Raw genomic sequence first — 272,017 nt, forward strand, 5'->3', positions numbered from 1 at the left:
TCACTTTAGAAATAGAACAAAATTTAAATACATCTAAAAATACATCTTGGGAGAATGAAGAATCTGCTCTTAATATTGTTGTATCTCCTGAAGAATTGCTAAGTATTGATGGTAATTCTATTTTGGAGCATGAAAATAATTATGAGGTTGATGGTAGTGATAGTGATTTTGGTGGTATCATAGTCCCCCCTGGTGATCTCTCCGGAGATGAATTTACTGACTCTGCAAGTGTAGGAAGTAGTCGAAGTCAGCATATGGACCAGGTTTTAGAAGATGCCGAATTTCTTGCTTGTCAACAAGATGCTGACAATAATAATATTGTGTTTGATAATGTTACTAATATTGTGAACCAGTTCAATAGGATGGATATCCTTGGATTTGCTCCTACAGGTTCTATTCCTAGTAGAGAAAAATCATTAGAATGTCGAATACAGCATGGTAATGCAATTCCATCTTTATATCCTATTGAAATAAATTCTGAATCAGTTGTATGTTCTTCAGTTTCAGAAATTCATTTATCTAAAGTTCATAGCAGTTCAGATGAAAATGTAGATATTGAACCCTTGATAATTGGACACTTTAATCACCTTGAAGTTGGACAAAATATTAATGAATCAGTTGCTTCACAAAGTAATAAAAAATCTAAGCACAGAAAGAGGAAAAGGAAGAAGCAAGAAAAGAAAGAATCTGTAAATAACAATGCTAGTGTGAAAATTCCTAATTTTGATATTGGTAATTTAACCATTGAAGACATAATGAGGCATCCTGAATGGCCTAAATTTATTCAAAAAACAGGAAAAATTGTGCATGTATTGGAAAGAAAGCATTCTCGTATTGCAGCTGGGCACTTGAAACTTTGCCCAGATAAAAATAAAAATTGGGCCCTATTTTCTCCAAATGACAGTCGTGTTCCTAGAATTATGGTACCTATGTCTGATTGCCCTCCTAATTTTTATAATCGCTCAGGTGATTATAATAATGTTTTGTTCCTAGCTGAAATTGCTGAATGGAATGAGACGTCCACTTTTGCAAGAGGAAAACTGATAAAATGTCTTGGCAACACAGGAGATGTTGAAGTGGAAACAGAAGGAATATTGGTAGAGAATGCTGTTGACTTTTCAGATTTTCCCAATGAAGTATTGAACTGTCTTCCACAAGAGTCAAATTGGCAAGTACCTGAGCATGAAATAAGAAATCGCAGAGACTTTAGGAAAGAATGTGTTTTTACCATTGATCCAGCTACAGCACGTGATATGGATGATGCTGTTTCGTGTACCCTTTTAGAAAATGATAACTATGAGGTGGGTGTACATATTGCTGATGTTACGTATTTTGTTGAAGAAGGATCTAAACTAGATCTGTTTGCAAAAGAACGCTCTACAAGTGTTTACCTTGTGCAAAAAGTAATTCCTATGCTTCCTCGATTGCTCTGTGATAATTTATGCAGTTTAAATCCAGGCCAAGATCGATTGACATTTTCAGTTGTTTGGGAAATGACACCTGAAGGAGAAATATGTAGACAATGGATTGGTCGTTCAGTCATAAATTCTTGTTCAAAGTTAAGCTATGAACATGCACAGAGTATGCTTGAAAATCCAGAAAGGAAAGAGTGGAATCCTTCTGAATTTCCTGATATTTATGGTGATTTCACCTTAAATGACATTGCTACACGCGTTTACCAGCTTCATCTTTTAGCCCTTCAACTTCGTGAGAAACGATTTTACAATGGAGCTCTTCGCTTAGATCAAGTTAAACTGCAGTTTACTTTAGATACTGAAACAGGGTTGCCATCAGGCTTTAATGTTTTTGTACATAAAGACAGCAATAAACTAATTGAAGAATTTATGTTATTAGCAAATATGTCAGTTGCAAAGCATATTTATGAAACTTTTCCTTCTCTTTCACTGCTTCGGCGTCATCCTGCACCCCAGCCAAAAATGATGGCAGATATAGTTTCTACGTGTGAAACTATGGGGATTATTCTTGATCCTAGTAGTAGTGGCACACTTCAAAGTTCTATCGCACAATATAAGGGTGATGATTATTTATCTAAAGCTAGGACTGAATTACTTATGCATCTCTGCTCTAAGCCAATGAATTGTGCTCTTTATTTCTGTACTGGTGTCCTAGAAGAGCCATCCATGTTCCATCATTATGCTCTGAATGTCCCTCTGTACACTCACTTTACATCCCCTATAAGACGTTATCCTGATATTCTTGTTCATCGGCTACTGGGGGCATCGCTAAAGTACAATTCTGCTCCAAACATGGCCCCAGAAGAGATGGAAAAATGTGCTGTCCATTGTAATGATAAAAAATACAATGCCAAAAGAGTTAGTGACCAAAGTGCCGAGATATTCCTGTCAGCATTTATTCGAAAAATGGGTTGTGTTCATGCTAAAGCCATGGTGCTTGGAGTGATGGACCATTCATTTGACTGTCTTATTCTTGATATGGGTATTATAAAAAGGGTTTACTGTGATAAATTGCCTTTGTTAAAGAAAGAGTTCAAAAGAACTCATGGAGTTAATCAGTTGAATTTATTTTGGAAAGACCCATCCTTAAAAGGAGGTCTGGAACAAGTAATTGTTATGTTTGCTTTGGTAGATGTCACGTTAATTACAGACAAGGCTTATTTGCAAATTAAAGTTACTCTCAGGAAACCTGGAACGTAATTTAAAAAATTTAATAGCTTTTTTTTCAACTCCTAGGTTGTTTTCTTTATCATTGTTTGACAACTGTTATTTACATGCTTTATTTTAAAGTTATATTATTTAAATATCAATAAACCATTATATAGGTTTTCAATTAAAAGATAGATGAAAAATAATCAAGTTATAGTAATATTTATATTTTTCAGGTACTTAAAATTTTCCGCCCTTTAATCATATTCTGTACCTATCATTTTGTTTAAGGCTACAACTTTTAGTCTATTCAGTAAAAATTTCTTTGAAAATTTTATTCAAGTTAGTTTTTCATCTTGAATTAAATTGAAAATTTAGAATTGTATAGAAAAGTTAACTATACATGATATTGATTTGTGAAGTGTGATATTGGATTATTTTCTTATATTGGTTATATAACAATTGATAATTAACATTTTTCAATCTGCTTCCAGAACTAGTCTTTATACAGTTTTTTTTAGGATGTTGACTTTTCTCTCCTATTAAATCATAGGCAATAATTGAAAATATAGTTATACTTACATCCAGTTGTTTAAATTTAACTGAAGCAGAACGATCTTCATATATGAGCTTAAACCAGTAAAGTTGTAGTAATTTAAAAAGTTTACTGTTTTTGTAGTAATTTTTTTTTATTCTATTTGTTTTTACAAGATATCTGTATACCTTAATTGTTGCAATTTTCTGTAAATATTTGTCCTTTTTATTTTATTGTATTCCATTAAAAAAGTTTTAAAGAGATTTAGGGAAAAGTTTTCTTTTTAATTACAAAATATATATTTATCAGAATTTTTTTACATAATTATGATTAAATTCTATTTCCAAAATAAATTTTTCATTTTTTTTTAAGTATTGTAATGGACATTATAGAATACTTTGTTCTGAAGTCTATATTTTATAACTTATAAAAATAATTTTTAATTAGATCATATTTTAAAATGACGTGTTGATTGAAAAATCTTAAGCTAATAGTCTCTAGAATTTTATTCTTAATTACAAATTAAAAGGAAATAGGAAAGGTATGGGTTTAATAAGTTTTTTTCAGTTGTTGCTAATACTAACTATCATCATAAATTTTAAAGGTATATGGATATCTTGGGTTGGATTTTCTTATAATGATGTTAAACAAACATTAAGTACTTTTTTTTCCTAGTAGTACTTATTTTCATCCATTGTTATCTCTAATCTTGATAGGGTATCAAGTTTTCTTACCATGAATTTTACCATGATTTGCTATTACTATTTGAATTTATTATAGTCTTAATGCACAATCGAACATTTGTATTGTACATTTTAACAGTAGGAAATGTATTTGTAGGTCAGCTATTTCAGAATTTTCTCAAGATCTCATAAAAATAAAAGAATAGAAAGTATGTAGGTAATATTTCAAATTATACATGTTGCTCAGTTTATTTTGTATAAAATATAGAGTTTTTTTAAATTGTTTATTTAAAATGCTAATAATTATTTAAAATGTTTTCTTTCTCATGTTGTGTGTGAAACAGAGCTTTTCTGTGGTCTATTCCAAATAAATATGCAATCATTTTTCTATATGAAAAACAAGTACAATAAAACATAGTTGAGCCTACTAATGCACATTTTGCTGTTAATTTATCACTGTCTTTTTAGTGTAAACCTCTATTTTCTGATATCTTCTTTGACTAAACTTTTGAGTGAATGTAAAGGGTTGAAAATATATTTTCAGTGATCTAGTTACCTCTATGTGCTTGAATGTTAAATAAACACAACTTAGTGGTGCATGTAATTTTCTAATGTGATATGAACAGTATTCATTTTAGTGCAACATATGGTTATTTTTTCTCCTTGGTATTTTAAACTGTTGGAATGGAATTTTATATTTATATTAATTCTGGTATGTATTACTACCAGAAGCATATTAGTTTAAATAATTGGTTGTAGTTGATGAAACCCTACTATAGGAATACAAATGTTTATTTTCCCGTTTTTTTTATTGTATTGTAACATTTTATTCTTTTTTTCCCCCTTAAGGAGCTGAGATTTTAAAGATTATTTTTGGAAATAATTTTTATTACATTGGATAGATTACTAATATTCTATTTAGAGTTTTTTTTTTAAAAAATGCATTTAAAGATGTATGAAAAATACATTTTGCTTTGTACTTTTCTTTCAGTTATATTGTTAAGTATCCCCTTTTTACTTATTTTATTTTGTCTTTTTCATTTCATTATGGTTTGATTTGAAAATGCAGTATGCCCTTTTACCAAATTGTTGTGTTTCTTTCTGTTGCTTGCTGCTCTGATGGCTACTGTTATTGATTTGATGGATTTTTGCTTGGGAAATTTAGGTTTGCTGAATATTTAGTGATGCTATGGTGTTTTGAAGCATATGTTTCTTGAGAGGATTTTTTCCCTCCATTATGTAGTTTAAAATCTTACTCAACCAGCGTCTTTCCAAAAATGTATAAAACTTATGTTGCTCTCTTAATTTCCTTTTATTTTCTTGATACTGCAAAAGGGTATTAAATAATTATAAATTCCTGATAAATCTAGGGAAAAGTTAAAAATCTTAATAATTATTAAATTTGGTAATAAAACAAATTTTAGGGTTAATAATATTACTATCCATTTTAATTCTTAGTCACCTACATTATGCAATGCACCTTTTTATAATTTATTCATATTTTTGTTTTCTAGTTGAACATTTTATATCTGTTTCTGAAATATTTTTTTATGGAAATATGTAATTAAAATTATGAGAGGAAACATAGGGAAGTATGCCAAAAGAGCAGCTTTTATACAATATTCTTATTCATGATATGTTTTCTTTATTAAAAAAATGAATGAGTTTTTTTTATATAAATTCAGACTTTTGCTGAGCAAAAAAATTTTTTCAAAGCTTTAAATGGGTATTTTGTAACAACTATTTAATCGTTGAATCTCAAAATCTGGTTCTTTATATCAAATAAGTTCATAACCTGTTTATAGTAAATTGGTACAGCTGTAAAAAGAAAAAAAAAACTGTTTTATCTATTAACTTATTAATGGATAATATGTACCATATGTAAAAAGAACCTACAAAATGTGTGTGATGTTCATCGAATGTTGCTTAAAGTACAAACAAACTCTATGAATGACCCAATGGACATTCCTGAAATGGGCTTTGTTACCATTCAGATTTGTTTTGTTTACTTGTTGTATTTTTGTTTAAAGTTTATCTTTTTTTTGGGGGGGGGGGGGGTAAAAATTATTTATATTTTAAATTTGTCTAATTCAGTAATAATCTGTCATTTATAACATTTTAGATTTGTTTTATATCATTTATCATAATTGGATTAGAAATTATCATTCTATAATATGAATAAATAATTTTGGTCATATTTTGACATTTAGAATTTCAAAATATCAAGAGAAAAGAATCAGACATTATACAAATTATCTTATTGTTTTATTATGTATTTTCTATGTTGAAAATATTTTTAAAAAATCTTATTTTTAACGTATAGGATTTTTTTTTTTTTTTCGTAATTATTAAAAAAAATTCATTTGCTGTGCTAAGGGGAAAAAAATTGCATTCTGCAGAACCAAAATTGGGATGGATAGTTTTTGGATTATTATGTACTATTCAATATTGTTTAGTCTGTAATTTACCTGTGTCAATATTGCTGTTCATGTCATTATTTTCAAGTTTGCTGAAGAATATGTTGTTTTTTTTCTCCAATTTTTGATGTAAGTGAAACATTTTCCGATTATGTTTTCTTTTATACTACTCTAAGAGGAAAATTTTGCACTTGTTATCAAAAGTACTTTATCTAATACAATGTTAACAGAAGTTAAATAATGTAAATTTGTAAAGGCTCAAAACATTTCTGTATATATTTCATTAAAAATATTTATAATTTGTGAAAATGTAGAAATTTTGAGGAATTAGATTCATTGTTGTAAGCATATATTCTTCCTGCTATTATAACATGTATAATGTAGTATTATTCTTGACATATTACTATTTTCAACTGTGAAGGTTTCATCACTTTTCTAAAGTACTTTATCATGGTGAAACAAAGTAATTGTATGTTTACTGAAGATAATTTTTTTCATCATTTAAGAAGCTTGAATGAAAGCTATATTTTAGTTTTGTTGATTGTACACAAAATTTGTTATGTATTCATTTGAATTATTTAAATTGTTAGGGATATAACATCATATTGCGTTTAAATTGAATCTATGGAACTTATTTAAAAATTGTAACATTTTAAGACTTGGGTATTAATTGTGGATGTATTGATTTCTACTTTTTAAAAAAATTTGGTTATTACTTGTGTTTAAATTTTAATATGTTACTTCCATATTTTGTTTTATATATGAAACACATCGATTGAAAATATAAAGTTTATTTATAATCAATTCAGAACTATATTCTATAATATATCTGTTCGGTTCCACTGTTGTTATAGATTTTTCGTTTCAAATTTATATTCGTTTCAAACATTTTAAAGAAGTTTTAGATATAACATTAGTTTCATTTGGAAGCGAAAGTTTTAAATTTGTTTAGTAAAATAAATCCTGCAAACATTTTAAAAGAGACGTAGTAGTTCGCTTTACATCTTCTTAATTTTTTTTTAATACAAGGATCATTTCATTTCCTGTTTTTGTTTACACAAAAATTTGTTAAAAATTCTCAAATGCAAATTTTGGAGCAAAATTCCATAATTATAATAGTTGTTAGCCGTTTTGATAAGCAGCAAATTCTTAATGTTACAAAATTTTTATTTATTCTTTCTCACTATTATTTTCTCCAATGCTGGTGCTGTATTTTTAATGCACAGCTTTTTGATCCTGAGAAAAAAGGGTCTTCCTAAATTAACTACGTTAACAAAAAAAAAAAATTGACATAGCTTATCTTAAACTAAACTATCGTATTAAAAACTTTTGTGAATCTTTAAAAAATGATTCTCGAAAATCAACTTAAAATATTTCGATAGTTATGAAATGAAGCAGCAGTATTTTGTTCCAAAAAGAATAATTCAACTTCAATTATTCTAAAAAAGCTGTTGTTTTTTTATATTATTATTATAATCTTTTTAGAATGAAATTTATTTATGTGTAAATGTTGTATTCTTATTGACAAAGAATACTCGATACAACGAAAGAATTTTTTTTCTTAATAAACGATATTGAAGGTTAGCAGAATAACCTATCACTTTTGTGACTATGCAAAATATTGAAAATGAAAATATCTGTACATTTTTACGCACAGAATTCTTTTTAGTAAGCACAATAACTAAAATTAAATTCTGTGCGATTTGTCAGCAAATCGATTGTGAGACTTTCTTTTTATGAAACCTTGACTATTATGCAAATGCTGGTTGGCTTCAATACTAAGTATAATAAAAATGATCAGTGCAAATTATTCTTTGTATTTCTTTCGCATATTATTCATATCATTACTTTGACATGTCGTGCATTCACAAAATTGCGGTTTGTTTAATTTCTAGCAGATGCGCGTATGTGAGAGAGACATTAGAAAAGACTTTCGTTTTATGTCTTTTTTTTTTTACTACTGGGAGCGGCAAAAGCATGACTTTATCTATTCTTGCAGTTCCTTTCGACGAACTGTTTCTCAACGCTTGGAATTCGAGGCATCAATAGAACTCTGCTATTTGTATTTCAGAAACGCGTGTGACCGTTGATGAAAGTTTTTTTTTTTTTTTTCCCTTCGCGTGTGTGTGCAGGCCCGACTTAGTCTATTTGGAGCCTGGGGAAAAACTTCTTTAGGGTCACTACTTCGGTTATGAAGAACCGAACTTTATGGAGGTATTTAAATTTTTTACCTCATTATAGATATATAACAAAAGAATCGACTAGAACCTTAAATAGCTATATAGCCCTCCCCCTCCTCCAATGGCCAGACGAAATATCGTTAATAAATAAATAACGCAAAATAAACTTTCTATTCGATTTGGGGGTCTCCTCTGATGTGGGGGCCCAGGACAACTGCCCTGTGAGTGTGTTTTATTATCATGCAAGAACATGATGCTGTTTTGGAGTTTCGACCAAATAAGCACTAAAAAGAAAACGGGAATCAACGCTAAACAGCAAGGTTAGGTATCGAAAAGTGTGTCTGTGTGATTTTAATTTTCAATTGTTTTAGCTGGCAAAAAAAAGTTCGGAAGCTCGAACGATTTTGAGATGATAAAAAAAACCATCGCTTTTCTAAAAGTTAACGATTGCGCAATTCAATTGCCACGTGATCATTTTAAACCAGTTTAAACTGGATTTTTTGGGGTGGGACAAATTCTGGCTTTCAGAAAAAGTTTTGGAGTTCAAATGGTTTTGAAATAGGAGGGAGGGGAAACACACCTTTATTTTTAAATAATAGCGCATACGTAATCTGCTAGCCACCTGATTGTTTTAAACTCGTTTTTCACGAAAAAAAAATTATAGATGACTATCTTCTGTAAAAATGTAGAATAGGGATGTTTGAAAGACGTAAATTGAGTCATAGTAGTAGTACGTATTTGAAATTATGTCGTAAATTGAGCTCCCGCTATATCCGTAACGCCTTTTATTCTGTCGTATTGATACCACGTGACTTTTTAAAACATAATTTTCTCACGTGATAACTTGAAATTTGCGATAGCAGATTTCAGTTTCTCGCTCTCTCTGTAGGTGCGATCAACAACTAGTTTCGACAAACAATAAAAAAATGTTACATACAATATGTATGGAAGCTGGCAAACATTTTTATGTTTAGTTATATTAACGTCTCGTTTTAAAGCAACACTAGGGCTATTTTGGGACGGATCTCAGAATTTTGAACCGCTGTCAGATGACGTGACAACACCTTAACTGACACCCCATCTCCAAACTTCCACACTACAACAGCGTGAGGGCGTTTGGCCGCGATGGATTTAACGTGCACCAGACCCGCTTACACGAGGGTTCTTCGGTGGAATCGGGTCTCGAACCTGAAACCCTTCCGTTCCGAAGCCCAGGCCAAAATCATTATTGGGAAATTGGTAATTTCAAAATTTTTTTATCGATGTCATTCTAAAAAAAGTATCCAGAGTACTGAAAAGAATCCGTTTAGCATCTTTAATTCTATAGAAAAGAAATGTTAATACTTTAGTTAGTATTATAGTAATACTAAGGTATAATATTACAAATTTGTATAAAGACCGTATGCCATCATCGTATATCATTTGCTTGGTTCAAAGTATTTTTAAGTTATTTTAGTCATTGACAGACAGACATTTTTCAAAAATGTGTTGTTGTTGTTTTTTTAATAGAGGAAGTCTAAAACATGGAAATTTGTCAAAATTTTTAGTTTGAGTTTTTTAGTGATTTCAATACTTTCTCTGTACTACCTATGCAAGAAAGTACAAAAAAAAAAAAAAAAAAAAAAGTGGGGGATCCATAATTATTTATGCAAGAATCTGTTATAAGATATATGGTCAGAAATTTAAAATACATTAAAATAATTGAGAGCAGGATACACAAAAGATTTATATCGAAAGCAACTAGTAGCCAAAGGCGACTAACACTAATAATAAAGACGAATGTGTGTGTTGACGCTATACAGGTCTACAGTTACGAAATTTGGCACATGTGTCCTTGGAGGGTGTAAATGTGCACCTGGAAGCGATCAAAAAAATTTAATTAGAAGTTTAGTTTGTTAAAACTTAAGCTGAATTTTGGTTTTTTTACTCGATAACTTCCAAAAATATTATTAAATAAAATGTATTTTATACCTTTTAAAATATAATTTTTTAATGATAATTACTGAATATTTATGAGGATTTTGCTAAATTTTGGCGATTTTTAATTTTTTTTAATGTCTAATAATTGATTACATTCTTGCTCTGAAATTCAAACCGTTTTCATTGTTTCATTTAATATTTAATGGCTTGTTTTTCAATGTTTAAAGTTAAAGACGAAGGATTCTGTTTGATATCTGTGTCTCTGTAGTTTTCTAAAGGGATAAAATATTAAAGTTACAATATCGTAAAATTTAGAAGAAATATGATGCTAATATTTATCCTTTTTAAGAGCGCCATGATATTATGGGATTGTCCCTATTAGAAAGGTTCTGGAACACAATGAAGAGAACTAAAATAATACAGCTTTACTATTAAACAATTTGTCAGAATCATGGATATGAAGCTATATACAAACAATTTATCTAAAACCAAATATGATCAATATTCCTGACGAACCAGCAGATACAGCAGCTGAGTCAGCGAGTGTAATTTTGTCCCAACGTATTTCTTATAAAGATATGCGTACAGCTATTATTCATTGGTGCTATGGCCAGTGGTAAAATCAATGGGACATGGAAACTAACAACAAGCTTCACTTTATTAAACCACAATTGGCCAACTGGTCTTCAAAACTAAGCAGGAAATATGATGTAATTTTATCCCGACTACGCATTGGTCACACTCGCTTGACACACAGATTTTTACTTTTTGCCGAGCCACCGCCAGTATGTTTTAATTGTGGAGATGTTTTAACAATCCGACACATTTTGATAGAATGCCCAAGTTTTACCGATCTTCGTTGGAAGCATTTTAAGTCCAACAATTTTACCTTAGATTTTTTATTGGGTGAGTCGCATCATCCAAACGTTTTTTCGTACTTTAAAGATGCTGGTATCATCCATGAAATTTAACTTGCAGTTTTAATGCCTTCTTTCCTTAACTTTTGACTAGTCTGAACACTGTCAGTTGCACTTCTCGTAACGATAAACTACTTTTTATCTTGCTGTGAAAATTTTAAGTTACTTCGGCGCAGCATATTCTGCAACAGGATCTTGCGCCAGAAATCTAAATCCTGACGAACCAGCTAAGGCGATTGCCGAGAATAAATGCAATTATGAGCGAAGATATATTGCTAAATTTTTCACTAGTGTATTTTATATCAATAAACTACACATAGGAAAATCATCCCTTGAAATATGGATTTCTGTAAACTAATTTAAGAACGAGCAAGATATATGAAATTTGACATGAGATCTGAATCAAGTTTTGTGGGCAATGGGAAGTGATCCAAAATATATTCTCTGCAATATTTAACAAGGATAAACAGAAAATTCCTAACATAATATACTTGCCGCCTTTTGTGATCGATTGGTACGATGGAAATATTGGTTGTTTAGTTAATTTCTGATGAATGAATTGTTATTCATTTAAACAATGTGATTTTAAACATCAAATTTTGACAAACATTTGTGCCTTGTTAATTTTTAGTATTAGCCTGCTCTATTTATTGTACACATAAATCTCCTTAATGGTTTTATTTTGTTTATATCGTACTATTTGTCTTTGGCTGTCAATTGATTCGCCAGGGATATTGATTATTTAATTTCATGTGCAATTTCACGTCATGGCACCGTCGAATTATCAGACATAAAAATCGCGTTTTATTAATTGTCTTACAAATACTCTATTTATTGTGTGCATGAGCTTTCCTAATGGAGACCGATCCTATGATATCATAAAGCTATTTAAAGCGCAATTGTCCGTTTCATTTCTCTTCTAACCTGAGAGGAACTATAATGCAGTACTTTTATTCGTATCTGGATATCTTCCTTTTTAGCTTTAAACAATGAAAGAAAATCCCGAGTTTTAATAATTTATGAAAATTGCTTGAATTTAAGGCAACAATCTAATCTGTTGTTGAAATATGAATAAAAAATATTTTTTTTAATGTCAAAAATCGGGAAAATTATGCATGATTATTTAAATGATATCATTAAAAATATAATTTTTTCAAATAGTGTAAAAACAATTTTGGGGCAATAATATTTTTGTAAATTAACGTTTGAAAAACTTCAAAATTCAGATTATATTTTAATTAAACATTTTTAAAAATCACTCAGAAATGCATATTTTTATCTTCCAAAAGTATATATATATATATATATATATATATATATATATATATATATATATATATATATATATATATATGCCAAGATTGTTAGCTGTAGGTCAAAAGGTATGGTCTGTAGAGCATTAACACACAGAGATACTCACATTCGTCTTTGTTATTAATAGAGATTAGCACATTTAATGTTATGTTGTGTGTATTGAAGCATGGGGATAAGAAAAATTAATAATAGCCAGTATTATTTTTCAGCAAGTCCTCTAAAATATTATAATATTTTAGAGGACTTTCCCAAATAGATTTCGCAATAAAATTTGATGATGTAAAATGAGGAAGTAAAAATTTATTTCGACATTGTCCAATGATGAGAAAAAAATAATCAGAACTTTCATTCTTTAACTTCTAACAGCGGAAATAAACATGAAATTAGATATTTGTCGGAATAGTGTAAAATTTAATTGCAAGAATGAAGATTATTGTTGCAAATATTGCATTTTTTTTTAATTCTCAAGATACATGAAATAATTTCACAATAAAATGGGAATCATTAAAAAGATAAATTTGTTGAATTTTAAAGTAGTGTGGTGAAAGATAATAAGGCAGCTAACAGCCGCGAGACAGGAGTGATCACTTTTGTCTAGTGGTCATGTTACTCGGCTATGAACCCTAACGTTGCGAATTCGAACCTCCTGATTATATCTCCGAAAGTTATCGACGGAAAACTTTAACTAATTAAAACTTCGAAAAAGATTGTTCCGTGCTGCATATCTCCATTCTCTAAAGTATATTTATGCACACTTTGTTAATTCTTGAATGAACGATTTACTCTGTAATGCAACATCGGATAGATACTTTTTTTAAATTTTTGTTCAAACGTCAGATGCAAGAATCGGATGCCCATTCTATACAAAAATTTTGCATAAATTTAATGGAAAATTCGTTTAGCTTTCTGAACATCTGATGTAAGAATCAAATATCCATTCTATACGAAAATGTTGTATAAATTTAATAGAAAATTCGTTTAGCTTTCTGAACATCCGATGCAAGAATCAGATGCCCATTCTATACGAAAATGTTGCATAAATGTAATACAAAATTCTTTTAGCTTTCTGAGCATCCGATGCAAGAATCAAATATCCATTCTATACGAAAATGTTGCATAAATTTAATAGAAAATTCGTTTAGCTTTCTGAACATCCGATGCAAGAATCAGATGCCCATTCTATACGAAAATGTTGTATAAATTTAATAGAAAATTGGTTTAGCTTTCTGAATAATTTAAAGTGATTTAGTGTTTCTTTTACTGCACTGCAGTATTTAACTATCCTCGACCATTTATCTGGCATAAAGCTGTTCGTGTTCCCAATTGAAAACTCATAAACATATGGGACTTAAAGCGACAAGAAAACGATAAAATTTGCAAAACTGTGATCAAAATACGATGCATATGAAACGGGAATATTTTGCAATGATTCAAATGTTTTATGTTATTTTTTTATGAGGAAGCAAAAATAAAGATAAGAAAGGAGATTAAAAATCAGTAAATTATGCTATAAACACCACTGCGATCCGTATGATTCATCTGATTAAATTTTATCCATGTTCCACTTTGATGTGACTCCAAATGGTTGCAAATACGTGAGGCAATAAAATCTTATGAAAGAAATTAAATCAAAGTTAGTACCTTCCTATCAAGTGGAATTTCATTGGAAGTGCTTGCTTTATTTTTATCTCTCTATCTATTTCGCAGGAAAGAAAAGATGGTTCTTCGTTTAGCTGAGAACAAATCCTTTATTGAAGATTGTAACCTTAATAAAAGAGACTCACCTCTGCCCCACTTTTAAATTAAAGTTTGTACTTTTTTTTTTACTTCCCTATTTTCGAAGAATATAGAGACAAAACGAAAAATTCCACCTCCATTATTAATTAATCTCAAAAACTTCAGGAAATAAATGAAATGGGTGATCAGTTTTGACACCAAAATCATAGATTAAATCCTAGATCGAATTTTGGACGAAATCCATCTGGAAGTCTCTGTCGTCTAAATGTATTAAACATAACTCAAAAATGTAATGACCTAAGTAGCATTTGTATTGTGTAAAATTGTAAAATTTGGAGAAATTACAGGTAGTTATCAAAATAATAGAAACACCTTAGATTTATAAAGAATCCTTTATTAATATCTTAAAGGAACGCCTATTGTACTATATTGCTCTATTCTTCCTGGAGATATTCTGAAAATTCTGGGAGAGATGCCGGTGGAGGATATCGATTCTGCATTGAAAGCTCTAAAATATACCATAACGGTTCAATTATATTGAGGTTCGGTGACTGTGTGGGCAAAGGCAGATTTTTCACTTCATCCTCGTGTTCATCAAACCATGATTAGACAAGTCTCGCTGCATGGATAGATGCAACATCACCCTGGAAAATTCCATCTCTTGCAGGAGACAAAGTTTGCATCATATAATGGATCTGGTCATCTAAAATGTCTCTATACTTCTCCTCAGTGATCCTTCCTTTCAGGGTTGCGATTGGTTTTGCAAAAAACCACAACATGGCTGCCCATATCATGGCAGATCCACCTCCATGCTTGATAGTTGGAAGGAGACAATCACGATCACGCGCTTGTGCAGGTGTCCTGCAAACGTGCACCCCTTCTGTTGTAGGGAAAAGTGTGAAACATGATTCGTCAGACCATATTACTTTCTTCCATTTATCAATCGACCAGGTTTTGTGAGTGTGACACCACTGTAGACGACATTTCCCATTAACATCTGTGACAAGGGGCTTGAGAATTGCTGCTCTGCCATTAATGTACTGTTTATGAAGGTGCCTTCTAACTGTAATCATTGACACTGGAGAATCCAGATGGGTATTGAGCTTTGCGGTCACTTTTGCTGCAGTTGTTCGCTTTTTAGACATTACAATGCGCTTCGATACCCATCGATCTCTTTCATTGAGCTTCTCTTTCCGTCCACTTTATTACTTTGCGGAGCTTGTCTTGCCGCGCTGTGTGTATCTTGTTATGACTTTAGACACCGTACCTCCTAAAATGCCTAAAAGTTGGGATGTTTCGGTCACACTTGCTCCAGCTAGACGGGCTCCTATAATTTTGACCTCTTGGAAAATCTGAGAGGTCCGACATTTTACGCTTTTGAAAAAAATCCAAGAATTACAGAACTTTAATAAAGCTAACACATACTACCAGAATATATGCATTGCTATTTATAAAAAATCTGGTAGGTATTATTATATTTCAATGCTTACGATGCACATTTAAAAATGTCACTTTTATTCACAGGTGTTTCCATTATTTTGTTAACCACCTGTATATCGCACAATATTAAAAATGTGTAAAGTAAATAAAGGGCGATTTAGGATGTTTTATAAAAAGTAGATTTTTTTAAAAATCTTTATATTAAACTAGCGAGAATGGTCTCCCCCAAATTTTCTCGCATACTTTCTAATAAAGGCGTTATCCCAGAAAGGCATCTATTGCAAGGCATCTGATTGCAATAGTTACGAAATATGAACCTTTGCCGTGAATTCAGCATTTTTACTGAATCTATGTGTGATCTTTGGCGAGTTTTTCGGCGATTCATACCTAGTTTGTGATTAAAAGTATCCGAAAGTCAAATTTGGTTTTTAAATACGTTTTCTCCAATCGATTGAAACAAAAATTTGAACACAGAACAACATTTGTAGTCACAAATTTCCATGCCGAATGTAATATATTGAAAACATTTCATTTCTGAGTTATCGGGTTTACCTGTTTCTAAAAGTGTAGGCTGATAAATAATCAACACCTTTTTGGATTTCGGTTCGAAATTTGATAAGTGTGTGTCTATACTACAGATGTTAAATCTGTGTATCGTATTTTATCCATCTAGATTTCGTTTTTTTTTAGTTATAGTGATAATTTATATTCAAACAGCTGGACGTATAGACTTTCTGTGAGCAGATTTTGTTTAAGATTTCATAGAAATTAACAATTTGGTGTAAAGATGGTATAATGAATTTCACCCGTCTAGCTCAAAGCGTTTTTGAGTTGTCTTTGTCATAGACAGACTGGCAGACGGATATTTTCCTTCCAAAAACTTTATCGAGCTCAGAGAACGTGAAACGTGGAAATACGGCAGAATCTCGAGTTATTATTATTATTATTATTATTATTATTTGACGATTGTAATATTTTTTCTATACTTCGAATACGAGAAAGTGAAAAAGAGAAAAAGTGCCTTAATTTTTTTGAACAACAAATATGTGATATTTCAAAACAAATTGTCTTGTTAAATTCAGTGAAAAGCATCTAGAATTGCTCTTCTCTCAACTTTCTCATAGACTTAAACAATATAACTTATATTATCTATTGCAAAGATTCTCATGGCACGACTTTCAAAAAATCTTATGTACAATACGATTATTAAAATAATTTTAATCAGATTGAAAACGGCGATGGTTATATTATAGGGAATTTTAAAAAGTCAGCTGAGTTTGTAACTGACCTGACAACTATCTAATTGTTAATGATAGAGATATTTCAAATTAAGCGAATTATTGTCTCATTATAATGACAGTTTTTAAAAGTACTTCGAGTTAAATTGCTTAGAAGTTATGAACTTAAAAGGAATTTTCAATCTCTAACTTCGTATGACATGACATGTCATATGATTGTCAAAAACCTCTCATCAATTCTATTCTCTTCTACCTTTTTTTATATTATAACTTTAAATCTTACGGTATTACAGACAGAAATAGCGGCTTGTTTATTGTTTAGTTATATTAACGTCCCGTTCTAAAGCAACACTAGGACTATTTCGGGACGGAACTCGTCATTTTGAACCGCTGTCAGACGACGGGGACGGCACCTGAGCTGGCTCCCTTCCCCTCTGCAAACTTCCACACCACATCAGTCAGAGGACGTTTGGCATCGACAGATTTAACGTGCATCAGATCCGCTTACACGACAGGTTTTCGGTGAAATCGGGGCTCGAGCCTGAAGCCCTGCCATTCCGAAGCCGAGCCTTACCAACAAGTACCGCGACCCTCGTGGAAATATCGGGGGAGGAGTGATGAATTCATTCCTCCATATTTCCCGACATCTACTAGCACCATTTAGCTTTCCACGATTTTTTTTTTTTTTTAATCTGGATTTTGTGTGATAAAAAAATGAAACAGAAAAAATTCAAACGTAACACTTTATTTATCAATCCAATTTTTGTGTTACAACTTATAAGATTGCAAGATTACTAATCAATCTTTCATTTAAATAAAACAAGAGCTGCACATGCATCATCAGCAACTAAATTAGGAACCTTCAACTGCAGTGAAAAACAATTATTATAAAACGGGGAAAGATTTTCACTGCTTTTTTACAAAGATTGATTATTTTCTAGAAGTAAGAACCAGTTCTTTATTTCGGCAAAAACATTTAGTAGTCACTAAATTAGAATGCTTCATTCCATGTTTAGATAAAAGTATACTTGAGGATTTTTTTTTTTAATTTAAAGGAAACTATTAGAAAAAAATGCAAAAATATTTTTTTTTTTTATATCTGAGAATTAATACAAAAAATATGAATATATAAGTTGAAATTTCAATCGCATTCGTATTACGCTCTAAATTTTAATGACTACAAAAGCAATCCTTTTAGGGAGTTCCTTTGTTATGATTCAGATTCCTTATTGAATCTATCGGTGTTTTGCATTTTACGATTTTTGTTTTAACTTTCAGATTTTTTTTTAGGGGGGGGACATTATTTTTTTTTTTTTTTTTTTTTTTACTTTTTAAAGATTTTTAATTAGATATAATTTCTACTTTTTGATTTATTTTGTATTTATTGATACAATTATCGCGGAAACTTCGAATATGTTTCACTTCTTCTCAAATTCATTAACATGTAACAACGCTTATATGGACTCAAATTTTATTTCACATAAATTAATTATAACATTGTATTATCCTCAGAAACACTCAATTTAAGAAAACGTTTCAGAACTCTAACACATATGGAACATTCTTCCTTATGTATTAGAATTCTAACACATAAGGAAGTGAAGGTAAAGTAATCTTATTTTGAGGTCCGATTTTAATTGCAAGTTGTAATTATTACGCATATTAAACGATAAAAATTAAGCATAGTTCTTTGTGTGACATCAAACTCATAAATATCAGCAATTTTTAGTTTATTTTTATTTATTTACGTGTATTGTATGCACTTTTCAATAAAAATGTTTCTACTTCGGACTATAATATTTGAAACCTACAATGTACCAATATTTAAATTTAATGCAGTTCTAAATTTTCAAAAGGTTAAACTATCATCATTTGATAGTTCCATTTCTTTAACTTGCAGTGAAGAAAATTTCATGCGGATCATCCATCCTCTCTTTAGCATAAATTTGAATCGTTTGAGTTTCATCGAATGCTAAATTCGAAAAACAAATTCCCTCAGATTTTTTTAGAAAAAGAAAACTTTCTAAGTCCATCATATCTAAGATTAACAGTATTTGAATCTAGTCTCTGTGAAATTCTTGCATAATATAAAGAATTCTGTAAGATTAATTGACCTGGCAACTATCCCAGTCGGAATAATAGTTTTATAATTCTGAACATTTTTAGCGTTTTTTCTTCATTAACTTTAAATATGCATCTAGAATATTTTAATGATATCAAATGAAATTTTAACTTTTCTCTAAAAATGTTTAACCTGGAAAGAATATCTTTCATAGAATATCTACTTTAGACAGTTTTTTTTTTTTTTTCAAATAGTTATAACAATAACACATTTTAAGGATATTATCTTTTAAAATAATTTTAAGGGAAAAAAAGAGTAGAACTCATCTTAAATTTCAGAAAAGGACAAATTTTTGCTGGAACCATTTTTAGTAATTATGTTCCCTCTGTTTTATTAAAGATCGATTTTAGTAGCATAATTGAGTATAATTGAATTGCCTTAAATTTAATTTGCGAAAAAAAGTTTGTTCAATCTTACTTCCTTTTCGAATAAAAATTATTGGCAATTGTTCTTAAAACTTTAAGTTTTTAAAAAAGTTCGAAAAATGATGGGAAATTAATGCTTATACAGAGTTTTAATTTCGAATAATTTTTATAAAAAAAAGCATTTTAATGTCTCAATAAAGGCTGGTGATAATATTTTATCAAGAAATGCTTTTGTGACTTAAAACCAAAATCTCAGATAATCATTAAAATATTGTTCGAATGTTCCCTATATATAATGCAAACACTATATAATGATAAACTCAATATTCAAAAATGATTTCAATTTTTAAAAAAGCAAAAAAGTTTTAAATTAACATTGAAAAAAAAATAATATATGTACATATATTTGCATTTAAGGGGATAAATTTGTTTGATTAATAACTTTAAGTTTATGATGATAAGCAATGCTTTCACTGGAATGCTTGGTTACTGCAATAGAAGATAAAATTGCACCAAATGATATGTAAAATCGATTAGGAATGAATTTTGTAAAATTAACCAAATTCAATTTTAAAAATTAACTGTAAATCACAGTTTCTTTTAAGTTTCTGACTTGAAATATTTGCCCTTTTCCGAAATTAATCTCCAAATTTTCATCAGAAATTTTTGATTGAAATTTGTGTATCAGGCGGGATAAAGATTTCAGATTTTGGTTTCGAGTGATATGTTAAATTTTAACAAAAGTGCTTTCTTAACTAATATCATGATATAAAATCAGGAAGTTTCTTTTCTTTTCTTTTTTTCTTTTTAATTTACGAATAATTTTGATTTTTTAAGTCAATAGTGTTGACATATTTCTGACCTGAAAAAAAAAAGAGCTTTCACATCAAATATTTTGATTACGCGTCTCTCATTTAGAAATTACGATACAATTTACAATCCTGAGCAAAATTATAAGTTCATAAAGAGTTGTCTTTCTATATGCATATATATATATTTTTTTCATTTCAAGAGCATGAGCATGAGCATCGGCATGCAGATGTCACACTTGAAGAGGCATTTGGGTTTTGAGCAGCATCTCCGTGTTGAAGCTGGACGTTGGAGTGTCCAAAGTGTAGTGATTGGTGCAGAATTCTTTGATGCGATCGCAAGCTTCGATCATCAGCTCTTCAGGAACAGTCAGAACGATTCGGAAGTAATTCGGATAATCAAAGCACTGAAAAGCAAACGGGGAATTGATTTGGACACTGAAATAAACATCAAAAGTATAGAAATCCGAAAGAAATGCATTTGGAGTGAATGCATTAAACATTACATTACTGGATTGCTGGAATAGGCATTAATTAAATGAGTAATAATCAATCAGTAATGCATTTAATGTGAATACATTCGCCACTATAATAGGCTAGCCCAGACCCTCTTTAACATGTTCGTTGCCATGATTCCTGCCTGCAATTCGGAACAATATCTAATAAGATGCTTACATCTTTGGTATCTCTTAATTTAGTAGAAAAGAGAATATCCAGTTAGATTCTTGGTGTGAATCACATGCGATTCACACGGTAAGTAACGTGTTAAAACGAAGAAATGTACATTAAATATAGGTGTGTCCTACTCGCATCAAATGCTAAAATGATAATAACAATAAATGATAATTTTTTCTGTCACCCGAATACAGACGAAACGCCATTCAACTTGTTATGGCTTTTCTCACTAGCGGATTGACAAAGCAATACCTTATCAATGATGAATAATGACTGGATAAAAGTATGTTTTGATTGGCTGCCATGTTTGAGTTTGAAAATATTAAATATATACAGTGACACTTCCCAAACTTCAAATAGCAAGCTCGTGACATTGATATACCCAATGGTAAAATCAAACATTTTGAAGTCCTTGAAAGTGCATATTATGAAAGATTTTTTTAATAAATTGGTCCATTTAGTTTCAAATTTCAGCATATTTTTAATATCATTGTAATCTCATGTCCGAAGCATTGATATAGCCAATGGCGGAATCGGACATTTTTGCGACAGTGCACTTATGAAGACCTTTTTTTATAAATGGTTCGTTTAGTTTCTAATTTCAGCATATTTTTAATATCATTGTAATCTCATGTCCGAAGCATTGATATAGCCAATGGCGGAATCGGACATTTTTGCGACAGTGCACTTATGAAGACCTTTTTTTATAAATGGTTCGTTTAGTTTCTAATTTCAGCATATTTTTAATATCATAGTAATCTCATGTCCGAGGCATTGATGTAGCCAATGGCGGAATCGAGCATTTTTGCGGCCCCTTGGCAGTGCATATTATGAAACAGTGCAATGATGAATAATGCCTTTACTTTTACTAGTACTTTTTTTAATAAATTGATCCATATAGTTTCTAATTTCAGCATATTTTTAATATCATAGTAATCTCATGTCCGAGGCATTGATATAGCCAATGGCGGAATCGATCAGTTTTGCGGTCCCTTGATAGTGCATATTATGAAGCAGTCCAATGATGAATAATGACTTTACTTTTACTAGTACTTTTATTAATAAATTTATTCGTATAGTTTCTAATTACGGCATATTTTCAACTTAACATTTTATTAATCTCATGCTCGAGTCAATTATATACCCAAGACGAAAGCATGCATTTTGGACCTTTATTCAGATTTTATTTTTATTTTTGCTGCTTTGTTAAGATGGGCATATTTTTATTTATTTTGACTCATGATTGTGATGCATTCGCTTTGTGGTCAATTTTATTTACACGGCCGCTCCATGTTCATGAATACTATGTAATAGGTAAAACGTGACGAAACAGGTAAAAATCTGATCAATTATATTTGACAAAGTGTTTAGTATTATCCTTACATTTTATAATTCATAGAATTTGTGTTTTTTATAAATTTATTTATTTGGCTATTAAGTTAATAAATTTTTTTTATACAAGGTGCTCAAAATTAAAACACTCCTATTCTGAGCTCTCTATACAGTAAGCTACTCAGTGTAAAAGTTCCAAAATTGTTGAACATATTATTCAAGACATGGGTCAACGGATTATGGGGAAAAAAACTAGTTCCAAAAAAAACGATAGATGGTGCTGTTCAGCAGAAAATATGCTAAAAAGATACAAATAATCACAAAAATTAAACCAAGCGGTATGGAATTTTATCTTTTTTTTCTTTTTTTTTCTTCTAATATGAAAAAAAAGAAAATAAAAAAGTGAAGAAATGAAACTGCCGTTGTAACTGCAATTTCGCCCTGTAAGCACAAAATTTGCATAAACCCTTGGTTTGCTACTGCTATTCTGAGTACAAAAGAGATAAAGCTGGGAAAATGTAATTCTTATCAGCGATGGATTCGCGCTTTACTTGTGAAGTTGTTTTATAATAACAAAGAAAATGTTTAAGCTGCACTTCGTCGACTTGAGAATTTACTCAGAGGACCAGGAGTTACCTAAATGCTTGGAAATTCTGTTGTACCCCAACTGTAACAGCGTCGAAGTCTTGATTCGATTTCTTTTATGCAAGATGAAGCGTATCCAGACATTGGACTCTGTGTACTGCAGTTTCTTAAGCAACATTTTACTAATGATAGAGTAATAAGTTGTGCTTTTCCGGCAACCTAACCATCTTATTCTACACATCTTAATCCCTGCAACTTTTGGCTTAAAAAGTCTTATTTATCGAGGACGTCTGGTAACCTCCGCAGATTTGAAAGACAGTACCACTCTGCATTGAGAAACATCTCAATCGACCCATTACGATTCACATTTGAACAAGCTGTCCGCAGAAAGCAGATTTTACATCTGGAAGAAGGGAACCGCATTGAGCAGTTTCCCTTGCATCGATAAGATCCTTGGGATTGAATGTTTGATACGTTCGAATAAAATGTGTTATAAATGTCTATTTTGATTCTTTTCAGCCTATTTTTTTCTACAGCGCCATTTATTGGCGTTTCTGGAACTTTTTTCACGTAATCCGCTTTTCCATGTCTTGAATAGCATGTTCAACAATTTTGGAAACTTTACACTAAGTAGTTCGCTGAGTAGAAAGCTCGCAGTAGGGGGGGGGGGGGTTTAATTTTGACCACCTTGTATATGAAATTGACTAGCCTGCTCTCCAAGGAATGCCAGAATTCCACTTCTTAATTAATCTGATAAGCTCTAACTAATAAGTTCGTGCTACTAGAATAAATTACCTCTTAATATTCTTATAAAATCAATAAAAATCCGGCATCCATTTAGAAATTTTACAAAAAGTTATGTATTGTCAACTTCATCATTACTAATCAAATATCATGTTATTTGATAAAAATTTTAATATTCTATTCTCGTAAATGTATTCATTGTGAAAGTAAAAGTCATTCATATTCACGTCTTGTTCATTTTTATGTTCTTATTTTTATCAGTATATAGCAGATACATTGTAACTCTTATATTAGAAAAATAATTACAATCTGATTCTAACACGTTCGTGGACATCTAAATTACCAAAGAGTATCATAAAATCACACTTATAAAATTCTGAAAATTTGTTTGTTTGCATTTTATGCATCTTGACGTGAACGTGGATGTGATATCAAGTTTTATTCCAGCAAGTAGCGAGCCATATGCCACTTTGTCCACAAATGTGTTAAATAACTACGTTGATTATCAGGCATTTGATGAAATATTTACTACAGGTGTCTAAATATTTAGTAGAAAACGTGTGTAACAATGACTTACCACTCCAGGAAGGCAGAACACAGACTGTTCTGACATTAAGCATTCCACAAAATCCATATCGTGCTTGAACTTCGGAAAACAGGATTTCTGAATACCAACCTTGGAATAAATAAAAACATTATAGGCTTTATAAACGTTATAAATGCAATTTAATAATATAATTCATTTCTATTAACCTATTCTACTTTCAACTTTCACGTTCAAAGAGAAAGTGTTATAATCACCAAAATTTTCAGCTTCGAGATTTGATTGAATCTTTATGTTTTAGATTTCCCCGAGCCCGAAGAAAAAACATTTTTTTTTTCGGAGTTATCTCTGCCCGTCTGTGAGCTTAAGTACTCAAAAAAGCAGCATGTTAAAAGAAAGAATAATGTACGTGATTTTCACACAAAACTTGTCGATTGCTATAAAAAAATTTTAATTCATATTTTATATGGATATGTATATATAATTCATATTTTATATGGATATATATAATTCATATTTTATATGGATATGTATATATAATTCATATTTTATATGGATATGTATATATAATTCATATTTTATATATATATATATATATATATATATATATATATATATATATATATATATATATATATATATATATATATAATTCATATTTTATATGGATATATATAATTCATATTTTATATGGATATGTATAATTTATATTTTATATGGATATATATAATTCATATTTTATATGGATATATATAATTCATATTTTATATGGATATGTATATATAATTCATATTTTATATGGATATGTATATATAATTCATATTTTATATGGATATGTATATATAATTCATATTTTATATGGATATATATATATATATATATAATTCATATTTTATATGGATATGTATATATAATTCATATTTTATATGGATATATATATATATAATTTATATTTTATATGGATATATATATATATATATAATTCATATTTTATATGGATATGTATATATAATTCATATTTTATATGGATATATATAATTCATATTTTATATGGATATGTATAATTTATATTTTATATGGATATATATAATTCATATTTTATATGGATATATATAATTCATATTTTATATGGATATGTATATATAATTCATATTTTATATGGATATGTATATATAATTCATATTTTATATGGATATATATATATATATAATTCATATTTTATATGGATATGTATATATAATTCATATTTTATATGGATATATATAATTCTTATTTTATATGGATATATATAATTCATATTTTATATGGATATGTATATATAATTCATATTTTATATGGATATATATATATATATATATATATATAATTCATATTTTATATGGATATATATATATATATAATTCATATTTTATATGGATATGTATATATAATTCATATTTTATATGGATATATATATATATAATTCATATTTTATATGGATATATATATATATATATAATTCATATTTTATATGGATATGTATATATAATTCATATTTTATATGGATATATATAATTCTTATTTTATATGGATATATATAATTCATATTTTATATGGATATGTATATATAATTCATATTTTATATGGATATATATATATATATATATATATATATATATATATATATATATATATATATATATAATTCATATTTTATATGGATATATTTATCTTCCTCCATCGAATACTTTTTTTTTCAGATTTTAAAATTAGAAGGAAGGAGTGACTACTTACCATCATGTACATGGCGCCTTTTGGCATGACTGGGCACAAACCAGGGACATCGTTCAAAATAGAATACGCCAAAGTGGCGTTTCTCTGAAAAGAGAAGTACTCGTGAAATCACTTTTAACTTACTTTATTCATGCAAAAATTATATTCGTATGAGAATAGAAATCTCAGCAATTTTATTAGACAGTAGTGTTTTTTTATAAAAATAATTTCCGTAGTTTGAAAAATCTGTTTTAATTTAAATTTGTATCTTGTTTCTATAATTCACATAAATTATACAGGATGATTCAAAAGTTCTCTGACACATTTAAAGAATATGTCAATCATATAGAAACAAGTCCTTTTCATAATGAAATATGGAATCACAAATTCAAAGAGGCTTTGTAACGACAAAGGGCCTTTTATTATTGAATTAAGCGAAAGAATATGATACAGCATAAAAAGTACACAAATCAAGTTTATTCGAATACAGATTAGTTATAGAACAAAAGAATGATAAGAATTTGTGAAGTATCGCTTCATACAACAAGTCTTTTGAGTATTGTATTGATTAGTATTGTAAGTACTCCAAAGATAGTTGTTGATACTGCATCTTTATTTGTACTACTTGTGATATGCAGTTTTGCCCTTCACACAAATGTTTTATAATAATTCTAATAATCTGTATTCCATTAAATCTTTGTTGCACATTTTATCTGTTGTTTCTCATTTTTAAATGACTCATTATATTTTGCTTATTTGATAGGCAAAGGGCCGCCCGAAGTGGCAGCTCTTTGCGATTTCTGTGTAATTAATTAATTAAAATCATTCGTTTCTGTGTGCCCAAAATTCTCTCAAAGTTCATCTGAAGACATTTGAACCATCCTGTGTATTATCTCTACTAATAAAGATGACTGAGAGTATGTTGGCGCTGGTAAGAAGGCTGTCAATATGAAAAGTTTATTTTTAGTCACATACAGCAATAACAGAAAATGAATTCTGTGACCACGTCACTGCAAACAATAACATAAGTATCGTGAAACATGCATCACAGGTTCCATTACAACCGTCACAAGATGGAACTACCACAAGCCATCAACAATTGGGCCGTAGCCAGTTAACATACTTATTCTTTTACCGGTGGGGTAATCGTGAAACTATTTACTTATACAGTAACTTTCCATTTTATTGCTCGAGGTGACGCTCTCTCTCTTACAAATGACTATCGACTAAAGTAGTGACTTTATTCGTCTCGGTTTATAAAGCTTGTAAATTGTAAGTCTCCAAAGCTGGAATACTTTTTTGCAATGACCTTGTATATTTCATGCAAAGATTTGATGAATACTCAATAAAGCAATGAGTCTCAATAAGGGAATTATTGTTAATCACATTAAACAATATCAAAAGATGGATTTTCAGACCCCCACTGCAGATGCTAATAGTGGCGTTATGAAACCCGCATGATGGACTACATTTTGATTATTACAAGCGTGAAACCTCCAGAACTTAATTTATGAGTAAACCACTTAACATCATCATTATTTCACCGGCGGAGTAATTGTGAATATGTTTATCGATATGATAATTTCTCATCTTCCTGCTCGATGTCACTTCTCATCCTCCGAGGTAGTAATTAAAGCCGTAACTTCACTCCTTAATTAATATGTTGGATTCATACTTTGTATTCAGTTTGTAAATCATGCCTTTCAAAATTGGGATATTCTTTTGCAATAACCATGTGCATCCCATTCAAAGATTTGATAATTACACAATGAACCAATGAGTATAAAATTAATTACCTGGACAGTCTCAATGTTGTCTTCGAAAAATGTCTCCGGGGTGTCTTTCAGAATGGAGGGCAGAGCCCCTTGGATGAGGGTGTTGCTTCCGATTATTCTTTGGCTGAGGGCCTGAAGTCCAGATCGAACCTAGAATAGAATACATTTTTCAACGTTTTTAGTAAATATGAAGATATCTCAGATACACATCAATTGGGTTTTAAAATTGGTTGGGATTCTTGTACTTAGAATATTTTTATACTTATATTGGTGAATCCCTCGTAAAATAAAACTTATATATTTTCCAAATAAATTTTCAAAGTGAAATCTTTTAGTGAAGTATTCTGAATCATGATTACGAATCGAATAGCATGACAATAAGTAATGAGAATGCGTAACCACGATTCGTTATAAAATTTCAAAGAATATTATTTGCAGAAAGAAAAAGAAAAGAAAAAAAAAATCTCACGAGTGCCTTAATACATTCAAAATTATATTTTAATATTGTATTTCGAAGTTAGTTTTTAAAAATTAATAACAAAATTTTAAAAATATTAAAATATTGATTTATTATCAGGAACAGAAAATAATTCAGAATTTATGAAATTTCGCACATGAGAGAACAAATGAAAGATTGATAACAATATTCCATTCTTAAAACAGGAAAGAGATAAGTTAAATTAAATAAAAGATATAAAGTGTTGAAAAAGTGAGTGATAAAAAAACTCGTGAAAAAAAATCAAAAGGTGTATATTCTGATGCTTTGTACAGGTAATGTCAAAATCGAAACTAATGATTAGACAATGCAAATCAATTTAAGTACTGATAAAGATTAAGTATTTATGTATTGTACCAGGTGCATTACTCTATCTTCTCTTTTGGGATAATAGATGACGATGCCTGATTAGGTATACATATCCCATAGTGCATTGCGATTGTTATTATAATGAGATGAGATGCTGTTCTAAGAGATGCGCGCGTTAATGTCTCGTCTTGTCTTTAGTATTTGTGTTTGTTTTGTGTGAAATGTGATCATTAAAGAAATGTTCTCGAAAGTATACGTCCTCTTGCTTCCACCACAAAGATCATGATGATCTTGATAATGAATTTCTGATGCAAATGATGAAACGAAAGAGAAGTTGACCCTAATATTGCAAGAAAAATTTCCCGCCAGCAGAAAATTATTATAATTTGGATCACACATAGCAAACTACCTATCCATAATGATTATCTTATCTATCCAAAGCAAACTTTTATAATAAAAATTAATAATAAATAAAATGGATGATACTTATTAAATTTTAATAAAAATTATTTTTACTAGAATATTTAAAAATTATTAATTTTTTTAAATTTTACAAAGAAGTTATAAAATTTAATTTAATAAATTTTAAACTGTATACCATTATTAAGCTTAATATTTCTTTTTTTTGTATTTATATTTTTATAATAACAATTACTAAAAATTTAAATTTATAAAGATTAGTAATTTTACCAAGAATTTTATTTTTACTAAAACTTTCATTAAATTTTAAAATTTTATCAAAAAGTTATAAAATTTTATTTTTATTAAAACTTATAACTATACATTGTTATCAATTGTTTGATATTTATTTTCGCTTCCATCTGCTTAGAATAAAATTAAACATAAAAATTACTAATAATTAACATTTATTATGATAATTAAGTTTTAATAAGATTTTTAGTTTTAATAAATCTTTTATTAAATTATCATCTTTTAAATTTTATTAAAAAAGTTATAAAATTTTATTTCTACTTACAAAAAGTACACAAATAAACAAAGACAGTATTGTAACCGTCGAAAAATTTAAGTTTGTGTTTACCTGAATATCTGAAGTGCATGAATTTAAAAAAAGTATTTTTACTTTCTTCTATACAAACATAGAGAAAATATTGTGATTGTCAAAAAATTCAATAGTGGATCGTCTGTTAGTATGAAATGCTTAATGATGCCTACAATGTCATACCAATGTTTTATTGTATTCAAAACATCGAATAACCTTTCGAAAATATCTCGTGCTTAAAGGAGTTCCTTTAGTAAGAATAATTTGTATGATATTGTTACGGAATTTCCGGGGTTCGTTTGGATAGTGGGGGTTATATGGTGTGAAGAACGCTCAATCACCAGGCGGCAGTAGAAAATAAAACAACGACGTTTATTTACACGAAGACACACAGGACAGCACAAAGACGATAACTATATACAGCACAGAAGACGATTATCTTCAGCCGAGACGTGCAGTATACACAGCAGCATACAACAGACTCTATCGCAGACAGTAGAACACAGCTTAGTTCAGGACTAGCTTCACCCCGTCGCTGCTCCGCTTATCTCTGGAAGGCCAGTTCTTTACCGTCATTTCCGACTACTCTGCCCTAGCAGCTGCGGCCGCTTCCTTTTATAGGTCTCAGGAGGCGGGGCTAGACGCCTCTCAGCCAATCAGGAACGTGCGAGGCGTATCTCCGTTCCTACTGGAAGGCTCGGGAAAATTCTCGATGTTTCGGGTATAATCTATTTTGGCGCCAAAATCACCAAATTCGTCACCAAATGGTCGCCAAGCTCCGGGACCCTCCGACGCGACACCGGACTCCGTCCAATACCGATGACTGTAAAACATTCTTTCCGATGGTGGAACCAACTATGCTGGGAAGCAGCATTACAGATTCGTAACAATATTAAAACTGTTAACTTTGGTCTACAGTTTTGTGTAGGTGAAGTCCCTTTGGATTTTTTGTGGACTTAAAACGATTTTATTACGCATATTTTGCAATTTTTAGGGGAAAAAACGTTAATCACAAAATAGTATACTGCTGTTGTATATAGAAACTCAAAGAACTGTTTTCGAAAAAAATAGATTTTATGTCTTAATTTCATTCGGTAATGTCGAAATATGTAAAACTGTATCGACACAGAGGAAACCAAGAAGTGTTTCGGGACCCAAGCACAGAGGCACCCTTGTACGAAAAAATTAAAATCGTTAATATTAAGGAAAGTAATATTAGGGTGATCCATTATCATTTGTTATTCCGGACTCTGAAGTCTTTAGTTACAGCTCCGAACTAACTTCAACACTTTCAAAGACAATATCTTATTTTAATAATATAAAGATTCTTCACAGAAAAATTACTCTGAATAAAAATTTTGATTAATATATCATGATTATCTGAAAAAATATTTGGTATTGTTTATTTTAGGCAAAAAAGAACTCATTTATATTGTTAAGAATCTGTAATGTTGCTTCCCGGCACGGTTAGTTCCAATGCAGAAAAGACCGTTTTGCGATCAGCTTTATTGGATGTTGATTGGACGCCGGATCAGTGAATTCTGGCGACAATTTAGCGACTTTGGCGACAAAATGGATAATACTGGAATCTTGAAGAATTTTGGTGATAGAGCCAATTGGGACAGAGATATGTTTGATTGTTCGAGAACCTTCTCTGCCATGTCTCGGGAACTATAAAAGGAAGTGAGACCGAACACGAGACAATCTTTGAGTTCATCTCTGGTTAATAGTTGAACGAGTTCCCTCCTTAAGGAACCTTTCTGCTTTTGCTTTAATGTCTGTAATCGTCTAAAGCTGGTGTGCCACCTGGCGGAGATATCGGGTAATGGTACAAAGAAAGATTATAATCAAAATTGATTTTGAGAAAAATAAACGAGGTAGTTAAATAATTATCATAGATGGCTTATTATTAATTTTTGTATTTTTAAAAGATACCTCTTTAGTATTATATAGGTCCTAAAGATATTAAGCCGTACAATTGGATCAGTCCTAAACATAATAACAAAGCCTTATAGTTCGAAACTAATGTAATTTCTAGAAAATTCATTAATAGAATGAAATTGTACAATTACATCAATGCAATTGTAAAACATTTTAATAGAGTAGTCCACTTTTATTTTTATTTTTTTCGTACCTCTTTTCCAAAAATCTTTTGACGGTCATGAATGAGTATCCAGCCCATTCTCCAACCAGGAACTAAAAATCTGAAAAGAAAAGAAATGAATGTCGTTCAAATAATCCATTTTAAAGAAGAATTTTAACTTTACTGTAATATATAATTGTATGGTTGTTTCTACTTGAATAATTCAATGCTTGTATTCGTCTGTTATTCAATTTTTTTCCTGCAACTTCGAATTTATAGTTATTTTTTTCTTTTCAATTTTCTTAGTATTTAGGAATATTTTTATTTTATTATTAACTCAATACTCAATATAATTTGGGAATCGAATTTCTTTTAGTAAATTCAAAGTTAAAAACAATTTTTTTTTATCATTTCTGATTTCATTCAGTTCGTAATATATATTCATATCTAAGTTATTCTTAATGAATAATTAAGCTCTCAAGAAGATATCTTAACTCTTCAATGCATTAATTTTTTTCAAAAAAAATTTCAATTTTTTTTTAATTGAGCGTGCTGCAGGTTTTTTATACGCACTACAAGGTTCCACAGATATTGCAGTTCCTAATTATTTAGAACATATTAGGAAATGCATATACTTATCCTGTAGCTACATATATTTACTTAAGCTGTTAATTTTAATTTTTTTAAAGAAAATCCTATACGATCAAGCTTCTGAAAAAAAGAGAGAGAAAATTCTTTCCCCAGGTAAGGAGCAAACTCACAGCCTCGGCATACCTCGCAGATACTGCCTTATAAGTACCGAGCGCTAACCAATTGCGCCACTGGGGACACATGAGGCACTTTCGCCGAACAAATGGAGTAAAGATATTTTACACAGCATTTCATGAAAAAAAGTAACATGCATTCTTATTCTACCTCACGCAATTCTTTTCGAAAGACATGTTTGTTAAGAATTTTGTGAAGAAATCAATACTAATCTGAAGCTTGCGAAATAAAATTACTTTTCCCCAGGTGAGGATCGAACTCACAGCCTCGGCATACCTCGCAGATACTGCCTTATAAGTACCGCGCGCTAACCAATTGCGCCACTGGGGACACATGAGGCACTTTCGCAGAACAAATGGAGTAAAGATATTTTATACAGCATTTTATGAAAAAAAAGTAAAATGCATTTTTATTCCACCTCACCCAATATTTTTTGAAAGACATCTTTGTTAAGATTTTTGTGAAGAAATCAATACTAATCTGAAGTTTGGAATTAAAATTACTTTTCCGCAGGTGAGTATCGAACTCACAGCCTCGGCATACCTCGCAGATACAGCCTTACAAATACCGCGTGCTAACCAATTGCGCCACTGCGAACACATGAGGCTCATTCGCAGAACAAATGGAGTAAAGATATTTTACACAGCATTTCATGAAAAAAAGTAACATGCATTCTTATTCTACCTCACGCAATTCTTTTCGAAAGACATGTTTGTTAAGAATTTTGTGAAGAAATCAATACTAATCTGAAGCTTGCGAAATAAAATTACTTTTCCCCAGGTGAGGATCGAACTCACAGCCTCGGCATACCTCGCAGATACTGCCTTATAAGTACCGCGCGCTAACCAATTGCGCCACAGGGGACACATGAGGCACTTTCGCAGAACAAATGGAGTAAAGATATTTTACACAGCATTTTATGAAAAAAAAGTAACATGCATTTTTATTCCACCTCACCCAATAATTTTTGAAAGACATCTTTGTTAAGAAATCAATACTAATCTGAAGTTTGGGAATAAAAATTACTTTTCCCCAGGTGAGGATCGAACTCACAGCCTCGGCATACCTCGCAGATACTGCCTTATAAATACCGCGCGCTAACCAATTGCGCCACTGAGGACACATGAGGCACTTTCGCCGAACAAATGGAGTAAAGATATTTTACTCAGCATTTCATGAAAAAAAGTAACATGCATTCTTATTCTACCTCACGCAATTCTTTTTCAAAGACATGTTTGTTAAGAATTTTGTAAGGAAATCAATTCTAAGCTCTAGCTTGCGAATAAAAATTACTTTTCCCCAGGTGAGGATCGAACTCACAGCATCGGCATACCTCGCAGATACTGCCTTATAAGTACCGCGCGCTAACCAATTGCGCCACTGTGGACACATGATTCACATTCGCCGAACAAATGGAGTAAAGATATTTTACTCAGCATTTCATGAAAAAAAGTAACATGCATTCTTATTCTACCTCACGCAATTCTTTTTGAAAGACATGTTTGTTTAGAATTTTGTGAGGAAATCAATTCTAAGCTCTAGCTTGCGAATTAAAATTACTTTTCCCCAGGTGAGGATCGAACTCACAGCCTCGGCATACCTCGCAGATACTGCCTTATAAGTACCGCGCGCTAACCAATTGCGCCACTGGGGACACATGAGGCACATTCGCAGAACAAATGCAGTAAAGATTTTACACAGGATTTTATGAAAAAAAGTAACATGCATTTTTATTCTATCTCACCTAATTCTTTTTCAAAGACATGTTTGTTTAGAATTTTTGATGGAAATCAATTCTAAGCTCTAGCTTGCGAATAAAAATTACTTTTCCCCGGGTAAGGATCGAACTCACAGCCTCGGCATACCTCGCAGATACTGCCTTATAAGTACCGCGAGCTAACCAATTGCGCCACTGGGGACACATGAGGCACTTTCGCCGAACAAATGGAGTAAAGATATTTTACACAGCATTTTATGAAAAAAAGTAACATGCATTCTTATTCTACCTCACGCAATTCTTTTTGAAAGACATGTTTGTTAAGAATTTTTGATGGAAATCAATACTAAGCTCTAGCTTGCGAATAAAATTTACTTTTCCCCAGGTGAGGATCGAACTCACAGCTTCGGCATACCTCGCAGATACTGCCTTATAAGTACCGCGCGCTAACAATTGCGCCACCGGGGACACATGAGGCACATTCGCAGAACAAATGCAGTAAAGATTTTACACAGGATTTTATGAAAAAAAGTCACATGCATTTTTATTCCACCTCACCTAATTCTTTTTGAAAGACATGTTTGTTAAGAATTTTTGATGGAAATAAATTCTAAGCTCTAGCTTGCGTATAAAAATTACTTTTCCCCAGGTGAGGATCGAACTCACAGCCTCGGCATACCTCGCAGATACTGCTTATAAGTACCGCGCGCTAACCAATTGCGCCACTGTGGACACATGAGGCACATTCGCAGAACAAATGCAGTAAAGATTTTACCCAGCATTTTATGAAAAAAAGTAACATGCATTCTTATTCTACCTCACGCAATTCTTTTTGAAAGACATGTTTGTTTAGAATTTTGTGAGGAAATCAATTCTAAGCTCTAGCTTGCGAATAAAAATTACTTTTCCCCTGGTGAGGATCGAACTCACAGCCTAGGCATACCTCGCAGATACAGCTTTATAAACACCACGTGCTAACCAATTGCGCCACTGCGGACACATGAGGCTCATTCGCAGAACAAATGCAGTAAAGATTTTACCCAGCATTTTATGAATAAAAGTAACATGCATTCTTATTCTACCTCACGCAATTCTTTTTGAAAGACATGTTTGTTTAGAATTTTGTGAGGAAATCAATTCTAAGCTCTAGCTTGCGAATAAAAATTACTTTTCCCCTGGTGAGGATCGAACTCACAGCCTCGCCATACCTCGCAGATACAGCCTTATAAGTACCGCGCGCTAACCAATTGCGCCACTAGGGACACATGAAGCACATTCGCTGAACAAATGCAGTAAAGATTTTACACAGGATTATGAAAAAAAGTAACATGCATTTTTATTCTACCTCACCTAATTCTTTTTGAAAGACATGTTTGTTAAGAATTTTTGATGGAAATCAATTCTAAGCTCTAGCTTGCGAATAAAAATTACTTTTCCCCAGGTGAGGATCGAACTCACAGCCTCGGCAAACCTCGCAGATACTGCCTTATAAGTACCACGCGCTAACCAATTGCGCCACTGGGGACACATGAGGCACTTTCGCCGAACAAATGGAGTAAAGATATTTTACTCAGCATTTTATGAAAAAAAGTAACATGCATTTTTATTCCACCTCACCCAATAATTTTTGAAAGACATCTTTGTTAAGAAATCAATACTAATCTGAAGTTTGGGAATAAAAATCACTTTTCCCCAAGTGAGGATCGAACTCACAGCCTCGGCATACCTCGCAGATACTGCCTTATAAGTACCGCGCGCTAACCAATTGCGCCACTGGGGACACATCAGGCACTTTCGCCGAACAAATGGAGTAAAGATATTTTACTCAGCATTTCATGAAAAAAAGTAACATGCATTCTTATTCTACCTCACGCAATTCTTTTTCAAAGACATGTTTGTTAAGAATTTTGTAAGGAAATCAATTCTAAGCTCTAGCTTGCGAATAAAAATTACTTTTCCCCAGGTGAGGATCGAACTCACAGCCTCGGCATACCTCGCAGATACTGCTTATAAGTACCGCGCGCTAACCAATTGCGCCACTGTGGACACATGAGGCACATTCGCAGAACAAATGCAGTAAAGATTTTACCCAGCATTTTATGAAAAAAAGTAACATGCATTCTTATTCTACCTCACGCAATTCTTTTTGAAAGACATGTTTGTTTAGAATTTTGTGAGGAAATCAATTCTAAGCTCTAGCTTGCGAATAAAAATTACTTTTCCCCTGGTGAGGATCGAACTCACAGCCTCGCCATACCTCGCAGATACAGCCTTACAAGTACCGCGCGCTAACCAATTGCGCCACTAGGGACACATGAAGCACATTCGCTGAACAAATGCAGTAAAGATTTTACACAGGATTATGAAAAAAAGTAACATGCATTATTATTCTACCTTACCTAATTCTTTTTGAAAGACATGTTTGTTAAGAATTTTTGATGGAAATCAATTCTAAGCTCTAGCTTGCGAATAAAAATTACTTTTCCCCAGGTGAGGATCGAACTCACAGCCTCGGCATACTTCGCAGATACTGCCTTATAAGTACCGCGCACTAACCAATTGCGCCAATGGGGACACATGTGGCACATTCGCAGAACAAATGGAGTAAAGATATTTTACAGAGCATTTTATGAAAAAAAGTAACATGCATTCTTATTCTACCTCACGCAATTCTTTTTGAAAGACATGTTTGTTAAGAATTTTTGATGGAAATCAATTCTAAGCTCTAGCTTGCGAATAAAAATTACTTTTCCCCAGGTGAGGATCGAACTCACAGCCTCGGCATACCTCGCAGATACTGCCTTATAAGTACCGCGCGCTAACAATTGCGCCACTGGGGGCACATGAGGCACATTCGCAGAACAAATGCAGTAAAGATTTTACAGAGCATTTTATGAAAAAAAGTAACATGCATTCTTATTCTACCTCACGCAATTCTTTTTGAAAGACATGTTTGTTAAGAATTTTTGATGGAAATCAATTCTAAGCTCTAGCTTGCGAATAAAAATTACTTTTCCCCAGGTGAGGATCGAACTCACAGCCTCGGCATACCTCGCAGATACTGCCTTATAAGTACCGCGCGCTAACAATTGCGCCACTGGGGGCACATGAGGCACATTCGCAGAACAAATGCAGTAAAGATTTTACACAGGATTTTATGAAAAAAAGTAACATGCATTTTTATTCCACCTCACCTAATTCTTTTTGAAAGACATGTTTGTTAAGAATTTTTGATGGAAATCAATTCTAAGCTCTAGCTTGCGAATAAAAATTACTTTTCCCCAGGTGAGGATCGAACTCACAGCCTCGGCATACCTCGCAGATACTGCCTTATAAGTACCACGCGCTAACCAATTGCGCAACTGGGGACACATGAGGCACTTTCGCCGAACAAATGGAGTAAAGATATTTTACTCAGCATTTTATGAAAAAAAGTAACATGCATTTTTATTCCACCTCACCCAATAATTTTTGAAAGACATCTTTGTTAAGAAATCAATACTAATCTGAAGTTTGGGAATAAAAATCACTTTTCCCCAGGTGAGGATCGAACTCACAGCCTCGGCATACCTCGCAGATACTGCCTTATAAGTACCGCGCGCTAACCAATTGCGCCACTGTGGACACATGATGCACATTCGCAGAACAAATGCAGTAAAGATTTTACCCAGCATTTTATGAAAAAAAGTAACATGCATTCTTATTCTACCTCACGCAATTCTTTTTGAAAGACATGTTTGTTTATAATTTTGTGAGGAAATCAATTCTAAGCTCTAGCTTGCGAATAAAAATTACTTTTCCCCAAGTGAGGATCGAACTCACAGCCTCGGCATACCTCGCATATACTGCCTTATAAGTACCGCGCGCTAACCAATTGCGCCACTGGGGACACATCAGGCACTTTCGCCGAACAAATGGAGTAAAGATATTTTACTCAGCATTTCATGAAAAAAAGTAACATGCATTCTTATTCTACCTCACGCAATTCTTTTTCAAAGACATGTTTGTTAAGAATTTTGTAAGGAAATCAATTCTAAGCTCTAGCTTGCGAATAAAAATTACTTTTCCCCAGGTGAGGATCGAACTCACAGCCTCGGCATACCTCGCAGATACTGCTTATAAGCACCGCGCGCTAACCAATTGCGCCACTGTGGACACATGAGGCACATTCGCAGAACAAATGCAGTAAAGATTTTACCCAGCATTTTATGAAAAAAAGTAACATGCATTCTTATTCTACCTCACGCAATTCTTTTTGAAAGACATGTTTGTTTAGAATTTTGTGAGGAAATCAATTCTAAGCTCTAGCTTGCGAATAAAAATTACTTTTCCCCTGGTGACGATCGAACTCACAGCCTCGGCATACCTCGCAGATACAGCCTTATAAACACCACGTGCTAACCAATTGCGCCACCGCGGACACATGAGGCTCATTCGCAGAACAAATGCAGTAAAGATTTTACCCAGCATTTTATGAATAAAAGTAACATGCATTCTTATTCTACCTCACGCAATTTTTTTTGAAAGACATGTTTGTTAAGAATTTTTGATGGAAATCAATTCTAAGCTCTAGCTTGCGAATAAAAATTACTTTTCCCCAGGTGAGGATCGAACTCACAGCCTCGGCATACCTCGCAGATACTGCCTTATAAGTACCGCGCGCTAACAATTGCGCCACTGGGGGCACATGAGGCACATTCGCAGAACAAATGCAGTAAAGATTTTACACAGCATTTTATGAAAAAAAGTAACATGCATTCTTATTCTACCTCAGGCAATTCTTTTTGAAAGACATGTTTGTTTAGAATTTTGTGAGGAAATCAATTCTAAGCTCTAGCTTGCGAATAAAAATTACTTTTCCCCAGGTGAGGATCGAACTCACAGCCTCGGCATACCTCGCAGATACTGCCTTATAAGTACCGCGCGCTAACCAATTGCGCCACTGGGGACACATCAGGCACTTTCGCCGAACAAATGGAGTAAAGATATTTTACTCAGCATTTCATGAAAAAAAGTAACATGCATTCTTATTCTACCTCACGCAATTCTTTTTGAAAGACATGTTTGTTTAGAATTTTGTGAGGAAATCAATTCTAAGCTCTAGCTTGCGAATAAAAATTACTTTTCCCCTGGTGAGGATCGAACTCACAGCCTCGGCATACCTCGCAGATACAGCCTTATAAATACCACGTGCTAACCAATTGCGCCACTGCGGACACATGAGACTCGTTCGCAGAACAAATGCAGTAAACATTTTACCCAGCATTTTATGAATAAAAGTAACATGCATTCCTATTCTACCTCACGCAATTCTTTTTGAAAGACATGTTTGTTTAGAATTTTGTGAGGAAATCAATTCTAAGCTCTAGCTTGCGAATAAAAATTACTTTTCACCTGGTGAGGATCGAACTCACAGCCTCGCCATACCTCGCAGATACAGCCTTATAAGTACCGCGCGCTAACCAATTGCGCCACTGGGGACACATGAAGCACGTTCGCAGAACAAATGCAGTAAAGATTTTACACAGGATTTTATGAAAAAAAGTAACATGCATTTTTATTCTACCTCACCTAATTCTTTTTGAAAGAAATGTTTGTTAAGAATTTTTGATGGAAATCAATTCTAAGCTCTAGCTTGCGAATAAAAATTACTTTTCCCCAAGTGAGGAACGAACTCACAGCCTCGGCATACCTCGCAGATACTGCCTTATAAGTACCGCGAGCTAACCAATTGCGCCACTGGGGACACATGAGACTCTTTCGCCGAACAAATGGAGTAAAGATATTTTACACAGCATTTTATGAAAAAAAGTAACATGCATTCTTATTCTACCTCACGCAATTCTTTTTGAAAGACATGTTTGTTAAGAATTTTTGATGGAAATCAATTCTAAGCTCTAGCTTGCGAATAAAATTTACTTTTCCCCAGGTGAGGATCGAACTCACAGCCTCGGCATACCTCGCAGATACTGCCTATAAGTACCGCGCGCTAACCAATTGCGCCACTGGGGACACATGAGGCACATTCGCAGAACAAATGCAGTAAAGATTTTACACAGGATTTTATGAAAAAAAGTAACATGCATTTTTATTCTACCTCACCTAATTCTTTTTGAAAGACATGTTTGTTAAGAATTTTTGATGGAAATCAATTCTAAGCTCTAGCTTGCGAATAAAAATTACTTTTCCCCAGGTGAGGATCGAACTCACAGCCTCGGCCTACCTCGCAGATACTGCCTTATAAGTACCGCGCGCTAACCAATTGCGCGACTGGGGACACATGAGGCACATTCGCAGAACAAATGGAGTAAAGATATTTTACACAGCATTTTATGAAAAAAAGTAACATGCATTCTTATTCTACCTCACGCAATTCTTTTTGAAAGACATGTTTGTTAAGAATTTTTGATGGAAATCAATTCTAAGCTCTAGCTTGCGAATAAAAATTACTTTTCCCCAGGTGAGGATCGAACTCACAGCCTCGACATACCTCGCAGATACTGCCTTATAAGTACCGCGCGCTAACCAATTGCGCCACTGTGGACACATGAGGCACTTTCGCCGAACAAATGGAGTAAAGATATTTTACACAGCATTTTATGAAAAAGAGTAACATGCATTCTTATTCTACCTCACGCAATTCTTTTTGAAAGACATGTTTGTTAAGAATTTTTGATGGAAATCAATTCTAAGCTCTAGCTTGCGAATAAAAATTAATTTCCCCAGGTGAGGATCGAACTCACAGTCTCGGCATACCTCGCAGATACAGCCTTATAAATACCACGTGCTAACCAATTGCGCCACTGCGGACACATGAGGCTCATTCGCAGAACAAATGCAGTAAAGATTTTACCCAGCATTTTATGAATAAAAGTAACATGCATTCTTATTCTACCTCACGCAATTCTTTCTGAAAGACATGTTTGTTAAGAATTTTGTGAAGAAATCAATACTAATCTGAAGCTTGCGAATAAAAATTCCTTTTCCCCAGGTGAGGATCGAACTCACAGCCTCGGCATACCTCGCAGATACTGCCTTATAAGTACCGCGTGCTAACCAATTGCGCCACTGGGGACACATGAGGCACATTCGCAGAACAAATGCAGTAAAGATTTTACACAGGATTTTATGAAAAAAAGTAACATGCATTTTTATTCTACCTCACCTAATTCTTTTTGAAAGATATGTTTGTTAAGAATTTTTGATGGAAATCAATTCTAAGCTCTAGCTTGCGAATAAAAATTACTTTTCCCCAGGTGAGGATCGAACTCACATCCTCGGCATACCTCGCAGATACTGCCTTATAAGTACCGCGCGCTAACCAATTGCGCCACTCGGGACACATGAGGCACTTTCGCCGAACAAATGGAGTAAAGATATTTTACACAGCATTTTATGAAAAAAAGTGACATGCATTCTTATTCTACCTCACGCAATTCTTTTTGAAAGACATGTTTGTTAAGAACTTTTGATGGAAATCAATTCTAAGCTCTAGCTTACGAATAAAAATTACTTTTCCCCTGGTTAGGATCGAACTCACAGCCTCGGCATACCTCGCAGCTACTGCCTTATAAGTACCGCGCGCTAACCAATTGCGCCACTGGGGACACATGAGGCACATTCACAGAACAAATGCAGTAAAGATTTTACCCATCATTTTATGAAAAAGAGTAAGATGCATTCTCATTCTACCTCACGCAATTCTTTTTGAAAGACATGTTTGTTAAGAATTTTTTAAAGAAATCAATTCTAAGCTCTAGCTTGCGAATAAAAATTACTTTTCCCCAGGTGAGGATCGAACTCACAGCCTCGGCATACCTCGCAGATACTGCCTTATAAGGACCGCGCGCTAACCAATTGCGCCACTGCGGACACATGAGGCTCATTCGCAGAACAAATGCAGTAAAGATTTTACCCAGCATTTTATGAATAAAAGTAACATGCATTCTTATTCTACCTCACGCAATTCTTTTTGAAAGACATGTTTGTTAAGAACTTTTGATGGAAATCAATTCTAAGCTCTAGCTTACGAATAAAAATTACTTTTCCCCAGGTTAGGATCGAACTCACAGCCTCGGCATACCTCGCAGATACTGCCTTATAAGTACCGAGCGCTAACCAATTGCGCCACTGGGGACACATGAGGCACATTCGCAGAACAAATGCAGTAAAGATTTTACCCATCATTTTATGAAAAAGAGTAAGATGCATTCTCATTCTACCTCACGCAATTCTTTTTGAAAGACATGTTTGTTAAGAATTTTGTAAAGAAATCAATTCTAAGCTCTAGCTTGCGAATAAAAATTACTTTTCCCCAGGTGAGGATCGAACTCACAGCCTCGGCATACCTCGCAGATACTGCCTTATAAGTACCACGCGCTAACCAATTGCGCCACTGGGGACACATGAGGCACTTTCGCGGAACAAATGGAGTAAAGATATTTTACACAGCATTTCATGAAAAAAAGTAACATGCATTCTTATTCTACCTCACGCAATTCTTTTTGAAAGACATGTTTGTTAAGAATTTTTGATGGAAATCAATTCTAAGCTCTAGCTTGCGAATAAAAATTACTTTTCCCCAGGTGAGGATCGAACTCACAGCCTCGGCATACCTCGCAGATACTGCCTTATAAGTACCGCGCGCTAACCAATTGCGCCACTGGGGACACATGAGGCACATTCGCAGAACAAATGCAGTAAAGATTTTAAACAGGATTTTATGAAAAAAAGTAACATGCATTTTTATTCTACCTCACCTAGTTCTTTTTGAAAGACATGTTCGTTAAGAATTTTTGATGGAAATCAATTCTAAGCTCTAGCTTGCGAATAAAAATTACTTTTCCCCAGTTGAGGATCGAACTCACAGCCTCGGCATACCTCGCAGATACTGCCTTATAAATACCGCGCTCTAACCAATTGCGCCACTGGGGACACATGAGGCACATTCGCAGAACAAATGCAGTAAAGATTTTACCCATCATTTTATGAAAAAGAGTAAGATGCATTCTCATTCTACCTCACGCAATTCTTTTTGAAAGACATGTTTGTTAAGAATTTTGTGAAGAAATCAATACTAATCTGAAGCTTGCGAATTAAAATTACTTTTCTCCAGGTGAGGATCGAACTCACAGCCTCGGCATACCTCGCAGATACTGCCTTATAAGTACCGCGCGCTAACCAATTGCGCCACTGGGGACACATGAGACACATTCGCAGAACAAATGCAGTAAAGATTTTACACAGGATTTTATGAAAAAAAGTAACATGTATTTTTATTCCACCTCACCTAATTCTTTTTGAAAGACATGTTTGTTAAGAATTTTTGATGGAAATCAATTCTAAGCTCTAGCTTGCGAATAAAAATTACTTTTCCCCAGGTGAGGATCGAACTCACAGCCTCGGCATACCTCGCAGATACTGCCTTATAAGTACCGCGCGCTAACCAATTGCGCCACTCGGGACACATGAGGCACTTTCGCCGAACAAATGGAGTAAAGATATTTTACACAGCATTTTATGAAAAAAAGTAACATGCATTCTTATTCTACCTCACGCAATTCTTTTTGAAAGACATGTTTGTTAAGAACTTTTGATGGAAATCAATTCTAAGCTCTAGCTTACGAATAAAAATTACTTTTCCCCAGGTTAGGATCGAACTCCCAGCCTCGGCATACCTCGCAGATACTGCCTTATAAGTACCGCGCGCTAACCAATTGCGCCACTGGGGACACATGAGGCACATTCGCAGAACAAATGCAGTAAAGATTTTACCCATCATTTTATGAAAAAGAGTAAGATGCATTCTCATTCTACCTCACGCAATTCTTTTTGAAAGACATGTTTGTTAAGAATTTTGTAAAGAAATCAATTCTAAGCTCTAGCTTGCGAATAAAAATTACTTTTCCCCAGGTGAGGATCGAACTCACAGCCTCGGCATACCTCGCAGATACTGCCTTATAAGTACCACGCGCTAACCAATTGCGCCACTGGGGACACATGAGGCACATTCGCAGAACAAATGGAGTAAAGATATTTTACACAGCATTTCATGAAAAAAAGTAACATGCATTCTTATTCTACCTCACGCAATTCTTTTTGAAAGACATGTTTGTTAAGAATTTTTGATGGAAATCAATTCTAAGCTCTAGCTTGCGAATAAAAATTATTTTTCCCTAGGTGAGGATCGAACTCACAGCCTCGGCATACCTCGCAGATACTGCCTTATAAGTACCGCGCGCTAACCAATTGCGCCACTGGGGACACATGAGGAACTTTCGCAAAACAAATGGAGTAAAGATATTTTACACAGCATTTTATGAAAAAAAGTAACATGCATTCTTATTCTACCTCACGCAATTCTTTTTGAAAGACATGTTTGTTAAGAATTTTGTGAAGAAATCAATACTAATCTGAAGCTTGCGAATTAAAATTTCTTTTCCCCAGGTGAGGATCGAACTCACAGCCTCGGCATACCTCGCAGATACTGCCTTATAAGTACCGCGCGCTAACCAATTGCGCCACTGGGGACACATGAGGCACATTCGCAGAACAAATGCAGTAAAGATTTTACACAGGATTTTATGAAAAAAAGTAACATGCATTTTTATTCTACCTCGCCTAGTTCTTTTTGAAAGACATGTTCGTTAAGAATTTTTGATGGAAATCAATTCTAAGCTCTAGCTTGCGAATAAAAATTACTTTTCCCCAGTTGAGGATCGAACTCACAGCCTCGGCATACCTCGCAGATACTGCCTTATAAGTACCGCGCGCTAACCAATTGTGCCACTGGGGACACATGAGGCACATTCGCAGAACAAATGCAGTAAAGATTTTACCCATCATTTTATGAAAAAGAGTAAGATGCATTCTCATTCTACCTCACGCAATTCGTTTTGAAAGACATGTTTGTTAAGAATTTTGTAAAGAAATCAATTCTAAGCTCTAGCTTGCGAATAAAAATTACTTTTCCCCAGGTGAGGATCGAACTCACAGCCTCGGCATACCTCGCAGATACTGCCTTATAAGTACCGCGCGCTAACCAATTGCGCCACTGGGGACACATGAGGCACTTTCGCCGAACAAATGGAGTAAAGATATTTTACACAGCATTTTATGAAAAAAAGTAACATGCATTCTTATTCTACCTCACGCAATTCTTTTTGAAAGACAGGTTTGTTAAGAATTTTGTAAGGAAATCAATTCTAAGCTAGTTTGCGAATAAAAATCACTTTTCCCCAGGTGAGGATCGAACTCACAGCCTCGGCATACCACGCAGATACTGCCTTATAAGTACCGCGCGCTAACCAATTGCGCCACTGGGAAACATGAGGCACATTCACAGAACAAATGGAGTAAAGATTTTACCCAGGATTTTTATTCCACCTCACCTAATTGTTTTTGAAAGACATGTTTGTTAAGAATTTTGTAAGGAAATCAATTCTAAGCTCTAGCTTGCGAATAAAAATTACTTTTCCCCAGGTGAGGATCGAACTTACAGCCTCGGCATACCTCGCAGATACTGCCTTATAAGTACCGCGCGCTAACCAATTGCGCCACTGGGGACACATGATTCACATTCGCAGAAAAAATGCAGTAAAGATTTTACACAGGATTTTTATTCCACCTCACCTGATTCTTTTTGAAAGACATGTTTGTTAAGAATTTTTTATGGAAATCAATTCTAAGCTCTAGCTTGCGAATAAAAATTACTTTTCCCCAGGTGAGAATTTTTGATGGAAATCAATTCTAAGCTCTAGCTTGCGAATAAAAATTACTTTTCCCCAGGTGAGGATCGAAGTCACAGCCTCGGCATACCTCGCAGATACTGCCTTATAAGTACCGCGCGCTACCCAATTGCGCCACTGGGGACACATGAGGCACATTCGCAGAACAAATGCAGTAAAGATTTTACCCAGCATTTTATGAAAAGAAAAAACATGCATTTTTATTCCACCTCACCTAATTCTTTTTGAAAGACATGTTTGTTAAGAATTTTGTAAGGAAATCAATTCTAAGCTAGTTTGCGAATAAAAATCACTTTTCTCCAGGTGAGGATCGAACTCACAGCCTCGGCATACCTCGCAGATACTGCCTTATAAGTACCGCGCGCTAACCAATTGCGCCACTGGGACACATGAGGCACATTCGCAGAACAAATGGAGTAAAGATTTTACCCAGGATTTTTATTCCACCTCACCTAATTGTTTTTGAAAGACATGTTTGTTAAGAATTTTGTAAGGAAATCAATTCTAAGCTCTAGCTTGCGAATAAAAATTACTTTTCCCCAGGTGAGGATCGAACTCACAGCCTCGGCATACCTCGCAGATACTGCCTTATAAGTACCGCGCGCTAACCAATTGCGCCACTGGGGACACACGAGGCACATTCGCAGAACAAATGGAGTAAAGATATTTTACACAGCATTTTATGAAAAAAAGTAACATGCATTCTTATTCTACCTCACGCAATTCTTTTTGAAAGACATGTTTGTTAAGAATTTTGTAAGGAAATCAATTCTAAGCTCTAGCTTACGAATAAAAATTACGTTTCCCCTAATCAGGATCGAACTCACAGCCTCGGCATACCTCGCAGATACTGCCTTATAAGTACCGCGCGATAACCAATTGCGCCACTGGGGACACATGAGGCACTTTCGCCGAACAAATGGAGTAAAGATATTTTACACAGCATTTTATGAAAAAAAGTAACATGCATTCTTATTCTACCTCACGCAATTCTTTTTGAAAGACATGTTTGTTTAGAATTTTGTGAGGAAATCAATTCTAAGCTCTAGCTTGCGAATAAAAATTACTTTTCCCCTGGTGAGGATCGAACTCACAGCCTCGGCATACCTCGCAGATACTGCCTTATAAACACCGCGCGCTAACCAATTGCGCCACTGGGGACACATGAGGCACATTCGCAGAACAAATGCAGTAAAGATTTTATCCAGCATTTTATGAAAAAAAGTAACATGCATTCTTATTCTACCTCACGCAATTCTTTTTGAAAGACATGTTTGTTAAGAATTTTGTAAAGAAATCAATTCTAAGCTAGTTTGCGAATAAAAACCACTTTTCCCCAGGTGAGGATCGAACTCACAGCCTCGGCATACCACGCAGATACTGCCTTATAAGTACCGCGCGCTAACCAATTGCGCCACTGGGAAACATGAGGCACATTCGCAGAAAAAATGGAGTAAAGATTTTACCCAGGATTTTTATTCCACCTCACCTAATTGTTTTTGAAAGACATGTTTGTTAAGAATTTTGTAAGGAAATCAATTCTAAGCTCTAGCTTGCGAATAAAAATTACTTTTCCCCAGGTGAGGATCGAACTTACAGCCTCGGCATACCTCGCAGATACTGCCTTATAAGTACCGCGCGCTAACCAATTGCGCCACTGGGGACACATGATTCACATTCGCAGAAAAAATGCAGTAAAGACTTTACACAGGATTTTTATTCCACCTCACCTGATTCTTTTTGAAAGACATGCTTGTTAAGAGTTTTTTATGGAAATCAATTCTAAGCTCTAGCTTGCGAATAAAAATTACTTTTCCCCAGGTGAGGATCGAACTCACAGCCTCGGCATACCTCGCAGATACTGCCTTATAAGTACTGCGCGCTAACCAATTGCGCCACTGGGGACACATGATTCACATTCGCAGAAAAAATGCAGTAAAGACTTTACACAGGATTTTTATTCCACCTCACCTGATTCTTTTTGAAAGACATGCTTGTTAAGAGTTTTTTATGGAAATCAATTCTAAGCTCTAGCTTGCGAATAAAAATTACTTTTCCCCAGGTGAGAATTTTTGATGGAAATCAATTCTAAGCTCTAGCTTGCGAATAAAAATTACTTTTCCCCAGGTGAGGATCGAACTCACTGCCTCGGCATACCTCGCAGATACTGCCTTATAAGCACCGCGCGCTAACCAATTGCGCCACTGGGGACACATGAGGCACTTTCGCCGAACAAATGGAGTAAAGATATTTTACACAGGATTTTATGAAAAAAAGTAACATGCATTTTTATTCTACCTCACCTCATTCTTTTTGAAAGACATGTTTGTTAAGAATTTTTGATGGAAATCAATTCTAAGCTCTAGCTTGCGAATAAAAATTACTTTTCCCCAGGTGAGAATCGAACTCACAGCCTCGGCATACCTCGCAGATACTGCCTTATAAGTACCGCGCGCTAACCAATTGCGCCACTGGGGACACATGAGGCACATTCGCAGAACAAATGGAGTAAAGATATTTTACACAGCATTTTATGAAAAAAAGTAACATGCATTCTTATTCTACCTCACGCAATTCTTTTTGAAAGACATGTTTGTTAAGAATTTTTGATGGAAATCAATTCTGAGCTCTAGCTTACGAATAAAAATTACTTTTCCCCTGGTGAGGATCGAACTCACAAACTCGGCGTACCTCGCAGATATAGCCTTATAAACACCGCGTGCTAACCAATTGCGCCACTGCGGACACATGAGGCACATTCGCAGAACAAATGCAGTAAAGATTTTACACAGGATTTTATGAAAAAAAGTAACATGCATTTTTATTCTACCTCACCTAATTCTTTTTGAAAGACATGTTTGTTAAGAATTTTTGATGGAAATCAATTCTAAGCTCTAGCTTGCGAATAAAAATTACTTTTCCCCAGGTGAGGATCGAACTCACAGCCTCGGCATACCTCGCAAATACTGCCTTATAAGTACCGCGCGCTAACCAATTGCGCCACTGGGGACAAATGAGGCACTTTCGCCGAACAAATGGAGTTAAGATATTTTACACAGCATTTTATGAAAAAAAGTAACATGCATTTTTATTCTACCTCACGCAATTCTTTTTGAAAGACATGTTTGTTAAGAATTTTTGATGGAAATCAATTCTAAGCTCTAGCTTGCGAATAAAAATTACTTTTCCCCAGGTGAGGATCGAACTCACAGCCTCGGCATACCTCGCAGATACTGCCTTATAAGTACCGCGCGCTAACCAATTGCGCTACTGGGGACACATGAGGCACATTGCAGAACAAATGCAGTAAAGATTTTACACAGGATTTTATGAAAAAAAGTAACATGCATTTTTATTCTACCTCACGCAATTCTTTTTGAAAGACATGTTTGTTAAGAATTTTTGATGGAAATCAATTCTGAGCTCTAGCTTACGAATAAAAATTACTTTTCCCCAGGTGAGGATCGAACTCACAGCCTCGGCATACCTCGCAGATACTGCCTTATAAGTACCGCGCGCTAACCAATTGCGCCACTGGGGACACATGAGGCACATTCGCAGAACAAATGGAGTAAAGATATTTTACACAGCATTTTATGAAAAAAAGTAACATGCATTTTTATTCTACCTCACCTAATTCTTTTTGAAAATCATGTTTGTTAAGAATTTTTGATGGAAATCAATTCTAAGCTCTAGCTTGCGAATAAAAATTACTTTTCCCCAGGTGAGGATCGAACTTACAGCCTCGGCATACCTCGCAGATACTGCCTTATAAGTACCGCGCGCTAACCAATTGCGCCACTGGGGACACATGATTCACATTCACAGAAAAAATGCAGTAAAGATTTTACACAGGATTTTTATTCCACCTCACCTGATTCTTTTTGAAAGACATGTTTGTTAAGAATTTTTTATGGAAATCAATTCTAAGCTCTAGCTTGCGAATAAAAATTACTTTTCCCCAGGTGAGGATCGAACTCACAGCCTCGGCATACCTCGCAGATACTGCCTTATAAGTACCGCGCGCTAACCAATTGCGCCATTGGGGACACATGATTCACATTCGCAGAACAAATGCAGTAAAGATTTTACCCAGCATTTTATGAAAAGAAAAAACATGCATTTTTATTCCACCTCACCTAATTCTTTTTGAAAGACATGTTTGTTAAGAATTTTGTAAGGAAATCAATTCTAAGCTCTAGCTTGCGAATAAAAATTACTTTTCCCCAGGTGAGGATCGAACTCACAGCCTCGGCATACCTCGCAGATACTGCCTTATAAGTACCGCGCGCTAACCAATTGCGCCACTGGGGACACATGATTCACATTCGCAGAAAAAATGCAGTAAAGATTTTACACAGGATTTTTATTCCACCTCACCTGATTCTTTTTGAAAGACATGTTTGTTAAGAGTTTTTTATGGAAATCAATTCTAAGCTCTAGCTTGCGAATAAAAATTACTTTTCCCCAGGTGAGAATTTTTGATGGAAATCAATTCTAAGCTCTAGCTTGCGAATAAAAATTACTTTTCCCCAGGTGAGGATCGAACTCACAGCCTCGGCATACCTCGCATATACTGCCTTATAAGTACCGCGCGCTAACCAATTGCGCCACTGGGGACACATGAGGCACATTCGCAGAACAAATGCAGTAAAGATTTTACACAGGATTTTATGAAAAAAAGTAACATGCATTTTTATTCTACCTCACCTAATTCTTTTTGAAAGACATGTTTGTTAAGAATTTTTGATGGAAATCAATTCTAAGCTCTAGCTTGCGAATAAAAATTACTTTTCCCCAGGTAAGGATCGAACTCACAGCCTCGGCATACCTCAAAAATACTGCCTTATAAGTACCGCGCGCTAACCAATTGCGCCACTGGGGACAAATAAGGCACTTTCGCCGAACAAATGGAGTAAAGATATTTCACACAGCATTTTATGAAAAAAAGTAATATGCATTTTTATTCTACCTCACGCAATTCTTTTTGAAAGACATGTTTGTTAAGAATTTTTGATGGAAATCAATTCTAATCTCTAGCTTGCGAATAAAAATTACTTTTCCCCAGGTGAGGATCGAACTCACAGCCTCGGCATACCTCGCAGATACTGCCTTATAAGTACCGCGCGCTAACCAATTGCGCTACTGGGGACACATGAGGCACATCGCAGAACAAATGCAGTAAAGATTTTACACAGGATTTTATGAAAAAAAGTAACATGCGTTTTTATTCTACCTCACGCAATTCTTTTTGAAAGACGTGTTTGTTAAGAATTTTTGATGGAAATCAATTCTGAGCTCTAGCTTACGAATAAAAATTACTTTTCCCCAGGTGAGGATCGAACTCACAGCCTCGGCTTACCTCGCAGATACTGCCTTATAAGTACCGCGCGCTAACCAATTGCGCCACTGGGGACAAATGAGGCACTTTCGCCGAACAAATGGAGTAAAGATATTTCACACAGCATTTTATGAAAAAAAGTAATATGCATTTTTATTCTACCTCACGCAATTCTTTTTGAAAGACATGTTTGTTAAGAATTTTTGATGGAAATCAATTCTAATCTCTAGCTTGCGAATAAAAATTACTTTTCCCCAGGTGAGGATCGAACTCACAGCCTCGGCATACCTCGCAGATACTGCCTTATAAGTACCGCGCGCTAACCAATTGCGCTACTGGGGACACATGAGGCACATCGCAGAACAAATGCAGTAAAGATTTTACACAGGATTTTATGAAAAAAAGTAACATGCATTTTTATTCTACCTCACGCAATTCTTTTTGAAAGACGTGTTTGTTAAGAATTTTTGATGGAAATCAATTCTGAGCTCTAGCTTACGAATAAAAATTACTTTTCCCCAGGTGAGGATCGAACTCACAGCCTCGGCTTACCTCGCAGATACTGCCTTATAAGTACCGCGCGCTAACCAATTGCGCCACTGGAGACACATGAGGCTCATTCGCAGAACAAATGGAGTAAAGATATTTTACACAGCATTTTATGAAAAAAAGTAACATGCATTTTTATTCTACCTCACCTAATTCTTTTTGAAAGACATGTTTGTTAAGAATTTTTGATGGAAATCAATTCTAAGCTCTAACTTGCGAATAAAAATTACTTTTCCCCAGGTGAGGATCGAACTCACAGCCTCGGCATACCTCGCAGATACTGCCTTATAAGTACCGCGCGCTAACCAATTGCGCCACTGGGGACACATGATTCACATTCGCAGAAAAAATGCAGTAAAGATTTTACACAGGATTTTTATTCCACCTCACCTGATTCTTTTTGAAAGACATGTTTGTTAAGAGTTTTTTATGGAAATCAATTCTACGCTCTAGCTTGCGAATAAAAATTACTTTTCCCCAGGTGAGAATTTTTTATGGAAATCAATTCTAAGCTCTAGCTTGCGAATAAAAATTACTTTTCCCCAGGTGAGGATCGAACTCACAGCCTCGGCATACCTCGCAGATACTGCCTTATAAGTACCGCGCGCTAACCAATTGCGCCACTGGGGACACATGAGGCACATTCGCAGAACAAATGGAGTAAAGATATTTTACACAGCATTTTATGAAAAAAAGTAACATGCATTCTTATTCTACCTCACGCAATTCTTTTTGAAAGACATGTTTGTTAAGAATTTTTGATGGAAATCAATTCTGAGCTCTAGCTTACGAATAAAAATTACTTTTCCCCTGGTGAGGATCGAACTCACAAACTCGGCGTACCTACCAGATATAGCCTTATAAACACCGCGTGCTAACCAATTGCGCCACTGCGGACACATGAGGCACATTCGCAGAACAAATGCAGTAAAGATTTTACACAGGATTTTATGAAAAAAAGTAACATGCATTTTTATTCTACCTCACCTAATTCTTTTTGAAAGACATGTTTGTTAAGAATTTTTGATGGAAATCAATTCTAAGCTCTAGCTTGCGAATAAAAATTACTTTTCCCCAGGTGAGGATCGAACTCACAGCCTCGGCATACCTCGCAAATACTGCCTTATAAGTACCGCGCGCTAACCAATTGCGCCACTGGGGACAAATGAGGCACTTTCGCCGAACAAATGGAGTTAAGATATTTTACACAGCATTTTATGAAAAAAAGTAACATGCATTTTTATTCTACCTCACGCAATTCTTTTTGAAAGACATGTTTGTTAAGAATTTTTGATGGAAATCAATTCTAAGCTCTAGCTTGCGAATAAAAATTACTTTTCCCCAGGTGAGGATCGAACTCACAGCCTCGGCATACCTCGCAGATACTGCCTTATAAGTACCGCGCGCTAACCAATTGCGCTACTGGGGACACATGAGGCACATTGCAGAACAAATGCAGTAAAGATTTTACACAGGATTTTATGAAAAAAAGTAACATGCATTTTTATTCTACCTCACGCAATTCTTTTTGAAAGACATGTTTGTTAAGAATTTTTGATGGAAATCAATTCTGAGCTCTAGCTTACGAATAAAAATTACTTTTCCCCAGGTGAGGATCGAACTCACAGCCTCGGCATACCTCGCAGATACTGCCTTATAAGTACCGCGCGCTAACCAATTGCGCCACTGGGGACACATGAGGCACATTCGCAGAACAAATGGAGTAAAGATATTTTACACAGCATTTTATGAAAAAAAGTAACATGCATTTTTATTCTACCTCACCTAATTCTTTTTGAAAATCATGTTTGTTAAGAATTTTTGATGGAAATCAATTCTAAGCTCTAGCTTGCGAATAAAAATTACTTTTCCCCAGGTGAGGATCGAACTTACAGCCTCGGCATACCTCGCAGATACTGCCTTATAAGTACCGCGCGCTAACCAATTGCGCCACTGGGGACACATGATTCACATTCACAGAAAAAATGCAGTAAAGATTTTACACAGGATTTTTATTCCACCTCACCTGATTCTTTTTGAAAGACATGTTTGTTAAGAATTTTTTATGGAAATCAATTCTAAGCTCTAGCTTGCGAATAAAAATTACTTTTCCCCAGGTGAGGATCGAACTCACAGCCTCGGCATACCTCGCAGATACTGCCTTATAAGTACCGCGCGCTAACCAATTGCGCCATTGGGGACACATGATTCTCATTCGCAGAACAAATGCAGTAAAGATTTTACCCAGCATTTTATGAAAAGAAAAAACATGCATTTTTATTCCACCTCACCTAATTCTTTTTGAAAGACATGTTTGTTAAGAATTTTGTAAGGAAATCAATTCTAAGCTCTAGCTTGCGAATAAAAATTACTTTTCCCCAGGTGAGGATCGAACTCACAGCCTCGGCATACCTCGCAGATACTGCCTTATAAGTACCGCGCGCTAACCAATTGCGCCACTGGGGACACATGATTCACATTCGCAGAAAAAATGCAGTAAAGATTTTACACAGGATTTTTATTCCACCTCACCTGATTCTTTTTGAAAGACATGTTTGTTAAGAGTTTTTTATGGAAATCAATTCTAAGCTCTAGCTTGCGAATAAAAATTACTTTTCCCCAGGTGAGAATTTTTGATGGAAATCAATTCTAAGCTCTAGCTTGCGAATAAAAATTACTTTTCCCCAGGTGAGGATCGAACACACTGCCTCGGCATACCTCGCAGATACTGCCTTATAAGCACCGCGCGCTAACCAATTGCGCCACTGGGGACACATGATTCACATTCGCAGAAAAAATGCAGTAAAGATATTTTACACAGGATTTTATGAAAAAAAGTAACATGCATTTTTATTCTACCTCACCTCATTCTTTTTGAAAGACATGTTTGTTAAGAATTTTTGATGGAAATCAATTCTAAGCTCTAGCTTGCGAATAAAAATTACTTTTCCCCAGGTGAGGATCGAACTCACAGCCTCGGCATACCTCGCATATACTGCCTTATAAGTACCGCGCGCTAACCAATTGCGCCACTGGGGACACATGAGGCACATTCGCAGAACAAATGCAGTAAAGATTTTACACAGGATTTTATGAAAAAAAGTAACATGCATTTTTATTCTACCTCACCTAATTCTTTTTGAAAGACATGTTTGTTAAGAATTTTTGATGGAAATCAATTCTAAGCTCTAGCTTGCGAATAAAAATTACTTTTCCCCAGGTAAGGATCGAACTCACAGCCTCGGCATACCTCAAAAATACTGCCTTATAAGTACCGCGCGCTAACCAATTGCGCCACTGGGGACAAATGAGGCACTTTCGCCGAACAAATGGAGTAAAGATATTTCACACAGCATTTTATGAAAAAAAGTAATATGCATTTTTATTCTACCTCACGCAATTCTTTTTGAAAGACATGTTTGTTAAGAATTTTTGATGGAAATCAATTCTAATCTCTAGCTTGCGAATAAAAATTACTTTTCCCCAGGTGAGGATCGAACTCACAGCCTCGGCATACCTCGCAGATACTGCCTTATAAGTACCGCGCGCTAACCAATTGCGCTACTGGGGACACATGAGGCACATCGCAGAACAAATGCAGTAAAGATTTTACACAGGATTTTATGAAAAAAAGTAACATGCATTTTTATTCTACCTCACGCAATTCTTTTTGAAAGACATGTTTGTTAAGAATTTTTGATGGAAATCAATTCTGAGCTCTAGCTTACGAATAAAAATTACTTTTCCCCAGGTGAGGATCGAACTCACAGCCTCGGCTTACCTCGCAGATACTGCCTTATAAGTACCGCGCGCTAACCAATTGCGCCACTGGAGACACATGAGGCTCATTCGCAGAACAAATGGAGTAAAGATATTTTACACAGCATTTTATGAAAAAAAGTAACATGCATTTTTATTCTACCTCACCTAATTCTTTTTGAAAGACATGTTTGTTAAGAATTTTTGATGGAAATCAATTCTAAGCTCTAACTTGCGAATAAAAATTACTTTTCCCCAGGTGAGGATCGAACTCACAGCCTCGGCATACCTCGCAGATACTGCCTTATAAGTACCGCGCGCTAACCAATTGCGCCACTGGGGACACATGATTCACATTCGCAGAAAAAATGCAGTAAAGATTTTACACAGGATTTTTATTCCACCTCACCTGATTCTTTTTGAAAGACATGTTTGTTAAGAGTTTTTTATGGAAATCAATTCTAAGCTCTAGCTTGCGAATAAAAATTACTTTTCCCCAGGTGAGAATTTTTGATGGAAATCAATTCTAAGCTCTAGCTTGCGAATAAAAATTACTTTTCCCCAGGTGAGGATCGAACTCACAGCCTCGGCATACCTCGCAGATACTGCCTTATAAGTACCGCGCGCTAACCAATTGCGCCACTGGGGACACATGATTCACATTCGCAGAAAAAATGCAGTAAAGATTTTACACAGGATTTTTATTCCACCTCACCTGATTCTTTTTGAAAGACATGTTTGTTAAGAGTTTTTTATGGAAATCAATTCTAAGCTCTAGCTTGCGAATAAAAATTACTTTTCCCCAGGTGAGAATTTTTTATGGAAATCAATTCTAAGCTCTAGCTTGCGAATAAAAATTACTTTTCCCCAGGTGAGAATTTTTGATGGAAATCAATTCTAAGCTCTAGCTTGCGAATAAAAATTACTTTTCCCCAGGTGAGGATCGAAGTCACAGCCTCGGCATACCTCGCAGATACTGCCTTATAAGTACCGCGCGCTACCCAATTGCGCCACTGGGGACACATGAGGCACATTCGCAGAACAAATGCAGTAAAGATTTTACCCAGCATTTTATGAAAAGAAAAAACATGCATTTTTATTCCACCTCACCTAATTCTTTTTGAAAGACATGTTTGTTAAGAATTTTGTAAGGAAATCAATTCTAAGCTAGTTTGCGAATAAAAATCACTTTTCTCCAGGTGAGGATCGAACTCACAGCCTCGGCATACCTCGCAGATACTGCCTTATAAGTACCGCGCGCTAACCAATTGCGCCACTGGGACACATGAGGCACATTTGCAGAACAAATGGAGTAAAGATTTTACCCAGGATTTTTATTCCACCTCACCGAATTGTTTTTGAAAGACATGTTTGTTAAGAATTTTGTAAGGAAATCAATTCTAAGCTCTAGCTTGCGAATAAAAATTACTTTTCCCCAGGTGAGGATCGAACTCACAGCCTCGGCATACCTCGCAGATACTGCCTTATAAGTACCGCGCGCTAACCAATTGCGCCACTGGGGACACATGAGGCACAATCGCAGAACAAATGGAGTAAAGATATTTTACACAGCATTTTATGAAAAAAAGTAACATGCATTCTTATTCTACCTCACGCAATTCTTTTTGAAAGACATGTTTGTTAAGAATTTTGTAAGGAAATCAATTCTAAGCTCTAGCTTGCGAATAAAAATTACGTTTCCCCTATTCAGGATCGAACTCACAGCCTCGGCATACCTCGCAGATACTGCCTTATAAGTACCGCGCGCTAACCAATTGCGCCACTGGGGACACATGATTCACATTCGCAGAACAAATGCAGTAAAGATTTTACCCAGCATTTTATGTAAAGAAAAAACATGCATTTTTATTCCACCTCACCTAATTCTTTTTGAAAGACATGTTTGTTAAGAATTTTGTAAGGAAATCAATTCTAAGCTCTAGCTTGCGAATAAAAATTACTTTTCACCAGGTGAGGATCGAACTCACAGCCTCGGCATGCCTCGCAGATACTGCCTTATAAGTACCGCGCGCTAACCAATTGCGCCACTGGGGACACATGAGGCACATTCGCAGAACAAATGCAGTAAAGATTTTACACAGGATTTTATGAAAAAAAGTAACATGCATTTTTATTCTACCTCACCTAATTCTTTTTGAAAGACATGTTTGTTAAGAATTTTTGATGGAAATCAATTCTAAGCTCTAGCTTGCGAATAAAAATTACTTTTCCCCAGGTGAGGATCGAACTCACAGCCTCCACATACCTCGCAAATACTGCCTTATAAGTACCGCGCGCTAACCAATTGCGCCACTGGGGACAAATGAGGCACTTTCGCCGAACAAATGGAGTAAAGATATTTTACACAGCATTTTATGAAAAAAAGTAACATGCATTTTTATTCTACCTCACGCAATTCTTTTTGAAAGACTTGTTTGTTAAGAATTTTTGATGGAAATCAATTCTAAGCTCTAGCTTGCGAATAAAAATTACTTTTCCCCAGGTGAGGATCGAACTCACAGCCTCGGCATACCTCGCAGATACTGCCTTATAAGTACCGCGCGCTAACCAATTGCGCTACTGGGGACACATGAGGCACATTGCAGAACAAATGCAGTAAAGATTTTACACAGGATTTTATGAAAAAAAGTAACATGCATTTTTATTCTACCTCACGCAATTCTTTTTGAAAGACATGTTTGTTAAGAATTTTTGATGGAAATCAATTCTGAGCTCTAGCTTACGAATAAAAATTACTTTTCCCCAGGTGAGGATCGAACTCACAGCCTCGGCATACCTCGCAGATACTGCCTTATAAGTACCGCGCGCTAACCAATTGCGCCACTGGGGACACATGAGGCACATTCGCAGAACAAATGGAGTAAAGATATTTTACACAGCATTTTATGAAAAAAAGTAACATGCATTTTTATTCTACCTCACCTAATTCTTTTTGAAAGACATGTTAGTTAAGAATTTTTGATGGAAATCAATTCTAAGCTCTAGCTTGCGAATAAAAATTACTTTTCCCCAGGTGAGGATCGAACTCACAGCCTCGGCATACCTCGCAGATACTGCCTTATAAGTACCGCGCGCTAACCAATTGCGCCACTGGGGACACATGATTCACATTCGCAGAAAAAATGCAGTAAAGATTTTACACAGGATTTTTCTTCCACCTCACCTGATTCTTTTTGAAAGACATGTTTGTTAAGAGTTTTTTATGGAAATCAATTCTAAGCTCTAGCTTGCGAATAAAAATTACTTTTCCCCAGGTGAGAATTTTTGATGGAAATCAATTCTAAGCTCTAGCTTGCGAATAAAAATTACTTTTCCCCAGGTGAGGATCGAACTCACAGCCTCGGCATACCTCGCAGATACTGCCTTATAAGTACCGCGCGCTAACTAATTGCGCCACTGGGGACACATGAGGCACATTCGCAGAACAAATGGAGTAAAGATATTTTACACAGCATTTTATGAAAAAAAGTAACATGCATTCTTATTCTACCTCACGCAATTCTTTTTGAAAGACATGTTTGTTAAGAATTTTTGATGGAAATCAATTCTGAGCTCTAGCTTACGAATAAAAATTACTTTTCCCCTGGTGAGGATCATACTCACAAACTGGGCGTACCTCGCAGATATAGCCTTATAAATACCGCGTGCTAACCAATTGCGCCACTGCGGACACATGAGGCACATTCGCAGAACAAATGCAGTAAAGATTTTACACAGGATTTTATGAAAAAAAGTAACATGCATTTTTATTCTACCTCACCTAATTCTTTTTGAAAGACATGTTTGTTAAGAATTTATGATGGAAATCAATTCTAAGCTCTAGCTTGCGAATAAAAATTACTTTTCCCCACGTGAGGATCGAACTCACAGCCTCGGCATACCTCGCAAATACTGCCTTATAAGTACCGCGCGCTAACCAATTGCGCCACTGGGGACAAATGAGGCACTTTCGCCGAACAAATGGAGTAAAGATATTTTACACAGGATTTTATGAAAAAAAGTAACATGCATTTTTATACCACCTCACCTAATTCTTTTTGAAAGACATGTTTGTTAAGAATTTTGTAAGGAAATCAATTCTAAGCTCTAGCTTGCGAATAAAAATTACGTTTCCCCTATTGAGGATCGAACTCACAGCCTCGGCATACCTCGCAGATACTGCCTTATAAGTACCGCGCGCTAACCAATTGCGCCACTGGTGACACATGATTCACATTCGCAGATTAAATGCAGTAAAGATTTTACCCAGCATTTTATGAAAAGAAAAAGCATGCATTTTTATTCCACCTCACCTAATTCTTTTTGAAAGACATGTTTGTTAAGAATTTTGTAAGGAAATCAATTCTAAGCTAGTTTGCGAATAAAAATCACTTTTCCCCAGGTGAGGATCGAACTCACAGCCTCGGCATACCTCGCAGATACTGCCTTATAAGTACCGCGCGCTAACCAATTGCGCCACTGGGGACACATGATTCACATTCGCAGAAAAAATGCAGTAAAGATTTTACACAGGATTTTTATTCCACCTCACCTGATTCTTTTTGAAAGACATGTTTGTTAAGAATTTTTTATGGAAATCAATTCTAAGCTCTAGCTTGCGAATAAAAATTACTTTTCCCCAGGTGAGGATCGAACTCACAGCCTCGGCATAACTCGCAGATACTCCCTTATAAGTACCGCGCGCTAACCAATTGCGCCACTGGGGACACATGAGGCACATTCGCAGAACAAATGGAGTAAAGATATTTTACACAGCATTTTATGAAAAAAAGTAACATGCATTTTTATTCTACCTCACGCAATTCTTTTTGAAAGACATGTTTGTTAAGAATTTTTGATGGAAATCAATTCTGAGATCTAGCTTACGAATAAAAATTACTTTTCCCCAGGTGAGGATCGAACTCACAGCCTCGGCATACCTCGCAGATACTGCCTTATAAGTACCGCGCGCTAACCAATTGCGCCACTGGGGACACATGAGGCACATTCGCAGAACAAATGGAGTAAAGATATTTTACACAGCATTTTATGAAAAAAAGTAACATGCATTTTTATTCTACCAGTAGTATATATATGCGTGTTCTGGCACACCTTAAGAGCCATCAATAATTTTAAAATAACATCAAAATTTAGAGCAAAAATAGTGTAAAAAGGGCATAATTAGCACACCTTAAAATCCATCAATAATTTTAAAATAACCTCAAAATTTAGAGCAAAAATAGTGTAAAAAGGTCATAATTAGCACACCAAAATAACATCAATAATTTAAAGTATCAAGTCAAAATTTAGAGCAAAAATAGTGTAAAAAGGGCATAATTAGCACACCTTAAAAATCCATCAAATAACCTCAAAATTTAGAGCAAAAATAACATTAACAAATAACATCAATAATTTAAAGTATCAAGTCAAAATTTAGAGCAAAAATAGTGTAAAAAGGTCATAATAAAATAACATCAATAATTTAAAATATCAAGCCAAAACTTGGAAAAAGTTAACAAATTAACCGAAAGGCTATCGTCTTAAAATCAATATAAATTCATGCGTTGTTCACATTATTATACACATTAAAAGAAATAAAAATATAAGAATAAAAATATAAAAAAAGAAAAAATTATTCATAAATACTGCACGCACCCCATTGAAAAAAATCTTTATGTTCTGTTAAAGGTTCGCCGTTTAATTTTATACATTGAAATCTAAAACCATATCGATCTACTTCTGTTATTTTAACAATAAAAGGTTCACCATATTTACAAATAGGTGTTACAGTTATTACAGGATGAATTCTAAAAGTTTCTGTAAAACTAACGTTTATTCGATCACTAGTACAACTACCTGTTAATATCTTTGTTTGCTTACCACCCATTTATAAAGATTAAAAAAGAATTATTATTTATTCAAACACGTTCTTGCTATATACCATAATTTCATCCTTCTATAAAGTTTATTAAATTCTTCATCTGAAAGTTTCAGATTTCTCATAACTCTACAATCTGTTATTTTTTCAACATGTTTCATTATAAATTCAGAGGTTAAATTTTTCTGATATGAATAAATTTTATTCCAATTAACAGTTGTTTCTAGTTTTTCGATTATATTCATACTCATTTCATCTTGATACTGAGAAACTAAATCCATATCTAGTTTTCCAACATTTTCAAAAATAAATTTATCACTTAAAGTTTGATATTGTGAAATTGCAGGCCAGTGTACTTTATGATCATGCATTAAAATAAATTTTTCTGTTAATTTTTGAAATTTCGATATGATATCCCATTCAACTAAATGCTCATTTTCACTTATAAATTTTTCTGATAATTTTTGATAAGCTGATATATTTTTCCAATCAACTTTATCTTTGAACTCTAAAATGAAATTTTCTGATAATGTTTGATATCTAGAAATTAAATCCCATTTCACTTCATCTTTTAATTTTCTAATCAAACTTTCAGGCATACCACGTTCTTTTGAAACTTCATCCCAATTGACTTTTTCACTCATTTATTATAGGATGAAATTCTCTAATTAAATCTTCACTTAATTTTTACTTTATCTTGAAATTCTCTTATAAAGCTTCACTTAATTTTTGATGTTCTGATATAAGTTTCCAATCTACTTTATCTTGAAATATTCTTATGAAATCTTCACTTAATTCTTGTTTCCATGATATACCTTCCCAATCTACTTTATCTTGAAATATTATTATAAAATCTTCACTTAATTCTTGTTTCCATGATATACCTTCCCAATCTACTTTATCTCGAAATTCTCTTATAAAATCTTCACTTAATTTTTGGTGATATGATATATTACCCCAATCTACTTTATTTCGAAATTCTCTAATGAAATCTTCACTTAATTTTTGGTGATATGATATATTACCCCAATCTACTTTATTTCGAAATTCTCTTATAAAATCTTCACTTAATTTTTGATATTCTGATATAAGTTTCCAATTAACTTTATCTTGAAATTCTCTTATAAAATCTTCACTTAATTTTTGATATTCTGATATAAGTTTCCAATTAAATTTATCTTGAAATTCTCTTATAAAATCTTCACTTAATTTTTGTTTTATTGGTTTTATTAGCTTTGCTGCTAATATTCGTTTTTCTAAATAGTTAGATGAACTCATTTATTTAGAAAAATTTTATAAGTCGAAATCTAAAATAAAAAATCAAGTTTATCTTGAAATTCTCTAATGAAATCTTCACTTAATTCTCGATATTCTGATATATAATACCAATCTACTTTATCTTGAAATTCTCTTATAAAATCTTCACTTATTTTTTGGTGACATGATATACAGTCCCAATCTACTAAATCTTTAAATTCTCTAATGAAATCTTCACTTATTTTTTGATAAGCTGATATATCATACCAATATACTTGATCTTGAAATTCTCTTATAAAATCTTCACTTAATTTTTGTTTTACGGATATATAATACCATTCTACTAAATCTTTAAATTCTCTAATGAAATCTTCACTTAATTCTTGATATTCTGATATATATTCCCAATTAACCTTATCTTGAAATTCTCTAATAAAATCTTCACTTAATTTTTGATTTCGGGATATACACTTCCAATCTACTTTATCTTTAAATTCTCTAATAAAATCTTCACTTAATTTTCGATATTTGGATATATAAAACCATTCCAAATCTAGATTTTTTGACTTTTCTGCTAATATTGGTTTTTTATAGTCTTTAAAATAGGTAGATGAACTCATTTATTTAGAAAAAAATTATAAATCAATTTCAGCTAATTTCTCGATATAAAGGTAAGGTTTTACATAAAATATCATATCTTCTGTAGAAAGTTTAAGTTGTATACTTAATGATAATTTATCATCACGTTTACCATAAGCAAACAGGACAACCATTTTACTAAGATCATCACTGTATATTATATTATCATTGAGTTGGATATATAACAAATAATGATAATTATTTACAAATCTATCAGTTTTTAAAAAGAGTGTAATTTTCATCAACATATCAGTTGTAAGTTGCAGTTCATTAGTTAATAAAGTAGAACTGAAAACATTAAATTCAATCAAAGTACCCTCATGGTGAAATTCTATCTGTTGTTCTTTATTAGTTGCTAAAAATGTTGATGTTTTAGGAACATATAATCCATCATGGTCTCTAGTTAACATATTGTCAGTTTTTTTATCATTTATTTTTGTTTTTTTATCAACGTATTGTTTAGTAACTGCATCGTTTTTATCTTGAGGATTAGAAAGATTTTTTAAAGAAATACCTTTCAAATCATAAAATTCTTCAGGTGGAACAGTATTCTTTTGACTTAAAGTTAAAGCATTTTTTTCGAAATATTGCTTATTGACAACATTCAAGTTTTTTATAGGATCTTTCACATTTCCGATAATTTTACCTTTAGCATCAAAATCACCATGTTCTGAATGAATTAAACTTCTTTTTTGCAATTCTACAATATCTTCTTTTAGTGATATTTGATTCAAATCAACATAAGATTTAGTCGCTGCATCACTAATTTCAACAGGTTCATCAACACGTTTTAATTTCTTCTTTTCCATATCATAATCACCATTATCTGTTAATTTAAATCCAATTCCTGGAGGTCCTATACGTCCTTCTGTCATTTCATCATCAAAAAGTGGATAATAAGCAGCCATTTATTATAGGATGAAAAGCGACTATCACTCTGAATGATCTTTTATACTAAACGTAAATTTATTCTCATACATATTTAAGTAACATTTATTCCTTTCCTTCAAAATAAAATAAAATATATAATCTTTTTGGGTATTATTTTCTAATTTCCAATGAAATATTAATTCTCTGGAAGATACAGAAGTAAGATTCTTATGAGCAGATAAATCTATACAGAGAAATGGATATAATTCTCCAAAATCTTTATATCCAATCATGCAACCTGTTTCTGTATTATTAGCATTATATCCTTCTTTTAAAAGAGCTGTATATGCATTATTATAATTTTTATCCGAAAAATTTACTTTATAATGATATTCAGGATAATCTTGTCCATTTACAGTAACCCAATATTCAACTATCCCTAAATTATCAAATATTAGATTATTTTTAGTATAATCTCCATTTCTATCATTATATTGGGGAATTGCATAAAATGCTGAGACTTCATCCCATTCAGTTGAAAGTTTATATGATCCATATTTTACTTTTAAGTTTATATCAGATTTTTCTATTCTATAATGATCCCAATATATATCTATATATGAATTTAAAACTTTCAATTCTGTAAATTTCAAATTTGCGGCATTTCTAAACTTTACATAAGGTAAAAATAATGATATTTTCTCAACTTTTACTTTAAAATCAGGGTTTGCATCATCTGTAATAATCATATCCTTACTAGTATTTCTCGTAAATTCCATTCTAACATGAAATCCAGTCAATACTTTTCTGTATTCATTAAAGAAATCGAATATATATTTCAAAGGAATCCATATATTAACGGTTTTACTATTTTTTGTGAAATAATACCTTTTATCAAAGCCTTTGTTATAATTCTCATTTATTTTTAACTTATTAAAAAATTCAGTTATTTTAGTTGTATCTGTTAAAGTTCCATCATATTTTAATATATTTATATCCTTCGTATCTGCTGTATCTGAGTAAAAAAACATATTTTGAGCTTCAGATTTTGAATAATCACTTGTAAAATGAATATGTCTTAAAACTTGATCTAGAATTGAACAATTTTCATTAATCGATTCGAGTGTAGTTGAGCCAATTTGCAGTTTTTTACCCTTAAAAAAACCTCCTCCATTCTCAAAAGTTGCTTTTCTATTTCCAATATTTAAATCATTTTTATCAGTAATTTTCATTTCCAGATGAATATAGGCTCCTGAATAAAATATATTATCATTTTCACCTTTAATACTAAACTTATACGTTACATTTTCATCATAAGCATAACTTGGATTTTCACATTCTTTTTCCTTATATTCAAATTGTTCGAGATCATTATTTTGAAAATAATGAGTATCTGTCAAATCATAAATCTTTTCCATTTATTAAGGATGAAAAGTGTAAAGGCGAAATCCTTCGGTTAAAAATCTCACTTGGAATACTTTTTAAAGCCTCCTCCAATTTTATTCTTCGATAAAATTTCTTCTACTTTATCATGAAAAATTTTCTTTGTTTTATCTTCTAATACTGGTTTCACTCCTTTAATAGCTGCTAGAAACAAATCTTTAAAAAATCCTTTTCCTTGAATTTTTTTAGATGAAAAGCTATCTCTTTTACTTCTACGATATAATCTATGTTTATTCATTTATTATAGGATGAAAAGACTATCATCTTTAAGGGTTTATCTAAGTGGATAACCTTTCATGCATCAAATTGTAAATTTTCTTTAAATAATTTCCCTCTTCTTCATCATATACAGCTACAAAATTATATTCAACTCTTCCTTTATTCAAATCTATTAGTTCATTATTTTGATTAGTAATTCTCATTCTTATTCTATATATATTCTTCTTTTCCACAGCTGAAAATATCCAATTATTAAAATCTTTAGTTATATTACCACCATGAGGAATTTTACTAACGAATGAATGAATAACATCTGAATCACAATTATTAATTAATGAACCTTTTACGATGTCACAATGAATATAAATATTATCGATTCCATGTGTAATATCTGCAATATATTCACCAAATTGATTTTCCTGATCTAATATTTTAGATTTAAAACCTAATAATTGATGAAGATTTCCTTCTGTTAAATCCATTTTAAAATTTTTCTTCAAATTAACAGAAATTAATTCTCTTTCTTCAATAATACCAAATTTAATGGGTGAATCTATTCCGAATAGTTCAATCATATAACGATTTAAACTTTTAACAGTATAACTACCATTTGGAATTTTAATGATCCTTTCATTGTTTCCTTCAATCAATTTAAACTTATTATTATTAAATTTTTCACTTATGTTATGCCAAGTCTTTTTAATAGAAAACGACTCTAAAGCTAACTTTTTAATCTTCAAAGGAGGCGAATATTCAACTGTAAAGTCTTCAGATTTTTCATAATTATCTGATGTCAATTTTAAACGACTCATTTATTATAGTCGAAAGTCGACTAATTTCTCATTATAAGCACTTGGTTCTTGAGTAAATGAATATAAAACTTCAACAGGTGATTTTCCTTTATTTCTTTCAGTTATGTATTTCATGCAAAATAAACCACATTTTACAGAAGTAGGTTGTTGTAAAAAACTAGAATTATATCTGATTTCTTTCTTAGATGTTTTAAGATAATTTACAATATTTTTAGGAATATCACCTTCTTTGAATTTGATCCCTTCATATTCATATTCACCAAAAGAATCAAAATATTCAACAAATTTATATTTAGGATCATTATAATAACAGACCCAATGAGTTCCAGATCCAGTTGAAATATCAAAATTAATTATCCCATTTTCAAATTTTCTCATTATTTTGGGTAATGTATCTATTGTAAAAACTCCTCGAAATCCTTTCTCTTTTATCATATTTTCATTAATCATTGCATCGGATATTCCCTTGGTAGATATACTCCCTTTCCATTCTTTGGTTTTTGATTTTTTTTTTTAGGGTGCCAACCCTTCAGTCTAGGATTACCAGAGCCTGTTACTTTATCTAATACTTTTTTAGTGCCCCAAGCTCCTAATCCTGTTGCTGCACCAGTTAAAAGAGGAATAAGAAATTGTAAAAATCCCCCATTTTTATTCAATTGAGCTTTACTGATTGTAATTCTTTTACCTTCATTAATTCGATTAATATTTGTTTTTGTTAAATACAATTCATAATTCGGTGATTTAGATTTATCGATTTGTAAGGTAATTTCCTCATTTTTTCTATAAGCCGATTTTAATTTATCTTTCTGCCCATCACTTAAAAAGACTTTCTTTTTAATATAACTCATTTATTAAGGATGAAAAAAAGCGTAAAGATGTTAATTCCTTTTATAAGAGAAATTTATGATAATATCGTATTACTTGATCATTAGTCATAAATCCTTCTTTATGTAATCTATCTATTAATATAACAACTTGATTATATATTTTTGCAGGAATATCACTTTTAAATTGACAAATTTTATCTGTTAATTTATCTAAAAGCATCTTTTTATCTTCTAAACCTTCTCCAATATAATCTTTACCTAAGTTTATAAGACTCAGTGCTTTTATGTATTTTTTCATATTATTCATCTTTTTATCTGCATCTTGTATTTGATCTGTTTTCCTATGTTTAGACGCATTTCCTTTTGCTCGTTTATATTCATCTCGTCTATCTTTTGCTTTTTTTATTATTGTATTCAGTTCATCTGCACTTTTATTTACTAATTCTGACGGTAATTCAAAACCTTCATTTTTAATAAAAGATGTATCTAAATCTTTATTAAAATGCATCTTAAATATATCGTCAGCTCTCTCAAACATATTTGTAATATCTGACGAATAATCAGGCTCAATTTCTAAAGGAATTTTGGATGATTCATGCTGTGGAATGATTGAAAAATCACTTACAATATTTTGTATAGCTCGTATTTGCTCTTTCGTATTTATTTCTTGTTTCTGAAATTCTTCTAAAATAGGCTTATATTTTTTCTTTAAAGATTTTTGTATTCCAATTTCTTCTTCTAATTTTTCTTCATTTATTCTTCTTTTTTCTTCATCTAATTTATTTATATGTAATAAATCTCTTATTTCTGAACTTTTCTTTAAAGGGGTAATCTTTTTATTCGTTCTATTTAAAGGTTTAGATACCTTTAAGGTGATAACCTGTCGGTTTAAAGCTTCTTCATTTATTCTTCTTTTTTCTTCTTCTAATTTTATGATACGTTTTAAATCTTTCAAGTCTTTTTCATTCATTTATTATTGTTGAAAAACTTAAGATTTGCAACGAGCAAAAGAATATTTGCAACGAGCAAAAGAATATTTGCAACGAGCAAAAGAATATTTTTCAACTATAATAAATGATAAAAATCAAAAATTATAGTGAAGAAGAAGAATTTACAGATGAAAACCAAAATCCATATATACCAAAACATCCATTTCGTTTATTAATTACAGGAGCATCTGGTTCAGGAAAAACGAATTTATTATTGAATTTAATCTATGATTATTTAGATTTTGATGCTTTATACGTATGTGCTAAAGATTTATTTGAACCTAAATATTCTAAATTGCAAGAAAATTATACATTGTTTCAAGATCTTCAAAAAGAAGATATTATTAGCAATATTAAAAATCATAAAAAAAGGGAAAGGTTATTAAAATTGTACAACAAATTCAAAAAGAAAGAAGTCTTATTTTCATCTGATTTGAATGAATTTATTACAGTGGATGATTTAGATCCTGCTATTAAAAACTTGGTTATATTTGATGATTGCGTTACAGAAAAAAATCAAAAATGTATAGAAGATTTATTCATAAGAGGAAGGAAAAAAAATGCATCAATTATTTATTTATCACAATCTTATTATTCTACACCAATCAATATTAGAAAAAACTGTAATTATTTCATTTTTTTCAATCTTCAACCAAGAGAAATGAAACAAATTATTAGAGAAATAGATGGTAAATTAAACACAGAAGAATTTAAACAATTATATAATAAGTGCATTCAAAAACCATATGATTTCTTTATGCTAGATTTAGTGAATCCAAAAATGAGATACAGACAAAATTTTGACTATATTAAATGGACGAATATTTAGAAAAACGGATCTTTATTTACAGAAAGAGCTATAATTACTTTCACAAGATAAGCATTTCTTTATCTGTCAGTAAGTTTATTTTAAGTGGAACAGGCTTATCAGCATTTGTTTTTATTCCTTTAGCAGCATTAAGTTTAAGTGCTGGAATTGTTGAAATTATTGAAAAATCGTTAAATATTTTAGAAAGAAAAGAAGAATATAAGCAATGTTATAGATTTTATAAACAATTGTTAAATTTATGGAAAGCTAAAGCAATTTCTGAAGAAGAAATATATCAAAGAGAACAAGATTTTATTAATAGTTTAAACTATTTTCCTGTCGAAAAATATGTAAAAAAGACTCAATTGAATGGATATAAATATGTTAATAACGTATGATTTTTTATCCTTAATAAATGGTTTGTGATAAGAAAAAGACACCTTGCAGCTGTAAAAAATTTGTTATTGAAAAAATATCAAAAAATGGAAAATTTAAAGGATATTGTCAAAAATGTGAACAATTAGGTTCAGGTTTATTCAAACTAATAAGTAATCCGGAATCAGTTAAATATGGAAAAGGATTTATAAATTCAGCTATAAATAATTTACCATTCGAATTGCATTTACCAGGTCATAATTTTACTGGTCCTGGAACTCAATTATTATGGGGAAAACATAGATTAAATCCAGATTTATCATATAAAGATTTGAGTAAACCGATTAATAGAGTTGATAAAGCTGCTTATAATCATGATGTTTGTTATTTAAAAAATAAAGATACAAAAGTAAGAAATGAAGTATGTGATTCAAATATGTTGAAAGAATTGGATGATATTGAAAAGCCAACTATTAGAGAAAGAATTGAAAGAGCAATTGTAAAACCTATTATTAAAACTAAAAAAAGGTTTGGAATGGGAGGCGTTTTCATGATATATTGTGTAAAATGTAAAAAGGAAACAGAAACTAAAGATATGAAAGAAACTGTTACTAAAAATAATAGACCAATATTAAAAGGAATTTGTATACAATGTGGATCTAAAAAGTGTCGTTTTTTAGGGCGCTAGCCCTTCAGTCTAGGGCTCAGTCTAGGGAGCAATCTAGGAAAGGAGAAAAAGCCTTAAAAGTCCTTGAAAAAACATATTATAATCCAGAAACTGGTTATTGTGGAATTAACGAGATAAAAAGAAAAACAGGGATAAAACAAAAAGAAATTGCAGATTTTTTACATTCTCAAGATGTTTATACTAGATATAAACCTGTTATAAGAAAATTTAAAAGAAGAAGAGTATATGTTTCTCATATTGATGATCAATGGCAAGCAGATTTATTATTCATAAAAAAATTTAGTAAATACAATGATGGAACTAATTATTTATTAACTGTCATTGATATTTTTAGCAAATATGCTTGGGCTATACCAATTAAAAGAAAAACAGGAGAAGAAGTTACTGAAGCATTTAAAAAGGTTTTTAAAGGCAGAATTCCTGAAAATCTTCAAACAGATAAAGGAACTGAATTTATTAATAAACATACTCAAAAGTTATTCAAAGATAATAATATTCATTGGTTTACAACAGAAAATGTTGAAATTAAATGCTCTATAGTTGAACGGTTTAATCGCACTATTAATACTAAAATAAGAAAATATTTAGCAGCTAACAATACTAAAACGTATATAAATGTATTACCGAAATTACTAAAAAATTATAACAATTCTTACCACAGATCTATAAAAATGACACCTATAGAAGCAAGTAAAGAAGAAAACGAATCATTAGTTTATAAGAATTTATACCAACAAAAAGTGATTAGAAAACCGAAATTTCAAGTAGGTGATAAAGTTAGAATATCTAAATATAAAGAAACTTTTACACGAGGTTATGATCCTACATTTACTGAAGAAATATTTCTAATCTCAAAAATATTAAAAACTGACCCAATAACATATAAAATTAAAGATTTAAATGATGAAGAAATTAAAGGAACGTATTATGAATCTGAATTGGTTAAATATAATAAAAAAGACAATGACTATAAGACTATAAAATTAAAAGAAAGGAAATAATCCGAAAAGATTTAAATTATTAGAAAAAATCGCAAAATAGCCCGCCAGATTCGATGTATGGAACTTCAGTTCCCACAGCTGTTTAAGAATTCAAGGAACTGAAGCTCCATACATCGAATTCTGACCAACAGGGCCTTCTTTTAACATCACAAACATAACATAACATTTAGGACTTAGAACCACAAGTTCTATCCCACCTCTTTTCTTTTTTTAATCGTTGAAGCATGCTATTTTTATCGTTGAGATCGATCGATTATTTTTATCGTTGTTATGACGTCATTTTTTTAGGCTTGGTAAAAGTTCATAGGCCATCAATTCGAATTATTCGAATAACATAACTCGAAAGAGGCTTATATTCGAACCCGGGACCTTTTGTTTCGTCCCTGCGCGCAAACCAATTAAGCCATGGATACCCGGAAGTAAAACGCTTATTTAAATATTTAAACTTAACTCCGAAGCGAAGCTCCTTCATATGCCATAGTGGCGCCATCTTTTAGTTAAATTTTCTTGATTGCGATTTACTTTAAAGCTGAAAAAATCTGGAATGAATTTCAGGGAAAACATTTAATAAATTGTTATGTAATAAATGGAGCTCGATTTTAAAACGTGTATAAAATGTTTAAACACAAAATCAGTAAATGAGTTTTATACTTATAATAAAAAAGGAAAAATTTATTTCCAAAGTCGTTGCAAATGTTGTGATTCTTTAATGAAAGGTAAGAAAATTACCTGTGAATGTGGAAAACAATATACATATTCACATAGAAAAAGACATGAGAGTTCAAGTTATCATATTAAGCGAACGCAAAGTAAAAGTGTTTAAAAATTTTTTTCCTAATAAATGGAGCACGCCTTGAAGTCAAAGACTATCGGTGAACTTAGAAAAGCTGTAAAACAGTTAAAAATTAAACAACCTAGAGGTTGTAAGAAAGTTGAATTGATTAGATTATTAAGGAAATACATTAAAGAAACAGGTGAATATAAACCGGTTTTGGTAGATTTATTAAACTTGGATGTTACTGATTATTTGAATAAATGTAAAAGAGATAAAAAACCAGAAAAGCGTGATAAGATTAAAAGAGATAGCTTTTCAGCTAAAAAAATATTTGATTCTTTCGTAAAAAATTTATATGATTTTGATAAAGGTGAAATTGAAGGCCAGTTTAATCTTGATAAGTTATTTACAGTGGAAGAAGATAGAAAATGTCATATATGTGGCAAATATTACAAAATCGAAGATATAGAGGAGCATATAAAAAAAGACTTAATGAATAAAAAATCAAAAAAGAAGAGAAAATGTATGATTTGTGGTGAATATTATAACATAGCACATTTAAGTAATCACATATCAAGTCGAAAACATCTAAAAGCATTATCAAAAATAAAAGATGGAGAAATTATAGAATATGACACTGCTTTTGAATCTAGATTAAGATCTTATAGAATTAATAATTATAATAATATTATAATCCCCTTAGAGTTTTTACAAGAGAAAAGAAAAATTGTAATTGATAAAATAAGACAAATTTTGAATGAATTTAATGGAATAAAAGTCAATTTAAAATTGTTTTGTTTGTATAGGTTAGATGATGAAATTCAGGAATTTTCATTCAAAACTGAGAATCAAATTATATTAAATTCTAATGATTTACATACTTTTTATGATAATGTTATTGACAAATTAATTAATGAATCTGATGAATTTATAGCAAAAGGCTCTGGTTGGAGTCTTGAAGAAATTAGATTTTTGGAATTGAGAATAAATAAATATCAACCTTTGAGTGGATCAAGTTATATTGATTTACCTGATGAAATTAAATCTAAAAAAGCTATAATAAATGTTAAAAATACAGATAATAAATGTTTTATGTGGTCTATATTATCAGCGATTCATCCTGTAAAAAAGAATCCTCAAAGAGTGTCAAAATATGAACAGTTTAAAGATGAATTGAATTTTAAAGGAATTAATTTCCCTGTTTCATTAAATAATATTAAAAATTTTGAAAAACTGAATAATATATCTGTAAATGTTTATAGTTATGACAGTTCGATTTATCCACTTAGAATAACTAACAATAAATTACAAAATCATGTAAACTTGTTTTATATGAAAGATGAGCAAAATGATCATTATTGTTGGATTAAAGATATAAATAAATTGGTCGGATCCCAAATTACTGATAATCATCGAATATTTTTATGTGATAGATGTTTAAATCATTTTTATTCTGAGGAAAAATTAAAAATGCATGAAGAATACTGTAAAAAGAAAGAAGCTGTCACAATTAATATGCCAGAAAAAGGTAAAGTTATTCGATTTAAAAAATATAATCATAAAATGAGAAATCCATTTACTATATACGCAGATTTTGAGTGTCTTTTACATAAAATGGATACAAGTGAACCAGATCAAACTAAATCATATACTATGAAATATCAGAAACATGAATCTGATAATTTTTGCTATTATATCAAATATGAAAATGAATATTTTAAACCTCCTATTCATTATAGAGGACCTGATGCAATAAAAAAGTTTATATCTATGTTAAAAGAGGATACTCTCGAAATTGAAATTTTTATAAAAGAGAAAACTGAAAAATATGAAAGTCTTAAATCAATGATAGATTTCGATAAAAATCATTACAAAAGAACTAATATTTGTCATATATGTGAAAATGAAATCTTAAAGGATTCTCCTGTTGATGGGGAAAAAAAAGTAATTGATCACTGTCATTTAACCGGAAAATATAGAGGTCCAGCTCATAATATTTGTAATTTAAATTATAAAATTCCAAAATTTATTCCAGTAAAAATCCATAATTTAACAGGTTATGATTCTCATTTATTTATAAAAGAGCTCGGATTTGATAAATCAAAAATAGATGCTATACCTAATACTGAAGAAAAATATATATCTTTCAGCAAAAAAATAGGAGGAATGAAATTGAGATTTATTGATTCATTTAAATTTATGTCATCCAGTTTAGATCAATTATCAAAAAACTTGAGAAAGATGCCTGAAAATGAGTTGAGTAAATATCCGTCAAAAATAAGAGAAATGAAATATATTAATTATTTAAAATCGAAATTTAGAGAGACATCATTACATTTTCCTGATGACAAATTAGATCTCATAACAAGAAAAGGTGTATATCCGTATGATTATATGGATTCTAAAGATAAATATGAAGAAACAAAATTACCTCCAAAAGATAAATTTTATAATAAATTGAATGAATGTCATATAACTGATGAAGAATATCAACATGCTCAACGTGTTTGGAAAGCATTTAATATAAAAAATTTGGGTGAATATACAGATTTATATGTTAAAACAGATGTATTAATTTTAACAGATGTATTTGAAAATTTTAGAGATGTTTGTTTAAAAACTTATAAATTAGATCCAGATTGGTATTTTACTGCTCCTGGTTTATCTTGGGATGCAATGTTAAAAATGACAAAAATTAAATTAGATTTATTAGATGATTATGATATGATTCTTATGTTAGAAAAAGGATTAAGAGGTGGAGTTTCGCAATGTTGTAATAGATATGGGAAAGCAAATAATAAATATATGAAAAATTATGATGAAAGCAAAGAATCCAATTTTTTAATGTATTTAGATGCTAATAACTTATATGGATGGGCAATGAGTCAATATTTACCTTATGGAGGATTTAAATGGATAAATACAAATGCAATACAAAATATTCTTAAATGTCCTGATGATTCAGAAAAAGGATATATATTGGAAGTTGATTTAGAATATCCAAAAGAATTACATGATTATCATACAGATTTACCATTATGTCCTGAAAAAAAATATAAACAAGGTAAGTTATTAACAACTTTATACGATAAAGAGAAATATGTAGTTCATTATAGAAGTTTAAAACAGTATTTGAAAATGGGTTTAAAAATTATAAAAGTACATAGAATATTGAAATTCAAACAATCGAATTGGTTGAAAAAATATATAGATTTAAACACTGAAATGAGAAAACGAGCAACTAATGATTTTGAGAAAGATTTTTATAAATTGATGAATAACTCAGTATTTGGAAAAACCATGGAAAACATAAGAAAACGAATAGATATAAGATTATGTTGTAATTATGATCAAGTTAAAAAATTAATTGCCAAACCTCATTTTAAAAGTCGAACTATTTTTGATGAAAATTTGGTTGCTGTTCATATGAAAAAGACAAAAATACTTTTTAATAAACCAATCTATGTTGGAATGAGTATATTAGATTTGTCTAAATATTTAATGTATGATTTCCATTATAATGTAATGAAGCCAAGATATAAGAATAATATTAAATTATTATATATGGATACAGATAGTTTCATATATGATATTAAAACAGATGATTTTTATGAAGATATGAAATCTATGATTGATTATTTTGATACTTCTGATTATCAAGAAAATAATCTATATAATATGCCGAGATGTAATAAAAAAATATTGGGTAAAATGAAAGATGAAAATAGTGGTGTTATTATGGAAGAATTTGTAGGTTTAAGAAGTAAAATGTATGCAATCAGACTAGAAAAATGTGAAATTAAAAAATCGAAAGGAGTTAAAAAATCTGTAGTTAAAAATAGAATATCATTTGATGATTATAAAAAATGTTTATTTGATAAAATTCATCAATATAGAACACAGAATTTAATTCGAAGTATGAAACATGAGCTGTATTCAATTCAAATAAATAAAATAGCTTTATCAGCAAAAGATGATAAAAGATATATTTTAGAAGATGGAATTCACACTTTAGCATTGGGTCATTATAAGACGATAGATTCTTAAAGGAAATAAATGGAGGATCTAGAACAACTTACACAAGAACTTATGAAACTAAATTCAAAATATTTAAGATCTGACTTGCATGAATTAATAACGAAATATGTCAAAGAAATAATTAATTCATATACAAATAAAATATCTAATGCATTGGAAAATATCGATTCAAACACACAATTAATCAAATCAATTGAAGTCATTCAACTTGTAAAATTTTTTTCTAAATAAATGGAAGCTTTCAATAGACTTAAGCCACTTGTAACATATAGATTAAAAGATTTAAAGAATGGTGAATACACTCTATTATCTTTGAAAAAAATTCAATCTGCTAAATATGGATATATAGTTATTGCAAAATTACAAGTTGAAGGGCAAGAAAAAGAATATTTTCTCCCTAAACATAAATCTAATATATCTGATGAAGCAATTGATATAATTAATGAAGGCTCATATATTTTTGGTTATAGAGGTAAGGTTGATGGTAAATATGATGATTGCTATATCAAGAAAATTGAATAGTGAAACCTTTTTCTTTTTATATTTTTATTCTTATATTTTTATTCTTATATTTTTATTTCTTTTAATGTGTATAATAATGTGAACAACGCATGAATTTATATTGATTTTAAGACGATAGCCTTTCGGTTAATTTGTTAACTTTTTCCAAGTTTTGGCTTGATATTTTAAATTATTGATGTTATTTTATTATGACCTTTTTACACTATTTTTGCTCTAAATTTTGACTTGATACTTTAAATTATTGATGTTATTTGTTAATGTTATTTTTGCTCTAAATTTTGAGGTTATTTGATGGATTTTTAAGGTGTGCTAATTATGCCCTTTTTACACTATTTTTGCTCTAAATTTTGACTTGATACTTTAAATTATTGATGTTATTTTGGTGTGCTAATTATGACCTTTTTACACTATTTTTGCTCTAAATTTTGAGGTTATTTTAAAATTATTGATGGATTTTAAGGTGTGCTAATTATGCCCTTTTTACACTATTTTTGCTCTAAATTTTGATGTTATTTTAAAATTATTGATGGCTCTTAAGGTGTGCCAGAACACGCATATATATACTACTTCTACCTCACCTAATTCTTTTTGAAAGACATGTTTGTTAAGAATTTTTGATGGAAATCAATTCTAAGCTCTAGCTTGCGAATAAAAATTACTTTTCCCCAGGTGAGGATCGAACTCACAGCCTCGGCATACCTCGCAGATACTGCCTTATAAGTACCGCGCGCTAACCAATTGCGCCACTGGGGACACATGATTCACATTCGCAGATAAAATGCAGTAAAGATTTTACACAGGATTTTTATTCCACCTCACCTGATTCTTTTTGAAAGACATGTTTGTTAAGAGTTTTTTATGGAAATCAATTCTAAGCTCTAGCTTGCGAATAAAAATTACTTTTCCCCAGGTGAGAATTTTTGATGGAAATCAATTCTAAGCTCTAGCTTGCGAATAAAAATTACTTTTCCCCAGGTGAGGATCGAACTCACAGCCTCGGCATACCTCGCAGATACTGCCTTATAAGTACCGCGCGCTAACCAATTGCGCCACTGGGGACACATGAGGCACATTCGCAGAACAAATGGAGTAAAGATATTTTACACAGCATTTTATGAAAAAAAGTAACATGCATTCATATTCTACCTCACGCAATTCTTTTTGAAAGACATGTTTGTTAAGAATTTTTGATGGAAATCAATTCTGAGCTCTAGCTTACGAATAAAAATTACTTTTCCCCTGGTGAGGATCGAACTAACAAACTCGGCGTACCTCGCAGATATAGCCTTATAAATACCGCGTGCTAACCAATTGCGCCACTGCGGACACATGAGGCACATTCGCAGAACAAATGCAGTAAAGATTTTACACAGGATTTTATGAAAAAAAGTAACATGCATTTTTATTCTACCTCACCTAATTCTTTTTGAAAGACATGTTTGTTAAGAATTTTTGATGGAAATCAATTCTAAGCTCTAGCTTGCGAATAAAAATTACTTTTCCCCAGGTGAGGATCGAACTCACAGCCTCGGCATACCTCGCAAATACTGCCTTATAAGTACCGCGCGCTAACCAATTGCGCCACTGGGGACACATGAGGCACATTCGCAGAACAAATGGAGTAAAGATATTTTACACAGCATTTTATGAAAAAAAGTAACATGCATTTTTATTTTACCTCACGCAATTCTTTTTGAAAGACATGTTTGTTAAGAATTTTTGATGGAAATCAATTCTGAGCTCTAGCTTACGAATAAAAATTACTTTTCCCCAGGTGAGGATCGAACTCACAGCCTCGGCATACCTCGCAGATACTGCCTTATAAGTACCGCGCGCTAACCAATTGCGCCACTGGGGACACATGAGGCACATTCGCAGAACAAATGGAGTAAAGATATTTTACACAGCATTTTATGAAAAAAAGTAACATGCATTTTTATTCTACCTCACCTAATTCTTTTTGAAAGACATGTTTGTTAAGAATTTTTGATGGAAATCAATTCTAAGTTTTAGCTTGCGAATAAAAATTACTTTTCCCCAGGTGAGGATCGAACTCACAGCCTCGGCATACCTCGCAGATACTGCCTTATAAGTACCGCGCGCTACCCAATTGCGCTACTGGAGACACATGAGGCACATTCGCAGAACAAATGGAGTAAAGATATTTTACACAGCATTTTATGAAAAAAAGTAACATGCATTCTTATTCTACCTCACGCAATTCTTTTTGAAAGACATGTTTGTTAAGAATTTTGTAAGGAAATCAATTCTAAGCTCTAGCTTGCAAATAAAAATTACTTTTCCCCTGGTGAGGATCGAACTCACAAACTCGGCATACCTCGCAGATACAGCCTTATAAATACCGCGTGCTAACCAATTGCGCCACTGCGGACACATGAGGCACATTCGCAGAACAAATGCAGTAAAGATTTTACACAGGATTTTATGAAAAAAAGTAACATGCATTTTTATTCTACCTCACCTAATTCTTTTTGAAAGACATGTTTGTTAAGAATTTATGATGGAAATCAATTCTAAGCTCTAGCTTGCGAATAAAAATTACTTTTCCCCACGTGAGGATCGAACTCACAGCCTCGGCATACCTCGCAAATACTGCCTTATAAGTACCGCGCGCTAACCAATTGCGCCACTGGGGACAAATGAGGCACTTTCGCCGAACAAATGGAGTAAAGATATTTTACACAGGATTTTATGAAAAAAAGTAACATGCATTTTTATACCACCTCACCTAATTCTTTTTGAAAGACATGTTTGTTAAGAATTTTGTAAGGAAATCAATTCTAAGCTCTAGCTTGCGAATAAAAATTACGTTTCCCCTATTGAGGATCGAACTCACAGCCTCGGCATACCTCGCAGATACTGCCTTATAAGTACCGCGCGCTAACCAATTGCGCCACTGGTGACACATGATTCACATTCGCAGATTAAATGCAGTAAAGATTTTACCCAGCATTTTATGAAAAGAAAAAGCATGCATTTTTATTCCACCTCACCTAATTCTTTTTGAAAGACATGTTTGTTAAGAATTTTGTAAGGAAATCAATTCTAAGCTAGTTTGCGAATAAAAATCACTTTTCCCCAGGTGAGGATCGAACTCACAGCCTCGGCATACCTCGCAGATACTGCCTTATAAGTACCGCGCGCTAACCAATTGCGCCACTGGGGACACATGATTCACATTCGCAGAAAAAATGCAGTAAAGATTTTACACAGGATTTTTATTCCACCTCACCTGATTCTTTTTGAAAGACATGTTTGTTAAGAATTTTTTATGGAAATCAATTCTAAGCTCTAGCTTGCGAATAAAAATTACTTTTCCCCAGGTGAGGATCGAACTCACAGCCTCGGCATAACTCGCAGATACTCCCTTATAAGTACCGCGCGCTAACCAATTGCGCCACTGGGGACACATGAGGCACATTCGCAGAACAAATGGAGTAAAGATATTTTACACAGCATTTTATGAAAAAAAGTAACATGCATTTTTATTCTACCTCACGCAATTCTTTTTGAAAGACATGTTTGTTAAGAATTTTTGATGGAAATCAATTCTGAGCTCTAGCTTACGAATAAAAATTACTTTTCCCCAGGTGAGGATCGAACTCACAGCCTCGGCATACCTCGCAGATACTGCCTTATAAGTACCGCGCGCTAACCAATTGCGCCACTGGGGACACATGAGGCACATTCGCAGAACAAATGGAGTAAAGATATTTTACACAGCATTTTATGAAAAAAAGTAACATGCATTTTTATTCTACCTCACCTAATTCTTTTTGAAAGACATGTTTGTTAAGAATTTTTGATGGAAATCAATTCTAAGCTCTAGTTTGCGAATAAAAATTACTTTTCCCCAGGTGAGGATCGAACTCACAGCCTCGGCATACCTCGCAGATACTGCCTTATAAGTACCGCGCGCTAACCAATTGCGCCACTGGGGACACATGATTCACATTCGCAGATAAAATGCAGTAAAGATTTTACACAGGATTTTTATTCCACCTCACCTGATTCTTTTTGAAAGACATGTTTGTTAAGAGTTTTTTATGGAAATCAATTCTAAGCTCTAGCTTGCGAATAAAAATTACTTTTCCCCAGGTGAGAATTTTTGATGGAAATCAATTCTAAGCTCTAGCTTGCGAATAAAAATTACTTTTCCCCAGGTGAGGATCGAACTCACAGCCTCGGCATACCTCGCAGATACTGCCTTATAAGTACCGCGCGCTAACCAATTGCGCCACTGGGGACACATGAGGCACATTCGCAGAACAAATGGAGTAAAGATATTTTACACAGCATTTTATGAAAAAAAGTAACATGCATTCATATTCTACCTCACGCAATTCTTTTTGAAAGACATGTTTGTTAAGAATTTTTGATGGAAATCAATTCTGAGCTCTAGCTTACGAATAAAAATTACTTTTCCCCTGGTGAGGATCGAACTAACAAACTCGGCGTACCTCGCAGATATAGCCTTATAAATACCGCGTGCTAACCAATTGCGCCACTGCGGACACATGAGGCACATTCGCAGAACAAATGCAGTAAAGATTTTACACAGGATTTTATGAAAAAAAGTAACATGCATTTTTATTCTACCTCACCTAATTCTTTTTGAAAGACATGTTTGTTAAGAATTTTTGATGGAAATCAATTCTAAGCTCTAGCTTGCGAATAAAAATTACTTTTCCCCAGGTGAGGATCGAACTCACAGCCTCGGCATACCTCGCAAATACTGCCTTATAAGTACCGCGCGCTAACCAATTGCGCCACTGGGGACACATGAGGCACATTCGCAGAACAAATGGAGTAAAGATATTTTACACAGCATTTTATGAAAAAAAGTAACATGCATTTTTATTTTACCTCACGCAATTCTTTTTGAAAGACATGTTTGTTAAGAATTTTTGATGGAAATCAATTCTGAGCTCTAGCTTACGAATAAAAATTACTTTTCCCCAGGTGAGGATCGAACTCACAGCCTCGGCATACCTCGCAGATACTGCCTTATAAGTACCGCGCGCTAACCAATTGCGCCACTGGGGACACATGAGGCACATTCGCAGAACAAATGGAGTAAAGATATTTTACACAGCATTTTATGAAAAAAAGTAACATGCATTCATATTCTACCTCACGCAATTCTTTTTGAAAGACATGTTTGTTAAGAATTTTTGATGGAAATCAATTCTGAGCTCTAGCTTACGAATAAAAATTACTTTTCCCCTGGTGAGGATCGAACTAACAAACTCGGCGTACCTCGCAGATATAGCCTTATAAATACCGCGTGCTAACCAATTGCGCCACTGCGGACACATGAGGCACATTCGCAGAACAAATGCAGTAAAGATTTTACACAGGATTTTATGAAAAAAAGTAACATGCATTTTTATTCTACCTCACCTAATTCTTTTTGAAAGACATGTTTGTTAAGAATTTTTGATGGAAATCAATTCTAAGCTCTAGCTTGCGAATAAAAATTACTTTTCCCCAGGTGAGGATCGAACTCACAGCCTCGGCATACCTCGCAAATACTGCCTTATAAGTACCGCGCGCTAACCAATTGCGCCACTGGGGACACATGAGGCACATTCGCAGAACAAATGGAGTAAAGATATTTTACACAGCATTTTATGAAAAAAAGTAACATGCATTTTTATTTTACCTCACGCAATTCTTTTTGAAAGACATGTTTGTTAAGAATTTTTGATGGAAATCAATTCTGAGCTCTAGCTTACGAATAAAAATTACTTTTCCCCAGGTGAGGATCGAACTCACAGCCTCGGCATACCTCGCAGATACTGCCTTATAAGTACCGCGCGCTAACCAATTGCGCCACTGGTGACACATGATTCACATTCGCAGATTAAATGCAGTAAAGATTTTACCCAGCATTTTATGAAAAGAAAAAGCATGCATTTTTATTCCACCTCACCTAATTCTTTTTGAAAGACATGTTTGTTAAGAATTTTGTAAGGAAATCAATTCTAAGCTAGTTTGCGAATAAAAATCACTTTTCCCCAGGTGAGGATCGAACTCACAGCCTCGGCATACCTCGCAGATACTGCCTTATAAGTACCGCGCGCTAACCAATTGCGCCACTGGGGACACATGATTCACATTCGCAGAAAAAATGCAGTAAAGATTTTACACAGGATTTTTATTCCACCTCACCTGATTCTTTTTGAAAGACATGTTTGTTAAGAATTTTTTATGGAAATCAATTCTAAGCTCTAGCTTGCGAATAAAAATTACTTTTCCCCAGGTGAGGATCGAACTCACAGCCTCGGCATAACTCGCAGATACTCCCTTATAAGTACCGCGCGCTAACCAATTGCGCCACTGGGGACACATGAGGCACATTCGCAGAACAAATGGAGTAAAGATATTTTACACAGCATTTTATGAAAAAAAGTAACATGCATTTTTATTCTACCTCACGCAATTCTTTTTGAAAGACATGTTTGTTAAGAATTTTTGATGGAAATCAATTCTGAGCTCTAGCTTACGAATAAAAATTACTTTTCCCCAGGTGAGGATCGAACTCACAGCCTCGGCATACCTCGCAGATACTGCCTTATAAGTACCGCGCGCTAACCAATTGCGCCACTGGGGACACATGAGGCACATTCGCAGAACAAATGGAGTAAAGATATTTTACACAGCATTTTATGAAAAAAAGTAACATGCATTTTTATTCTACCTCACCTAATTCTTTTTGAAAGACATGTTTGTTAAGAATTTTTGATGGAAATCAATTCTAAGCTCTAGCGTGCGAATAAAAATTACTTTTCCCCAGGTGAGGATCGAACTCACAGCCTCGGCATACCTCGCAGATACTGCCTTATAAGTACCGCGCGCTAACCAATTGCGCCACTGGGGACACATGATTCACATTCGCAGATAAAATGCAGTAAAGATTTTACACAGGATTTTTATTCCACCTCACCTGATTCTTTTTGAAAGACATGTTTGTTAAGAGTTTTTTATGGAAATCAATTCTAAGCTCTAGCTTGCGAATAAAAATTACTTTTCCCCAGGTGAGAATTTTTGATGGAAATCAATTCTAAGCTCTAGCTTGCGAATAAAAATTACTTTTCCCCAGGTGAGGATCGAACTCACAGCCTCGGCATACCTCGCAGATACTGCCTTATAAGTACCGCGCGCTAACCAATTGCGCCACTGGGGACACATGAGGCACATTCGCAGAACAAATGGAGTAAAGATATTTTACACAGCATTTTATGAAAAAAAGTAACATGCATTCATATTCTACCTCACGCAATTCTTTTTGAAAGACATGTTTGTTAAGAATTTTTGATGGAAATCAATTCTGAGCTCTAGCTTACGAATAAAAATTACTTTTCCCCTGGTGAGGATCGAACGAACAAACTCGGCGTACCTCGCAGATATAGCCTTATAAATACCGCGTGCTAACCAATTGCGCCACTGCGGACACATGAGGCACATTCGCAGAACAAATGCAGTAAAGATTTTACACAGGATTTTATGAAAAAAAGTAACATGCATTTTTATTCTACCTCACCTAATTCTTTTTGAAAGACATGTTTGTTAAGAATTTTTGATGGAAATCAATTCTAAGCTCTAGCTTGCGAATAAAAATTACTTTTCCCCAGGTGAGGATCGAACTCACAGCCTCGGCATACCTCGCAAATACTGCCTTATAAGTACCGCGCGCTAACCAATTGCGCCACTGGGGACACATGAGGCACATTCGCAGAACAAATGGAGTAAAGATATTTTACACAGCATTTTATGAAAAAAAGTAACATGCATTTTTATTTTACCTCACGCAATTCTTTTTGAAAGACATGTTTGTTAAGAATTTTTGATGGAAATCAATTCTGAGCTCTAGCTTACGAATAAAAATTACTTTTCCCCAGGTGAGGATCGAACTCACAGCCTCGGCATACCTCGCAGATACTGCCTTATAAGTACCGCGCGCTAACCAATTGCGCCACTGGGGACACATGAGGCACATTCGCAGAACAAATGGAGTAAAGATATTTTACACAGCATTTTATGAAAAAAAGTAACATGCATTCTTATTCAACCTCACGCAATTCTTTTTGAAAGACATGTTTGTTAAGAATTTTGTAAGGAAATCAATTCTAAGCTCTAGCTTGCAAATAAAAATTACTTTTCCCCTGGTGAGGATCGAACTCACAAACTCGGCATACCTCGCAGATACAGCCTTATAAATACCGCGTGCTAACCAATTGCGCCACTGCGGACACATGAGGCACATTCGCAGAACAAATGCAGTAAAGATTTTACACAGGATTTTATGAAAAAAAGTAACATGCATTTTTATTCTACCTCACCTAATTCTTTTTGAAAGACATGTTTGTTAAGAATTTTTGATGGAAATCAATTCTAAGCTCTAGCTTGCGAATAAAAATTACTTTTCCCCACGTGAGGATCGAACTCACAGCCTCGGCATACCTCGCAAATACTGCCTTATAAGTACCGCGCGCTAACCAATTGCGCCACTGGGGACAAATGAGGCACTTTCGCCGAACAAATGGAGTAAAGATATTTTACACAGCATTTTATGAAAAAAAGTAACATGCATTCTTATTCTACCTCACGCAATTCTTTTTGAAAGACATGTTTGTTAAGAATTTTTGATGGAAATCAATTCTGAGCTCTAGCATACGAATAAAAATTACTTTTCCCCAGGTTAGGATCGAACTCACAGCCTCGGCATACCTCGCAGATACTGTCTTATAAGTACCGCGCGCTACCCAATTGCGCCACTGGAGACACATGAGGCACATTCGCAGAACAAATGGAGTAAAGATATTTTAGACAGCATTTTATGAAAAAAAGTAACATGCATTCTTATTCTACCTCACGCAATTCTTTTTGAAAGACATGTTTGTTAAGAATTTTGTAAGGAAATCAATTCTAAGCTCTAGCTTGCGAATAAAAATTACTTTTCTCCTAGTGAGGATCGAACTCACAAACTCGGCATACCTCGCAGATACAGCCTTATAAATACCGCGTGCTAAACAATTGCGCCACTGCGGACACATGAGGCACATTCGCAGAACAAATGCAGTAAAGATTTTACACAGGATTTTATGAAAAAAAGTAACATGCATTTTTATTCCACCTCACCTAATTCTTTTTGAAAGACATGTTTGTTAAGAATTTTGTAAGGAAATTAATTCTAAGCTAGTTTGCGAATAAAAATGACTTTTCCCCAGGTGAGGATCGAACTCACAGCCTCGGCATACCTCGCAGATACTGCCTTATAAGTACCGCGCGCTACCCAAATGCGCCACTGGGGACACATGAGGCACATTCGCAGAACAAATGGAGTAAAGATATTTTACACAGCATTTTATGAAAAAAAGTAACATGCATTCTTTTTCTACCTCACGCAATTCTTTTTGAAAGACATGTTTGTTTAGAATTTTGTGAGGAAATCAATTCTTAGCTCTAGCTTGCGAATAAAAATTACTTTTCACCCGGTGAGGATCGAACTCACAGCCTCGGCATACCTCGCAGATACTGTCTTATAAACACCGCGCGCTAACCAATTGCGCCACTGGGGACACATGAGGCACATTCGCAGAACAAATGCAGTAAAGATTTTACCCAGCATTTTATGAAAAAAAGTAACATGCATTTTTATTCTACCTCACCTAATTCTTTTTGAAAGACATGTTTGTTAAGAATTTTTGATGGAAATCAATTCTAAGCTCTAGCTTGCGAATAAAAATTACTTTTCCCCAGGTGAGGATCGAACTCACAGCTTCGGCATACCTCGCAGATACTGCCTTATAAGTACCGCGCGCTAACCAATTGCGCCACTCGGGACACATGAGGCACTTTCGCCGAACAAATGGAGTAAAGATATTTTACACAGCATTTTATGAAAAAAAGTAACATGCATTCTTATTCTACCTCACGCAATTCTTTTTGAAAGACATGTTTGTTAAGAATTTTGTAAGGAAATCAATTCTAAGCTCTAGCTTGCGAATAAAAATTACTTTTCTCCTAGTGAGGATCGAACTCACAAACTCGGCATACCTCGCAGATACAGCCTTATAAATACCGCGTGCTAAACAATTGCGCCACTGCGGACACATGAGGCACATTCGCAGAACAAATGCAGTAAAGATTTTACACAGGATTTTATGAAAAAAAGTAACATGCATTTTTATTCCACCTCACCTAATTCTTTTTGAAAGACATGTTTGTTAAGAATTTTGTAAGGAAATTAATTCTAAGCTAGTTTGCGAATAAAAATGACTTTTCCCCAGGTGAGGATCGAACTCACAGCCTCGGCATACCTCGCAGATACTGCCTTATAAGTACCGCGCGCTACCCAAATGCGCCACTGGGGACACATGAGGCACATTCGCAGAACAAATGGAGTAAAGATATTTTACACAGCATTTTATGAAAAAAAGTAACATGCATTCTTTTTCTACCTCACGCAATTCTTTTTGAAAGACATGTTTGTTTAGAATTTTGTGAGGAAATCAATTCTTAGCTCTAGCTTGCGAATAAAAATTACTTTTCACCCGGTGAGGATCGAACTCACAGCCTCGGCATACCTCGCAGATACTGTCTTATAAACACCGCGCGCTAACCAATTGCGCCACTGGGGACACATGAGGCACATTCGCAGAACAAATGCAGTAAAGATTTTACCCAGCATTTTATGAAAAAAAGTAACATGCATTTTTATTCTACCTCACCTAATTCTTTTTGAAAGACATGTTTGTTAAGAATTTTTGATGGAAATCAATTCTAAGCTCTAGCTTGCGAATAAAAATTACTTTTCCCCAGGTGAGGATCGAACTCACAGCTTCGGCATACCTCGCAGATACTGCCTTATAAGTACCGCGCGCTAACCAATTGCGCCACTCGGGACACATGAGGCACTTTCGCCGAACAAATGGAGTAAAGATATTTTACACAGCATTTTATGAAAAAAAGTAACATGCATTCTTATTCTACCTCACGCAATTCTTTTTGAAAGACATGTTTGTTAAGAACTTTTGATGGAAATCAATTCTAAGCTCTAGCTTACGAATAAAAATTACTTTTCCCCAGGTTAGGATCGAACTCACAGCCTCGGCATACCTCGCACATACTGCCTTATAAGTACCGCGCGCTAACCAATTGCGCCACTGGGGACACATGAGGCACATTCGCAGAACAAATGCAGTAAAGATTTTACACAGGATTTTATGAAAAAAAGTAACATGCATTTTTATTCTACCTCACCTAATTCTTTTTGAAAGACATGTTTGTTAAGAATTTTTGATGGAAATCAATTCTAAGCTCTAGCTTGCGAATAAAAATTACTTTTCCCCAGGTGAGGATCGAACTCACAGCCTCGGCATACCTCGCAGATACTGCCTTATAAGTACCGCGCGCTAACCAATTGCGCCACTGGGGACACATGAGGCACATTCGCAGAACAAATGCAGTAAAGATTTTACCCATCATTTATGAAAAAGAGTAAGATGCATTCTCATTCTACCTCACGCAATTCTTTTTGAAAGACATGTTTGTTAAGAATTTTGTAAAGAAATCAATTCTAAGCTCTAGCTTGCGAATAAAAATTACTTTTCCCCAGGTGAGGATCGAACTCACAGCCTCGGCATACCTCGCAGATACTGCCTTATAAGTACCACGCGCTAACCCATTGCGCCACTGGGACACATGAGGCACATTCGCAGAACAAATGGAGTAAAGATTTTACCCAGGATTTTTATTCCACCTCACCTAATTGTTTTTGAAAGACATGTTTGTTAAGAATTTTGTAAGGAAATCAATTCTAAGCTCTAGCTTGCGAATAAAAATTACTTTTCCCCAGGTGAGGATCGAACTCACAGCCTCGGCATACCTCGCAGATACTACCTTATAAGTACCGAGCGCTAACCAATTGCGCCACTTGGGACACATGATTCACATTCGCAGAACAAATGCAGTAAAGATTTTACACAGGATTTTTATTCCACCTCACCTGATTCTTTTTGAAAGACATGTTTGTTAAGAATTTTTTATGGAAATCAATTCTAAGCTCTTGCTTGCGAATAAAAATTACTTTTCCCCAGGTGAGGATCGAACTCACAGCCTCGGCATAACTCGCAGATACTGCCTTATAAGTACCGCGAGCTAACCAATTGCGCCACTGGGGAGACATGAGGCACATTCGCAGAACAAATGGAGTAAAGATTTTACACAGGATTCTTATTCTACCTCACGCAATTCTTTTTGAAAGACATGTTTGTTAAGAATTTTTTATGGAAATCAATTCTAAGCTCTAGCTTGCGAATAAAAATTACGTTTCCCCAGGTCAGGATCAAACTCATGGCCTCGGCATACCTCGCAGATACTGCCTTATAAGTACCGCGCGCTACCCAATTGCGCCACTGGGGACACATGAGGCACATTCGCAGAACAAATGGAGTAAAGATATTTTACACAGCATTTTATGAAAAAAAGTAACATGCATTCTTATTCTACCTCACGCAATTCTTTTTGAAAGACATGTTTGTTAAGAATTTTTGATGGAAATCAATTCTAAGTTCTAGCTTGCGAATAAAAATTACTTTTCCCCAGGTGAGGATCGAACTCACAGCCTCGGCATACCTCGCAGATACTGCCTTATAAGTACCGCGCGCTAACCAATTGCGCCACTGGGGACACATGAAGCACTTTCGCCGAACAAATGGAGTAAAGATATTTTACACAGCATTTTATGAAAAAGAGTAACATGCATTCTTATTCTACCTCACGCAATTCTTTTTGAAAGACATGTTTGTTAAGAATTTTTGATGGAAATCAATTCTAAGCTCTAGCTTGCGAATAAAAATTACTTTTCCCCTGGTGAGGATCGAACTCATAAACTCGGCGTACCTCGCAGATACTGCCTTATAAGTACCGCGCGCTAACCAATTGCGCCACTGGGGACACATGAGGCACATTCGCAGAACAAATGCAGTAAAGATTTTACCCATCATTTTATGAAAAAGAGTAAGATGCATTCTCATTCTACCTCACGCAATTCTTTTTGAAAGACATGTTTGTTAAGAATTTTGTAAAGAAATCAATTCTAAGCTCTAGCTTGCGAATAAAAATTACTTTTCCCCAGGTGAGGATCGAACTCACAGCCTCGGCATACCTCGCAGATACTGCCTTATAAGTACCACGCGCTAACCAATTGCGCCACTGGGGACACATGAGGCACTTTCGCGGAACAAATGGAGTAAAGATATTTTACACAGCATTTCATGAAAAAAAGTAACATGCATTCTTATTCTACCTCACGCAATTCTTTTTGAAAGACATGTTTGTTAAGAATTTTTGATGGAAATCAATTCTAAGCTCTAGCTTTCGAATAAAAATTACTTTTCCCCAGGTGAGGATCGAACTCACAGCCTCGGCATACCTCGCAGATACTGCCTTATAAGTACCGCGCGCTAACCAATTGCGCCACTGCGGACACATGAGGCACTTTCGCAAAACCAATGGAGTAAAGTTATTTTACACAGCATTTTATGAAAAAAAGTAACATGCATTCTTATTCTACCTCACGCAATTCTTTTTGAAAGACATGATTGTTAAGAATTTTGTGAAGAAATCAATACTAATCTGAAGCTTGCGAATTAAAATTTCTTTTCCCCAGGTGAGGATCGAACTCACAGCCTCGGCATACCTCGCAGATACTGCCTTATAAATACCGCGTGCTAAACAATTGCGCCACTGCGGACACATGAGGCACATTCGCAGAACAAATGCAGTAAAGATTTTACACAGGATTTTATGAAAAAAAGTAACATGCATTTTTATTCCACCTCACCTAATTCTTTTTGAAAGACATGTTTGTTAAGAATTTTGTAAGGAAATTAATTCTAAGCTAGTTTGCGAATAAAAAGGACTTTTCCCCAGGTGAGGATCGAACTCACAGCCTCGGCATACCTCGCAGATACTGCCTTATAAGTACCGCGCGCTACCCAAATGCGCCACTGGGGACACATGAGGCACATTCGCAGAACAAATGGAGTAAAGATATTTTACACAGCATTTTATGAAAAAAAGTAACATGCATTCTTTTTCTACCTCACGCAATTCTTTTTGAAAGACATGTTTGTTTAGAATTTTGTGAGGAAATCAATTCTTAGCTCTAGCTTGCGAATAAAAATTACTTTTCCCCTGGTGAGGATCGAACTCACAGCCTCGGCATACCTCGCAGATACTGTCTTATAAACACCGCGCGCTAACCAATTGCGCCACTGGGGACACATGAGGCACATTCGCAGAACAAATGCAGTAAAGATTTTACCCAGCATTTTATGAAAAAAAGTAACATGCATTTTTATTCTACCTCACCTAATTCTTTTTGAAAGACATGTTTGTTAAGAATTTTTGATGGAAATCAATTCTAAGCTCTAGCTTGCGAATAAAAATTACTTTTCCCCAGGTGAGGATCGAACTCACAGCTTCGGCATACCTCGCAGATACTGCCTTATAAGTACCGCGCGCTAACCAATTGCGCCACTCGGGACACATGAGGCACTTTCGCCGAACAAATGGAGTAAAGATATTTTACACAGCATTTTATGAAAAAAAGTAACATGCATTCTTATTCTACCTCACGCAATTCTTTTTGAAAGACATGTTTGTTAAGAACTTTTGATGGAAATCAATTCTAAGCTCTAGCTTACGAATAAAAATTACTTTTCCCCAGGTTAGGATCGAACTCACAGCCTCGGCATACCTCGCACATACTGCCTTATAAGTACCGCGCGCTAACCAATTGCGCCACTGGGGACACATGAGGCACATGAGGCACATTCGCAGAACAAATGCAGTAAAGATTTTACACAGGATTTTATGAAAAAAAGTAACATGCATTTTTATTCTACCTCACCTAATTCTTTTTGAAAGACATGTTTGTTAAGAATTTTTGATGGAAATCAATTCTAAGCTCTAGCTTGCGAATAAAAATTACTTTTCCCCAGGTGAGGATCGAACTCACAGCCTCGGCATACCTCGCAGATACTGCCTTATAAGTACCGCGCGCTAACCAATTGCGCCACTGGGGACACATGAGGCACATTCGCAGAACAAATGCAGTAAAGATTTTACCCATCATTTATGAAAAAGAGTAAGATGCATTCTCATTCTACCTCACGCAATTCTTTTTGAAAGACATGTTTGTTAAGAATTTTGTAAAGAAATCAATTCTAAGCTCTAGCTTGCGAATAAAAATTACTTTTCCCCAGGTGAGGATCGAACTCACAGCCTCGGCATACCTCGCAGATACTGCCTTATAAGTACCACGCGCTAACCCATTGCGCCACTGGGACACATGAGGCACATTCGCAGAACAAATGGAGTAAAGATTTTACCCAGGATTTTTATTCCACCTCACCTAATTGTTTTTGAAAGACATGTTTGTTAAGAATTTTGTAAGGAAATCAATTCTAAGCTCTAGCTTGCGAATAAAAATTACTTTTCCCCAGGTGAGGATCGAACTCACAGCCTCGGCATACCTCGCAGATACTACCTTATAAGTACCGAGCGCTAACCAATTGCGCCACTTGGGACACATGATTCACATTCGCAGAACAAATGCAGTAAAGATTTTACACAGGATTTTTATTCCACCTCACCTGATTCTTTTTGAAAGACATGTTTGTTAAGAATTTTTTATGGAAATCAATTCTAAGCTCTTGCTTGCGAATAAAAATTACTTTTCCCCAGGTGAGGATCGAACTCACAGCCTCGGCATAACTCGCAGATACTGCCTTATAAGTACCGCGAGCTAACCAATTGCGCCACTGGGGAGACATGAGGCACATTCGCAGAACAAATGGAGTAAAGATTTTACACAGGATTCTTATTCTACCTCACGCAATTCTTTTTGAAAGACATGTTTGTTAAGAATTTTTTATGGAAATCAATTCTAAGCTCTAGCTTGCGAATAAAAATTACGTTTCCCCAGGTCAGGATCAAACTCATGGCCTCGGCATACCTCGCAGATACTGCCTTATAAGTACCGCGCGCTACCCAATTGCGCCACTGGGGACACATGAGGCACATTCGCAGAACAAATGGAGTAAAGATATTTTACACAGCATTTTATGAAAAAAAGTAACATGCATTCTTATTCTACCTCACGCAATTCTTTTTGAAAGACATGTTTGTTAAGAATTTTTGATGGAAATCAATTCTAAGTTCTAGCTTGCGAATAAAAATTACTTTTCCCCAGGTGAGGATCGAACTCACAGCCTCGGCATACCTCGCAGATACTGCCTTATAAGTACCGCGCGCTAACCAATTGCGCCACTGGGGACACATGAAGCACTTTCGCCGAACAAATGGAGTAAAGATATTTTACACAGCATTTTATGAAAAAGAGTAACATGCATTCTTATTCTACCTCACGCAATTCTTTTTGAAAGACATGTTTGTTAAGAATTTTTGATGGAAATCAATTCTAAGCTCTAGCTTGCGAATAAAAATTACTTTTCCCCTGGTGAGGATCGAACTCATAAACTCGGCGTACCTCGCAGATACTGCCTTATAAGTACCGCGCGCTAACCAATTGCGCCACTGGGGACACATGAGGCACATTCGCAGAACAAATGCAGTAAAGATTTTACCCATCATTTTATGAAAAAGAGTAAGATGCATTCTCATTCTACCTCACGCAATTCTTTTTGAAAGACATGTTTGTTAAGAATTTTGTAAAGAAATCAATTCTAAGCTCTAGCTTGCGAATAAAAATTACTTTTCCCCAGGTGAGGATCGAACTCACAGCCTCGGCATACCTCGCAGATACTGCCTTATAAGTACCACGCGCTAACCAATTGCGCCACTGGGGACACATGAGGCACTTTCGCGGAACAAATGGAGTAAAGATATTTTACACAGCATTTCATGAAAAAAAGTAACATGCATTCTTATTCTACCTCACGCAATTCTTTTTGAAAGACATGTTTGTTAAGAATTTTTGATGGAAATCAATTCTAAGCTCTAGCTTTCGAATAAAAATTACTTTTCCCCAGGTGAGGATCGAACTCACAGCCTCGGCATACCTCGCAGATACTGCCTTATAAGTACCGCGCGCTAACCAATTGCGCCACTGCGGACACATGAGGCACTTTCGCAAAACCAATGGAGTAAAGTTATTTTACACAGCATTTTATGAAAAAAAGTAACATGCATTCTTATTCTACCTCACGCAATTCTTTTTGAAAGACATGATTGTTAAGAATTTTGTGAAGAAATCAATACTAATCTGAAGCTTGCGAATTAAAATTTCTTTTCCCCAGGTGAGGATCGAACTCACAGCCTCGGCATACCTCGCAGATACTGCCTTATAAGTACCGCGCTCTAACCAATTGCGCCACTGGGGACACATGAGGCACATTCGCAGAACAAATGGAGTAAAGATATTTTACACAGGATTTTATGAAAAAAAGTAACATGCATTCTTATTCTACCTCACGCAATTCTTTTTGAAAGACATGTTTGTTAAGAATTTTTGATGGAAATCAATTCTAAGCTCTAGCTTGCGAATAAAAATTACGTTTCCCCAGGTGAGGATCGAACTCACAGTCTCGGCATACCTCGCAGATACAGCCTTACAAATACCACGTGCTAACCAATTGCGCCACTGGGGACACATGAGGCACATTCGCAGAACAAATGCAGTAAAGATTTTACACAGGATTTTATGAAAAAAAGTAACATGCGTTTTTATTCTACTTCACCTAATTCTTTTTGAAAGACATGTTCGTTAAGAATTTTTGAGGGAAATCAATTCTAAGCTCTAGCTTGCGAATAAAAATTACTTTTCCCCAGTTGAGGATCGAACTCACAGCCTCGGCATACCTCGCAAATACTGCCTTATAAGTACCGCGCGCTAACCAATTGCGCCACTGGGGACACATGAGGCACATTCGCAGAACAAATGCAGTAAAGATTTTACCCATCATTTTATGAAAAAGAGTAAGATGCATTCTCATTCTACCTCACGCAATTCTTTTTGAAAGACATGTTTGTTAAGAATTTTGTGAAGAAATCAATACTAATCTGAAGCTTGCGAATTAAAATTACTTTTCCCCAGGTGAGGATCGAACTCACAGCCTCGGCATACCTCGCAGATACTGCCTTATAAGTACCGCGCGCTAACCAATTGCGCCACTGGGGACACATGAGACACATTCGCAGAACAAATGCAGTAAAGATTTTACACAGGATTTTATGAAAAAAAGTAACATGTATTTTTATTCCACCTCACCTAATTCTTTTTGAAAGACATGTTTGTTAAGAATTTTTGATGGAAATCAATTCTAAGCTCTAGCTTGCGAATAAAAATTACTTTTCCCCAGGTGAGGAACGAAATAACAGCCTCGGCATACCTCGCAGATACTGCCTTATAAGTACCGCGCGCTAACCAATAGCGCCACTGGGGACACATGAGGCACTTTCGCCGAACAAATGGAGTAAAGATATTTTACACAGCATTTTATGAAAAAGAGTAACATGCATTCTTATTCTACCTCACGCAATTCTTTTTGAAAGACTTGTTAAGAATTTTTGATGGAAATCAATTCTAAGCTCTAGCTTGCGAATAAAAATTACGTTTCCCCAGGTGAGGATCGAACTCACAGTCTCGGCATACCTGCAGATACAGCCTTATAAATACCACGTGCTAACCAATTGCGCCACTGCGGACACATGAGGCTCATTCGCAGAACAAATGCAGTAAAGATTTTACCCAGCATTTTATGAATAAAAGTAACATGCATTCTTATTCTACCTCACGCAATTCTTTTTGAAAGACATGTTTGTTAAGAATTTTGTGATGAAATCAATACTAATCTGAAGCTTGCGAATTAAAATTCCTTTTCCCCAGGTGAGGATCGCACTCACAGCCTCGGCATACCTCGCAGATACAGCCTTATAAATACCGCGTGCTAAACAATTGCGCCACTGCGGACACATGAGGCACATTCGCAGAACAAATGCAGTAAAGATTTTACACAGGATTTTATGAAAAAAAGTAACATGAATTTTTATTCCACCTCACCTAATTCTTTTTGAAAGACATGTTTGTTAAGAATTTTGTAAGGAAATCAATTCTAAGTTAGTTTGCGAATAAAAATCACTTTTCCCTAGGTGAGGTTCGAACTCACAGCCTCGGCATACCTCGCAGATACTGCCTTATAAACACTGCGCGCTAACCAATTGCGCCACTGGGGACACATGAGGCACATTCGCAGAAAAAATGCAGTAAAGATTTTACCCAGCATTTTATGAAAAAAAGTAACATGCATTCTTATTCTACCTCACGCAATTCTTTTTGAAAGACATGTTTGTTAAGAATTTTGTAAGGAAATCAATTCTAAGCTCTAGCTTGCGAATAAAAATTACTTTTCCCCTGGTGAGGATCGAACTCACAAACTCGGCATACCTCGCAGATACAGCCTTATAAATACCGCGTGCTAACCAATTGCGCCACTGCGGACACATGAGGCACTATCGCGGAACAAATGCAGTAAAGATTTTACACAGGATTTTATGAAAAAAAGTAACATGCATTTTTATTCTACCTCACCTAATTCTTTTTGAAAGACATGTTTGTTAAGAATTTTTGATGGAAATCAATTCTAAGCTCTAGCTTGCGAATAAACATTACTTTTCCCCAGGTGAGGATCGAACTCACAGCCTCGGCATACCTCGCAGATACTGCCTTATAAGTACCGCGCGCTAACCAATTGCGCCACTGGGGACACATGAGGCACTTTCGCCGAACAAATGGAGTAAAGATATTTTACACAGCATTTTATGAAAAAAAGTAACATGCATTCTTATTCTACCTCACGCAATTCTTTTTGAAAGACATGTTTGTTAAGAATTTTTGATGGAAATCAATTCTGAGCTCTAGCATACGAATAAAAATTACTTTTCCCCAGGTTAGGATCGAACTCACAGCCTCGGCATACCTCGCAGATACTGTCTTATAAGTACCGCGCGCTACCCAATTGCGCCACTGGAGACACATGAGGCACATTCGCAGAACAAATGGAGTAAAGATATTTTAGACAGCATTTTATGAAAAAAAGTAACATGCATTCTTATTCTACCTCACGCAATTCTTTTTGAAAGACATGTTTGTTAAGAATTTTGTAAGGAAATCAATTCTAAGCTCTAGCTTGCGAATAAAAATTACTTTTCCCCTAGTGAGGATCGAACTCACAAACTCGGCATACCTCGCAGATACAGCCTTATAAATACCGCGTGCTAAACAATTGCGCCACTGCGGACACATGAGGCACATTCGCAGAACAAATGCAGTAAAGATTTTACACAGGATTTTATGAAAAAAAGTAACATGCATTTTTATTCCACCTCACCTAATTCTTTTTGAAAGACATGTTTGTTAAGAATTTTGTAAGGAAAATTATTCTAAGCTAGTTTGCGAATAAAAATCACTTTTCCCCAGGTGAGGATCGAACTCACAGCCTCGGCATACCTCGCAGATACTGCCTTATAAGTACCGCGCGCTACTCAAATGCGCCACTGGGGACACATGAGGCACATTCGCAGATCAAATGGAGTAAAGATATTTTACACAGCATTTTATGAAAAAAAGTAACATGCATTCTTTTTCTACCTCACGCAATTCTTTTTGAAAGACATGTTTGTTTAGAATTTTGTGAGGAAATCAATTCTTAGCTCTAGCTTGCGAATAAAAATTACTTTTCCCCTGGTGAGGATCGAACTCACAGCTTCGGCATACCTCGCAGATACTGTCTTATAAACACCGCGCGCTAACCAATTGCGCCACTGGGGACACATGAGGCACATTCGCAGAACAAATGCAGTAAAGATTTTACCCAGCATTTTATGAAAAAAAGTAACATGCATTTTTATTCTACCTCACCTAATTCTTTTTGAAAGACATGTTTGTTAAGAATTTTTGATGGAAATCAATTCTAAGCTCTAGCTTGCGAATAAAAATTACTTTTCCCCAGGTGAGGATCGAACTCACAGCTTCGGCATACCTCGCAGATACTGCCTTATAAGTACCGCGCGCTAACCAATTGCGCCACTCGGGACACATGAGGCACTTTCGCCGAACAAATGGAGTAAAGATATTTTACACAGCATTTTATGAAAAAAAGTAACATGCATTCTTATTCTACCTCACGCAATTCTTTTTGAAAGACATGTTTGTTAAGAACTTTTGATGGAAATCAATTCTAAGCTCTAGCTTACGAATAAAAATTACTTTTCCCCAGGTTAGGATCGAACTCACAGCCTCGGCATACCTCGCACATACAGCCTTATAAGTACCGCGCGCTAACCAATTGCTCCACTGGGGACACATGAGGCACATGAGGCACATTCGCAGAACAAATGCAGTAAAGATTTTACACAGGATTTTATGAAAAAAAGTAACATGCATTTTTATTCTACCTCACCTAATTCTTTTTGAAAGACATGTTTGTTAAGAATTTTTGATGGAAATCAATTCTAAGCTCTAGCTTGCGAATAAAAATTGCTTTTCCCCAGGTGAGGATCGAACTCACAGCCTCGGCATACCTCGCAGATACTGCCTTATAAGTACCGCGCGCTAACCAATTGCGCCACTGGGGACACATGAGGCACATTCGCAGAACAAATGCAGTAAAGATTTTACCCATCATTTTATGAAAAAGAGTAAGATGCATTCTCATTCTACCTCACGCAATTCTTTTTGAAAGACATGTTTGTTAAGAATTTTGTAAAGAAATCAATTCTAAGCTCTAGCTTGCGAATAAAAATTACTTTTCCCCAGGTGAGGATCGAACTCACAGCCTCGGCATACCTCGCAGATACTGCCTTATAAGTACCACGCGCTAACCCATTGCGCCACTGGGACACATGAGGCACATTCGCAGAACAAATGGAGTAAAGATTTTACCCAGGATTTTTATTCCACCTCACCTAATTGTTTTTGAAAGACATGTTTGTTAAGAATTTTGTAAGGAAATCAATTCTAAGCTCTAGCTTGCGAATAAAAATTACTTTTCCCCAGGTGAGGATCGAACTCACAGCCTCGGCATACCTCGCAGATACTACCTTATAAGTACCGAGCGCTAACCAATTGCGCCACTTGGGACACATGATTCACATTCGCAGAACAAATGCAGTAAAGATTTTACACAGGATTTTTATTCCACCTCACCTGATTCTTTTTGAAAGACATGTTTGTTAAGAATTTTTTATGGAAATCAATTCTAAGCTCTTGCTTGCGAATAAAAATTACTTTTCCCCAGGTGAGGATCGAACTCACAGCCTCGGCATAACTCGCAGATACTGCCTTATAAGTACCGCGAGCTAACCAATTGCGCCACTGGGGAGACATGAGGCACATTCGCAGAACAAATGGAGTAAAGATTTTACACAGGATTCTTATTCTACCTCACGCAATTCTTTTTGAAAGACATGTTTGTTAAGAATTTTTTATGGAAATCAATTCTAAGCTCTAGCTTGCGAATAAAAATTACGTTTCCCCAGGTCAGGATCAAACTCATGGCCTCGGCATACCTCGCAGATACTGCCTTATAAGTACCGCGCGCTACCCAATTGCGCCACTGGGGACACATGAGGCACATTCGCAGAACAAATGGAGTAAAGATATTTTACACAGCATTTTATGAAAAAAAGTAACATGCATTCTTATTCTACCTCACGCAATTCTTTTTGAAAGACATGTTTGTTAAGAATTTTTGATGGAAATCAATTCTAAGTTCTAGCTTGCGAATAAAAATTACTTTTCCCCAGGTGAGGATCGAACTCACAGCCTCGGCATACCTCGCAGATACTGCCTTATAAGTACCGCGCGCTAACCAATTGCGCCACTGGGGACACATGAAGCACTTTCACCGAACAAATGGAGTAAAGATATTTTACACAGCATTTTATGAAAAAGAGTAACATGCATTCTTATTCTACCTCACGCAATTCTTTTTGAAAGACATGTTTGTTAAGAATTTTTGATGGAAATCAATTCTAAGCTCTAGCTTGCGAATAAAAATTACTTTTCCCCTGGTGAGGATCGAACTCATAAACTCGGCGTACCTCGCAGATACTGCCTTATAAGTACCGCGCGCTAACCAATTGCGCCACTGGGGACACATGAGGCACATTCGCAGAACAAATGCAGTAAAGATTTTACCCATCATTTTATGAAAAAGAGTAAGATGCATTCTCATTCTACCTCACGCAATTCTTTTTGAAAGACATGTTTGTTAAGAATTTTGTAAAGAAATCAATTCTAAGCTCTAGCTTTCGAATAAAAATTACTTTTCCCCAGGTGAGGATCGAACTCACAGCCTCGGCATACCTCGCAGATACTGCCTTATAAGTACCGCGCGCTAACCAATTGCGCCACTGCGGACACATGAGGCACTTTCGCAAAACAAATGGAGTAAAGTTATTTTACACAGCATTTTATGAAAAAAAGTAACATGCATTCTTATTCTACCTCACGCAATTCTTTTTGAAAGACATGATTGTTAAGAATTTTGTGAAGAAATCAATACTAATCTGAAGCTTGCGAATTAAAATTTCTTTTCCCCAGGTGAGGATCGAACTCACAGCCTCGGCATACCTCGCAGATACTGCCTTATAAGTACCGCGCGCTAACCAATTGCGCCACTGGGGACACATGAGGCACATTCGCAGAACAAATGCAGTAAAGATTTTACCCATCATTTTATGAAAAAAAGTAACATGCATTTTTATTCTACCTCACCTAATTCTTTTTGAAAGACATGTTTGTTAAGAATTTTTGATGGAAATCAATTCTACGCTCTAGCTTGCGAATAAAAATTACTTTTCCCCAGGTGAGGATCGAACTCACAGCTTCGGCATACCTCGCAGATACTGCCTTATAAGTACCGCGCGCTAACCAATTGCGCCACTCGGGACACATGAGGCACTTTCGCCGAACAAATGGAGTAAAGATATTTTACACAGCATTTTATGAAAAAAAGTAACATGCATTCTTATTCTACCTCACGCAATTCTTTTTGAAAGACATGATTGTTAAGAATTTTGTGAAGAAATCAATACTAATCTGAAGCTTGCGAATTAAAATTTCTTTTCCCCAGGTGAGGATCGAACTCACAGCCTCGGCATACCTCGCAGATACTGCCTTATAAGTACCGCGCGCTAACCAATTGCGCCACTGGGGACACATGAGGCACATTCGCAGAACAAATGCAGTAAAGATTTTACCCATCATTTTATGAAAAAAAGTAACATGCATTTTTATTCTACCTCACGCAATTCTTTTTGAAAGACATGTTTGTTAAGAACTTTTGATGGAAATCAATTCTAAGCTCTAGCTTACGAATAAAAATTACTTTTCCCCAGGTTAGGATCGAACTCACAGCCTCGGCATACATCGCACATACAGCCTTATAAGTACCGCGCGCTAACCAATTGCGCCACTGGGGACACATGAGGCACATGAGGCACATTCGCAGAACAAATGCAGTAAAGATTTTACACAGGATTTTATGAAAAAAAGTAACATGCATTTTTATTCTACCTCACCTAATTCTTTTTGAAAGACATGTTTGTTAAGAATTTTTGATGGAAATCAATTCTAAGCTCTAGCTTGCGAATAAAAATTACTTTTCCCCAGGTGAGGATCGAACTCACAGCCTCGGCATACCTCGCAGATACTGCCTTATAAGTACCGCGCGCTAACCAATTGCGCCACTGGGGACACATGAGGCACATTCGCAGAACAAATGCAGTAAAGATTTTACCCATCATTTTATGAAAAAGAGTAAGATGCATTCTCATTCTACCTCACGCAATTCTTTTTGAAAGACATGTTTGTTAAGAATTTTGTAAAGAAATCAATTCTAAGCTCTAGCTTGCGAATAAAAATTACTTTTCCCCAGGTGAGGATCGAACTCACAGCCTCGGCATACCTCGCAGATACTGCCTTATAAGTACCACGCGCTAACCCATTGCGCCACTGGGACACATGAGGCACATTCGCAGAACAAATGGAGTAAAGATTTTACCCAGGATTTTTATTCCACCTCACCTAATTGTTTTTGAAAGACATGTTTGTTAAGAATTTTGTAAGGAAACAAATTCTAAGCTCTAGCTTGCGAATAAAAATTGCTTTTCCCCAGGTGAGGATCGAACTCACAGCCTCGGCATACCTCGCAGATACTACCTTATAAGTACCGAGCGCTAACCAATTGCGCCACTTGGGACACATGATTCACATTCGCAGAACAAATGCAGTAAAGATTTTACACAGGATTTTTATTCCACCTCACCTGATTCTTTTTGAAAGACATGTTTGTTAAGAATTTTTTATGGAAATCAATTCTAAGCTCTTGCTTGCGAATAAAAATTACTTTTCCCCAGGTGAGGATCGAACTCACAGCCTCGGCATAACTCGCAGATACTGCCTTATAAGTACCGCGAGCTAACCAATTGCGCCACTGGGGAGACATGAGGCACATTCGCAGAACAAATGGAGTAAAGATTTTACACAGGATTCTTATTCTACCTCACGCAATTCTTTTTGAAAGACATGTTTGTTAAGAATTTTTTATGGAAATCAATTCTAAGCTCTAGCTTGCGAATAAAAATTACGTTTCCCCAGGTCAGGATCAAACTCATGGCCTCGGCATACCTCGCAGATACTGCCTTATAAGTACCGCGCGCTACCCAATTGCGCCACTGGGGACACATGAGGCACATTCGCAGAACAAATGGAGTAAAGATATTTTACACAGCATTTTATGAAAAAAAGTAACATGCATTCTTATTCTACCTCACGCAATTCTTTTTGAAAGACATGTTTGTTAAGAATTTTTGATGGAAATCAATTCTAAGTTCTAGCTTGCGAATAAAAATTACTTTTCCCCAGGTGAGGATCGAACTCACAGCCTCGGCATACCTCGCAGATACTGCCTTATAAGTACCGCGCGCTAACCAATTGCGCCACTGGGGACACATGAAGCACTTTCGCCGAACAAATGGAGTAAAGATATTTTACACAGCATTTTATGAAAAAGAGTAACATGCATTCTTATTCTACCTCACGCAATTCTTTTTGAAAGACATGTTTGTTAAGAATTTTTGATGGAAATCAATTCTAAGCTCTAGCTTGCGAATAAAAATTACTTTTCCCCTGGTGAGGATCGAACTCATAAACTCGGCGTACCTCGCAGATACTGCCTTATAAGTACCGCGCGCTAACCAATTGCGCCACTGGGGACACATGAGGCACATTCGCAGAACAAATGCAGTAAAGATTTTACCCATCATTTTATGAAAAAGAGTAAGATGCATTCTCATTCTACCTCACGCAATTCTTTTTGAAAGACATGTTTGTTAAGAATTTTGTGAAGAAATCAATACTAATCTGAAGCTTGCGAATTAAAATTACTTTTCCCCAGGTGAGGATCGAACTCACAGCCTCGGCATACCTCGCAGATACTGCCTTATAAGTACCGCGCGCTAACCAATTGCGCCACTGGGGACACATAAGACACATTCGCAGAACAAATGCAGTAAAGATTTTACACAGGATTTTATGAAAAAAAGTAACATGTATTTTTATTCCACCTCACCTAATTCTTTTTGAAAGACATGTTTGTTAAGAATTTTTGATGGAAATCAATTCTAAGCTCTAGCTTGCGAATAAAAATTACTTTTCCCCAGGTGAGGATCGAAATAACAGCCTCGGCATACCTCGCAGATACTGCCTTATAAGTACCGCGCGCTAACCAATAGCGCCACTGGGGACACATGAGGCACTTTCGCCGAACAAATGGAGTAAAGATATTTTACACAGCATTTTATGAAAAAAAGTAACATGCATTCTTATTCTACCTCACGCAATTCTTTTTGAAAGACATGTTTGTTAAGAATTTTTGATGGAAATCAATTCTAAGCTCTAGCTTGCGAATAAAAATTACTTTTCCCCAGGTGAGGATCGAACTCACTGCCTCGGCATACCTCGCAGATACTGCCTTATAAGTACCGCGCGCTAACCAATTGCGCCACTGGGGACACATGACGCACTTTCGCCGAACAAATGGAGTAAAGATATTTTACACAGCATTTTATGAAAAAGAGTAACATGCATTCTTATTCTACCTCACGCAATTCTTTTTGAAAGACTTGTTAAGAATTTTTGATGGAAATCAATTCTAAGCTCTAGCTTGCGAATAAAAATTACGTTTCCCCAGGTGAGGATCGAACTCACAGTCTCGGCATACCTGCAGATACAGCCTTATAAATACCACGTGCTAACCAATTGCGCCACTGCGGACACTTGAGGCTCATTCGCAGAACAAATGCAGTAAAGATTTTACCCAGCATTTTATGAATAAAAGTAACATGCATTCTTATTCTACCTCACGCAATTCTTTTTGAAAGACATGTTTGTTAAGAATTTTGTGATGAAATCAATACTAATCTGAAGCTTGCGAATTAAAATTCCTTTTCCCCAGGTGAGGATCGAACTCACAGCCTCGGCATACCTCGCAGATACTGCCTTATTAGTACCGCGCGCTAACCAATTGCGCCACTCGGGACACATGAGGCACATTCGCAGAACAAATGGAGTAAAGATATTTTACACAGCATTTTATGAAAAAAAGTAACATGCATTCTTATTCTACCTCACGCAATTCTTTTTAAAAGACATGTTTGTTAAGTATTTTTGATGGAAATCAATTCTAAGCTCCAGCTTGCGAATAAAAATTACTTTTCCCCAGGTGAGGATCGAACACACTGCCTCGGCATACCTCGCAGATACAGCCTTATAAATACCGCGTGCTAAACAATTGCGCCACTGCGGACACATGAGGCACATTCGCAGAACAAATGCAGTAAAGATTTTACACAGGATTTTATGAAAAAAAGTAACATGAATTTTTATTCCACCTCACCTAATTCTTTTTGAAAGACATGTTTGTTAAGAATTTTGTAAGGAAATCAATTCTAAGTTAGTTTGCGAATAAAAATCACTTTTCCCTAGGTGAGGATCGAACTCACAGCCTCGGCATACCTCGCAGATACTGCCTTATAAACACCGCGCGCTAACCAATTGCGCCACTGGGGACATATGAGGCACATTCGCAGAAAAAATGCAGTAAAGATTTTACCCAGCATTTTATGAAAAAAAGTAACATGCATTCTTATTCTACCTCACGCAATTCTTTTTGAAAGACATGTTTGTTAAGAATTTTGTAAGGAAATCAATTCTAAGCTCTAGCTTGCGAATAAAAATTACTTTTCCCCTAGTGAGGATCGAACTCACAAACTCGGCATACCTCGCAGATACAGCCTTATAAATACCGCGTGCTAACCAATTGCGCCACTGCGGACACATGAGGCACATTCGCAGAACAAATGCAGTAAAGATTTTACCCAGCATTTTATGAAAAGAAAAAACATGCATTTTTATTCCACCTCACCTAATTCTTTTTGAAAGACATGTTTGTTAAGAATTTTGTAAGGAAATCAATTCTAAGCTCTAGCTTGCGAATAAAAATCACTTTTCCCCAGGTGAGGATCGAACGCACAGCCTCGGCATACCTCGCAGATACTGCCTTATAAGTACCGCGCGCTAACCAATTGCGCCACTGGGACACATGAGGCACATTTGCAGAACAAATGGAGTAAAGATTTTACCCAGGATTTTTATTCCACCTCACCTAATTGTTTTTGAAAGACATGTTTGTTAAGAATTTTGTAAGGAAATCAATTCTAAGCTCTAGCTTGCGAATAAAAATTACTTTTCCCCAGGTGAGGATCGAACTCACAGCCTCGGCATACCTCGCAGATATTGCCTTATAAGTACCGCGCGCTAACCAATTGCGCCACTGGGGACACATGATTCACATTCGCAGAACAAATGCAGTAAAGATTTTACACAGGATTTTTATTCCACCTCACCTGATTCTTTTTGAAAGACATGTTTGTTAAGAATTTTTTATGGAAATCAATTCTAAGCTCTAGCTTGCGAATAAAAATTACTTTTCCCCAGGTGAGGATCGAACTCACAGCCTCGGCATAACTCGCAGATACTGCCTTATAAGTACCGCGAGCTAACCAATTGCGCCACTGGGGAGACATGAGGCACATTTGCAGAACAAATGCAGTAAAGATTTTACACAGGATTTTATGAAAAAAAGTAACATGAATTTTTATTCCACCTCACCTAATTCTTTTTGAAAGACATGTTTGTTAAGAATTTTGTAAGGAAATCAATTCTAAGTTAGTTTGCGAATAAAAATCACTTTTCCCTAGGTGAGGATCGAACTCACAGCCTCGGCATACCTCGCAGATACTGCCTTATAAACACCGCGCGCTAACCAATTGCGCCACTGGGGACATATGAGGCACATTCTCAGAAAAAATGCAGTAAAGATTTTACCCAGCATTTTATGAAAAAAAGTAACATGCATTCTTATTCTACCTCACGCAATTCTTTTTGAAAGACATGTTTGTTAAGAATTTTGTAAGGAAATCAATTCTAAGCTCTAGCTTGCGAATAAAAATTACTTTTCCCCTGGTGAGGATCGAACTCACAAACTCGGCATACCTCGCAGATACAGCCTTATAAATACCGCGTGCTAACCAATTGCGCCACTGCGGACACATGAGGCACATTCGCAGAACAAATGCAGTAAAGATTTTACCCAGCATTTTATGAAAAGAAAAAACATGCATTTTTATTCCACCTCACCTAATTCTTTTTGAAAGACATGTTTGTTAAGAATTTTGTAAGGAAATCAATTCTAAGCTCTAGCTTGCGAATAAAAATCACTTTTCCCCAGGTGAGGATCGAACGCACAGCCTCGGCATACCTCGCAGATACTGCCTTATAAGTACCGCGCGCTAACCAATTGCGCCACTGGGACACATGAGGCACATTTGCAGAACAAATGGAGTAAAGATTTTACCCAGGATTTTTATTCCACCTCACCTAATTGTTTTTGAAAGACATGTTTGTTAAGAATTTTGTAAGGAAATCAATTCTAAGCTCTAGCTTGCGAATAAAAATTACTTTTCCCCAGGTGAGGATCGAACTCACAGCCTCGGCATACCTCGCAGATATTGCCTTATAAGTACCGCGCGCTAACCAATTGCGCCACTGGGGACACATGATTCACATTCGCAGAACAAATGCAGTAAAGATTTTACACAGGATTTTTATTCCACCTCACCTGATTCTTTTTGAAAGACATGTTTGTTAAGAATTTTTTATGGAAATCAATTCTAAGCTCTAGCTTGCGAATAAAAATTACTTTTCCCCAGGTGAGGATCGAACTCACAGCCACGGCATAACTCGCAGATACTGCCTTATAAGTACCGCGCGCTACCCAATTGCGCCACTTGGGACACATGAGGCACATTCGCAGAACAAATGGAGTAAAGATATTTTACACAGCATTTTATGAAAAAAAGTAACATGCATTCTTATTCTACCTCACGCAATTCTTTTTGAAAGACATGTTTGTTAAGAATTTTTGATGGAAATCAATTCTAAGCTCTAGCTTGCGAATAAAAATTACTTTTCCCCAGGTGAGGATCGAACTCACAGCCTCGGCATACCTCGCAGATACTGCCTTATAAGTACCGCGCGCTAACCAATTGCGCCACTGGGGACACATGAGGCCCTTTCGCCGAACAAATGGAGTAAAGATATTTTACACAGCATTTTATGAAAAAGAGTAACATGCATTCTTATTCTACCTCACGCAATTCTTTTTGAAAGACATGTTTGTTAAGAATTTTTGATGGAAATCAATTCTAAGCTCTAGCTTGCGAATAAAAATTACTTTTCCCCTGGTGAGGATCGAACTCACAAACTCGGCGTACCTCGCAGATACTGCCTTATAAGTACCGCGCGCTAACCAATTGCGCCACTGGGGACACATGAGGCACTTTCGCCGAACAAATGGAGTAAAGATATTTTACACAGCATTTTATGAAAAAAAGTAACATGCATTTTTATTCCACCTCACCTAATTCTTTTTGAAAGACATGTTTGTTAATAATTTTGTAAGGAAATCAATTCTAAGCTCTAGCTTGCGAATAAAAATTACGTTTCCCCTATTGAGGATCGAACTCACTGCCTCGGCATACCTCGCAGATACTGCCTTATAATTACCGCGTGCTAACCAATTGCGCCACTGGGGACACATGATTCACATTCGCAGAACAAATGCAGTAAAGATTTTACCCAGCATTTTATGAAAAGAAAAAACATGCATTTTTATTCCACCTCACCTAATTCTTTTTGAAAGACATGTTTGTTAAGAATTTTGTAAGGAAATCAATTCTAAGCTCTAGCTTGCGAATAAAAATTACTTTTCCCCAGGTGAGGATCGAACTCACAACCTCGGCATAACTCGCAGATACTGCCTTACAAGTACCGCGAGCTAACCAGTTGCGCCAATGGGGAGACATGAGGCACATTCGCAGAACAAATGGAGTAAAGATTTTACACAGGATTTTTATTCCACCTAACCTAATTGTTTCACAGCCTCGGCATACCTCGCAGATACTGCCTTATAAGTACCGCGCGCTAACCAATTGCGCCACTGGGGACACATGAGCCACATTCGCAGAACAAATGCAGTAAAGATTTTACCCAGCATTTTATGAAAAAAAGTAAGATGCATTCTTATTCTACCTCACGCAATTCTTTTTGAAAGACATGTTTGTTAAGAATTTTGTGAAGAAATCAATACTAATCTAAAGCTTGCGAATTAAAATTACTTTTCCCCAGGTGAGGATCGAACTCACAGCCTCGGCATACCTCGCAGATACTGCCTTATAAGTACCGCGCGCTAACCAATTGTGATACTGGGGACACATGGCACATTCGCAGAACAAATGCAGTAAAGATTTTACAGAGGATTTTATGAAAAAAAGTAACATGTATTTTTATTCCACCTCACCTAATTCTTTTTGAAAGACATGTTTGTTAAGAATTTTTGATGGAAATCAATTCTAAGCTCTAGCTTGCGAATAAAAATTACTTTTCCCCAGGTGAGGATCGAACTCACAGCCTCGGCATACCTCGCAGATACATCCTTATAAGTACCGCGCGCTACCCAATTGCGCCACTGGGGACACATGAGGCACATTCGCAGAACAAATGCAGTAAAGATTTTACACAGGATTTTATGAAAAAAAGTAACATGCATTTTTATTCCACCTCACCTAATTCTTTTTGAAAGACATGTTTGTTAAGAATTTTGTAAGGAAATGAATTCTAAGCTCTAGCTTGCGAATAAAAATTACGTTTCCCCTATTGAGGATCGAACTCACAGCCTCGGCATACCTCGCAGATACTGCCTTATAAGTACCGCGCGCTAACAAATTGCGCCACTGGGGACACATGAGGCACATTCGCAGAACAAATGCAGTAAAGATTTTACACAGGATTTTATGAAAAAAAGTAACATGCATTTTTATTCCACCTCACCTAATTCTTTTTGAAAGACATGTTTGTTAAGAATGTTGTAAGGAAATCAATTCTAAGCTCTAGCTTGCGAATAAAAATTACGTTTCCCCTATTGAGGATCGAACTCACAGCCTCGGCATACCTCGCAGATACTGCCTTAAAAGTACCGCGCGCTAACCAATTGCGCCACTGGGGACACATGAGGCACATTCGCAGAACAAATGGAGTAAAGATTTTACACAGCATTTTATGAAAAAACTTAACATGCATTTTTATTCCACCTCACCTAATTATTTTTGAAAGACATGTTTGTTAAGAATTTTTTATGGAAATCAATTCTGAGCTCTAGCTTGCGAATAAAAATTACTTTTCCCCACTTGAGGATCGAACTCACAGCCTCGGCATACCTCGCAGATACTGCCTTATAAGTACCGCGCGCTAACCAATTGCGCCACGGGGGACACATACGGCACTTTCGCCGAACAAATGGAGTAAAGATATTTTACACAGTATTTTATGAAAAAAAGTAACATGCATTCTTATTCTACCTCACGCAATTCTTTTTGAAAGACATGTTTGTTAAGAATTTTTTATGGAAATCAATTCTAACCTCTAGCTTACGAATAAAAATCACTTTTCCCCAGGTGAGGATCGAACTCACAGCCTCGGCATACCTCGCAGATATTGCCTTATAAGTACCGCGCGCTAACCAATTGCGCCACTGGGGACACATGAGGCACATTCGCAGAACAAATGGAGTAAAGATTTTACACAGGATTTTTATTCCACCTCACCTAATTGTTTTTGAAAGACATGTTGTTTAAGAATTTTGTATGGAAATCAATTCGAAGCTCTAGCTTGCGAATAAAAATTACTTTTCCTCAGGTGAGGATCGAACTCACAGCCTCGGCATACCTCGCAGATACTGCCTTATAAATACCGCGCACTAACCAATTGCGCCACTGGGGACAAATGAGGCACTTGCGCAGAACAAATGGAGTAAAGACATTTTACCCAGCATTTTATGTTAAAAAGTAACTTGCAATTTTATTCCACCTCACCTAAATCTTTTTGAAAGACATGTTTGTTAAGAATTTTGTAGGGAAATCAATTCTAAGCTCTAGCTTGCGAATAAAAATTACTTTTCCCCTATTGAGGATCGAACTCACAGCCTCGGCATACCTCGCAGATACTGCCTTATAAGTACCGCGCGCTAACCAATTGCGCCACTGGGGACACATGATTCACATTCGCAGAACAAATGCAGTAAAGAATTTAGCCAGCATTTTATGAAAAGAAAAAACATGCATTTTTATTCCACCTCACCTAATTCTTTTTGAAAGACATGTTTGTTAAGAATTTTGTAAGGAAATCAATTCTAAGTCTAGCGTGCGAATAAAAATAACTTTTCCCCACTTGAGGATCGAACTCACAGCCTCGGCATACCTCGCAGATACTGCCTTATAAGTACCGTGCGCTATTCAATTGCGCCACTGGGGACACATGATTCACATTCGCAGAACAAATGCAGTAAAGATTTTACACAGGATTTTTATTCCACCTCATCTAATTGTTTTTGAAAGACATGTTGTTTAAGAATTTTGTATGGAAATCAATTCGAAGCTCTAGCTTGCGAATAAAAAAAACTTTTCCCCAGGTGAGGATCGAACTCACAGCCTCGGCATACCTCGCAGATACTGCCTTATAAGTACCGCGCGTTAGCTAATTGCGAAACTGGGGGCACATGAGGCACTTTCGTTGAATAAATGGAGTAAAGATATTTTACGCAGAATTTTATGAAAAAGAGTAACATGCATTCTTATTCTACCTCACGCAATTCTTTTTGAAAGACATGCTTGTTAAGAATTTTTTATTGAAATCAATTCTAAGCTCTAGCTTGCGAATAAAAATTACGTTTCCCCTATTGAGGATCGAACTCACAGCCTCGGCATACCTCGCAGATACTGCCTTATAAGTACCGCGCGCTAACAAATTGCGCCTTTGGGGACACATGAGGCACATTCGCAGAACAAATGCAGTAAAGACTTTACCCAGCATTTTATGAAAAAAAGTAACATGCATTCTTATTCTACCTCACGCAATTCTTTTTGAAAGACATGTTTGTTAAGAATTTTGTAAGGAAATCAATTCTAAACTCTAGCTTGCGAATAAAAATTACTTTTCCCCTGGTGAGAATCGAACTCACAGCCTCGTCATACCTCGCAGATACTGCCTTATAAGTACCGCGCGCTAACCAATTGCGCCATTGGGGACACATGAGGCACATTCGCAGAACAAATGCAGTAAAGATTTTACACAGGATTTTATGAAAAAAAGTAACATGCATTTTTATTCCACCTCACCTAATTCTTTTTGAAAGACATGTTTGTTAAGAATTTTGTAAGGAAATCAATTCTAAGCTCTAGCTTGCGAATAAAAATTACGTTTCCCCTATTGAGGATCGAACTCACAGCCTCGGCATACCTCGCAGATACTGCCTTATAAGTACCGCGCGCTAACCAATTGCGCCACTAGGGACACATGATTCACATTCGCAGAACAAATGCAGTAAAGATTTTACCCAGCATTTTATGAAAAGAAAAAACATGCATTTTTATTCCACCTCACCTAATTCTTTTTGAAAGACATGTTTGTTAAGAATTTTGTAAGGAAATCAATTCTAAGCTCTAGTTTGCGAATAAAAATCACTTTTCCCCAGGTGAGGATCGAACTCACAGCCTCGGCATACCTCGCAGATACTGCCTTAAAAGTACCGCGCGCTAACCAATTGCGCCACTGGGGACACATGAGGCACATTCGCAGAACAAATGGAGTAAAGATTTTACACAGCATTTTATGAAAAAACTTAACATGCATTTTTATTCCACCTCACCTAATTATTTTTGAAAGACATGTTTGTTAAGAACTTTTTATGGAAATCAATTCTGAGCTCTAGCTTGCGAATAAAAATTACTTTTCCCCACTTGAGGATCGAACTCACAGCCTCGGCATACCTCGCAGATACTGCCTTATAAGTACCGCGCGCTAACCAATTGCGCCACTGGGGACACATACGGCACTTTCGCCGAACAAATGGAGTAAAGATATTTTACACAGTATTTTATGAAAAAAAGTAACATGCATTCTTATTCTACCTCACGCAATTCTTTTTGAAAGACATGTTTGTTAAGAATTTTTTATGGAAATAATTCTAACCTCTAGCTTACGAATAAAAATCACTTTTCCCCAGGTGAGGATCGAACTCACAGCCTCGGCATACCTCGCAGATATTGCTTTATAAGTACCGCGCGCTAACCAATTGCGCCACTGGGACACATGAGGCACATTCGCAGAACAAATGGAGTAAAGATTTTACACAGGATTTTTATTCCACCTCACCTAATTGTTTTTGAAAGACATGTTGTTTAAGAATTTTGTATAAAAATCAATTCGAAGCTCTAGCTTGCGAATAAAAATTACTTTTCCTCAGGTGAGGATCGAACTCACAGCCTCGGCATAAATCGCAGATACTGCCTTATAAATACCGCGCACTAACCAATTGCGCCACTGGGGACAAATGAGGCACTTGCGCAGAACAAATGGAGTAAAGACATTTTACCCAGCATTTTATGTTAAAAAGTAACTTGCAATTTTATTCCACCTCACCTAAATCTTTTTGAAAGACATGTTTGTTAAGAATTTTGTAGGGAAATCAATTCTAAGCTCTAGCTTGCGAATAAAAATTACTTTTCCCCTATTGAGGATCGAACTCACAGCCTCGGCATACCTCGCAGATACTGCCTTATAAGTACCGCGCGCTAACCAATTGCGCCACTGGGGACACATGATTCACATTCGCAGAACAAATGCAGTAAAGAATTTAGCCAGCATTTTATGAAAAGAAAAAACATGCATTTTTATTCCACCTCACCTAATTCTTTTTGAAAGACATGTTTGTTAAGAATTTTGTAAGGAAATCAATTCTAAGTCTAGCGTGCGAATAAAAATAACTTTTCCCCACTTGAGGATCGAACTCACAGCCTCGGCATACCTCGCAGATACTGCCTTATAAGTACCGTGCGCTATTCAATTGCGCCACTGGGGACACATGATTCACATTCGCAGAACAAATGCAGTAAAGATTTTACACAGGATTTTTATTCCACCTCATCTAATTGTTTTTGAAAGACATGTTGTTTAAGAATTTTGTATGGAAATCAATTCGAAGCTCTAGCTTGCGAATAAAAAAAACTTTTCCCCAGGTGAGGATCGAACTCACAGCCTCGGCATACCTCGCAGATACTGCCTTATAAGTACCGCGCGTTAGCTAATTGCGAAAATGGGGGCACATGAGGCACTTTCGTTGAATAAATGGAGTAAAGATATTTTACGCAGAATTTTATGAAAAAGAGTAACATGCATTCTTATTCTACCTCACGCAATTCTTTTTGAAAGACATGTTTGTTAAGTATTTTTTATTGAAATCAATTCTAAGCTCTAGCTTGCGAATAAAAATTACTTTTCCCCAGGTGAGGATCGAACTCACAGCCTCGGCATACCTCACAGAAACTGTCTTATAAGTACCGCGCGCTAACCAATTGCGCCACTAGGGACACATGAGGCACATTCGCAGAACAAATGGAGTAAAGATTTTACACAGGATTTTTATTCCACCTCACCTAATTGTTTTTGAAAGACATGTTGTTTAAGAATTTTGTATGGAAATCAATTCGGAGCTCTAGCTTGCGAATAAAAATTACTTTTCCCCAGGTGAGGATCGAACTCACAGCCTCGGCATACCTCGCAGATATTGCCTTATAAGTACCGCGCGCTAACCAATTGCGCCACTGGGACACGTGAGGCACATTCGCAGAACAAATGCAGTAAAGATTTTTCATAGCATTTTATGAAAAAAAGTAACATGCACTTTTATTCCACCTCAACTAATTCTTTTTGAAAGACATGTTTGTTAAGAATTTTGTAAGGAAATCAATTCTAAGCTCTAGCGTGCGAATAAAAATTACTTTTCCCCACTTGAGGATCGAACTCACAGCCTCGGCATACCTCGCAGATACTGCCTTATAAGTACCGTGCGCTATTCAATTGCGCCACTGGGGATACATGATTCACATTCGCAGAACAAATGCAGTAAAGATTTTACACAGGATTTTTATTCCACCTCATCTAATTGTTTTTGAAAGACATGTTGTTTAAGAATTTTGTATGGAAATCAATTCGAAGCTCTAGCTTGCGAATAAAAATTACTTTTCCCCAGGTGAGGATCGAACTCACAGCCTCGGCATACCTCGCAGATACTGCCTTATAAGTACCGCGCGCTAACCAATTGCGAAACTGGGGACACATGAGGCACTTTCGCCGAACAAATGGAGTAAAGATATTTTACGCAGAATTTTATGAAAAAAAGTAACATGCATTCTTATTCTACCTCACCCAATAATTTTTGAAAGACATGTTTGTTAAGAATTTTTTATTGAAATCAATTCTAAGCTCTAGCTTGCGAATAAAAATTACTTTTCCCCAGGTGAGGATCGAACTCACAGCCTCGGCATACCTCGCAGATACTGCCTAATAAGTACCGCGCACTAACCAATTGCGCCACTGGGTACACATGAGGCACATTCGCAGAACAAATTTAGTAAAGATTTTACACAGGATTTTTATTCCACTGCACCTAATTGTTTTTGAAAGACATGTTGTTTAAGAATTTTGTATGGAAATCAATTCGAAGCTCTAGTTTGCGAATAAAAATTACTTTTCCCCAGGTGAGGATCGAACTCACAGCCTCGGCATACCTCACAGACACTGATTTATAAGTACCGCGCGCTACCCAATTGCGCCAAGGGGGACACATAAGGCACTTTCGCAGAACAAATGGAGTAAAGATATTTTACCCAGCATTTTATGAAAAAAAGTAACATGCATTTTTATTCCAAATCACCCAATAATTTTTGAAAGACATATTTGTTAAGAATTTTGTGAAGAAATCAATACTAATCTGAAGTTTGCGAATAAAAATTACTTTTCAGCAGGTGAGGATAGAACTCACAGCCTCGGCATACCTCGCAAATACAGCCTTATAAATACCACGTGCTAACCAATTGCGCCCCTGCAGACACATGAGGCTCATTCGCAGAACAAATGCAGTAAAGATTTTACCCAGCATTTTATGAAAAGAAAAAACATGCATTTTTATTCCACCTCACCTAATTCTTTTTGAAAGACATGTTTGTTAAGAATTTTGTAAGGAAATCAATTCTAAGCTCTAGTTTGCGAATAAAAATTACTTTTCCCCAGGTGAGGATCGAACTCACAGCCTCGGCATACCTCGCAGATACTGCCTCTAAATACCGCGCGCTAACCAATTACGCAACGGGGGACACATGAGGCACATTCGCAGAACCAATGGAGTAAAGATATTTTACACAGCATTTTATGAAAAGAAGTAACATGCATTCTTATTCTACCACACGCAATTCTTTTTGAAAGACATGTTTCTTAAAAATTTTGTGAAGAAATCAATACTAATCTGAAGCGTGCGAATTAAAATTACTTTTCCCCAGGTGAGGATGGAACTCACTGCCTCGGCATACCTCGCAGATACAGCCTTATAAATACCACGTGCTAACCAATTTTGCCACGGGGGACACATGAGGCACATTCGCAGAACCAATGGAGTAAAGATATTTTACACAGCATTTTATGAAAAAAAGTAACATGCATTCTTATTCTACCTCACGCCATTCTTTTTGAAAGACATGTTTCTTAAGAATTTTGTGAAGAAATCAATACTAATCTGAAGCTTGCGAATAAAAATCACTTTTCCCTAGGTGAGGATCGAACTCACAGCCTTGGCATACCTCGCAGATACAGCCTTATAAGTACCACGCGCTATCCAATTGCGCCACTGGGGACACATGAGGCACATTCGCAGAACAAATGCAGTAAAGATTTTACACAGGATTTTATGAAAAAAAGTAACATGCATTTTTATTCCACCTCACCTAATTATTTTTGAAAGACATGTTTGTTAAGAATTTTTTATGGAAATCAATTCTAAGCTCTAGCTTGCGAATAAAATTTACTTTTCCCCAGGTGAGGATCGAACTCACAGCCTCGGCATACCTCGCAGATACTGCCTTATAAGTACCGCGCGCTAACCAATTGCGCCACTGGGGACACATGAGGCACTTTCGCCGAACAAATGGAGTAAAGACATTTTACACAGCATTTTATGAAAAAAAGTAACATGCATTCTTATTCTACCTCACGCAATTCTTTTTGAAAGACATGTTTGTTAAGAATTTTTTGAAGAAATCAATACTAATCTGAGGCTTGCGAATTAAAATTACTTTTCCCCAGGTGAGTATCGAACTCACAGCCTCGGCATACCTCGCAGATACTGCTTTATAAGTACCGCGTGCTAACCAACTGCGCCACTGGGGACACGCCAGATACATTCGCAGAACAACTGGAGTAAAGATATTTTACACAGCATTTTATGAAAAAAGTAACATGCATTTTTATTCCACCTCACCCAATATTTTTTGAAAACATCTTTGTTAAGAATTTTGTGAAGAAATCAATACTAATCTAAAGTTTGCGAATAAAAATTACTTTTCCGCAGGTGAGGATCGAACTCACAGCCTCGGCATACCTCGCAAATACCGCCTTATAAATACCACGTGCTAACAACCAATTGCGCCACTGCGGACACATGAGGCTCATTCGCAGAACAAATGCAGTAAAGATTTTACCCAGCATTTTTTGAAAAGAAAAAAAATGCATTGTTATTCCACCTTACCTAATTCTTTTTGAAAGACATGTTTGTTAAGAATTTTGTTAGGAAATCAATTCTAAGCTCTAGTTTGCGAATAAAAATTACTTTTCCCCAGGTGAGGATTGAACTCACAGCCTCGGCATACCTCGCAAATATTGCCTTATAAGTACCGCGCGCTAACCAATTGCGCCACTGGGTACAAGTTATATACATTCGCAGAACAAATGCAGTAAAGATATTTTACACAGCATTTTATGAAAAAAAGTAACATGCATTTTTTATTCCACCACACCCAATAGTTTTTGAAAGACATCTTTGTTAAGAATTTTGTGAAGAAATCAATACTAATCTGAAGTTTTCGAATAAAAATTACTTTTCTCCAGGTGAGGATCGAACTCACAGCCTCGGCATACCCCGCAGATACTGCCTTATAAGTACCGCGCGCTAACCAATTGCGCCACTGGGTACAAGTTATATACATTCGAAGAACAAATGCAGTAAAGATATTTTACACAGCATTTTATGAAAAAAAGTAACATGCATTTTTTATTCCACCACACCCAATAGTTTTTGAAAGACATCTTTGTTAAGAATTTTGTGAAGAAATCAATACTAATCTGAAGTTTTCGAATAAAAATTACTTTTCTCCAGGTGAGGATCGAACTCACAGCCTCGGCATACCTCGCAGATACTGCCTTATATGTACCGCGCGCTAACCAATTGCGCCACTGGGGACACTTGAGGCACTTTCGCAGAACAAATGGAGTAAAGGTATTTTACACAGTATTTTATGAAAAAAAGTAACATGCATTTTTATTAAACCTCACCCAATAATTTTTGAAAGACATCTTTGTTAAGATTTTTGTGAAGAAATCAATTCTAATCTGAAGTTTGCGAATTAAAATTACTTTTCCCCAGGTGAGGATCGAACTGACAGCCTCGGCATACCTCGCAGATACTGCCTTATAAGTACCGCGAGCTAACCAATTGCGAAACTGGGGACACATGAGGCACATTCGCAGAACAAATGCAGTAAAGATATTTTACACAGCATTTTATGAAAAAAAGTAAAATGCATTCTTATTCTACCTCACGCAACTCTTTTTGAAAGACATGTTTGTTAAGAATTTTGTGAAGAAATCAATACTAATCTGAAGCTTGCGAATAAAAATCACTTTTCCCTAGGTGATGATCGAACTCACAGCCTTGGCAGACCTCGCAGATACAGCCTTATAAGTACCGCGCGCTAACCAATTGCGCCACTGGGTACAAGTTACATACATTCGCAGAACAAATGCAGTAAAGATATTTTACACAGCATTTTATGAAAAAAAGTAACATGCATTTTTTATTCCACCACACCCAATAGTTTTTGAAAGACATCTTTGTTAAGAATTTTGTGAAGAAATCAATACTAATCTGAAGTTTTCGAATAAAAATTACTTTTCTCCAGGTGAGGATCGAACTCACAGCCTCGGCATACCCCGCAGATACTGCCTTATAAGTACCGCGCGCTAACCAATTGCGCCACTGGGTACAAGTTATATACATTCGAAGAACAAATGCAGTAAAGATATTTTACACAGCATTTTATGAAAAAAAGTAACATGCATTTTTTATTCCACCACACCCAATAGTTTTTGAAAGACATCTTTGTTAAGAATTTTGTGAAGAAATCAATACTAATCTGAAGTTTTCGAATAAAAATTACTTTTCTCCAGGTGAGGATCGAACTCACAGCCTCGGCATACCTCGCAAATACTGCCTTATATGTACCGCGCGCTAACCAATTGCGCCACTGGGGACACTTGAGGCACTTTCGCAGAACAAATGGAGTAAAGGTATTTTACACAGTATTTTATGAAAAAAAGTAACATGCATTTTTATTAAACCTCACCCAATAATTTTTGAAAGACATCTTTGTTAAGATTTTTGTGAAGAAATCAATACTAATCTGAAGTTTGCGAATTAAACTTACTTTTCCCCAGGTGAGGATCGAACTGACAGCCTCGGCATACCTCGCAGATACAGCCTTATAAGTACCACGCGCTATCCAATTGCGCCACTGGGGACACATGAGGCACATTCGCAGAACAAATGCAGTAACGATTTTACACATGATTTTATGAAAAAAAGTAACATGCATTTTTATTCCACCTTACCTAATTATTTTTGAAAGACATGTTTGTTAAGAATTTTGTTAGGAAATCAATTCTAAGCTCTAGTTTGCGAATAAAAATTACTTTTCCCCAGGTGAGGATCGAACTCACAGCCTCGGCATACCTCGCAGATACTGCCTTATAAGTACCGCGCGCTAACCAATTGCGCCACTGGGGACACATGAGGCACATTCGCAGAACAAATGGAGTAAAGATATTTTACACAGCATTTTATGAAAAAAAGTAACATGCATTCTTATTCTACCTTACCTAATTATTTTTGAAAGACATGTTTGTTAAGAATTTTTTATGGAAATCAATTCTACGCTCTAGCTTGCGAATAAAAATTACTTTTCCCCAGGTGAGGATCGAACTCACAGCCTCGGCATAACTCGCAGATACTGCCTTATAAGTACCGCGCGCTAACCAATTGCGCCACTGGGGACACATGAGGCACATTCGCAGAACAAATGGAGTAAAGATTTTACACAGGATTTTTATTCCACCTCACCTAATTCTTTTTGAAAGACATGTTGTTTAAGCATTTTGTATGGAAATCAATTCGAAGCTCTAGCTTGCGAACAAAAATTACTTTTCCCCAGGTGAGTATCGAACTCACAGACTCGGCATACCTCGCAGATACTGCCTTATAAGTACCGCGCGCTAACCAATTGCGCCACTGGGGACACGTGAGATACATTCACAGAACAAATGCAGTAAATTTTTTACCCAGCATTTTATGAAAAAAAGTAACATGCATTCTTATTCCACCTCACGCAATTCTTTTTGAAACACATGTTTGTTAAGAATTTTGTTAAGAAATCAATATTAATCTGAAGCTTGCGAATAAAAATTACTTTTCCCCAGGTGAGGATCGAACTCACATGAGGCTCATTCGCAGAACAAATGGAGTAAAGATTTTACACAGGATTTTTATTCCACCTCACCTAATTCTTTTTGAAAGACATGTTTGTTAAGAATTTTGTAACGAAATCAATTCTAAGCTCTAGTTTGCGAATAAAAATTACTTTTCCCCAGGTGAGGATCGAACTCACAGCCTTGGCATACCTCGCAGATACAGCCTTATAAGTACCACGCGCTATCCAATTGCGCCACTGGGGACACATGAGGCACATTCGCAGAACAAATGCAGTAAAGATTTTACACAGGATTTTATGAAAAAAAGTAACATGCATTTTTATTCCACCTCACCTAATTATTTTTGAAAGACATGTTTGTTAAGAATTTTTTATGGAAATCAATTCTAAGCTCTAGCTTGCGAATAAAAATTACTTTTCCCCAGGTGAGGATCGAACTCACAGCCTCGGCATACCTCACAGATACTGCCTTATAAGTACCGCGCGCTAACCAATTGCGCCACTGGGGACACATGAGGCACATTCACAGAACAAATGGAGTAAAGATATTTTACACAGCATTTTATGAATAAAAGTAACATGCATTCTTATTCTACCTCAGGCAATTCTTTTTGAAAGACATGTTTGTTAAGTATTTTGTGAAGAAATCAATACTAATCTGAAGCTTGCGAATAAAAATCACTTTTCCCCAGGTGAGGATCGAACTCACAGCCTCGGCATACCTCGCAGATACTGCCTTATAAGTACCGCGCGCTAACCAATTGCGCCACTGGGGACACATGAGGCACATTCACAGAACAAATGGAGTAAAGATATTTTACACAGCATTTTATGAATAAAAGTAACATGCATTCTTATTCTACCTCACGGAATTCTTTTTGAAACACATGTTTGTTAAGTATTTTGTGAAGAAATCAATACTAATCTGAAGCTTGCGAATAAAAATCACTTTTCCCTAGGTGATGATCGAACTCACAGCCTTGGTATACCTCGCAGATACAGCCTTATAAGTACCGCGCGCTAACCAATTGCGCCACTGGGGACACGTGAGATACAATCGCAGAACAAATGGAGTAAAGATATTTTACACAGCATTTTATGAAAAAAGTAACATGCATTTTTATTCTACCTCACGCAATTCTTTTTGAAAGACATGTTTGTTAAGAATTTTGTGAAGAAATCAATACTAATCTGAAGCTTGCGAATTAAAATTACTTTTCCCCAGGTGAGGATCGAACTCAGAGCCTCGGCATACCTCGAAGATACTGCCTTATAAGTACCGCGCGCTAACCAATTGTGCCACTGGGGACACATAAAGCATTTTCGCAGAACAAATGGAGTAAAGATATTTTACCCAGCATTTTATGAAAAAAAGTAACATGCATTCTTATTCTACCTCACGCAATTCTTTTTGAAAGACATGTTTGTTAAGAATTTTGTGATGAAATTAATACTAATCTGAAGCTTGCGAATAAAAATCACTTTTCCCTAGGTGATGATCGAACTCACAGCCTTGGTATACCTCGCAGATACAGCCTTATAAGTACCGCGCGCTAACCAATTGCGCCACTGGGGACACGTGAAATACATTCGCAGAACAAATGGAGTAAAGATATTTTACACAGCATTTTATGAAAAAAAGTAACATGCATTTTTATTCCACCTCACCCAATAATTTTTGAAAGACATCTTTGTTAAGAATTTTGTGAAGAAATCAATACAAATCTGAAGTTTGCGAATAAAAATTACTTTTACGCAGGTGAGGATAGAACTCACAGCCTCGGCAAACCTCGCAGATACAGCCTTATAAATACCACGTGCTAACCAATTGCGCCACTGCGGACACATGAGGCTCATTCGCAGAACAAATGCAGTAAAGATTTTACCCAGCATTTTATGAAAAGGAAAAACACGCATTTTTATTCCACCTCACCTAATTCTTTTTGAAAGACATGTTTGTTAAGAATTTTGTAAGGAAATCAATTCTAAGCTCTAGCTTACGAATAAAAATTACTTTTCCCCAGGTGAGGATCGAACTCACAGCCTCGGCAAACCTCGCAGATACTGCCTCATAAGTACCGCGCGCTAACCAATTGCGCCACTGGGGACACATGAGGCACATTCGCAGAACAAATGGAGGAAAGATATTTTACACAGCATTTTATGAAAAAAAGTAACATGCATTTTTATTCCACCTCACCCAATATTTTTTGAAAGACATCTTTGTTAAGATTTTTGTGAAAAAATCAATACTAATCTGAAGTTTGCGAATTAAAATTACTTTTCCCCAGGTGAGGATCGAACTCACAGCCTCGGCATACCTCGCAGATACCGCCTTATAAGTACCGCGTGCTAACCAATTGCGCCACTGATGACACGTCAGATACATTCGCAGAACAAATGCAGTAAAGATATTTTACACAGCATTTTATGAAAAAAAGTTACATGCATTTTTTATTCCACCTAACCCAATAGTTTTTGAAAGCCATCTTCGTTAAGAATTTTGTGAAGAAATCAATACTAATCTAAAGCTTGCGAATAAAAATTACTTTTCCCCAGGTGAGGATCGAACTCACAGCCTCGGCATACCTCGCAGATACTGCCTTATAAGTACTGCGCGCTAACCAATTGCGCCACTGGGGACACATGAGGCACATTCGTAGAACAAATGGAGGAAAGATATTTTACACAGCATTTTATGAAAAACAGTAACATGTATTTTTATTCCACCTCACCCAATAATTTTTGAAAGACATCTTTGTTAAGATTTTTGTGAAGAAAACAATACTAATCTGAAGCTTGCGAATAAAAATTACTTTTCCCCAGGTGAGGATCGAACTCTCAGCCTCGGCATACCACGCAGATACTTCCTTATAAGTACCGCGCGCTAACCAATTGCGCCACTGGGGAAAAGTTATATACATTCGCAGAACAAATGCAGTAAAGATATTTTACACAGAATTTTATGCAAAAAAGTAACATGCATTTTTTATTCCACCTCACCCAATAGTTTTTGAAAGACATCTTTGTTAAGAATTTTGTGAAGAAATCTATACTAATCTAAAGCTTGCGAATAAAAATTACTTTTCCCCAGGTGAGGATCGAACTCACAGCCTCGGCATACCTCACAGATACTGCCTTATAAGTACCGCGCGTTAACCAATGGCGCCACTGGGGACACATGACGCACATTCGCAGAACAAATGCAGTAAAGATTTTACCTAGCATTTTATGAAAAAAAGTAACATGCATTCTTATTCCACCTCACGCAATTCTTTTTGAATGACATGTTTGTTAAGAATTTTTTTAAGAAATCAATATTAATCTGAAGCTGGCGAATAAAAATTACTTTTCCCCAGGTGAGGATCGAACTCACAGCCTCGATAAACCTCGCAGATGCTGCCTTATTTGTACTGCGCGCTAACCAACTGCGCCACAGGGGAGGCATGAACATTCGCAGAACAAATGCAGTAAAGATTTTACCCCGCATTTTATGAAAAGTAAAAACATGCATTTCTATTCCACCTCACGCAATTCTTTTTGAAAGACATCTTTGTTAAGAAATCAATACTAATCTAAAGCTTGCGAATAAAAATTACTTTTCCCCAGGTGAGGATCGAACTCACAGCCTCGGCATACCTCGCAGATACTGCCTTATAAGTACCGCGCGCAACCAATTGCGCCACTGGTGACACATAAGGCACATTCGCAGAACAAATGCAGTAAAGATTTACCCAGCATTTTATGAAAAAAAGTAACTTGAGTTTTTATTCCTCCTCACAAAATTCTTTTTAAAAGACATATTTGTTAAGAATTTTGTAAGGAAATCAATTCTAAGCTCTAGATTGCGAATAAAAAGTACTTTTCCCCAGTTGAGGATCGAACTCACAGCTTCGGCATACCTCGATGATACTGCCTTATAAGTACCGCGCGCTAACCAATTGCGCCACTGGGGACACATGACGCACATTCGCAGAACAAATGCAGTAAAGATTTTACCCAGCATTTTATGAAAAAAAGTAACATGCATTTTTATTCCACCTCACCTAATTATTTTTGAAAGACACGTTTGTTAAGAAATCAATTTTAATCTGAAGCTTGCGAATAAAATTTACTATCTGCCAGGTGATAATCGAACTCACAGCCTCGGTATACCTCGGAGATACTGCCTAATAAGTACCGCGCGCTAACCTATTGCGCCACTGCGGACACATGTGGCTGATTTGCAGAACAAATGCAGTAAATATTTTACCCAGCATTTTATGGAAAAAAAGTAACGTGCATTTTTATTCCACCTCACCTAATTCTTTTTGAAAGACATGTTTGTTAGGAATTTTGTAATGAAATCAATACTATGCTGGAGCTTGCGAATTGAAATCACATATCCCCAGGTGAGGATCGAACTTACAACCTCGGCATACCTTGCAGATAGTGCCTTATAAGTACCACGCGCTAACCAATTGAGCCAGTGGGGACACATATGGTTGATTCGTAGAACAAAAGCAGTGAAGTTTTTACCCAGCATTTTATTAAAAAAAAACATGCATTTGTATTCCAGTTCTCCTAGTTCTTTTTGAAAGACATGTTTGTTAAGAATTTTGTAAGAAAATCAATACTAAGTTGACGCTTTCGTATAGAAAGTACATTTCCCAAGCTGAGGATCGAACTCACATGTTTGGCATAACTCGCAGATAGTGCCTTATAAGTATCGTGCAGTAACCATTCTGCGGCACAGGGGACATTTTCTCTGGGGATCTGTCGCATTTCATAATAAAAAAACAAGGATTCTTTTAGAGTTTCGAGAAGAAGTAAGGCATTTGACTAGCGTCCGAAAATGGCATACGAATTTTAATCTTTTACGTTATGAAGGATTAATCGTTTCCTGAACATTCTTCGTGCCTCGAATTATCATAATTTTAAACTCATGACCTAAATATAATTCATTTGCAGACGGTATAATTCCATACAAAAGTGTTTGGCAGCTTATAAATACTTCATTTTTTCTGTGGACACTTTAATGAACTAAAAGTACAAAGCATTTCCAGAAAAAAAAATTACCATTTAATTAGATATCTGAGAAAATAACACAGGTAAGAGATTGAAGATATTACTGTAATATTGTACAGCTGCTAGAAAATCGTACAGCATTGTAAAAATATCGCATAATACAGTCAAACCTTGCTTAATGAGTACCTCATAATGAGAAAATCAAGATGTTAAAGAGGGACCAGCTTAACGAGCGATGTTTAGCAGAACGAGCGGCGAGGTTTACATCGTGATATCACATGTTGTACCAATCTGTATTGAGCACTTATTTGAAGACATCTACATGGAACTACTACACTACTACCAACTAGTCTATATATATACATGGTAGAAATCTTGACCGAATGAATTTGTGCGAGTAATTGTGGAATCTTAATCGGTGAGACTATATATCTGGTCAAGAGTACAGTGCTAGAGGTGGATTGTAACATCTCTAAACTATAGAAGAATAGCAAAAATTACATTAGAAATTATGCTATTGCATTTTGTGTTACAGCAAAAGGCCGCGGAGGAGATTTTTCCAAGAGAACAGTAAATAATAGCCTCAACCTAGCAACAATTTTCCATTAAAATGATGGAAATTCTGAAAACAAACGAAATAGAAACTTACGTTAAAAAGCATCACCGTAATAAGACATAAACTTCGGAGGCTACAAATTCAACTAACGATAATGATGTGTCTAATTTTCGTCAAATTTTGAAGCGTGGTCAAAGACAAATGTCTTTAGAAAACTTACTTTTAAATAACACAAAATATGCGTTATAAATAAATTAATGATTATTTCGAATTATGAGTAAAATTCTAGAACGAGTTATGCTCGTTAATCGAGGTTCCAATGTATCTTAACTATCTTACATTTGTATGACACTTTTGGTTTATTGATGGTAATTTGATCACATAATCCTTAAAAACTTACTTTTTCGTGAGGCCACCACATGATAAAATAGGAACATGAGTCGACAAAGTAGCAATGGGGTGGAACACCTCTCCACGGAAGACCTTCAAAAAATCATTTAATTTAGGAATCTTATTGACTCTAAATGAACATCTCACATAAAGCTCAAGAATTATACATACGAAATCTTCGTATATTTCATCGGCGATGATGGGGACACAATTACGGTTAGCGACTTCCACTATCGCCGACAGATGACGTTTTGAAAAAACTGATCCGCACGGATTGGATGGATTGTTGATGATGATGGCAGCCGTTTGGCTGTCTATCTGAGATTCCAGATGCTTGAGATCTACTTGCCATCCCAGATTCGGCTGCACAATAAATAAATATATAAAATGAGATAAATGTATATATAACAAAATAAATTACAATAAATCTCTCAATTATATAAAATAAATTTTAAATAAGCATTGCGTTTTATTTGTTTTGTGACTGGTAGATAACACGTCACCTTACCCATGCCATTTCAGGTTTGTTTTACCAGTATTGCTTGCAATATTTAATAAAAATTGTTATCACATCGTAGAAATATTTATACTGCACTTGACGACGAAATGGTGACAAAAAAGAAAAAAATAAAGCTTTAACACGAAATTAACAGTAAATGAGTTTAAAACAATATTATTTGTAAATTCTACTTTTAGACACACTGTTTGTGACAACACTAATGAATAACTTTCCGGTTTTGCTTTCCGGTTTACCTTTGTTGTGTTGTGTTCTGATTGTTGACAACGGATGCGTACGTTTTGAAGGCTTAACCTGTTTTCGACCGATTATTTTAAACGATTCTGTTTATTTTCTTAGAGTTTCATGCATTTTAAATTAAACATTAATAATTAATTGATCTGTTCATGATGAATCTGAGAAATTTTTTTAGAAAACTTCTTGAGATATTACATAAATTAAGAAAGATATGCTTTAGTGCCCATAAGGTTTAGTTTAAATACTCAGCGACTCTGTTTTCAGTACTCATATTTAAAAAAAAAATGCTTCGGTTCAGTAAAAAATTTCCTTTTATTAATTGCAATTTAACCATTTCCACTTTAATTTAAAGCATAAATTCTACAGGAGCTAAAAGAAAATTAGAGAGATTACGTTAGGGTTGAAGGCCTTTATAATATTATGAATGAATTATATGACTATCAAAATTTGTAGCTTTAAAATATTTTGATGAAGAAGCTATTAAAATAGGGGTTACATAAAATATTTAATTATTAAAATTTTAACGAGCATTAAGATTGGTGAACCGGCTGGTCTCCAAAGGCGGCTAGTAAACAATAAAATATATTATTATAAATTTTTTCGTATATATTTTTTCAGAATGGAGCGTAATGCCCTATTTTTCATAGATTGTTACGGGGAAAAAACTGTTTCAGATTACGATCAAGATGCGGGAGCGAATTATGGTCGAGGTTCCACGATATTTATGAATGCTCATGTGACTTCTTCAACTTACTTGTTGCTTTCACTTAATTACACACTTAACCTTTAAATGTCCTAAGTTTCAAATTTGATGCCAGACTTTTAAATCGAATTGTATACTTGCAATCGGTTTATTTTTAATATTTGGGTTATGTAATGTTCTTTTGAACAAAAGTTTAAAAAATTAACTTCAGCCGTCAAAATTGTTCAAATAATTTGACATTTTGTTTTCCCGCCGTATTGAACGATTGACATATTTTTAAAAAAAGTTTATCTGAATAAATCTTTGACGCATTTCATTTTTTTTCTAAAGACAAAAATACTTTTGGAGTAAGTGAGTATCTTATTTTTACTGTAATATAATTATTTTTAGCAAAGGAATGTTTTGCTTGAAGGATTGATACCTTCTTTTTTTTCTCGAAATAAGTATATAAAACATGTATTATGATTTTTAAAAAATCCTTTATCTGGTTACTGCATTGAACACACTGATTTTTTAAAAATTTAATTTGGAAAATCGGACTTCTAAATGTTAATATAAAAAATTTTGCCATTCTGTGTGAAGGGATTATGGTCATTTCATACTGTCGTAATAGAGAGAACATAACTAAAAATTGTTATTTCTTATATTACAGCATTTGTAGGTTTTATGCAAAAATAACTGTTTATCATTCTGAAATTACAAGAAATCTCAAATCATAGTTATTTATTGAATTTGATAATAAATCAAAGTGTATACTTTGCCTTACCAGTAAATCATATGATTTTGTCTCTATATCCATAGATTTGGCAATAGTTTTATAAATTGAAAATCCGGGACGTGGAATCAGAATATTTTGTCCAGGATTTGCCAATCCAAGGATGCACATTTCCAACGCATGGGAACATCCACTAGTCAGAATTACATCCTGAAAAAATTTTACAGACTTTTATTAAATGCTCATAAATGTCGAAAATTATTTATAATACAAATATGAAACTGTTATGAATGACAACTTATTTATATTTATAAAATATAATTATTATGAATACCAACAACATATTCATAAAGCCGAAAGTTATTCAAATTATTATCTGAATGCATATGAGAGCATTAATAAGTTTCAACTTATTATATTATAAATAGTATCGTTAAGAAACCATAACCATATCCAATCACATTTGCTTTAAGAAAACATAAGTTAGGTTGTTTTTAAAAATATTTATAATAGATCTTTAGATCATTTTTTTTCATTTTATTGTTTGATAAATCATTTTTGAAAGAATTTAAATCAAACAATTCTCAAATTTGCAAAACGTAACACCACATAGTTTTAATATATAGACATTATTTTTCACTTTTTAAATTTTTTATGGCAAAATATTATTTTAAAGAATGAAGTTCAAAGCTCAAGAAATTATTTTTTACATTACTTGTAAAAAGTGGACATATGTATTATAATTAAGATTTATTTGTATCGCTTTTTTTAAAACTTTGCTCATTGTATTCATCAACTCTCTTATTATCATTTAGTTTAAGATTTAACTGCATAATACTACAAGCATATTTCAAAAATTTTGAAGAACAAAAATACAAACTATTTAATAATAGAATAATAACTGACGGTATGTTAAATATGGAGGTTACGTCTTTGTTATCTAAATAATGGATGTCTTAAAATAGACTTTCACATTGATGTATGCTTCAATTATAAAGAAAAGGATATCTTTAATGACATATAGTTATATGTTTAGAAAAGAAACTATCATTTTCATATCACTTCTTGAACATCAAAAGAATCCAAAATATTTCAATTTTTTGAAAGGAAAAAAATTCTTCTATTTCAGATTCAAATAATTAGTTTTCAATTAGGGTCAATGCTTACAGTAAAATTTAAAATAATGTTTAATTATTTAATTTTTGTTTTGAACTTCTAAGCGTTCATATAAAATCTTTGCAATCGGATGTTAAATGTAAAATGCATACTTTTGTCAATAATTAACACATTACGTAAGAGGAAAAATAAACCAAATTTAGGAACAAAAATTTTGATTGAAGAGAATTTTGAAATATTTTGAAAACATTAACATGTGAAATCTGATCATTCTAACTTTTGATCTCATACTTCATCATCGATTAACACATTCTGAGATTATGATTTACAATCTGTCATTAGAGATTCTTTTTTATGCTGACCGTTTGTAAGGTCTGCAAGTGGGTGTGCAGTGGACTTTGATTGAGCTATTTATAAAATTTCTCAAACGTAAATGAGTCAGAAAATATGCTAAATTTAGACTTGAAAGAAAAACAGTGAACTCAATTTTGAAACATTTCGAACTAGGACTTTGAAATCCAAACACTGAGAAAGTATAAATTTTGATAATCTAATGCTGACAATAATCGATTAAGTAATCCTGAGATTATGATTTGCAATCCATCAATGGATTTCAAAATCTGCATGTGAAAGGTCAGCGGACGCTTGATTCAGATATTCGTAAATTTCTCAATCCCAAATGAATCGGAGTATAGTCTAAATTCTGAAATGGAAAACAACAATGACAAAGAATTGATTTTTTAAACATTTTGAATTTGGGTTTAAAATCCAAACTCAGAATGAGTATAAAGTCTATTAATCTTACTTTGGCTTTGTGTTATAATAATCGATTAAGTAATTTTGTGATTATGATTTGTAATCCATCAATTGATTGCAAGGCTGCAAGTCAGAGGTCAGTGAACATTTGATTAAAATATTTGTAAATTTTCGCAACCTTAAATGAGTTAGGAAATGAGCTAAATTCAGAAATAGGGAACAACACAACAATGAATTTCGTTCTTAAATATTTTGAAATAAGACTTAAAATCCAAATACTGAATGAATATAAAGTCTGATAATCTATCTTCCTTTGGCTTTGTGTCACAATAATCAATTAAGTAATCCTGCGAATATGATTTGCAATCCATCAATGAATTGTAAGTCTGCAAATGAGCGGTCAGTTTGTGAAACCCAATAGAATCAGGGTAGGCTAAATTCAGAAATGGAAAACAACAATTACAATGAATCGAATTTTTAAATATTTTGAAGTAAAACTTAAAATCCAAACACTCAAAGAGCACAAACTCTGATAATTTGTCTTTGCCTTTGTATCACAATAATCGATTAAGTAACTTTGCGATTATGATTTGCAATCCATCAATGGATTGCAAGACTGAAAGTGAGAGGTCAGTGGACATTTAGAAAGATATTTTATAACTTTTCTAACTCAAACGAATGCTTGCAATGCCATGTGGTATGGGTTATCACAAGGTCAAGCTGGATTGCATGATTCTATAAGCCTGTCAAATATTCGGGGAACCTTGCTGATAAGATCATATAATCAGGTTTTTTTCCTGCTTTTTTCTATTTTTCAGGTCTATCTTCACGTTTTGATATCTGAGAACTGACCATCTTCGGTCAGATATCCTGGATTCCGAAGATATGGTTCACGAGCGATTAAAACGTGACAACGGAACAAGAGAGTCTTTTAGAATAATCGATAGAACAACAAGAGATTCAAGAGAACAGAACAAGAGAGTCTTTTATAAATCATTCCTCAACCTGCTGTAATTCTGAAATGATGTAATGGATACACAATAACATACACCTCGCAATGTTTTTCTGTTGAACTATTAATCTTTAGATATGCCTTAGAAAACCATTGTTCGTAATACTTTCGTTTTAAATCGTTCACAATGATTCAATAATCAGTAATTAAGCAGAAAAAAGTACTGACCCTTTTTAATCAGAATATTTTCTCCGTTGGAAAGTTCAAAGGAGGTTAACAAAGCTTAAACGAAGTAATAAGAAATGAGCAAATGATATTATTAATAGTGTAACTTTGCTATTCGAAAGATTTTAATTTTCATTAGATATTATTTTCAATTTATTTTTTGGCCCTCTGATTTCAGTTCAATACAAAACTAAAAAAAATTCTATTATTTGAATTTTTTAGATTAATTCGAATACAAAATTAAATAGTGTAAAAAATAGTTCTTATTTCTGAATTACTTTAACTATTCTTACTTCGTGTTCACAGTGATCGTATGTGAAAATTGTTATTCTCAAAATGCATGCATTCAATGTACTTAACTCCTACTTGTTTATTGAAATTGTCTATTTAACTACTGAAGTTATTATTTTAAAATTCTTAAGCATCTTTTTACTTTAAGTAATTTTAATAAATAAAATAATAATTATTTATTCATTTATTATGCACTTTATAATTAAACGGTTTACATATTAAAATGAAATCACTTTAGTCATTTTCAATTTGTAAATTGTCGTTTCTTTTTACTTTTCCCATTTTTAGAGATTTTTTTTCAATTTGAATTTTTTAATAAATAGAATTTTTATGTTGACCTTTCAGCAGCGAATCCCACAAGTTTAACGACACTTTTTCAACCTTTAGAAGATTTGTTTGTTCATATATTTACTGCTCTATCTCATGAATTTTGAATAAATTAAATTTATAAATATATCAGCATTTAAAAGAAACTGGCAAGTTTTGCCTGTTTATAATCAAGGAAATAAGATTGAAACTTAAGCGTTTCTTGAATAAATATTTAAATTACATGTCATCATTAGGAGACCTATAAATAAAATAAATTGATAGAAATAAAACTATAAACAAAGAAAAAGAATCGTATAGCATTTCACCTAAGAGAAAAAATAAAATTAAACAAAAAGATATGTTCTCTACTCAAATTATAACTTAAGCATAAACAAGTATACGACGCATTTTGTATTTGCCTTTATCGTATAGTCATGGAAATCTATGACTTCCATTTACATTTTGGAATTCTTTTAAAAAACGATTTGGACCAAACTTTATACTAGGCAGTTAAAAAAATGTAAAAAAAGAAAAAGAATATCACATAATTCCAAAGATGAATTTTTCGAACTCGTGGGAAGGCTTTTGAAAACATGCAAATTCGTCAAAATCACTATGTCGAAGTCCTACATAGATAATAATATTTTTTTCTTTGTATACTTGATATACGAGAAAGCAAAAAACAACCACTCTCCTATTGAAAATCATGCCTTCCAATAACATTTCATTATCAAATTTGGCAAAGATACTATTTTTGAATGGATAAGGAATTATGATAATGAGTCAGCAATATCTAAGGTCAAATTTAAAGGAATTGTTTAATCAGGCGTAGCAATCCAGCAAATAAGGCTTCAAGTCCTTGGCACTTAGTTTACCTATTGACTTTCGTTTTGAAACGAGAAGTATGAAAATCATTCCTCAACATTCTCATTCCTTCATTCATTTGTAGTATTCTCACTAATTCATTCATTTGTAGTATTCTGATTCCTTTATTCACTTGTAGCATTCTCGTTCCTTCATTCATTTGTAGTATACTCATTCCTTCATCCATATCTAGTATTCACACTTCTTCATTCATTTCTAGTATTCTCACTCCTTCATCCATTTGTAGTATTCTGACTAATTCATTCATTTGTAGTATTCTTATTCAATCATACATTTGAAATATTCTCATTCTTTCACTCATTTGTAGTATTCTCATTTCTTCATTCATTTGTAGTATTCTTATTCCATCATACATTTGAAGTATTCTCATTCTTTCATTCATTTGTAGCATTCTCACTCTTTCATTCACTTGTAGCATTCTCACTACAGCGTGAAGAAAAAAAGAGTATGAAACTGGAACTTAATCTTGTTGGAAAAACCAACGAAACGCTCAACACAGCTTATATATATATATGATTTCAAACTGCTCCATTGAGCGTTTTTTAGCTGCATTGAATCCAGCATTTCGATTGGCTAATTAATAGAGCTGTAAAATATTATTAGAAATTTTCTGAAGGTGATCACCATGTCACCGAAAGGTACATTCAATTAGAGGAAAGAAGATTTAAAAGAATTTTTAAAAAACTACAAAAAGATAGTATAAGTGAGCTTAAAAATTGACTTAACTATCTCCAGACAAATAATCATTATGACTTACCCACAGAAATGGATGTTCATATCTTCCAAAAAAATTATTTTACAAAAATAGTCTTTATATCATATTAAGACACAAAAAATTACGTTTTTAGTAATAACAATTTCATTTCTGTACAATTTTTCCTTTAATTTTAATAGTATTTTTATCAGTTTGATGCACCATTTGCAACAAAGTTTTCAAATACTATGATGAAATTGAAACTCATTCATCAAAACATTCAGTCGCTCATCAGGAACTCACTTCTGCCTTTATTTCATAATATCTATAATTTTTAATTGGCAGTACACAGATTTAATTAAACTCACGTTTTTCAGTTGTATCAACAAATGTAACAAGATGTAATATTTAATAGTCTATATTAATCACTTAATAGTCTAAAAAGTCAATAATCTAGGCGAACAAAATGGTTGCCAACGATGGCTAGTACAATATAATCGTTTAATATCATTAAGGTATCCGAATACGTTCGGAGCACTTTTTTAAAAAAAACATGGTGTAGACATAATTTAATTATATTTCTGGGTTTAAGACAATTCAAAATTAGTAATAGGATGTCAATATTTGAAATAAACAATAAAACTTTTTGAAAATTGGCATTTAATAGTATAAATTTAAGCAAATTCTTTAAATACTTCAAATTGGCTACACCAAAAACTATTACTCTCATCCGAACAAAACTTATACCAAAATAAACTACATAGTTTTCTCTAAGGAATTATTAAAGACGACGGCGTTAGTAAAACATACATTTATTCTTCACAACAAGTAGACGTACAAGCATATAAGTAATTTTAGAATAACAATAAAACAAGGTGATGCCACTCAAGCTAAATTAATTATACAAAATTGTTTGCTTGCTTGCTTGCAACAGGAATGAACTACAATTGTATGGTTATAATAGTAAATAAAAATTTTAGAACCAGTCGAAGAATTTATCATGAAATTTTTAGTAAATTTATGACGTTATTGTTCAAACAATAGGCAGCAAATTAAAAAGTATTTCCTCGATCTAAATTCTTTTAGTTCATTCTCTAGAAAATAATATAAAGACAAAGTCCAATAAATTTCATAGTAATATGATAATTATATTTTGAATCATTTGATTTAAAATAAGCAAAAAATAATAAAAAAAACCGATTTTGAGAAAAATGCATTTGAAGTATACACTAAAATGTTTTAATAATAAATTATGTTTGTACATACTTAAAATTCACCACATTTATAGGCTATACCTTCTTCCTCCTCAGCATTTAATAATTTCTCTTTTTTAATCATTTTATTTTTTTCCGGCAAGTTTTGTGTTTGGCAGTAAATGCCACCTAGATTCGTATATTCTGTCTTTGTCGAGCTCAGCAAATGCTCTAACTGTATTTGCACTATTATACACTCCAATTGTCTTAAAAACATTCAGTAATGCTATAAAACCTTCGTTAAAATATATTACAGACATAATTGCCCCTAATCTGAGGGTTCGGAGCTCAATAAAGACATCTTTAGGTACAAATTTCCACAAAACATCGTTAAAACTCTCATTGGCCTTTTTTATTTTGCAGTGCAAAAAATGTTGCGTATTTAAAATTAAATTTGTGTTTATACAAATTCTTAACATGTTTTTGGTCCTTTAAATCGGTACTTCCGATTATTTAAATGGCCACTTCCGGTTTACCGATCAGTACAAAAATATTAACATCTTGACTTCTAATTAAAGTAGAGATAAAAGTAAACCTGTTTTGGATAGCTCAAAGACTGGTCTATCCAATAAATCTTTTAATTATGTAATCTTTTAATTTAACAATCTTTTAAAAAATGTCATTTTTGCCGAAAATCGACCTTTTCAACGTGATCGGATACATTAAGGGAAATTTCTGAGAACTGAAGATGCCAAAAGCTTTGAACGAGTACTGAAACTTCAAGCTTCTGAGCATTACGATATCCTGTAATTTGCATCATCCAAGGTTTCATAAAGGGAAAGAGGGGGAGGGACACTTGAAAGAAATTTGAAGTAGTTACCTCTGGTTCTAAAGGCGCTTCGGGACGATAAGAGTATTCGGCCACTGCTTCTCGAGATTTGCGGTATCCTGCAAAAAGAAAAGAAAAAAAAAACCTTGTTCAATTGCGTAGAAAGAATAAAAATGGTACTTTCTTTCTTGTGGCAATTCTACTTTGCAATTTTGATTCTTTATCTCTATTTATAATAAAGGTGTGTGTGTGTGTGTGTGTGTGTGTGTGTGTGTGTGTGTGTGTGTGTGTGTGTGTGTGTGTGTGTGTGTGTGTGTGTGTGTGTGTGTGTGTGTGTGTGTGTGTTGTTTTTTATGGGTCAGACCGTTTGACTTACATCTTCTAGTCTTTCATATGCTTTAAAGATGGGAAAGTGCACTTTCTTGCGATTTTTTAAAAGTTTAATTAATTAAATCTTAAACCAAATTTCGGCGTTTTTCCATAATTACTGGAAATATTATTGCACAAAAAATTATCTTTATATAATCTTAAATTTAAAAATTATGTTTTCAATAATAGTAACTTTTTACTACCTTTTTTTTTTCTATTTGATTTTACGTTTCTTAGATAAATTTCAAAAAATATATTTTTTTTCGTATTTTTTAACAATGTATTTCATTGTTGAAGCGATTGAAGCGATTCATTGTTGGAGCGACATTTTCAATGTCGTTAGTAATATGTCATACTTTTTTTTTCTTCATAGGGAGATATTTTTTAGGGGACCAGCTATATTTTCATGTCCATGATTCCATCCTGGTGATAAAGTCTCGGCTTCAGAACCGGAGGGTTTCAGGTTCGAGACCGGATTCCACAGAAGAACCGTAGTGTAAGTGGGTCTGGTGCACGTTAAACGTCCTCCCGCTGGTGTGGTGTGGTGTGGAGAGAAAGGTGTCAGCTCAGGTGTCGCCCTCGTCATTTGACCGCGGCTCAAAATGACGAGGTCCGTCCCAAAATAGCCCTAGTGTTGCTTTAAAAGAGGACGTTAATATAACTAAACTAAACAATCAAAATAAATATCAGACATTAAAAATGTATTATTTTAATTATATCTCGTATTTTTTATTCATTCTTCACTGGAATCTTTCTAATGGAAATCGGTTCTATAACGTCATAGCGCTGTTAAAACTGTAAATGTGCGGTTCATTTAAATTCCACCTTATTGTATTCATCTTTTTATTCACCTCGTCAACTACTCAGAAATTATACAGAACATTTCTTCTTTAGCTTTCAACAATGGAAGAAAATCACACTATTAAATATTTAATTAAAACTGTTTAAATCTCTGGGCAACAATGTAATAAATTGTTGGAAAAAAATAAAAAAAAAATTATCAAAATTCTGGAAAAATTTGAAATATGAAACTGGTATCGCTGAAAATAGTTTTTATTTTTAATTTTGGAGCGATGTAAAAAGATTACCAGTAAAAAAAGGATATGATGGCTGTATTTTTCAAATCGAATGATGTGGAATGTATCATTATGGACACACAGAGAACGGTCACATCTGCCAAACACTGGACGCTGCATTACTAAGTTATCAAAATTATCAAGAACTGTGATCAAAATGTATATCCTTCATTATGGCAACTCACCAGTTTACCACTTCAAAGCTAAACCGAATATTGGACAGCTACAGAATGAAAATTCTTAAACATTTTCTTTCTAATCCAGATCTTGCTCCCTGCGATTTTGTACTTTTATTGCACGCGAAAATGAAGAATGCGGTCTTTCCGTAATGAGGATCTTCTGAGCTCTTGAGACAGTGAATGTGCCTAGCTCCCTACAGGAACTTGTCAAAGCTGGTTTAACACTCTCATTCCTAAAGTCATTTTAGTTCTGGTACTTCAGAATATTGGAAGTTTCTTTTAAATATTTTTCTTTCAAAGGCAAGAAAAATTCCCTATCAACTTCAAAAACTACAATGACAGATCCTGCTCTTGAGGGTTGTTATATGAAAGAGATCCTCGCTTAGCTAAACAAATGTATGCTAGAGAATCCTTTGAATGTTTTTTAGAAACCTCCCCATCATGAAATCCACCTATACGAGCATCTTTAATGAACAAAGTACGCGCCGCAGGTATTCAATCAATCACACTTAACAAAAAGAGGAGGAATTTGGCAGTTGTATTCAGGTGACTTGGACAGATTCAGTAGCTTCTTTGGATGGGTGTTTGCGGCCTTTCAATATCGATGAAGTTAAGAATTGGTTTTGGAGGTTGGAGAGAAAATTATTTTCAAAAAATTAAATAAATGAACCTGTAAATTTTTATTAAGCCTATTTAGTATTATTTTGTTCATACTAAATCAATATGTTAAGTAATCTTACCGGTGGATGGAGCGTATCCATTGTATTCTAAAGAAGTGACGCTATCTATAACAGCAGAATTTATTTCTGGGCATGGCTGAAGGTTTCCAAAGATAGTCGGATCACCTGCAATGATAAAGAAAATTATTTAATGCATAAATATTCGTAAGACGAAAATTAACTATCCTACAATCTTAAAACTTCCTTATAAGTTTACAATATTTAATAAATTTGTATTGGGAATTCCTTTAAATGATATTTTTCTTTAATATGTATTTATGTTTTTTCGAAAAACTATTCTCTTGCCTCGTACACGCAAAAATTCGCCATAATCTTGGCCTGGTGGTAAGGTTTCGGGTTCGAGACCCGATTCCGCCGAAGAACCGTCGTGTAAGCGAATCTGATGCACGTTAAAACCATCCAGACCAAAAGTCCTCCCGTTAGTGGGGAGAAGGGGGTGCTAGCTCAGGTGTCGACCTCGTCATCTGACCATGGTTCAAAATACGAGGTCCGTCCCAAAATAACCCTAGTGTTGCTTTAAAAAAAACGGGACGTTAATATAACTAAACTAAAACCACCATAATCATTTTGAAAATCTTAGAAACTGCGCTATTATGGAATTGCTCATTGTTGCAAATCTGTAATATTGTTTCCCTGCGCTGTTAATCTCACAGTAAGAAACTGAGATTTAAAGATGTTTTTAATGGATGGGATAGTTATAAGTTTTACAATTTTACTTAATAAAGTGGCTGTGCGCTTTTCTTTTTAACTTTTTGAGATACACGATTTTAAAGAAAATAAAAATCTCTTGTTGCACAGAATTTTTTACTATAAAAAATGAAAAAAAATATTCGTTTCGATTATTTAACATAAATAAGTTAAATAAAAGCTTTGATAATTTTGTTTATAAAGGGATAAATATTTGACAATATTACTTAAATTATCACCTTGCACTGGAAAAGGAAAATTATTCATTTCTTAAAATTCGTCTTATTAAGTATGATATTCTGAGAAGGTTGGTTTGGCTTAGTTATATTAACATCCCGTTTGAAGCAACACTAGGGCTATTTTGGGACGGACCTCGTCATTTTGAACCACGGTCAGATGACGAGGACGACACCCGAGCTGGCACCCCCTCTCCACACCGCACCACTGAGAGGACGTTTGGTCATGACAGATTTAACGTGCAACAGACCCCCTTACACGACGGTTCTTCGGTGGAATCGGGTCTCGAACCTGAAATCCTCCGGTTCCGAAGCCGAGACCTTACCACCAGGTCACCGCGGCCCTGATACTATGAGAAGATAAAAGGATAAAGGAAAGGAAAATGAAAGGATGAATTTGAATAAAATAAAACACTTTAGTGCAAACATAGAAAAAACATTCTTTTCGAATACAATTTATAAACAGTTTTTAGCATGAACATTCATACTGCTTATAATGAAATGATACTAGCCACAAAGACGATCATTTTTTTCATTGTCAGGATGATGTGATGATTGAATTTGAAATTATTGATATTCATCTTCCGAATAAATATCAGGCCATTGTTCTTCATAAAATTTAACATCGTTTAATCTTAGATAACGTCTCCAATTTAAAACTATTTACTGAATTAAGCAACAAATCGCAAGAAAATTGGAATCAAATTTATGTCACAAAAATGGGACATATAATCATCACATTCTTCAAGGAAGAAATTATTGGAATTTTCATACTATGGATTAAAAATGTTAAAACTCCACAACGTTTTCTTAATAATTTTCAAATATTTTACATAAATGTGGTGAAATATATTATCACTTGCTAGAAATGACTGATACATGATTGTGCGAAACATTATACGCAATTACAAGTGAATGACATGGCTTTATTTCATCAGATTTCCACAGCAACAAATTTTTATGTCGCAATACGATTGACCTCAATAATTAGTATCTTTATACATCAATAAGTAGATTCCCAGTGATTGAATAAAAGACCATTATTGCGTTTGATAAAAGTATCAGATAAAGCTTATCGTAATCGATCATGTAAAGTGCAATGTGAAGGTTTTTCGGTTACAATCGGATAGGAAAGTCGTACATCTTGAAGATCTCGACAGAAATCTCTTCCAACAATAAATCTAATTTAACTAAATCAATAACACTGGAGTACTGATAAAGTTTTGTCATATTCGCCACTAGTTACTTTTGGCGACCATCTGGTTCGCCGAGAATATTGGATGTGTTTACTTTCAATTAAATCTCTTATACTATTCGTTTCAGTATCCTGAGACGACCGCTTATCGACGATTCTATCTCATTAAGGGGTGAAACGCAGAAAGATATGAGCATTACTGGAATTTACTTTATTGTTATATGTAAACATCTTTCCTCTCATCCCATTTTTTGCCGCGTTAAGCCTATTTTAAAGCATGCGCAAAAACGCGGAGGGTTTTAGAATCCGTTGGCAAACAGTCTATAAATTCCTGTTCGTATATATTTCGACAAAAATTATTTTGAACAAAAAATAATTGTTATTGAAATTTAAACCATATTATTTCAATTTTCATGCACTTGCCCTATTCATATCACAACAGAGACCAACCCCATGATATCATAGCGTTTTAAAAATGTAAATATTCTGTGAAAATGTTTTAATTTATTTTTAATATAAACTGTAATTGATACTTCTAAGGATTTTGGGGATGTATTCTTAAGATATTCTTCGAAATAATTAAATTTTATTTTTGTGGAAACTTCTTATTTTAATTGACGTTTAATTCGGATATCAATAAAACCCCAAATAGCTAAGTTATTAATTCTTCAAAATGCAACATTAAACGAAATAAGTATAGGAAAGAGAGACTAGATACTTTTCCGTTAGCCGGGCGCAAGTGAAAAATCGCCAAATAATGTAGAATTCCGTAAAATTTCTTACATCAAATTCGCGTTTGGTTCACAATTGGCGACATTTGCGCCCGGTTAACGGAAAAGTAAAAAAAGTTTAGTGTGTCATATTCTTAATTAACAAAACATACGCAAAATAATTTAGTGTGTCATATTTATTAAGATAATTTTTACTAGAAGTAGATCCTAACATAATTAATTGACAGCATTTCCAATACTAAATTAGTCACAGGTTCTGAAAATACTCAAACAAATTATTATTCGATAATAGTCGCTTCAGATGACCAACTGGTTCCCTGGGAAGGCTGGTTATATTTGTTTCAAGATAAATCGTTTAGATAATATTTCATGTCTATGATTCCGTCAAATTGTTTGTTATTCATGTCGTGCTATTTTAATTTTCTTATTTAAGTTCTATTTATTGTGTACACGAACCTTTCTAATGGATTTAGTTCTATAACATCAGAGAATTATCAAAAACGTAAATATTCGTTTCATCTATCATCTCCATTTCGCGATATTGTAACTTAAATTTTTATTCACCTGTATAATGTATACTGTCACCTGTATAATGTAAATTGTACAAATATTAAATAGAATTCTTCTTCCTTAGTTTTCAACAATAATAGAAAATCATTGGATTTAATATTTGACAAAATAATGAAAATAGATTAATTCCTTTGAACAATCAAATCTATTGTTAAACTAATGCAGCGCTGATATTTTTGAGAAAAATTACCAACATTCAAGAAAAATTTGCTCCACATATATTAATATTATTAAAGAGACACATTCTTAGATTTTAAAATGATGCAAGAATTAGTTTTTTGCAATAATATTTTCGACACCTTGTAGTTCTCACATGTGTGGTGAATAGCATATAATCCAATTAACAACTACGCTGCACGAGCAATTGCTTTTGCATAATGGTTTAGTTACTGGACTGCGAACCACAAGGTCCCAGGTTCTATCCTCGCGCATCACAATCGCCTAAATTGGTGACCTCAGACGATGAACCTTCAACCTTCATACAGCTGTTGTTACGCCATCTACCCGCAACCAGTGTTGTCAGATTCACTTGACGCAGCAAAAAACCAAAGTCGTCAGACTCACTTGACGCAGCAACACAAAGTCGTCAGACTACTTGACGCAGCAACAGCAACCACAAACGCTCGCCATAACGCTTGGTACTACTCAAAAATGGGTACAGGCGCATTAGAATCAACAGCCAATATTACATCACCACTCAATATCCAAATCGTTCGTCTCAACTCCGACTCACTGGAGGGAGAGTCTGTAGTGAATAGCATATAATCCAGTTAACAACTACGCTGCACGAGCAATTGCTTTTGCATAATGGTTTAGTTACTGGACTGCGAACCATAAGATCCCAGGTTCTATCCTCGCACATCCCAATCCGCCACACATGCTCAGTCTTGAGAGAAAAAATATACAAAATCTAGCTTCGAAAATTGTTACGTGATGTTTATTTTGAGAGACAAAGAGTCTGCTTACCTATGGAGAGGGAGATGACTCGTTTCGCAGGATTCGGAGTAATGTGTAGATTGTCGACGATGGATCGAATCGGATTGACGGTATTCGCTGCTATTTTAGATGGTTTCACGTTCCAGGAGCGCTTGGTTTTCATGCTCACAAAACCGGATGAAAGTCAAACCTGAAAAATACACCAATATCATCAACCAAATTTTTCAAAACATTTCTTAAGTTTATTTTCTTTAAATTCACCTTTGTCTTCATCAAAATAATTCTTCATTGATTAAAACTTTTTTTTATTGTTCACCAACTGCTATTGGTTCCATCAGAATACTGTTTTAACATGGAACTCAGCATTCCCAGATTAACATTCCATTTTGATGCTATTAATTCATTAACTGCTCTGATCACCATTTGAGGATTTTGGAATTTTAGCAAACACACGTGTTAACTCTGCATTGTTTCTTTAAATAGTAATGGGGCAGCCAGCAAAATCAAATGAAAAAAAAAAATGCAAAAAAAGAAACTGAGAGAGAATCTGGCATTTTGAAAAGAAATGTGATCATGAAGCTGCTAAGTTGGCGGCAAAATGTGAAAAATTGAAACAATATTTGCACATTGGAAATAAGAGAAAAGATTGTTTTCATTGGGGGATTTTGAATTTTGAATCGAAAACAGGCCGTTCGGCAAATGTATGCTCTCATCATGGATAAGCTTCCAGCATTGAGCGAATGGCCAGTGGGGTTCAAAAACTTGCTAAATGGAACTAACGAACATCGCATACGGTATCGGACAACATCAGGATTGGAGAGCGAAGCCCCCTAGCACATTAATAAATACGATATCTAACACAGCTTAGATATCGTATGAGTTTCAAATTTGATTCGGAATTTCTTAAAATACTTTTGCCTATATATTCTATTCTAAATTCTATAAAGAATGAAGGAATTCCTCCCTTATCAATTTTCTAAGAATCTAAGGAAGATAAGAGCTTTGCATTTACATTTCACTCTACCTCTATTCATACAGAAGCTTTTAAAAGAAATTTCTAAACTTTCAAAAATGCAGTTAGTACAGCAGTGTAAATTTGATAGTTTTTTTTTAAAATAGAAAAGGAATAAAAGATTCAAATCTTTCATTTTTCAAAAAATGGAAAATATTTCCATCACGAAAATTAATGTTGCTTCAATGTATAGGATTTTTTTTTTATGTGGATTAGGATTTCTTTATTTTGCTTGCATAATTTGATTATTTTAGATATTTCACGACCATACTTAAAAATAAAAAAGAGTATCACAAATTAAAAGAAGAAAATCATTATCTGTATCTCTACTAATAATAAAAATGAACCCATGTTTGTTGGCTCTAAATAGAACAAACCGTTAGACATAGAACTACTACATTTAGTACAGATGTACTATACAGGGTGGGAATATACATTTCGAAGCTAGTTTTTTTTAAATTTTCATTGATTAAAAATAAATTTAATTTCGACTACAACTTCCAGAATTATTACATAACAAAAATCATTTTTAAGTCATCTTAAGTTTCAAAAATTATTTTTCCAATTATATCAATTTTTTCTTTGTAATTTTTTGACTATTTTTAATGATTTTTAAAAATATTTTTGGAATGTCTTTTAAAATATACTTCATTATTGAAATAAAACGCAAATCGTTTTGATTGCTGCTACAAATATTTCATCTTTGATTTGATTTTCATTGTTGTTTATGAAAATATGACTTATATTTCTTTTTCTATGTTAGGTATGTTTTATTGAAATTATGTTTTTAATAAGTTTTTAAAATTTACTTTTATTTGTAAAGTTTAACATTTGAAGTAATTTACATAGTTCCGCTCTATGTTAGAATTTAAATTTCAGGTAAGATGGCAACAAATTAGCGATAATACTTTATATTTCATTTAGCGCAATGAATACAGCATTGTTGGTCTTAATAAATGAAGAATTGCATGATTATAAAAATATAAAATTTAAAAATACTTTGATGAAGAATCCATTAAAACCAAGTGTCATAAAATATTTAATTAAAGGAGCAAGTACTAATATAGGCAACTAATTAGTCGTCAAAGGCGACTTGTTTATGAATAAACATATAATTAAGTATAAGATTCCTGAGAATGTCTGTAGAATTTATAACATCATGCATGTTTATAATTTATAGTGTTGCATCGTATAAAAAAAAACACGTGTATACACTTAGTTTTTACTGCAATAGTCCCTTAATGGTCAAACTAAGAACTAATCTTATTCGTACAATGAATGTTTTTCTCATCTTTTCTTTAATTCATCTATCAAATTTCATATTTTTCTGATAACTTTAATTACGGACAAACTGAAACACGAAATTTACATGAATTACATGAAATTTAACTTGATATTTTAAGGAAATAAAACTCCTAGGAATCTCGTCCAAATATCAAAATTCTATATCTCTATCAAAGTTAAAAAGAGTTAAAAAGTTCCAAATTGCATATTAGATTATTTTTTTTTTCATTTTGTATACTAGTGTACAGTATTGTTTAAATATATCAGAAAGGATGAAACAGCTAACTTTTGAAATAAAAGAACAAGAAAATTCTTTAAAAACCATTTTGTTATTATATTCTCTAAACTACATATTTTTTCAGGATCGGCAATTAAACTCGCAGCGTTTGACAAACGAATAATTTATTTTAATTATAGTCACAAAATAAATAAAAACTTTAGAACCTTAATTGAAACTCATGAGAATTATGGATGAACGTATAGCACATAGTTAAAATCAGTAGCATAGCAGACGATTTTTTTAACATTCACTTCTACTTTTTTATTAAAAAAAAAATCATTGTTTTAGATCTCAAATTTATCGCGCTGTATCTTACATATATCTTTAAATTTTAAAGATATGCTCGAGATTCTAACATTACCTTTTATAGCTGGAATTTTATTTTATCTCTTTCCATCAACTTAAACTAATTATTATCTTATCAATTATCTTTTCATAGAGAAAGTCACCATACAAGGAGAATCTTCCGTCTCGAATCACGTCCTGCAAACATCTAATAATAACTTTCAATTACGACCCGATCGCCCTTTCCCCTATTCACGAGGAAATGTATCGCCCCGCATAAAATAATAATCGTGTTATGTTGGATTTAATGTTTATGTAACAATTTAACTACTTGAAATGTGTTTATGTTAGCTGTACAATTTGCTTAAAAATTAAAGTCGTCTTTTCGTAGCGTGTCTCGGGGCTCCAGTTCTTGCGTCATCTTAAGTAGGGACAGCTGACATTTAAATCAGATTATCGAATGTTTATCTTATCAAAGTTTACGTTGGGTGAAATATCTTTTGGACAAGGAGACAGAACCGATCATCGCTGCTGTTGCGGACACGAATTAAGAAACTGGAAGAATCCGGGGTTTCGTTTATACTACGCACATTAAAGTGGTTATTTTTTTGAAGTCGCAAAAGAGAGAGAGAATATTTTTTGTGTCATTCTGCAGACAAACTTAAAAAGAAATAAATTTGTCAAATCACCTTTTAAAAGCATACTTCTATCAAGTATTAAAGATTATATACGTTTGTTTGTTTTTGATTTTGTAATCATTATTTTCTTATTCATTAACATAATGTGAATCTTGTAAATTATGAATTCTCAGAATAACTACTAGATGGCTCTACTGATATAACGAAATAAACCAATATAATTAAATAAAAATTAGCCTCCTTCGGCGACTAGCCAGTTCGCCTTGGTTAATGGTAGTTAAAATTTACAATTAAATATGTTATATATCTTGTTTTTGATGATTTTCTTTAAAAAGTATATTTTTAATCTTCAAATCTTGTTTGACATGCAACATGTGTTATTTTAGAAACCTTACACCATTCTTTTTACTGTATTCATTGTATTATGCAACTTCCTAAATTTCTATTATCTCACCTACTCACTTCAACTAAAACAAAAACTTTCTTGTTGGAATTGTTTTTGTTTAGTTGTGAAATTAAATCTTAATCTTAAGTATAGTAAAATTCAAAAAATATGTTAAAAGCGTACTCTAAAACAAAAACCCACTGATCTGGGGAAAAAAAAACAGGATAAATGTTCATATCTTCATCATCAGAAATGAAAGAAAAGAAAATGTAGGAGGAAATATTTGAGGTAACAACGAAAACGATATGATTTTCTTTAGAACAATGAAATAAATTATCATAATATAGGCTTAAAATCAACTAAACAAATTTTTTTCAGCAATTAAATTTGTGTCAGTAAAAAGAGAATTTTTCGAATTTTAAGATGATGCAATATTTATTATTGTGATATAATATTTGCAGCAATTTGTGGTCAATTCAGCAATTTGAAAAACATCAAAATTTCGCTTGATTTTTAATTAATTAAAATATCAAAAAGGTGCACATTCACATTTGTTCTAAATTTATTAGCCCTGTGTTTGATGGTTCTGTCCTGTTGAGTGCCAAATCATATTCATATATTTTCCTTTGTTATTAATAGGGATAGAAATAATAATAAAACTTATAAATTACAGATGCTGCGCGAATCATATTTGCTTATTTCATATTTTTTTGTCAGTTCATAGCTATTTAACTCACCATTGATTTATGTATGGATGAAGGGCTTATGGGTAAAAGATGAAATCTGAACCAACTTTGTAAATATGGCATATCAGAACTCATTAAAATGAATGAACGCAATAGAGTGCACTGGGTGGTGATCAGTTGTTGCACTGGGAATATTAATTGTGTTTAATTCCCATTAAATTAATAATGCAAAAGTTTGATTTTCATGATCCCCCACCCCATAAATATGCTAATCTTCCAGCTGTTTCATTTTAATACGCATTTGCCCATTCTGTTCATTGCGTACAAAAACCATTTTGATGGGGCCAAGTCCCATGAAATCATACTGCTATTAAAGCCAAATTGTATGGATCATTTTTCTTCTAATTGCGCGTTGTCTTTTGCTGTATTATGACTTCACTTTCTCATTCCTCATATAAACTGTATTGATAATGAACATAATTGTTTTTTAGCTTCCAATAATATAACGCACTTAAATATTTAATGAAAAAATAAAAAAAGATTGATTGCCATTGTAGCAATGAAAAATATATTGTATTATATGAATTTTTAAAAATTATAAAAATTCATATTCTCGCGATAGATTCAGCAGAAATGCTAGATTGGCGCCAAATATCTAGATTTCATAATTGTTGTTCGCCAATGCCATTACTTCATTCACTGTCTTGCTTAAGGTTTACAGTATTAAACGTTGGGATGGAGGAGGTATGAGATCTTTATTGGGAATATGCGCGGAAGTTCGAGGGGGGGGGGCATTTCTGCTAGTTTTAAAATGACATTGATTATGCATTTCAAAAGAAATTCAGCTAAAAGGAAGTTGAGACTGGAGGTGAGGGATTTCAAAAATAAATCATGCAATTCAAGTAAATTGCATACAAAAATTGAAACGCACTTTTTCCTGTTGAGAATAAATATTACAAAAATATACATTTATATAGGAATGGAATAATTGTAAATGAAAAGAATACTTCACCTCAATATATTTCGCAGTTCACAAAATTGCTTGGTATCACTTTTATTCTAGTCACTCAAAACTACAGCTGTAAATGATTTTTACTCAACTTCTACGGTTCACAACATGAATGTATATACTTCTTTCAATCAACTGACTGAAAAATCACGAGATTTTTTCTCGCTCCTGAGATATCTACCAACTTTGGAACCATGGCCTTGACAATGTTTTGCGAAAAAGCAGAGATAATATCAGGAATAGTTAAAGCTTATTAAATCTTCCACTTATTTTTCTCAGCCTGTCTTTTGACGCTTCGAAAATTCAGAGCCGGTTTCTTGTTTGTTTTTACATGCTTATCTAAAGCTATACTTTAAAACAATGCTTCTACCCTGTGGTCCAGATGCATAACATTGTGAATATGGCTAAAAATAGGCGTTTAGATGTTTATAGAATTATTTAAATCGCGTGGTCAAGAAAGATAGGTCACATGCTTTGAGTGGCCTCTCAAATTACAGGATGTAAATCAACAGGTTTGAAGATTATCAGGGGAAATAAAAGCAAAACGCAACAAGAATGATATAATTTTTCCCTTCTCAATATCCAGTTTTTATCAGGCTGATAATTTTGAATCATTTTACAATCTGTTCATAATTCGTTTACTTTTAAACAAAGTATCATTTAACAAAATGATACTGTAATTTTCCTGGTGAAAGTTTAATGAAGAAAATTTAAAATGATAATAATTTATTCAGTTTTGGCCAAGAAATTACGCCAATGAAAAATCTTAAGGAAAATAAATTTGATTGCTAAAATATTTTGTAATGTCACAGGAGATAGACTTTTAAAATTTTGCTCTGCCAAATTACTGGAGAACATTAAATCTGGACCTTATATCTCCAGCTCTCTTCGTTGTTCCAATTGGGTATTCTAAAACTTGTGCTCACAGGGCATTGATTTGTTTCTGCTGAACAAAAGTCGGCTATGATAGTGCTCAATGTAATTCTGCAGGGAAACGCATGAATGGCTAGGGTACATACACTCCCTATTTTCACAGTTGTTCAATTTAGTAATTTAAAACAAAATCCTCTCGACAAACTGGAAAGCAATGGCCCTTTATATCTAAGTTACTATCTGGCAATATGAATAGTTGATGTTAGAAACAGTCAAATTTAGGGATTGAAAATCGCTTTTCAGTCCCTAACATCTAAGGTATTGCAATTACAGAAAAATTTTAATTTTGCTAATTAGCTAAGCTAAAGCTAATTTTTGGATTTTTTTTTCCTTCAATATTAAGAAAGTTATAGCGAAAAGAAAATTTCAACTCTCCACCATTTCCACCCCCTTTGAGCTTGATGGACCATTTACGAACTCACCTGAGATTTTAAAATTTCTAATAACATATTCCAAGCCAGTTCAAATTGTGGTGGTAACTTCATAAGCCAGATAACAATCTCCGAGCAGGAGTGATCACTTTTGTCTAGTGGTTATGTTACTCGGCTAGGAACCCTAACGTTGCGAGTTCGAATCTCAAACTGGCACAAAATCCAAACAAAATTACTCGAATTATCATGTTAGCAAGATAACATGGGCAAAGTAATATATATAATATTTTCATGCCGATCTAATTTTGCACTCCTGCTTCATTTGTAAGAATCATGTATTCGAATTTATTTAAATTAAAATCAAATGTCCTTTAAATTTCAGGACATTATTCTGAGGATCTTTTTCCATGCTTAGCAATTTGCATATAATGCAACCCAAATTTATATGTAATTAGGCGAATGATTCAAAACTGTTCAGTTGAGGAAATTTGTATTAGAGTATTTATATTATGTTCAAAATATTTTTTTTATATTTTTTTTTGTGTGTGTTTTAAAATTACTTTAAAATTTAATTTGTTACTTATATGCGGGAGACTGAAATCGTTTCTCTTGAAGGTGACCTTCAGTTAAAAAAGTTTTGTTCTTTAAATTCGCCAAAACATTTGAAATTTAAGAACTGCTTAGACAGGCTAAATCCAATAACAAGCTGGATGTTTTGGAAGTTTAAGAATTAGAACAATTGACCTCCATTCCTGCATTACCTAAAGGCCTTTACAGAGTCAGACGCACTTAAAATTTTATGATGAGTTATTAAGCATTTCTAAAACTGAAGTACAATCACAATTAGCGACAGCAGTGAGTTTAATTTCTGGATGTTTTCACCCTAAACATTTGCCAGAGATCCCGTATAATCCAGTTAATCCCTCTATTCTTAAACATTTTGTTCTGGAAACATCTGAAACACTTTCTCGGGTGGAAATAGTATTTGCAAATTTTACTCTGATATGATATCATGGGAGGAGAGGAGAACCTCAAGTTAGAAATGAAAAGCTTTCTGTTGTTGATTCACAGGTTCAAAATACAAAAATAATGAACAGTGCTGCACTCTGGGCCTAGTGCCGATGATGGATCGAACTTCTGCATGAGGGGTCGACGCAGGTGTTGATAGTAACAGGTATATATATTATGCATCAATTGCAATATCAAAAGTTGTTTGTCGTGGAGACTCAATTATTCCCTTCATCCGGGATACTGAGGGAGTTTCTCTATTGCAGTTTGCTTCGGTTTAGAAGAGAAAACAAATTCTTATTATTAAAAAAACTCTGAATGAATATATATTAGTACTTTTAACACTTTCTTGTATTACTTGGCAGAATAACTGAATGTTACATTCAAAATTAAATACATGCAAATAATTTTCCCAAGATTATTGTGCGTTTATGAATAGAAAAATCCTGAAATCTTTGCTGAATAATACAAAAAGATAAGGGACAAAATAGTATTTTTGTACTGGTTATCTAGAATCCCCATTCAATAAAATTCCATTTATCGAAATTTTCTACAGAACTTCGATTTTAAATGGTATTTTATTTACTGTCCATATTACAGGAGATAATTTCTTAATAACCAAATTCCTTTTCCTGATATTTTGTTTTTCTTTTTACAAGGTTTGTGATTTTTCATTTATCGAAGTTTTATCAAAATCAACCAAAACTCTGTTACGCAAAATGGCGATATTTGGAAAACAAGGGAACTGTAGAAGAAAAAAAAAATTATTTTTGTCTATTTTTTTTTCACGTTGATTTTTTTTTTACGTTTGCAATACGAAATATTGTAAAGCGTTTCAAAATGTAATAAAGACACTGCGGTGAATGAAGAAGATGATAATGAAGAGGTTATAGGGGAAAAAATGCCAAAAAATAATCATAACGGCATTTTATATATGAAGAAGATTATAATTTCAAGATTCGTTTTTAATTGATCCATTTCGAAATGCTACAGATAATTTTTACGAGAATGCAAACATTTTTATGAAAAACATGTCCTTTATGAAAAATGCGTATAAAGTAAAAGTACATTTTTTTTAAAGTTTAGGATCATTTTCAAAAATTAATAAACTTAATACATAAGCTTTATTCATTGTTATGGTATAATTTATTGCTATTTGATATTTTTTTTTTTTTTCATAACTAACGATGGGACTTCGTTAAAGAAAGACTAGACTGTATTTCATTTTTTAAAAATTCTAGCTGAAACTGAATTTTAGATTTTAACTTTTAAATGCATGAATTTTTATATTTAATAAGTACAATTTGAAATCAAGAGGAAAACGGGTGCAATTAATGGGAAAAATACAAAAAAAAAAAAAAAAACCATAAAAATGTTTTTTTTTTAAATTAAAAAAAACATATTAATATATTTCTACATTATTATGAATAATCACTCCTTTATCTAGTGTGCATAATAATATAATATTTCAAACATAAATAATATCTCTCATTACGTTACAAAATATAAAAATTCATGAAACATTTTTTTTTTAATATTTAAACATAAAGGAACATTGCATTTCTTACATAACCACTATGTGGTACCATTACATTGTGGAATTTTACAACTCAATCTGTTTGAAAATACAGGCCAGTGACCAACACCATCTTTTCGAACATCCATAGACGACATAGGATGATATGATCCTCTAAATTTATGTAGAACAAATTTTGCATATTGATGTACATTTACACCACAAAAAAAGCTACATTTTTTCTTGCAAAAAATTTATCAGTATATACAAAAATTTTAATATTATTCGTTACTCTTATCTGTTTCTATCCGAAAACAACTTTTCTTTATGTTTTTATTGCTTTTTATATAAATAATCGCAATTCATAACACTTGCCGAAATGAAATTGTACTCAGATAGCGCGCAAACAATGAAAATTGTCACGGATAAACAAATAAAGTCAAAGATTCGTTTGAAAACCATAAAAAGTTTTGGTAAAATTAAAATAAAAAAAAAACAGTGCAACGGTTTTCTATATAAAGATATATGAGGTTTTATATATACAATGCAGATCTACATCGCTATGCATTTTAAGAGTTAGAACATACATTATAAGAAGTATCTTTAATTATTCTGAAATTTTAAAACAATGTAAATTTTTTACGTAATTATATATTCCTACAAACTGAATAACTATTTTTTTACTACTTTTTTTTATTGTGATTTGATTCCCGTGTGTTTGGATGCTGTTATATTACGAGTAGTTTATTTTGAGAAGAATCTAAGAAATATCTAAATTTTTTAGCTAGTTTTCAATGTAAAAACAACTACTATTCTTATTTTTTTACTTCCTGACTGCGTAATTTTTTAAAATCACTATTTAGATGTGATGTTTGCAAGCAAGTCCAAATATTTCTCAAACAAAGTGAACTGATGCTGTATATTACACGAAAATAATATGATATAATAAAAATCTGTAAACGTAAAAGTAAACACGCTGCGCACTAAAGAAGAAAAAGTAAAGACAGGTTATCCATGTGTCCATTTCAAAAAATTATCTGAGAACCTTATTTATAAATGCCTTCAATTATAAATGTAAAAGTTGCCGGTTTTTAAATACCATTCATTTTATTTTAAATGTGAACTAATGAATTACAAATTTATTTTACTCCTTTATATGACCAATGGAAACTTAATATAATAATAAATTACTCTAAAATGCTTCAATACTTACCAATTTGAAGAAGAAATTAAAGTCTATCTGTAGTAGGTTACAGCGCAGGAGGTCTGATTCAAAAATTTTAAATCTATTACAACCACTTTTTCTTATAAAATAAATTCAAATGATTATGTTATATTATAATTAAAACGATTGAAGAAATGATAAAGGGTCTGAGAACTTTAAAAAGATATCCGGTAAACCTAATTGTCGCCGTTTCGCTGGTTGAGTTGTCTACACTAATATCTGTAAAAACATAACTGAACGGGCGTATCACAGATATTTTGTTTACATGTCCAGAAGTGAATTTGATAGGGCTGACGTCATTCCCCTATCTACTTTTCATCACTTCATCATGAAAAATCATCCAGGAGATCCTCTGTTGATAGCGGATTATAAGAAATCTGCAATCAACTCTTGCCTCATCGATTAGTGCCACACTCTCCTCTGGTTGAAAACATGGCTGTGTGGCAACAAAACAGGCAAATTCCATAGGTTGATTGCAAGGTCAGCAACTTGCCATATGTTTTTATATATAATCTATTGCGAAAGTATTAGAAGGGTCTTTATTTTGAGGAGAGTTAGAATTTACACACTCAGTCCATGCTTCTGTTTCATAGCGGCGTGGAATGCAAAGAAATATTTTCGAATAGAAGTCGATGATGATTGATACGTCGAGACGCATAAATGCAACTCTGAAAATAAATTCGGTTTTGGTGGATTAGGTGCCAAAGATAAGCCAAAAATAATCTTCTAGGAAGTAGTAGCGAAAGGATGGCAAGAGGATACAAATACTCCAGGACTAATGTCCTGGGGTGAGACACATAAAGACTATTATTTTTTGTTGTTGTTTATTTCAAATTTTTAAAGCCAAATAAAGTAGATTAAAGAAGCGAAAACCTTACCACCTCAATACAAAATATCCCCCTGATTTCACTATTTATTGTTATGAAATCATAACAATATTGCAAAGCATCAAATTATGGATTTTCCCCACGATTTGTTTTGAATGCTTTGTAATTTGTTTTTTGTTAAGGTGTCCGGAAAGCAGAAAGAACTTGTAAAAAATGTAGCTATTTAAAAAAAATATCTGTTTTGTTCTAATTAAAATGATATTCCAATCATGTTCCTATCTTAATTAGAACCTGAGATATAATTATTTCTGTGGTGTGTTGTTTTGGAAAATTTAGCATTCAGACAACTGTTGTTGTACTCTACGTGCATTTGTAGAAAAGAAAATAAAAGGGGCGTAACACTGGTGAAAAGAAGCACGGAAGTCTGACTGATACAGATATACAAAAATTACCAGATATTACCATAATTCTTTAGTTAGAAACAAAAACAATGTCAAAGGGAAAAAGAGGGATATCCATACGATTTTGCAACACTGTAGCTCCTTAGAATCTAAACCAAAACATACAACATGCCTGACTGGGCTTGAATCTTGGCATTTCCTTAATCGAGCCCTGGCACTAAAACAAAAACCCTATTCATAAGACAGTCATTAAATCTCCTCTGCGAGAAGATGGCGCCAAACTGTTGCCTATTTTTCAAAGGTTAGCTTCAGATAGTTTATTGGAAAGATGCTGAAACTTTAAACGCGTTTTCTTCATGATGCATTTTTTCAAGATTTCTTGTATTTAGATTGTTATAAATAAACAATCGATAAATATTAAGGGGTGAAATTTGGAACACATCTTTTTGAAACATTTTACTTTAATTCTGATTCAAAAAATTTGATATTTCCTTAAAGATTATCATATAATTTTTCGAAATTTTCATTCAAATATTTTTTAGTTTTTATTGAATTAATATTTTTTTTAATTACTGAATCAAATTTAAAAATCATATATTTGTGTTTAATTTTTTTTTGAATTTTTAATTGACCAAGAATATTTTGAGTTTTTTAGCGATTTAAAATCACCCCAGTTTTTCTTTAAAAAATTAAAGTTAGGATTTTTAAAAAAATTTACAACTTTTATGTTGTAATTTTGCTTCTTAGTTAGATGGTTAGTCAGAACAAAAAATTTCAAAATTCTGAATTAGTTAATTAATAAAAAAATTAATATGTCCCCTTATATGTAAAAATAAAATATCTTCTTAAGCGGTATTTTATGCTAATAAGAATAGTTCAGTTTGATTTTGTTAGATTATCTTCGTTTTGAAATTTTAGTCAGTTATTACCTTCGTAGCTTTGAATTGATGTAATTTTGTCAGATGACGAAAGCTACACCTAAGTCGATATGCCTTTTCTTATAAAACTTCCATACCATAACCATTGCGAAAACGTTTTATCCTCGACGAATTTAACATACATCAGACCCAATTGGAAAATCTCATCTTCTATAGAATAAAGCATCGAAATCATGGCTCTCTAAGCCTATCAGCAAGGTGGTTTATTTCATATAATATCCATATGAATAGGTTGCCTTTGGTTGTGTAATGATTCTTCCATTGATAAATTGGGAACTAATTATAGTTAGCGCATGCTTGAAAAATCAGCATTTAACAAACTGTTACATTTTTTAAAGTTAATCTTTTCCAGCTATGACAAGCGGCAACATCGGAGTACCTTGCCTTTCGACGCATTTCTGCTTTGAATTCGAATTGTTTAGGTTGATTAAAAGTTGAAAATAGAATACTAGATCATAAAGCCAAGTCCTAACAAAGCCTAAAAATTTAACTTTCGTTTCGCTGAAAGGGGGGGGGGGCGAAAACCGATTACTTTGTCGGGAGATGAGAGGCAAAGAATATTTCTTTGAACAGTTAGGTTGGAAGAATGCGAAAGAGTATGCAACTGAAAATAGCTTTTCAACAACTTTTCAAAAGCATATATGTTAAAAGAAAATAAGTAACATAAGTTAAAAATCCTTTTTTAGATAAAAATTGCAGTTGTTTCAAACCCTTCATACAAAAGTTGCGTGATGTTAAGGTGATAATTCCTTGCTTTATTTTGTCTCTCTATCGTCAATCGTAAGATAGCAATGAGTAAATGGAAAATTCATCCTCCACTCTAATTTTTACCTCTTTGAAATTAGAGTTGAGGATGAATTTTTGAGAACTCGCTGACGAACTCGGCCTAGATTTTCATCCTCTCCGTATTATATGCTTCGCCACTTCGAATCAGATAAAAACTGCTCTATTTCTCTTATTCATTATGCAAGATGGACATCACATAACATTTCAACGAAATGCAATTTCGGATTCTAGGAACCAACATCGGAGGAGATCTGCAGATATTTTTTTCAAAATCGTGTCATGAGAAACCATAGCAATAAATAATATTCTTATGAGGAAAAATCAACAACTTTGAGCTATCTGGAGAACTCTCTGGTTCTCCAGATAGCTCAAAGCAAGACTGTAATTCTTATTTATAGAAGAATTGATGACGGTCTTGTTCGGCAAATGGGGAAGGGAGGAGGTATTAATCCAGTCTTCAGTCCCATAGCAAGCGAAGGTAAGGCTCCCAGTTTGATTTTCGCACACACACTGCCTTTTCCCGTAATATAATTGGAAGCAAAGACAGAAAATTAAAACATAATGAACAAAACACTGTAAGGCTTTCGAAATAATGTAGGTGATATATATCTAACAAAAGTTGAAATTTAAAAATATTTTAAATAGGGCAGAATATAGAGTTTTTTTAAATTTTTATTTTGTTTTTATAGTGGCTTAGGGTAGAAAATATATAAAATGGGACTCTATAAAGTTAGCGCTAAAATCAAATGACCACAATTCAAAAGTCAAAAATTACTTTCATACAACTTGAAAACATGACAATAATCTAACAAAGAATTAATAGAAATTAATATTAAGACAAGTTTATTTATAGGCAAATTAAACAAAAAGAATTATAAATGATACGCATCCTCCATTTAATCATAAAGTTCTTTTGAGCATGATGATGTCATTGACATACTATCGATAAACTGTATCATGCATGATTCAAATATCATTCGAAATACATAATGGGGAAAACCGTTAAACTTTAACCTAAAAATTTTGACGCGTAATTACTTTTTGGATAGCAGATACTCACTAAGAAATGAATTTTGGAATTTTTAATTTAAAAATGTATTATTATTTAATTAAATGTTAATATTTTAATTAATTAATCGAAACGTTAGTACCTTCCATCAATAAATTCAGAGTATATTTTTGCAGAAAAACTTTTTACACTTTTTTAAAATTTACAAAAACTTTTTTTTAGAAAAATATTTTAAAATTCAAGTTTAGTTACATTAACGTCCCATTTTAAAGCAACACTAGGGCTATTTTGGGACAGACCTCGTCATTTTGAACCACGGTCAGATGACAAAGATGACACCTGAATTGGCACCCCTCTCTCCACACCATACCATACCAGCGGGAAGACGTTTGGCTCGGACGTTTAACGTGCACCAGACCCGCTTACACGACGGTTCTTCCGTGGAATCGGGTCTCGAACCCGAAACCCTCCGGTTCTGAAGCTGAGACCTTACCACCAGGCCACCGCGTACATTTTAAAATTCAAATCAGCAGAATGATATCTCCCAAAGAGTCTTGCATGCTAGCTAATAAACGTGCTTTCTCTCCCTCTTCCCCATGAAATAGTGGACATTGAACTGAACTCATATTTTATTTTAAGTACTCATCTTTTTATTTTCAGTTCCGCACATGAGTGTAGTATAGTGAGGAAAACCGAGTATCCATTTTGGAAGTCTCTCTTTCGAAAGATAACAGCCAAAATTTGAAACTGAACAACAATTTAAGAAAATAAGACTATTAGTCATTCAGTTTTTATTGGCTTGTATAAGGAATATAAAGAAAGTATACTAATCGTCAAAACATTCGAATTGGAGATATTGACGAATCTTCACGTTTTAGACCTTCCTGAGTTCGAAAAACACATTTTTAGAAAATGTCCGTCTGTCTATCTGTGACAAAGAGAACTCAAAAGTGCTTTGAGCTAGACGGACGAAATTTGGTATACGATCTTTACACCAAATTTGTAGATTTCTGTCAAATTTTAAGCAAAATCCGTTCAGAGCAAGTCGGTCTGCCCTGCTGTTTGCATATAAGTTAACACGATAACTATAAAGCGGAGGGATCTAGATGAATAAAATTTGGTATACAGATTTAACATCGATAGTATAGACACCAAAAAAATTTTAGGCCAAATCTAATTAAGGGTTGACTGTCAGTCAGTCTATATTTTCAGGAATATGTGAACGCGATAACTCACCAACGCATTGACTTCAGTATGTCAGATTTGGTATGGGGTTTTACGGCTATAAATGAAATTTTTTTTGTCAAATTCTAGTTTTAATCGATAGGAAAAAAAGTGAGACTAAAACAAAAATTCGATTTTCGGATACTATTATCATCATGCCAGAGATTAATCGCCAAAAGACTCGCCAAGGATGACTCTATGAATTCAGTATAAAAACTAAATTCACATCAAAAGTAAATATTTCATAATTGTTATACGGCAATGCCATTCCAAGCTTTCCATCGAATAACACCTTCATTAGAGAGGATGCGAGAAAGTTTGGGGAAGAATACGCCAGCTGGTTTATTTACCATGTTCAGATGCTTGCAAGATTACCGACAGTCTGTCTTTTGAAGAATTAATTTAAAATTCAGTATGGGTCCACACTTCAGATGCTGACAAAGTTAACCAAATTTTATTTATCCACATTGATGGGGTTTTAAGTTACAACATTTACACGCTTGCGAAAATCCAGAGAGTTAACTCATCAACGGAATCAATTCAAATTTAGATACAAATCTACATTTTAGATGTTAAATCTATGTACCTAATTTTATCTAACTAGCTTTATGTGTTTTGATGTTAATATTGTTACGAATCCTTAATGCGGCTTCCCAGCATAGTGGGTTCCATAGGAGATCCCAGAGCTTGGCGACGAATTTGGCGTCTTTGGCGCCAAAATAGACTATACCCGAAACATCGAGAATTTTCCCGATCCGTCCAGTAGGAACCGAGTTACGCCTCGAACGTTCCTAATTAGTTGAGAGGTTTCTAGCCCCGCCTCCTGAGACCTATAAAAGAAGCTGCAGCTGCCGGGGAGTAGTGGTGAATTGAATCGTGGACCAGATCGGAGAGTTGTAGTCAGAAGCGATAGAGTGAAGAGTAGTCGGAATCGACGATAAAGAACTGGCCTTCCAGAGAAAAGCGGAACAGCGACGGAGTGAAGCTAGTGCTGAACTAAGCTGTGCGCTACTGTCTGTCTGTCTTGTTATATGCTGCTGTGTATGCTGTTGTTGCTGCACGTCTCGGCTGAAGATAATCGTCTTCTGTGCTGTATATAGTTGTCGTCTTTGTGCTGTCCTGTGTGTCTTCGTGTAAATAAACGTCGTTGTTTTATTTTCTACTGGTGCTTGAGCGTTCTTCACACCATATAACCCCCACTATCCAAACGAACCTCCGGAAATTTCGTAACAATATGTTATTTGTATTCGGACAGACAATCTTTGAATTGATATGGGCCAAAATTTGATAGAATCTTTAAATTTATCATTAAAAAAACCAAATTTCATCGGTTTAGCTGAAAGCGTTTCCGTGTTATATAGTTGTCAAATAAGCATACTTCCAAAAATTACATTTTTCAGTTTCAGAGAGTTCTGAAACTTGGAAATTCGCCAAAATCTCAAATTTAAATACTTTGATGATTACAGTTTTTTGTTTTATGTACTTCTTTATCCTGAAAGTAAAGGAAGAAATTTTGTAAAATTCAGGTTTGACTTTAACCTGTAGCGATGGTGAAGTTTCTAAATTCTGCCAGCCACTTTTGGAGACACTTGAAAGCTTAGTTTTAATAAATTAAAATACATAAATAATAATTTTAAAAATGCCTGTACGTACATGAGGGATTATACGTACAATGTACATAAGGGATTATCTTTCTGCTAGATAGGGCGCATTTCTGTCTTGCCCTCTAATGACAACATATTGAAAATTCCAATAACTAGAAATACACATAAAATTTGCAAAAATTTATTGAATTATAAAAATAGCAACGGAGGAGTTTCGTTTTACAATTCACCTTCATTTAGATTTGACTGCGTAGGAGGCTTGATGTGTATCAGGAAATGCCTCCGGAGATTGCTCTTTTGTGAGAAGGATTTGAAGCATATTTTGCAAGTGAAAGGTCGCTCGCCGCTGTGAGTACGAAGATGTCTGTTCAGGCATCCCGTGCTTGGTGTGACATAGGAACAATGAGGACAAGCACGGAGGAAAGAAACGACATCTGGAACAACGGCACTTTTATCCCTCAGATTCGAACCTAAACGAATTAAAATAAAAAGAATAATACTAAGTAAGATTTAATTTCATCTGTGCAGTTTAAAATATAAACTATGTTAAAAATGTGTGATCAGTGGTGCAGTAGGAACAAATGAGACCTATGATAAGGTATAAGAATTTTTAATAATATTATTGATCTAATATTTAAAGTATATCACAAATATGTTATCAATAGTGTATGTAGAAAAGATAAATAAAATTCAGAATAAGGTATAAGTTTTCTTAATACTATTAATGCTGTAATATAAAAAATATATTACAAATCACATCAGTGGCGTAGCAAGGATAAATGAGATTTCAAACAAGGTATAAGCTTTTTAGTAATATTTTTGATCTAATATTAAAAGAATGTGATCAGTGGCGTTGAAAAGATAAATGAGACCCAGGATAAGGTATAAGTAAGCATTCTTAATCAGATTACTGATGTAATACATAAAATTTATGACAAATACGTGATCAGTAACGCAGCAAGGATAAACGAGACTCAGGATTAGATATAATTTTCTTTTCCTCATGTCATATTTAATTTTTTTAAATGAAATTAATTCAGCAACATTTTAGATCAGCTTCTGTCCTCACGATTAAGCCAGGAATATCACTATGCTACACAAAGACTCACAGGCTTATTTTAAGGAATGAGAATCAAGAATGCGGAACTGGCATCAGATGTTCCCAGACAAATAAAAATTCAAATGCCTCTATAAATAGGTACACTTTCTCAAATACATAGGAGAATAAAGAAAAATCAAATATTGAAAATGAGTTGCATTTTTTTAATACCTGAAACTTTGATGACTCCTAAATAAACTTATTAATATATTTCCCATCAAAATTAATATATTTACAATTATATATTTTCATCAAAACTAAATTTTTCTAACATCAGACGAATGTTCGACACTTTTGTCTGTTATGGACAAGGCCCTGGGTTCACCTCATGAACTAACAGACCCAGCTTGATCTTTTGAACAGGCCAGTGAGAACGAATCCACCATCATGGATTTATGGATTTGCCCAAAGGAGAGAATGAAAGTTTCAGAGACGTGAATCGATTGAAAATGTACCCCCCCCCTCTCACCCACCCCACAAAGGAGAAAGATAAAATCAGCGTGCTCAAGTGCCTCTCATTCTTCCCAACTAGCTGGGGGGAAATGAAAGGCAAGAGCTGAATTCAATAAAAACCAATAAAGTGTAAAATGGCGTCAGCATTTCCAGACAATATATGTATATATAAAGAGCATAAAAATCTTCTTTACGATTTATGTGTTGATAACAATTGAAAATAAATCCCAAGAACAAAGAGACATATAAAAGCAATTTAAAACAATAATAAAAATTCTAATACATATACAATATTAAGAAATAAATATTTTAAAAAAATAATCCACTTATATTTTCCTGTTTACCTCGTCTCTACGCTACTGAATGTGATAGCTAATCTCGCACAAAATAATTCCTCATTTTCGATCTATACATCACCAATCACCATGATAGGTTCAATTAACTAAACAAGTGGTAGTCAAGGAATTATAATGTAATCACATTCGTTTTTAAAATGTGACATACACACACTAGCGGTTTCGGCTCTCACAAGACAAGTACCACTGAACAGATGATTCAATTCAAAATCTTTCATAACATTTCACAGAATGGAAAAAATATAAACATTTTTTTACAGAAAAAAATAAACAAATAGGCAAGAATCTAAAATTAAATAAAAGAATACAAAATATATATCAGACAAGCATAAATCAGCAGTTATTATTAATTGATTATTATAATCAAAGAATATATATACAACCTTATCTCCAACACAGCTCTTTAACTCTTTAATTGCTAAATGCTCTAAATTGAAGAACTTTGTGGAAGAGCTGGTAGTAACGAACGTTGGGAATTGAATTGATGGCTTGCGTCCATAGGACATACCGATGGTTTTTGCTGAACGTATGCATGCGCTCATAACAGTCAAAGGGTTAATTAGTTATTGTCAAGTAAATATGTGGAAATACATCACTATCATATTAATTGAGAAATTTCCATTAATAATAATCACCGTAAAATTTTTAAAAAAAATTCTAGCAGAGGCTTATCCTTTTCTTAAAAGCAATACTTATATTTGGTGGCTCACTGTTTTGCTCTTTAAATCAGGCTCTCAAAATAAACTTATTTCAGAGATGAAAATGAAAAAGCCGTGTTTTATTTTAAAGATAAAAAAGGGAGAAATTAAAAATGTTACAAATATATTTATGACAAAAAATTATTCGAAAAATATTTCTTACAATAAATCATCGATGTCGGAATTTCCAAAAATTTTTACCATTATAATGTAATAGTAAATAAGAGTAAAGTAAGCAAAACGATGCCTAATATCATAGTTATCAAGTTATGAAAAAGGAATAATAAAGAAAACAAACAGTCAAATTATGCAAAAGAATAAAAAAAATTTAAAAAATCAATTAAAAAAGACAAACATAGAGAATACAACAACATTGCAATTACCATAATAGCGATATTTTGATCTGTAATATTTGTTTACTGATATTTATAAAATGCAAGCTATAACACATATTTGAAACAATAATTTTCAAAATGCATATTAATATAGGGGTGGAGGGAGGGTAAAGAAAACCACGGGAGTAGTCTCGTCGAAACTTTCTCGCACTCCCTGTTTTATCATCCGCAGAAAAATTGTTGACCTTAGTCAAGATCGTGAACCACAAATGTTGAGAATTTAATTTTCAGAGTCCTGCACAAATATACTTCAAGCTAAGTAGTACAGCAAAGAAAGCCGAGTATTATTTTGAACACCCTTCTTGGACCGAATGAAATCAAAATTTTTCAGAGAACTACCATTTTATTAACAAGATCACACACCAATATATGCAAGTTCAAGCACCAGCAAGTGGTTTTATATATGCAATTTTTATATATACAAGTATTGCATTTTTGAGCTATCGCATTCGCATATATGCAGCGGTAGAGATCGACAGACGGTCCACCAATTTGAGGGATTTGGTTTAAAATTTAATACAATTTAGACACTAAAACTGAATCCCAACTTTTATTTATTTAGCTCCATATGTTTTATCACGTTCACTTGTATTCGTAAATTCCTACACATGTCAAAAGTGGATAGAAATCGACAAATTCGGTGTAAAGATCAGATACCTCCATTCATCTGGCACAGAGTATTTTAGAGTTAAGTACTAACAGTCATAATTGTAAAAATGTGAGGAGGCCAAACAAAGCTACATTTTTTTTTTTTTGACTCTTACAATATTTTTTCTTCATACACTACGTAAATGAGAAAGTAAAAAAAAAAAAAAAAGAAGAAGAAGATAAATGACGAAAAATCAAATTATACAATAGAAGATAAATTTTACTAGGACTAATTTCAAGTTAAAATCTTTTTTTCTTTACTTTTAAAGTTAGAAAAATTCTTTTCAAATCTATTAAATTATTACTGAGAGAACGAGAGAAACTGAAAAATCTCCTAAACATAATTTAAATTTCAGCTTCAATTTATATCAATTAATTTCTCATTTAATACAACCATTTAGCATCCATGCTAAATGTTACAATTGCTAGAATTGTTGAATAGAAAAAAGAAGCTGAAATTAAACAAGTTTTAAAGAACACTCTTCTATTGTTCTAATAAAAAATTTACATTTTTATTTGTTTTTTTAATATAATTCAGTCATAAATGTTATCAAATCGTATTATTATTTTTTTTTCAAAATTACTATTAAATGATACTTTTTATGTATAAAACAAATTAAATGAAATGATTTATTGATAATTAAGTTTTGCGATTGATCTACTATATTCCCTACTATTAACATTGTAACGATATCATTAGAATATTGAATGACATTCATAATATTGAATACTTTATCGTGCAAAAATATCGTTCAATATCTTGTGTCATTGACAATTTCTAAATATACAAAATTTAAAACTCCCAACAGGCGTAAAGTGAATGAGGAATCGATTATAAAATTCCATCTATAAATATGAAACAAGTCAAATTAAATAAAAAAAAATGTTTAGAAAATAAAAAAGTTTAAAAAATAAACATACATTAAATTTCCTAAATGTGTGCATTATGGGAAATTAACTTTCTCCTATAATGCCCACAATTGTTTAAATAGGAATCTAACTTAATAAAAATATTATCTAGTATTTTAAGAATACTTTTTTTTTCTCCCCAAAATAGTATTCTTCTATTATTTCTTCAACTAATGCTATGTTAACATTTCAAAACCAAAATAGTACCTGTAAAATGTTTTACTCAATACAATTTTTTCGGTATTATTAGAAATAAAATAACTTCGCAGAATTTTAAAAATTTATTAATTGAGCATTACAAATAATTTTCCATCACTCAAAAGAATATTAATCACATAAAGCAGCAATGAGGGACAATTTCTTGAATCACAGCACATACAATAACTTATTAATACTTAAATATTCAGATTCAAACGTTTCTGGTAATTTATTAATGTTTTGTAAAAATATAACTATCGAAGTCCCTAATTATCAATAATGAAAATCAGTCTCAAATAAAAGAATTACATTACAAAATAATATCACAGAATTATATTTATAAAAACAGATAAATATAATTCATCTATAAAAACATTAATATTTTTTTAATTGAAATACTATTTTCTATTTCATTAGACCTAATTTGAAAAGTATATGAAGTTGTTTGACATAAATTAATCATTATTAAGAGAATAGATTACCTAAAATCTGGTCAAAATTTTATTCTTATTTTATCTTATTTCATTGTTCTTACTTATTTGCACTATACAGAAATTTAAAAATCATACCTTTAATACTTTAGAAGTTATTTAGCATTTTTTTTAATGATAACAAATGAAGTGCATGAGCAAAAAAGAATTTTAAGGGCTTTTTCTGCATGCTAAGTTATTTTTTTTATCACCATCATGTTTTAAGGGTTTAATGTTAAGGGGGTGTTTTTTTCTGATTTTTGAAACAGAGCTTTCATTTTATTTATATTTGCTTAATATCACTAATAAGATTAAATTTGCTTGCACTAAGCTTCCATCGATTAAGTTTCCTTTATATAAAAGATATAAAACAAGGCTTTTTTTTTTTTTTTTTCATTTTCTACTATACATAATATTTATTTTAATATTATATGTATATCAAATCCATGCACAATATTGTGTTGCATATGTTTTTAATAAATATTCAAATATTATTTAAAACAAAAATATTTTTAAAAATGTTAAAGTCAATTTAAAAAAAATTAATTTCGACTGGTTAGGTAGGTTAAAATTTTTCTGCTATAAATGTCTTAATTTGAATATTAAATTACAATACTATCAAAATATTCCGATTAATATTTAAAATAATACAAATGATGAGAATGTAATGTGTCCTCTTAAGTTCTAAAATTAATTCATAAGATTCAAAGCTAGCATAAGTCTTTACAGAGACATTTCTTTCACATGCACCATCAAATGTGTTTTGAGATTTCCTTTTCGGTTGAATGACTTTTTACATATAGAACAAGCAAAGGGACGCTCGCCAGAATGTATAAGTCTATGTGTTTTCAAATTCCACTTATAAGGTGTACTATAAGAACAATGTAAGCAATGATAAATAGGAACACCGTCGTGGATGACTATTTTCGCACCTAATAATTCTTCACCTATAAAAGAGTAAAAAAATATAAATATATTTGCTTTGAAATTTAAAAAATAAAAATAAAAAAAAAATTTAAAAAAAAATTAAAAATAAATTCCAAAAAATTAAAAATAAATTCAAAAATTATAAAAGTATACATTTGAGAATATATATGAAATGAAATTAAAGCAAAAATTATATTATAACTAGTTTTTTTATAAGTAAATACTGAGTTTGCTTCATTAAAAATGAATATAATATTTTGATCAACAACAATTTATTACAATTATATGAACAACATTGAATGATTGATGCTGTTAAATGTATAATAAAACATAAAATCGCAAAGTATAATTAAAGCAACATTTTTAAAATGTTGAATTAATTTAAATATAAAATACATAATAAAATTAATAAAAAATATAAAAACAAACGCAAAGAAACAGAAAAAATAACTATAAAAATGAAAAATATAAAAATGTATAAAGATGTTTCTTGTACAAAATAATACAAAGAAAGTAATAGTGTAATAAGTTGCAGGCAATGTGATTAATTGGTTATTATTAATAATAATCAGTTAAAAAATTCAGCTATTATTATTAATAATAACGTTATATTTAATACTAACCGCTGCCAGTTAAAATAATTAATCACTTAATCATACTAACCACAACATATATAGAGAGTGAATCAAAACTATGTTACCTTTCAAATGATACAAATATACCAACATAATACAAATCAACAAATATATAAAACAATTGCAAGATGGTTTCACTTGTTAATCTCATTTAGTTTTTAATATATTTTTGATTATATATATATATATATATATATATATATATATATACTTTACAGAGACAAATTTTAAGGAAAAGTACAAAAATGCAATAAATACAAAGTAAAAGATCAATACTAAAAATAATACAGTTTCATTCTCAAAATCTTCACATTTTTATATATATGTGGTATTTTTCAAGATATTTTGGAATTGATTGCAAAAACAAAAATTATTAAAACTAATACAAGAGAAAAAAAATATTTCGTAAATAAAATAAAGTAAAATTTCTAAAGAAATTCTGATTGGCACTTGAGCTATGTTTAGCAGTAACTGAGGGACAATCAGGAATAACTTGAAAGTTTATAGCACGATTATATGACACATTACTCTTGTAAACTTCAATGTAATGATAAGAAAGCTTTCAAAAATTTAAAATGATTAAATGCACCAGATGCACACGATAAACATCTGGTAAAAGTAAGATTCACATCTAAAATATTCCAATTAAAATCCACCAATCTTCCACATCACATGAATAAATTCGAAACTATTCTAGTATCATTATTCATAATCAAAATTCGACGAGATTGAAGCATGTAATCTATTCCAATGATACAATTTATAAATAAACCACATTTTCGAATAGAAATATTGAATGTCAAACATTATTATTGTAAATGATTCAATTTTGACCCCAGTTTCATGCAATTTACAATGATATAATTAAAATGAAATTTAAATTAAATAATTTTCTTATTTTATTAATCACTTCAAATATATATACAAAAGAATCTAATCCTGGAACTCAGATTTTTTATTATTTAAATTTTGCATCGTAAAACTTTCTATTCTGTATTATATAGAAAGTCAGGTAGCTCAAATAGCAATTCTGCTTTAATGTATATTCAAAGTAAAAATATTATCTTTCATTAAGTATAGTTCAAAATCAAGAATATATCATTTCAGTTTTAAAAGTAACTTTGTTTAAACAAAAAAGTTTTTAATTAATTTAAAACCCTTTTTACTTTCCTTGTCAATATGAAAATATTTTAAATTTTGATGAATTCCTTTATTTGTTCAGGAAATTAAACTACATTTTGCAGCAGTTTCATTTAGGGCAGTTTTTAATTTCTAGAGCAGTTATCAAAATATTTCACATCCCGAAAACTAGGAATAGAAGCCATGGTAGGCTCAACACTCCAGCCATGTTCTTAAAAAATTATATCAAAACACATCTCCAACCGAATTACAACTTAAAACAATTAATTTGATAATAAACATTTTTAAAGAAAAATATCAACAAAAAATTCAATAAAAATTATGCTTTCAGCTTTTAATAAATCAGCATTTTATATAAATAAAATATACATTTAAGTCATATAATTAATAAAATTATATGAATGCATAATAAATCTTTATTCAGGATATAATTGTATTCATATACATGCATAAATGTGAAATGAAAGCTCATCACATGTTTAATATTTGCAACACTACACTAGAATAAGGAATAATTACAAAAAAGACACTTAATTCAAGTATTATTTTTTAGACTATGTATGCTAACAGGCAAATGTAAAATTAGGCCATAACGGATAATAATAATAATAAATAAATAAAACTATTTTTATGGTTACTTTGATCTAATAACATCATAAAAGCGATTAATTTCAGAATAAATAATTCATAGCATTTTTTTTTCTTTTGCAATAAAAAAAATACAAATATACTAAATTTAAAATAAATTTTTTTGAAATATTGCTTCTACTTGCGTTTTGCTTTATCTTTCAAATGAGTTTTCTTATGGTTAACTTAACACGTGATTCTGAACAAATGTTCTGTTACAGATGTCACATTTGTAAAGGTCACTCTCCAGTGTGCACTCGAAAATGTCTTATGAGAGTACTTTTTTGGTTGAAATTTTTATTGCATATCTTATATTCATAAATCCGACTGTTATTAAATGTTATCAAATGAGCTTTAACACTTCCTTCATAACATGATCTATAAGAGCCCTGAAGGCACAGAAAACTAGAATCAAACTTTTGAAGTATTTCACAAAAAACAACGCTCTTTCTTCTGAAACTAAAGATTAAAAAAAAAAAAAAAAAAAAGAGAGAGAGAGAACTATTTTCCTTTTTTATTAAGGAATGATTTAAAGAAGCATAGAAGAATTCAAAGTCTTGTTTATAAAATGAAAGAGAATCTGTTACATTGACACTAATTTAATTTTCCCTTTTTTTTTTTTTTTCTCTTTTTTTTAAAGAAATTTAGAACGTTGATGTCATTGTAACATGTTGGTTCAAAAATTCAAAAATAGAAAGAATTTTCAAAAAAAAAAAAAAAAACTGATCATGAATTAAAAATTCAAAAATTTCCAGAAAGTTACAAAATGGTGATTTCATATCTCTCTTATACATAAAAGTATTGAAAGACATTTAATGAACTCTAGATCTCAAATGTAAAACTTTTGATGATTTTGATATATTTATCATATTTACAATATAATGTATATATAATCTATATAGTGTATATATAACCTTCAGACAAGTAAAATGTTGTAGCAGTCGAAAAGAACAAAAGAAGGCTGATCTCAAAAAAATTAAAATGTGCGTATTAATATATTGCACTCTGAAATTTCTTTTGGTTCTCTTGTAAAGTGTTAAACTTCTTATTTACAATAATTATCTCTGACACAACTGATTAAAAAAATATTATTAAATTTCATAAAACTGTAAAAACTGGATACTTAACAGAGATGGTCATAGTATTTGTAGTGGTTTTAACAGAAGAAAACATTCTAAGTGTTTGAACTAACAACATCAGTCTGCATTTCAAACACATCTACAGTATTCCCAGATCATATAAATATCACATTTAAACAAATAAATAATATAAATAAATAAATTTAATTAATATAAATATCATAGATATAAACACCATTCTTAAACATAACTTACTTTACTCAGAATCAAATAAATATTAATTATTAGCAATAACAAGAAATAGTCAATATATTCAGTGTTCAAATATCTAAATAACTTAAGACATAGATGATATTTATTAAAATTTATTGGGCACAATATCTTATTTTATTTATTTATTATTATTATTTTACATTTCACTTTCATCAATGGGACACAAATTTGTCTTAGAGGGCGACTTGATATGCACCATCAAGTGTCTCTGTAGGTTACTTTTTTGTGTAAACGATTTCGGACACATATTGCATACAAATGGTCGCTCACCGCTGTGAGTCCGAAGGTGTCTCTTGAGACAACCTGTGTTTGGAGTAACATAGCGGCAGTATGGACAGGCATGAATGGACATAAAACCAATCTCTGTAACAGCAGTATTTTTGTCTCTAATATATGAACCTATGAGAAATAAAATTAATGGTATGAAAAATGATTTAGTTCCACAAATATTTTATTCAGAAAGTTTATATAGAATTTCAAATATTTTTTGAAATAAATAATAGTTGCCAGGCAAGTTTTATAAATTAAAAAAAATGAAAAACAGATTCAAATATCCATCCGAAACACTGTATCATGGCAGTTTTGGGTTTGGTTTACCTATCTTCATTACATTTTTAAAATTCACTTTTAATTATATAGCAATAAAAATATTTAATATTATTGAAAAATGTTTGTACAAGTGCAATAACTAAAATAATGAAAAATTTTGTACTATAATAAATTTAAAAATTATTATAATTGGTACAAAAATTTCTACAGAAATAAAATTGGAATATATGAAATTTCCAGATTTTCAAAGTGGCTTTCATGCAATAATATGAAATTATTGATGTATCATTAAAGTAAACATACAGATTATTTATTAAATTAAAAATCTAATATTGTTTTTCATAGTAAGCTCTTATTATCCAAAAAATAATTACATAGCAAATTTGGTACTTATAGATCAATTGATGAGTATAAAAAGCATGCTGAACGAATTTTTAAAATCTCATGTTGCAATTTACTCATAGCATGTCAGTTTATAAACACTATAAAGTTAATAATTTATTCCCATACATAATTTTAGCATACAAAATGCTTAAAAATATTAATGGTTAAAATAAGAGTAAAAAGTCATATGAATATAAAGAAAGGTTGAAAGCAATACATCATTTCAGAGATTTTAACATGGCCCTGCATAATTCTTGAAAAAAGAATTCAGTGCTGTAGTAGCTAATATGCCGCAAATTGGGGTAATATTACCAAAATTTTTAGAACCAGTGTCTATGGGAAAATAAGCAGAGATATCGTATTCTTTTAAGCAAGGATATAGTCAACCATAACATATATTTTGAATATCCATTTAATCAATTCAATTTATATGAAAACAGTATGCAAAATCCATGCTTTCGTTTACAAAAAAAATTACAGATAACAGCACCAAAAAAATCTTAAAATATAACAGAGAATGGAACAGGCTTAAATTTCAGTAAGACTTATAAAAACATTAAAATCATATAATGTATGTGTGCGTGTACAATGTTTTATTTAATATGTATATATGTGTAAAGTGTTTTATTCAAATATATTTAAATAAATACTTTGTGTAACAGTATATAAAAAAAAAACCTCAACAGTAAAACAAATAAAATTACTTATAATAAAAACAAATTTGAAATGAAAAATGTGATTTTAAAATAAATATAATGCACAAATATATACAAACATGCACTTACAAATAATACACATATATACTTACAAATAAAACACAAACAAATAATACACACAGACAGAACACGTTTCATAAAAATGATTCTAAGTATAAATATCAATCATGTTTCATTTCATCCCTTAAATGGTTCTTTTTATGGTTTATAGAGAAGAATAGTGTGCAAATGTCCTGTTACAGATATTACATTTATATGGTCTGTCACCAGAATGTATTCGAAAATGCCTTGAGAGTGCATTTTTTTGGTTGAAATATTTGTTGCATACTTTACATTCAAATGGCCGACTATTATCATGCATTATCAAATGAGCTGCCCTCCTTGTTCTAATTGGCATTATATATCCACAGTTTTGACAATAATAAATCTTAAGTCCACTTTCAAGGCATTTCATAGAAACCAAAGTCTCTTCTTCAGAAACTAAAAATAAAAGTTAAAAATCAGATGCAATTCGTCCAATACAAAACAATTTAAAGAACCAAAAATATTTAAAATATTAAATGAATAAGAAAAGATGAATATACGAAAGATAAAATAAGTTGAATACAAGCAAATAAAGAAAATACACGAATTCTAGTTATGTACATAATACAGTATTTATTTTTTGACATTCACAAAAAAATATAGCCTTAATCAGTTTTTATGTTTGTTTTATATATATTAGTTTACAAATCAGAAATTATAATTAAAAAATATTTAGTAAAAAAGTTGTTAAATGAAAATGTTTAAAGTCATTAGCTACTTTATGTGCTAATCCAGTTTTGAAAAATAGAAAAAAATAAAAATTATAAAATTGTTAGTATTGAAAAAGTCATTCACTAATTGATAAAAATGACCATTAGATCCATCATGATTCAAATAGAAGATTAAGGTGACAAAGCTTGAATAAATAATATATATATATGTTGCCTTTTCCATGCATATGAGGTGGTATCCAGAATATAATTTCCACGGAGCAATTACAGAAACAGGAAAGATAAATAGAAAAACACTCTTTATTGCATAATGAAGACACAATGTTTAGGTTAATTTTTGACATTGTTACCACGATTGTTGAAGCATTTATTTTTGCTGTAGCATTTATACATTTAAATAACTTCAGACATTAATAAAGTTTATGAAGATTTACTGAATTACAAAAATCATTAAATATGTTACATTTCACTTTCTCCGATTGTATACAAATTAGTTTTGGAAATAGATTTGATATGAGCCATCATCTTTAAAGACTACATTTATTATGAAAAGGATTTGAGATACCAAAAGGTTGTTCATGACTGTGATTTGAACACTTCTCTTCAAGCATCCCTATATTTGAAGTCTCAAAGAAGGCTTAAAGAGGCATTTTTAAAACTGCCAGTAGTATGACAAACATGGATCTTCTTAGATAATGCTATTCTATCTCTAAGGTAGGAAGCTATAGAAAATAAAATTAATAACATCAAGCATGCTTTAATCTTTTCACACAATCTCAAATCTTTTATAAAATATATTTCATCAATCAATCTGTCTGAAAAATTTAGACACAGGGTGGCCATAAAATAATTTTCCCGGTTTGACGGCATCTGCAGCTAAAACAAATGAACGAAATGAAACCATATTTCTTATACTGACTGTGAAAGGCATGGAAAGATGAATTCCGCAGAAAAAAAATCAGTACCAAAGGTTATCGATAGGGGAAATACTGGAGCAGTCGGTGCACAGTAATGAAAGAATTCCTGAAACTCACAGAAAATAATCTTTTATTCATCAATATTAAAGTTCCCTGGATGCTGTGCAATATTTTCAATATTCTGTCCTTCCGTGTGTACAACACATTGCATACAGTGTATGATGTTCTCCACTGATGCGTGTAAACTATCAGTTTCGATGTTCATAACAGCCCGTCTTTTATTCTATTTCAAGACATGCAGGTTTGCTTAAGATCAGCCATGGCATTACACTGTCTAGGGTAGAGAGTAGGGCCCTATTAAGCACATCAAAAATACATCAATAGTCAAGAATGAACTATTAACAGGTCGTTTGCTCATCCCTTTCTACAAGGAATGCATGACGCTACTTTCAAGCACGCACTAGGAATTTTACATAATCCAACTCGATATGCAAATTTCTTCGTTCGCATGTGACTGCAGCGCCAGTATTTCCCCTATAGGCCGGTTTTTGTAATATTTTCTTTTTCTGCAGAATTTATCCTTCCATACCTTCCACAGTCTGTATATGAAATGTGGTTTCATTTCATTCGTTCGTTCATTTTAGCTGTCGATGCCGTGTGCATGTGGTGCAAACAGGAAAAGTTATTCTATAGCCACCCTGTATTTACCAAGATAATATACCTTGCATCTAATAAATTACTGAAAATAATAAATTTAATTTCACATGAATGAAAGTTTGCCAGATCTCGCTGTGCATTATAAATTTATAACATGGAATTGAAGAAATATCAATTATGAAAGTAGGAAAAAAAGCACTGAGTTCATTTATTATGACTCCATTATTTCTTCATGCTCCATTGTCTATGGTTTATGTTTCTCTTACGCCACAAATGAAATGAATGAGATCAAAGACAAACCATAAATTTGGCAAATCATATTATAACACAGGTTCAATTCAATATTTCACATTCAAGATTATTATTGTCCTTACAAGCTTTAAACATTAAATACAGAGACAATGCTGCTATAAAAAACAAGAAAGAAATCACAAAGTAAGGACTTTGTGAACTTTAAGAAGGTAAAAACTTCAAATCCCATTTCAGAAGCACTAAAAATAAAGCCTGGTACATTTATACTGTTGTTCTACCATAATATTAAATTATTTTCTATATATTTATAACATAAAAATAATTTCTAGAAAGAATTAAAGGTCAATATAGTTTACCTTTAGATAGCAAAAGAATAGTAAGAGAATGAAATTATCATAGCTCCTAAAGGTAATTTTCTTTATTTATATTATAGCCATGGAAAAAAAAATCAAGAATGCCATTAATTAATATTGGTTAGACAAAAGCAAAATTTTTAATGTCATAATTTGATATATTTGCCAATACTGAAAAATATCAATTTCATTTTTAGTTTATAAATATATTTTTCATAGGTGATAAAAGTTTAAAAATAAATTTCTAAATTTCCTCCATTATACATTCTGTAAATCCACGTTTAGATATAAAAAAAAATGCTCTTTTTGAAATCAATCTCTTGAGAAAGTTAAAAAAAACATTATTCAATCAAATGATATCAGACATATTTCTTTTCTCTTGTTGATAAATAAAAATGAATGATTAATTTAAATCAATATATTGATAATATGGTATGCATTACTTCTTGGTAATAAGAGCACATTCGTTTATTTTATGCATCAAAAAGGTGTATTTCAGAGTAACATCATTATTACACCCTTTTTATTGTAATTTGATCAGAATTACTTCTTGTAAAGAAGGGATTCAAATTCCCAAAAATATAAAAACACATAAAATGTAATAAAATTTAAATCATAAATTTTTTTTAAAAATACAGTTTAAAATCAGGTAAATACGAAACTCAAAATATTTGAGAATGTGAAAAATTAACATAAAGGATAAGCCTTCAAAATGTCCAAATAGTAAAATAATAATAATAATTAATTTTTATTAGATGTCCATGATACCACGTAAGAAATACAGTAGAATTTTACAATAGAAAATCAAAAAAAAAAAAAAAAAATTCAACATTTGTGAAATGACAATTAGACAATTAATGCTTTATAACAGTCATTCCATAAAGATTTCCAAAATGTATTTTAGAAACACATAAATAGAAAAATTCACTAAAAATATATTCAAACTATAAATAATAAGACACACATACAAAACAATGATCACGAAAGGTAAAAATTTTATTTTAACCTTTTAAGATTCTAGCATAAACATTTAGAGTAAATTTTTTTTTTTGTAAATGAATTTTCAAAAATTATTAATTTTAAAATTAACACTAAAATGTAACTTTTTTGCATGCTTTAATATCTGCTTCAATTTTACATTAATAGAACAGATCACAATAAATAAATATGGCAAATATATATTCACAATTTCAATAATGATTTCATTTAAGGATTACTAATCACAAAATTGTTTCTCAAATTATTACATTTATCTTTTGGTTTTGTTCAAGTTAATTTTAACAAAATTTTACATTGTACAAAATAAAAAAAAAAATTTTAAAAAAGATAATTAATTGATGACTGGCACACACATTTTGCAATAAAATCTACTATACATAAGTTAATAAAGTAGGGAAATTATGGCCCTATTTAAAAATTCTGGGTAATTTTCATAAGTTCAAGTCAAATGCAGTTTCAAACAATTTAAAATATGAATGTGGTCCACAAGTATACATATATTTTCTAATAACTGCTAGAGTAAAGCAGAAAGTAAGTTTCAAAAAAATTCTGTCTCAATTCAACATATCAAATTGCTTATGATAAGTGAAGTTTTGCATTTTTTTTTATGCTGCTTATATATATATATATATATATATATATATATATATATATATATATATATATATATATATATATATATATATATATATATATATATATATATATTTCAACAGTTGAAAGTTCAATAGTTCAGAATCATAAGTAAGACATTTAGATAAAAATTATTACTATTTTTTTTTACTGTAATCTTTAAGCATCAGACATGAAATTAAAGTATATATATTGTTACAAACCTTTAATGTTGTTTCCCAGCACAGTAGTTCTATCACCGGAAAGACCGATTTACAATTATCTGTATTGGATGCTGCTCGGATGCCGAGCCAGTAATCCCAGGCTTGGCGGCAAACTTGGCGATTATTTGACGTCGAATTTGGCGACAAAATAGATAGTGCTGGAAATTTCGAGAATTTTAACGATCCATCCAATAGAAACTGAGATATGCCTGATTGGCGCAGAAGGTTCTCGGCCCGCCTCCCGAGATCTATAAAAGGATGGCAGTCTCAAGCAGCAATGAATCGTGATTAAGGGAATGTCTGAAAAGAGCGTTATGGCGAAAAGGCAATGCACTCAACCTAGTCCTGCCGACATGGAAGGTGAATCCGTTAGCTCGAAAGGCGAATGTCAGTGCATTAATTGTAAAAGAAAGAAAGTGATCAGGAATCAGATTTTGAACTTCGAGTGGCATACTTAACAACAATGATAGGCATACTCGAAGATGACAGTGATGATACTCGCCCTGAATACCAAGAATGCACTGTGTAGAGGAAATTAATCATGGAAAAACTGGTGCACCTGAAAGGTGAGTATGAGTTAACTGTCTTAAACCCCATGGCTGCCTAGAAATTGAAAAGGTCGTGGATTTTAAACTCTCCCCGAAAAGAAAGTCAGCTAAACAAGTTATGAACACCCAAACGAATACTAATATAGAATTTAAAAATTGATTTGAACCATTAGTGAGTGATCAGAACGAAAATGAAATAGTTGCAAATAATAATGAAGAAAAAGTACCACCAATAATGCTAAAATACCCTAAGGATTTCACTAAAGTACTGGAAAAACTACACACTAAATTCTGAATTACTAATAATATTCTAGGAAATGGATTTATAAAGTTTTCCTTGAAAACATAGAAACGCCCATAGAAAAGTTGCAGGATTATTGTAGAGAGCAATGTTTTGAATTTTACGTCATTCGCCCAAAAATACAGGGCCCCGTTAAAGTTGTTTTTAAGGGATTACCCATTGACTATATTAACGAAGTTCTCGAAGAATTAAAAAATCGCGAATTCTCTGTAAATAAAGTAATTAGGTTAACACAGATAAAAACGCGCAGACTCCTCCCATTTTTACTTCTCGAACTAAATCAAAATAGTATAGTAGATCAAATCTATAAAATTAATTCAATTGACTACTTAAAAGTAACTGTAGAACAATTCCAAGGAAGAAATGCAATTTCACAATGCTACAACCGCAACAACTTTGGCCATAGAGCAGAAATTAAATGCAAGAGTGAACATCAAACGCGAGAGTGCTCTTATAGGGGAAAAAATTGAAAATCCAACTTGTATAAATTACGAGCAGGAAGGCTACATAGCTGCCTACAGAGGTCGCCCTAAATTCCCCAAACTACAAAATAATCAATTAAATAGAAATAATTTTAATACATTCAAAACTAACTATATCAGACCAAACTTCTCATACGCACAAGCAATTAAACAAAATACCCCCAACAGACTGAGCCATTAATAAACCACAACCTTCCAAATGTAAACACTAATAATCCTGTTACCGAAATCTCTGAACTTTTCGAAGCCATTAATGAGATTAAAAACTGTTCACTGAAAACCCACACCTTTTCGCCGCAATTAAAGAAATGAAAAATGCCAAAGACCCAATGACCAAATTATTCATATTTGTTAAAGCAATTTCTCAAACAGTAAATGTAAATTATTTTAAATCTAAATACTTTAGAATCCAGGCACATAATAAAACGTCCATATCTCTCCTTCGACAGCAGCCAACGGGAAAGCAGTTTTTTACAACCTCACTCACCCACCCCTCAATAGCACCACGAAGAGGAAATAGACCAAGTCAGTCTATCCGCAGCAGCGTCTCCTACAACAACTCCTAGGATCAGAGCCTAAGACAGGGGCAGTTGCTCCGGGCCCCCACACCAGAAGGGCCCCCCAAATCGAATAGAAAGTTTACTTTACGTTTCATTCTTTAATGAACTTTTTAAAACAAAATATCAGTACAGTGTAAAATCCTTCAGTTTAGACTAAGAAGAAGAGCGTTTTTAGTTTTAAGTTTAAATAGCATTTTGAATTAATTAACGAAAAATACCATAGACAAGTTCTATGCACGGTTCTTCATTACTGAAAATGTGAAGCAGAGGGGGGGGGGAAGAACTTTTGTCCCGGACAACAATTAGGCTAAGTCGGGCCCTGCCCAGGACCGAAGGTAGCCCATTACCGGCGGGTACACCGTCAACCTTGGAAGAAGCAGCAATGATCAGAATCGTAGACAGACGGAGTCGTGAAACGAGTCGCCGAGAGGAAACGAAGCAACGGCGGTATAATCCGACGAAATGTCAGCGTTGTGTGGAGCTCAAGCGGTTGTTGAATTGGGGAAGCAGCATCGAGTCCGGTGACGAGTAGCCAGTCGTGTAGTAATGTGTCGGCAGCTGGATACAGCTAAAGTGAAGAGACAGTGGAGAATTACAGCCATTTTTGGAGACCGTAGAGTAAAGCTACGAAGATTCCCTCTCCTGCTGAATTCTGTCCGGCCGCTTTGTGTGCTGTGGCTGTTATTAATACCGATTTGTTGCCTGTCTTCGTCTCGACTATATATATTTGTCGTCTGTGTATTTGTGTCAATAAAAGTCGTCGTCTGTCCCTAAAGGACTGTTTATTTCTGCATCGACCATCAAATCTTAAAAGAACCCCAAAGGAAGTAGTAATTCTGTAAAAACACGTAATTATATTAACATGTTAAAGTGTATAATTAACATATAGTGTTAAGATTAAGAAGAAATAGTAGAAAAAAAATGATTCAGGGTAGCTAAGGAATTTCATTAGGCAGTTTAACTCTACAATAGATTATCTTTAATATACAATGGGTAAATTTAATTACTATGGGTAAAAACTTTCCAAATAGTTTTAAAAGAGATTTCCTCACATAAAAAATAATTTTTTCGTTTGTTTGTTTAATGAAAATAAACAACATTTCATAGATAGCACTACTTTTGAGTTATAAACATACAAGGAGAGTTTATATTCTATAACATAATATCACTCAAGTTATAATTAATCACAAAATAAAGCATTTCTTCTAAACAAGGATACATTTTACAAATCTAAGAATACCAACTATAAGAAAATAACATTCAGAAGTATCCAAATATAGAAAATATTTAATTTCTCTTAGTATTTCATTCTATGTCTACTTAAAATGGCAGAACAGATATTTAGGATTCAATTTATTCAAATGAAAAATACTTTTTTGAAGATTATAATTATCACATATGTTACATTGTGATATTATGAGAACTGATATATGTATATCAATACACATTTTTCAATATTGTATAAATTTACACCTAAAAAAATATTAAATGATGCAAGTAAAAAAGAGAAAGAAAAAAAAATTTATTCTCTGCATCAAATTAGAATGCACACATTCTATTTTCTTTCAGAAATAATTTTTCAATATAAAAATATATACTTACATTATTATAATTAGAGTATGTAATTTACATTATTATTCTTATTAAAATTAATTTTATCTGCTAATGTTTATTATAATTTAAAAGACAGATTTCAGTACATTTCTTTTAAATAATGCTAAAAACTTAACTACAAAAGAAAATTAAATTCCTTTTTTCTTAAAATTTTTTTTAACAATATAGTCATTTTAAAAATTCTTTTACAGACTATATCTCTCTTTATTAAAATATAGTAATATAAAAACATAGGGAGAATTTCGAATTCTTACTATTGTCTCAAAAATAAAGCGAACTGAAAAAAATTCAAAATGAATGGATACCAACTAAAAGCTGTACAGCAATTGGGAATAGACATGGACAAAGTAATAAATAAATAAAGCAAGAAATAAAGAATTGATTAATTTTATCGTAGAAATTAGATTCTATTATCGAGTTATAGCACACCGGACATTAACGTATTAAATGTCTACATAAAATGACTGAATATAATTAGCTTCTATTCATTCAAGACATCATTTTATAATTACAATTTAAATAAATTTGTCACCATTCATAAAACATTGTTTGTATATAACACCCATAAAACAATAAAGGAGAAAATAAATTTTTTTTAATTCTCACATAAATACATAAAAAATATAAAATAATGACAATTCACATCCAAAATAATGATTAATACATTAAATTCGAAGAAAATATGAATTATACGTAAAAGAAAAAAAAAACTGCATTAGCTTAAAATCATGTCTAATAGACATATACAAAATATTTAATACACAACAAGTTTGAAATTGCATAATTACCACATCTTATCACTGGGATATTTGCCTGAAATGCGTTGCCAAATGAGCTTTGAGATTCCCTTTTCGGTTGAAAGACCTGTTGCAGACATTACAAACAAAGGGACGTTCACCAGAATGTATAAGTTTATGCGCTTTAAGATTCCATTTAAATGGTGTATTATAAGAACACTGCAAACAGTAATATATTGGAATTCCCTTCTGAATAATCTTAGTTGCTCCTAATAAATCTTCACCTATAAAAGAATTTAAAAATATATTTCCTATTCTGCAGACGATTTATTGTGCAGAAATAAAAATTTAATGATTTATGATTTAGAAATAACACTAAATATACAAAAATAAACAATCGAGGCATTTCATAAAAATAAAGGTCCATTAAGTTGTAGTGAGTTAAATAAATAAATAACAGTTTTGACATATATAATTCAATACAATTATAAATAATTGTTGCATTAATGAAGTATAAATATTATTAAATAAAAAAATAAAGCAAATGTCCGCCAACCAAAAAAAATTAATACTAAAAATAATCTTTTTTAAATTTATTTCATTTTGCAACATAAAAAAAGTTTAACACTTAGGATTAATTACTTTTCATAATAAGAATTATTAAATAAAAATCACATTATCAGAATATAGACAAATATGTAATACGCATACACATCGAATAAAACAGTAAAACATTTTGTTGTAAAATATATTTTAAATTAATTTTATAAATTTATTAAAATCACAGGAAAAATTATTGGGAAAAATTCAAATCACAAATACAGCTAATTATTCGAATTTTAAAATAATGTAAAAATGTGGGATAATATATGTGCATGTGGGATGATAATATATTCAGGAGTAATTAAAAGAAAATGTAAAATTTCAGTTAGCTTTTTGTTTTGTCATATTAAAATTTTGAATGAACCTTCTAGTAAGTGCTTATTATAGAAGAAGTATATACCAAATTTGAAATTCTGGGAGAAATGATTTGCTTAGTACGAGAATTTGCACTGCTTAAATCATGTGATTCTAAGCATAGCAATATGGAGGATCAAAATTATAGCTTCTAGACTTTAGCAATGAGTAAGTGAAACCAAAACTTAATAATCGCTACTCATTGAAAGTCAATGAAGGAAAGCTACAATGGCACACAACCATTGATAAGTGTTTTAAAAGAGCAGTGCAAACTATACATAAGAAATCTGGGAGATCAACTGTGTTTAACAAAAGTTTAAATAGTTTGTTTATGCTTTCAATTCTCAAGTACTATACACCAATATGTGCATTTTACAAATAAAGTGCTAATTAAAACTGCTTGTAAGCCCTTTTCCAATGAACTTTTTTATGAACGCATAATGAATATCTATGTGCAAATGTCCTCTCATAAACATCACATTTATAAGGTCTTTCGGAGGAATGCAGACGAAAATGCTTTTTGAGATAGTCTTTTTGTTTGAAACCTCTCATGCACACACTGCATACGAATGAACGAATATCACTATGAATATTTAAATGGATCTTCAAGTGGTGTTTGTAAGGTGAAGAATATGAGCAATGCACACAATAATACACATCAAAACCTCTTTCAGAGCATTTCTCAACACGCATCCCTTCTTCTGGATCTAAAAAAGAGGAAATGAATAATCAGAATTCATATTGTAATTTTTATAGACGTGGAAAAAGTAATGATTTGTTTATAATTCTCAATACAAGATCCACAATTCGAATATTAATTAAAGTTATTTACAAAATCATCAAAAATATGATTTTCAATTCACTTATTAACACCGCATTTAAGACAAATAACTAAATTTCCAACGATAAAGCAAATGCGATTTCTTAAAAGGAATTTTAAAAACTTCTTCAAGTACATCGATATGGCATAGGAACACACATTTATAACATTTATAAATATTAACATTTTACCACACACAAACCAGAAGACAATACAAAATCTCACATTGTAGCCCTAGCAGCCATGTTGATAACAATAACAGAAAAAAAATCATAACAATAAGAGAGTAATTCTCTCTTATTTTTATCATTTTTTAAATATTTATTGTTTTAACTCAATGATATTTAAGACTATACAAAATGTATCACAAGAAAATAATTCTACAATTAAAGGAATATTGCATAAACATAATTATAAGTAAATGCAAAATGAATCAAATATATAGATTATTAAATAAAAAATAAAGCAGTCCCTCATCTAAAAAGCTTCGTAATGAAAATTATCTTTTTTAAATTAAAATTATTATTATTATTATTGTTACTGAAACACACAAAAATTACTTTTTGGATTACTTTTCATTATGGATTGCTTTTCATAATTAGTATTTTGACATGAAAACTTCAAACAATAGAAAAAATAGCAACAAAGAAAATGTCCTAATTTAAAGCTTTGTTAGAATATATGGAAGGCATTCATTTCTGACAAGATTGCCATGCTGATACTTTGTTTCAAACGGATAAAACAGACAAGCAACAAATGATCCAATAAAAATTCTGCTATGATACATGCAGTATAAGTAAGCTGGTATTCTTTCTTTCTTTGAATGAAATTTTGTATTCAAAGACATCTAGGATAAAATATAAATTCTCATGTAAAAATAGCATCAACATTAGTCAGTTTTACTCTAATTGCTATCAGATTTACAAAACAACTACTTAGATCTATCAAATAAGAATAAAAAATATGTAATAGATTACTTTATCATTTAGTTTCAATTAAAATTTCATTTTAGAATATAACATAATTTTTAAAAAATCTATTCAGCCAATTTATTTCTCATATTTGATAAAAGTTCATAACACAGCTGAATACTTACTGAATTATTTCTCATAGATGTGCATTCAGAAATAAATTTCCAACTGCTTCATTTTCATAAAATAATATTTTTGTACGTACACACTTTTATCAAGCAATTCTATAAATCTTACTGATGCAACCTATTTTTTATTTTCCAAATAAAACTATTCTAAAAATGATTTTTATTATTATAAATTTATATTTTCATAAATATATATTATAAATTTACATTTTTATAAATTCAGAAAGGATTATTAAAGAAAAGCCATATATAAATCAAATTATCAGAATATATATATAAACTTATAAAAAGTTTTTTTGCTTCATTTCGAATTATACAATGATAAATTTAGTTCTTGTTTAATACCTATCTGTATACAAATACAAAAGATCATAATTCAAAAAAAAATTATATATATATATATATATATATATATATATATATATATATATATATATATATATATATATATATATATATATATATATAAAGGTCGCTTGGAAATAGTTTACATCAATTAGAAATATGAAATGGCTACATTTTCCAGATGTGCATATACTTTAAGAGAAATTGCTAAAAAACGACAGAAAATATGCAAGCACTGACTAGAATACATCAATATTAATTCGCCTCTTGACATAACGATTATTAGCATCAATTTAGATATAAGGATCTCTCAGATTACAAGCTGCTATTTTTTTTATCTCCAATGTTTCAATTTTAATCTTTTAATTAAATACCCAACAAACATTCATTTTCATATATATTATTTTGTTTCATATTATAGCAAGCGCACTCTCTTAATCTTCTTGAAAATCATTCTCATAGAAAAGACATTCATTAGGGTATTCCTTAATCATCTTAAATCACTTTCAAACAATTACATTCATAAAATATGTAAATTTAATATAGTTGAGCTATATTAACACATCCTGTTAAAGTAACCCTAGAATTATTTCGGAAAAGAATTTGTAATTGTCATGCGGGGTCAAATGACAAGGATGATACTTGAAGTTGTACACTCTCTGTAAACTTTCACACTTCATCACAGGGAGGGCATGTGGCGAAGACAGATTTTGCCTGCAACAGGTCATTGTTCCCGGCCCTTCTTTGGTGAAATGGGACCTCGAATCTCGCACCAAAGGCCTAGACCTTTCCACCAGGTCACCACGGTTCCTTAAAAGTATATGAATTTCCGACAAATATTGTATATTATATATATATATATATATATATATATATATATATATATATATATATATATATATATATATATATATATATAAGCATTATTTTATGTTAAGCAGAATGCAGTTTGAAGAGACAGTGAAGATACTTTTAATTTCGTGACGTCGTTTTATTTCATTTTGAAGAAGCAGGCATATGTACAAGCGATGAGCACACAGAACGACACAGAAAAGGAATGAGGAAAAAGCTCTTGGACATTTTATCCCTGGTCTTATATAACCTATGATTTTGATAGGGAAAACATTTCTTCATAGTGCTATTGTATTATGAGATTTCGATAGGGATTTTCGTTACACGCGTGGACAAGGTAGGGGAAACACAGGGAGATTTTTAAAAAAGAATTTGCATCATCAGCGGTATTTTGTCTCCTCACGCGCAGTGTGGGAAAGTTAGATTTTAGCTGATTCAACAAAGCTTCTATTGAATTAATTAAGTAGAGACAATGGAATTGGATCACGAAATAAGAGGATATATATATGTGTGTGTGTGTGTGTGTGTGTGTGTGTGTGTGTGTGTGTGTGTGTGTGTGTCGGAATATATATATATATATATATATATATATATATATATATATATATTCCGCCACATATATGCATGAGCGCATTTACTAAAAAAGTGAAAAATATTTTTAGTAAATAAAATAAAGAATATCTTAAATAAACTTATTAAAATATAAGGGAAATGATCAAGAATTAAAACTAATGTAACTATATCTAATCTTTCGAATTTTAAAATAATGCTAATAAGGTTTTCGTGCGAAAATATCATCCGAAGTTATTAAGAAGAAAACCTTAAATTTTTTAATTAAAATTAAAAACACTCTTTTTAATGAATGTTAACTACAGAAGAAATGCATAATAAATTTCGAAACACAAGGTCAGTCTATCTAATACAACAAATTCAACTATTTTTAATCATACTTGTCCAATTTTGAGATAGAAGTAACAGCCTATTAACATTATTATTTTTTAAAAACTTCTGATTCCAGGTTTCTGGATACGAGGAATTTCTTCCTGCCTTTGGCTACCAGAAACTGAAATCAAAACTTGTTAATCGCCACTCTTTGAAGGTCAATGAAGGAAAGCTAAAATGGCACACGACCATTGCGAACTGTTTTAAATGATAAGAGCAAAATATATCTAAGAAATCTGAGAGATCACGTGTGTTTAACAAAAGGTGAAATAGTTTGTTTATGTTTTTAATTCTCAATACGTTACACTGATGTGCGCATTTTACAGATAATTAAAAAGCTTGTAAGGATCATTCTTCAAATGAACTTTTTTATGAACGCATAATGAATATCTATGTGCAAATGTCCTCTCATAAACATCACATTTATAAGGTCTTTCGCCGGAATGCAGACGAAAATACTTTCTGAGATAATCTTTTTGTTTGAAATCTCTCATGCACACACTGCATACGAATGGACGAATATCACTATGAATATTTAAGTGGATCTTCAAGTGGTGTTTGTGAGGTGTAGAATATGAGCAATGCAGACAAAAAAAAAAAAAAAAAAAAAAAAAAAAACATCAAAGCCTTTTTCAGAGAACTTTTCGATACGGATCCCTTCTTCTGGCTTAAAAAAAAAATACAAAAAAATGAATAATTAGAGTTTATATTGTAACTTTTATAGATGGTGAAAAAAACTAATGATTCGTTTATAATACTCACCACTAGATCCACAATTAGCATATTAATTAAAATTATTTACAAAATCATCTAAAATATGATCTTCGATTCACTTATTAGCAATGCATTGTAAGACAAATAACTAAATTTCCAATGATAAAGCAAATGAGATTTTTTTAAAGGATTTTTAATAACTTTTTCAAGTACATCGATATAACATAGAAACACACATTTATAAATATTAACCTTTTACTACACACAAATACAGAAGGCAATGCAAAATCATACACTGCAGTCCTAGAATGTTAATGAATATGTTGATACCAATAGCTTGTTGATTACACGATGTTGATAACAATTAGAGAGTAATTCTCTCTTATTGTTATCATTTTATTAATATTTACTGTTTTAACCCAATAATATTTAAGATTATACATAAAAAGAAAATAGTTCTAAGATTTACTTTTTATAATCAGTTGAAAAATAAAGTAATATTGCAGAAACATAATTATAAGTACTTGTAGAATGAATCAAATATACAGATTACTGAATAAAAAATAAAGCAGTCCCTCATCAAAAAAGGGTGGTACTGAAAATACTTTTTTTAATTAAAATTATTACCTGTTGAAACACACAAACTAGTTCAACACTTCGGATTATTTTTCATAGTTAATATTTTGACATAAAAATTTTAAATAACAGAAAAAGTAGCAGCAAAACAAAATGTCCTTATTGAAAGCTTTGTTAGAAGACAAAGAAGGCATTACTTTCTCACAAGATTCCATACTGATACTTGTTCCAAATGGATAAAATAGACAAGCAAACAAATGATCGAATAAAAATTCTATTATGATACATGTAAAATAAGGAAACTGGTATTTTTTCCCAATTTGAATGAAATTCTGTATTTAAGACATATAGAATAAATATAAATTTTCATGCATAAATGACATCAACATTAGTCATACTCTAATTACTATCACGTCCACAAGACAACTACTTAGATCTATCTAATAAGAATAAAAGCATTTAATACAGAAATTTGTACATGCATAAACTTGAATATAGAATGAAATTCTGTATTCAAGACATATAGAATAAATATAAATTTTCATGCATAAATGACATCAATATTAGTCAGTTTTACTCTAATTACTATCACTTCCACAAGACAACTACTTAAATCTATCTAATAAGAATAAAAAGATTTAATACAGAAATTTCTACATACATAAACTTGAATACAGAATGAAATTCTGTATTCAAGACATATAGAATAAATATAAATTTTCATGCATAAATGACACCAACATTAGTCAGTTTTACTCTAATTACTATCACTTCCACAAGACAACTACTTAGATCTACCTAATAAGAATAAAAACATTTAATACAGAAATTTGTACATACATAAACTTGAATACAGAATGAAATTCTGTATTCAAGACATATAGAATAAATATAAATTTTCATGCATAAATGACATCAACATTAGTCAGTTTTACTCTAATTACTATCACTTCCACAAGACAACTACTTAGATCTATCTAATAAGAATAAAAACATTTAATACAGAAATTTGTACATACATAAACTTGAATACAGAATGAAATTCTGTATTCAAGACATATAGATTATATATAAATTTTCATGCATAAATGACATCAACAGTAGTCAGTTTTAATCTAATTACGATCACTTCCACAAGACAACTACTTAGATTTATCAAATAAGAATAAAAGAATTTAATATAGAAACTTGTACATACATATACTTGAATACAGAATGAAATTCTGTATTCAAGACATATAGAATAAATATAAATTTTCATGCATAAATGACATCAACATTAGTCAGTTTTACTCTAATTACTATCACTTTCACAAGACAACTACTTAAGAATTGCACTAATAATCACTTTCTAAGAATATATAATAATCACAACTACTTAAGAATAATCACTTTCACAAGACAACTACTTAATAAGAATAAAAAAATTTAATAGAATATGTTATCAATTAAAATTTCATTTTAGAATATAAAAACGTAATTTGAACATTTTTATTCATTCATTCTATCTCTGATATTTGATAAGAGTTCATAACACAGCTGATTACATACTAAATTCTTTCTGATGTATATACATACAGAAATAAATTTCCAACGGCTTCATTTTCAAAAAATAATATTTTTATATGTATATATTTTTGTCAAGCAATTATACAAATCTTACTGATGAAACCTACTTTTTATTTTCAAAATATAGCTATTCAAAAGATGAAATTTACATTTTCATAAATTCAGTAAGGATTATTAAATAAAAGCCATATAAAAATCGTATAAAAAGTCTTTTTGCTTCATTTCCAATTATACAATGATAAATTTGGTTGTAGTTTAATACCTATCTGTATACGAATACAAAAGATCATAATCCTAATAAAATTTCTTTCACACATTATATAATATAAAAACAGGGTCGCTTGGAATTAGTTTACATGAATTAGAGACATGAAATGGCTACATTTTCCAGATGTGCACATACATTAAGAGAAATTGCTAAAAAACGACAGAAAATATGCAAGCACTGACTAGAATACATCAATATTAATTCGCCTCTTGACATAACGATTATTAGCATCAATTTAGATATAAGGATCTCTCAGATTACAAGATGTCATTTTTTTTTTATCTACAACGTTTCAATTTTAATTTTTTTATTTAAATACCCAGCAAACATTCATTTTCATATATATTATTTTATTTCACAATATAGCAAACACACTCTCTTAATCTTCTTGAAAATCATTCTCATAGAAAAGACATTCATTAGGGTGTTCCTTAATCATCTTAAATCAATTTCAAACAATTACATTCATATGCTGTTAAAAATATGTAAATTTAATATACTTCAGCTATATTAGCACATCCTGTTAAAGTAACCATAGAGTTATTTCGGAACATAACTCATAATTTTCATGCGCGGCCAAATGAAAAGGAGACACCTGAAATAGTACCCCCTCTGTACACTTTCACACTTCATCAACGGGAAGGAATGTGGCTAAGACAAATTTAGCATGAAAAAGCTCCGCTTACCCAACATTCTTTGGTGAAATGGAACCTCGAACCCAAAGGCTCAGTTCTTTTCACCAGCCGACCAAGGTTTCTTTAAAATTTACAAATTTGCAACAGAGATAATATGCATGAAATTTTGTGGCCTTTAATGATGAATGAAGGAAACGAACATTTCGATACTCACTAATCACCAAGGTTCAATGAAGAAAACTAAGACACCTCTACTATTTCAAACAGGAATGCAATATATACAAATAAAAAAGATATTTGAATCTCTTGTTCAAAACAGCACAGTGTGATAATATTTTAGGCATGATTCACTTACCTTTGTTCCTTTTTTTCTTCCGGTAAAAGAAATATAGAAAAAGTACTGTAACAAGGCTTTTACAAATCTCCACATTTTAGACTTCTCTTAGTTATAAAAACACATTTTTGGTATTATGTCTGTCCCTCGGTCTGTAACAAAAGTAATCCAAAAACGTTTTTAGGTGGACAAGTAATTTTGTATATGGTCTTTCCATCACATTTATAAGCTTTTATCAAATTTTGAAATAATTGCATTCAGAAGAAATTTGTCAGTCCGGTAATTTGAAAATAACACAACAACTATAAAATAAGAGAGCTAGATGAATAAAATTTGGTACATAGATTTAATATCTAAAGTATTTATATCTGTCAAATTTGGAACCAAATTTATCAAGGATTTCACCACCTACGGTTTGTACATTCATAAATATGTAAACGTGAGAACTACGGAAAAACGCAGTGGTTTAAATATATAAAGTCTGGGAAGTGATTTTATAAATCAAATTACAATTCTGCGCATCAATCGGTGTTAAAGCACGCATCTAAGACACAACATGTCAGAAATTGATCAGAAAAAAACACAAGAGCCACATGGCAGATTAAGTAAAAATAGTAAATTACACCAAAGATCATGATTTCGTAACTACAATTCACTAATGCTATGCAAGGTATTCGGGGCCTTAACGAAGGCCGAAAATTTTTTGCTCTGGGGGTGCAGGTATAACGTCTTTATTAGAGGATAAGCAAAAATGTATTGGAAAGACCACTCCCGCCACTTCAAATTTACTCTCTATAGCAAAGATAATTTGCATTAAAAAATATATGAATAAAGCAGCAATGCACATATGCATAACAGCATTCACTAAAAAAGTGAACATTATTTTTACTAAATAAAATTAAGAATATCTTAAATAAGTTTATTAGAATATAAGGGAAATTATCAAGAATTAAAATTGACGTAACTAATTAGCGAATCTTTCGAATTTTAAAATAATGTTAAAAAAATAGCTCTTGTGTGATAATATAATCCGCAGTTATTCGGAAGAAATAAACTTTAAATTTTTTAAAAACTCTTTTGAATGCATGCTCACTATATAAGAAGTATTAGCTAAATTTGGAAACTCAAGGTCAGTATACTAAATAAGACAATTTCTACTATTGTCAATCATACTTGCCCAATTTGGAGTTAGAAGAAACAGCCTATTCAAATTATTATTTTTAAAAACTTGTGATTCCGGGCTTCTGGATATGAGGGATTTCTTCCTCATATCCCCATTTGGCGATGAGAAAGTGAAATCCAAACTTGTTAATCAGCACTCCTTGAAGGTCAATAGAAAGCTAAAATGGCACAAACCACTGCGAACTGTTTTAAATGATAAGAGCAAAATATATCAAACCAATCTGAGAGATCATCTGTGTTTAACAAAGAATTAAACAGTTTGTTCATGCTTTTCAGTCTTTATACTATACACGGATACATGCATTTTACAAATAACGCACTGATTAACACTGCTCGTAAGCCTCTTTCACATGAACTTTTTTATGAACGCATAATGAATATCTCTGCGCAAATGTCCTCTCACAAACCTCACATTTATAAGGTCGTTCTCCAGAGTGCCGGCGAAAATGTTTTTTGAGAGTGTGTTTTTGTCTGAAACCTCTCATGCACACAGTGCATATGAATGGACGTCCATCATTATGAGTGTTAAAGTGGACTTTAAATTTTGATTTGAAAGGTGTAGCATATGAGCAATGCCCACAATAATACACATCAAAGCCTCTTTCTGGGCATTTCTCCACACGAACCCATTCTGGATCTAAAAAAAAGGAAAGAAAAAAAGGAAATGGCTAAGCAGACTTCATATTATAACTTTTATAGATGAGGGTGAAAAAAATATTTGTTTATAGTATTCACTAAAATTAGAAAATTAAAACCAAAGTTAAAGCAAATCCGAATTTTTAAAATGATTTTTTCAAGCACATCGATATAACATATGAAAAGAAAAATAAGTATTTCAGCACGGAAAATCAAATCTCTAAATAGAAGACAATACAAAATCTCACACTGTAGCCTTAGCAGTACTATCTTGTCCTCTAGTAATTTTCTGCAGTTGTTATCATTTCTTAATATTTACAGTTTTAAAGCAATGAAATTCAAGATTATACACGACATATAATAAAATAGTCTATTATTTGTAATAAGCTAATGAATAGTCTATTATAATATTATTTATAATACGCTAACGAAAAATAAAGTAATACTGAATAAATAATTATAAGTAATTACAGAATTAATCTAATCTATACATTATTAAGTAAAAAAAAGCACATGCCCACCATCTCAAAAAGATTAGTACTGGAAATAATCTTTTTTTAAAATTTATTTCACTTTGTAAAACTTTTGTGTCTTAAACTTTGTAAAACAAACAAACAAACAAAAAATTAACACTTTTGATTAATATTCGTGATAACTATTTTGACATAAAAAATTTAAACAACAGAAAGAAATAACAACAAAAAATGTCCTAATTTAGAGCTTTGTTAGAATACGTGGATGGCATTCCATTATAATAAGTCTGCCATACTCACATAAGGATACTTGTTCCAAACCTATAAAATAGATAAGACACAAATGATCCAATAAAAATGATATGATACGTGTAATATAAATAAAACAATATTTTTTCCCTCTTTGAATGAAATTCTGCATTCAAAGACATCTCAGATAAAATATAAATTTTCATGTAAATCAAAATTAGTCAATTTTACTCTAATTGCCATCAGATTTACAAACTGCTACTTAGATCTATCAAATAAGAATAAAAAATATTTAATAGAATACGTTATCAATCAGTTTCAATTAAAATTTCATTTTAGAATATAAAAACGTAATTTGAACATTTTTATTCATCCATTCTATCTCTCATATTTGATAGAGTTCATAACAGCTGAATACATACTAAATTCTTTCTGATAAACATGTATACAGAAATTTCCAACTGCTTCAATTCTTTAAAATAATATTTTGGGTATGCATATATTTCAGTCAAGTAATACTGTAAGTCTTATAGGATGATTTTTTTTTTCCAAATAAAACTATTCAAAATATTAACTTACCTTTTTATAAATTAAATAAGGATTATTAAATAAAAGTCATATAAAAATCATATTATCAGCATATATATAAACTTATAACAAGTTTTTTTGCTTCCTTTCCAATTATACAACAATAAATTTAGTTCGTTATTAATCAATCTGTATACAAATACAAAAGATCCTCATTCTATAAAAATTTTATAAAATTACTTTCATACAATATACAATTAAAAAAACAGGGACACTTGGAAATAATCTACCTGAATTAGAAACATAAAATGATTAAATTTTCCAGATGTGCTCATACTTTAAAAGTAATTGCTAAAAAATGATGGAAAAAATGCAAACACTTACCTTATTAGAATCAATTATTTTTAACCCTTCTCCAGACATAACGAGTATTAGCCTGAAAATAGGTATAAGGATCTTTCAGATTACAAGTTCCGCCCTTTTTTTTATCTATATTGTTTTAATGTTTAATATTTTAATTAAATACCTAAGAAACATTCATTTTTATAAATATTATATGGTTTCACAATATAGCAAATGCACTCTCTTAGTCTTCTAGAAAATAATTCTCATAGAAAAGACATTCATTAGGGTATTCATTAATCATCTTAAATCTATTTCAGACAATTACATTCATATACAGTTAAAAATACGTAAATTTACTATAGTTCAGCTATATTAACACCACCTTTTAAAGTAACTTTAGAGTTATTTCGGAAAAGAATTCGTAATTTTCAAGCACGGCCAAATGACAAGGATGACACCAGAAATGATACCCCCTCTGTAAAATTTCACACCTCATCTACGGGAGGGCGTGTGGCTAAGACAGATTTACCATGCAAAAGGTCCGTTTACCCGACCCTTCTCTCGTGAAATGGGACCTTGAATCTCGAACCCAAAGGTCCAGCCCTTTCTACCAGGTCACCACGGTTCCCTTAAAATATATAAATTTACTATAGAGATTTTGAGCATGTAATTTTTTAAACTTGAATGATGAATGAAAGAAACGGAAATTTCGATACTCCGCTCAACAAGGATCAATGAAAACGAATTAAGTAAACCAAGGCTATTGATATTCTACTATTTCAAAGAGGAATGCAACATATACAAATAAAAAAGATATTTGAATCTCTTATTCGAAACAGCACAGTGTGATAATATTTTAGGCCTGATTCACTTACCTTTATTCCTTTTTTTTTCTTCCGGTAAAAGAAATATAGAAAAAGTACAGTAACGAGGTTTTTACAAATCTCCACATTTTAGACTTCTCTTAGTTACAAAAACACATTTTTGGTATTATGTCTGTTCCTCGGTCTGTAACAAAAGTACAGTACACTCCCGATTATCCGCGGAATTGGGTGGCGCGGCCGCCGCGGATAACGAAAATCGCGGATAATCCGAAAAAACCTAAAAACGGGTATAGCAAAACAGTCATTCCAACTTTGAAAAATCGTTTTATGTACAATAAAACGTAAAATAAACAGCAGGAAATGTTTAACTAACGCTTACTATTTTAGTATATCACTCAAAACTAACCTAAAATGCATTTTGTTAATGAAAACAGAAAAGTGCTTTGTACTTACGAGAGGCGTCAAGGATACACAGAAAAATTAATACATATGTACTGTTTTAATACTGTAATGTATTATGTAATTACAAAAGCATAACTGTAAAACTGCACCTTTTTGAAAAAATCAGTGATTTGTGTTTGCTTCTTGCTTTGGAAGCATTTTCTCTTTGCTTAAAAAAAAAAAAAAAAAAAAAAAAAAAAACTTAGTACGGCAGGCGCGGATAATCGGGAGTCTACTGTAATCTAAAAACGTCTTTAGGTAGACACATGTAATTTTGTACATGGTCTTTCCACCAAATTTGTAAGCTTTTACCAAATTTTGAGCGAATTCCCTTCAGAGGAAATCTGTCTGATCAACAGTTTAAATATAAGTTAAAACAACAACTGTAAAGTAAGAGAGCTAGATGAATAAAATTTGGTACACACATTTAATATCTAAAGTATAGATATCTGTCAAATTCGAAACTTAATCTATCATTGGATTGACCACCTGTCGGATCGTACTTTCATAAATATGTAAACAGGATTATTAAGAAAGAATGCAATAGTTTAAATAGATGGAATAAGGTAAGTGATTTTATAACTGCAATTATAACTCTGCGCTTCAATCGTTGTTAAATAGGTGTCTGAAACACAATATGCCAGGAATTAATCAAAAACATCAAGGACCAGATGATAGATTAAGCAAAAATGATAAATTCAAGCCAAAGATCACGATTTCGTAACAGTCGTTCGGCAATGCCATGCAAGACATTTGTTGCTAATAAAAGGCTCACAATTTTTTTTTTTTTTTTTTTTTTTTTTTTTGTCCCGGGAGGCAATAGTGTCTTTAATAGGGAGTGTGCGAAAAAGTTTTGTATAGAATACTTCCGCCTTACCAAATTTAATCTTTATACCAAAGATAAAGTGCATACCAAAAATATTATTATCAAATAAGCCTAAGAATATTTTTAATAAATATATTAAATTACAGGGTGAAATTAGGAAGAAGAAAAATTGATGTCACTAAATGCCTAATTTATCGAATTTTAAAATGATATAAAAATAGTCTTTGTGCGTTAATATATTCTGAAGTTATTAAGAAAAAACTTTCAATTTTTTTTTTTTTTTTAAGATTTTTTTAATGAATGTTTGCTATACCAGAAATGCATAACAAATTTCGAAACTCAAGGTCATTCTAACTAATATGACAATTTCATATATTTTTAATCACACTTGTCCAATTTGGAGATAGAAGTCATAGTCTATTAACATTATTATTTTGAAAACTTGCGATTCCGGGAGTGGCGATATGAGGGATTTTCTCTTGTCTTTGGCTACCAAATACTGAAACCAAAATTTGTTAATAGCCACTCCACAAAAGGTCAATAAAGGAAAGCCAAAATGGCACACAACCACTGCTAACAGTTTTCAATGATAAGTGCTAAACATATCTAAGCAATCTGAGAGATCATCTGAGTTTAACAAAGGTTTAAACAGTTTGTTCATGCTATTAATTCTTTATACTATACACTGATACATGCATTTTACAAATAAAGTGCTAATTAACGCTGCTTGTTAGCCTTTTCCAAATGAACTTTTTTATGAAGACATAATGACTGTCTCTGTGCAAATGTCCTGTCACAAACATCACATATATAAGGGTTTTTTCCAGAGTGCCGGCGATAATGTTTTATGAGGTTGCGTTTCTTTTTGAAAACTTTCAAGCACACCTTGCATACGAATCGTTGAATATCATTATGAGTGTTTAAGTGATCCTTCAATTTTGACTTACAAAGCGTAGAAAATAAGCAATACACACAATAATACACCTCAAAGCCACATTCACAGCATTCATCTGGATCTAAAAGAAAGGAAATGAATAATCAGACTTCTTATTATTACTTTTATAGATAAGGTGACGAGAAATTTGTATTTATAGTACCACTACAATTAGAATTTTAATTAAAATTATTTACAAAATCAACTAAAATATAATTTCCACACCACTTATTTGTGCTGAATTGTTAGACAAATCACTAAATTTCCAAAGATAAAGCAAATCCGAATTTTTAAAAGGAATTTTAATGACTTTTCCAAGCACATCGATATAACATATGAAAAGAAAAATAAGTATTTCAGCACAAATATTAAACCCGAAAAAAAAAAATACAAAATCTCATACTGTTGCCTTAGCAGCACTATCTTGCTCTCTAGTAATTTTCTGCAGTCGTTACCATTTCTTAGTATTTACAGTTTTAAAGCAATGAAATTCAAGATTATACATGACATATCACAATAAAATAGTAAATTATTTGCTTTTTATAATTAACTAACTAAAATAAATTAATATTGCATAAACATAATTATAAGTAACTACAGAATTAATCAAATATATAGACTATGAAGTAAAAAAATAAAGCATATGCCACTATCTAACTAATGATTTTTTTTTTTTTTTTGTATTTTATTTTGTAACATACATACAAAAAAAAGTTAGAATTATAGTTCTTTACAAGTACTTTGACATAAAAATTCTAAAAAATATATAAAAAAAATTAGCAACCAAAAATGTCCTAATTTAGAGTTTTGTTAGAACACGTGGATGGCATTCCAATATAACAAGTCTGCCATACTCACATAAGGATACTTGTTCAAAACCTATAAAATAGATAAGACATAAATGATCCAATAAAAATTCTACTATGATACATAGAATATAAGTAAGTTGTTATTTTTTCAATCTTTGAATGAAATTATAATTTAAAGGCATCTGAGATAAAATATAAATTTTCATGCATGAATAACATTAACATTAGTCAGTTTTACTCTAATTACTATCACTTTCAGAAGACAACTACTTAGATCTATCAAATAAAAATAAAAAATATTTAATAGAATACGTTATCAATCAGTTTCAATTAAAATTTCATTTTAGAAGACAACAACATAATTAAAAAATTTTTACTCATCCAATCTATTGCTCATATTTGATCAGAATTCATAACACAGCTGAATACATACTAAATTCTTTCCGATACATGTGCATTCAGAAAAAAATGTCAAACTGCTTCACTTCCATAAAATAATACTAGGCATGTACATGTTTCTGTCAAGCAATACTACAAATTTTACTGATGAAGCTTATTTTTTTATTTTCAAAATATAATTTTCACATTTTGATGAATTAAATAAAGATTTTTTAAATAAAAATCACATCAAGATCACAATAACAGAATATATATAAACTAATAACACGTGCATTTTCGCTTCACTTGGAATTATAGAATTAGGAATCTATAGTTGTTTATTAAAACCTATGTGTATACAAATACAAAAAGATACTAATTTTATAAAAATTCTTCCATAATTGTATAATTATGATTGCAAAAAAAAATCTTTTCATTGGAAATAATCTACATGAATTAGAAAGATGAAATTATTTGCATCAAATTAGGTATACGGATCTCTACAAGCTCATTTTTTTAACTTAAATGTTTTCATTTTCAATTTTTTTTTTTTAATTAAACACCTAAGAAACATTTATTTTCACTCGTATTATTTTATTTCCCAATGAAACAAACAGACTTTCTTAATTTCCTTGAAAATCATGCAGCAAAGATTGTATTTTTCAAAGACCACTGTAAGAATATGAAAAAAGTATTAAGAATATTTATTGAAACAATCATTGAAAATTTAAAATAGAGCCTTCATTAATCGCCATAAATTTACCTCAAAGAATTACATTTGCATATATTTTAAAATATATAAATCTACTATAGTACAACATCCCCTTTTAAAGCAAACCAAGATTTATTTTTGAATGGAGCTCGTCATTTTTAACAGCGGTCAGATGCAAGAGAGAGATTTAAATTAGACCCTCTGTAAACTCTCACACCTCACCAACAGGAGTGTTTGGCTCCAATATAAAAGAAATAGAGAAAAAATATTGTAACAGGATTTTTTTAAAAATTGAGATTTTAACACATTTGCACATTTTTATACCTCTCATAGTTGGAAAAATAGATTTTTTCCTGTCCTTCTGCCTGTGACAAAGGTAACTAAAAAAAGTTTTTAGGCAGACGTATGAAATTTTGTACATGGTCTTTCAATGAAATTTGTCTGTTCGTAAATTTGAATATAAATTAACGCAACATCTGTAAAATAGGAGAGATAGATAAATAAAACTTGGTACATAGATTTAATATCAAAATTAAAATCACGTGTCAAATTTTGAAACAAATCTATCAAGAGATTGACCACCTATCGGTTTCTACTTTCATAAATATGTTAACTTGATAACTAAGAAAGAATGCAATGGTTTAAACACATGAAGTTTAGTAAGTGATCTTATGACTGCAATTATAATTCTGCACTTCCATCAGTTGTAAAACAAGAATCTAAAACACAACATGCCAGGGATAAATGAAAAACGTCAGGGACACATGATGAATTAAGAAAAGATGGTAAATACAAAAAGATTCAGGATCTCGTAATTAATGCTATGATTTCCTGAGAAGAATTATATCTTCCGGCCTTTGGAGATGAGCAACTGAAATCAAAACCTGTTAATCTCCAATTCTTGAAACTCATAGTCACAACCAATGCTAACTGATTTTAAACAGGAATACAAAATATGTCTTCGAAATCTGAGAGATCACCTGTGTTTAATCAAAGGGTTTAAAAGTTTTATTGTGCTTTTAATTCTTTATACTATTCACTGACATGTGCATTTTACAAATAAAGTGGTAATTAACACTGCTTGTAAGTCTCATTTTTCAAATGAACTTTTTTATGAACGCATAATGAATATTTATGTGCAAATGTTCTTTTACAAACATCACATTTATAAGGTCTCTCTCCAGAATGCAGGCGAAAATGCTTTCTGAGATAGTCTTTTTGTTTAAAAGCTCTCATGCATACACTGCATACGAATGGACGAACATCACTATGAATATTTAAGTGAGTCTTCAAGTGGTGTTTGTGAGGTGTAGAATATGAGCAATGAAGACAATAAAACACATCAAAGCCTCTTTCAGAGCATTTCTCGACACGCATCCCTTCTTCTGGATCTAAAGAGAAAAAAGGAAATGGCTGATCAGACTTCATATTATAACTTTTATAGATAAGGTGAAAAGAAATGTTTTGTTTATAATACCACTACAATTAGAATTTTAATTAAAATTATTTACAAAAATCATCTAAAATATAATTTTCACGCCACTAATTTACACTGAATTGTTAGATAAATCACTAAATTTCCAAAGTTAAAGCAAATCCGAATTTTTAAAAGGATCAATGTCTTTTCCAAACACATCGATATAACACATGAAAAGAAAAATATGTATTTCAACACAGAAAATCAAATGTTAAACTAGAAGGCAATACAAAATCTCATACAGTTGCCTTATCAGCACTATCTTGCTCTCTAGTAATTTTCTGCAGGCATTATTATTTCTCACTATTTACAGTTTTGAAGCAATGAAATTCAAGATTATACATGACATATCACAATAAAATAGTCTATTATTTGATTTTTATAATTAGCTAATGAAAAATAAATTAATATTGCATAAACATAATTATAAGAAATTACAGAATTAATCAAATATATAGATTACTAATTAAAAAAATAAGGCATACGCTGTCATCAAAAAAAGATTAGTACTGAAAAAAAATCTTTATATGTATTTCATTTTGTAACATACACAAAAAAAAAAGTTTAGCACTTAGGATTACAGTTCATAATAAATATTTTGGCATAAAAATAACAACCAAAAAATGTACTAATTTAGAACTTTGTTAGAATACATGGATTGCATTCCATTCTCACAAGTTTTCCATAATGATTTAAAGATACTTGTTCCAAACCTATAAAACAGACAAGCCACAAATGATCCAATAAAAATTCTGCTTTGATACATGTAATATAAGTAGACTGGTATTTTTTCCATCTTTGAATAAAATTCTTTATTTAAAGGCATCTGGGATAAAATATAAATTTTCATGCATGAATAACATCAACATTAGTCAATTTTACTTTAATTACTATCACTTTCACAAGACAACTACTTAGATCTATCAAATAAGAATAAAAAATATTTAATAGAATACATTATCAATCAGTTTCAATTAAAATTTTATTTCAGAAGACAACAACATAATTAGAAAATTTTTACTCATCCAATCTATCACTCATATTTGATCAGAGTTCATAACACAGCTGAATACACACTAAATTCTTTCTGATACATATACATATAGACATAAATTTCCAACTGCTTCACTTCCATAAAATAATACTAGGCATGTACATGTTTCTGTCAAGCAATACTACAAATTTTACTGATGAAGCTTATTTTTTTATTTTCAAAATATAATTTTCACATTTTTATGAATTAAATAAATATTTTTTTAAAAGTAAAAACCACATAAAGATCATAATAACAGAATATATAAAAACAAGTAACACATGTATTTTTGCTTCATTTGGAATTATAGAATTAGAAATCTATAGTTGTTTATTAAAACCTATGTGTATACAAATACAAAAGATCCTAATTTTATAAAAATTCTTTCATAATTGTATAATTATAATAATAATAAAAACAACTGTATCACTGGTAAAATAATCTACATGAATTAGAAACATGAAATTATATGTATCAAATTAGGTATAGGGATCTCTCAGATTACAAGCTTATTTTTTTAATCTTAAATGTTTTAATTTTCAATTTTTAAAATTAAATACCTATGCAACATTCATTATCATGCATATTTTTGTATATCACAATATAGCAAAGAGACACTCTTAATTTTTATAAAAATCATTCAGCAAAGATCGTATTTTTCAAAGACCACCGTGAGAATATGGAAAAAGAAAAAGTATTAATAACACTTACTAAAACAATCATACAAAATTTAAAATAGAGTATTCATTAATCGCCTTAAATCCATTCCAAACAATTAAATTTTAATATATTTTAAATTATGCAAATTTACTATAGTACAGTTATATTAACATTTCCTTTAACAACTCTAGATTTATTTTGGAATTAACTCTTAATTTTGAACAATGGTCAGAAGAAAGGGTGACACCTGAATTATGACCTCTGTAATGTTTCACATTTCACCAACAAGGGTGTTTGACTCTAATATAAAAGAAATAAAGAAAAATATTGTAACAGGATTTTTTTTTTAAATCGAGATTTTTACAAATTTCCACATTTTAGATCTACCTCAGTTCGGAAAACAGACTTTTAATATTATGTCTGTCCCTTTGCCTGTGGCAAAGATAACTCAAAAACGCTTTTAGGTAGACGCATGAAATTTTGTATATGGTCTTTCTACCACATTTCTAAAATTCTATCATATTTTGAGTAACTTTCATTTAAAGGAAAATTGTCTGCCCGGAAATTTGAATATAGCACAACAACTGTAAAATACAGGAGCTAGATGAATAAAATTTGGTACATAGATTTAATATCTAAAATAAGGTCATTAGTCAAATTTCGAAACAAATCTATCAAAAAATTGACCACCTGTTGGTTTGTACTTTCAATAAATATGTAAACCTGATAACTAAGAAAGAATGCAATGATTTAAACACATGAAGTTTAGTAAGTGATCTTATGACTGCAATTATAACTCTACACTTTAATCGGTTTGTAAAACAAGAATCTAAAACACAGCATGCCAGGGATAAATCAAAAACGTCAGGGACCACATGATAAATTAAGAAAAGATGGCAAATTCATGCCAAAGATCAGGATTTCGTAATTATTGTTACGATTTTCTGACAAGAATTATATCTTACGACCTTTGGCTATCAATACTAACTGATTTAAAAGAGCAGTGCAAACTATATCTAAGAAATCTGAGAGACCACCAGTGTTTAACAAAAGGTTACATAGTTTATGTTTTTAATTCTCAATGTGATACACTGATGTGTGCATTTTACAGATAATTAAAAAGCTTGTAAGGATCATTCTTCAAATGAACTTTTTTATGAAAGCATAATGAATATCTACTTGCAAATTTCTTTTCACAAACATCACATTTATAAGGTCTCTCTCCAGAATGCTGGCGAAAATGCGTTCTGAGATAGTCTTTTTGTTTGAAACCTCTCTTGCACACACTGCATACAAATGGACGAACATCACTATGAATGCTTAAGTGTCTCTTCAAGTGGTGTTTGTAAGGTGTAGAATATGAGCAATGCACACAATAATACACATCAAAGCCTCTTTCAGAGCATTTCTCGACACACATCCCTTCTTCTGGATCTAAAAAAAAAAAAAAAAAGGAAATGAATAATCAGAATTTATATTGTAACTTTTATAGATGGTGAAAAAATCTTGTTAGTCTTGAAAAATCTTGAAAAAGTCTTGTTAATCTTGACTTCTTGAAAGTCACGACCAATGCTAACTGATTTGAAAGAGGAATGCGAAATATATCTACGCAATTTGAGAGAACACCTGAAGAGGGCTAAACAGTTTGTTCATGCTTTAAATTCTTTTCACTATTTACTGATATGTGCATTTTACAAATAAAGTGGTAATTAACACTGCTTGTAAGTCTTGTTTTTCAAATGAGCTTTTTTATGATAGCTCAATGCATATCTCTGTGCAAATGTCCTCTCACAAACATCACATTTATAAGGTCTTTCTCCAGAGTGCAGGCGAAAATGCTTTTTGAGAGTATATTTTTGTTTGAAGCCTTTCATGCACACACTGCATACAAATGGACGAATATCACTATGAGTGTTTAAATGAGCCTTCAAGTTTCCTTTGTGAGGTGTAGAATATGGGCAATGCACACAATAGTACACTTCAATACCACTTTCAGAGCATTTCTCCACACGCATCCCTTCTTCAGGATCTAAAAAAAAAAAAAAAAAGGAAATATAAATTAAAATTTACAAAATCATTTAAAATATGATTTCCATTTCACTTATTAGCACTGCCTTGTAAGACAAATCACTAAATTTTCAAACATAAAAAAATTACGATTTTTTACAAGGAATTTTAATAACTTTTTCAAGCACATCGATGTGACACATCTAGAAGAAAAATAAGTATAAAATACAGAAAATCAAATATCAAACGAGAAAAATCTGACATTACAATCTTAGCAGCAATATCTTGTTCTCTAGTAATTTTCTCTAGTTGTTATCAATTCTAAATATTCACTATTTTAACACAAGGAAATTCAAGTTTATGTATAATATATCATAATAAAATAATCTATTATTAAATTTTATAATAAACTAACGAAAAATGAAGCAATATTGTATAAAACTTAACTAAAGGAAGCTTTCAGCGAACACAATTTACACTAAATAACTACAAGAATACATATTTTAAAAAGCAAATAAAAAAATAGAGATTTAAGAGAGAGATAGGGAGCAATAAGATTTTAAACAAAATATTTACAATAAATATTTTCTTGTTTTATGTACTACGTGTAATTTAATTTCTTGAAATAACATCTGTAAATTATAAAGCCTCAGACATACAAAAAAACATCAACTATCATACATATTTAATAAGTGGTTAAAATGTTCAATAAATTTCCAAACATATTTTTGAATTCAGAACATTTTAATGTTTGCAGTAAATTTATCCTTATGTGTTTAGTTTTTAGAATATTCGTTGATATGTCATTTAATCGACTGAAAATTAATGAATTTTTCAGTGTCTTGTACAATTTTTTATAACAAATGAAATTTTGAATAAATGTTAAGCCACAAAATACATCAAGGCTTTAATCATAAAATAACTAAGAGAAAAATTATTAAAAAGAGGCATAATTATTATATAAAAATTATTCGTTTATACAAACATATTTTTTAGATTTTTGAGTGTGCAGGGAATTCATAATTCAGTGATAAATTTAAAGAGAAAGATTTAGAGAGAATATAAGATTGATAATTGCAGAATAGTAAACAACAGAAATAAAAACTTTATTTTATACTAAAATAAATTATAAACATAATTTTTATATACTTTTATACACTTAAAATATCAAGAAAACAGTAAATAAGGAAAATAAAAAATAAATACAATAAATATATCACTTTAATTTCAAAAAATTTTGGTTTTCTTGAACGTTATTCTATTTCAGAGCACTATTTATTTCAGATGCATTAAAAAGGATTTTATGATAATAATATTTTAATAAAATAAACAGAATAAGATTCAAAGAAACAGATATAAGCACACTATTAGAGTAAATCCCACATTAACAAAAATTAAATGAAAACATTTATGTACAAGGAGAAGTGATGGAAGGACAGAGGAGAAGCGACATCAACACAAAATGACACAAGAGCGAAATGAGGAAAAGCTAATGAAATATTTATCCCTGTGATTATATACTGTTAGATTTTATAGGGATTTCTTTACATGTGTCAATTTTGTCAAATTAATTATAGGGATCTTTTAAAAGAATGTTATAGCTCGACAATCTTTTTTTCCCTTCACTCTGAGTGTGGGAACTTGTTGATGTCAGCAATTTTACAGAGTTTCCTTTGCATTAATTAAATAAAAAAGGTGGCATTGGATCAGGAAATAAGAGAAGTTAATATGGACTAAATTAAGATAAAAAATTAGAAAATTAATTAAGTTTAAATTAGATTTCAAAATACCATTACACACACTCACACACACAGAGAGAGAGAGAGAAAGAGAGAGAAAGGGGAAGAGGGAGAGAGAGAGATTTTTTTTTTACATATATATATATATATATATATATATATATATATATATATATATATATATATATATATATATATATTCTCTTAGATTTAGAGGGGAGGAAAGAACAGTGATTCAGATTTAAATTTACTCTAAATCTTCGTTCTTAAATCCATACATGCAAAATAAAAACAATAAATGAATGTCTTTTTGCACAATATTTTACAAAAACACTGATATGCAAATTGAATGCTGCTACCAATATAACATTGACAAAAAAATTAAAATAAAATGTAATACAAGTTTAATGGTTTGAGCCAATTCTGTCAAAAGGACATATGTATGTATAAGAGCACCTTTATTCATAAACATCACATACTAGATGAATGAAATTTAGTATATTAAACCTGCAGACATAAAATAAAAAAAGAATACACTAGATCAAATGCTTATATATTTCCAATAAATCAAATGCTTACATAGATTTGTTCACAACATAGGTAATTATAAATACAAAAGCACCAAGAAAATTAATATGAAAACTTTCTCACATTTTTTTGCCATTTAATATTTTTTGTAAAATACGAATCCTCGCCAAGAATAGTCACAAATTATTGGCTTGAGTATGCAATAGTTAATTATTAGGTTTTTAAACTATTAAGAAATATGAAGAACAATTTAAATAAAAATATAATTTTTTCACCAGCAAAATGACGATTTTCTTCTACATCAGCTCACTAGTCAAGCCATGCATTCATATTAATACTTTAATTAATAATGCACATAAAAAATATGTAAAAATGAATGCAAAAATAACACTTGAATAATAATTCTTTATGCAGTCTCAGCCCAATTACTTTAAAATTTTAAATCTTAAAAAAAAGTTGACCTAAGAAATTTTATTAAACGAATATCATTTTCAGAATTTATGTAATAGTTTTCAATCTAATGTTATTGTAGAATTAATTTCGCTTGACTTGCATAACAAAAAAACTGAATGAGTTTGCAATGCATAAAACTAAAGTATCCGGACATATCAGAAAGCCAAAGTCTAGATGCTCAGGAAGATTCATAAATTTGTTGAATTCAAAAGTTCTAAACATAAAGATATTATTATTGATTGGAGAAAGTAGTATTATAATTCAATAGCATAGCAAAAATGGAAGAGCCTTGATAATTAATATGAAAGAATGAAAGTGTCTTAAATATTTATAATATAAAATACTTTATACTTAATCTGTGATAATTCAGATTAAGTATAAAATATGAAAGGGAAGAGAAAAAAAAAAAAAAAAAAAAACGGAAACTGGCTTTAACATTGTTTTACAAACCAGTAGCTCATTTCTACCTGATAATTTTGAGTTTAAATTTTTCATAACACAGAACTTTACTTTCGCATCTTTAAAGTTGTGCTGGTTTTTCTGAGAATGATTTTTTTTTTAATGTGAATGTTTATCGATTTAAGTGTCTATTTTTATTTATTATTCCACAGGATCTTTTTCCCTAAAGTTGTGATGCAGGAAAGAGGCTGCATTTAGTTTTGTTTTAAATTCAAACTAAACAATCTCAAATTTTACTCATATTTGAACACTCCCATAAAAAATTCTTTAAAATAACATAGATTTTTAAAAAAATAAACAGATTTTATTTTTATGAATTAGGATTTCATTAAATTTTACAACATGAACTTATCCTACACTGAGTACAAAAGAAAGAATCCACCCTATCCATTTGAATCATTTATATATATATATATATATATATATATATATATATATATATATATATATATATATATATATATATATATATATATATATATATATATATATATATATAAAATTTTAATTAATTTCTTAATTTTTACCTTAAATTAGCCCATGTCACTTCATTCTAAAATATTTTATTTTCTGATCCAAATCCCATTTTTTTTCTAATTTTCTTTAACACACGCTCTAGAAAACTAACATTTATTGCAATTTCTCAAGCAGATTTAAAGTAATCAGGGATTTTAGATTGATCAAAGCCACTCTCTTTCAATACCTATTGAATTTCAGGTCAAAATTAAGAAATTCAAGTCACTTTATGAATAATAATTGCCTTGTGCTATATCATTTCTTATTACTAAAAATACAAATACAGTATTTTGTCTTTAGTTTTTAAAATGAGTTCTTTTGTGATAACTCAAAGCAGAATCTGAAACAAATGCTTTATCACACAATGAACACTTGTATGGTCTTTCTCCAGAGTGCAGGCGAAAATGTCTTATGAGATGTGCCTTCTGATTAAAAGATTTATGGCATACATTACAAGTAAATGGACGAATGTCACCATGGGTCAGCAAGTGAACTTTTAAATTTCCTTTGTATGGTGTGGAATAAGAACAACAAGCACAACAGAACAACTGAATTCCATTTTCCAAACATTTCACAGAAAATACAGCACTTCCATCTAAAATCAGAGGCAAAATGTGAATAACAAAATCCAGTCAAAATGATGCTTACTTCGTAATAAAATGAAAAAAATATTTAAAAAACTCAGTAAACAGAATAAGAAGTTGCAATAACATATTATAAATACTCATAATGATTCATAAAAATTCTTAATGATCATAAATATTCACTTTGAAATAGATAATTTTTAAATTCTAATTATTTTTTTTAATTACAAACATGATAACACACTTCATGTGAAAGCTAAAACTCATCCATATTTTTTTTTTTTTTTAATTTTAGCATGTTATTAGTGTAATCATTGATGTTCTTTAATTTAGAAAGTTTCATTGAAAACACATAATAATTAATAATTATAAATGAATAAAAGCAAAATTTTAGAAATTTGAAACTGTCATAGTTATTTTTGTGGTCAATACTATTGATTTTACAAAAGTTATTCTAAAAAAATACAGATAAGGAAATTTACTTAATAATGCGTACACAAAAATTTAGGTACCTGGGATCAGTAACAAAGCAATTTGCAATAATTTCAAAAGAAATTAATATATTTTATAAATTTTAGAAAATAATTATTGGAAAAGAACTTTATCCCATATCTGAAATCAAATAATATTAAAACATAAAGAAATTAACAATATTTTAGAATAAATTGAAAAGAAGAAACAAATATAATAAGAAATTTTTTAAAAAATCACTTAAACCAGTTACAATGAAATTACAATGTGATTACAGCAGAAATAATTTTTTAAAATATAGGAGTATTATGCAAACAAAGAAATTTTAACAGAAATATGTATATATTAAAATAATCTGACTTAGAATAGCTTACAAAAGCAGACTACATATTGCTAAATGAAATTCAGTGTTAAAAATTAAGTACAAAATAAAAATTATTTCATTTGCAAATTATAGATTTTTGTTTGAAAATTTTTATTCATTTTTAGAGAAATTATCCAAAATGAAAAAATATAATTTCATTCTCATCAAATTATTTAAACCGTATAAAATATAAGAACAATAAAAAAAACCAAATCAAAGTAATTTACAGCAATAAATAATTTACAAAAAGGAAAAACAATAGCATATTTTTCTGCTAATGATGAGCAATGTTTTGTTTTGCATTCTGTATTATGGTTTTTGTGCCTTTTTTATCACTTTTTTTTTTATCATCAAAGTATCACTTTTTCCAAAAAATCAAGGGGAAAATCAAGTTTAGACTGTAATAATAAGTCCTGAATTTTAATTTGAAAGTATTACTCATTTAAATTATTATTTTTAATTGATTTCAACTAAATTAAAAGTACACAATTCTGAAAATTATGATTACTTTAACAGATTAGTTAAATATATATTGATATGAAGCAATTTAATTGAAGCAGCCTTTAAATTTTTAAGAACAAAATTATTTATTAGTCTTAAAATTGTCAAGAGTCTAACAAAAAAAAAGGATAATATTTGATAAAATACACAGAAATAATATAAAACACACAAAATAAAATATATATAAATATTTCACATAAATATATAAAAAATTCCATCATTCCACATATTAATATGGATTCTGCTAAATTAAATAAAAAAGACTCATATTATATATATATATAATAAATGAATTTACTTACTTTAAAATTTAGAAAACAGGCAATAAAAATTACATTTTTACAAATAAATCCTTTGTTATTGCAAATTAATAATTAAGTTATTATTTGCACAAGTTAATAACAAATGAAATTGCAAATTAAAGAAAATAAATTTAACAAAAAAAAAAATACTTAGTGACAATAATTCAATGTTTGGTTACAGAAAAATGCAACATTTTTATACCTTACACTAGAATTGTGTTCTAAATATCAATGTTTTAAAAAGCATATAAAGACATGACTTTTTATATTTCCTTTAAAACAAGTAAACTAAAGACAGAAGCAACAAAAGTATATACTATTACCATTTTCACCCAAATACAAAGTAAACATTTCATCTTATTCTATACCTGGCACAGGAATAAATAACTAATAAAAAGAAAACATGTAATAGAAATATTAAAAATAAGGGCTTTCACATAAGCATAACTACTGGAAAACTGTTTAATCATTCTCAAAAAAATGAACAAAAATCAATTAGTTTCCACCCCCCAAATAAATGTTTTAAATTTCTAGTAATCCAGTATAATTTCTTACAGAGTCAAATAATTAATCTACTTTTCTGGTCAGAAATGTAAAGAAAAAAAATTATAAAACAACATAATTCAAAAAAAAAATTTTTTAGAAAAAGAATGCATGATTTAAAATTTTTAATATGATGTGAAGAAGCTGAAAAAATAGAATAGATTTGTAATTTGTTTGTAAATATTTTCAATAGATTACTAACAGTCAAAGGAAAATAGTAATGTTAGCAGTTGCAAATACACAATAAAACAAACTTTGCAATTGGAAGTCACTTTAAATAAAAAGAATTACAACAATAACAGATGGTTCAATAAAACTTTTTGAAAAATTAGCAAAATAAATATAAATTAATCAATTTATTAAAAAATAATGTAATTAAAATAAAATAAACTTGCACCTTTAACTTATACTAAATTATTGAATCACATATTAAGAAACTAAATAAATAAATCAGATGCAGAAAAGAGTTGCTAATTTAGAATTTGCCTAACTTACACTCTGATTACCAAACATAACCTTAATTGAAATAAATATTGGGTTCATAAGAGGCAAATAACAATACAAAAATATAAATCTGGTTTATAGAATCACTTTTAAAATAAGTACTATGCATTAACAGTTAGTGTTCATTTAGATTCAAAATATTTATAAAAATATTAATAGTCTTTATTGTTTTCAATTCTATTCTTATAGAGCAAATGTATTTAATGACAATTTATTATAATTTATCAAAACAGTTTACAGCTTCTATTGTTGTTAATTATTAAAAAACTGCTCAGATTGGATTAAAATCAATTACTAAAGCATTTTAAAGTGCAAGGATTATTATCTTCAACTAAAGCAAGGGCACCAAACTCATATTCCGCAACAAATGTCTTTACAGTACAGCAAGCATAACAATATGAAATAAAATTTTAAATAAACTTTGAAGCTTATTTTTTAAATTCCTAATTAAATACAATCATTAATAATAAGTCAAATTGAACCAACATACTATTTACCTCACCAACAGCAAATAATTGTAATAATGATCCAACACTGCTCAGATTTGAAAGAAAATTGAGTTTAGTTCAGATACTTACATTTTATAAAATTTTTACTAACTAGATTTAGAAACACTCAATAATTGACATATGAAATTATTTTCATGCCTGGATGAGTTAATCACAGCAATCAGTTAATAGCACATTTTCATTTGCGAAAAATTATGTTTCCAATCAGATCCTAAATTAAGCATAATGAGCTTGGATTGGATTTAAAATTAATCACTAGAGACAAAAATTTTATCAAAGGTACAAAGATGGTAGCAAAGAAGAGATGTGAAGTCTAAAGAAAATATAAGTTTAACCATTTTTAAAAAAAAATAACCCTAAGTTTCTGTAAAAGTTAAAGTTATGTAGATCATTAAAAAAAATGTAGCTTAAATAAACTCAGATCATCTTTATTTGATCATAATTAGTATTTGAATTGACACACCTGAATTAAAGGAGTAGCTTAGAAGGCAGTTATAATTACTATTAGTTATCAGAAATTAGAAAAAGAATAAACCAAATTAAATAATAATTAAAATTTCAAATGTTCATTTAAAGAGACTAAAAACTATATTATATTGTTCACATGTGAGGAAACAGATGAGAAAGACAAATTATATAGTACATAAAATGTTATGCTTGATTTCAAGCATTGTGTATTAATTCAAATTTTAAAACAAAATAATTAATAGTCCAATTAGGGTAACCATTTTTTCTAAAATAATTAATGACATTTTTTTTAATTTGCTTTCCAGTTTTTAAAAGGACTTTGTTTCAATAACAAACAAATTATTTTTTTTAAATCTATTTTATTATTATTATTAAAACTATTCCTTTAGTACTGACAGTCTTAAACATGTTCAGGCAATTCTAAAATCAAAAACCTTTCTCTATTTAACAAAAAGTAATGACAAAAACGTAATTATTTATCATAATATAGTTTAACAATTATAGCTAGTATTATGTGTGTGTAATGGTATCTCTTAATCTAAATTAAATCTCAATTAATTTCCCTAATTTTTATCTTAATTTAGCCATATTAACTTCATGCTAAAATATTCTCTTATTTCTTGATCCAATTCATACTTTATTTAATTAATGCTACACACACCTGCTATATATATATTTGAGAAAAAAATAACCAAACTCTAATATCTGTAAAATAAATTTAACAACAATTATACATAATTTAATCTTGTTAATTGACATTAAATTACCCAACACTTTGATTTGACAATATCAGTTCTAAATAAATTAAAATCATACATCAAAGCATGTATTCAGCAGTTGCAACAAATTTGGGAGGAAGTTTGATTTAAAATTCGAAGTATGCAACAATAGGAGAATAGTAAATAATTAAGGCAGTCTTTTGAGTGAATATTTCTGGAGACTCTAAACTAATTACATTGCTATGATAGAAAATGTTTTTGCCAACATCTTTTTTAATTTTTAAAGCATTTATTTAATGAGTCAGAATTCCAAATCTGTTTTTTAAAACCCACTAAGCAGTATTTTATAATTCCCAGTTTATCACCAATAAGCTTCCATTTTATAGTTTCAAACAAATTATGCTAGTGGTATTTTTTGTTATGACAATTTAATCCATATAGCCGTGAAAATGCCCATCCACAAATATCACATTCATATGGACGTTCTCCTGTATGTGACCGTCTGTGCCTGATAAGAGTAGCATTTCTATTGAAACTCTTAGAACATAGTTCACATTTAAAAGGTCGTATTTTAGAGTGAGTCAGCAAATGCTTTTTCATGTATCCTTTCTTAGGAGTATTGTGGTCACAAAGGGAACACAGATATACTGGCTTTCCATCTTCAAAAATTTTCAAAGAAAAAGCATCCATTTCTTCAGAGTCTAGAAAGTAAAAATATGTATAATTAAGCTTTTTTAAATTTCATTATGCGAAAAGGCAGTTTAAATATAAATTTAAACATACAAGTCAACTTAAATTAAAGATCATGGAAAGAAAAATCATTTAAAATATCTGCAAATATTAAAACAGTATTTTGGATGAAATATTGCTTAAAATGAACTAACTTTTATATTTGATAAAGAAAAAATTAATTCTTAATGTATTGCTTTATAATGAATGAAAATTCTCTGGCAACACATTTTAAGAATATTAACAGAATAAAAAAAATTATTCATTGTAAAAAAAAAAACTGAATACATTTAAATAGTAATCATATTTTTCTATTTGTTTATCAGAATCAGAAGATGAAGTAAGGAAACTATTTAGTGTCTTCCAATTATGATTAATTCAACATTCCCACAACTTAGTAAGAAATACAGCTTTACACAATATTATTTATAAATTAGAATTAGAATTTATAAATAATAGATAAGTTATATTCAAGATAATGAACTTTACAATTATTTAGCATCATATTTAAAAAAAGCTGACAAATCCATTTCAATTAAAGATTTGTGAAATAGTGTTTCTCCTTTCTCCAAAATGTCCAATTGAAAAGTCTCATTTCCAGTCTTAAAAATAAGATGCTCACATATATAATGTTGCTGATCTTTTCTAAAAATAATTCAATAATTAATTTATTCAAAATGATAAGAAATTAGTGTAAACTTTTTAAGCTTTTAACCAAGTAATGAATTATTGCTTTCTTTATACATAGTTAGATTCATAAAAAGTAAGAAAAGCACTGCTTAGAATAAAATAGAAATACTAAACAGCTTCTACTACTTAATTTTAATAAATTCATAATCTTTTTATTCCTTTCTAATTACACTAGACTATTTGAAAGCAATATTAAATGTAAGAAGCATGCAGTTACACATGCTGTTATTTAATTAAGTACTGAAACTAAATTCATTTACAAGAGCCCCATAAAAAAATAACTAAATAAATAATTCCATAGCAAAAATGAAGGGTAATTCAATTAAAAGTAATGTGTTTTTTGGTTCTTTCAATTTAAAGAAATCTCCTACCATCACTCTTATAAATGCTTCTTCAAAAACTTTTAGATTAGAAATAAAATAACATTTCACCCTTTTAAAAAATTTCAAATTACTTTACGTGATTTTTTTTTTACACACAAAGGAAATGATGATTTTAATACAAAATTTCTTTCAGATTTGAATAATAAAAAGATCAGTTGTTATCAAATTAGAAAACTAAGGAGCAGCAGTAGGTTTTTCTTTTTTATTTAATTCATATAAAAAGGTTTAAAAAATTAAAGAGAAACCAATAATGAAATTTCAAAACATTTTCTCTACTTTTCCACTAAATTCTTACAAAAAAAAAATGTATTTTGTAGTAGAATATGAGATTCTAAAAATAAAAAAAGTTTCAATTGTCTTTTTAATTCAACTTTAAATAAATTTAGCAACCAAAAAAATTTTATATATATAAATTTATTATAAACAAATAAAATAAACACAAACTGCTTAATCAGAACAACAAAAACTGCAATGATCATTATACTTTTCATATTTTAAATCCTCAAAATAGAAAGAAAAAAAAACTCTTATGGATGAAAAGATATATAACAGGATTAACAAAAGCAATAACTTTTGTTTTAAAATATTTTTTAACAAAAAAATATAAAATTAATTAAAATTTTCAAGTATAAACTACTATGAGCATTTTAATTCACTTAAAAAATTATCAATAATAATAAATGGAAAAAAAACTATTAAAAGTACATGTTTTAAACAAGTGTGTTAATTTTCATGTTAATAAATGCTAAATAAATGTTTTAATTATTAAAGGAATATTTTGTATAAAATAGGATAAATAAACAAATTTTGAAATTATTCTACATAATCTGTTCTATGTAATAAATATCATAATATGAATAATGTCAGAAAATTCTAGAACAAACAAAATAATGTATTTTTGACATACATAATCAAATCAAAATTTGGATTATTTATTCTTTCTTACCTACTTAAATCCTAAGAATGAATTGATTTCACCTCACATTTTATAGTGAACATGAATAAGATTTTGCATGAATAAGCAAAGAGAAGGGGGCTGGGGAGGATGTAGTAAGAAATATTTAAAATGTATCAAAACTGATAAGATTAATTTTAAAAAACGGTGAATTATCTGCACATCAAATGAAACATTAAAACCTGCATAAAACAAGTCAAAAACATTCTTTTTATTTAATCTGGGTGAAAAGTACCAATCAGCTGCTTAGAATAGTAAATAAATATTAATAAATTGTCAATTTCACATAAGAAAAATGCAAAATCATATGAAAATTTTGAGAAAAAAATTAAGATATTTCTAAGTAAGAAAAAAATCCTGTTATCTTCAAAACTCACATTTGAAAACACACTAATAAAATTAAAATCTACTTCTTTATTGATAGAGATTTTTACTAATTGTTTTATATGACACAAATTACATAGCAGATAGACACTTAATACAACATTAATAACTATCATGCAATAGAGCATTATTAAGAAACATGAAAGCAAAAAAAATCTAATGGAAGCAGATCCATTGTTGATACTAAAGTGTGAATATATGTACCATATAATTATTTTTCTAAGTAAGATTATTTGATAAATATCTTTGAGACATTCTTCATGACATCATTTTACAAAAACTTACAAGCAGTACTGAACAAGCTTTCAAATTTTATGGAATACATTTTTCTTTAAAGAACACTTCTTCTATCAGTCTCAAACAATCAATGGAATCAATTTTTGAAAAATCAATCAATGCAAAGAATACTAATCAGCATTGAAAATGACGTTTCATGTGCGATTTCAGATTTCCTCTCTGATTGAATGATTTTTTGCAAATATTACATACAAATGGTTTTTCGCCTGTGTGGACATACATGTGTGTCTTTAAGTTCCACTTTAGTGGAGTTTGATAAGGGCAATCAGAACAGCAATAAATAACAATCCCATTTTTTACTATGGTTTCAGCATTGAATGACTTCCTTTCTCTTTGACCTGGATGGAGGAAAAAGTAGATAAAAATTGCAATCAGTAATAAATAAGTAAATAATATATCAAATACTTCAAGGAAAATGTTTCATTCATTGAATGCTATGGCAATTAGTATACAGAATAAAAAAAAAAAGTTCAATAAAGGTACTATTTAAGTAACAGATTAATGTTAAAGATTCTATTTTATATTCCACAACTTCCTGAAAATCAATGAAATATAATTGTTAAAATCATGAAAACAAAAAATCCCACTCACTTCAAAATTTAAATTCCAATCTTATTAACAGGATCTTCTGAAACGTTTTATTTTTGTTGAGTATTTATTATCAAATATACAGCCTCTATAAGAAAATGTTTCATAAAATACCTTGCTTAGTAATAATTACAAACTTAACTCACAACCACTAACCAGTAAAAATTACTAAGCAAGTAATTATTGATCATGGCTTTTTTTTTTTTTTTTTTTTTCTTAATTGCAAGTTTAAATCTCTGCAAGTTAAATCAAATTTAGAAAAGAAAAAAAAGAAAAAGAAAAACCATTCAGAGAAGAAATAAATGAAATTTATCTCTTTCAAAATATTTTTAAAGCAATTTCTATGTAAAACTAAAGATATCATTCACATGCTTTTTCCATTGAAATTTAATCTGTAGAATAATAATAATAATAACATACAGTCTTTCACATAAATTCCACAATATTTTCTCTTCAAAAATAAGTAAATTAAATATTTAAAAAATGCACATCAAATTCTCACAAGTTTCTTTATTAGTGAATACAAATAATAAACTTCGCTTAAACCATTTATTTTGATATATTATATCAAAATAAATAAATTTGGTATATTATATCAGAAAAGACTAAGAAACAAAATAATTTCGGACAAAACATATATATATATATATATATATATATATATATATATACACATATGCATATGCATGGAATTTGAAGAAAATGCAAAAAATGCTTTAAAAAACACAGCATAATGTAGTCTTGCAATTTGCTGTTAAATTATGGAGCCTTTGTCAGAATTTTATATCAGAATATGCATAAAATAAAAAAGTACTAAATTTTTTTAATATATTAAAAAACAAGAAAATAAGAACTAAAGTGCATTATAGTTATAAGCCCTGGATCAGTGACAACAGATATAAATCTGGTATCGATTTTGTCCAAGAAGGCTTAAATAAAATGAATTCTAAACATACAATAATAAATGAACATAAAATAAATGAATTCTAAGCATGTCAAGACATTTTAACCTCATTTACAACAACAACTGAATTATAAATATTTATAAAGAATATTCTAAATATAGAAAACCAAATTTATTTCTTTAATAAAATAAACATACAATTTATACAATGTTCACTAATAAAATTATCTCATTCCTAGTTATGATTTAAAGCACTATTTTAGAGTTTTATTGTAATTAGAAGAAAAGAAATCACAAGCAGAAATGAAAATATTAATTAAAAAGGTAAGTTGGTATGTTACTGTAAAATAACCGGTACCTACTTAGCTTTTAATATTATATTAACACTTTTAAAGACAGAAATTTAAATCCAAAGAAATTTACAAGTATAAAAATTGAAATACATTAATGAAAAGGAGGTGTGGGCTGGGTGGATACAGACAATTGTGTTCATATTCCACTTTCTCTCCATTTTAATGAAGTATAAGCATGTGCTAGGAAAAAGAGAAAGATGGTCAATTTAATTAAATTTATATTCCATTTTGAAGAAACAAGAGGGCTATTTTGAGACTATTCTGAACTGTAGTCGGGGACAAAGATGACACTTAAACCAGTATCTCTCTTTCTAAAATTCTACACCACACCAACAATAGGGCATTTGGCCATGATGGATTTCATATGCACCAAACCTGCTTATATAATCCACTAGCCATAAAGACAAAACTCTATCACCAGGCGACCACAACCCTAGAAATATATGGAGGGGAAGGAAGAAGAAGAGGATATTCAGACTAAAACAGTGAAATGGAAAGAAGCAAGTGAAGGATTGCAGATCTTCATAAAATTTACCGAGCCTGTCCATCTATGACAAACTTTAATTTTTTGAAGTTTCACTGCACACAAAGTGATTTATTTATTTATTATATTTTTTTTTAGAATTCAAACAAAAAACAAAATTATATTTCATCACACTAAAAAATGCATAATTTTCATGTTATAATTAAGAAATATATATTTTACAATATAAAATGGAATATATGTTTTAATTTTAATTTATATGTACAACTTCTGATATTGTGGTTATTAGATTTAAAACATCAGCAACAGGATTTCAATGCTGCAGTTTTTATACATTGGCCCCATTGCAAGCAATTAAAAGAGCTTCACAGTATAATATTGTAATGATTCACTATTTCATTTAGAGTTGCCTAAAAAGTAGAGTGACAAAATTTAAAGCATTAAAATACTCAAAAAGCTCAATACTTCATTTCAATAAAATCATAAACATACATATTAATTAATCACAATTTTCAAAATATTATTTTTTTTAAATATTTTTTTAAAAATAAGTGAGATAAATAAAATAAGTTTTTTTAGTAAGATTTTCGAATAGATAGTTTCAACAGATAGATCAGTAACAAAGAGCTTGATTAAGAAATTAGAATTTTCAGCTACTGATAAGCATATAATATGAAACTGTCAAGTAAAACTTCTCACATTCACATGCTTTCTGAACGACACCATAGAGAAAATGTAATAATGTGAAAGAGGGAGGGGGAAATACAATCCATCAAAATTGCAGGACAAAAGTTCTACTATTGCATCATTAACTTGACATATGGTAAAATATAAAATAGATATATTTGTATTAATATAACTCCAATAAGTTTGCAAAGTCTATAACAAAAAATAAAACATTCAGTTATTAAAATGAATGAAGCATAGCTGAAAATTTAAACCATCAAGTTAAAAAAACATTAAAAATTTTTGGAAATTTATAATTATAAAATTGTTTTATGCTACAAGCATCAAAGCTAACTTTCTAAGAAAATTACATTTAAAAAATGAATGCCATTATGTATCTAAGAAAAAAATGATTTTTTTTTCAAAGACAGATTTTATAAAATATAACAAAATATTAATGAACAGAAAGAGCACATTTTAAAAAGTAAGGACAAGAATCAAATGAAATATTTTGTAATAAAGTACATAATCCTTTTAAATACAAAAAGAACATAAGAAGCATTTTTATTTAATTACATGTTTTACAAAGTAGGAATTCATGGGTTGACAATGAAAAAGAATAGAATCAATAAACATTAGATATTCACAGAGCATGTAGTATAATGGTTTAAAAAAGCAATCTTTTGGATAAATTTTTTACCACAAATTGAGCATTCAAAAGAGTATTCCTTTGTATGAAGTTTAAAATGAGTCTTGAGATGTATTTTCTGGCGAAAAGACTTATGGCAAACGTTACAAACATGATGGCGTTCACCTGTATGGATCATCATGTGCCTGTTTAAACTGCTTTTGTATGGCGATTCAAAATCACATGATGAACACCTATGCACAAGCATACCAGCATCTATCTTTTTGTTAAATATTTCATGCAAACCTATAGAAAAAAGAACAAAAATATTCTAAGATACTAAAAAATTATTATTTCAAAAACAGTTAAAAAAAAAAAGATGGCATTCAGACAGAACATTCAGTATAAACAATCAAAATAAAGTCTCAAAACTCTGAAATTTCAAGTTTTTATAGATTTAAAATATAAACATTAAACATTTTTGTGTTCCCAATAAGAAATATTCATTTGCTTAAAAAAGTACCAATTAAAGAAACTGCATTCACTGTATAAGTAGCATTAATCAGCAAGCAAATATTAATTAAAGATTCTAAGGACTTTATAATTTTTTGACTTTTTATAATTATAAGCTCTCAAATTTTGATTCTATGCTTTCATTATGAAGTTTTCCAACATAGACAAGTGATACATGTAATAAATATTATGTGGTACGCAAGACAAAAAAAGAAAAAATCTTCAAAATTTAAAACAATTTCAACTTTTATTAAAATGAAAGAAAAGTTTACATTTAATGTCAAAAATAGCATTGTACAAATTCTTCAAAAAAAAAAAAAAAAAACCCTGAATATGCATTAAACTGCTTCAAAGACCAGCATAAAATCCAGTCATCTTCAACTTCAAAATTTATGTTCAACACTTTATATGGTAATCTCTGTAAAAAGGTGCAGGCCCATAGTTTATGCAAATCTGATGGATTAAAACTACTCTCAGTTTACCATTTAAGCCTTAGACAGTTATCATGTGCAAAAAGTATTCTTAAATTAAAGAATCCCCCCCCTCCAATAATCTATTAGTCCTAAACAGAAAGAAATAACATACTAAATCATTTTAATTGATATCATACTAAACTACATGAATAATATTAATTTTCGCATTAATTGCTAACTTCAAAACTAGGAACATATTTCACTTGCCAAAATAAAATAATCAAATATTATGACATAGAAGTGCTCAAATTTTTTTATCACATCTTTGAACTTCATAGCTGAAACGTTGTTGCAGATAATAAGTATCTTTAAAAACATGACAGAATTAGAATGCTCATTTTCTACATAGAATTTAAGGTTTTTAAAGAAATATAAACTTTAAACCAATTTTAGAACTATATTAAATAAGAACTATTCAAGCAATTTAATAATAAAAATATAAAAAAAAATTATGGTGCAAATAAAAAAAATCACATAATAAATACAAAAAATCAAGTTTCCTTTTTTTCTTATTAAGTGAACAGAACCCCTTAAAACATAAATTATATACAGTGAACAGTTAAAAAAAAATATAAACACAGAATTTTTTAAGCATAGAAAGTAGACTGAATATGAAACTATGATTAAAGACACAAAAGAGCAACTTACCAGAACGTTCAATAAATCCTAAAGCTGCAGAAATTTTTGGAAATTATAACTAGAAACAAATATATATATGTTGTAACTCTGAACATTACTGAGGTCCAGTATTAGTTTCCTCTTAAGTCTCTTTTTTCAAAATAAATATCTTAAATTTAATATAATCTTTACCACAAAAGAAAATTAAATGGATCATAAGAAATAAACACTCAAGCATAGCAATTCACTGCACAAAAGAATAAGGCATGGTTTATAAATTCTTTTAACTGAAATTTAATCATCAAGATGAAAGCAATGTACAGTACATCACAAAGAAATGCTTTTAAAAATACTATAAAGCAGGGAAAATGGTAACTCAGAAAAATCCCCATTCTTATCAATTCCATTGTTTTTTACATTACTTAGGGCTCACAAACAGAGAGAGAAAGAATAATGAATTATTATATAATTAATTGTATTAATGGATTTAGCTCATAACACTTGGACTTACTTTTCATTAATCCATCATACTGTAAGAACTTTTACATAACAGGTATTAAATATTAATTATCAAAATATGTTTATTTCATAATTACAATAAGAAGAAAAAAATTGGTATAAACTGCTTCAAAAATAATTTATATATTTATTCATTCTTTTAATATTACAAGATACAGGGGGGGGGGATTGTTTTTCTGAATATACTGTCTTTGAACAAATCTAAACACATCAATTATTAAACTTTTCATATTCAATACCTATTTGTATAATGACAGCATATATAGTACTCAAAGAAATTCAGAAAATAATTTTAATTCCATACTTAAAAAATCAAATGATTAGACCATAAATAATTGAACAAAACATACTTCTGTTCAGTAAGTAAAAAATTATTTTCTATAAAATCCACACTGTCAAAAATAATAATCAGAATAAATAAGAAATTTTGCAAACTTAAGTCATTCATAATAATTATGAATAAAATGATTCACAATATTTTGTAATCATTTGTAGTTTATATAATTTAACACAACAAGAAACAAATTTAAAATGTGATATAAATGGAAAAGCAGATAATGAAATGATGTAATTAGAAAAATTTCATAAATATCAAGATATTATAAATTAATAAATGCAATTATAATGCAATATAAACAAAAAAGTTATGGCTTAAAAATAACACATAAAAGTCTTACCAAAAACAAGGTATTTAAAATCTGCCTATTGTAATCAACTCTGATACGTAATTAAGACAAAGGTACAAATAAGTAAATTAAATAATAAGGTTGTAAGTGATGTCTTTCTAGTTATAGAAATTAATTATTTTTACAAAGATGGCCTTGTATGAAAAAGAGATTTACTTTAAAATCAATTTAATTTAATCAAATGTAATAAATAAATATAGAAAACAATACATATATATAATTTTAAGTATTTATTTCACTTAAGATTTTGAAATAAATTGAAGTCTTTCAATAAATACTTGAATAAAAAGGATAGCTTTTATTTTAATGTATAAATAAAATTCAGAATTTTTTTACAATCTAAATAAAAAGTTAATAAAAATATAATAACAACTTTACTTAAAAAATAAAATCATATATATGAATCAGTGAAAATTTGTCTGATTTTTCTATAATACTAATGAGGATTTAAAAAAAAGGGGGGGGGGGGCGAATTTCCTTTTCTCAGTATTCTATTACTATTTCCAATATAAAGACTATTTTATCTTATAGGAATATTGGATTAGAAATTATCAACTATAAATCAGGGCAATACCTATCAGTAAGTGAAAAATCAAATTATCCTTAATTCTTTTAGAAAAAATAATAATTTATTGCTTTTCAACTCTTTAACCACCACATATATATCTTTCTCATCTTTGAACGCACTTTAAAAATACAATATTTTAATCAGACATAAAACAATAAGCTGAATGATAGTTTCTACAACCAGTAAAATGCTATTCTACAAAAGAAATATAGCATTATAAATCAATTGTAAAACTATGTGTAACATGGCAATTTTTAAAAAAATTTCAAAGTCAACATTTTTAGGGAAATTCTTCACTGTATATTATCTTTAGTTTTCTACGAGAGAAAATGTTTCTCCTTTAATTTTGCTTTCTCATGTGAATTTTCATGTGTGTTTTCAGATTCCATTTGAGGCTAAATGATTTATTACAAATATTGCAAACATACTGACGTTCTCCAGTGTGTACAATCATGTGAGTCTTCAAATTCCATTTATATGGTGTAGAATAGTTGCAAAGTGAACAAACGTGAATAGAAATACCATCTTTGACTTGCAGTGAAAAGGGAATTGATATGGCCTTGGAACCTAAAGGAAAATTGTTTAATACCAAATAAATATCAATCACAGCAGAATATCCAAAAATGTAAAAAGTAGAAGAATAGGAAAGTTAAATATAATTATCTAAAACCCAAGATAAAAAAATTAATTTTTGAATAACACAAGTTGATATTGTATTATGCAATAATAATACAAGAATAATTAATTAAAATAATAAATATTTATTATTACAAAAAAAAACCCTGAAATACAAAATAAGTATTTTTTCTGAGAAATGTCTATAACAGCAAAACAGTTTTTAATTATGAATCACAATATTTGTACTCACAATAGAAGAAAAAAAAATGTGCAAGCAAAATAAAGAAAAAAAAATGATGAAAATTTCAGAACAAATTTTAAATTACAACTACTTAAATACACACCATTACAATTTCATTTTCATTCTTAATGAATATAAATATATTAAACAAACTAATTTATTAAAAAAGACAGTACATAAGAAATACAAATGAGACTTTTTTCAAAAATGCATTGCATTTTTATAATATTTAGTGAATGGAAAAAAAGTTGCTAATCATAAAAAACACAGTTTAACATAATATTTTCTTTCAAATTACAAATCTGGATTTTATACATAGTTCTTCCTATTATAAAGTACAATAATAGCCAATCTGGGTTGTTTAAATACAATATAAAAGCCTTGTATTTACAAATAATGAAAGAAACATAGAAATAGTACATAAAAAGAAACATATCTTCCGATTTATATACATATGTCATCTTGAATCAGAAATATAAACAATCTACTTATGCATTTTAATTTTCTGTATAAATGCACACTTGAGATTGCCAAAAGAAGATCTGAGAAAGAAGGTTAAAGTGTTTGGGGTGGCGGGGGTATAGAGGAAGGACCAAAAGAAAATAACCTTTTAAAAATCTGTTATAAAATATTTATGAAAAAAATCTAAGAGCCAATTTTTCATTATATTTTTTATTATTATTATTATTATTATTACTGTTACTTCTGAATTGGAAAAACTTAAATCATTTAAAGAGACACAATCTGCTTTAAGAAAAATAAATTTTTTAAAAAGTAAATGAAAAAATATAGATATTCTGACTTAACTTTTAATTGTTATTAATATGATAGAAAATTAAAAGAAAAGATGACAGTAATGATTTTTAGAAAAATATTCACATGCTTAAAAACATATTCATTTAGCTTAGTCTAACATGCTTAAAAACTATCCTTTTTAAATGATTAAATAAGATTTAATAGTGAAACATAGCTACCTTTCATTTTCAAACTTAAATAAATGTTAATTTAAAAAAAATTTTAATGAATAATTTTCATTTGCAAATCACATAAATTCCAATGAAATTTTATAAACAGAATATCATTTACAGAAATTCTAATGGCTTGGTAAATACTATTATAAACAAGAATTTGGCTGCCTTATATAAAATAGATTTTCAAAAAAAAAAAAAAAAAAGTTGGATTTTTGTTTGTAAAAAAATTCTGATTGTGATTGATGCATATACACATAAATTGAAAATCAAATTTCAAAGAAAGACTTGTTATAAAATAACCTATTAGATTTGCATGAGTATAAGAATAAATAATAGAATTAGGTAAAAATTACTAAATAACTAAATCTTTTGATGAGAAAATAGCTCAACAGATATCAAAGCAAATCATTCAATTCTTGATGCAGCAAATATTTTCAAAAAAATTATTTCAAAAAAGAATAAATCATATGATATAAATTCGATTAAAATCTTTTCATGTTATTCTAGAGTAAGAAATTTGTGGTAGTAGTTTCAAAATCATTATGAAACAAAAAATGTAACTAAATAATAAATAAAAATATTACTAATTATGCCATTAAGATAAAATTAAAATTAATTTATATCAATTTGGTGCTTCATTACTTTACAAACATAAATACAAAGTGAGAAATTAAGAGCAAAATATTATTTATTCGTGTCTCATTATTTTAAAAAAGAAAGACTTAATGGGAATCATGGTCATTATATTATCATGAAAGTTGATTAAAAAGCTTTATTCCCATGCTGTGAAAGTTTTCAAAATTTTAAAAAAATAATTGTGATTTTTTTTTTTTCCCCCTTCTTCATTTTCTAACTTTTTACAAAGCATAAAAGTCACATACCATCAGAAAATTTTCAATTTTTATTGACAAATGACTTGTATACACACATTACTTAAGGGGATACCATTCAAACTATCTAGTGCATACCCAGTAAAAAAAATTTGTGATACGTCACTAATAATGAAGACTGAATTTTAAGTTCATAAGTTTGCAAAGTTTATAATAAACAACCTCTTCCTCCTTTCCTTTTTAAGCTGACTTAACATTTAAAAAGATTGATATTCAGCTGTTGAAAAACAATTTTAAATTCAATCAGAACAAAAAAAAATCCATAGTAATTTCAATATTCATCATGAAATGAAATATTTACACATAAAAATCCTAATTTACAAGCTTATATGATATTTTTGATGTTTCATAAGAGCAGCACTACTACGAAACTTTCTTTCACAGATTTCACACACAAATGGATTATCGCCCATATGTACTTTCATGTGTCGTTCTAAATTGCATTTTACACTGAATGATTTTTGACAAAATTCACAAATATACTGTCTTTCTCCTGTATGAACCAACATATGTGTTTTTAAATTCCATTTATAAGGCGTTGTATAAGGGCAATGTGGACAAAAGTTGAGACGATATCCCTCCACAACAGCAGTTACAGCCTTAAGATTATTACCTAATAAAAGAAAAAGCATTGGAAAAGATGCAATAGAAGAATACAATTAAAACGGATAAAATAATGCAGAAATTATAAACATTTTAAATACAAACACAATACAACAGAAAAAAATGTTGTACACCAGTTTATTGCAGCAGAATTTCGTGATTAAATTATATAAGAATCGTTAGATACAAATTTAAACTACACACACAAATAAAAAAAAAATACATTCTAAAAAAATCCCAGGAAGAAATTTTTTAACAGGCAAATGTGAAAACGGCATACTCTAATAATAAACCTCTATAGCGCAATATATGAAATCATTGTAAAGTTTTTATATTTAATTCCTAATAATAAAAAAAGTGCAATTTCAGAAAACTCACATTTCAGAAGAAAAGAAGGGAAAGGAAAATCCTCTCCTTTTATCAATTCATGCTTTTCCGGAATCATTTAAGAAATGAAAATACTTGTAATTCAAATAGAACTATTTCATTTTTTTGCAATAAAACAATTTTATTTAAATTTCTCTTTATAATCTTGGAAAAATAAAATTAAAAAATATTAAATGTTGAAGAATATCACATCTTTATTATAAAAGTATTACAGAATTTAGTATTAATATTAAAAAACATAGATCTTTTATTTTTCTTCTAATTTCCATGCATGGACACAAAATTAAAACAAGAAACAAGTTTCCAGAAAATCTAAAAATGAGACATTTTAAACATTTATAAATCTTATTTACCAAGTTCATTCATAAATTTGCAAGAGACTTAAGCTTTTCTTAACTACATTTGGTAATTTTAATTTTTTTAAATAAATAATCTCAAATTTTAGTAATTAAAGAATTCAAATAACTGCAATAAAAAACAATGCATTATACTAGAATATAAGTCAATTTCATTATAAAAAAAAACACAGAAACAAATTATAAAAAAACTAAAAAATATTTTTTAAAGTATCATAAAAGTATCACAAATCATTTTCAAGATATTTTTCTTATTTTGATTATATCAAGGGCACACATTTACTTAACAAGTTTTGATATAAATCTTGAAAATGCTGATATTCATATTTTTCATGCATACATAACATATGCTGTATTTATGAAAACTATATATTTATTCATGGAACCATTAATAATAAATAAAAAAATTATAAAATAAAAAAAAAAGAATAGCACTCACCAACTTTAAATTCACATGATTCATTCATATTGATTCCTGCTTTAGAAAATGTATTTACAGTAAAATTTACTTTTACTTGATTTTAAAATATTAACATAAACAACATCAATGATTCACAAATAATTAAAAACAGTAAGTCATTAATATTAGCTAGTTATATAATTCAATTTTAGATAGGCATTAGAAAAATGTAAGTAATGTCAATATAAATGATATAACTGGACAATTTTACCTACAAAAATATTTAATACTTTTTATAAATTTTATTTTATTTCACATATTAAAAATCAACTTTTTCTTAAAATAATTGCTATTCAACAATGTAATGAATTTAGATATAAATAGAAATCTGGGAAATATTTCATTGGGTCATATACTAAAAAAATGCACTTTAAAAAAGCTAAAGTTATAGTTCTGATTAGAGTATTTCAACTTATTATTCTCTTAAAACTTGCATATTAAAAAAAAAAGAAGAAACAGAGAAATTAAACACAGAACATTAGCATAAAAATGAAAAAAATCAATAAATGTAAAATATAACTGATATTTTTTTCCACTACAAAAAACAGAAAATTGTAACTTAAAATTAAGAAAAAATTGCAAATTAAAAAAACATTTTTAAAAAAATCTGATTTTTTAGTAGATGGAAATAAAAATTTAGGAATAAAAAGTTCTACATAGATAATAAAATTATTCAAAAAATCTTAGAAGACATATAAATTATTCAAACAAAAACAAAATTTTACAATTTATATTCTCACTTCAGTGGATGTTTTATAAGTCAATTTCATAAAACTGTCTAGTAAAAAAAATTTATATTTTAACATATGTACTTAACATCAAACATAACTATACTAGAATAGCAAGAAGAACATTTTACAACATTCAACATTTTTATTTCCGAGAAGCAATTAAAAAATAAATATAATATAATGACTGCCAAGACAAGAACATCAAATACAAAACAAGTTCTACATTAAAAGCACTAGAAACCAAACAAGGCATTTTTAAATCAATGAATTGAACACAAAATTTTATAATATATCTTCTATCATTTTTATAAAAACATTATAATAAGATATCTATAATCTAAGATATCATCTATTTTTACAAAAATTATTTCTTCATAATCTGACAACAGATGAAACAAAAATATTAATTTTTACTCCAATAGATTGTCTATACAAATTATCTGTTTCAAAATATTATAAAAATACTTACAAATATTCTTGTTTGTTAAACAATTGTTAATGATTGAACTCAGGACTTTTAATAAATAGTGGGAAAATATATAAATGCTTATAGTGATTAGGTTATCAAATCGTAGGAATGATGGGCAGCATTTTCTTATACCAATTTTAGAAAATCACATCAACAATTCTCTAGATTCTATAATCCAACAAATGGCAAAGAAATGAACTCAATAAAATGCAGACATCTGTTTCTATTATTTAATAATAAATGGTATTCTATACTCTTCAAGTACAGTAATACTTAAATCGCACTCATAATCAATGATTAGAAATGCTTCAAACTGAAAATTTAAAAAATAGCCATGAGAAGGCCCAATTCTTACATAAATCCGAATTTTCAGATAGCATAAAAAAATAGCTGAGTTACATTGTTTTAGTAACTAGAAATATTCATCAAACCTTTAATATCATCACATTTTCACAAATTTATAACTTCTTAAAGGATGTTTCGCAAAAATAAAAATAAAAATTTTTTTAAAGGACTTAAAAATTTGGAATTTTTTATAATATAACTAACAAATATGAAGGCAGTTATCAATATACTTACAGCTATCAATTTCTTAGTGACATAGAACCCCACACAAATCAATGGCATTTGGGGATATAGGAGCAACATATTCATTTGAAAAATCAAAAATTAAAGAAAAAGTGGAAACAGAGTTGTAAAGAAAAATGCATCATTTTTTATTTCAACTTACAAAACCTTTTTAAACATAAATTTTTAATGATGGCATCATCTGTGTAGAGCTATAACAATAATGTGAGAAGAAGTGAAATTTAAAAATATGTTTTGTTTGTAATTCCAACTAAGCAGACATTTTCTTTTTGTATTATTTGCAAAATTTCAAGATGGTTATTTAAAGCATAATTATGTTTACTATACCAAAATCACTGACTGCAGCATGCAATACATTTTTTTAATTTTCATTTATTATTATTATTATTTGCATGTGTCTCTATACAATAATAATAACAATATGGCAATATTTTAGAGATAATAATAACTAAAATTTAAACTTTAACGGGACACAAAATCAGAACCATTATGAAACATTAAAAATGATTAATGAAGCATAAAAATATTAAAAGAAAGTAACCTATTTAAAAGAACGAATGTTTGAAACACATAAATTATGATGCGACTTAATGATAAATTTTAAAAACAAGGATAATTTTATTATCTATATCTTAAGTGCTATCATGAATTACTTTGTGGCGATAAAGTTGAACATATTGTGTAAACCGTTTTTGACAAATGTTGCATTCATAAGGACGTTCACCAGTATGCACTCGCATATGGGTTTTGAGATTACATTTCTGAGTAAAAGATTTCTGGCAAACAGGACATACATGTTTATACTGTTTAACATGCACAAGCAAATGCTGCTTCAAAATCTTTTCAAATCTAGTTGAAAAATTACAGAAAGAACATTCAAAGGTCTGGAATTCTTGAAGAAATGAAGCAGAAAATTCTCTCTCTTGATAAATACCTGAAGAAAATACCAAAAAGAATGTTTTAGCTTCAATAATAAGAAGTCTATTTTTCAGTGGATCACAAATTAAGGAATTTGAATATTTAGTGAATTAATGCTTCTGCATAGTACTAAATCATTTATAAATAAAAATTATAGTTCATCACAAAAAAAAAAATCTTTTAAAAACAAGAAATGTTTAGCTTTCTGAGTGCAGCTACTTTTAGATATAAAACACACCCATATTTAAAGAGTTAAAAGCTTATGTTAATGGTAATGCAATAGATTAAAATTACAATAGAATTCAATGTATCTATAAATATTAGAATAAGCATGAGATAATACGTATAAACTATCACTTCTAAGAAATTTTATTAATATTTTGCATTAATTCAGTATTTTTAAGTTACTTATGATGGTCTTTCAATTTTTAATGGCTGCAATCTTACATTAAAAAACAATTATCACAGACAGGACAATTATATGAATTCATGAAAAAATTCCATTCAATGAATTAGAATGCTCAAAAAATTAATCTTAAATGTTTATTGATTCATTAAAAGCAAGCATTTTCTTAATAAAGGTAGAAAACTTATTTAAAATTTCTAATTTCTACACAAACACTTGTATCAGTACATTTGTATAAAAAATATCAAACACAAATTGTAAAATATCAAAATCATTACATAGTTGAGGAAAAATAACTATATTCAAGCAAAATATTTTACTTTTAGTACACAAACAGATATCTACTAGACAATTTTTACGATTTTAATTTTCAATATTTACTATTTATTAAGCAAATGAAAAGAAGTAGAAAACTGATAGAAATCATATAATATAAAAAGAGGGAGAGGGAAAAGGGGAAAATTAACATATCATATACAGATGTGATATAATAGAAAAAAATTAGAAAATATTCATAAAAAAGAAGAGAATTAAAATAGCTTCCAGTTTGAATGGCCTCATCTTTTTGAGTGTCTTCAAAAAAAAAGAAAGAAAATTAGAGGTAATGGTATAACATTTTTGACATTTTTTTCCAATAAAAAATATTAAAGTGCAAGCAAATTAAACATAATATTGGAAAATATTCAACAAAATAACATTTAGTGCCAAATATTGTTTTAAAATATGAAAGATCAAATGAAAGCTAACTTTAATTTGAAAAATATCATAATTCTTTTAGATGAAGTATACATAAGATTCAAGTAAATGAAGCATAGTAATAAAATATTTATGAATTAACATTTAAAGATAAAAGCATTAAATCTTATTTTTTTCTTATGCTTTTGAACAATCACCATGAGCTGAACATTATTTGAAAGAGGAAGAAAAAAAATATTGAAATTTTATTAAATCAGAAGTAAATAATAAGTAAACAACAAATTTGTTTTAAAATTAAAAATCAATAATTCAATATCTCTAATAATTTACTTACAAAAGAAAACAAAAAAAAAATTCAATAATTTTTGAATTATTTGTTTTATACAAGATAAATAATTCGACAGTCTAAACATGATATTGATTTAGGTTTTAGATTACTCTTAGATTAGTTTCCATTCTAGATAAATCATCTTTTACTATTCACGCCAGAGCTACTTAGTAAAAGTAATGTAATTCTATATACTACAATAATATAACTATGGATTTTTTAATGATGATAATTGAAAACTAGAAATGAAAAAAGTTAGAAAGCATTGAAAAAATTTCCCCCAGGTCAAAATACCAAGATTTTCAAGCTGTAAAAACATGCAAGTGCTTAACAAACTATGACTTAAGTATCACAATGAATAACCTCAAGAATGCAATAAAGACCATTAATATCCTCAGGAGTAATATCATTTAATCAATAGTTTAGTACCAATGACCAGGAAAACACAATAACAGTCAAAATTGCCAAACACTTTTTTTTTCTTATCCTAAAAATTTGCTATTTAATTTTTTTTTTTTTTTTTTTCATTTCTAGTATTCAATTCATTATACCTTTAATTAAATGAAATGAAAGAAATGTTTCAAAAAGCAATTGCATTTCATATTTTTGAAGTCATTTATGCAATGAATGAAATCCTACTTATGGATGCATAAATGACAACTACCGATTAGGATATGTACACTAACATCAATTCTGATTTACATGTTTCAGCATATGACATCTCAACTGAATACGCTGAGCATATTTCTTGTGACAAATTTGACATTCATATGGTTTTTCACCCGAATGTAACCTCATATGTGTTTTTAGGTTCCCTTTTTGAGTGAAAGATTTTTGGCAGACATTGCATATATAAGGTTTTAATCCAGTATGAATTGTCATATGAACATTTAAGTTACTAGTATATGGAGATACATATAGACAATATGGGCACTTCTTAACAGAGTTCTTCTTCAAAGATTCAGATGACAAATCCTTTACAGTAGGAAAATCTGAAAAGATACATAAATATCAGAAATTCATAAATTATATGCATTTACTTCATTAAAATTAAAAATATTTAAAGGAGATCCAAACCTCTAATCTCAAACATCGTAGTATAACACTGGGGGCTTTATTCCTCTATCTTTATTTTATATTTAAAATTAGTAATTATAAAATTCATTAAATATTTTATACTTAAATTTCATTAATTTTACATCAATAACAAGCATAAAAAGTGTATTTAATAAATAATTATTCAAGTAAATGTATTTAACATTATTGTAATGCAAATTAAAATAATAAAACAATGAAAAATTTTGCAATAAAATACATTTAAAATGTTATTGAAATCAGAGAAAAAAATGTACAGAAATAAAATTACAATCAAAATTTTCCCCCCTTTTTTTTTAAGATTTCTCAAAGTTACTAAAGAGAAATACTAAATTTTTTTATTAATTTTAAAGAGTGAATCTAATTAAAATTTCAATAATCTTCTTCGTTTTGAGACTGCATTGCACATAAAGTTAATACATTCCAAATTCGATAACTCTAGGTCCAATAGGTAGTTGTGTAAAATGTTTTGAATGATTTTTTTATTATATATGTTACAATATTACATTACAATTTATAGACAGCATGCTACATACACATTATTGTTAAAATACTATTTATGGAACTAAATTTCAAATTTTCAGAAAAATAAAAATGATGGCATCAATTAAATGTAAAAAATTGGCACATCCAGAAACTGTTACATTTCATTTTTTTATTTGTATGATGAAAAAAATGTTATTAATAAAATTTTAATACTAAATTTTAAACAATATAAAAAAGACAGTTATTGACAATCTGAAGGCATTAAATATTTATGGAAAAAGTAGAAAAAAATATAATCAAGTCAAAAGTTTTCTATAGGACAAATTAAAGCTTTTGGAAAAAAATTATTTTGAGAATAAACTAGTAAAAAATTGAACAAAAACTAACTATTGACATTTTTTGGAGGCTAATTAATACTACAATAATTGATGCTTTACCAAATTGATTTGTTTTAACATTTATTAGAATAATAATAAATGATAGAATGGACCAAATCCTGCATTACAAAAAAAAAATTCTACGCATATACTAATTTTTTAAAATCTTAGTGACGAAATCTTTTAATTTCTTTTATTATATAACAATTAAATGATTGATTTGAAAAGATTCTCCTTGATTTTGAAGTTATGATATTTAAGAAGATTTCTCCTTGATTTGAAAAGTTAAAATTAATCTTTATTTTCATGTAAAAAAAACAATTACACTTCATACAAAATTTTTATTCCCCTTTTCTACTACATGATCATACTACCCCTTTTCTACTACAAATGCATACATTTTAACAGCACAACATTTGCAAAGGTTTCCCTCACTCTCTCTCTCTTCTTACAATTTAGATGAATAGCTACAAGTACCGAAGTTCACAAAAATTCTTTTTAAATAGTTCAACTCTCATGATACCATATAATTCAATACTATAATTTTCATTTTTATTTTTAAAAAAGTGATATACTGTGATACAGATGTTCAAATTTGTAAACATAAATAAAAAAGAATATTTTATTTATATAAACCAAATATTTTGTATTCTTATTGCTCAATAATCCCTTAGAAAATAAACATAATAATGGGAAATTACATCTGTAAAAGTTTATTCATGAGAATAAATCCTTACGTATGCATAACTTCTAAAATATCCAAATAGAAGTTTCTGTGCATTTTAATTGCATTCATTTTATTGTTCAAATTTTAATAAACTACTGAGATTCTAAAAAATTAAATGTAAAATCCTTAAGACAATTAAGATGAACAAAATGCGAGATTTATTAAAAATACAATAATTATTTTTTTTAAAAAATCAACATCATTTAAGCAATTTTTAAGAAAATCTTAAAAACAGGTTCAATTTTCCATTAAATTTTTGATACATAAAACAGCATACTTTGAACCAAAATATTTCAAAAGGAATGCAAAAATCAGAAATGAACCAAACAACATTCTTTATGCTTTAAAAATTACTCTTCATATATTTAATTATCATTATTCATATATGGAATAAACAGTGTACTTCACAATACTAATAATAAAATAGTTATATCTCTAAGATGCATATGAGCAACATACAGAATGTATAAAAATGACATAATTGAATGTGAAGACATTTATTTTATGAATTAAAAGGATTTGTACTTTTAAGCTGCATTCAAATGAAATGTTAAAATGAAGCATGTTTATTCAAGCAATTCAATCAAATCATTTATATGTTCAATGAACATGAATTGCTAGATGGTGACACTGTAAAAATGTAATCCTGATAACAAAAATTCTCTTATCATAAATAAGCAACAATTGAAAAAAATGCTGCAGGAGAAATGAAATCGAAAAGAGAAAAAATAATGTTTAACTCATCAGTAAACAACCAATATACCTTTTGACTTACTTATAAATTTTATTTATCACATCATGTAAAAACAATTTTAAATAAATAAAATTCAGTAATACAATAGTACTATTAACTTTCATCACAATCATACCAAATAAACTAACAAAAAAAATTCACCATAATTCATGAATTTAAAACAAAAGCCCATTTATGCAAAAAAAAAGGTGCTTTTAAAAATAAAGAGAAAGCATAATATTTTTTCCTTAAAAAACGGATTAAAAAATAAAATGCATCTCTGATATATATATATATATATATATATATATGGAATGAAATGAAACTGTGTTCTAAGACTGATTCTGGTTTATATGACTTAATGCATGGCATCTTAATTGAATATGCTGAATAAACTTCTTTTTACAAACATTGCATTCATATGGGCGTTCCCCAGAATGTTGTCTCATATGAATTTTCAGACTTCCTTTTTGAGTGAATGCTTTCTGGCATATACTGCATACGTGAGGTTTAACTCTAGTATGAACTACCATATGAATATTCATATGGCTGGAATATGGAGTTGAGTAAGGACAATATGGGCATTTCTTTAAAGAAATCTTCCTAACATTTTCTGATGATAAATGTTCACTTGGAGAATCTGAAAAGATACATAAAAGCATACAATTTAATTTTAATGTCAAAAAATTTTGAATTTGGACACACAATAAAATGCAAATTGTAACTAATTTAATTAACATAAAAATTTTAATGCAAAGGCATTTTAATTTTTTTTTTTATTTGATCAACAAATGCAACATTAAGTATGGAGAAAACAAGTATATAGTTATGAAAAATGTGATGGATTTTATTGAAAAAAAAACTTAGTTATTATACAGCAACATTCTCATGAAATGGAAGTCTGACAGCACAAACTTTACAATTATATTTTTACTAATCATATGAGCAAATGTACAGAAACCAATTTCAATTTTCATTTTTATGAAGACATGTATACAATTAATCAAAAAAAAAATCTGAACAATTCTTTCTCAGAGTACCTTTAAAATTGATTTGAAAAAATTTTCAAATTAATTTTGTATGAGTCAATCCTAGGTTTCATTATAGTGGATTTTAAAAAACAATCTCTAAAATGTTCTACCATTACATTTTTCTCTACATGGCTTTAAAAAAATGTACCATAATTACATAAAATTTTAAAAATTAAATAGACTTTCAATTTAAAAAAAATATTAATAATCAACTACTAACATATTTACAATTTTATAAACATAATATCTCTGTTTAAAACCAGAAAATAAACTTTTCATACTTTAAAAAATATTTAATATTTATATATAATCAATTATTTCTAAAATGTTTTTTTAAAATGTAATTCCACTTAATCACATATTTCTTAAAATGTATTATCTCAGAAAATAGTCTTAGTGAGTAGTCTTGAAACTGAAAGCAATTAGCATATACCAATTAATAATTTGACATTTCACTTCTTTTTAAAGTGCAGCAAAACTTCAATTTAATTTTTAACTCTTTATTTGGTATCAATTTTTACATCTTAAATAATAACCAAAGAAAATCACAAATTATTCCAGAGAAATAATCTACAGGAAGAATTAAAAAGGAAGTTGTTTGTGTATTTTAGTAGTTTGAAAAAAAAAAATGAAAAAATCTAGTTTCAAATAATAAATAAAAAAATAAATGCTAACAATTCTCTATTTTCATATTTCGTTCACAAAATAATACAAAATTATCTACATCTTTAAAATGTTAAGAAATTAACATTTGTTTCAATTTCAAATGCTTTAAATTTAAGGTAAAGCATATTATTACAAAGCTGCAAAAAGATATAATGAATTTTTCTTCTAAATATTAAACATAAATAGTATCTGTTATACTTTGGAACATCATGTGTTTTACTCTTCTTTTTTCAGTAAAAACAAACAATAATATTTTATTTAATTTCCAAATTAAAATTAAGATAAATTTAATTAAACTTTTTGTTTACAATTAATACTGTATCAAGTAACATTACTATAAAAAGTCCAATTTGCAACTATAAATGTTATTGCTAAATGCAAAATAATACATCTTTTTAAAAAATTTAACACTTTGTAGATATATATAGAATGACTTTTTTAATTCCTTGATTCCGCCCTTTTAATTTATTCATTTAAATTATCTCAAAAGCAATAATATCTCATCAAAAATTACAAAAACATTATTAGAGGTCAACACTAAAAAAATATTCCCCAAAAAAAGTCATAAATATAGAAATGTGAAAACTACTTCATATATTTGGAAACTTTATCTTGAAATTATATTTTCTCATGCTTTAATAAATGATCTTTTAAATGCTGATGCTGTACAAAGTCTCTGCAGCAAATATGACACTTAAAAGGACGTTCACCAGAATGCAGTCTCATATGAGTTTTGAGATTCCCTTTTTGAGTAAAAGACTTCTTACAAACATGGCACACAAAAGGTCGCTCTCCTGTATGAACAACCATATGATTCCTCAGATTGCCACGAGATAGAGAAGAATAGGGACAATGTGGGCATTTATTTGAGTAATATACTGAAAAAAAGAATAATAATATTAAAGATTTATCCTATTTTTATTATATAGACAGAAATGTATTTTATTAATATAGAAAATAATTATACTTAAAATTCATACAGAACAATTTCAAAACTTTGAACATATAAGGTTCTAGTTCAAATCTAATACTTTTAAATTTTCAAGTATTTCAATATGCTGCAATATGTGTAATTTTAATAATAATAATTTAAAAAATAAATTTAGTGCAAATAGTAGTTACTTAAAATATGGTCAAAAAAAAAATAATATTATTAATTTTTCATTAAAAAAAACTAATAACAGAAATATATATATATATATATATATATAATTTTACTTTATGTAACACAAAATTTGAGAATGCTGATACAAGGTGAAAACCTAAGATCTATCTATAAAATAGCATTTTAGAAAGTAATATATTCTTCATAATTATAAATATAAAATCAAATGAGAATTTGATTTATTTCTCAACTGTAATATTTAAATATTCAGCACTTGTGGTACTGCAGGAAATGCAGATTATTTTGAGCAAAAACTCTGCCTTATTTCTAAGTAGCCAAAGATTTTACCATCTCTCAAAGCAGGAAATAAACAATTCTTTCAAATTAGGCAATTTTCACTTTTAATTTTCTGACAGGTAGCATCTACCACTTCAGTGATCTACTAAATATCTATTTAAATAAGAAGATTCCCTTACTAGAGCATAAAAAAAGCAACTTTAATCTTTAAAAAAATGTGTATTAATAAGAAATCATTTTTTTATAATTAACAATTAAAAAAGGAAATGTTTCACATCTTTTTTAATAATTCAGTTTTCATTTGAAAAATAGTGACAACAGTTACATAACAAAGAGACTCATTGTCATTAGAATTTGTATATAAATAAAAAGTCACAATTGAAGTGATACAAATGTTAATTCTATTCCTGAGTATCCATTTTGCAGCAAATATCCAACTTCTGCACTATTCGTCCTAGTTTTCTTTCATCGTAATTAAATGAGGAAGGCAAAGCGTCTATTAAGTCATCTATTCAGAACGTTTTCAAAACCTAAAAATTGTAAATTTTGATTCTTATCTTAAGATTATCTTTTCATATCTGTATAATCATGTATCAATGAAATATAAACTCAGTTTGAATCAATTTATTACCAAGAATTAGGACTACGATTTAAGTTAATGTTTTGTTTATATTTCCTGCATTTAAGTTGAGCATTATAGAATTCATGTTAAAATGTGAACAATTTTTTTATCCTTTAACTTACTTTTTTGCTAATAAATTCTTGAAACGTTCAGTGCAGTATATAAACATATATAAATTACCAGTATACAGAGCTTTCTATTTTTACTCAACATGTTACCGGCAACAGTTTTTATGATTCACCAGGCCATGGATGTGTTCCCATTGAGATAAATGGAGGGCTTAGTATTCCATAAGAAGTGAGGAAATATGCATTATAACAGTGAGTTTTGGTATAAAAACTTTGTCTTTTGGTATTGGTGAGCAAAGAAATGAATTCATAGAACTCCGATATAACCGGTTTTTTCATTATCCAGCCAGTCTTTCCGCCACGTTAAGCCGGATATTCGGGAATGCACTGTATACGTAATTAAAAAAATTCCTCCATCATATTAGTGAAAATTCGATCCATTATATATATAAATATATGAATAATTGTAAAAATATAATCTTTAGAAAACTCGCTATTGTGATAATTTATGATGAAAAACAACATGAGCTTTTAAGTGCTGAGATTGATTAAATGCTTTGTCACAAAGTGAACATTTATATGGACGTTCTCCTGAATGCAATCTCATATGAGTATTAAGATTTCCTTTTTGTGTGAAAGATTTAAAGCACACATCACAAGTATAAGGTCTTTCTCCAGTATGCATATTCATATGGTCCTTTAAATTTCTCCAAGTTGATGTAATAAATTGACATAAATGGCACTTCTTGTTCAGATTCTTCTTCCAGGATGCAGGAAATGAAGAATGTTTCATTGGCATTAAATCTAGCAAAAATTAAAATACTTAAAATTAAAATAATGAAGGCATGCAAATAAATTGTAAAAATAATTACAATTGGTTCATAATATATCCCATTTTGCTGTAAATATGTTTGTAATAAAAACCAAAGTAAATAAGGCATATGTATTCTTCATTTCTCTTTGCATTTGATAGTTTATAAATAAAGTACATTCCCGAGTATCCAGTCAGTGACTATCTAGCTTCCGTACTATCCAGCCTAGTTTTCATTCATCATAATTAAATGTGGAAGGCAAAGTGTTACATTGGCAAGGCATTGGAAGAGGGAGTTACTACAATCCTCCTACAAGTCGTGTGTAAAATAGAAGTTGTGACTGGAAAAAACAAAACAGCGTTTTGCTCGTTGTTTATTGTTCCATCAGTGCTAATGAATCACAATTGTTGCTGTTCCTGATCATACCTGCACAAAAAATACAGTATTCGTAAATTGTTCTTCGGGTATGCTTAATGTTCCTTTAAGTGTGCCACAGTGAAGATTCTTTAGTGCAGTATATAAACTACCAATACAGAACCTCCTATTTTAACTCGACACAATACCGGCAACTGCTTCTGCGATTCACCAGGCCAAAGCTTCATTCACATTCTACATAACTTCAGATAAATGGAGGACTTAGTACTCAAAAAGAAGTGGAAAAATATATAATATAACAGTGAGTTTTAAAATAAAAACTTTGTTTTCTGGGATTGGTGAGCAAAGAAATTACTTCATAGAAATCCGACCTATCCAGCTTTTTTGTTATCTGGCCTGCCCTTCCGCCACACTAGGTTGGATACTCAGGAGTGTATTGCATATCAATACAATACTTAACTGCTTCTTAAAATATTTTGTACCATTCAAAATTTAAATTTAATAAGTAAAATAAAAAACCTATTACATAATATACACGTTATTTGAAATACTTTTAAAATTTTAATGTATATCATGGACAATAATAAAGCATTAAAATTTCTATTAGAATGCATTTTAATATTCTGACTTGATGAGGAGCAGGGTAATGCAACTTTAAAACTATTATTTATATTTTAAATTGAAATACTTTAGCTGACAAATACTATTTTTCACACATTCCACATTTTCTGGCGAAAGCATTTTCCATAAACTATCAACAATAAATTTAGACCATTAATGCAAAATCATTATGTATCACAAGTTGGCAAACGTTTAATTATACATTCAAAATTTTTCAAATTTAAGACTGAATATTATTTTACCTTTTGTTTACAATTCTGTATCTGTTATTTAAATATATATATATATAATTTTTAAAATATAATACATAACAATATATAATATTTTAAAAACTATATATATCTATATATCAAACTTCTTAATGCAATCATCCACTAAACACTTTTATTATTTGAGCATATTTTGTTTATTTCAACTGATTAAGAAAAATCTTTGTTTTCAAATGTTACTGATTTAAATCAATTCCAACATAAATCAATCTTATGCATCATATTTTAGAAACAAAAGTAGAAAAGAAATATTATTTCTACTAACATAAAAGTCCTTTCAACAAATCTTTTAATTATTAACACATATAAATAGTATATTGAATTCATTATTTTATTTTAGACAAACAGAAATCTTTTTTTTTTCTTTTTTCTTTCTTTTTTTGTAAAATACAGTAAATCCAATACATGTTATCACACAAATAAACTAGAAAAAAAATCTGGAACAATAAATATTCATATTCTGATGTAATTTACTGAAATAATGTTATTACTACAGAAATATAAAAAATGATAGTGAAAAAATAACTTTTTATTATCAAAAAGTGTTTAAAATTTATTTTTATAGTCAACTATTTATTAAGTGGACTATAAAAGGAACTTGATGAAAATTAAAATTATTTCCAACTAGAAAATTAAAAAAAAATTTAATGTACTTAATTATTGAAGTTAACACAAATTTATGCTGTACTGCCTTCAAGTATTATCTTCCGAATTTACACTCTTGCTTCACTATTTGTACAACTACAGAAAACGTTTCTACAACACAATATCTGATTGGTTAATTGACTGTTTTGTAACACATTTGAGAAACTAAAGCAAACCATGAGTAGAAGTAACAGTTTTGGCAACATCAAAAATCTTATGGCAGTAAAACAATATGATGAAGCACAACTTATCTAAATGAGGTAGAACTTCTAAGATGGGGGGAGGGGGGAATTGATGCTTTAGACTGTGCTGACCTTGGGGCAATCGTTATATAAATGGTATAATCTTGTGTGATCTCTGCTGATCTCCTGACCCACAAAACAATATATCCATACTCTATTAAGGTGTATGTACACACTTGAAACTTCGAATATCGTTCAAATTATCGAATATTTTTTTTTTATTGATTAATAATATTCTCTGATCCTTTAGTTTTCAAACGATACCAAGATGTTGTCGATATTCGAAATCTTTCTCGAGTTATAATTATTTTTCTTGAGGTGCTTTCATTAAAAACTCTAGTTACGGTGTTTTTAAAACTCATTTTATGAAGAATGATATTTTTCCACTATGTTGCTTCATTCAAACAATCATAACTCAACAAGAAATGAACCAAATACAATTATATACATATCAAAATAATCTGTATGAAATAGCGGATGTTTTGTGCCTCAATCAAATTTATATTTATAGAAATAAATTTTTAATAGCTGTTTAAATGTTAAAATGACAGAAAAAATCTCGCTTTTTCTATTCATCGTTGATGGAAAAATTGTTAAAAATAAACTATATATTTTTATAACTTGTTTGAGGCAGACAACATGAAGACTAATATTAGGCATCATTTCCAACTAGAATTGTGTGTCTGTACAAATTAGAATTTAAGATATCATGTTTCAAAAAATAGGCTAATTAGCTCATTAAATATTATTTAATTAATTAATAATTAGTGTAATATGGTTTTTTCTCACTTAAATGAGAAAACTTATTTATACTTAAAAGTTAAAATTTAAAAAAAAAAATCTTCAAGTGTGTACGTACACCTTAATAATTTTAATCCGTTACCAATTAGTTTAAGTCAATATATAGAAATGATACCATATGTCACATCACATTTTAATTGTTTTTGATAATTTGACAAATATTGCTTGTTTACAAATTTCACTTTAAATAAGAAACAGGTCAAATCAGGTATTATATTAAGTGGTTAAGGCACAATTATTCAGTTAAAAGTTCATTATTCATATTTTTGGCAAAGTGAAATGAATTCATAGTGAATGACAACTTAACAATATGAAGGGGGGGGGGGATTTCTTAATAGCATTTATGTCTTGCTCTCATACATCTTCACAACTTATGTGGTCTCTATGCTTGATCTTGTGCAAGCCCTTCATATCCTTTCTTTTTCCCCACTGCTTTGTTTCCAAAGATTTCACTCACAATTTAAAGAATCTTATAAGATGTTTCTTACCATAAAGCACAAAATTCAATGATTGATCATTCCTTCACAGAAAATATTTTGAAATCCAACAATGGAAAGTCTGTTCAACAGTAATACTTGTTTTGCCTGCATACTGTTCGCTAGTCATTCATAGCTTGGAACAATTCCAACAATTGCAATTTTCTTACCTACACCCTTCCCGACAATCTTTCTGAATAAGGATTAAACAAACTTTTTTTAAAAATAAATATAAATTTTCATGGGATATTAATTTTATAAAATTAAAAAGTTAAAATTTTAAGGTAATAAACATGGCAATCCATTTAAAAAAAAAGTCACACATAAAAGCATACAGAGAAAAATAAATTTAATTGTTTTACTTAATCTTGATATTTATAAGGTTGTCTTAAAAAAAAAAAAACTTATAAGAAAACAAAATTTAACTAACAGAAACTTCATATTTCTAACATAAAGATCTATAGTATAAAATTTATGCATGGTTAAAAAATTTTTTTAATGTTGAAGTAGAAAATGACACTTAAAATTCAAGTTGTTCTTAAACAATGTAAATACAGGTAAAAATTAAGAGAAGTAAAATTAATGCAATCAAATGCATAATCAAACGAAAGTCAAAAATTAAATCAGATAGTAAAATATAGGAAACATTATAAATACATTATAACATTATAACATTAATATAAATTTGTAAAAAAGTGGAATAAATGCCTCATCTAATTAATGCTCTTCAGACACCATAAAAAAATGAACCAGAAACAGATATTTATATTACAAAATTAAATTTCTAACAAAATATATCATTATAAAAAATTATACAACAAAAATTTTAAAATATTTTACCAATAAGAGTTCAAATAACTATCTTCCCCACAAATACTTAATTTCAAATTGAATCATAGGTATACAGTTTTTATATTATATAGGTATTACAGTTTTTATATTATATAGGTATTACAGTTTTTATATAGGTATACAGGCATACAATTCAAATTTCATAATTTTTGATTTGAGACAATTTTAAAAACACAATTTATTAATGAATAACGGTTTAAAACCCAAAATCAAAATTTGGATGTTAAAAATCAAAATGTTTAAAGGATTTACACATTATTGTCAATATCCCATAAAAAATAATTTTCTTTTATAATTCATCTGTTAACAGAAATATTTCATTCTATCAGCAATATCTGATGTCTAATTATCGCACACAGTAATCTGTTGTGGAAAGGAGCTTCTATGCTGTTTAATTAATACTTTTATATTCTCTATTTTAGTAAGATTTTAACAAAATAATAGTAAATGTTTTCGTTGGAACTGAGAGTATTTGTCGCAAAATTTTCCAGGATTTTTATACAAAATAACAAGATACTAAATTCGTATTTTCAAATGGTTTCATAACAACAAAAACAAAATATCTATTACATTCAAAGTATTAAAAAATATTTTAGACTTGAAAATAAAGTTTTCTATACTCAGAGGGGAAAACAAGAACAAAGTCAGTTATAGTAAATAGAAAATCCAATTCTCAACAATTTGGGGCAATTTTAGGAATGTTATTTCTTGAGTGTCTATGGGTAAACTACATAATTCTGAATTGTGGTCAGATGAAGATGATGATAAGTGTCTTAGAATCGATCTTAAAATTTCCATACCATGCAATCGACAAACTGTTTAACTCAGACAGATTTAATGTACAAAAATCTTACCTATATTGCTGATCTTTAGTGACAATAGATCCTGAAGTTGCTTCCTCTGGATATTTCAAGATTTTGTCACCAGATTAAAAGTTAAGCATAAAGATTAATAATTAGTTTCTATATCAGCAATAAGATAACCATTAAGAAACATTTCTTTTGAAATTATATGTCTGTTGAGAAAAGATGTTTCATCAAAAAAATTAGAAAAATTTTCAAAGATCTGAAATTTTTGGAAATTTTTCAAGTTGAAAAAAATTTGATTCTTAAAAAAAAAAAAAAAAAAAATTCTTTAATTTCAAAATGTTTAAAAAAAAAAAATTGCAATTCTTTATTCCTTTCAAGGTTTTTTAAAAACCAAAGATACATTATTTTATTCTATCAGATATTTATTTATCGTGAGGAATTCAGTCAATATATTCATGATTCATAAATAAAGGGGGAGGGGAGAGAGAAAAAAAAAGAAGAAAAACTATTTTAATAATACTTGAAACTAAAATTGCTATCAAAGTTTAAGCACAATGTAACATTTTTTTTATCAACAATGTTAATATAAAGAAATTATGTTGAGAATAAAATCATTTAAATCAACAGTGATTTAAAGTCATAATTAAATTGCATAAAGTACATGGCTAAACACAATATATCATATGCAGGGAGAAAAATTATCTCAAAACTCAAGGATTTCTCAAAACTCATGAACAAGTTATTCATAGATTTGTGAGGTTTTTATTAATACAACAACCCAAGAAACAAGGAATAAAATTCAATGCTTAAACAATAACTACAATAAAGAGCATAGAAAAACAAGATACATAAAAAAATGTCATAGTTTACCTTTTTTTTCTCATTAACTTCTCTCTATACATTTTTTCTGATTATCTTCCTCCTCTTCCTATACCACTTACAGTGTTTTTATTGAGATAGAATCAAGTAAAAGTGAAAAAAATTATAAAAAGTGTCAGAGGAAGAGAATATCAATAAATATTTCATGATTCATATATTCATGTATGTTCACGCATTTCGTGTCTTCTTAGATGAACAAGTTGAGTAAATTTTCTCCCACAATTTTGACACTCATATGGTTGTTCCCCTGAATGCAATCTCATATGAATTTTAAGATTTCCTTTCAATGTAAATGACTTTTGGCATATATTACAAATATATGGCTTCTCTCCAGTATGGATTACTATATGATTCTTTATGTTCGAAGAATGTAATGACTTATATGGGCAAAACGGACACTGTTTTGTTGAACTTTTTATAAAAGAAACAGCAGGTGAAAATATCCTTATTTGACTTGAAACTATAAAAAGAAGAAAACAAATTTTAGTGAGTAATTTAAAGTGTTCAATTAAAAGATTATTAGAAAGCAAATGCATAAAAATATGGATACTAAAAGTCTTATACAAAAAGTGAAAATATAATAAAAATAAGTAAAACAGTCTTAGCATGCTTTCAACGATTTTAAGCAAATTTAGTTTTAAATTTTAAGCAAAAATAGAATGAAAGTGAGTTATTAATGTAATTTTCATTATAAAATACTTAAAAACTTTTGCAGAATTAGAAATCTGCAATATTTTAGCATATTACAACCCTTTGATTTTTTAAAAATTTTATTAATCAACAAAATGAAATCAGCACAGCCCAAAAATTTACATTATATAAAAAAGAATAGAAAACAAAGTTTTACAAGATAGTAGGTTTTTAAATAAATTATATGTGCGGAAATTATTTATTTTATTAAAATATAGAAACTTTCATTTTTACACAATTTTTGCAAATGAAATGAAATAATTTCAATTTAAATAGTTAAATTTCAAAATTATTCCATACATTCAGAAACTTTTAAAAATCTAGTAACATAGAATAAAAATAATCAAAAATAAGTAAATATAAGACAATATAATCACATCTTTGCATAAAGAAAGATTATCATCTCTCTTGAAGTGAATCGTTTATAAAACAATTAATAAAAAAAAAATTTAAGATGAAAAAAAATCACATATTATAAAATGCAATAGTGATTCATTGTTATATAGTAGAAATTTTAAAGGGGGGAAAAATAAGATTAATATTAACAAGTACAGTGTTTAAATATGTAATATATCAAATTAATTCATACCACAATTTAAATTCATGCTTCAACAAACAAATAACAAATTCAGTACAAAAGTTATAATAAAGTAGGCAAAAATATAGAATTCTTTAAAAATTTAATTAAATGAAGAATAATTTTCAATGGCTAAAAAACATCCTATATTATCAACAACAGTAATAAATGTTTTTTAAAGAAACTGCGATAAATCAAAATGCATTAAATTCAAAATAAATATTTTTTTATTTCATTAAATTCTTTTGAACAAACCATTAAGCAGTAACTGAAATACAGAACACATAAAAGGAAAATGCATCATATTAAAATATCTTTTTTAAATTTTAATTTCATACTTACTCTTCTACATGATACCTCTATCTGATTATCATAACTCTTTTAATATTAGTTCAACAAATATAATGTACAATTCTCACCAAAAAATAAAAAAAGATTTTTCAAAAAGAAATTCAAAGAAAGGCAAAATTTGAATTTAAATAAAAGAGAAATGTTCGTGATTGTTGCTTTCAAAAGTACATGAATGCTTCCTTAATTTATGTGCTCTCAGATGAATGAGCTGGTTAAATTTTTGGCCACAATTCTGACATTCATATGGTTTTTCCCCTGAATGCAATCGCATGTGAATTTTAAGATTCCCTTTCAAAGTGAATGTTTTTTTGCATATACTGCAAATGTACGGCCTCTCTCCAGTGTGGATTACCATATGATTCTTTATATTTGTAGAATTAAATGATGTGTACGGACAGTACGGACACTGTTTGGTTGCTTGTTTTATAAAAGACACAGCAGATGAAAACGATTTCAGTTCACGTGAAACTATAAAAAGAAAAAAATAATTTAGTTTTTGATTAAAAAATATTGTGTAATTAAGTGACTATTAAAAAGAAATATATTTAAAAATGAGTATCACAACACATTTTATATGAAAGAGGAAAGAGAAAGAAACAAATGAAATATATATAATAGTCAAACAAGTTTGAGTATAATTGCACTTTTCAATTATTATATTTTATAACTATTCAGATTACAAGCACTAAAAATTCTACATAATCGGAAATTAATAATACAAGATATTTCACTCAAAGGAAATCATTAACAAAATGTATTTTCAGTCATAAATGGGATGAAGAGAATACAAAGAACTCATTTTTATTCAAAATTAGACATACATCAGAAGTTTTACAAGAGGGTAAATTTCGAAAAAATATCAGTTCAAGACAATTACTTACAAGTGTAATATTCAGTAATAAACCTTTTTGCAAGATTAAAGCAAATGAAATCAATAAAATATAATAAATTTTTATATATAATAATAGAATATAAATGTTATTTCAGTTTTATTACACACATTCTGCAGCTTCGTCTAATCTAAATATTTCAGAATCAAACAACAAAAGTATCAGAATATATTTAATGAAACAAATTATCCAGCAACACATAAGACATGACATCTTTTTTAAGGTAAACAAAAATTAGGTTGACAAAACAAAAAAATAAAAGTAAGAAAATACTTATGTCTAAAAAAAATCATTAAAGATAAATTATAAAAATTACGGCAAAATATAAATTTCAGCAAAAATTAGAACAAAGAAACAAGTTACAATAAATATTGAATTATAATGCTTAATTTAAAGTCACAATGCAGCAAATTTCAACATTAATATTTATTTTCCAGTCATTAGATTTAAAAAAAAATGGGTATCAAATGTAACCATAAATTTCTTGGGAAATGTAATTAAAGAAAAATTATTTTTAAAACAACAAATAATCAAGTTGTACACGAAAGATTTTATTCTAATCAAACACAATCTGAATGAACCAGTTGGCTGACAAAGACTGCTAATAATAATAAAATTATCCATTTTTAATATCATTAACTAAAATTAAAAATATACTACAATGCATCAATATTATGATTTTTTTTTCTTTATTTAATTATTTTTCCATCATTTTATGAACTATAAATGAATTAAATGACATAATTTTTAATTGCCTTTTTAACCATCCCTACCACTTATTAATTCCTCAGCATGATATTTCTCGTGTTCAGCTCTTCTTTTCCTAGAATTGATATATTACCACTTTTGTAAATAAAATACTTTAAAAAATTTAAAGAAAAAAATTAGGGTAAAAAATCAGAGTATATATTATAACTCAAATGTTCATGTGTTGCAATTTATGCCTACTCAACTGAACAAGCTGGGTAAATTTTCTTCCACAATCTTGACATTCATATGGTTTTTCACCTGAATGTAGCCTCATATGAATTTTAAGACTTCCTTTCTGAGTAAAAGATTTTCGGCATACATTACAAATATATGGTTTCTCTCCAGTATGGACTATCAAATGGTTCTTCAGGTTTGTAGAATTCAGTGTTGCATATGGACAATAAGGACACTGTTTGGTTGATTGTTTTATAAAAGAAACAGCAGAGGTAAATGTGTTCATCTGACCGGAAACTATAAAAAGAAAAATATATACACTCATACATTTAAGAGTACTCAAATAATAATTAAAAAGTAAGCTTATATGTAGAATACATACACAATAACTTTCATAAAAAATTGAAATTAATAAGCAAAAATATAAAACAATCATTAATCTGCTTTTAACAAATTGGTTTACAATCTTCAGTTGTAAAATTATACAACTGATTTAAGAAATACAATTTTAATCATAAAATATGCCATAGATACCATATAATCAAAAAATAATAGCATAATATTAGCACAAAAATTATTAGCATAATATAGTACAAAAATTATTAGCATAATATAGCACATAAATTATTAGCATAATATAGCACAAAAATATTAGCACATAATTCATTAAATTCTATTCAATAACAAAACAGGTACAATAAATAAGTGAGAACATAAGAATTTTTGATTTAATTCAAAAAGCAATATTAATATTGGTTTCATTCAAAAAGTAATAAGATAAAAAGTTTTAACAAGTTGGAATATAATTCATATAAGAAATTTACCTGTTTAGTTAATACAGAAAAAGATATTTTTTCCAGTTCAGTATATAATCACACATCAATTAACTTCATTAGTTAATTCATTAATTCAGTTAACTCCATCCCAAGATTCATTTCAAAATTACTCTACATATTCACCCGCTTTATTCAGATTATTTTAGAAGCACAAGAAGTAAAAATAAAAAATGAAACAGTAACTATCAACGATTTTAAATATGGTATGATCATTAAATAATTAAAAAACTGAAAACTGTTCTGAAACATTTAAAAAAAAAAGTGAAAATAAAAAATTTATGTGCTCTGAAACATATAACAAAGATTATTCATAAAGTAATTCAAATTAACAAACACATACAAAAGGAATAAAACAGTATCGCGTAAGTTTCTTAAAAGTTATACTTAACAGAGCAACTTTTATACTTTAGAACAAATATTAGCAAAGATAAGTCCAATAAATATATACTTCCATTACAATCAATAATACCAATGACTATTTTTATAAGTTAGATTATGTTAAAATGTATAAAACTGTCAAAAACAGTATAATCACTCTTTTAAAAAATAATAATTTTGGCAATAAATATTATACAAAAAAGCAAAAGACAACAAATTTTATTTATGCCTTTGTTTTTATACTAACTTCTTATTAAAATATCAATTGCTCATTATTCATTTAATTTTCTACAAGGCAGTTTGATCTAAAGCTACTAAATTTGGCAAAGATAAATTTCGGAGAGTAGGAATGTGCACTTTAAGTAATTTTATTAAATTTTAATTAATTATAAATTGAGTTTTTGGAATTTTTTCCCAACAACTTCCAAAAGTATTATTGCACAAAAAAAACTTACTTTTAGACCATCTTAAAATCAAGCTAAAAAGTTGATACATAAGTTAGCATGATCTTTTCAAGTATTTAATATACATTTTTTTAAAACAAAAATATTAACAAATTGTGAGATTTTTTTAAAAAAAAATATGATTATCAAACAATATATTAACAACATTTCATATAATAACAAATAAAATAGCAATATATTTAGAAATTTAATGACAATACAAAAATTAATAGTAAAAGTAATGTGGAAACAATACATACACAAGAAAAGTTTGATTACTGAATAAGATTTTATACAGTATCAGTGCTCTAAATCACATTTCTCCTTTAGTTTACCAATTGAATTCACAAATAACATTTTACTGATTTGAGGGATAACTGATTTGAGGGAGTTCTTGGATTTGAATTTCTAAACCTCCAGACATAATAGATGATATGGGTACTGCTATTGCATTGAAATTACTTAGCAAGTGGTTGTGCCTTATGAAGGTGATTAACGGTTACATTAAGAATTAAAATAATATTAATATTTCATGATGGAGAGAAAGAGAAAAAAAATGCAGAATTTTATATAATATATGTTTGGCAAAAGCAGTTCAGAGTCATGTCAATGTGGTAAAGTTAAAATTAGACATCATATATAAATAAGGCAATGAGATTTCTCACATTCTTCACAAGCATGGAGTCATATGGTTCAATTTCTTTAATAACAATGTTGTTACTTCTGTTTAATTTATCAAAGTATCTTGTAGACAATTTTTTAGGTAAGCCTTTTATTATAGCAAGGCAGAAATCTTTGCAAATGTCATCTGGCAAATCATGGCATGCTACTGATTTGCTGAACTCTCACATTTTGCAATCTTTAAAGTGTTGTGATGCAAGATTTTGCTGCCACGGTCTGGATAAGTGATGCATAGGAGGTGAGAGGCCAAAGCATGGTTTTATAGATTAAGAATTTATTTTCCTCAAAGAGTTTAGTTTTGTAACTAAGAATGGGATAAAGCTGGCTTTTGATTATATTATAGTTTTTCTTGATTTCACTGATATATTTTTAAAAGGTTAAGTATTTATCTAGTACAACTGCAAGGTAAGCTATAACATTGCACCATGGTATATCTCTCCGGTTGACATTTGCTAATACTGAATAACATTTTAATAAATAAATACAATAAAATCAAAGCTGAATATGATGCAATTCATGATTTCTTAAATGAATACGTTGGACGAACTTTTTTTGGCAAATTTTGCATTCATAAGGACGTTCACCTGAATGTACTCTTAAATGAGTTTTGAGATTCCCCTTTTGAGTAAAAGATTTTTGGCAAAGATGACACACAAATCTTTTTTCTCCAGTATGAATCATTAGATGATTATTTAAATGTGTAACATTTTTAGTGGTATAAGAACAAAATGGGCACTGCTTCAGAAAACCCTTCTGTGTAGATTTCATTGATGGAAACATGTTCTTCAGGCTTGAACCTACTAGACAGAGAAAAACATAGATGTTTTTAAGAGGAAAAAAATGACACAGCAGGCTCTCACTACAATGATCAAATGAAGAGATTCAAAGAAGATTTTACACTTGATACATTGCAAATCTACAAATGCAAAATTACAGAAAATATTAATGAGAACATATTTTAAAACACAATTTTACAAACAAAATTATTTTTTACTTTTTAGTCTTTTAAAATTCTAATACATCAAGATGTGACTGAATGGCATTTGAATTATTACTAGCATAAAATGAATCAAGTTAAATAATGCAAAAAAATAAGTATTTTACTTTTTGTAGTCATGTAAGCATCTCTATGGGGGGGGGGGCTTCACTGCATAGGACAAAAGCAAAAAAAGGAATTTAAAAACGAAAATATTTTACTGAGTCATAACCAATAATAAACCAAGATTTTAGTATTCACAAATATCCCCATTTACTACATTCATTACTGTGCTTAATCAGGTTTACTTTTTGCAAATAATATGTAAATACATGCTTAAAAAGCATATAATCTGCCAAAATTTTTAGATATTATAAATATTATATATATTATAAGATATTAATAAATGACACTAATGCATTTTTTTCTGTTTCTTTAATATGAAATTACTCACAATTATGAAGTATATATAAATTTAAAAATAATAATAATACTATATTGGATTTTTTTTTTCTTTTTACAATGTAACCCTATATTTATAAAAAAAAAAAAAAAACCCATAGAATTGAAAAATAACTTTTTCAATATTTTTTTCTATTAACCAAACATTTCACAAGTTTTATAAATGAACAAATTTTTTCAAAAATTTCTAACACAAAAATTCTAAAAATAATGAAAAAAAAAAAAAAAAAAGAAGGATGATGAAATTTTTTTTTTATCCATCTATTTCCATACTATTTTCCATCCAAAATTTTACTTCAAAAAAAATCAAGCACATAAGAATTTTAAAAGAGAAAAAAAAAAGCAAAAGAATTACAAAGAACAATATTTTTTTTAAACTAACTTTTATTATGAAATGTTGTGAAGTTAACAGAATCAAGAAATTTTAATAGAACACAAATAAAATATATTAAAGATACTATTATTTTCACACATTTATAAATATTTGAAGTTGCCTGTTAAATTGATAATTTTTAATGAAACAAGACAATTGAAAATTTTAAAAAGTGTTACAAACTAGAAAAATTTATATTAAAATATATCAAATTTTCAGGAATTCCTTCTTAATTCACAAAAAATCATGTATGATAAGTAAAAAAAGTTCTCAATTCTGTTTGAACTAAATTAATGACATAAAAATAATGATATATACAAAAATACAAAACTGACAACTATAAAAACAATTTCTTGAAATGTGATGAGATTCAACTCAATGATCACTTTTTCTATATATCGAAAACTAACAAACAATATATTCACCAAGGAATGTCATCACCTATGTATTTGAACCTTGCAAAACATGATGTACAAGACTTTTCAACTATAATGATTTACCTCACATTTAAAAGCACTATATACTTTGCAAAGAAAAAAAATAATTATCTAAAAAAAAATTAAGTATACATTCTAAAATGTGTACATTGCATTACTTCTAAATACTAAAAATGAATATTTATTCAAAATAAGAAGTTAAAACAGTACTTACAACTATTGAATTGGCAGTTCTTAAGTATAATAATTTATTAGATATTTAATAATTTATACTACCGTAATTAGATATTTAAATATCTAATCATGGTAGCTATAATTTGCATTAAATCCCATTAAAGGTTGCAACAAAACTTAATAAGTGAGAAAATTAAATGAGAAAGAACAAGAATTCTCAAACTGAAAAAAAAAAAATGAGATTATACACCAAAACTTATTACTAAAAGTTTTAAAATTTTTACACATAAGTAAAAATGTTGTATAATTTTTAAACAGTATAAAATTTTACATCCTGGAGTGATGAAGACAACAAAATCAGCAGATTTAAGTGGATGAGAACCATTCTGTTGAACATTTAAAACAACCATTGAACAATAAGGATTAAGACATCAGTTTATTCAATAACCAATTATGATTTTGCAAATAATTAAAACAAAACTCTTATCCTACCACAAAACTTGCTTTCAAACTTGCAAACATTTAAGATTTTTTTTTAAGTAGTCTCTTTGATGACTACTCTTTAGACATACTATTAGAGTATGTTTTTATGAGTAAATTGATGAGATAGCAAAGAAGACTTCTGGGTGAACTTTTTGTCACAGATGCTGCATTCATATGGACGCTCTCCAGAATGAATACGAGCATGCATTTTTAAATTTCCTTTTGTGGTAAAAGCTTTCTGACAATGTACACAAACAAATTGGCGTTCCTTAGTATGAACAAGCATATGAGTTTTAAGATTAGATCTGTGAGGCGTTGAGTATGTACAAAGTTGACAATGGAAGATACTGGCTTTGATGCTTGTAGTGGGAAACACAGTCTCCTGAATAAAGCCTGCTGAAAAGTTCAAACACAATTTTTGAAAATATATAGTTAATTTAAATAATATGCACATGAGAAATGTTTAGGAAAAACACTAGTAAACTAAAAGAAATAATAGTGTCTTCGATAATTTCTCCCGGAATAGTACAATACTCTATGAGCAAAACATGAGATAAAACTGAGTAAATTTCTTGTCATAGATGTTTCATTCCTACAGATGTTCACTAGAATGAATACATGCTTGCATTTTTAAGTTTCTTGCTTATGAATACTTTTTAAATCATGCACACAAGAAGGCTACCATTCTTTGGTATGAACAATTTAAAAATAAAATAATAAATTCATTTGAAAAGTGCTCAACATATTAAAAACACTGTAAAATTATTACATAAATGAAAATTGATCTACCTCAAGAATGAAAAAATTCAATTCTTAAAGTGACAAAATCTGCATTTCCATGGAAATGAATCATATCTGTAATATATAAATAATGGAATAACACATTATTGGATGCTGGCTGTCCAATTTCATATCCAAAATAAAGTACCCATTTAATTACTACATCAAAAAAACAAAAATCTCAACAAGACTGGACCTGAACTATAATGATGAGTGAAGATTAATAATTATCCATAACAGTAAAGGGCAAATGAAATTAAATAGATTCATAGTTCCTTCAAACTTTCATAAAAACATAAGCCATTTGAATGCTATTTTTAGAAGGTTCAATTAAGAGATAAATCTTCAAAATGTCCTATTATGCTCCCAGCCATATATACTTCATTCACTTTTGAGAAAAGCAGAGACCATTCAGTATGATGTCAACAGCACTGGCTCTAAATCAAGAATAAATTAAATAATATTATATTTAATGATGAATCAAGCTAACAATTGATTTCCCAGGTATATTGATTGGCATAGAATCCAGGCCTGTAAAATCTGAGAAAGAGCCTATTATTGCAGCAAGGGTTTTGAATATCTGGAAAGCATAGACCTACAAAGCTTATACATAAGTTTTAAGATTGATGTGAAATACAAGGAATTTCCAATAGAACTTGATTGCATTTTAATGAATTCTAAATCTTATTGGCGTCATCTGATAGATGAAGGTCTGGAAGATGAGGATAGCAAGAATGTACTGTTCTAAATACAGTAAATCATATATAAGAAGCATTCTAGAGAGAGTTAACATAATTTCCTTACCTTACCTTACCTCAAAACCATTCAGGACAGTGGAATTGTTTCCTCCTGCATAGAAACATAAATTACCTCAATTCCAGCATTAATTTACATTATGAGCGATGCAAAATTTGAATGAAAATCATACATATCCTTTAGTCTTTTTTGTTGTTCAATACAGTAACCTCTGTTTATAGCTTCCTGCATTTATGAGTTTTATAAAATCATGAAAATGCATGACTTTCTTCTCCATTATATCAACATTATATATAATATAAAAGGCATTCTGCATGTTGTGGCTTTTAACACAGAAATGTTGAAACTATTTCATTAAATTATAAAGAATAAAAATAATTAAAAATGCCAACAATTACTTCATCAGAGAGAAGTTTCACACACATACATATATGTATAAAATATTATGCTTCAATTCTTAAATCCAAAGAACAATTACAAGTTTAACAAGGTGATTCAAATATTAGTACTGTAAATACGTATTAATGTTTAACTCTATAGCTATTCAAGAAATAAACTTTTTTTAAATCTATCTTTGAATATTTAACTTTACTAGCAAAAGTTTTATTTTATTTTCCCTACATATTGTATATCAATAATCACAAAATATCTTTCTTTTTTTTTTTTCACTCATTTAATCTTTCAAATGCTACACAGACATTAAATTCCATTTTACATTTAATCAGCAAAAGCACCAGAAGATTTCTGGAATATCTAACAAATACTGTTTTTAATTAAAGCCTTTGTGAAAGTTAATATATAAACTTATTTTAAAAAGATCATTCATAATCATTCCTCTTTCATTTTTTTTATCAAATTCATTTAAAAACTAATTATTTAATCATTCATGAACAGTGTATGCCAGTTTCACACCTAACTCCTCAGTCAAAGACTTGCAAGAAAAATCACAAAAGCCCCCTCCCCCTCTTCTTGCTTTTTCATACATTCCCCTTCTTGCTTATCATGTATAAACTAATGAATGATCGCTTCGTCCAACTCAAAAGGAATAATCGAAATAAAGAATATTGGATATTTATACTACATATATAAATTCTAACAGATTTTTTGCATTAGTCAATAGTTTTGTAGTGCCATCACTTCATTGGTATGGAATCAAGAGTGCCCAATTTTACATGTGAAATAGATAATACAAATATAACAAGGTAAAAAAAAGAATACACATAATATTTTATAATGGTTTTCAGTTAATTAAAAAAATTCAATACATATCTGAATTAATTAGCATATTTATGTCATTTCATTTGCAATAATAAATTATTTAAGTAGTCACGATAGTTCACAAATTTTCAAAATCATAATGGAATCAAAATCACAATTGGAATACGATCAAAATAAAGATTCAACAGAAACATGATCCACATCAAATCATATTTTATACCTATTATAACAAAACATGTATTTTTACTACTCACAGAATGTAAATACCATAGCATAAAAATAACCAAAATGTTCGACTTCATCATATTTTTTAAAGAAACTATGAGCTAAAGATTCTTTAAATCTGTACTGTGTAAAAATATTGAGAACGTGTCATATTCCACTGAGTTCTTATAAAAACCAAAAAACTAATATTTAAAAAATTAATTACATATTCTCCTTCTTTGATTAAGAAGGTAGTTTTCTCATATGAACTATGCTGTGACTCGTTAATTGAGATTTCTGATTGAAGGTTTTATAACAAAGGGAACATTTGTATGGCCGATCTCCAGAGTGCAATCTCATGTGGATTTTGAGATTACCCTTCTGAGTAAAGGATTTTTGGCAAACATTGCAAACATGCTGACGTTCTCCAGTATGAACTGATAAATGTCGCTTCAATAGGAATTTATGATGAGAAGAATATGGACAAAGTGAACATGTATAACTCACAATTCCCGAAGAAGAGATCACTTTGGTGAAATCACTTTGTTGCATACCTGGGAAAGGAAATATTTAGTTTACAAATTTTTTTTCAAACAATCTCTAACAAAACAAAAAACTAATGTATTTAATTAATACAATCCCTTGCAATTATACCATTAAAACAAATGTCTCAAGTAACTGGTATTTTAACAGTCATATTATACACATTTCCTTATTTCTGAATAACAAAAATATGAATATTTATTATGCAAATAGCATTTCATTTAAAAATTACATTTGCAAAACTAGAAAACTTCCAAGTCCAGAATAATTAATGAAAAAAAATTGTTTAAAATTGATTGCTACAAATTATTAATAAGCAGATTTTTAATACCATTTCATATGTATTTACATTCATTATAAAACATCCAATTCAAAAATTAGAAGCAAAGTCAGTAGTCAGAAAACAAACCAGTATCAGTCTTTGATGCATCCATCTAACTAATAAGACATAAATCATAATTTATTTATAAGCTTTAAAATTGTTGTAAGATACAAGGATTTTCCAGAGACCTGATTTTATTTTAATGAATGCTAAATCTTATTGGTCTCATCTGACAGATGAAGGTCTGAAAAATGAAGATATTAGCAAGAATGTATTGATCTAAATACAACAAAACATACATAAGAGACTTCTAGAGAAAGTAAACATAATTTCCCTACCTAACTTCAATACCATTCAGGACAGTGAAATGGTTTGAACTCCCACATAGAACCATAAATTACCTCATTTTCAGTATTAATTTACATTGTGAGAGATTCGAAAATTAAATGAAAATCATACATATATTTTTAATATTTCAAATTCGAAGCCACACAGGCATTAAATTCCATTTTAACATTTCATCCCTAAAAGCACCAGAAGATTACTGGAATATCTAACAAATAATGTTTCTAACTAATGCCCTTCAGAAAGTTAATAAATAAACTTATTTCAAAGTGATCATTCATGATCATTACACTTTATTTTTTAGCAAAAAAATAGCTAATCATCCATGAACAGTCTATGTAAACTTCACACCAAGCTCATCCATCAAAACTTTGCAAGAAAAAAGTACACAACAAGAGTTCCTCTTAACTTTTGATATATTCTATTTCTCTCTCAACATGCACTGACTGATTAAGAAACACTTTGTTCAATTAAAAAGGAATAACTGGAATACAGAATATTTGATATTTACTCCATACTAGACATATAAATACTGACAGATTTTTTGCACTTATCAATAGCTTTGCAATGCCATCACTTCATTAGTATGGAGATAAATTAGCATGAGTGTACAACTTTACATATGAACTAGGTAATATAAATATAACAGGTAAAAAAAATAAAAATAAAAATATTGTACAGATGATTTTCAGCTAATAAAAAAATTCAATACATACCTGTGTTAATTAGCATATTTTTGCCATATTCATTTGCAATAATAAATTATTTAAGTAATCACTATAATTCTCAAATTTTCAAAATCATAATGGAATCAAAATCACAACTGAAATACAATCGAAATAAAGTTTCAACAGAAACTAGATCCACATCAAATCATATTTTAAACTTATTTTACCAAAATTTGTATTTTACTACTCACAGAGGGTAAATACCATAGCATAAAAATAACCAAAATGCTCGAATTTATCATATTTTTTAAAAGAAAATATGTGCTGAAGATTTTTTTTATATTTCTATTGTGTAAAAATTTTGAAAATACATCATATTTCATTAAGTACTTACAAAACCAAAAGAGTAATATTTGAAAAATTAATTACATAAGGTTCTGCTTCTTTGATTAACCATTTAACTGTTTTATTTTCTTGACTATTTAATAAGATGACACCTTCTATTTTGGAAATATTTTCTTATTTTGATTCAATACTGGACTCATATATGTATTCAAAGTAATTTTAATATTGAATTATATGGTTTATTTTTTGGTTAAAACTATCGAAATTCGATAAATTGATGCACGTACAGTATATGGGCAAAACAGTTAAATGGTTAAGGTAATTTCATATGAACTATGTTGCCACTCTTATGACTCATTTTTAACATATGAGTCTTTAAGCAAGATTTCAGAGTGAAGGTTTTATAACAAAGGGAACAATTGAAAGGCCGATCTCCAGAGTGACATCTCATATGGATATTGAGATATCCCTTCTGACTAAAGGATTTTTGACAAACATCGCAAGCATACGGACGTTCACCAGTATGAACTAATAAATGTCGCTTCAATTTATGTTTATAATGAGGAGAGTATGGACAGAATGGACATGGATAGCTCACAATTCCTGAAGGAGAGATCACTTTGGTAAAATCACTTTGTTGCATACCTAAGAAAGGAAATATTTAGTTTAGAATTATTTTTTTTCAAACAGTCTCTAACAAAACAAAAATAACTAATGTATTTAATTAACACACACCCTTGCAAGCATAACAGCAAAAGAAATGTCTAGAATAACTGAAATTTCAACATTCATATTATATAGATAGATAGACAAATCCCAATTTTTAAAGAACAAAAATATAAGCATTTATTATGCAAACAGCATTTTATTTAAAAATTACATTTTCAAAATATTAAAAAAAAAAATCCAAGTTCAGAATAATTAATGAAAAAAAAGTTTAAAACTGATTGCTACAAATTAACATGCCAATTTTCAATACCCTTTCATATGTATTTACATCCATTTTAAACAAAAATTAGAAGCAAAGTCAGTAGTCAGAAAATAAACAAGCATCAGTCTTTGATGCACCCATCCCCCTGCGAATAAGCATTTTACAAATTTTTATTATTTTTCAATATATTTTGAAGTGGAGTGTTAGTAACAAGAGAACAAAAAAAATACAAAATAACTGCTATATAATCATTACATAATTAATAAATTCATTTCATAATAGTATCCATTAATCATTGCTACTGCTTTACTATAGATATTAGAATAGTTAAGCATAAAATTACTGATAGTTTTTAAAAAGCTAGGAAAAAGAGAATTTCTCATGGCATAAGTATTTTATTCCAATGAAAAATCTTAACATGAACTTTTTAAATACACTGTAATAAAATAATTCTCAATAAATGATCCATATATTATACACATATCAGCAATTATGCATGTTGTGACCTATGAATTCTGATAATATAGTATGTAAAATAATAATTCAATGCCTATTAGAAGTAATGTGTTAAGAACTTTTGTAAAAATCAACTTTTTAAATAATATTGAAGTACTTAATTTCATAAGCACCGAATCTATCGATTTCTGATCACAGATTAAATTTTTTAAACATTACATTTATTTTCTTCAACATGAATGTAATTTTAATTGTTTCATAAGCATGAATTTACTAATTAAAATTGAAATTTTAAAATTTCCAATATTAAAACAATACTATGTATTACAGTAATTTATAATGATAATCTAATTGGTATATATCAATTTTTGAGAAATGCGCTTTACTCTATTCTTTTTTTATTATTATTAAAATAAAATAAAGGAGAATATTCTTATTGAGCCGTAAATGAATAGCTTACTTTTCCTACATATATATTTTAAAATAAAAAGCTCCACAAAACAAGTAAATTTTTAGAAATATTTTAACTTCTTATTACACTCTTCTATTTCACAGGATCATTGATTAGAAAACATTTAAATGCAAGTTTCACTCAAATTACAATTTTATTCAATTTATCTATAAAAGACACAACAAAATACAATGTGCACTTTGAATCTGAAACAGAGAAATATTAAGTTGTCGACAACTTTATTGCTACACATAGATGATACAATATACATGATAAAAGAATAACATTTTTAGATAAACTGAATGAGAAAAATGATATTTTGATATACTGACAAAATACACTTTTAGTTACATTTAAAATATATGCAATCTTTAAAAATACGAGTATATTTCAGGTAAAAATGTGAAGTTAGGATAAAAGTTTAAAAAAAATGATATAACAGAAGTGTAACCACAATGCAGATATGTCATAAATTTAAAGTAGATAATTCACAATGGTAACATAAAAAGCTATTAAAATATAAAATATTGCGTTCAGTACTAACATTCAACTTCAAGCAAAATATAATTAATCAGTTATTTAATAATAAAATTTCTAACAATTTTTAACATAAATATTAGATATTTAGAATAAAAAAAATAATGACCAAATCTCCAAAGCAGTAATACCCAATACTCAGGTGAGAAAGTCAGTGCAGATTCATGATATCGTATATTAAGATGTAGTGGCAACACATAATTATTTTGATAATGACAGGGCAGCTGATTTTTATATACAGTAAGTAACTGTTCATTGAAACAATGAATTTGAACACTTGGAAGTATTACACTCATAGAATGATCATCTCATAATAATATAACAGAAAAGAACTAACATTAAATTATTTTTTAAATTACTTCAATATATTTGGCTAAAAACAGATCACAAAAGCAAATGGCTCTGAGCAATTCTAGAGTAAATGAGATACAAAAAATATATCACTGAGCAAAGTGTATAAACAGAACTGTAGTGAAAAAATATATAACATTAAAATTGAAACAATTAATACCCAACAAATAAAAAACATCAACTACAAAAAAAAATGAAAATGTAAGGATGAGTGCTTACTTATTATTTATGAACAAAGCTAGTAAGAAATTATATAATTTTTATTTATTTGGAAGGATTATGATAATGAATATATATAATTTTCAAGTAAATTGAAAGGAAATCAATGATGAATTTACGTCCAATATGGGTAGATAAAATCATTTTTAAATAGAGTTCACTTATTAACCAATCACCAAACAGAAGATGGCTTTTGTTCTTCTAATCTTTCTTTCATATCATTTGTTGTTGATCAAACAATATTGGCTAGTAATTTTAATTGATTTTTTTTTCATAATGAAATTGCAACAAGCTTTATACATTTATAATACAATGGCATAATCTTAAAACAACATTCATTTCCAACCTTTCACTTAAAATTGGCTTTTCTAATTTGTAGGAATGGTGAATTTTACTTCAGTAGTTTGTTAAGAACAGAGAACTAATCTAAACTAAAGTCTCATATCATGCAAATAAATTCATATTTTTCCTTAAAAACTACAGCTGCAAATCAAGATCTGGCTAAATATCTTTAAAAAAAAATGAAACTATTCAATGTAATTTTCCAAACATACACATAAATATGTAAGCAGAAGCAAATAAGGGGAAAATAATATAAATAATATCAATATAACAAAATATATAATAGAGAAAAAAATTATTGCTATGCAAATAAGAAATAACCAAAGGAGAGAGGGTTATAATATTTATTAATGTCATTATAATCATTCAAGCTGTTATATTTATACACTTATTATATAATAAGAAAGCTAGTCTGATGATATATTTACTTAAGTGCAAAACAATTAAGCCAAATTCTACCAATTTTCTAATAATTACAAAACAAAGGATTTCATTAATGTCAGAAAAGTTTTCAATTTTAATTTTACTGCCATTTAACTTTAAAAACAAAAAGAAAAGAAAACTGATCAGGATAATTTTATTATTTTTTAAAAAAACCTTATACTTTAACAAAACAGTATATTTACATAAAATTATTTTCAGCACGAATATAAATGCATTGATAAAAATATTCCTTATACAAAAACTTAATAAAATGTGTTATATTTAAGCAAATATTTTGAAATTCTCCAAATAACAGTTAGAGATTATGCTAAAAGAGCAATCATCTCAGCCAAATATTAAATATTGCTTTTCATATGTCATCATAGCTTCAAAAGTTTAAATCAAAATATTGTTCTATAAATAAGAATAAAATATTTATAGAACAGTATTTAAAAAAACACTAATATTAAAAACAGAACTGGTAACACAAAAGGAAATTGATCACAATAATTTTAATCAATATTTTTTTTAAAAAGAAACTCATACTTTAACAAAACAATACATTTATGCCAAATTATTTTCAGCATGAATATAAATGCAAAGTAAATACTTAAATAAAATTCTCCAAATAAAATGTAAAGAGATTACAGTTAACAGCAATCACCTCAGAAAAATATTAAATATTGCTTTTCACATGCCATAATAACAAAAAAGGCTGAAAAGAGATTATTACTTTATTATTACTTTCCACAATAAGATTACTCATGTTTTGCACATTGCAAAGAATAAACCTGCACATCCCATAAGACAAAGAACACATTTAAAAAAATGTTAACGTATTGAAGGTATATTATTACTCCTTACAAATGAATTGTTCAGACTGATTTTCTCAGAAAAAAAATTAAATTAAAGCTCCGTTTACAATCTTAAAAAATTTACTGGAAGGAGATAATTGATATTCTAAAGTGTTTAATTTTTTAGTCTATAATAGAATACAAAAAGATTATCTTTTCTCAATTTTATGAGTACCACCCAATTTGTTTTTATAATTTTAATTCAACAGCATAACTGGCAATTAAAATAATTCATTATTTGCTTGAATAAAACTCAACTCAGAAGAATTTATTAGAAGATCAGGCTATACTTTTATTTAGATTTATTGCTAATATTGAAGGTGAAACACTTATTTTCGAAGAATTTGCAATAGTTACTGCAGATGAAAACAATGGTAAACTGGTTGATGAGAACTACCAAGAAATGTTTGGTAAATAAAAAGTATAAAATTTATTTTTATGGAACATTCAATATTCTAAGATGAAAACTAGTACTAGGAAAATTTCACTTGTACTCACTCTTATAAATGTTCCATGTATATTTTTATTTACAGAATATTTTTAACAAATTCCTCAAAGTAAAGAAAAAAATATTTTAATCTACATTTCTCAGCATTTCAGTATAAATCTTATTAAATTATTTAGTAAAGTATATCAAATTTTTTTTAAAAAAATTACTTGCCACTACATTTAAGTCATACTATTAATTGATATTTAATTTTTTTTAATGCACAGTTTTATCAAGAGTATGAGAAGGGCAAATATGTCAAAATAAATTACTATTATACTGAATATCCAGCATGGAATATAAATCAAGTAACACATAACAAAACAGAAGTCTTTAAAACAATTTCTTGAGAAAGTAAAATAATAAATGAAAAATTTGACAATAGATACTCATCTTAAATGAGTTAGCTGATGACTTTTCAATGATGACTGTTGTGTAAATTTTTTCTGGCAAAGCTTGCATTCATAAGGACGTTCCCCAGAATGCACTCGCATATGAATTTTAAGATTTCCTTTCTGTGAAAAAGACTTTTTACAAACATTGCATTCAAACAACTTCTCCCCAGTATGAATGAACATATGTTTCTTCATATTTCCTTTGAGATTTGATGAGTATGTGCAATGTGGACAACGAAACATGTGTGTACTATTTGTAGATCCAATGGCATTTACCATTTTCATGTATTTTCCTACAGAAAAAAATGTAGTTAAATTTTAAAAATGTATAGATAAAAAATATTTTCTTTAAATTACATGAAGTTTATGATACAGGTATATTACAACTTTAATAGCAGAAATATATTTAAAATATAATTCATCAACAGATGTCCAAGATGCATAAATTCAATACAAATATATATAAAAAGAAAATATACTGATAAAGGAAAAACTAAAACATCTTTTTCCAATGATAAACAATAAAGCAGATTTAAATAAAGATCTAGAAAAGTATTATATTTTATACATATATGATGCATTTTTATTATTTTTAATCAATAAAAGAGAATGTGAGTCTTTCCTTTTACATAAAGTAATCTAAAGTCAGCATTTACATATTAATTATGTAAATGCTGACATATTGATGAGTCAGAATTTATGTTGACATGTTGAAAGTCAGCATTTATGTAAATGCTGACATGTAAATGCTTAGCATTTACAAGTCAATAGCACACACAGTCAAATTTTAGTTATGAAAGTCTATTTGCATGCAATATTTGACAATTTTTTTCCCTTAACAGTTAATCATTGTATGTGATTAATACATAAGTACCTTAAAACTGATATAAGTTTCTGTATGTTTGAAAGCAGTGATAACAAACCATTTCTTTCCTGAATTATACCAAATGTTCTCATGTTCCTTTTTAAACCAGCAAAACAACTCTATGTCATCTTTCAAATTTAAGATAAAAATAAAATAATAAACATAAAATAATTAAACATAAAGTAATAAACATAAAAAAGTTTCATTTCTGGGTTATGGCTGCTTTTTTTTTTTTTTTTTTTTCATTTTAGTTTTTTCAAAAAAAAAAATCAAATTTCAATCAGAAAATCTGAAGTATGAAGAGGTACAATTCTTCACACACTCACTTCTTTTAGTCATTCATTACACATTATAATCATATGAAATAAAATGTGGATAATTTATGTATAAATAATATTTCTTATAATGAAAAAAAAACATAATTAAATTTCAACTTCTAAATAAACCTAATTAAAAAATGACATTTAAATTTTTAAAAAAAGTCATTTTAATTGAAATCCAAAATATTTTTAATTTTATTATACTATGTGGCCTTTATCATTTTTATAATAATAAATTCATGATATAAAAGTTTCATATTCTCAGAATATCAAAGGGAATTTAGATGAGACATTCAAAATCAAACCATCTGTCATTCTAAAATGAGAGTATGAAACTAAGAAACTCTATGATGAGACCATTGAGATGAACCAAGATTTTCATTTATGTTATTTATTTTAATTATTAATCAGATTTATTTACAATTTAATACCTCATTCCATCCATTCTATAGATCAACACATATACTATATGCATAACAACTGTCTAAAAATCTAAATGGCTACATGTTTTTGGAAGTTTGATTTATAAAATAAATAATATATTCAGAAAAAATAAGTACTTATTTAAGGATAGATCTTGTTTTCAATGAAATACTATATTTTAAAAATGATCAAAATACACACAAATCAAAAGTTTTGGTTGCAAATTACTGAACTGCTTCAAAAAACCCACTTCCATCAAAAGATGGAGGGGGGCAGATTAAAGAGTTGACTTAAAGACAAAAAAAAAGTTAAGGATTCACAAACTTATGTTCCATTCTGTTTAAATGACATAAATTCACATCTATTCGATCAAATTATTCAGCTAATTGTTAAATTTTCATTAAATATAAATTGAAAAATAAAAAAAAAGTAAATAAAACATATATTAGTCACATGTTTTAGTTACTGAATTTAACTAAAAAAAATGTCTTTAAAAAATCTAAGTATAAAATTATATAAAAGCTTTTTTTTCACTGCAAGTAATTTTTTCCCCTTTTCCAATGAAAGGAGAAAAAATACTAAGGAAAAAATTCATCAGATATACAAACAAAATGCAAACTAAGTAAATAAAACGTGATGAGTATCAGTAAACTCCTACATCCAAATAATTTTACATTCTACACATTTGCTACTTATTCAGAAAATCACACTTTATATATAGTAACTATTTTAAAATTTTGTGAGATAAATAATGTCTTCTCATAGTGACTTTTAATCTAAATTGTTTATGACAGATTTCACATCTAAATGGTTTCTCTCCTGTATGAACAGTTAAATGAGTTTTAAGATTGGATTTTTGATTAAAAACTTTAAGACAAATATTGCAAATATAATGATGATCCCTTAAGTGAATAGGAAGATGCATCTTGAGATCAGCTGCTATATCTGCTGAATATGAGCAAACTGGACATTGATACGGTTTCAATTTTCTGCTTTCAGTATAAAAGACTGGAAAAAAAAAGAAATGTATATAAAATTCTAATTTGCTTCAAAGAATACAAGTTGGTTTTCAATAATCACATATTAATACACTTGCATATAAACATACAATCAATTTACATACATTATAATAATGAATTTCTTTATAACAAGCTAATAAGTTTTTAATAGTATTATACCAGATCAATAACTCTCATCATCTGTATATTTCAATGAAAATAAGCTTCGGCTATTTTCAATATATATTTATTATAAATGATTTAATAGTTTTCAGAGATGTCAGATAATGTAAAATATTGCAATGAGCAGATGGCAAATATTCCAAACATTATAATATGTAGATAATGCATTAAATTTCATATTCCTACAATTATACAGTACCCAAAAATACAATTAGATGATATCTTTTACCAATATGGATTTTGATTCATTTTGTAGAAAATACACATTGTACAACATATACTATAATACCAAACATTCATAAAGTGTAATTTTTTTTTTTTTTTTTTTTTTTTTTTTGTGTGTGTGCATGAAAAGTGAAAGCCACACATATTCAAGTATTCTCTTAAAATTAATGCATTCTGACGAATGCATTAATTTTAATGAGAGATGAACATATTTTCTTGGATCTCCATAAAAAAAAAAGTATTATCAATGTTTTTAATTGCTGAATTAATGTATATTTTGTATGGTGTATAATACTTGAACTTTTCAAAAATTACTTTGAGGTGCTACAACATGTTTGTCACATGTTATCAGCTACAACATCACCATCAAATTACTAGGCTACTCATATAAAAAATAAATCACAATAATTTATGCTTTATGTCACAATTATATCAGGATTCTAAATTATCTTTTTCAGATTAAAGGTCTTTAAAACTAAGAGTCCAATTTTTTGTTCGCCACCAATTTGTATATGAAATTCTGAATCTCTTATAATGACAGTTAAAATAATATTCATTCATCACCTCATTTGCAATTTATATAGTTATGGAATAAACATAAAATTATTATTAATATCTTTCATAATATAAATATCCTGCTTTTTTTTTTTTTTTTTTTTTTTTTTTGAAATGTACATAAGTAAGGAAAATAACAATTGGCTCATTCAAATTATCAAAAAATATGAGATGAATTTAAATTAGTTGGAATGATAAATCTGAGATTCATACACTTCAGTTGTTGCAATGTACAGTTAGAGAGAAAATTATTTAAATAACATATTCTGTATGCACAATGAAAACTCCTACAACAATTCCTCTTTAAAATTTAATAAACTGTTTACGATGCTTAAAATAGAATAGTTACCTACAACAGATGAAAAGCTTTATAATTAAATAAAAACATGGGAGATTTTTAAAATATATTCTTCGAGCTCAAAACATTTATTTATTTAACCTAAAAATGATTAATTACAATTTTCCATTTTCCTTTCTTTAATTAATAATTTACGAGCTTTCAATAGTATAGCTGAGATGAACAAAAAAAATCTGTATTTGTTCCTAGTTTTACCTTTTTCACTCTATTCTTCAGTTTCATCTCAGCGTTACATAAAATAATACAAATTATTAAGTAATAGTTTAAATCTAGTTTATCACTCAATATTAAAATCAATAAAGAATTTATTTCATTAATATAAACTTTATACAATACCACATTCTAAAAAATTATTGTCCAAATTTCATAATTATGCACACAAAAAATTGTAAATAAAAACGAATAATGATCTTCTCTTAAGCAAAGACAGTTGTTAAGTAATAGAAGATAATGCTCATCAAAAATTAATAACGGCAAAAAAAAGGTCTGGAAACCAGTACCTGTAAAATAGAAAGTCTTAAGATAGTTAAAAATAGTAAGATGAGTGAATGGTGAATGGTTTGAAATAATTAACAAGAGAATTTTAATGATTAATTCTTATTTAATCATTTTGAATTATTTTACCTTCTTTGCAGAAGATGAAATATTTGTTTATGTAATAAATTCAAGTTTTTCTGCTAACAGTTTAATTAAATTATAAACTGAGTACTAATTAATAATTATTAGGATCTATCATACTCAATAAACTAATTAAATTATTGGAAATAAAGAATTTTTCCATCAAATTATTCATTTCACGAAATATTTGAAATTTTACCATAATATACCAAATTTATGCAGTGTATTAACGGAGATCTAATCATAGCAGATTCTTATTCGTTTATAAAATGGCAAAATATACTTATTCGTTTTCCAAGTGCTTGTACACAAACACAAGATTAATTCTTCAAATGTTATATGTAGACTTCCTGTGCCCATCAATTAATAATACTAAAATAGTTTATTTCCCAATGCAGATTAAAAATATAGCCGAAAATATGGTGCTACTTATGACAATGGCGTTTCTGTGGAATAATTGCTTTTCATTGATTAATCACTTTAAATTTAGGATTCACAATTAGTCAAATATAACAAATCAATTTTTAAAAAGGAGGATTTTTGTTTTTGACATGAGACGCAAACTTTATAAAAATATTTTTCAAAACATATTCTTATAAATTCGAAGAGTATTCAGAATTTTATTTGTTATTGTTTATTCGTATTTTCATTTTCCTCCAGTTACAGTTAATACTGTCAAAGATTTATTTTTATATTCTATCGATTATTCTGCCGCTCTATAACAAAAAAATTTTTTTGGCCAGCGAATTAGGGATGACGAATATTTTAAGAGCAGTTATTACGCAACTAATATCAAAAAGTCATAAATACAAGAGATCAATACTTTTCAAAGAGGGGTGTGAGGCAAATCCTTGATACGATCTTACTGGTGATATTTCGATTACATGTTTTGGATCACGATAGAAAGTAACAATCGATACGATCTGTCCAATGGAAGCTCTCGAAAGAAATCTGTAATTGGATAGAAAAGTGAACGGACCGGTTATTGGAATTATCGTATCGTATCATTGAATTGCATATCACTGAAATTTATCGGAGCGATGATTCCACCGGAAAGTGCGAAGTCGCCGCTCCACTTTACGGGAGTGACCGATATTCGTATTTGATGATGCACTATTCCATACAGATCATTTTTAATTGCTCGTGACATGATTGACTTTGATTACATGTATTCTGTTCACTGCCGGCGCCATCTATTGGTAGAATATAGGACTAAAGTAAACATTTTAAAGAAATTGCATATATTTTTAACTCACCTTTTCCAGAAACTGGTTCACCTCTAATAAATAAATTAAATAAATAGTTTTGAGAAAAAAAAATTTAAGAAGTAAGCTGAAACAGATAAATTAATTCAATCACAAGTTACTTAAATTAGTTAATTAAGTATTAATTACAATGAATAAATTTTATATTTAATATTAAGTAATAATTTTTAATTAATAATATGATTGAAATAACAGATATTTGGAACGCATATTTAAAAATAACAATAGCAATATTATTTGTTATTAAAAAAATCGTGGATCTCTACAGCGAATACCGCATCCTGGATGGAACATGAAATCCAGTAGTTAAAATTAAACTGAAAAAATAAATATATATATCTCATGTTTATAGAAACAAATAAATACTTCGGTTCATATAATGTTCATATATGTTTTTCTTAACATTTATCATATGCATTTCAATCCATTCCACAGTTTCTTGCCACTCAATCCAAATGGTTGTCTCTAATCAAAGTGGTTAGAATATTTTTATTTATAAAGTCCAAAGCAGTGAATTTAGCACTGCTTTTAAAGCAGTGAATTCAGTGGATTTCGGTCTTAATACATATTTGTGATCTTAATAGTGAGAATATAGCGAAATATCAATTGTCATTTATCTGGATCTTTACTTTTAATTCACTAACCACCTTTCATGACTTAAAAAATATTAATTGTATTTACTTTCAATTAAATCTCTGGCATGATTTGATGTTTATGACACTCTCGGTAAAAAATTAAGCATTAAATTATAACAGACATTAAAGCCGTGGTATTTTAATAGCCTTATAATTATTCTATTCGTTGCGTATCGATATTGAATTACAAAAGATTTATAATTATCAATTATAGTACATACATATATATTTTGGAGAATAAAAATTTGCATCTTGCAGCAATTTAAAAAAAATTAATAACTTAAAATTTTGTGAGATTTTAAAGTTTTTCTAATTTCCAGAAATATTATGGCACGGAAATAATTTTTTGCACAATCTTAAAATTCAAGTTATTTTTAACAATGACATTAATTAATTTGTTGTAATTAATTCTCGATTAATTTAAGGATATTTAAAATGGATTTTTATATTTCTTTTAACAAATTTTAAAGCGTTTGCAATGTTTCTAACTATTTTATTCTGCATTTTATTCCCGTTCTTAATGATCAAAATTTCATGATTCGACTTATTTTTCTATATGGAACAGGTTTCTGTTTAAAGCATTGCTTTAGTAAAATATTTGAAATTTTTGTTAGCCTGTATTTAAAGTTTAATTATCTATTAGAATCTTCTTTTTTAAGTTGGAATATTTTTAAACGTTGCCTCTTTTCAACGCAATATAGTTCCCACAATTCGCGTATTTCTAACATCTCATCTTTTCCCTGTAATATAACTATCACAAGGGGAATGGGGGAGGGAATCTTTAAACTATGTTGGTTAGTTCTCACTTCCCTGGATATATAGTAATGCCATGGAGCTTGTTATTTCTTTTCAGATGACGGGTCATACCTCCCACGGGAGAAATTTCACTTGGCCGGTGTTGGTCATTAAATCGTAGTTTCCGCATAGAATGCTATCTCGACTATTATGGCCATTCAGTCTTACCCAGTCACTGCAGAAGGGAGGGATACATAAAAATATATTATTGCTATTTTAACTTGAAAATTTTTTATTTGCAGGAGTTTAATGATTTTTTCTTACAGAAATTTTGATTGAGTAATTGAGTACTGTTGAAAAAAATAACAAACTTTATGTATAAAACACTCATTTGATAATAAGCACAATCAATGTTATCGGCAAAGTAGATATTCGCCAAAAGCGTCAAGAAATAAATATAAGTTAAACTGAAATAGTTTTTTAAAAGTAGATAAATTTAAAAGAAATTTTTTTGTAATCTGAATGTATTTCTTTAGTATAAATTTAAGTTACTAAATTTACAACTAATTTACACAATTCAAATATTATTCTGTACGATCCTATTTAGAGGGAGCTGAGAATTAATTTCGAGATTAAATTTGTTTTAAAATTAAGTAGTTATAATATTTACTTGTTTAAAAAATATGATAAGTTTCTTTTAACCATGTATTAAATTATTCAAAGTTCATGAAAGTTTAATATATACTCATACTGTTATGCAATAAACGATTAAATTTGCAATACCTCTGCAATTTCATTGCACGAGTAAATACTGTTGCTACTCACCATGTGATTCGTAGTGTAGCGGTTTGGAATGAGTGAGGATACAATTTGGGACCTTGTGGTTCGCAGCCCAGTAACATGACCACAATACAAATGCAATTGTTCCTGCAGCGTAGCTGTTAACTGGCTTATAAGCTTTCACCACAACCACATAAGAGGACGACTTTTATTGCTGATTTATCTAACTAAAAAAAACATCGTTAAATTTCTCTTATTTAAAAATAGCGTTTATCACTTCTCCCAAATCACCTATAAAAAGT

General features: G+C 30.6%; 5 protein-coding genes and 204 non-coding genes across 210 annotated transcripts in view; 1 reads left to right on the top strand and 208 right to left on the bottom strand.

The window, feature by feature from the left end:
• The window catches only part of LOC129971503 (DIS3-like exonuclease 2), a 13,746-nt gene extending 5,677 nt beyond the window's left edge, over nt 1–8,069 (top strand). For both annotated transcript variants that reach the window (XM_056085331.1, XM_056085332.1), the window contains exon 2: nt 1–8,069. This exon is cut by the window's left edge and continues 1,369 nt beyond it. In XM_056085331.1, coding sequence (XP_055941306.1) covers nt 1–2,675 — 2,675 coding nt within the window. In that variant the 3' untranslated portion in view covers nt 2,676–8,069.
• A 9,665-nt stretch (nt 8,070–17,734) lies between these two features.
• On the bottom strand, nt 17,735–152,965 carry LOC129971349 (tyrosine aminotransferase-like). Its single transcript, XM_056085026.1, has 12 exons — nt 152,713–152,965; nt 142,123–142,282; nt 137,738–137,842; nt 135,425–135,492; nt 128,175–128,333; nt 126,123–126,314; nt 125,962–126,044; nt 31,648–31,717; nt 27,730–27,858; nt 25,955–26,038; nt 24,215–24,313; nt 17,735–20,708 (listed from the first exon to the last, which is right to left on the bottom strand). Exons 2-12 carry the CDS (start codon nt 142,253–142,255, stop codon nt 20,535–20,537), a joined length of 1,296 nt encoding a protein of 431 aa, XP_055941001.1. The 5' UTR covers nt 142,256–142,282; nt 152,713–152,965; the 3' UTR covers nt 17,735–20,534.
• On the bottom strand, nt 32,600–32,691 carry Trnai-uau (transfer RNA isoleucine (anticodon UAU)). Its single transcript is given in 2 exon segments — nt 32,600–32,635; nt 32,654–32,691. It is a non-coding gene; the product is annotated as a tRNA-Ile (tRNA).
• Trnat-ugu (transfer RNA threonine (anticodon UGU)) lies at nt 32,867–32,958 on the bottom strand. Its single transcript is given in 2 exon segments — nt 32,867–32,902; nt 32,921–32,958. It is a non-coding gene; the product is annotated as a tRNA-Thr (tRNA).
• Trnai-uau (transfer RNA isoleucine (anticodon UAU)) lies at nt 33,134–33,225 on the bottom strand. Its single transcript is given in 2 exon segments — nt 33,134–33,169; nt 33,188–33,225. It is a non-coding gene; the product is annotated as a tRNA-Ile (tRNA).
• Trnai-uau (transfer RNA isoleucine (anticodon UAU)) lies at nt 33,390–33,481 on the bottom strand. The gene is given in 2 exon segments: nt 33,390–33,425; nt 33,444–33,481. It is a non-coding gene; the product is annotated as a tRNA-Ile (tRNA).
• Trnai-uau (transfer RNA isoleucine (anticodon UAU)) lies at nt 33,657–33,748 on the bottom strand. The gene is given in 2 exon segments: nt 33,657–33,692; nt 33,711–33,748. It is a non-coding gene; the product is annotated as a tRNA-Ile (tRNA).
• On the bottom strand, nt 33,924–34,015 carry Trnai-uau (transfer RNA isoleucine (anticodon UAU)). Its single transcript is given in 2 exon segments — nt 33,924–33,959; nt 33,978–34,015. It is a non-coding gene; the product is annotated as a tRNA-Ile (tRNA).
• Nucleotides 34,456–34,546, bottom strand: Trnai-uau (transfer RNA isoleucine (anticodon UAU)). Its single transcript is given in 2 exon segments — nt 34,456–34,491; nt 34,510–34,546. It is a non-coding gene; the product is annotated as a tRNA-Ile (tRNA).
• Nucleotides 34,720–34,810, bottom strand: Trnai-uau (transfer RNA isoleucine (anticodon UAU)). Its single transcript is given in 2 exon segments — nt 34,720–34,755; nt 34,773–34,810. It is a non-coding gene; the product is annotated as a tRNA-Ile (tRNA).
• On the bottom strand, nt 35,249–35,340 carry Trnai-uau (transfer RNA isoleucine (anticodon UAU)). Its single transcript is given in 2 exon segments — nt 35,249–35,284; nt 35,303–35,340. It is a non-coding gene; the product is annotated as a tRNA-Ile (tRNA).
• On the bottom strand, nt 35,512–35,603 carry Trnai-uau (transfer RNA isoleucine (anticodon UAU)). The gene is given in 2 exon segments: nt 35,512–35,547; nt 35,566–35,603. It is a non-coding gene; the product is annotated as a tRNA-Ile (tRNA).
• Trnai-uau (transfer RNA isoleucine (anticodon UAU)) lies at nt 35,767–35,858 on the bottom strand. Its single transcript is given in 2 exon segments — nt 35,767–35,802; nt 35,821–35,858. It is a non-coding gene; the product is annotated as a tRNA-Ile (tRNA).
• Nucleotides 36,034–36,124, bottom strand: Trnai-uau (transfer RNA isoleucine (anticodon UAU)). Its single transcript is given in 2 exon segments — nt 36,034–36,069; nt 36,087–36,124. It is a non-coding gene; the product is annotated as a tRNA-Ile (tRNA).
• Nucleotides 36,298–36,389, bottom strand: Trnat-ugu (transfer RNA threonine (anticodon UGU)). Its single transcript is given in 2 exon segments — nt 36,298–36,333; nt 36,352–36,389. It is a non-coding gene; the product is annotated as a tRNA-Thr (tRNA).
• Trnai-uau (transfer RNA isoleucine (anticodon UAU)) lies at nt 36,561–36,652 on the bottom strand. Its single transcript is given in 2 exon segments — nt 36,561–36,596; nt 36,615–36,652. It is a non-coding gene; the product is annotated as a tRNA-Ile (tRNA).
• On the bottom strand, nt 36,828–36,918 carry Trnai-uau (transfer RNA isoleucine (anticodon UAU)). The gene is given in 2 exon segments: nt 36,828–36,863; nt 36,882–36,918. It is a non-coding gene; the product is annotated as a tRNA-Ile (tRNA).
• On the bottom strand, nt 37,092–37,182 carry Trnai-uau (transfer RNA isoleucine (anticodon UAU)). The gene is given in 2 exon segments: nt 37,092–37,127; nt 37,146–37,182. It is a non-coding gene; the product is annotated as a tRNA-Ile (tRNA).
• On the bottom strand, nt 37,356–37,447 carry Trnai-uau (transfer RNA isoleucine (anticodon UAU)). Its single transcript is given in 2 exon segments — nt 37,356–37,391; nt 37,410–37,447. It is a non-coding gene; the product is annotated as a tRNA-Ile (tRNA).
• On the bottom strand, nt 37,611–37,702 carry Trnai-uau (transfer RNA isoleucine (anticodon UAU)). Its single transcript is given in 2 exon segments — nt 37,611–37,646; nt 37,665–37,702. It is a non-coding gene; the product is annotated as a tRNA-Ile (tRNA).
• Trnai-uau (transfer RNA isoleucine (anticodon UAU)) lies at nt 37,876–37,967 on the bottom strand. Its single transcript is given in 2 exon segments — nt 37,876–37,911; nt 37,930–37,967. It is a non-coding gene; the product is annotated as a tRNA-Ile (tRNA).
• On the bottom strand, nt 38,143–38,233 carry Trnai-uau (transfer RNA isoleucine (anticodon UAU)). The gene is given in 2 exon segments: nt 38,143–38,178; nt 38,196–38,233. It is a non-coding gene; the product is annotated as a tRNA-Ile (tRNA).
• On the bottom strand, nt 38,672–38,762 carry Trnai-uau (transfer RNA isoleucine (anticodon UAU)). The gene is given in 2 exon segments: nt 38,672–38,707; nt 38,726–38,762. It is a non-coding gene; the product is annotated as a tRNA-Ile (tRNA).
• Trnai-uau (transfer RNA isoleucine (anticodon UAU)) lies at nt 38,936–39,027 on the bottom strand. The gene is given in 2 exon segments: nt 38,936–38,971; nt 38,990–39,027. It is a non-coding gene; the product is annotated as a tRNA-Ile (tRNA).
• On the bottom strand, nt 40,000–40,090 carry Trnai-uau (transfer RNA isoleucine (anticodon UAU)). Its single transcript is given in 2 exon segments — nt 40,000–40,035; nt 40,053–40,090. It is a non-coding gene; the product is annotated as a tRNA-Ile (tRNA).
• Nucleotides 40,264–40,355, bottom strand: Trnai-uau (transfer RNA isoleucine (anticodon UAU)). The gene is given in 2 exon segments: nt 40,264–40,299; nt 40,318–40,355. It is a non-coding gene; the product is annotated as a tRNA-Ile (tRNA).
• Trnai-uau (transfer RNA isoleucine (anticodon UAU)) lies at nt 40,531–40,622 on the bottom strand. The gene is given in 2 exon segments: nt 40,531–40,566; nt 40,585–40,622. It is a non-coding gene; the product is annotated as a tRNA-Ile (tRNA).
• On the bottom strand, nt 41,062–41,153 carry Trnai-uau (transfer RNA isoleucine (anticodon UAU)). Its single transcript is given in 2 exon segments — nt 41,062–41,097; nt 41,116–41,153. It is a non-coding gene; the product is annotated as a tRNA-Ile (tRNA).
• Trnai-uau (transfer RNA isoleucine (anticodon UAU)) lies at nt 41,327–41,418 on the bottom strand. The gene is given in 2 exon segments: nt 41,327–41,362; nt 41,381–41,418. It is a non-coding gene; the product is annotated as a tRNA-Ile (tRNA).
• Trnai-uau (transfer RNA isoleucine (anticodon UAU)) lies at nt 41,594–41,685 on the bottom strand. Its single transcript is given in 2 exon segments — nt 41,594–41,629; nt 41,648–41,685. It is a non-coding gene; the product is annotated as a tRNA-Ile (tRNA).
• Nucleotides 41,859–41,950, bottom strand: Trnai-uau (transfer RNA isoleucine (anticodon UAU)). The gene is given in 2 exon segments: nt 41,859–41,894; nt 41,913–41,950. It is a non-coding gene; the product is annotated as a tRNA-Ile (tRNA).
• Nucleotides 42,124–42,215, bottom strand: Trnai-uau (transfer RNA isoleucine (anticodon UAU)). Its single transcript is given in 2 exon segments — nt 42,124–42,159; nt 42,178–42,215. It is a non-coding gene; the product is annotated as a tRNA-Ile (tRNA).
• On the bottom strand, nt 42,389–42,480 carry Trnai-uau (transfer RNA isoleucine (anticodon UAU)). The gene is given in 2 exon segments: nt 42,389–42,424; nt 42,443–42,480. It is a non-coding gene; the product is annotated as a tRNA-Ile (tRNA).
• On the bottom strand, nt 42,656–42,747 carry Trnai-uau (transfer RNA isoleucine (anticodon UAU)). The gene is given in 2 exon segments: nt 42,656–42,691; nt 42,710–42,747. It is a non-coding gene; the product is annotated as a tRNA-Ile (tRNA).
• On the bottom strand, nt 43,186–43,277 carry Trnai-uau (transfer RNA isoleucine (anticodon UAU)). Its single transcript is given in 2 exon segments — nt 43,186–43,221; nt 43,240–43,277. It is a non-coding gene; the product is annotated as a tRNA-Ile (tRNA).
• Nucleotides 43,451–43,542, bottom strand: Trnai-uau (transfer RNA isoleucine (anticodon UAU)). Its single transcript is given in 2 exon segments — nt 43,451–43,486; nt 43,505–43,542. It is a non-coding gene; the product is annotated as a tRNA-Ile (tRNA).
• Trnai-uau (transfer RNA isoleucine (anticodon UAU)) lies at nt 43,983–44,074 on the bottom strand. Its single transcript is given in 2 exon segments — nt 43,983–44,018; nt 44,037–44,074. It is a non-coding gene; the product is annotated as a tRNA-Ile (tRNA).
• Nucleotides 44,250–44,341, bottom strand: Trnai-uau (transfer RNA isoleucine (anticodon UAU)). The gene is given in 2 exon segments: nt 44,250–44,285; nt 44,304–44,341. It is a non-coding gene; the product is annotated as a tRNA-Ile (tRNA).
• Trnai-uau (transfer RNA isoleucine (anticodon UAU)) lies at nt 44,517–44,608 on the bottom strand. The gene is given in 2 exon segments: nt 44,517–44,552; nt 44,571–44,608. It is a non-coding gene; the product is annotated as a tRNA-Ile (tRNA).
• Nucleotides 44,782–44,873, bottom strand: Trnai-uau (transfer RNA isoleucine (anticodon UAU)). The gene is given in 2 exon segments: nt 44,782–44,817; nt 44,836–44,873. It is a non-coding gene; the product is annotated as a tRNA-Ile (tRNA).
• Nucleotides 45,047–45,138, bottom strand: Trnai-uau (transfer RNA isoleucine (anticodon UAU)). Its single transcript is given in 2 exon segments — nt 45,047–45,082; nt 45,101–45,138. It is a non-coding gene; the product is annotated as a tRNA-Ile (tRNA).
• Trnai-uau (transfer RNA isoleucine (anticodon UAU)) lies at nt 45,312–45,403 on the bottom strand. Its single transcript is given in 2 exon segments — nt 45,312–45,347; nt 45,366–45,403. It is a non-coding gene; the product is annotated as a tRNA-Ile (tRNA).
• Trnai-uau (transfer RNA isoleucine (anticodon UAU)) lies at nt 45,552–45,643 on the bottom strand. The gene is given in 2 exon segments: nt 45,552–45,587; nt 45,606–45,643. It is a non-coding gene; the product is annotated as a tRNA-Ile (tRNA).
• On the bottom strand, nt 45,858–45,949 carry Trnai-uau (transfer RNA isoleucine (anticodon UAU)). Its single transcript is given in 2 exon segments — nt 45,858–45,893; nt 45,912–45,949. It is a non-coding gene; the product is annotated as a tRNA-Ile (tRNA).
• Trnai-uau (transfer RNA isoleucine (anticodon UAU)) lies at nt 46,121–46,211 on the bottom strand. Its single transcript is given in 2 exon segments — nt 46,121–46,156; nt 46,175–46,211. It is a non-coding gene; the product is annotated as a tRNA-Ile (tRNA).
• On the bottom strand, nt 46,361–46,452 carry Trnai-uau (transfer RNA isoleucine (anticodon UAU)). The gene is given in 2 exon segments: nt 46,361–46,396; nt 46,415–46,452. It is a non-coding gene; the product is annotated as a tRNA-Ile (tRNA).
• On the bottom strand, nt 46,895–46,986 carry Trnai-uau (transfer RNA isoleucine (anticodon UAU)). The gene is given in 2 exon segments: nt 46,895–46,930; nt 46,949–46,986. It is a non-coding gene; the product is annotated as a tRNA-Ile (tRNA).
• Nucleotides 47,158–47,249, bottom strand: Trnai-uau (transfer RNA isoleucine (anticodon UAU)). The gene is given in 2 exon segments: nt 47,158–47,193; nt 47,212–47,249. It is a non-coding gene; the product is annotated as a tRNA-Ile (tRNA).
• Nucleotides 47,398–47,489, bottom strand: Trnai-uau (transfer RNA isoleucine (anticodon UAU)). Its single transcript is given in 2 exon segments — nt 47,398–47,433; nt 47,452–47,489. It is a non-coding gene; the product is annotated as a tRNA-Ile (tRNA).
• Nucleotides 47,639–47,730, bottom strand: Trnai-uau (transfer RNA isoleucine (anticodon UAU)). Its single transcript is given in 2 exon segments — nt 47,639–47,674; nt 47,693–47,730. It is a non-coding gene; the product is annotated as a tRNA-Ile (tRNA).
• On the bottom strand, nt 47,945–48,036 carry Trnai-uau (transfer RNA isoleucine (anticodon UAU)). The gene is given in 2 exon segments: nt 47,945–47,980; nt 47,999–48,036. It is a non-coding gene; the product is annotated as a tRNA-Ile (tRNA).
• Trnai-uau (transfer RNA isoleucine (anticodon UAU)) lies at nt 48,212–48,303 on the bottom strand. Its single transcript is given in 2 exon segments — nt 48,212–48,247; nt 48,266–48,303. It is a non-coding gene; the product is annotated as a tRNA-Ile (tRNA).
• Nucleotides 48,744–48,835, bottom strand: Trnai-uau (transfer RNA isoleucine (anticodon UAU)). Its single transcript is given in 2 exon segments — nt 48,744–48,779; nt 48,798–48,835. It is a non-coding gene; the product is annotated as a tRNA-Ile (tRNA).
• Nucleotides 49,011–49,102, bottom strand: Trnai-uau (transfer RNA isoleucine (anticodon UAU)). The gene is given in 2 exon segments: nt 49,011–49,046; nt 49,065–49,102. It is a non-coding gene; the product is annotated as a tRNA-Ile (tRNA).
• Nucleotides 49,275–49,366, bottom strand: Trnai-uau (transfer RNA isoleucine (anticodon UAU)). Its single transcript is given in 2 exon segments — nt 49,275–49,310; nt 49,329–49,366. It is a non-coding gene; the product is annotated as a tRNA-Ile (tRNA).
• Nucleotides 49,542–49,633, bottom strand: Trnai-uau (transfer RNA isoleucine (anticodon UAU)). The gene is given in 2 exon segments: nt 49,542–49,577; nt 49,596–49,633. It is a non-coding gene; the product is annotated as a tRNA-Ile (tRNA).
• Trnai-uau (transfer RNA isoleucine (anticodon UAU)) lies at nt 49,783–49,874 on the bottom strand. Its single transcript is given in 2 exon segments — nt 49,783–49,818; nt 49,837–49,874. It is a non-coding gene; the product is annotated as a tRNA-Ile (tRNA).
• Trnai-uau (transfer RNA isoleucine (anticodon UAU)) lies at nt 50,048–50,139 on the bottom strand. The gene is given in 2 exon segments: nt 50,048–50,083; nt 50,102–50,139. It is a non-coding gene; the product is annotated as a tRNA-Ile (tRNA).
• On the bottom strand, nt 50,354–50,445 carry Trnai-uau (transfer RNA isoleucine (anticodon UAU)). Its single transcript is given in 2 exon segments — nt 50,354–50,389; nt 50,408–50,445. It is a non-coding gene; the product is annotated as a tRNA-Ile (tRNA).
• Nucleotides 50,619–50,710, bottom strand: Trnai-uau (transfer RNA isoleucine (anticodon UAU)). Its single transcript is given in 2 exon segments — nt 50,619–50,654; nt 50,673–50,710. It is a non-coding gene; the product is annotated as a tRNA-Ile (tRNA).
• Trnai-uau (transfer RNA isoleucine (anticodon UAU)) lies at nt 50,886–50,977 on the bottom strand. The gene is given in 2 exon segments: nt 50,886–50,921; nt 50,940–50,977. It is a non-coding gene; the product is annotated as a tRNA-Ile (tRNA).
• On the bottom strand, nt 51,150–51,241 carry Trnai-uau (transfer RNA isoleucine (anticodon UAU)). The gene is given in 2 exon segments: nt 51,150–51,185; nt 51,204–51,241. It is a non-coding gene; the product is annotated as a tRNA-Ile (tRNA).
• On the bottom strand, nt 51,417–51,508 carry Trnai-uau (transfer RNA isoleucine (anticodon UAU)). Its single transcript is given in 2 exon segments — nt 51,417–51,452; nt 51,471–51,508. It is a non-coding gene; the product is annotated as a tRNA-Ile (tRNA).
• Nucleotides 51,681–51,772, bottom strand: Trnai-uau (transfer RNA isoleucine (anticodon UAU)). The gene is given in 2 exon segments: nt 51,681–51,716; nt 51,735–51,772. It is a non-coding gene; the product is annotated as a tRNA-Ile (tRNA).
• Nucleotides 51,948–52,039, bottom strand: Trnai-uau (transfer RNA isoleucine (anticodon UAU)). The gene is given in 2 exon segments: nt 51,948–51,983; nt 52,002–52,039. It is a non-coding gene; the product is annotated as a tRNA-Ile (tRNA).
• Trnai-uau (transfer RNA isoleucine (anticodon UAU)) lies at nt 52,254–52,345 on the bottom strand. The gene is given in 2 exon segments: nt 52,254–52,289; nt 52,308–52,345. It is a non-coding gene; the product is annotated as a tRNA-Ile (tRNA).
• On the bottom strand, nt 52,786–52,877 carry Trnai-uau (transfer RNA isoleucine (anticodon UAU)). Its single transcript is given in 2 exon segments — nt 52,786–52,821; nt 52,840–52,877. It is a non-coding gene; the product is annotated as a tRNA-Ile (tRNA).
• Nucleotides 53,053–53,144, bottom strand: Trnai-uau (transfer RNA isoleucine (anticodon UAU)). The gene is given in 2 exon segments: nt 53,053–53,088; nt 53,107–53,144. It is a non-coding gene; the product is annotated as a tRNA-Ile (tRNA).
• On the bottom strand, nt 53,317–53,408 carry Trnai-uau (transfer RNA isoleucine (anticodon UAU)). The gene is given in 2 exon segments: nt 53,317–53,352; nt 53,371–53,408. It is a non-coding gene; the product is annotated as a tRNA-Ile (tRNA).
• Trnai-uau (transfer RNA isoleucine (anticodon UAU)) lies at nt 53,584–53,675 on the bottom strand. The gene is given in 2 exon segments: nt 53,584–53,619; nt 53,638–53,675. It is a non-coding gene; the product is annotated as a tRNA-Ile (tRNA).
• Trnai-uau (transfer RNA isoleucine (anticodon UAU)) lies at nt 53,825–53,916 on the bottom strand. Its single transcript is given in 2 exon segments — nt 53,825–53,860; nt 53,879–53,916. It is a non-coding gene; the product is annotated as a tRNA-Ile (tRNA).
• On the bottom strand, nt 54,090–54,181 carry Trnai-uau (transfer RNA isoleucine (anticodon UAU)). Its single transcript is given in 2 exon segments — nt 54,090–54,125; nt 54,144–54,181. It is a non-coding gene; the product is annotated as a tRNA-Ile (tRNA).
• On the bottom strand, nt 54,663–54,754 carry Trnai-uau (transfer RNA isoleucine (anticodon UAU)). The gene is given in 2 exon segments: nt 54,663–54,698; nt 54,717–54,754. It is a non-coding gene; the product is annotated as a tRNA-Ile (tRNA).
• Trnai-uau (transfer RNA isoleucine (anticodon UAU)) lies at nt 54,928–55,019 on the bottom strand. The gene is given in 2 exon segments: nt 54,928–54,963; nt 54,982–55,019. It is a non-coding gene; the product is annotated as a tRNA-Ile (tRNA).
• Nucleotides 55,195–55,286, bottom strand: Trnai-uau (transfer RNA isoleucine (anticodon UAU)). Its single transcript is given in 2 exon segments — nt 55,195–55,230; nt 55,249–55,286. It is a non-coding gene; the product is annotated as a tRNA-Ile (tRNA).
• Trnai-uau (transfer RNA isoleucine (anticodon UAU)) lies at nt 55,459–55,550 on the bottom strand. Its single transcript is given in 2 exon segments — nt 55,459–55,494; nt 55,513–55,550. It is a non-coding gene; the product is annotated as a tRNA-Ile (tRNA).
• Trnai-uau (transfer RNA isoleucine (anticodon UAU)) lies at nt 55,726–55,817 on the bottom strand. The gene is given in 2 exon segments: nt 55,726–55,761; nt 55,780–55,817. It is a non-coding gene; the product is annotated as a tRNA-Ile (tRNA).
• Trnai-uau (transfer RNA isoleucine (anticodon UAU)) lies at nt 56,032–56,123 on the bottom strand. The gene is given in 2 exon segments: nt 56,032–56,067; nt 56,086–56,123. It is a non-coding gene; the product is annotated as a tRNA-Ile (tRNA).
• On the bottom strand, nt 56,403–56,494 carry Trnai-uau (transfer RNA isoleucine (anticodon UAU)). Its single transcript is given in 2 exon segments — nt 56,403–56,438; nt 56,457–56,494. It is a non-coding gene; the product is annotated as a tRNA-Ile (tRNA).
• Trnai-uau (transfer RNA isoleucine (anticodon UAU)) lies at nt 56,666–56,756 on the bottom strand. The gene is given in 2 exon segments: nt 56,666–56,701; nt 56,720–56,756. It is a non-coding gene; the product is annotated as a tRNA-Ile (tRNA).
• Trnai-uau (transfer RNA isoleucine (anticodon UAU)) lies at nt 56,906–56,997 on the bottom strand. The gene is given in 2 exon segments: nt 56,906–56,941; nt 56,960–56,997. It is a non-coding gene; the product is annotated as a tRNA-Ile (tRNA).
• Trnai-uau (transfer RNA isoleucine (anticodon UAU)) lies at nt 57,438–57,529 on the bottom strand. The gene is given in 2 exon segments: nt 57,438–57,473; nt 57,492–57,529. It is a non-coding gene; the product is annotated as a tRNA-Ile (tRNA).
• Trnai-uau (transfer RNA isoleucine (anticodon UAU)) lies at nt 57,703–57,794 on the bottom strand. Its single transcript is given in 2 exon segments — nt 57,703–57,738; nt 57,757–57,794. It is a non-coding gene; the product is annotated as a tRNA-Ile (tRNA).
• Trnai-uau (transfer RNA isoleucine (anticodon UAU)) lies at nt 57,970–58,061 on the bottom strand. Its single transcript is given in 2 exon segments — nt 57,970–58,005; nt 58,024–58,061. It is a non-coding gene; the product is annotated as a tRNA-Ile (tRNA).
• Trnai-uau (transfer RNA isoleucine (anticodon UAU)) lies at nt 58,234–58,325 on the bottom strand. Its single transcript is given in 2 exon segments — nt 58,234–58,269; nt 58,288–58,325. It is a non-coding gene; the product is annotated as a tRNA-Ile (tRNA).
• Nucleotides 58,501–58,592, bottom strand: Trnai-uau (transfer RNA isoleucine (anticodon UAU)). The gene is given in 2 exon segments: nt 58,501–58,536; nt 58,555–58,592. It is a non-coding gene; the product is annotated as a tRNA-Ile (tRNA).
• Nucleotides 58,807–58,898, bottom strand: Trnai-uau (transfer RNA isoleucine (anticodon UAU)). Its single transcript is given in 2 exon segments — nt 58,807–58,842; nt 58,861–58,898. It is a non-coding gene; the product is annotated as a tRNA-Ile (tRNA).
• On the bottom strand, nt 59,339–59,430 carry Trnai-uau (transfer RNA isoleucine (anticodon UAU)). The gene is given in 2 exon segments: nt 59,339–59,374; nt 59,393–59,430. It is a non-coding gene; the product is annotated as a tRNA-Ile (tRNA).
• On the bottom strand, nt 59,869–59,960 carry Trnai-uau (transfer RNA isoleucine (anticodon UAU)). The gene is given in 2 exon segments: nt 59,869–59,904; nt 59,923–59,960. It is a non-coding gene; the product is annotated as a tRNA-Ile (tRNA).
• On the bottom strand, nt 60,110–60,201 carry Trnai-uau (transfer RNA isoleucine (anticodon UAU)). Its single transcript is given in 2 exon segments — nt 60,110–60,145; nt 60,164–60,201. It is a non-coding gene; the product is annotated as a tRNA-Ile (tRNA).
• Nucleotides 60,377–60,468, bottom strand: Trnai-uau (transfer RNA isoleucine (anticodon UAU)). Its single transcript is given in 2 exon segments — nt 60,377–60,412; nt 60,431–60,468. It is a non-coding gene; the product is annotated as a tRNA-Ile (tRNA).
• Trnai-uau (transfer RNA isoleucine (anticodon UAU)) lies at nt 77,277–77,368 on the bottom strand. The gene is given in 2 exon segments: nt 77,277–77,312; nt 77,331–77,368. It is a non-coding gene; the product is annotated as a tRNA-Ile (tRNA).
• Trnai-uau (transfer RNA isoleucine (anticodon UAU)) lies at nt 77,583–77,674 on the bottom strand. Its single transcript is given in 2 exon segments — nt 77,583–77,618; nt 77,637–77,674. It is a non-coding gene; the product is annotated as a tRNA-Ile (tRNA).
• On the bottom strand, nt 78,115–78,206 carry Trnai-uau (transfer RNA isoleucine (anticodon UAU)). Its single transcript is given in 2 exon segments — nt 78,115–78,150; nt 78,169–78,206. It is a non-coding gene; the product is annotated as a tRNA-Ile (tRNA).
• Nucleotides 78,382–78,473, bottom strand: Trnai-uau (transfer RNA isoleucine (anticodon UAU)). Its single transcript is given in 2 exon segments — nt 78,382–78,417; nt 78,436–78,473. It is a non-coding gene; the product is annotated as a tRNA-Ile (tRNA).
• On the bottom strand, nt 78,649–78,740 carry Trnai-uau (transfer RNA isoleucine (anticodon UAU)). The gene is given in 2 exon segments: nt 78,649–78,684; nt 78,703–78,740. It is a non-coding gene; the product is annotated as a tRNA-Ile (tRNA).
• On the bottom strand, nt 79,181–79,272 carry Trnai-uau (transfer RNA isoleucine (anticodon UAU)). Its single transcript is given in 2 exon segments — nt 79,181–79,216; nt 79,235–79,272. It is a non-coding gene; the product is annotated as a tRNA-Ile (tRNA).
• Nucleotides 79,711–79,802, bottom strand: Trnai-uau (transfer RNA isoleucine (anticodon UAU)). Its single transcript is given in 2 exon segments — nt 79,711–79,746; nt 79,765–79,802. It is a non-coding gene; the product is annotated as a tRNA-Ile (tRNA).
• Trnai-uau (transfer RNA isoleucine (anticodon UAU)) lies at nt 79,952–80,043 on the bottom strand. The gene is given in 2 exon segments: nt 79,952–79,987; nt 80,006–80,043. It is a non-coding gene; the product is annotated as a tRNA-Ile (tRNA).
• Trnai-uau (transfer RNA isoleucine (anticodon UAU)) lies at nt 80,219–80,310 on the bottom strand. The gene is given in 2 exon segments: nt 80,219–80,254; nt 80,273–80,310. It is a non-coding gene; the product is annotated as a tRNA-Ile (tRNA).
• On the bottom strand, nt 80,486–80,577 carry Trnai-uau (transfer RNA isoleucine (anticodon UAU)). Its single transcript is given in 2 exon segments — nt 80,486–80,521; nt 80,540–80,577. It is a non-coding gene; the product is annotated as a tRNA-Ile (tRNA).
• Trnai-uau (transfer RNA isoleucine (anticodon UAU)) lies at nt 80,792–80,883 on the bottom strand. The gene is given in 2 exon segments: nt 80,792–80,827; nt 80,846–80,883. It is a non-coding gene; the product is annotated as a tRNA-Ile (tRNA).
• Trnai-uau (transfer RNA isoleucine (anticodon UAU)) lies at nt 81,324–81,415 on the bottom strand. The gene is given in 2 exon segments: nt 81,324–81,359; nt 81,378–81,415. It is a non-coding gene; the product is annotated as a tRNA-Ile (tRNA).
• Trnai-uau (transfer RNA isoleucine (anticodon UAU)) lies at nt 81,591–81,682 on the bottom strand. The gene is given in 2 exon segments: nt 81,591–81,626; nt 81,645–81,682. It is a non-coding gene; the product is annotated as a tRNA-Ile (tRNA).
• Nucleotides 82,123–82,214, bottom strand: Trnai-uau (transfer RNA isoleucine (anticodon UAU)). The gene is given in 2 exon segments: nt 82,123–82,158; nt 82,177–82,214. It is a non-coding gene; the product is annotated as a tRNA-Ile (tRNA).
• Nucleotides 82,390–82,481, bottom strand: Trnai-uau (transfer RNA isoleucine (anticodon UAU)). Its single transcript is given in 2 exon segments — nt 82,390–82,425; nt 82,444–82,481. It is a non-coding gene; the product is annotated as a tRNA-Ile (tRNA).
• On the bottom strand, nt 82,653–82,744 carry Trnai-uau (transfer RNA isoleucine (anticodon UAU)). Its single transcript is given in 2 exon segments — nt 82,653–82,688; nt 82,707–82,744. It is a non-coding gene; the product is annotated as a tRNA-Ile (tRNA).
• On the bottom strand, nt 82,894–82,985 carry Trnai-uau (transfer RNA isoleucine (anticodon UAU)). Its single transcript is given in 2 exon segments — nt 82,894–82,929; nt 82,948–82,985. It is a non-coding gene; the product is annotated as a tRNA-Ile (tRNA).
• Nucleotides 83,161–83,252, bottom strand: Trnai-uau (transfer RNA isoleucine (anticodon UAU)). Its single transcript is given in 2 exon segments — nt 83,161–83,196; nt 83,215–83,252. It is a non-coding gene; the product is annotated as a tRNA-Ile (tRNA).
• Trnai-uau (transfer RNA isoleucine (anticodon UAU)) lies at nt 83,428–83,519 on the bottom strand. Its single transcript is given in 2 exon segments — nt 83,428–83,463; nt 83,482–83,519. It is a non-coding gene; the product is annotated as a tRNA-Ile (tRNA).
• Trnai-uau (transfer RNA isoleucine (anticodon UAU)) lies at nt 83,734–83,825 on the bottom strand. The gene is given in 2 exon segments: nt 83,734–83,769; nt 83,788–83,825. It is a non-coding gene; the product is annotated as a tRNA-Ile (tRNA).
• On the bottom strand, nt 84,266–84,357 carry Trnai-uau (transfer RNA isoleucine (anticodon UAU)). Its single transcript is given in 2 exon segments — nt 84,266–84,301; nt 84,320–84,357. It is a non-coding gene; the product is annotated as a tRNA-Ile (tRNA).
• Trnai-uau (transfer RNA isoleucine (anticodon UAU)) lies at nt 84,533–84,624 on the bottom strand. Its single transcript is given in 2 exon segments — nt 84,533–84,568; nt 84,587–84,624. It is a non-coding gene; the product is annotated as a tRNA-Ile (tRNA).
• On the bottom strand, nt 85,065–85,156 carry Trnai-uau (transfer RNA isoleucine (anticodon UAU)). Its single transcript is given in 2 exon segments — nt 85,065–85,100; nt 85,119–85,156. It is a non-coding gene; the product is annotated as a tRNA-Ile (tRNA).
• Nucleotides 85,332–85,423, bottom strand: Trnai-uau (transfer RNA isoleucine (anticodon UAU)). Its single transcript is given in 2 exon segments — nt 85,332–85,367; nt 85,386–85,423. It is a non-coding gene; the product is annotated as a tRNA-Ile (tRNA).
• Trnai-uau (transfer RNA isoleucine (anticodon UAU)) lies at nt 85,862–85,953 on the bottom strand. The gene is given in 2 exon segments: nt 85,862–85,897; nt 85,916–85,953. It is a non-coding gene; the product is annotated as a tRNA-Ile (tRNA).
• Trnai-uau (transfer RNA isoleucine (anticodon UAU)) lies at nt 86,394–86,485 on the bottom strand. The gene is given in 2 exon segments: nt 86,394–86,429; nt 86,448–86,485. It is a non-coding gene; the product is annotated as a tRNA-Ile (tRNA).
• Trnai-uau (transfer RNA isoleucine (anticodon UAU)) lies at nt 86,924–87,015 on the bottom strand. The gene is given in 2 exon segments: nt 86,924–86,959; nt 86,978–87,015. It is a non-coding gene; the product is annotated as a tRNA-Ile (tRNA).
• Trnai-uau (transfer RNA isoleucine (anticodon UAU)) lies at nt 87,456–87,547 on the bottom strand. Its single transcript is given in 2 exon segments — nt 87,456–87,491; nt 87,510–87,547. It is a non-coding gene; the product is annotated as a tRNA-Ile (tRNA).
• Trnai-uau (transfer RNA isoleucine (anticodon UAU)) lies at nt 87,723–87,814 on the bottom strand. Its single transcript is given in 2 exon segments — nt 87,723–87,758; nt 87,777–87,814. It is a non-coding gene; the product is annotated as a tRNA-Ile (tRNA).
• On the bottom strand, nt 87,988–88,079 carry Trnai-uau (transfer RNA isoleucine (anticodon UAU)). The gene is given in 2 exon segments: nt 87,988–88,023; nt 88,042–88,079. It is a non-coding gene; the product is annotated as a tRNA-Ile (tRNA).
• Trnai-uau (transfer RNA isoleucine (anticodon UAU)) lies at nt 88,252–88,343 on the bottom strand. Its single transcript is given in 2 exon segments — nt 88,252–88,287; nt 88,306–88,343. It is a non-coding gene; the product is annotated as a tRNA-Ile (tRNA).
• Trnai-uau (transfer RNA isoleucine (anticodon UAU)) lies at nt 88,492–88,583 on the bottom strand. Its single transcript is given in 2 exon segments — nt 88,492–88,527; nt 88,546–88,583. It is a non-coding gene; the product is annotated as a tRNA-Ile (tRNA).
• On the bottom strand, nt 88,733–88,824 carry Trnai-uau (transfer RNA isoleucine (anticodon UAU)). Its single transcript is given in 2 exon segments — nt 88,733–88,768; nt 88,787–88,824. It is a non-coding gene; the product is annotated as a tRNA-Ile (tRNA).
• Nucleotides 89,241–89,332, bottom strand: Trnai-uau (transfer RNA isoleucine (anticodon UAU)). The gene is given in 2 exon segments: nt 89,241–89,276; nt 89,295–89,332. It is a non-coding gene; the product is annotated as a tRNA-Ile (tRNA).
• Nucleotides 89,773–89,864, bottom strand: Trnai-uau (transfer RNA isoleucine (anticodon UAU)). The gene is given in 2 exon segments: nt 89,773–89,808; nt 89,827–89,864. It is a non-coding gene; the product is annotated as a tRNA-Ile (tRNA).
• Trnai-uau (transfer RNA isoleucine (anticodon UAU)) lies at nt 90,040–90,131 on the bottom strand. Its single transcript is given in 2 exon segments — nt 90,040–90,075; nt 90,094–90,131. It is a non-coding gene; the product is annotated as a tRNA-Ile (tRNA).
• On the bottom strand, nt 90,570–90,661 carry Trnai-uau (transfer RNA isoleucine (anticodon UAU)). Its single transcript is given in 2 exon segments — nt 90,570–90,605; nt 90,624–90,661. It is a non-coding gene; the product is annotated as a tRNA-Ile (tRNA).
• On the bottom strand, nt 90,837–90,928 carry Trnai-uau (transfer RNA isoleucine (anticodon UAU)). The gene is given in 2 exon segments: nt 90,837–90,872; nt 90,891–90,928. It is a non-coding gene; the product is annotated as a tRNA-Ile (tRNA).
• Trnai-uau (transfer RNA isoleucine (anticodon UAU)) lies at nt 91,102–91,193 on the bottom strand. The gene is given in 2 exon segments: nt 91,102–91,137; nt 91,156–91,193. It is a non-coding gene; the product is annotated as a tRNA-Ile (tRNA).
• Trnai-uau (transfer RNA isoleucine (anticodon UAU)) lies at nt 91,369–91,460 on the bottom strand. The gene is given in 2 exon segments: nt 91,369–91,404; nt 91,423–91,460. It is a non-coding gene; the product is annotated as a tRNA-Ile (tRNA).
• Nucleotides 91,643–91,734, bottom strand: Trnai-uau (transfer RNA isoleucine (anticodon UAU)). Its single transcript is given in 2 exon segments — nt 91,643–91,678; nt 91,697–91,734. It is a non-coding gene; the product is annotated as a tRNA-Ile (tRNA).
• On the bottom strand, nt 91,907–91,998 carry Trnai-uau (transfer RNA isoleucine (anticodon UAU)). Its single transcript is given in 2 exon segments — nt 91,907–91,942; nt 91,961–91,998. It is a non-coding gene; the product is annotated as a tRNA-Ile (tRNA).
• On the bottom strand, nt 92,147–92,238 carry Trnai-uau (transfer RNA isoleucine (anticodon UAU)). The gene is given in 2 exon segments: nt 92,147–92,182; nt 92,201–92,238. It is a non-coding gene; the product is annotated as a tRNA-Ile (tRNA).
• Nucleotides 92,388–92,479, bottom strand: Trnai-uau (transfer RNA isoleucine (anticodon UAU)). The gene is given in 2 exon segments: nt 92,388–92,423; nt 92,442–92,479. It is a non-coding gene; the product is annotated as a tRNA-Ile (tRNA).
• Nucleotides 92,896–92,987, bottom strand: Trnai-uau (transfer RNA isoleucine (anticodon UAU)). Its single transcript is given in 2 exon segments — nt 92,896–92,931; nt 92,950–92,987. It is a non-coding gene; the product is annotated as a tRNA-Ile (tRNA).
• On the bottom strand, nt 93,428–93,519 carry Trnai-uau (transfer RNA isoleucine (anticodon UAU)). The gene is given in 2 exon segments: nt 93,428–93,463; nt 93,482–93,519. It is a non-coding gene; the product is annotated as a tRNA-Ile (tRNA).
• Nucleotides 93,695–93,786, bottom strand: Trnai-uau (transfer RNA isoleucine (anticodon UAU)). Its single transcript is given in 2 exon segments — nt 93,695–93,730; nt 93,749–93,786. It is a non-coding gene; the product is annotated as a tRNA-Ile (tRNA).
• Nucleotides 93,962–94,053, bottom strand: Trnai-uau (transfer RNA isoleucine (anticodon UAU)). Its single transcript is given in 2 exon segments — nt 93,962–93,997; nt 94,016–94,053. It is a non-coding gene; the product is annotated as a tRNA-Ile (tRNA).
• Trnat-ugu (transfer RNA threonine (anticodon UGU)) lies at nt 94,229–94,320 on the bottom strand. Its single transcript is given in 2 exon segments — nt 94,229–94,264; nt 94,283–94,320. It is a non-coding gene; the product is annotated as a tRNA-Thr (tRNA).
• Nucleotides 94,494–94,585, bottom strand: Trnai-uau (transfer RNA isoleucine (anticodon UAU)). Its single transcript is given in 2 exon segments — nt 94,494–94,529; nt 94,548–94,585. It is a non-coding gene; the product is annotated as a tRNA-Ile (tRNA).
• Trnai-uau (transfer RNA isoleucine (anticodon UAU)) lies at nt 94,759–94,850 on the bottom strand. Its single transcript is given in 2 exon segments — nt 94,759–94,794; nt 94,813–94,850. It is a non-coding gene; the product is annotated as a tRNA-Ile (tRNA).
• Trnai-uau (transfer RNA isoleucine (anticodon UAU)) lies at nt 96,344–96,435 on the bottom strand. Its single transcript is given in 2 exon segments — nt 96,344–96,379; nt 96,398–96,435. It is a non-coding gene; the product is annotated as a tRNA-Ile (tRNA).
• Nucleotides 96,611–96,702, bottom strand: Trnai-uau (transfer RNA isoleucine (anticodon UAU)). Its single transcript is given in 2 exon segments — nt 96,611–96,646; nt 96,665–96,702. It is a non-coding gene; the product is annotated as a tRNA-Ile (tRNA).
• Nucleotides 97,141–97,232, bottom strand: Trnai-uau (transfer RNA isoleucine (anticodon UAU)). The gene is given in 2 exon segments: nt 97,141–97,176; nt 97,195–97,232. It is a non-coding gene; the product is annotated as a tRNA-Ile (tRNA).
• Nucleotides 97,673–97,764, bottom strand: Trnai-uau (transfer RNA isoleucine (anticodon UAU)). The gene is given in 2 exon segments: nt 97,673–97,708; nt 97,727–97,764. It is a non-coding gene; the product is annotated as a tRNA-Ile (tRNA).
• Nucleotides 98,214–98,305, bottom strand: Trnai-uau (transfer RNA isoleucine (anticodon UAU)). The gene is given in 2 exon segments: nt 98,214–98,249; nt 98,268–98,305. It is a non-coding gene; the product is annotated as a tRNA-Ile (tRNA).
• Nucleotides 98,479–98,570, bottom strand: Trnai-uau (transfer RNA isoleucine (anticodon UAU)). The gene is given in 2 exon segments: nt 98,479–98,514; nt 98,533–98,570. It is a non-coding gene; the product is annotated as a tRNA-Ile (tRNA).
• Nucleotides 98,719–98,810, bottom strand: Trnai-uau (transfer RNA isoleucine (anticodon UAU)). Its single transcript is given in 2 exon segments — nt 98,719–98,754; nt 98,773–98,810. It is a non-coding gene; the product is annotated as a tRNA-Ile (tRNA).
• Trnai-uau (transfer RNA isoleucine (anticodon UAU)) lies at nt 98,960–99,051 on the bottom strand. The gene is given in 2 exon segments: nt 98,960–98,995; nt 99,014–99,051. It is a non-coding gene; the product is annotated as a tRNA-Ile (tRNA).
• On the bottom strand, nt 99,468–99,559 carry Trnai-uau (transfer RNA isoleucine (anticodon UAU)). The gene is given in 2 exon segments: nt 99,468–99,503; nt 99,522–99,559. It is a non-coding gene; the product is annotated as a tRNA-Ile (tRNA).
• Nucleotides 100,000–100,091, bottom strand: Trnai-uau (transfer RNA isoleucine (anticodon UAU)). Its single transcript is given in 2 exon segments — nt 100,000–100,035; nt 100,054–100,091. It is a non-coding gene; the product is annotated as a tRNA-Ile (tRNA).
• On the bottom strand, nt 100,267–100,358 carry Trnai-uau (transfer RNA isoleucine (anticodon UAU)). The gene is given in 2 exon segments: nt 100,267–100,302; nt 100,321–100,358. It is a non-coding gene; the product is annotated as a tRNA-Ile (tRNA).
• Trnai-uau (transfer RNA isoleucine (anticodon UAU)) lies at nt 100,532–100,623 on the bottom strand. Its single transcript is given in 2 exon segments — nt 100,532–100,567; nt 100,586–100,623. It is a non-coding gene; the product is annotated as a tRNA-Ile (tRNA).
• On the bottom strand, nt 100,799–100,890 carry Trnai-uau (transfer RNA isoleucine (anticodon UAU)). The gene is given in 2 exon segments: nt 100,799–100,834; nt 100,853–100,890. It is a non-coding gene; the product is annotated as a tRNA-Ile (tRNA).
• On the bottom strand, nt 101,064–101,155 carry Trnai-uau (transfer RNA isoleucine (anticodon UAU)). Its single transcript is given in 2 exon segments — nt 101,064–101,099; nt 101,118–101,155. It is a non-coding gene; the product is annotated as a tRNA-Ile (tRNA).
• Trnai-uau (transfer RNA isoleucine (anticodon UAU)) lies at nt 101,338–101,429 on the bottom strand. The gene is given in 2 exon segments: nt 101,338–101,373; nt 101,392–101,429. It is a non-coding gene; the product is annotated as a tRNA-Ile (tRNA).
• Trnai-uau (transfer RNA isoleucine (anticodon UAU)) lies at nt 101,603–101,694 on the bottom strand. Its single transcript is given in 2 exon segments — nt 101,603–101,638; nt 101,657–101,694. It is a non-coding gene; the product is annotated as a tRNA-Ile (tRNA).
• Nucleotides 101,843–101,934, bottom strand: Trnai-uau (transfer RNA isoleucine (anticodon UAU)). Its single transcript is given in 2 exon segments — nt 101,843–101,878; nt 101,897–101,934. It is a non-coding gene; the product is annotated as a tRNA-Ile (tRNA).
• Trnai-uau (transfer RNA isoleucine (anticodon UAU)) lies at nt 102,084–102,175 on the bottom strand. The gene is given in 2 exon segments: nt 102,084–102,119; nt 102,138–102,175. It is a non-coding gene; the product is annotated as a tRNA-Ile (tRNA).
• Trnai-uau (transfer RNA isoleucine (anticodon UAU)) lies at nt 102,592–102,683 on the bottom strand. Its single transcript is given in 2 exon segments — nt 102,592–102,627; nt 102,646–102,683. It is a non-coding gene; the product is annotated as a tRNA-Ile (tRNA).
• Trnai-uau (transfer RNA isoleucine (anticodon UAU)) lies at nt 103,124–103,215 on the bottom strand. The gene is given in 2 exon segments: nt 103,124–103,159; nt 103,178–103,215. It is a non-coding gene; the product is annotated as a tRNA-Ile (tRNA).
• Nucleotides 103,656–103,747, bottom strand: Trnai-uau (transfer RNA isoleucine (anticodon UAU)). Its single transcript is given in 2 exon segments — nt 103,656–103,691; nt 103,710–103,747. It is a non-coding gene; the product is annotated as a tRNA-Ile (tRNA).
• On the bottom strand, nt 104,183–104,274 carry Trnai-aau (transfer RNA isoleucine (anticodon AAU)). Its single transcript is given in 2 exon segments — nt 104,183–104,218; nt 104,237–104,274. It is a non-coding gene; the product is annotated as a tRNA-Ile (tRNA).
• Trnai-uau (transfer RNA isoleucine (anticodon UAU)) lies at nt 104,713–104,804 on the bottom strand. The gene is given in 2 exon segments: nt 104,713–104,748; nt 104,767–104,804. It is a non-coding gene; the product is annotated as a tRNA-Ile (tRNA).
• Nucleotides 105,483–105,574, bottom strand: Trnai-uau (transfer RNA isoleucine (anticodon UAU)). Its single transcript is given in 2 exon segments — nt 105,483–105,518; nt 105,537–105,574. It is a non-coding gene; the product is annotated as a tRNA-Ile (tRNA).
• Nucleotides 105,724–105,815, bottom strand: Trnai-uau (transfer RNA isoleucine (anticodon UAU)). The gene is given in 2 exon segments: nt 105,724–105,759; nt 105,778–105,815. It is a non-coding gene; the product is annotated as a tRNA-Ile (tRNA).
• Nucleotides 105,987–106,078, bottom strand: Trnai-uau (transfer RNA isoleucine (anticodon UAU)). The gene is given in 2 exon segments: nt 105,987–106,022; nt 106,041–106,078. It is a non-coding gene; the product is annotated as a tRNA-Ile (tRNA).
• On the bottom strand, nt 106,757–106,848 carry Trnai-uau (transfer RNA isoleucine (anticodon UAU)). The gene is given in 2 exon segments: nt 106,757–106,792; nt 106,811–106,848. It is a non-coding gene; the product is annotated as a tRNA-Ile (tRNA).
• Nucleotides 106,998–107,089, bottom strand: Trnai-uau (transfer RNA isoleucine (anticodon UAU)). Its single transcript is given in 2 exon segments — nt 106,998–107,033; nt 107,052–107,089. It is a non-coding gene; the product is annotated as a tRNA-Ile (tRNA).
• On the bottom strand, nt 107,265–107,356 carry Trnai-uau (transfer RNA isoleucine (anticodon UAU)). The gene is given in 2 exon segments: nt 107,265–107,300; nt 107,319–107,356. It is a non-coding gene; the product is annotated as a tRNA-Ile (tRNA).
• Trnai-uau (transfer RNA isoleucine (anticodon UAU)) lies at nt 108,064–108,301 on the bottom strand. The gene is made up of 2 exons: nt 108,264–108,301; nt 108,064–108,099 (listed from the first exon to the last, which is right to left on the bottom strand). It is a non-coding gene; the product is annotated as a tRNA-Ile (tRNA).
• Trnai-uau (transfer RNA isoleucine (anticodon UAU)) lies at nt 108,475–108,566 on the bottom strand. The gene is given in 2 exon segments: nt 108,475–108,510; nt 108,529–108,566. It is a non-coding gene; the product is annotated as a tRNA-Ile (tRNA).
• Nucleotides 108,738–108,829, bottom strand: Trnai-uau (transfer RNA isoleucine (anticodon UAU)). Its single transcript is given in 2 exon segments — nt 108,738–108,773; nt 108,792–108,829. It is a non-coding gene; the product is annotated as a tRNA-Ile (tRNA).
• Trnai-uau (transfer RNA isoleucine (anticodon UAU)) lies at nt 109,800–109,891 on the bottom strand. Its single transcript is given in 2 exon segments — nt 109,800–109,835; nt 109,854–109,891. It is a non-coding gene; the product is annotated as a tRNA-Ile (tRNA).
• Nucleotides 110,041–110,132, bottom strand: Trnai-uau (transfer RNA isoleucine (anticodon UAU)). The gene is given in 2 exon segments: nt 110,041–110,076; nt 110,095–110,132. It is a non-coding gene; the product is annotated as a tRNA-Ile (tRNA).
• On the bottom strand, nt 112,140–112,231 carry Trnai-uau (transfer RNA isoleucine (anticodon UAU)). The gene is given in 2 exon segments: nt 112,140–112,175; nt 112,194–112,231. It is a non-coding gene; the product is annotated as a tRNA-Ile (tRNA).
• On the bottom strand, nt 112,406–112,497 carry Trnai-uau (transfer RNA isoleucine (anticodon UAU)). Its single transcript is given in 2 exon segments — nt 112,406–112,441; nt 112,460–112,497. It is a non-coding gene; the product is annotated as a tRNA-Ile (tRNA).
• On the bottom strand, nt 112,646–112,737 carry Trnai-uau (transfer RNA isoleucine (anticodon UAU)). Its single transcript is given in 2 exon segments — nt 112,646–112,681; nt 112,700–112,737. It is a non-coding gene; the product is annotated as a tRNA-Ile (tRNA).
• Trnai-uau (transfer RNA isoleucine (anticodon UAU)) lies at nt 113,685–113,776 on the bottom strand. Its single transcript is given in 2 exon segments — nt 113,685–113,720; nt 113,739–113,776. It is a non-coding gene; the product is annotated as a tRNA-Ile (tRNA).
• Trnai-uau (transfer RNA isoleucine (anticodon UAU)) lies at nt 113,926–114,017 on the bottom strand. The gene is given in 2 exon segments: nt 113,926–113,961; nt 113,980–114,017. It is a non-coding gene; the product is annotated as a tRNA-Ile (tRNA).
• Nucleotides 114,431–114,522, bottom strand: Trnai-uau (transfer RNA isoleucine (anticodon UAU)). Its single transcript is given in 2 exon segments — nt 114,431–114,466; nt 114,485–114,522. It is a non-coding gene; the product is annotated as a tRNA-Ile (tRNA).
• Nucleotides 116,004–116,095, bottom strand: Trnai-uau (transfer RNA isoleucine (anticodon UAU)). Its single transcript is given in 2 exon segments — nt 116,004–116,039; nt 116,058–116,095. It is a non-coding gene; the product is annotated as a tRNA-Ile (tRNA).
• Nucleotides 116,269–116,360, bottom strand: Trnai-uau (transfer RNA isoleucine (anticodon UAU)). The gene is given in 2 exon segments: nt 116,269–116,304; nt 116,323–116,360. It is a non-coding gene; the product is annotated as a tRNA-Ile (tRNA).
• On the bottom strand, nt 116,536–116,627 carry Trnai-uau (transfer RNA isoleucine (anticodon UAU)). The gene is given in 2 exon segments: nt 116,536–116,571; nt 116,590–116,627. It is a non-coding gene; the product is annotated as a tRNA-Ile (tRNA).
• Nucleotides 116,801–116,895, bottom strand: Trnai-uau (transfer RNA isoleucine (anticodon UAU)). The gene is given in 2 exon segments: nt 116,801–116,836; nt 116,855–116,895. It is a non-coding gene; the product is annotated as a tRNA-Ile (tRNA).
• Trnai-uau (transfer RNA isoleucine (anticodon UAU)) lies at nt 117,069–117,160 on the bottom strand. Its single transcript is given in 2 exon segments — nt 117,069–117,104; nt 117,123–117,160. It is a non-coding gene; the product is annotated as a tRNA-Ile (tRNA).
• On the bottom strand, nt 117,337–117,428 carry Trnai-uau (transfer RNA isoleucine (anticodon UAU)). The gene is given in 2 exon segments: nt 117,337–117,372; nt 117,391–117,428. It is a non-coding gene; the product is annotated as a tRNA-Ile (tRNA).
• Nucleotides 117,605–117,696, bottom strand: Trnai-uau (transfer RNA isoleucine (anticodon UAU)). The gene is given in 2 exon segments: nt 117,605–117,640; nt 117,659–117,696. It is a non-coding gene; the product is annotated as a tRNA-Ile (tRNA).
• On the bottom strand, nt 118,407–118,498 carry Trnai-uau (transfer RNA isoleucine (anticodon UAU)). The gene is given in 2 exon segments: nt 118,407–118,442; nt 118,461–118,498. It is a non-coding gene; the product is annotated as a tRNA-Ile (tRNA).
• Trnai-uau (transfer RNA isoleucine (anticodon UAU)) lies at nt 118,675–118,766 on the bottom strand. The gene is given in 2 exon segments: nt 118,675–118,710; nt 118,729–118,766. It is a non-coding gene; the product is annotated as a tRNA-Ile (tRNA).
• On the bottom strand, nt 118,942–119,033 carry Trnai-uau (transfer RNA isoleucine (anticodon UAU)). The gene is given in 2 exon segments: nt 118,942–118,977; nt 118,996–119,033. It is a non-coding gene; the product is annotated as a tRNA-Ile (tRNA).
• On the bottom strand, nt 119,207–119,298 carry Trnai-uau (transfer RNA isoleucine (anticodon UAU)). The gene is given in 2 exon segments: nt 119,207–119,242; nt 119,261–119,298. It is a non-coding gene; the product is annotated as a tRNA-Ile (tRNA).
• On the bottom strand, nt 119,474–119,565 carry Trnai-uau (transfer RNA isoleucine (anticodon UAU)). The gene is given in 2 exon segments: nt 119,474–119,509; nt 119,528–119,565. It is a non-coding gene; the product is annotated as a tRNA-Ile (tRNA).
• Trnai-uau (transfer RNA isoleucine (anticodon UAU)) lies at nt 119,715–119,806 on the bottom strand. Its single transcript is given in 2 exon segments — nt 119,715–119,750; nt 119,769–119,806. It is a non-coding gene; the product is annotated as a tRNA-Ile (tRNA).
• Trnai-uau (transfer RNA isoleucine (anticodon UAU)) lies at nt 120,151–120,242 on the bottom strand. Its single transcript is given in 2 exon segments — nt 120,151–120,186; nt 120,205–120,242. It is a non-coding gene; the product is annotated as a tRNA-Ile (tRNA).
• Nucleotides 120,416–120,507, bottom strand: Trnai-uau (transfer RNA isoleucine (anticodon UAU)). Its single transcript is given in 2 exon segments — nt 120,416–120,451; nt 120,470–120,507. It is a non-coding gene; the product is annotated as a tRNA-Ile (tRNA).
• On the bottom strand, nt 120,683–120,774 carry Trnai-uau (transfer RNA isoleucine (anticodon UAU)). The gene is given in 2 exon segments: nt 120,683–120,718; nt 120,737–120,774. It is a non-coding gene; the product is annotated as a tRNA-Ile (tRNA).
• Nucleotides 121,216–121,307, bottom strand: Trnai-uau (transfer RNA isoleucine (anticodon UAU)). The gene is given in 2 exon segments: nt 121,216–121,251; nt 121,270–121,307. It is a non-coding gene; the product is annotated as a tRNA-Ile (tRNA).
• Trnai-uau (transfer RNA isoleucine (anticodon UAU)) lies at nt 122,015–122,106 on the bottom strand. The gene is given in 2 exon segments: nt 122,015–122,050; nt 122,069–122,106. It is a non-coding gene; the product is annotated as a tRNA-Ile (tRNA).
• Nucleotides 122,282–122,373, bottom strand: Trnai-uau (transfer RNA isoleucine (anticodon UAU)). The gene is given in 2 exon segments: nt 122,282–122,317; nt 122,336–122,373. It is a non-coding gene; the product is annotated as a tRNA-Ile (tRNA).
• Nucleotides 122,550–122,641, bottom strand: Trnai-uau (transfer RNA isoleucine (anticodon UAU)). The gene is given in 2 exon segments: nt 122,550–122,585; nt 122,604–122,641. It is a non-coding gene; the product is annotated as a tRNA-Ile (tRNA).
• Trnai-uau (transfer RNA isoleucine (anticodon UAU)) lies at nt 122,817–122,908 on the bottom strand. The gene is given in 2 exon segments: nt 122,817–122,852; nt 122,871–122,908. It is a non-coding gene; the product is annotated as a tRNA-Ile (tRNA).
• On the bottom strand, nt 123,085–123,176 carry Trnai-uau (transfer RNA isoleucine (anticodon UAU)). Its single transcript is given in 2 exon segments — nt 123,085–123,120; nt 123,139–123,176. It is a non-coding gene; the product is annotated as a tRNA-Ile (tRNA).
• On the bottom strand, nt 123,600–123,690 carry Trnai-uau (transfer RNA isoleucine (anticodon UAU)). The gene is given in 2 exon segments: nt 123,600–123,635; nt 123,654–123,690. It is a non-coding gene; the product is annotated as a tRNA-Ile (tRNA).
• On the bottom strand, nt 123,863–123,954 carry Trnai-uau (transfer RNA isoleucine (anticodon UAU)). The gene is given in 2 exon segments: nt 123,863–123,898; nt 123,917–123,954. It is a non-coding gene; the product is annotated as a tRNA-Ile (tRNA).
• Nucleotides 152,966–159,732: 6,767 nt separating the features above from the next.
• Nucleotides 159,733–204,158, bottom strand: LOC129971981 (zinc finger protein 26-like). The gene is made up of 13 exons (XM_056085960.1): nt 204,122–204,158; nt 202,491–202,727; nt 201,878–202,132; nt 198,683–198,919; nt 196,488–196,508; nt 195,643–195,711; nt 191,783–191,803; nt 190,781–191,010; nt 187,127–187,183; nt 181,693–181,744; nt 169,691–169,819; nt 165,537–165,686; nt 159,733–159,983 (listed from the first exon to the last, which is right to left on the bottom strand). The coding sequence occupies exons 1-13, from the start codon at nt 204,156–204,158 to the stop codon at nt 159,733–159,735; spliced, it is 1,746 nt and encodes a 581-aa protein (XP_055941935.1).
• Nucleotides 204,159–234,220: 30,062 nt separating this feature from the next.
• Nucleotides 234,221–253,055, bottom strand: LOC129971982 (zinc finger protein 585B-like). Its single transcript, XM_056085961.1, has 5 exons — nt 252,977–253,055; nt 247,910–248,182; nt 246,210–246,539; nt 236,170–236,458; nt 234,221–234,523 (listed from the first exon to the last, which is right to left on the bottom strand). Exons 1-4 carry the CDS (start codon nt 253,053–253,055, stop codon nt 236,199–236,201), a joined length of 942 nt encoding a protein of 313 aa, XP_055941936.1. The 3' UTR covers nt 234,221–234,523; nt 236,170–236,198.
• A 2,928-nt stretch (nt 253,056–255,983) lies between these two features.
• On the bottom strand, nt 255,984–258,067 carry LOC129973028 (gastrula zinc finger protein XlCGF7.1-like). Its single transcript, XM_056087379.1, has 2 exons — nt 258,013–258,067; nt 255,984–256,640 (listed from the first exon to the last, which is right to left on the bottom strand). The coding sequence occupies exons 1-2, from the start codon at nt 258,026–258,028 to the stop codon at nt 256,330–256,332; spliced, it is 327 nt and encodes a 108-aa protein (XP_055943354.1). The 5' UTR covers nt 258,029–258,067; the 3' UTR covers nt 255,984–256,329.
• Between the last annotated feature and the right edge of the window lie 13,950 nt (nt 258,068–272,017).

The sequence above is a fragment of the Argiope bruennichi genome, chromosome 6 (genome assembly GCF_947563725.1).
Source record: "Argiope bruennichi chromosome 6, qqArgBrue1.1, whole genome shotgun sequence".
In the NCBI taxonomy this organism is placed as follows: Eukaryota; Metazoa; Arthropoda; class Arachnida; order Araneae; family Araneidae; genus Argiope; species Argiope bruennichi.

Bases quoted from the DNA above. Each gene is read 5' to 3' on its own strand.
- LOC129971349 (XM_056085026.1), bottom strand. From the start codon at position 142,255: ATGAAAACCAAGCGCTCCTGGAACGTGAAACCATCTAAAATAGCAGCG. The intron at 135,493-137,737 runs GTAAGATTACTT...TTCTTTTTGCAG, and splicing joins TGGATACGCTCCATCCACCG to GATACCGCAAATCTCGAGAA. The intron at 128,334-135,424 runs GTAACTACTTCA...AAATTTTTTCAG, and splicing joins AAGCGCCTTTAGAACCAGAG to GATGTAATTCTGACTAGTGG.
- LOC129971981 (XM_056085960.1), bottom strand. From the start codon at position 204,158: ATGTCGCTTCTCCTCTGTCCTTCCATCACTTCTCCTT. The intron at 198,920-201,877 runs GTAGATATTCAT...TTTTCTCTTTAG, and splicing joins TTGTGAAAAGAAATTTGCAA to ATCCAGAAGAAGGGATGCGT. The intron at 169,820-181,692 runs GTATTATTGTGT...TATTTCTCATAG, and splicing joins TCTGAAAGAGGTTTTGATGT to GTTCATATATTAGAGACAAA.
- LOC129971982 (XM_056085961.1), bottom strand. From the start codon at position 253,055: ATGGTTGTTTTAAATGTTCAACAGAATGGTTCTCATCCACTTAAATCT. The intron at 248,183-252,976 runs GTAAAATTTTAT...TTCTTTTTATAG, and splicing joins TGTCTTCATCACTCCAGGAT to TTTCCGGTCAGATGAACACA. The intron at 246,540-247,909 runs GTAGGCATAAAT...TTCTTTTTATAG, and splicing joins TACCCAGCTTGTTCAGTTGA to TTTCACGTGAACTGAAATCG.